The 234922-nt window shown below is 39.7% G+C and overlaps 1 protein-coding gene across 30 annotated transcripts; it reads left to right on the forward strand.

Annotated features, from left to right (window-relative positions):
• The first annotated feature begins 35034 nt into the window (after positions 1–35034).
• SORBS2 (sorbin and SH3 domain containing 2) lies at positions 35035–216821 on the forward strand. Of its 30 annotated transcripts, XM_074155258.1 has the most exons (28): positions 35035–35410; positions 35511–35985; positions 77486–77606; positions 134706–134755; positions 141999–142091; positions 143678–143704; positions 144802–144926; positions 146389–146535; positions 153926–153961; positions 159427–159571; positions 161899–162074; positions 167212–167278; positions 168429–168467; positions 169683–169869; positions 174488–174602; positions 181817–181900; positions 183934–183990; positions 186587–186639; positions 187328–187515; positions 189786–191348; positions 194451–194539; positions 197121–197167; positions 198900–199014; positions 199130–199258; positions 200521–200724; positions 211306–211355; positions 214175–214281; positions 215066–216821. In XM_074155258.1, exons 4-28 carry the CDS (start codon positions 134746–134748, stop codon positions 215125–215127), a joined length of 3915 nt encoding a protein of 1304 aa, XP_074011359.1. In that variant the 5' UTR covers positions 35035–35410; positions 35511–35985; positions 77486–77606; positions 134706–134745; the 3' UTR covers positions 215128–216821. The 30 variants fall into 30 exon arrangements, with proteins under 30 accessions (XP_074011359.1, XP_074011385.1, XP_074011388.1 ...); XM_074155269.1 differs by lacking the exons at positions 35511–35985; positions 141999–142091; positions 189786–191348 and having other exon boundaries at positions 35275–35410; positions 145918–146535; positions 168429–168473; XM_074155267.1 differs by lacking the exons at positions 35511–35985; positions 141999–142091; positions 146389–146535; positions 181817–181900; positions 189786–191348 and adding exons at positions 203941–204693; positions 207616–207723 and having other exon boundaries at positions 35280–35410.
• Positions 216822–234922: the final 18101 nt, after the last annotated feature.

Below are 234922 nucleotides of genomic sequence, written 5' to 3' on the forward strand. Positions count from 1 at the left end.
AGGAGCTCTACAGGTTGTTTTTTCTCTTAGTCATCTTTTGACTTTCGTCTGTAGCATCCATCTATCAGCACAGATAACTGTAGTGCGTTTGAATAAATACAGTACTTTTAAAATGGTGTTTCTTGTTCTGATAGTTTTGTTGTTGCAATACCAGCTGTATTTAATATGCGTTCATAAATAAAATGTAGTATATGGCTAATTATGTTGAGTAAGTCCACGTGTGTAAGCCACAGCATGGCTTTGTGGGTAGTTGACATAAGTATAATACAGAAAGTGATGGCATGTTCTGAAATGGTAGGGACAAATCAGAGCTAACTTTGCTGGGACTGCATCTTCAAAGCTCATCCATATTTGCATATGATATGCAGGAATAAATTGGATAACTGCTTGCATCCATAATTCTCTAAACTTTAACCACTCCATATTCTTGCTGCAGCGCTGGCATCTCTGAAGTTCCATGGATGCGGGTTATAGGTTGTGTTATTGTTTATGTCAGAAGCTCACCAGTCACCATGATAGATTTCCAGTTCCAGGTGCCATACTTTCTTTTAAAGGCTTCCAAACAAAGTGTTCTCTCTAAAATATAGCCACGCAGTCTACAAAAAAAAAAGTGTTCCCAGCTGAACTGCTAAATATAGACAATTCCATTTATTTCCCAGCCAATGCTCTGATTGTACCTTTTTGTTACCTTGCTTTACTTTTGCTACCTATCCATTTCCTCATGTTCAAATACGTTGTGCTTTGTATGTATTTTAATTTGTGGATTCTCAATAGGGGAAAAAAAAGTGAATTTCTCATTGTGTTAGTAAAGGCAGGAAGAGTTAGAGATAGTAGGCAGGCAAATAACTAACATCGGAGAATTAGGTTAGCAAATAGTTAGATAGTGAAATCTAAATGTTCAATTCCTTGTCTTCAGACAACTTTAATTTAAAAAAAAAAAAAAAAGGTGTTTCAGATTGGAATATATATCTACCGGAGGCATTCAGATAGCAAAAGGACTGGGCGAGTACCTCAGCTTTGCTATTTTTTTAATTATTCTTCGTACCAAATTAAGAAAGGTTATCGATGATTTGCAGTTCAGAAAAACCAGTGCTTGGAGGAAATTTCTTGAGGTTAAGTAACTTTGAACTGTATGTTTACATGAAAGAAAAGCATGTTTATTTTTTTTTTAAATAAATCCTTGATATTTTTGTTCTTGGAGGAATATTCAGCTTTTTTCTAAGGATCAAGTGCCTTTGGCATTGTGCAAAATAGAGAACCTGATCTTCAGTAAACACTAAGGAAAGCTTGGCATGAGCCTGAAAACTGATTGCCCAGGGTGGATGTGATAAAGGTGAAGATGAGTTCTTTAAAAGAACAAAAGGGAGAAAATAAACAAAAGTACCATTGCTATTTAGAAAGTTAACGCACTTAATTTTGTAACTGTATTTCTCTTCAAATGTTTTTCTTGGCAAGGGGACAAGGTTCACGGGGAAATTACTTCTGGGGAAGTTGAGAAGACAGATTGTTAGGCGAAGAGCTTGGCACACCTCCCTCCTTGTTAAAGAAGGAGACTCCATAAAACTACCGAGTGATTGTTTCATAGCCCTCTTATGGACGTGTCTTTCTATGTACAGCTTCTGCAGTTCATAGGCTGTTCCTGTAAGGTTGGGATTCCACAAAGTACTTTCTTGGGTGATTGTCTTGACTAAATTTTTTTCGAACCCGCCCCTCAGAGCAAGAATGCAACATCTTCGTCAGTCAACCATCTCCTTTCATTCCACTGAGCTTTGTTAAGGTACTTTTCTTTCAGCCATTTGTTCCTGGGCCTATAAAGAAATAATGGGATGGATTTATTTATTATTACTACTTTCTTCTTCCTGTCTCTGACAGTTCATAACGATCACTTCCTTGGCATAGCTTCATATATTTAGCCTTCAATCATTTCCTATGGCACGTGCACTACAGTGACTATAGCCTTTTAAAACATCTGTTTTCTGAAATGATGGTCTCCCACATATCAGCAGCTTGCGTTTCTGATCTTAACCCATTGTAGTACAATTTTCTTTAGATGTCTGGTGCAGCAAAGATTTATCTTTCTCTGGATTCAAAATGCCAGCTTTCCTTTAAAAGTAATGTCACGGGCATTCTCCTTATGCTATCTACTTATGCTGACTATGCATATATATTTTAAAATTCTGCAGAAATAACGTATACTGAGGCTTACCTACTCATTTTGGAGGGGGGAAGTAGATTTCGTAAAATTCTAGTTCTGTTCAAGGATGGCTAAAATTCATCCTTTTCTGGGCATAAAGTGCAACTCTTCTCACAGTTGGCTGCTTCTGGGCAGCTTTCTTCTCGGCATGCTGGTTGCTTTAAATTGATGACTTTAAAAAAAAGTTTGTGGTCTTTATAGGATTATAAATGCCTTAAATGGATTCCAGACTCCACTGCTGAAGCTGAACCTCGTATTGATATTGAGGACATGCAAGCTCTATGTTGAGGTGCCACATCTTATAAAAGCATTCATCCAAAGCTTCTCTCCATGGAAGTATGAGTTAAGCTGTAATGCAGTTGAAATGTTCGCTTCCTTGGTATGCCTGAATCTGACTATAGAGAAGGCTGTCAATTTAGGATAGCTCGGTTTTTGATGAAGATTAATTTATTTATTATTTTTTTTTTGTCCTTGAGAAATCTGGTGAGATACTTCAGGTGGTCATTCAACTCAGCACCTTGAAAATGACCATGCTAGGACTAGCCTGAACTGAGTGTTGATGAGGGGTGTGCAGTACTTTAGTGACCCTGTGCCCAGTCAAACACAGTGTGCCGTAGGATTAATGGCATGAATGCCCTGTGGCTATGTTTAAAAAAAAATTAGTTTCCTTAGCATTGTTATGTTCTGTGTTTCCCTACTTAAAAATTTATGAAACTTGGATTCTGCTTAGATTTGCATTCAATAATGCACTTGTATCTTTCTCTCCAAAAGTATTCTGTGTATTGTGGTAAGCAAGCAATTTATACCTTTGCATAATAAACTGAAGAAACTGTCTTTTCAGGCAAAAAATAAACCAAGATGGTGTATCTACCCAGGACAATTGTGTAATTGATGTTCTTGAGAGATGTTTATTGATATTAGCTGATAAGTGGATAAAATTCAGGCTTCAGAGCATATCACACACTAGGTAATCATAGTTCTGGTAAGAAGTTATGCTTTTTAAATTCCCATATGTTTTCTTGCTTGTGTAGACCCTCAAATGTATTATTACTCGTATCTCCATATTTGCACATATAAACTGGTGTATCAGAAATTAAAGTCAGTTTATAATGCCAATTACTTAAAATTAATAAACTAGAATACTAGCTAAAAAAAATACTGGCAAGTCTTTGTGTAATTAAGATTAAAAATAGCTAACTGGTGATCTCAGTTTAGTTGTGGTAGCTATATTGTTTGAGAGGAGATACTAATAGATGGCGTATAGAAAACAGTGAAGAAAATAACTACTTTATCTGGTAATTCGTCACACTTACTGGATTTTATCTGTTTGAGTAGCCAGCTGTCAGATATAGTGTTTCTACTGAACGCCTTGCTTGAAAAAATATAGGTTTTTTAGTAACTTGTACTATTAGTAGTTAGGAGAAAGGATAATGTTGGGAAGGGAAGGTTAATCTTTAGAGAGAGCAGTGAAGGATCAGTTGACACAATCACAAGTGCCTCAAACCTGTCCCATCAATACGTTACATCAGTTAAGAAGCCGCTAATTTTTTAGAAAATTTTCATTTTAATTTCTTACACTTGCTAGACTTAGAATCAGAATGTGGGTTTTATAGACATGTATGCCAGTTTTCTTTCTGTAGAAATGTGGTTGCTTGTAGGTCTGACTGGTATGGCATCTGAAATGTGCCAAGCTGTTTAGGTTTTGTTTTTTTTTTTTTTTTTTTTGTGAAGGCGGTGCTTAAAACTGTGCTATAAAAGCTTGAAAACTGGGCCCTGTGTTTCATGGCAACAGACATGGGGAAGCAGAGGTTTGTAGCTCTTGCCAGAAAGTCTGTGAAACACACCAAAGACTTCACAAAAGTATGTGAATAGTATTTATATAGACCTAGAGTTCTGGTGCTTCAGGGAGTCCTTTCATAAAATCCTGTTTGCGTTGGACACTACTGACTCCATAGGGCTGTAGGTGTCAAAACAGCATTTAGATATCAAGGAATTAATTCTCAAGATTAGTTTATGGAATAACTGTTAGGAATAATGTACAAGATATTGATATAATTATCCACTCTACAGATTAAAACTTAGATTCATCATGAAGATTTAGATACAATAATCTAGAAGAACAAACCTGCTTTAGTAGTCCATGGAAGTGCTGTCTCCTACTTGAGCTAAAACCATGAGGAAGCCTGGCAGAATTGGTCGGAAAATGACCTGTGCCTAGGGATTCTCAAAATATTTCTCAGTTGTTGGATCGCTTTGCCGCGTTGGAGTGGATAGGTAAAAGTATATTTGGAAGGAGCGGTGAATGAATGGTGTTCTTGATGAATGGGGTAGCAGTTCTTTCAGCTTTCCCATGGGAAAGCTGATGAGTTTAATCTGAGCCATAAGCGATGTGGAGAATGATTCAAATGTGACGTAAGGCGTTGCCATAACTTGGTGAAAAAGAAAAGCTGCTGCTCATATTAGATTTCAAGGACTCGAGGGGCGGAGGAAGGAGGTGTATAATCCTTCAATATACACCTCAGTTATCTGCAACAAGAAAATTCTAACCAATTTCCACTGAAATGAGGAGATATCATTTGACTTAGCAAACTTTGTTAGCTCAGACTCTTGAAATAACTGAAATGAGTGTTTTACTGAAAGAGTCACAATCCTTGCAGCGTTACTGAGAAAAGCTAAAACAGACGGAACCTGTACCATGTAATTGTAATACACTTTGTAGTTCATTTGCTGTACACTGAATATAATCATATCTTGCCAAATTAATAGTAAATGCTTTTCTGCAGCATCCTACTAATCAGGTTGTTTAATCTTTTTTTGACACTTCCCTGGAAGATATTGTTTGTTTTACATTTCCCCAGGAGTTATTTTTTCCTTATGCAATGTTCAAAAATATACAAATCCTGCCCTGGCAGGGGCCTATTACCAGTTGCTGTGAAGTATATGCGGAAACACTAAGCAGTAATGGCTTGTCTTCTCAGCCGCATTCTTAGATATACCAACATCAAAGCGATTGGGTATGGTGCTCATACTCATGCTGAGTTCTGTCATATATGTGTATATATACATTTTATGTACCGGGCATTGGCCGTGTGCAGGCTATGCACGGGCACTGAAGTTTTAAGTTCTCGCTCTTCCCTAATGTCATCATGTCTTTTAGTAGAGGGTTTTTTTGCACTATAGATGATGTTTTACGTATTTCAGGGTAAGGCTTGTATGTCTTTATAGAATGCATAGAATGTCAGTGAATAACTTGGCCAAGATGCTAAATCAGAACACAGGGGAAATGGAATGTGCTATATACGTGTACAACGATTTATCTAGAATTTGATAGGTTTGTTCATGAAAACTTGATAGAGAATTATAAATAAGTGCATATGAATGTAACGCTCAGTTTTTCTGATGGCGCAAGTATACGTGATAACCAACTGCCCTAAACTGCCTGTTCAAGGACCTTGTGAGACTAAGTTAACAGTTCTGATTAGAATAACGCTGTAGAAGAATATAGAGCTCAGCTATACCTCCACCACAGAATTTTGGATTTACAGTCGCTTGGGATTAAAATTCCACAAAGGACTTTGCTTAATAGTAAACACCCCAGTATTTACTCTAATGACATGACATTTAGTGCTCTGTGCTTAGTCTTACTTCACAGTGTATAAGCGAGGCTTCGGGGCCTTAGAAGTAGATCTAAAATCAGACAATACATCGAGCTGCTGCCTGGAACTACTAGTTAAGCATTTCCTAGGATGACAGGAGGGTATCTTAACCCATGAACTAGGGCACCCAAAAAAAAATCTGGTTTACAATTGTGAGAACTAAGAGCGGGGGGAACCTTTTCTGAAGGCCTAATAGAAATGTTTTTTTCTAAAACAAATGACCTTTGCATCCTTCCAGTATGTTAAAGTGATGTAAACACAGCCTAAATATCATGTAAAACTGATTGGGATTTTTTTTGACCAGAAATGTAGAAACTTAAGGGTGTCAGTGACTATTATCAGTGATCAGAGCACCATTAATGTTCATTAATGTGTATATACTGGATTGTAATTCTTAGTACTTTAAACACTTCTCAGCTCAGTTTTGTTCTGGTGGTTTTTTGTTTGTGGGTTGTTTCTTTTTTTTTTTTTTTTTGAAAGTATTATTTTTAGAACTTGGGCTTTAACATAGCTAGTGCTCTCAGATTTTTGATCTCCCCTAAAACTTCAGACTTGCTGTTTTAAATTAGGGTAGTTGTAACTGCTGTATTTTCCTACGGTTATTTCACTTTAAAAGACCAGACAGAAATAATATTTTGCAGGCTCCTATTAAAGGAGAGAGGGCATATTGGAGAGCTGAGGCTGAAAAGAATTTGTTGTTTTCAACGCATTGTGAATTGTTGGATTCAGATTACTTTAAGTAGCTATGTAATAAGTTGCAAAGGTGGAGTGCAAATGAATACACAGATTCCAGGACAGAAGATACTGTGTGCTGAAGTAAACTGATATTCTGCAGCTTCTATTAAGCTATTCCCCTGAAAAGGCCTGAGCTAACATCAGAAATGGTGGGAACTGGCTTGCGCTCAGGGGTTTGTTCTGGTCTATTCATATTTTGTGAAAAGGGATGGATAGAGAGAAACTCTTTTATATGCAGTGTAATGGTTTATCCAGAAAGTATGAAAACATGAATAAAGATTTATTGAATTGAGATGATTGAATGAAAATGCCCAGGCTTTTGAGACTGATGGTAGTAAGTATCTCTTAGCCTCGTGTTATCGTTCAGATACACACAGAGAACTGACCCAACTTCACACAAACTAAAACAGGACTAGAAGCACTTAAACAGAACCTATGCTATACTTTTGCTAAACCTACTAGTTTCATTGGCGCCATCAGATTGCGTCCAGTCCCTGAATGCGTGACCTCTGAGTATCAGTTCATTTTGCTTTGGGTATTTCTAAAGATATTTTTCTGCACAGCCCTTTATAATGCAGCATTCTTAAGATAAGCCATGGAATTATTTTAATAGTGAGAAGAATTCACTTCCAGTAAGAGAACAATTGTTATGATTCTGATCATGTTGAACATAAAATTAAAAGCTCTATGAAACATTTATATTCTTTGTTTTGCATAACACAATTTTTTCCAAATTATCTTTATAAATGTTGTTTGTCACGCTAGGACATTAAATATACCCCCAAAGGGGAAGAATGCATTACCCAACCCAACTGAAATGAGCTTGAAAGCAATTTTCTATCTGGAACAGCTTTCTTTAGAACGAGACCAAGAAAGCTTCTAGGGTTTGATAGATCTTTGGTAGAACATATCTGTGACCACATGCAGTGTGTGAGCGTAATCAAACAGTTTTTCTGTAGAGCTGAAGTCCATGCAGGTGTATCCCTTTATGGTCATCCAGACACATTAATGGATGTGTCCCTGGTAAAATAGGAGCAGGAAAACCCTAGTTCTATTGTTAGATCTTTCTGAGATTACTTTTCAGAGGGCTGACTTTGTGCTTTGCTGTAGTGGGTTAACCTTGTCTGGCTGCCAGATGCCCACCAACCTGCTCTCTCACTCCTCCTCAGCAAGATGGAGGAGAAAATAAGATGAAAAGCTCATGGGTTGAGATAAGGAGGGGGAGATTGCTCACCAATTAGTGTCATGGGCAAAACAGACTTGTCTTGGGGAAAACTAATTGTTTGCCAATTAATAACAGAGTAAGAAATGAATACAAAACTAAAACCATCTTCCCCCTGACCCTCCATTTTCCTAGGCTCAGCTTCACTCCTGACTCTTTTGCCTCCTGAGGTAGAATGTGGGCTTTCCATGGGCTGCACCTTCTTCAGGGCATGTCCACCTGCTGTGAGGTGGGGTCTTCCATGGGCTATAGTGTGGATTTATGTTTGGATGTGGTCCTCCGTGGACTGCAGTAGGACAAACTACTTTCATCATTGTCTTCCATGAGCTGCAGGAGGATCTCTGCTCACAGTGCCTGGAGCACCTCTTCCCCATCCTTGTTCACAGACCTTGGTGTCTGCTGGATTGTTTCTCTCACACTTTCTCATTCTTCTCTCACAGCTGCTGTGCAGCGATTTTTATCTTTTCTTAAATATGTTATCATGTATTTAAGACAAGTTAAGGTGCCACCAGCACTGCTGATGGGCTCCACTTTGCCTAGTGGTGTGTCATTTTGAAGCTGACTGGAGCTGGCTGTCTGGCATGGGGGCAGCCTCTGGTGTCTGCCACCAAGAAACCATCCATGTAGCCACTTGGCTACCAAAACCTTGCTACATAAACCCAATACATTTGCATTTCTACCTTTGTCTCTTATGTAATTGTTGTGGTTTAACCCCAGCCAGCAACTAGGACCACGCAGCCACCCGCTCACTCCTCCCACCCCCAGTAGGAGAATCATAGAATCATCTAGGTTGGAAGGGACCTTCAAGATCATCTAGTCCAACCATCAACCTAACTCTGACAAAAAAAAAAAAAACCATCACTAAAACATGTCCCCCATGTCTTTTGAACACCTCCAGGGATAGTGCCTCAACCACTTCCCTGGGCAGCCCATTCCAATGCTTGATAACCCTTTCAGTGTAAAAATTCTTCCTAATATCCAACCTGAACCTCCCCTGGTGCAACTTGAGGCCGTTTCCTCTGGTCCTGTTGCCTGTGACTTGGGACAAGAGACCGATCCCTGCCTCTCTACAACCTCCTTTCAGGTAGTTGTAGAGAGCAATAAGGTCCCCCCTCAGCCTCCTTCTCTCCAGGCTGAAAGAGGGAGAAAAGGAAGCGGGGAATTGGGATAAAGACAGTTTAATAGAACAGTAATGAAACAGGAAAAATTATAATAATGGCAAAAGAATATACAAAATCAAGTGATACAACACAAGTTGCTCTCACCACCCGATGACTGATTGGCCATCCTGAGCAGTGATTGAAGATTCCTGCCCCCCTGGCCAACCCCCATTTATAGTGAGGATGAGGTCTATGCTATGGAATATTCCTTTGATTGGCTGGTCCTGTCTATCTTTGCTCTCGGCTTCTATGGGAAGCTGAAAAAGTCCTTGAGTTACTATAAACATTATTTAGCAACAGCTAAAACCAATATGTGTTATCAATATTAATCTTGTACTAAATCCAAAACACAGCAGCTACTAGAAAGAAAATTAACTGTATCCCAGCTGAAGTCAGGATGGTAATACATTGCTCCACAAAGAAAATAATTTAAAGGCTGGAAAAGAGTTTTGTCACAATACATTTTCTGAAAGGTATCTTTAATGATACTGGATTCTGATTGTACTGACTTTTTTCAAGTGTAACCGTGTGGAAATTCAGTTGGAATTGGAGCCCACAGAATTTTTCAAAAAGGTGTCCCATAGGTAAAAAGATTTAGCATAATATCTCTTTAAGCACAGTCTCTGTGGGGAGGGTTTGATAGGAACAGCATATCAGTTGCGTGTGTAAGTCTTGCAAGCTAATTCAAACAATTAAATAGCTTGACATATCTGTTAGGCTATTCATGGAGATGGATGAGCAAGATATTTTTAGCCCATGGAAATAACTGCTTTTCAGGCTTCAGTTTATGATACTAGATGGTACGTAATAGCTCTGTGGTTTGTAAGGATGTATAAATACCTGGTGTCTAATCCTGGCCTGTTGAAGTTGTGCATAGAGAGCTTAGTTATATACAATAACTTAAATATTTAGTACAGGCATCCAGATAAGTGAACCAGGAGTTCTATATGTCACTCCATGATTAAACTAAGTCAGAGGCACTGCAGAAATACTCGTATTAATATCACTTCATTTTGAGTATCCTATTCCTAAGATATGGAAAATAGATGTGTGTGCATATTTTTTAATCGGCCTTTTTAATGTGGAATTCTGCATCTGGTGTCAGGAACCCAAATAAGGAGTTGCTTTAGATAGAGATCTGCCTGAAAAGCAGGAAGGATTTGAAGGTTTGGTTCGGGCTGAATAGTATGCCGAAATATAGTTTATGCAGAGCACAGCACATGCCATCTGAGCAACTAAAATCACCCTGTAGCACGTGGACTGACAGGAACTGGTGATGTGCCCATTATTGTACAATCATTGTACATTATTGTGTGAATTGGAGTGGACGAAAAGGTACTCCACATGTGACTGTGAGTTTACGAAGGAGTTTCTGCACCTGCTGCTCTTGACATTATTCAAGTCTGCTGAACTTAGCTGCCTTCCTGGAACTTAGATGTCTGCGCTCTTGAGAAAGTCCTGTCTGCATGATACACTTCTCGGAAGGTGAGAACTTCTAGAGACCTGTAGATAGCCTGCCCAACTTTGCTATTGTTTGAAAGAACTTGGTAGCCTTCAAAGTGAATCAGTCTGCTTGAGCTTGGCATTTACTTCTTCAATGGAATAGAGAGAAACCACAGAAGACGGTAGGTATGCCCTTCTGTTCCAGAAGCGTGGCAGGCTTCAAGAGAGTTTTAGCTTAATCTGCTGCTTGGGATGTGTAGCAGGGAGTTAAGGGTATCAAGTATCCCTTTCTCAAATAGGAGTATCTGTTAGGACGTAGGTGAGTATTTGAAGGGAGTAACGTGGAGATACTACCTTTCAATTATTTGCTGCTTGTCTTTAAGATCCGACATTAATCAGATCAAACCCAACCATTTTCCTCCTACTTAGAGTGGGAAATAATTTGAGGTTTTACTTGCTGACAACGACTGAAAGTAGTCATTGTAGCTGACTAATAGTCTTTAAGTTTGGAGCATGAACAACTTCCAAATACTTCAGGAAGCGAGCCATTTTGTCATGCAAAGCAAGCAATATAAATGATGTTTCACAATATACTTGTGTGAATTCATTAAAATAATTCAAACCAACAGGTAAATATACACATATGTAAAAATCAAAGAGATGGGTATTTTGCTAACATAAGCTTTCTCCCTTAAGAAGGCTTCTGTATATACATGTGATGAATTTGTTTTAATGAGTCGGATTCCTCTGCAAGGAAGAAATCTTCAGAATTGTCTTCAGCTAGAGACATCGAGGCATTGCATTTTCCTCTCGCTGTATCAAAATGACCATTTAGAATTTTGATTCTAGCAATAATGATGCTTATGTTAGGAAATTAAGGATATTATTGTAGGAAATCGTATACGTGTTATAATTAGGATATTATTGTAGGAAACGTGTATTTACCATGAGATTTATTGGTGCGAGTCAGGTGCTAGGTGCGTTGATTATTTTGTAATCTGAAACATAGTACACTTGGCGTGGCTCTTCTGTAGCTTTTTCTTAGCTTAATCCCAGCAATATTAATTAGCTGCTCATTGTAGCAGCCATGCGCTTCCTAGTTTTGGAATAACATTGCTGTACTGGGTTAGGCGCAGTACCACACCTCTGTGCCTAGATACACCTCCATTTCTTCTATAATGAAGTCTTACAAAGGCTTTAATGTTCAAAAAGGAAGCAGTATCTCTAAAGTTGTTTATCTTCAGAGCACAAAGCAACAGAGCGAATGTTGATATACATTATAATACTGTAAATCTTTACAGGATTTCAACATCAGAGATGTGACCAAGAAAGCTGTGATTATGAGTTAGATCTGTTTTTCAAAATAGTTTGTGCTGAAATCTAACACATGATTTGGATTTTCTTCATAAATCCTAATATTCTTAAAGGAGCTGATTTAAAAAAGAAAAAAAAAAAAACCCAAAATCCTGAAAGTATGTATTATTCATGCTGAGGGTTTTTTCCCACAAAGGGCATAAATGCTACATACAAATATACTTTCTACTTTTTCTACTTTTCATTTCTACTTCAAGGGTGTGTATACATTCGTAATTACACGCAAAAGATGAATGTAGCAGAGTCAAATTCAGAATTCTGCAGCACTAATTAGGGGGAAATGGGCTTTAAAGGAGACTGGGATCAATGGTGTTGTGAGACTTATTTCCCCTGGGTGTTCTCTCCAGAAGGGTTACTTGATTATGATGATGACCCTTAAAATACATTAATTGGAAAATGCATCTGTTAAAGATCGAGTGACTCAGTATCATTAGTAACTTAATTCGGTATCACGATTATGTTGGCTTCTGCTACTGATGGTACTGAAAATGCAGCAGAATCTGTGAAAACAAATAGACAGTGGCATCACCTGTATGGACTTTTCCCCTCTCAGTTAATTTTCATGCAGTGGTTTCAATACAAGGTAAATTCCTTGTGGAAATTGGGCAACTTGATATTTTAACACAAGTTGGCAGGCAGATGGTTGAAAGTCAGTTGCTCACTTCAGATGTTTCCTAATTAGTTGGAACCTATTACTTTTTCCTAGTGCGAATGAGTCCCAGAAGACTAAAGGCTGGGGTAGTTATAATTGTAGTAGAATAATGTTGGGAAAGGGAGGGAAGCGGGTTTATGGTTTTGTATAACTTGCACTTTTTCAAAACATTTAGTATTTCCTGTCCAACTTACATAGCACCGAGCAGACTGAGATCCATAAATAGTCATAAAAGAAAACTCATCATCGTTAGTACATTGTTTCAGGTATTAACTCACTGACAGGTAGTGCTAAACAGGTATCCTTCTCTTGAATCTTCAAATTTATCATCAACTTCAGTGTTTTCCCTTGGTTCTAATGCTTTCATTACTCTGTTCCATCTTTGCCATCAGTCCTCTGTGACCTTGGTTATCCTCGGGTGAACTTAATGTTCATGACCTGGTCTTACAGAACAGTGAGTGTGTCTTTTATGTCTATCAGCTTTCTTTGACCTCATCTTAGTATTGTCTGAAAGATTTTTCTGCTATATTTTTGTGTAACTCTTGCATAAAGTGACCTCAATTGGTTTTGTTAATTCTAACTCATCTGTAGCTTTTCCTGCCAACACCAGTGTGTATTTAGGAGAAGAGTCTGTCCTGCCTTTAATGTGACTTACCTTTCCTGAAATGTAGCTTCTCTGCCTATTTCCTGGTTGTCCTAAGCTTGATTGAGACCCAGTTTCCATTTGTCTAAAGTATTTTAAGTATTTCCAGTTCAAAACAAAGGGCTAAATTCATGTTGTCCTCCAAAAAGATATTCTCTTAATGCTTTATACGAAGGTAAAGCCAGGAGAGCAAGAGGAATCAAACCCCTTCTTTCCCCCTCCCGTGGAGAGAGCAGTGAACTCTTTTGGGACTTACAAAGCAGAATGATAACAAGAAGGTCTAAATAATGACAAAGGGCAAGCCCTAACAAGCCACCCCCAGGTTACCAGGTTCTCAGCTGTGTATGTTTAGGAGTCTAAATGTTCAGCTGGAGCTTCTTAACCAGCAGATGGGAGGAACGCAAGCTTTCAGGCTGGCTGGAGTGGCTAGAAACTGGTGGTCCACACCTGCTGGTGGGGAACTAGTCAGATTTCTACTGGGATCTCCCTCTGATTTGGGGAAACTCATCAAAATCGAAGTAGTATTGTCAAACACTAAGGCATCTACTTTTTGAGTCTGAAACTACCTCTGTTGGAAAACTGTCAGCCGCTCTAGCTTCATACAACCTGTTTATAAGCAGGTATTTGGCGAGATTCTTGGGTGGGTGCCAGCGTTGTATTTGCTGACTGATATTTGTATTTCGCTGAGTTTGCGTGTTGCTGTGTGTAGTACTTCCTTCCCATTCTGAAAAGCTATCCCACTTCATTCTGAGTTGGGTAACTGTCGTGTCACTGGTAGTTGCTCTCCTTCATGAATTGGTTCATCTCTAGCATAACAGTGGATTTAAAACAAGAATTTTTCTCATGTTCTGTTTATTGTACAGCTCCTGCAATGACTCTCAACTTTTTAGAAATTGCCCAGAATTTATTTTCATGTTGAAAAACCTGTCAACTTTTTCCTGTAACTCAGTTTATTTCTTTGAAAAAGATCAAATGCTCACTTGCTGCTATACTTTTGACTACTTATTCAAATGAGTTTACATTCCACACAGCAGTATGCATCTGAAATTAACACTTAGTTGCATTTTGACAAAATCCTTAATATTTTCCCTGTGTTGCTCTAAGAAAAGAGGTACATTAATCATAAGGGGTTGATGGCTTTATATGTGAAATGAAGTCTCACAATAAGAAGGTATTACTGCCTGTGTTATGCAACGAGCTCACCTAATTGAGTACTATCCATTAATGGAAATGTAATATATGTTTTCATTCTAAATTATGAAAGCTACCTAACAGTTCAGAGTTCATAGCATGTAAAAGGCAGCTGAAACAGTCTAAAACATAGCAGTTGCTGGAGCAGATAGTCCACTTGATTATTGTTTGCTTGTTTATTTAATCCCCACCCCCCAAGGGGTCATTATATTTATAGGTGTAGGTCAACTTCTATGACACTTAAACTATCTCATTGATGGAAAAGTTCAGGGCTTTTTGTAGAAAATGTTTTTATGAAACTCTGGAATTTATTTTTTGCATTATTGAGAGCTTAATCTTTGCAGTTAGAAAAGTTTTGACGTAGGTTTGTAGATCTCTCACTGCAGAATTGTAATCCAGCATAGAAATAGTAGGAGCTTTCAGTAGCTGGGAGTTTTAGGGCACAATTACTTTAACCTAAAGTATGAAGCTGAAAGAACAGTTTGCCAGTGTCAGTTAAATTGTTTTATACCCGTATGCACTGAACTTGGCAGCTGTTTGTACACTCAGTGGGTCAGAGTGTGTTCTTGGCTATGTTGACCCAGCTGTGTACCCTTACAGCTTGTGTGCAAGCTTGAAGGAAGAAAATAATCCTGTAACAGGCAATTTACAGAAACGGTTCACTCCAAGCAAGACGACTAAATTGCCAACGCATGCTTCTTTTCAGGCTAGATCCCAGCTTTCAGTGTGGGTAGAAGGAACAGGCCTCCCAAAAGGACAACTGCTGCTGAGGGGCATAGGTGTCCGCTATGACTACTATTGCTAATTGCCTGGATTTTTCTTCTGAGCCATTAGATGGTTGTGAAGCATATGGTAAGTGGTTTTATTTTCACTGAACTCAAGGGTTTGTTTTGCTTAATGAATGTATAAAAAAAAAAAAAAAAGCAACACAGTTTTGCTCACTTAGGAGCAGTGATTTGGTTAATGAAAGTAACCCCTAAATAAAAATGTGTCAAGGAAGAAGTTACTCCAGTCTAGGCCTGTTCACCAAGTGTTGTTGGAGGGATTTGGTACAAAGAGCTTTTTGGAGCCTGGGAGGAAGAAAGGATCACTGAAGGTAATAAAAAATTACAGGGTAGGCAAGGCCTTTCATGTGGAAGAGTGGCTGGTTAACCAGATTGACCGCTTGATGCATTTGCCCTTCCTGCATTTGAACAGTGAATCAAGCAAGGACGGATACTCACAGAAAAGAGCTCTGTAACATGCTGGTAGGGTGACTTCTAGCCAAGTTCAATAGTGATAAAAACTTTCTGTAGCACTTTACAGTGTTTCCATGTGTTAATTTTTATTCTCGTGCACTGAAGTCTGAAAAGCATAGATCTGAATTGCAAACCTGTGAAAGTGAGTCCTGGAAAGAATCTAAATCATAATAAATTTGTTGTAGGAGTGGACCAATGTATCATGAGTTCACTGGTTTGCATTTTCTACAGGTATAAGAAAACAATGGATTGCATTAGTAGCTGGTCCCAAAAGATATGTTACAGGAAAACAGAACTGCAAAACGTCACATAGTGTTGTAGGCAATATTGTCTCTGCCCTGTAGCACTGCGTGCCCATGAATGCTGCCATTCTTCCTTGCCCTTTCCTTACCCCTTACTTTTCATTCACGTTACTGGATGCAATAAATACCCAAATCACTATTATATAGGTTAGTCTGTTGCAGAATGAGATCCACAATTGTAATGGGGAAAAGCGCTCTGGAATCTTCAGTGGAGGCATTTTTAGTTCTGGAAGATGAACGTAGGATGGAATTACAGAATGGCTGATGTTGGAAGGGAGTTTTGGAGATTTTCTGGTACAACTTTCCTGCTCTCAAAGCACAACTAGTGCAAGTTGCCCAAGACTCTGTTCAGATGGTTTTCAAATACAGAATCACAGAGTGGTAGGGGTTGGAAAGGACCTTCAGAGATCATCTAGTCCAACCCCCCCTGCCAAAGCAGGGTCACCTAGAGCAGGCTGGACAGGAACACATCGAGGTGGGTTTGGAATGCCTCCATAGAAGGAGACTCCACACCCTCTCTGGGCAGCCCATTCCAGTGCCCTGGCACCCTCAAAGTAAAGAGGTTTTTCCTCACGTTAAGACGGAGGACCCTGGAGTACCTCCAAGACTAGAGACTCTACAATCTTTCTGGGCAGCTTGGGCCATTTTCTGATTATTCTTAGAATGAAGTGTGAGGGGATTCTGCTTGCGTGTGTTTCAGTTTGTGGCCTTTGCTTCTTGCCCTATCGCTGGATACCACTGAGAGTCTGGCTCAGTCTTTACTTACCCCGTTAGGTATTTATACACCTAAGATCCCCCAACATGAACCTTGTCTCCAGACTGAACCATCCCAGAACACTCTCTTATATGAAAGATGCTTCAGTTCCTTAATCGCTTTCATGGCCCCTTGCTGGACTTGCTCTAGTAAGTCCCTAACTTTTATGTAATTGGAGCCAGTACTCCAGATGTGTCCTGACCAGTGCTGAGGGGAAGTATTATCTCTCTTAGCATAATGACAGTGGTCTCCCTAATGCAGTCAAGGGTGCTGTTGGCCTTATTTGCAGGGATGACTTGTTGGTTTGTCTTCAGCATGTTTTCCACTAGGATCCCAAGGATCCCTGCAGAGCTACTTCCCAGCTGGTTGCTCCCCAGTGTGTACTAGTGCAAGAAGCTGGTCCTCCCCAGGTGCAGGACCTTACACTTCCTTTTGAACTGTATTACCTGCTTCTCAGCCCATTTCTCTGGCCTGTTGAGGTCCCTCCGAATGGCAGTACGACCAATTATTAATATCAGCCACTACCGCAGATGTGCATTGCCTGCAAAGTAGCTGAAGGTGCACCCTGTTGCCTTGTCCAGACTGTTAGGGGAGATTGACCACAGGGTGCACCACCGGTGACCTGCTAAGATCACGCTGCGCAGCCAGTTTTTTAGTCCATCTCGCTGGCCACTTACCTGGTCTGCATTTCATCAGCGTGAGGATTTTATAGGAGACTGAAAGACTTGATGAAGTCGAGAGAGCAACTGGAAGTCCACTGTGCCAGGAATTTCACTGTAGATGCCTATCAGTTTGACTTATGAATGGGAAATCATACTTAACAACGCTGGCTATTCCCAATCACCTTAGCCTTAATATGTTTGGAAAGTAAGGAAGCTAAGATGCTTTGAATAAAGCTTGAAGATAGGAACCCTTCAAGGAATCTGACCCTATGATTTTAAAAAGATACTGTCAACCTTATTGGTGTCTGAACTGCACTAGTCTGGGTTGTGTGCATAGTGTGAAGCGGTCCTGTGTGGATGAACTTAGACTGCAGAAAATCCAGGGAGGAAAAAGATGTTGATGCTTCTGTTCATATTGGATTGATGCTCACTGGATTTTACAGGTATTATGGGGAGGAATCTACCTTATCTGTAGAATGATGAGCAAAATTTAAAATTCCGGTCAAGGATAGCTGGAGTTGTGGTTCTGATTCTTTCTGTTCTGACACATCTGTAACTTAAGTACCATTAATCTTGTGAAAGAACTGTATGCTGGTGTTTAGCAGTCAAAATTCAAGCCTCCTATGTTTTCCCATTCTGTAAAGTGGAGATTTCTTTAGGTTGGCTTTAATCCAGTAATAAAACCAGCCGGTTACTTTCACTACATACTTTGAAATACAATTTCCCTCTAACCGACTCGGCTTTGTCACAGACACAGTAATCCTGTGGAGGGATTGTTTGCTTTTCACTTTTGCTGTAGAAAATAAAGGAAGGCAGAAACGACTTATCTTTTTCGTTTCAATGTGATATCTTATCTTTTGGTGCGATTTGTAATGACATACATTGTACCATGTTAGCTGTGTTATTCTTCAAGAGAAGATAGGAAGCAATGTTAAGTAAGCTTTTGTTTAAACAGATATATTTATGCTTGCCAGTATGGGTAGGAGAGAACATGAGAAGTGGCTGGCAAATGACATAAGAGATAAAAAGCAAAATAACAAGTCAGGAATTTGCAAAATATATTTACCTTAAAACATGTAAAAATCAGTGGCATTGGAGTATCAGCAAAGAGAAATTCACTGAATAAACACTTTGCTTTTGTTCCACAATCAGACTTCTGATTTTTTTTTTTTATTTTTATTTTTTTATACTGCATATTAAGTTACATTTGGTGAAAAGTCTCAGCCCCTTTCATGGACACACATTTCAGTGATCTCTTGGTCCTTCTCCTGCTTTCCCACTTTTCATTATGGTTCAACTGTTTGAATCTATAGGGCTCTTAAATTTGCATGTTGTCCGACTGTCCTGGATATTATCAGAACTTTTGCTAATGTTTATCTAAAGTATCAAGAAACCTCAGTGTTCACATGTGTTCTATAGGTGTGTATTCCTTCTCCTTCCATAAGGAAGCTTAAATATAATCCTGCCTACAATTAGGCTTCACAAAAGTGAAACTAATATGGGTACGGTGCTCTACGAACAGTGGGAATTTCTTTGTATAATCTACTTGTTTTACCACCAGCTTTCCTGCTAGTGTCCCTCAAGACTCCTCAAAAACCCAGTTGAAGTTGTGTTGTGAAGAAGCTTGTCAAATATTCTTACTACTGGTATTTTACAGCCCTTTGCTCATCCATACATATCTTCCTTTTCCAAAACTTGAAAATCCCCCTACCCAAATCTGTGGGTGTGACCAGATGGTTTCCAGATGTACCTTCCAATGAGAATTTTACTGATTTTTCTTGTAGCTCTTTCATTGCTACATTGAGGGATGCAAAAATGCTGGTGAAAATGTCCACTAATGCTTCTGTTGTGTGGAAAACTTAGCAGGGCATGCAAATAACCGGACAGCCTGAGCAGTACTTTCAGTTGGTTATTGCTAAGTGAGTAATTTGGGAATGCCGTAAGAGCCACCAAGGCATGAAAACAGTTAATGACATAAATGTGCAAAAGTATGGTGCAAAAGAAAACACATTTATGCTGTTAAATAAATTTTCTTGAGGTGTTGGGCTCCTTTTCTACCTTCAAGCCTCTAACCCTCAATACCTTACTGCCACGTGCATTCCTTTTTCCTCTAATTTTTCTATCTCCTTTTATCTTCCTACCCCCTTGACAGATGTAAGCTTGAGCAGAGGGCTGGCTTATTACAGAAATCAGACTTGGAGTGCAGTTGTAAATGCTTAAAAAAACCCCACGTGGAGCAAGTATAAGTGCTCTTTCCCTGTGCACTCAAACCCTACCGTGGTGCAGTATTGCACTGTTTGCTTAATGATTAACTATTTCTATTTTGTACCTACTTTATTGACTCTGTAGGAGGGTTTACTGGGTGAAGACTTAGCTAAAAGTGAAGTGGATTGGGGAAAGTCACTGGAAAATGAAATAGTGAAATACCTTTGCATTTTATTTCATTCTTCAAGCTGTGGATCTCTGGCTGATTAATAAACACTGAGCTGATTCTACCCCAGTAAAAATTATTTTAAAAGGATATTTCACAAAAAGCTGTTTTGGATGGTTTTGCTGTCTTGATCCAAAATAGCTCATGCATCTTGTCATTCAGAGCACACTACAAAATACCTTCACTGAGAGTTGTGATTAATGGGGAATGATGCTTCGAGGGATGGGATAGTACTGGTTGGGTTAAACTTTATGATGAAGTATAATTGGTTGATGTAGCAAAGACAAGGGGAGAAGTTAAGTGCATCACTAACTGGAAAATGTACAGGAATGTAGAACAACTGATTAAAGTATTCATATATGTGAATTCTTCAGAAATTATTACATTAAGCACGACTATTGTTCTTTTTATCATGCCTTATGCTTAACTACCCTGAATTTCAATTAATTGCTTTCAAGATAGTTGCGTTAAAAGCTATGACTTCGTAGTTCATCCCAATTTTCTTTCTACAGAACTAATTCTCTCTATTTACTAAACTTTGCAAACTTACACTTTGTTCTTTATCGTAAGTCAAACATCTCTGCTTCTGGCACTGTGTAGCTCTTTCATTCCAGCCTGAACAGCGTGTATTCCGCTCCATGCCTCTCCTCCCATTTATTTAAATAAATGGGAGAACTTTCTTTTCATCTGTGTTTTCTACACCACTATAACATTCCCTTTGGCTTTTTTAATTAACTTCAAAAGGCTACATTTTTACCCATCAGTGATTTGGCTATCACTTTAAAGATTTTAGTACAAATAAGAACAAATTGAGAAAGTAGTAGGAAGGCTCTACTATTGGTATTTGAGTAGAACATTTGCTCACTCTTCTCTTTCCTGGTGCTGATTTGAGTTTCATAAACTGTACAGTTCGCATCAACAGCTTTTTAAAGAGAGTAGCAGTGGTCAGCATGGAAACCTGAGTTGCTGATGAATTCTATGGTGGTGAAGGCTTTCTAAACTTTGCTTGGTGTAAAATTTTATCTGTAGCTTCTGAAAAACATGTTTTAAAAACCTGAGTTACTGCCCAAGAAAAGCCAATAACACTTCTTGTGCGTGTACAGTTGGAGTGATCTCCAACTATAGCATGACTATGGCTTGCATCATATGTGTGTCCATAATTGAACAGAATGATGAGTGTCCAAATAGCAGAATAGTAGAATGATTTATAACATCAAAAATACAGACTAACTTCTGAGAAACTAAGGAGGTGAACTTTGATCTGTAGCTATTTTAAGTTATGGACTGAGATAGTGTTATCTAATCATACTTCAGGTGATTTTTCCAAGGGCAGTCACAAACTATTTCTTATGGCTCATAAACTAGAATGGACAAGATTCTAGAAAAGATACTGGATAAAGTGTAGTGGAAAAAGTCTTTTGCCTCAGATGTGTGGCACAGCCTTATGTGAGGCTATTAGTACCCATGCTGAACTGAGATTTAGTGTTTCTTGATGAGGGTTGATTATTTTTTTTTTTTTTTAAGTCGTTCAGCTTTTAAGGAATCCTGGAAAACAATGGGGACCTGAGCACTGTTGCAAAATTGATTTGGATGTACTGTGCCAAGTATAGCAAATGTTCTAGCAAAGGTAACCAAAAGTCACAGGAGAAGGGCACACTCATAAATCAAGTTCTCTCTGTTAAAAAAAATCTTAAAAAAAAAAAAAACCAGCTAAAAATGAAAAAAGACAAAGGTAAAAATATGGAAAATGCTGATCTCTTTATCCCACTTGGAATTATAAAATAGCAGCTTTTGTGGCTTCTTCGTGATCACCAAGAAGAACATAGGTTTCGTAACATAGCATTGAACTTCTATGGGTATAATGTATTATATTGGGAGAGTCTATATAAAGGTACAGCAATCCCCAAGGTATTTTCCATGTGGGCAGATCAGAAGACAATTTTTTTTATTATTGTGCTTTAGATTGTAAATGTTAAACTAAAAACTATATGTAGTGCTAATTGTTTAATGAGACTTTCATAAATACCTTGATATCCTCATGCTGCTTCTCGTAGCATGTAGCAGTTCAGAATTATGGTCCAGCAATCCCCAAGGTATTTTCCATGTGGGCAGATCAGAAGACAATTTTTTTTATTATTGTGCTTTAGATTGTAAATGTTAAACTAAAAACTATATGTAGTGCTAATTGTTTAATGAGACTTTCATAAATACCTTGATATCCTCATGCTGCTTCTCGTAGCATGTAGCAGTTCAGAATTATGGTCCTGTGACACTAAAATCCATGACCTTAGAATGATCTTGACCACTTACAATTGATGTGGTCAGCTAAACTTTGTGTGCTGTAGTTTATTTTTAGGATATTGAAGAAGGACATCTTGATTTTTATTCTTTTAATTTTTTTTTACTTGAAATTTTCTGCTAGATGTTTTTAGATCAAACTTGAGGGGTTTACTTGTTCTTCACGCCCTTTTGGAATGCACTAATTGATGTGCACTCTAAGATTTCTTTGACTTAGCAATGCTGTCACTTCAGAAGTGCCACCACTTTCTATAGCCATTTCTCAAATTTTACTATGAAGTTTCTAGTTCAGTGTATGTTAGTCCAAGAATACTGAATACATAAGACATTTACATCCCGAAGAAGGATGTAAATTGTGCATTTTCTTGGAGCCATAGTTTGTCTAATCAAGCACTTTTTTTTTAATGCTGCTACAAAGAATTACTGGCCAAACCTCTTGGTTATTGACTTTTTCAAACGTTTAAACACAGCAATTCTTAACCTCTGAGATAAGCTGGATTTTTATTAATGCAAGTTCTGTCTGCTTCATACAGATCAATATGATTATCTACAGAAGGAGAAACAGCCTTTTTAGTTCAGTTGTTTATGCAACAAAGCCAATAATAGAAGCGTTTGCTGTGTCCTTGTTCTGTCTGGGCCTTTGGAAAGGCAACCGTGCCGTACCTTGTAATGGGAATGAGAGGAATCAGCAGGGTGAGCAGAACAGACAGATCTTTAAGGCCAAACCAGGAGTAAGGCTTGAAACAATTCAATTTTGAAGCACATACAGAACATGCTAGAACAGATACTTATCAGCCAAAGACTTGGGTATAGTTTTCTTCAACAAGGGAGAGCTACCCAATAGAGAATCATAAAATCATCAGATGGTTTAGGTCGGAAGGGACCTTAAAGACCACCTAGTTCTAGCCCCCTGCCATGGGCAAGAACACTCCCACCAGGTTGCTCAAAGCCCGGTCCAACCTGGCTTTGAATGCTGAGGGCAGGGCCATGCTTGCTTCCCTGCGGTTCTGAGCAGGGACGTATTCAAGGCCTGTAACTGAGGTTTTTCTGGTAGTGAACATTTAACTAAATGCAGTTAAATAATGGAACTTTTCATTCCAGAATGATAAAATACCAGGAAATGAAAGAACTGCATTCAGCCCCCTCTTGACATGGGTCGTCTGATGTGTTGTCTTCCAGAATACTCTAAAGATTGAGTTTTGACTGCCGCAAGATAAATGCGCCTTTCTGTGTTCCTTAAGATGGCCTTTGACCTTTCCACGGGCCAGCCAAGGAACAAGAACAAGGATACTTACCTGGGAGGGCTGGTTCCAGGGTTTGGTCTGCTTGAAGGGCTGTGTAAATATTGTGGCCTTTGCCACTCCGTAAATGAACGTAGTGAGCAGGAGTCTGCCCTAGCCTGGGTCTAACCATTGAGCCCTTCCGTAAAAGGCTGGCACCTCAGAAGACAGTGCTGTTGTGCTGTGCTTTGGGCCTTGGCTAGCTGTGGTGGGAATGTTTCAGAGCGTGCTGACTGTCTCTAGCCCCACAGGCAATAAAAGAAACAGAAATCCATAGTTACCGAATCCTGACTGAACTCTGTTGTGAAATCAATGCTGTGCTGTTCAGCTGCTGAGATTTCCAATCAGTTCCAGAGGTGTATTCGGTACCTGTGAGTTTTTAATTGGCAAAACCTAATATTATTAGAAAATTTAGGTTCCTTTAGGCTTAGATGACAGGTAAGGGTGACAGTTCTGGTCACAATTCAGTTTTGCCCACACTTCTTTTTGAGTCAAGCCATTTAACTTGTCCTGCGTGTACCGTACTCCCAGCCCCAGTATAGATAACAAGCAAGTTTACTTCAGCGTTACATGTTATCTCAGACCTATAAACCTGTAAACCATTACAACAGTTTAAGAAACTCAGTCTAGAAGAAGAGCTGGCCATGGGAAGAGCTATAAGGGACCTGGACAGGCTGGAGGATTGGGCAGAGGAGGAACCTCATGAAGTTCAACAAAGGGAAATGCCAAGTCCCCCACCTGCAGGAGCCAAAGAGAACTGAAAAAGAATAGTGCATCAAAGAAATGCAGTTCTTCCATCTAGGTGCTTCTGTACTTGCTTTTGCTGAAAAACTTATAGTTCTAGAAAGAAAATGCATGCAGCTGATGTGGGAATAAAGTAAATACTGCAGTATCTCCATCTGGGGATGAATTACATGGTAATGTTTGACACAAAAATACAGCGTATAGTCTTCCAGATACTGATTATTTTTTTAATTATATTTTTTTCCTGAGCGGACAACATAATCCAATATTAGGAATAACAGCTTTAAAACTTATAACCACAAAACAGCACTGTACGTAAAACACTCTTGGGCATTACAGGAGAATTTCTACACCAACTTTGCATGTTGTGTTGGAGTTTTAAAACTTAAAGATATCAAAGATAATCCTTAAAACCTTAGGGAATGTGATATACTTTTTGAGTTGTAATAGGAAAGTATGCTCCAGGATAATTTTTTTTTCCAGCTCAAACAAGCTCTGGGCTTACTGGAGGGAATATTCAATAATAAAACTGTTGCACAGGATATGAAATTAATTAAACCACTCTTCAGTTTTCTACTCCTATGAGCTGATTTTTCAATTCCTGTTGTCTTGCTTTTTTTCTAGCTATTTTGTTGCATGAGTTTCAAGCAGTTAGTGTCTATGTTGCCTCCAGTTTCTGAAGGCAATTGTGGAATTTATTTCTTTATGCGCCAAACTTCAAAATGTGATACTGCTATGTATTTTTGACAATGTGTTTGATGTATTATGTTAGCACTTCATCTAGATTACATTACGTGCCTCTTGGGGAAGGCGCGGATCATTTGTTTTGTACAATAGCAAACATGTCCTCAGTACTTGGTAATCTGAATAAGCTCGAAGTTAAATAATCTTTTAGGACTTGTAGTATACGCATTCTCGTAAGAGTATGTTCAAGCTTAAATTTTTTTAGAGCACTTGCGAGGAAGACAGTGAGTTGAAGTATTTGTACGCAGTGACGGTCAGCCTTTTTTAAACTATTCATTTTAGTGTATCTTGAGACAAATTTCAAATTTGGTTAAGTTGGATCCTATTGGAATCACTCCAGTTCTGTGACTAGAAATAAATGATTTGAATTTGCCTTCTGTATAGAAAACATGCTCAGGACAACAACAACTGCTCTCTTTAAGTAGGTCCTAATCTTACAAAGCACAAATTTAAAGGTGTTTATATGTTTACAAATGTGGTTGGGTATAGATTTCTGTAAGTTGACCTTGCTGGTTAACTTGAGAAATTTTTTTCTTTGGAATCTAACAGGAAAGAGAGAAAAAACCAAAACAACAGTTGTCGTAGTGAAATACTCCCACCCTACCCAGAAAAGGGTTTGAACTAGTGGCTCTGTTCCCACCTTATGGTTTTGATTTGGTACATATTTGATCTGGGTTCATAAACCTAAAATCTTGTCTGACAGTTGTTTGTCCTTCAGTGGTACCAGTCAGTTTCTGATGTGAAAACATTTGTAAACTTAGCACTTAGAATAGCTTTCAAAGGTATTAGAATTTCTCTAATACGCTAAATCATGAGAATCCCAACCAAAAGCATCTATTTAATTAAAGGAAAACACTAGTAGGGACAAGAGAACAAATTCCATTTTCCAAAAGAGAAGTGGACTTCTGCCTGGAATTTTACAACATCTTTGCATTGCATATATATCTTGCCTTGATGCGCTTTTTTTAATTTCCCTTCTCGTTTGGAGATTATTCCATATGCTTTTTTAAATATAAATGAGGAGGGCATTCATGTTGCATGTGAGAAAATGATACAAATGATATTAGCTGTTTTGGAACACCTTGCATCCAGATAGAGACAGGACATTTAGCAAAATTTTGTGCAAAGTTTATACTCGGGTCTTTTGGGACTTAAAAAACTTCTTCTCTTTTTTTTTTTTTTTTTCCTTTTATTTCTGATAGTAACGTAAATCAGACTAATTACCAAAGATATGTCACTTCGCTCCTTCCTGCTCTGGTCATATATAACATGTCTTTATTAACTCTGCTTTAAACCTAAAACATTCCTGGATACTGACTTACTGATCAGGTCTCTAGCTCTTTGCTTCCATAGTAAGTTATAATCGCCACTCACACTGCCATTCTGGGAAAAAAGCCAAATGCAGCTGTGAGGTTTTTTTTCACTTAGAAAGTACTGGTGCTCATCTCTTCATGACATACTTCTGTAGGCAAACTTCTGGAGACGCAGCGTTTCTCATGTGGCCAGCCTATAGTTTGACTTAACTTGCTATCTTTTTTGTTTGTTTGTTTATTGATTACAGTGTGTCTTTACCAAATTATGAAGCTGTTTCTCCACTGAAGTTATGCTCTTAGGGACCCGAGTTCCCACTCATTTTCCAAGAAAGAGCCTAGATTTCTCGTTTTTGCCACTGAGTAATTATGCAAAATGACTTTAACTCCCGCCTGTTGTTTTTGCTTAGGCTGTGCTTAAAAGAATAAGCATTTCCCAGTTCCCAAAAGATGAAGTGTAACAGCCTACACGTACGCAGTAATTCCTGTATGGATTCTGAGGCTTCTGTAACAGCTGGGAAGGAAATGCTGGTGCATGAAATAGGGAGGGACGTAAGGACCCTCATGCCTTGCAGACTTCTTTGTCATCACTTTCTTCTCTTTGGCTGGCATCTCCTAATGTATGAGGTCTGAATATATTGTTTGGTTTTGACAGCTTTAAAATATATAAAAAATATAAAAACTAATTCTGGCGTAATTGCGCTAATTCTTGCAAGACTTCATAAGAAAAGGAAAATATGCTACATGTCAGTTATATTCCTGCTCCTAATGAAATAAAATCAGTTTTTCAGGAATTACCAGAAGTGGCATTTTTCTGCACCAAACCTCTAAAGGAATATAGCTATAGACTAAAGAATTCAGTAGTACAATGTACATACCTTCCAGGAAAGGTCCTATAGGTCGTAAAGCCTAAATCCTTTACTGAGTATGTACTGTGCTTTAAAACTGCATTTATCAAATGCTGTTTCATGGAATCATAGAATGATTTGGGTTGGAAGGAACCTTAAAGATCATCTAGTTCCAACCCCCCTGCCCTGGGCAGGGACATCTTCAACTAGATGAGGTTGCTCAAAGCCCCATCCAGCCTGGCCTTGAACATTTCCAGGTATGGTGCATCTGCAACCTTTCTGGGCAGCCTGTTCCAGTGCCTCGCCACCCTTGCAGTAAAGAATTTCTTCTTAATAGCTAACCTGAATCTCCTTTCTTTCAGTTTAAAACCATTACCCCTTGTCCTATTGCTCCCCTCCCTGATCAAGAGTCCCTCCCCAGCTTTCCCCCTTTAGGGACTGGAAGGGGCTCTAAGGTCTCCCCGGAGCCTTCTCTTCTCCAGGCTGAACCCCCCCAACTCTCTCAGCCTGTCCTCACAGCAGAGGGGCTCCAGCCCTCGCAGTATCTCTGTGGCCTCCTCTGGACCCACTCCAGCAGGTCCATGTCCTTCTGATGTTGGTGGCCCCAGAGCTGGAGGCAGCACTGCAGGGGGGTCTCCCCAGAGCGGAGCAGAGGGGCAGATTCCCCCCCCTCGCCCTGCTGGCCACGCTGCTGGGGGTGCAGCCCAGGATGGCTGGGGCTTTCTGGGCTGTGAGCGCACACTGTTGGTTCGTTTCCAGCTTTTCACCCACCAGCACCCCCAAGTCCTTCTTGGCAGGGCTGCTCTCCATCCCTCCATCCCCAGCCTGTGCTGATACTGGGGGTTGCCCCCACCCAGGTGCAGTTCCCAAGGGAGGCAGCCAGTGGTGTTGTGTCTACCCATGTTCCAGTACAGACTTTAGACAGGCTGTTGCACACACTCACACAGGAGAACACTGATCAAACATGCCTGCTCTTGATAGCCTGTGAGTAAGCAGGTGCTTGCTCAGACCCAGGTGGTACTTCCCCTGAGGTGCATCTTAACAGTTATTTGTCTGAAGTAGTAGCTTTATTTCCATAATTCAGAGAATTCGTCATTTCTACTGTTCATGCTGATTAGGGTAGCTAATTGGAATTCTCTTTAATGACTTGAGCTCATTTTTCCCCGCAAAAAATAAATTGATTTTCCCTTCCTCAGTTCATTAATCAATTACGTCAACTTAGTGTTTTCACTTTTGAACTCAAAAGCCCTAACGCTCCTGTAGTGAGCAACGCTTTGTGAAAATGCATCTACCTCATCGATATGCCGGGGAACACAATTTCTTAATAAAAATAAGGAGTTATAATAATTAGCAAGCTTTTATGGGTAACAGAGGCTTTAATCGTTAAACCTGGAAATAGATACTTAGCTCTCTGTACCAGATGTGTAGTTTATAATAATCACCACTAGAAGTTTAGTAAGTATTGTAAGATTGAGCAGCTAAATAAAGAGGTAGTTTAGCCCATGTTCTGTGTACAAAGCAGAGGCAGGTGGAAACACGGTAAACCGTGTAAAACTAGCATGCTGTTAGTTTTCTTCAGCTTAAAATGCTGTTTCTCTTTATGGATACACTTCAAAATAAATAGAATGCGTGTGGGTAGTCTATCCCCATACACTTCATCAAGATCTAAATTCAAATATTGTCGTCTCAGTTAATGGTCCTTTAATATTTGACATAGGGCTCGATGGCATCCAGTCACAAAAGCTAAGGAGAAACAGCAGAACGAGAGGAGGAGTTATCATGGTGATTTCCTTGTAATACAGCAACTAGTTGTTTTTAACTGTAAAGATAACTTATTTTAAAAGAAATTAAATTGGAAGTCGGCGTACGCCTATTCATTTTATAAACCTAGATGTTACAAACCGTATTTTGAGAAGTGTAACATTCGGCATTAAGATGAAAAAAGCAAGTTGCCTGTTTATGACAAAATGTATTAGCAAATGTTGCTGCTTTTGTGGAGGCAATTTCAAGTACCAGAGACTTTTACAATAGAGTTGTGATTTATGTATTAGGTAAGTAACTACAAAGGCTTCTGAAGCTTTGATATATCTAAGTAAAATGTGCCTGAATTCTACAGATGATCAACATCTGAAGACAGTTCCATTGTGCAATGCAGTTTTATTCATTTTGTTCATTATGTTCTATGAAGAATCCTTTGATTATTTTTTTTTTTTTAAGATCGCTCCTTTCTAAGCATCCTAGTTTAGTGCTAACTCTGTTTTTCTTCTGAAATTTAGTGTTTGGATTTTTCTTTTTGTTTTTTGTTGGTTTGGTTATTTTAGATTTCTGTATTCTTATGTGTGGTGACTGTAAGAATAGCGGTGTTCAGTTGGAAAAGAAATTAATTTTTTTCCTTTTTGTCATTTGTGGCAAAGCTTAAAATAAACCCTAGAAAATACAAAAGCTTATGAAACAAAGTTCTGTTGTAAAACTGAGTTTTGGGCACTGCGGCTAGACTTGCTGTTTGTATAATTAGTTCTAAGGGTACGTTTCCTTTTCATTGTATTTTGTTCTAATTAAAAGGACCTGGATAGCACAAGGCACCCGGTGTGTACTGCAGCCTCTGAACTGCTTTAAGGCTTGCTAATTCTTTGTGGAGAACTGACAATGGTTGTTTGCTCTTAAGTGAATCCACTGGGTCCCTTTGATCCATAAATCACAGGTTGGAGTGATCTTTGTGCCGCTTCTGGGAGGGATTCCTCGGAGAACACCCATTCCCAGGTTGGGTGTCACTCCGCAGCGCGCTTGCCACGGGAGCTGCATTTACTGTGTAATTTTAGATCATTAAGCTGTTGAGTGAAAGCACCTAGTTTCCCGGCGTCACGTATTTCAGCTCCGTGCAGCATTTGTCAGGAAGCGGTGGTGAATCCCCGGTTGCGCTCTGAAGGAATGACAGGCGTGTGGTACGAGCCGAGGAATGTCTTATCGCATCGGTGAGATAAGCAGGTGGGTTTATCGCTCGCTGACACGAGCGAAGACTCCCCGAGACCGAACCTGAGCAGCTGAGGTTCAGGCCACGCCAGTACAACCACTGAGCTCTTTTTTCACAGCTTGAGTCGTGAGATGAGTAAATTTTTGCCGGTTTGCAGTATGTAATCTCAGCATATTTTTCTCTCCTGACTAAGGGCCGGTGGCAATTGGTAGCAGCACAGAATATCAGGATGCGTCACGGCGTAAGGGATATCTCTGGTACCCGAGCACCCTGTTTTTGTGAACTCTGTTTTTAGGTGCCTTATCTGGCCTACGTACTTTATAGGCTGTGTGAACAGCCAACTGATTCTAGAACATTAGAACCCTTTTGAAATTTCTAAATATTTGCTTGGGCCTAGGAGTGGCAGAAAAAAAGCAATTAAAAAAAATCCTGATGTTCAAAAAAAAAAAAAAAAAAACCAAACACTTTTGCTTTTCAGTCCTATTCCAAAGTTCTATAGAGCTTCGACAAAGTGAAAACAAACCATTCAAGCTCCCTTAGGAAAAAAATTCTTCTCTCTGGTTTCTGGAATTCAGGCATTCTCTTGTTGTTTTTTTTTTTTCTCTCTGCTTTTTCTTCCCTAATTTGGGTGAAGGTAATCTGACCAAACCTTCTGTTGAGCTGAGTAGTTTATCTCTATTGTGGCGGTGCCGGATGGGTGTAGATGATGATGATGTTCTCAGTGCCTTATTCCCACCCTCAGGAGTCACTTATCAGGGGGACTTTAATATTAAATGTGGATTCCTGGGGAGCAGTAATTGACATTTTACCAGTTTCCAGCAGCGTTTGAGCATATCGTATGACCATGAAGAAAAGAATACTTCAAGGAAAGGCTACGGTATTTAAAGGCTGTTCTTTTTCTTTTTTTTTTTTCCTTTGTTTTGAGTAATAGGAGTTACAATGAACTGTTTCTCTCTGAACTGGAATTATACTCCTACAATGAGGAATCCCTCTATTGAGGAAATACTGATGTCTTCTGTAATTATACTGGGTGTCCATTAGTCTGAAAGATTATTTTAAATGTGGTTTGTGAAATGCATTGAATTATCTCTTCCAGTGTCTCCACCTAAAACTCTGTCAGTACAGCTTCATCTGTCCAGACAGATTTTGACCATCTCTAAGGTTGGAGATTCCACAGCCTCTCTGGGTGACCTCCTCCAGTGTTCCATCACAGTAACGTTTTGTGATGTTTAAGTGGAATTTCCTGTGTTTCAATGTGTATCTGGTGCTTTATCCTTCTCTCACTGGATACCTCTGAGAAGGCAACGGGAAGGAAGACTGAGATGTCTTTCAACTTCTGTGCTTCGACTGACCAACCATATTCCCTGCAACCGTATACGTAGCCAAGTTAGCCTTGTTATTTCTCAAAACCATCCTTGTTATATTTATGTATTTTAATGGTCAGTTACAAAAGATACCTTTAATCACAGAATGGTAGGGGTTGGAAAGGACCTTTGAAGATCATCTAGTCCAACCCCCCTGCCAAAGCCAATTCACCTAGAGCAGGTTGGACAGAAATGTGTCCAGGTGGGTTTTGAAGATCTCCAGAGAAGGAGACTCCACACCGTCTCTGGGCAGCCTGTTCCACTGCCCTGGCACCCTCAAAGCAAAGAAGGTTTTCCTCATGTTGAGATGGAACTTTCTTAAATATGCTTCAGCATATTAAGAACCAACAGCAGAACAAAAGTCTAGGTGGAATACAAAACGCTATTAAGAAAGTTCCCTTTAAAATTGGAAAACTGTGTTTAGTAAACTGATCTCAAATGGTGTCAGCAAGAATATTAGATACATTTGGTCATGGTAGGGCTGATAGGCAGGTACAATGCAGTCTTTTCTACTGACTTCCAAGATAGAGACTGTAAATTTAACGTTGCGCTTTTTGAGATTACACACTGTATAAAAATAACAGCCAAAACCTAAAAGCAAACAGAAGCCCCAGGAAACCTTAGAGTTGGACCTGGCACACAGTACAATGCGGGTGCTGGTGTTTCGATGTATTTTATTCCTGAAATCTAACTTGCTGGTGAATGTTGTATATCATATTCAATAACTAAGCAGAGAACTAAGATTTAAGATGCATGAAAGCTGAAACAACAATGCAATTTGGCCTTCTGAAAAATGCAGTCCGCTTCGTCTTCCGTTATGCAAACTAACTTTGTTGGATTTCTCACATTATCGCTGACGCAATCACACATACGCCCAGGTTTTCAGACGTGGGTGGTGTTTTCAGGATCAGGAGTAGAGAAGCGGAGGTGCTACCGTGCCAGCGACTACCTGCTGTGAAACCTGGCATGCGTTTGCCTTCGTTCTTGGAACGGCTTCTGCAAAAGCTGTGCCTTCTGAGAATGGCAGGAATGAGCTGCTCAGCCAGGAATGCCGATTTGCCCAGCATTGTGATACACTCCCTAGAAAAGCTGCCTTCGTGTTTAAGGGATGCAGATTAACACCAATAAGAACGTTAAGTATGCCATCTAATACTGGTTACTCGCTTAAATATTTATCATGTGAAAATGTAACATGCTTTGCATAGGCAAAATAAAACAAAAATGCATTTGCATAGTCAAAATAAAACAGAAAAGTGAAAAGAAGCTGGTGTGTCAAAAGGTCTGACATAATTGTGGACCTTTTGGACCCACACAGTTAAATTTCAGCCCTACAAAGTTGCTGAATATTTCTCTCTACATGCTGACTTCCCTCAATTCATGATAAGTTCTCTAAGCATAAAGGATATTTGTCTTAACTCCAACACCCAAATAGCCTGATGCTTCATAAGGCAAAATAGGCACTGTCTGTGTTTGTGTGAATCGGCACTTGAACATAAACAAACACAGATATTAGTGCACTTAATATTTGTATTTCAGTGTTCTGAAATGTGCATAGTCTTTAAAAAATATGGTTTGAATGGTATAACGTCATCGTGTGGTAGTGATTGCTTGAAAGCCTTTAGGATTTATTTCCTTTTATTTCCATGTGCATCTCTCAGCACTGGAAGCTTGCTGAGAGCTGAAGCTTGTTTGTAAATGTACCTTAGAGAGGAGATTAACTTAGAAATAGTAGCTATGGTTGACTAGAAAATGCTTCATAATAAAGTTCTTAAAACCCTGGTGTGATTAGAGGGAAGCTACAACGATCTGTCTTGACTGAGGATAGCATAGAACTTTGCTAAACACCTGCTATGTCAGTATTGTGGTTTATGATATTAAGCCATAGATAAAGGAGTCTGGGCCGTGATTTATGACCGTCACTGGTTAGAGCTACCTGTCGTAAACTATGACCTCAGTAATCCAGTTACATGAGTGGAGATAGGAATCCATGGTCAGGACAGTTTCCAGCCGAGCGAAGGCTCTTCCAGTTCTTTTTGACTCTTGCCAATAAAATTTATTAATGAAAAATCATAAGTAGACATCTTTGTGATGGATAGTACCAGTGTGGCCATATCAGTACCCATAATTTTGGGAATCTTGTTGCCTCGAGCCCATAGCAGGTGGTGTTTTCGTCTCATGAAAGGGGACATGTTGTTGCTTTATAATTTTACACTGGCAACACAGAACTCCTGAGGGCAGTTCCTGTTCAGCAGAACTGAGTTTAGTTACACCCTTCAGGGATTTTCTAGTGATGTTTTATGTGTATTTTTTTCACTTTCAGATTAAGATATTTTAACTCAGATTCAAGACTGGCTAGGTTGAAATAATCACTGAGGGGGTGACTTAACTTTCTGCTGAAAGTTATTCAAAGATCAAAGATTTTTTGCTCATCTTTCCCAAACATATTCTGTTCCCTGAAGCCCAGAAAGGTAGGGTGTGTATAAGAGGAATGCTGTATGTTAATGATGCTTGGCAAAACCATTTGTTGTACTAGAAATTGTGAGAGGAAAAACTTGTGGCATCTTAGTATTCTGACCCTTAACAGCTGCCATACTACCAGGAGAAAAAAAAAGGAAATTCTATTTCTAATTCTCTGTAACTTCTTACAGCTAAAAGTCTGTCTCCTGTTAAGGCTTGGGTCCTACCTCTTGAGAGGAGCAGAGAAGAAAGAGAGAGTTAATTGCTTTAAAGAGAAAAATTAAATTCAGAACTGAAGCATAATGTTAATTTTTAGTTCATTCTGAGTGTACAAGTTCTCCCAAAAATGAGGTGGTGGTTCCTTATACAGCAGGTAAGTGATGAAAAATACAAATCCAAATTTGCTCACTGATTTAAAGTGATAAAATCAATCTGTTTTCGAGATGTTTCAGTCCATGTTGTCATTGCTTTATCAATACATTTAGATTGACTTCTTTCAGATAGTCTTATGTATTCGTACCGTACAGAATGCAATGGCACCCTTTTTTTTTTTTTTTTTACACAACAAAGACTTGATATGCAGTTGTTATACAGATTAATTTGACTATGCAAAGTCACATTAAATATCTCCCCATTTACAGTTGTTCTTGAGCTACGAGTGTTGTGAGGGAGTGAATTTTTTTCTGCATCTTAAATCAATTAATGTATTTAACTGCGTTAATACCTTGGCCAACCCCACTACTCTACTCTAAATTGTACCTCTCATTATATACTATCGAGAAAAAGGGTAAATTCTTGCCCTGGCTGAGGACAGTGATTTTGCACAGATAGGAGCTGGGATGATGTTTGACTTATTGAATGTTTTTTGTCGTCATGCAAATCTGTTTGACCACAACTGTAGCTTTCAGTCTCGTTATGGCATAAGACCTGGCATTTTAGAAAACAAATATAATGGTAAAATGTGGTGGGAGTCACCCAGAATACGATGTTACTTTTACAACTGTTTTTCATAACTCCCATGTGTAGAATATTACCATTATGAATGCTGGGTACCCAGTGAGTGATTCTTGTTGTATTAACAATCCAGGTTTTTTTTAATGGAACTGTAACTGTTTCAAATGTGCCTGTAATGATATTTAAGAGAATCAAATTATCTGTTTGGAAAAAGGCAAACTTATTTCTAAGTATGTTTTAGGTTTGCATCAGCTTTCAGTTATGCCACAGCTTTTTATAGCTTGACTAGTGCTGATGATCTCATTCTCTTAACTTGGTGATAATAATAATGGAATTCCTTGATTAACTTGAATGGCAGCTCATAATTGATATGGTGGTTAAAATTAACAGCAGTGCAAGAAGTTGCCACCCTGAGCTTTGTCTTAGCTTATACAACAAAATAACTAGAATAGGATGAGAATCTGATTTTTTTAAAAAAAATTTAAAAATCATTGGAGATTGTCATGATAAGGCTGTGTACAACTTGTGTGGAAAAAAATCTGCACTCTATTTTTCATAGCACTTAAAAATAAGTGAGACGTATCCAATACAGACAACGTGACCCAAAGTACCACCAGTATTTTGACTTCTCTCTGCAGACCATATATAGTGCAGGCGAGGGAAGCATTACTGCTCTCAAGGATAGCAGAGCTCCCCTGAGAGGGAAAAGACTGGACAAATCTATTTGTAAAAGAAAATTTTAGAATCGGTCCACCGAGAATCTGGATAACTCCTTTAAAGCAGGTAAATGGCTTTAGAGATCTTGGTACTGTCTCTCTGGCTGACTCCTGTTAGCTTAGTTTAAGCTGACCTCGATGGGGAAAGGTTACTGTGCTGTTACCAGTTCTTCAGGTTGACCGCTACTCAAGTCCCTCCTGTCCTGTTTCACCAAACCAAAAGAAACCGGCAGACGAGACTTGTCAAACTGGTAAGATATCTGGTTATGTTGCTGTATTTGCCGCAAGATTTGCGATGCTAAAAATGTAAGTGCGAGAATATAACTTTATAGACAGTTTATTATTACAGAACTAAATTCTTGTTAAAACAGACAAGGCACTTTGAGAGGATTTTGTTATGGCTAAGCTTCTTTTTAAAGCACTTTTCTGCCCTTGAATTTACTTTTGGCCATCAATTCACCATAGGAAGATGCTGTTAAGGAGAGCAGGGACTCTTCAGTTGCTTTTTATAAGTGGCAGAAGGGATCTTAACTGCATGCATCAGATATAGTCTAAGTGTCCTTATAGTAAAATGTAAATCAGCGTGAAATTATGAAAGGTAGATCCAACGGTACCCTTCTACAGTAACTGGAAGACTTACAGGTGAGTGTAAAAGGAGACACTGATTTCTCTTGCTGAAATGGTGCTGAGAGGAATTTTGTGAGAGGTTAATGACAAACATCAATTAACACAATTCTGAAGTGTGTGAAACGGGAAGGCACTAGAACTAGTGCAAGGCTTTTGAAGAAATTCAGTAATGGGTCCTTTTGAGTTTTTAGCACATCAACCCCTGATTTCTCATTGCACGGTTTTCTATGCACTGATCTAGCTACTTACCCAGTTAGGGCTCCTACCTACCACTTAACCAAATGTTAGTGCTAATTCTGGCATCTCCTGTAGGTGGGAGCCCCAGCAGTAGAAGAGGCTGAGTTGTTTTTCTGTTCTCTTCCAAAGTATGCTCTTAGCAAGCCAGTCTTTCAACGGACTATATATAGATTAAGCTGATGGGTCTCAGAAATGTACATATCACTTTGTCTATAGACCTTCAATGGACGCTAAATCATTGACAAAGTGTGAAGTGGTAACTTTTGATCTAAAAAGCTGTGAGTCTGCTCATTCGTTTGGAATGTACAGTATGCGATTGTGTAACTTGCTGAACAGGTGACATCACTGGTGACCAATCACAAAAACTACACTTCTGACTCTGATTTCTATTTGTAGTATTTCAAATATCAAAGATGAGGCTATACTTTTGGCTTGGAGTTTTTATGGGAGTATTATCACCGTAAACTGCCCTAGCGGTTTTGAATACTTCTGATTCTGGCAGCGAAAGGGCTATAAAGTTTTGACACTAAGTTCTGGCTGCAGGAGAATTTCAAGAGGAAAAGGCAGGAAAACCTTTCAAGAAGCAGCTATTCCCTAGAGTGTGAGTGCTTGAGCAGTGTCATCTTTTAGCTCAGCTGCTGTAACGGACGGATGTTCCTCAAGCGTGGAGAGTAATGAATGGATGCTTTTCTTAGAAAGCTAGTGCTCTAAAAGAACATCAGTGTGGAGCAAGCTACAAGAAGTGAAAATAATTTATTCAGTAAGGCTAGCTCTTCACAAGCTTGGAATTTTATTTGACAGGCTTTGGCTTCCTTGAAAATTCCTTATGTTTATCACTAAATGTCATGCTGCTGCTATTTAACCTAAACACTAGAGCTTTCCATTTGTTCAAGGACCACAGTAACAGCTTCAGAGTTCCTTACAAGGAGGGCATACGTTATTGCTCAAACTTTATTCCCTCATTGTAGAATGCCTGCTGGAGTTCTTGAGCCGAGAAACTAGCTCTGAATATTTTCCGTCTCTCACTGGAAGTGTCAGAAGGGCAGCTGGCTGCCATGTTCCTGCAGGTTTCCAACTCGCAGCAGTGTCCTCAAAGTGTATACGTTACCGCTGCGTAAATCTTCACGTTCTCAAAGCAGATGCTTATAGGCAGGCTTGCTCACCGGGGTCCTGCTGGTGGAACCTGGGGCACAATTGTGTTAAGAAAGAGTAGAGATGGAATGGCTATATTTGTGCTCCGTACATTTTGTGCAGGGACTGCTAACTGTTCCTATTCAGGGAATACGGAGCAAAGAGCCCGTGTTAAGAAATGCAGTGATTTCCTTGGCCTTTCTGTGAGTGCATCTGAGACAAAAAGCTTTATCTCTTTCCAACAGAATTTATCCTCCGCTTAATCTAATTGTTTGCTACATGATCATTCACCTGTCCTATGTGATAGGGTATGACTAATCCACAGACAACAAAACATTTTGATGTGGATTTATCCATAGCATTTTACATAGAGTCATTTAGGTTGGAAAAGACCTTCAAGTTCATAGAGTCCAATATGCTTCAAGGTAGCAGTGAAAGGGTCCTGATAACGGTAGTGCGATTGTCCAGAGGATCCTCTGGCAAAATGCTTGCAACTGCCTTAAAGATGCTCAACTCTCTTGTAAACAGGTTTTCAATTACTGCACAAGAGATAAGTGCAAGTTCTCAGCATTTTGAAACTTATCTTTCATCACTATGGAACCCTAGACCAAGTTTTATTTGGAGCCTGGGAACACACGTATTCTCTTGAAAGGTGTTAACTGCCCAGAACCAGACTAACTGCTCTGTTCGGGGTTGTTATCAGTAATTGAATTGTAGCTGCTAATGACAATTAAAGGTTTTTTATCATGAGCTATAAAAGTTCACACCGCTACTTCAGTTGAACAGAGGTCACGCTTATAGTACTCGTGGAACACAAATCCTGACGCCTTATGAAAACATCTGTAATGCATCAGGTCTTGACTTTGAATTCAATACATATATCAGATATGACTGTCAGTGTAACTTGTGTCTCCGCTACCAGCTCTCATTCAAAAAGGTATATAAAATATAAAACTAAATATAAAAAACTGGAGAAGAATCCTGAAAATCATGGCCTCTTTTAAATCACTTAAATTCTTCACATATCACTTTATAGTCAGACCTGTTCACTTACTAACTGTAGCCGCTCCTTTGGAAAATAAATGTCTATGAGGTAGTAAAAGAGTTTGCTGTTTAAAATTTAGCTGTGTGATTACTGAATGTTGTCCTGCCGTATCTTGGAACTTTGAAAAATAATTTTATTATTATTCAGGAGATCAAATAACTAGAACTTAAGGGATTTAATGAAAAGTTTTGGCAAACAAACAAAAAAAAAAACCCAAAGCCAAAAAAGCCCAAACCAAGCCTGTCTGATTATTTAAGAAGGCACCCTTTAAACCTTTGCTGCTTTAATTTTTTATTTCAGTAGGAGGAATTTTTTAAATTAAGGACCTGATGGCAATGCACAGCTTTGGAATGAATTTATTTTTTTTCCCCTCAACTCTCTAACTTCTGTCTTAAATTCTAAATCTGAAAGAGGGAAATGTTCAGCTTTATACAGTGAACATCTACTTCCCACAGGCTCTTGGAAAATGCTTTTCTCACAGGGAAAAAAATCATCACTTTTAAGTTTCTTCTCTGTGAATCATGCTTTTCATATTCTTTTCCTTTAAATAAAAAGAAAATATTTTTCTTTCATTAAAAATAAGAAATTAATTCATCTACATTTACTTAGGGGACTCCATGATTACAGTCAGAACAAAAACCTCAAGTGTACCTCAAGGTATACCTCAAGTACTTGTTAAAAATAAACTCTATTTGTAATTAGCTGTAAGTGAACTTTTAGTGCAGAAGCACTGAAAATAATTGGCTGTGGAATGTGTTTTCATTGCCATCTACAAAAATATACTGAACAATGGATGAAACTGAAATTCTTTTTCTGTGTTTTCTTAAGGCTGACTCACTGCCACTTATTTTCTTAAAGTAAATTTTCTGACAAGAAACAATGTGTAAACAGGTGACTGAGATTTGTCTTTATTCAAAGCCCATGAGTCATTCCACAGGCAATAAAATTTTCGTTCTCCGTGAATTTTTATTTTCATGTTTATATGCATCCTTCATTCTTCATAGCACTAATTATGTGCTATAAATATGTGTAATATTAGAAGTTGGGGGAAAATTCAACTTCCACCGCTTCTTATTCTGACAAAGCCGTGGCCACTCTGCACCAACAAGGCAACAAAACATTTTATTTTTTTTTTTTAAAAACAGAAGGGTGTTTTAGTTCTTCTGAACTGTTATAACTTGTTTTGCATGGTTGTAACTAGAACTTTCACTTTGCAAATAAGTTCTGGATGAACTTGGTGAGAAATAGGGTAAGCTTACAGGCCTTATGTGTCAGCCCTACTGTTCAGTAAATCCACATAGATCGGTTGATCTAGGCTGGTTTGGACCAATTTGATAGAGCGGTGTTTAATAAGTGGGAGGAGCTGAATAAATCTGGGTAGAACACGTGCATCCTGAGTGCTACACTGCTTTCTTTAGAGTGGCTCTGGCTGTGGTCCCCAACCTTTAGGGCTTGCCTGGTATAAGAGTAAAGGATCTGGAAACTCACAGCTGTGGTTCAAGTTCTAAAGCTGCAGTATGGCTGACCTCCTCTGAACTCGGTAATTACTTGTGCCTTTGTAGTGAAAAGGTGGCAGTGTGGCGGGGTACTGTCACGTGCTTTGTTGCTGCCATTAACAGAAGAGTCCGTGTTTGGGTCTGCACCCTGCAGGTTCAAGGTGAGCAGTGGCTGTACAACACCTTTCTCCTTCCCCTTCTGGGATGCTGAGAAGTGATGGAGAAAATTCAGAAGGGTAGATTGAAGAGGGTAGACCCAAGTTAGATATCACAAAGAAATTCTTCACTATAAGGATGGTGAGACACTGGCCCAGGTTGCCCAGAGAAGCTGCGGCTGCCCCAACCCTGGAGGTGTCCAAGGCCAGGTTGGATGGGGCTTTGAGCAACCTGGTCTGGTGGGAGGTGTCCTTGCCCAGGGCAGGGGGTTGGAACTGGATGACCTTTAAGGTCTCTTCCAACTCTAACCGTTCTGTGATTTTATGAAATAAATGGATCCTGGTTTCTGTGCATGGAAAAGGACTTGTACAGGTTAGAGGTGGAGAGTGATTATGTGCTAAGTCTTCCTTCTGTATCCTGAAATTTAGAGTCAGACGCTGGTAGTTTGAGGATTTACATGGTGGAACGGGAACTGGGAGTGCAGCCTACAGTTTATCTGTGTAAATGCAAACTGGCTATGTGAGGAACTGAATTCCGTTTCAGTCTGGACTAGTATACTGAAAATACTATAGTTCTGTCTCCTCACACATTTTCAAACGTCTAAGCTTTTGTTTCATTGAGAAGCTTGAACATTTCTTCAGTTTTGACCCTGGCCAGTGAAAATAAAACTTGGTACTTTTAAAAGCGATAGGGTATTCAGAGTTTCTCTATTTAAAAAAAAAATGCACCACTTTTTTGAGGAGGAGGAGATAAGTCATCGAGCTTTCTGAGAACTCAATAAATAATTAAAAGGGAGGAAAATTCTTGGAATTCTCCTCCAGACTAAGATCTAGTAAGATTTCTCCTCCCTGTTGCATATTTACTCTAGTCATGCTGAATATGAAGTCAGGTTTATTGACTGTACATCAGAGTTTTCAGGTGGGAAGTTAAAATGCCAGATGGGAGCAGTGATGGTTTTAGAGGCAAGCAACTGGGGCTATTGACAAGGAACTTGGCCAGGATGGAGAGATCTGCTGACTAAAAGAGGCAACAGTGGAAGTCAGGTATCTCACCGTGTAGACTGATGGAGGGACCTGAGGTTGGCACTGGTGCAATGTCAGGTCGCAGGGACTACCTGTGGAGGTGGACAGAAAAATGGTGAAAGATGCGAAGTTACTGAAAAATCTCCATCTTTAGAAATCTTGAGCTGTGTTAATGCTAGCTAGCTGCAAAAACAGGCTGAATGCATGTTGAAATTGAGTTCCAGACATTGATAGCTAGTCTGAAAATGATATATGAAGCTATATGTATGTTCTAGATACATTCATACAGCATGTGTTTTCACATCTAGTGAAACCCAAACCCTTATATAGGGTTGGTAAATTGAGTACAGCTAAGTTTAGCCTGACTCTGGTGAATTGTTTACTTAACAGCAGGATTTGCAATTTAAGAAATGTTACAGAAACCTTGTACCTTCATCCTGATTGTCCTCTCATGCTGTAAAATTTGAAGTCAAGCTTTTCTGTTCATTTTTGGCACTGGGACACCTCTTCCTCTCTGTTCCCCAGTGAAAGATAAGCTATTCAGAAAGGATACCAAGATTTTCTTCTTGCGTGTCCTTTTTCGTGACCCCCTGGGAAGAGGCGGTGTAATAACTTCCTCCTTGTTCAGATACATTCAATAGAAAACAGATAACTCGCTGCCCATTTCGTATTTTTATGAGTAAAATTACAGGCCTGTCACAAAACCGGCAGCACGTTCTGTGCCGCTCTCCCATAGCCAGAGCCAGAAAGAATTGTTAACTTGTCCGCCTTTTAAACTTTACCATTGTTACGCTGGAATTAGAGGTAGTTACTCAATAAGCATGAGAGTGCTGTAGCTTCCAATAAGCAACGAAAATGCTCTAGCCAAAGGCGGTCAGTTATAAATTAAAGGGCGCATTTCAGGTTGCTTGTTGCAGTTACTGAGATTTGCACTTAAAAAATGCTTGTGGGTCGATCCACGAGTATCTTTGACTCTCTGCTGGGGAGAACTAAGAGAGGATGTAGCGTTTTCTTTCTGCAGTATCATTTTACAAACTGCTGCTTACTAACTTCCGCAAAAGCGGGCACCGAGGGTTCCGTGGGCTCTGTGAAGCTCCAACAGCGCGATTCCGCCGTGTGCTGGGGCCAGGAGGGAAGGAAAGCAGACAACCGTTATGCACCAGGACTATCAGTCTGCATAATTTTTTTTTCTTCCTGTCTTGCTAGGCTGAAGTCAAAGCTATCTTCGTTATCTGGAGGGCGAAATGTATTTTTAGAAATACAGCACTAAAACATTTGAATAAAGTAGTCATTTTCCCCAGAGCTGCTGCTCTGGCATTGAAACTTTTGTAGTATTACTTGAAGAATTTCAGAGACTGGAAATTCCTGGATGGCTGTCATAAATCCCTGGGCACGCCGCTCCTCGGCATCAAGAGCGCTGGTGTCGGGATTCTCCGCTGTCGGCTCTCAGGATTGTGCTGAACGCGTGCTCAGGCAAAAGCTGGAGCTCATAGCGTTTAAACTGACTGCTGCAGAACTGCCCAGCTCCACTGCAAATTAACTGCTTTTTCTCCAAAACAACTTTCAGTCTGTACATAATCTTTCTGCAGTACCCGAATAGCTGGCTAGAAAACTGACGGAGAAAAAAAAAAAAAAAAAAAACAAACCCAAACATCTTGTTTTGCAACAATTATAATGTATATGCCCAAAATTACATAAAGGGAAGTTCCACTTAATTTCTTAAGTGGAAATTTTAATTTTCTTAAATTTAATTAATTAATAAAGATTAATTTTCTTGAGAAATTTATTAATTTCTTAATTTCTGTTTTACGTAAGGATTTTGTTCGAAAAAGCTAAGCTGTTAAGTAGGGGGGTATATGGGCACTGAGATTTCTTCCATCTCCATAGTTTTGAGGTTAAAATTGAAGCTAATGCTGTTTGGAGTCGAGTTGCCTCGTCCTTGTAAATTCCACTTTCTGGAAAGGCCATAAGTGGATCTCGGGGAGTGGAATTTTCATTTCATGTAATGCACAGCAAACTTCTCAAGGGACATACTAAATAACAATTCTTTTTTTTTTTTTTATTTCAAACACTGAGTATCCTGGTAGCAAATCAGTTCTCTAACAAGATTTATCAGATCTCTGTTTGGGTTTTTCAGCAACAATAATAGAATATGGTGGGGCATCTTTTAAAGGGGTGTTTCCTGAGACTCTGGCAAGCAAATTCCCAAATTTTGGAGGTACTTCAGTTTTTAAAACTACGCAGTCTGTTCTCTGATTTCCAGATATTTTGACGCAGCTGTTTTATATGTTCTATATGCAATTTTTGTTCCAACTGAGGTTTATTGTAACAAAAAACTTAAAATACACGTCCTCTGGAAACTGAAGACTTTCCAAGGGAGTTCGAAACTAAGCTGGAATTTTCTGATGTAGGTGCTTTTTTTTTTTTTTTAGCTCTTCAAATGCAGAAAAGATGATGCTACCAAGTCACCTATTAGGTAGTTAAACAGTAGTCTCTATTGAAGTTGTTTTTCAGCGTGGCAGAGATCTAGTGTCACGCTGTCTAATGCCTTACAATTTACCTATTTTAAAAAAGACATCTGCTGTGCTGTGTTGTTGAACGTTGCCAAGTTTGATTGCTGGCCAAGGCCTGTTCGTCCTTTAGTCACTGACGGTTTCGTGACTGTGCTCCAGAGATGTGACAGATAATCAGCTGCCTCACGCAGCTGGTAAAAGGTAACCCTGACCTTTCCTACAAATAATTAGTGTCAATTATACTCCCCACCTACATCCTCTTCTCTGCTGTGGGGGGAAAAAAAAAAAAAAACCACAACATCACGCTTTTCCTTATTTTGTTCTGGTGACAGAAGTAAAAGTAGCAGCCCAGTGCCAGAATTTTCTGCATAATTCCAGAGTATTGAATTATATCAGCTGGGAAGCTACTGGAGATTTTATTTTTTTAGGTATTCTACCTCTTGCATGAATGTTAGGGTACTGATTTCTAAAAGGCAAAGGTACTTGAAAGGAATTCCAGATGAGGACTTTCCCTGTTGATTATTGACGCAACATTCGAAAATTACTATTACACCCAACCAAGTATTTGAAAAATAGTATATTGAACTTATTTCACTTCATAGACACGAACTGGGTAGCTCTGAAGATCCTAAGAGGGCTGTTAACACCCTTCTGAAGCTTCACGCTAATCTTTTCCTGGTAAGCAAGAAAATCTCTGCGATCCTATTCTTGAAAAAGTCAGCTGCGAAGGGTAGAAGTCTGGCACTTGTGATTCTAAACTCCTTTGGCCGTGTTCCTTGCCATGTGTGAGGATGAAACTGGATGCATACAGCTGTACCAAGGGGCTAAATAACCTGAAATTAGATTTTTGCCTCCCACATAACTTTTATGCAACTGACAATTCTGAAGTTGTACTTAGCATCAGATGTGGCCTGATGTAGTATAGAAATCTACACTTCATAATGTCTTTTTTTTTCTGCCTTTGACGCAAAAGCCATTTATTGAGTCTGGACAGCACATAAATCAGAAGCTGATGTTGCTGTTTCATTTCTCAGAAATAGTGATAAATGGGAGAATTGTATACAGGGGTTTAGTTTTTCCGGGGGTGGCGGGGTGGTGTTCAACTGGATATTAAAGCAGTTGGGCTCCTATGCCTGTCACTTACTATTTACTGTGAAAGAGACCGATTAAGGCCTTTATCCAGCAGAATTATAGTTCCATCTTCTCTGTACCAAGCATTTTTCCAATGCTAAATATTATTTCTAGAACTGATATTGTCTTCTTTTATCTTCCCTAAGCTCAATAAGTATAAATTATCTCTCCCTTGCCTGTATTTTTTTTTATGGAAAGGCCAATTATATCCACTCTCTCAGCTGCACGGACAGGGAAGTTATAAAAAGGTAAGCGTTGCAAACCAGCTGGATCATCTGATTCAGCTTAGTGCAATGTGTGCTGCTGCTTATCTACTGTATCCTGCCTTTCCCTGGGGTCACACAGGTCAGTTATTCTGACCAAGGAGGGAGATAACGTTAGAAACCACCTTTGACAGCGAGTGCACAAGGCATAACTGCGTCAACTGATGATGAACTGTACTGTTCATCTTGGTTTTAGCCTGTTAAAGCATTGGGAGACAGGCTGTCAAGTACCAGGGGTGTTTTGCTGTGCTGTTTTTATTCTTTCATTCTTATTTTGTTAGTAGGGCAATTTCTTTGGATCTTGATTCCTTAACAAATGATACTTCCTGTGATAAAACTGTAAGTCCATCAGTCCAAACCTCAGATCATCAGTTGGTAGGCAGTATCTGCTTTTAATCTGTGCGTGGTGCTGTCCTTTAAAATCCTCACCCTGGTTTTTTTCCCTGCTTTGAATTGTATGAGTTGCTATGGAAACAACATCAGTGTTATGAGCTTCTAAATCTTGAATACATTTGAGTCCTCTTGTTTTCTTTCCTCTTGTGTGTGAATACAGTTGTTCTTTTCCTCCCACGCTACATCTGCAGCTTGTTTCAGAAAGTGATGCTGTGCAAACTCTTCACTGCTACCTCCTTAAAGCTAAATGCTAAGAGACTGGAGCATCTGAACATTCTCATACTGGAGATTCTGGTATCGTCTTTCATGTTCTGCTGATATTTGGAGAAATCAAAGATCTAAGTTTTTGTGCCAGAGAGGAATACCAATATTAATTGAAAAGCAAAAACTTGGGCAATTGTTTTTGGTGTACCCCAGAATGGTTGAGATTGGCAGAGGCCTGGAGACTGTCTGGTCCAACGCCCCCTGCTCAAGCAGGACCACCTAGAGCCAAATGTCCAGGATGATGTCCGGAAGGCTTCTGGATATCTCCTATGACAAAGATGTCAATGCCTCTCGTGTGCAGGGAAGCCCAGAACTGTACACAGTCCTGCAGCACCTCAGGTGTGGCATCACCAGTGCTGTGTAGAGCGGAAGGATCACGTTCCTCTTTGAATATTTCAGCTTTCCCCTCTTTAGTGCTAAGTCCAGTTTCAGTTTCCATTAAAATCTTAAATGTACACGAGGTACTTGATGGAAAACTGGTAGCAGACTTTTTAAAATAATCCCATTTCATAATTTCATAGCAACTGCTTTAACACTGTTCAAGACCAAAAATTAAGACAGAGTTGAAGATCACTTAAGGAAAAAAGGGAAGTGAATGTTAAGTTTAAGAAGACAAAGCATGGTTCAAGCTAGAAGGCAATTAGAATCTAGAATTCTTGTCACAAAAAGCTGATTCACTTCCTAGGATGTATTTGGCAGGTGATCTGCTAAAGTTCCTAATGTTCTGTTACCCTCTAAAGAAAATAAATAAGCTACCACAAAAGTCCAAGCTGTTAATATCTAAGCGGAGGTAGATGCTGCTGTTATTTGTTTAAGCAGTTCTGGAATGCTTTGGCATTGTTTCACTTCCTAGCACAAAAGAAGAGATGACCTCTTCATGAAAAGAATGCTGTGGATAAGCAGGTTGGTACCTTATCAACTCTGCTGTTGTAGTTATGCCGGCCAGACATGTTAGTGTGACTTAGACATACTCTGCTCTGGTATTTATACTTTGTCAGAGGTGTTCTGAGATTGATTTGTGACCTCATCTGGCACAGAGAGGTGCTGCCAAGTTCTCAGAATTGATAAAATGTAAGCCCACTTTACGAGGAGTTTATTTAAAACTTCCTGGCTTCAAAGAACTTCGGAAAATATGATGGCTTACTAGCTTTATCGTACCGATTTGCTACTGATGCTCTTACTCATTTACCCTTCCCAAATCTTGCTGCTTTTAACAAGTGATGGTCTGCTCTAGTGGAGGTGTCCCTGCCCATGGCAGGGGGGTTGGAACTCGATGATCTTTAAGGTCCCTTCCAACTCTAACCATTCTATGATTCTATGAAGAACCATAGCTGATGGTACCTCTTTCAAAGCTGAAAAAGCATCTCATTTCCTTTTCAGATGTTTAGGTTTTGAATAGGTATTTTTCCAGGAGGACTGTGCAGGAGAGCAAAATCTTGTGTGCAAAGTGTATGGATTCCAGTCTGTAAGGAAGGGCAAACTTTTAAATGTCCTCTGGTTAGCTCTGAGGAGCGTCAGAGCCAGGCAGGACTGGCCCAACAAGCTTTCTATCACTTAATAAGCCAATCTAATCAGGCAAGAACAACTTTTGAGTTGAGAGCCACAAGTATGGTTGTGTGTTCAGGGAAGCGTTCTCTATTTTTAGCCGGCTGGTTATCATCTGGCTCTCGGCATCTGGCGATATTGAAAGCGTGGGATGGGGGAGCTGGAAAGAGATCAGTTTGGGCTGATTTTGTTACTTAATTTCTTCTTTGTTTTTCCTGTGCAGGATTGAACAAAATTAGATTGATCAGAGAGGCATATTAAGAAACAGACTTACAGTTTGTTGGGTGGTAGTGCATGGGGTAGAAAAATAGAAAAACATGCGGGTGGCTGAAAGAGATTGAGGCTACAGGGAAAATGGAATATAGATACAGACAAATGGGGTTTTTTATTAATTTTTTTTAAATCCCCACATTCTAATTATTAGCAAAGACTCAGCCATCTCGATATATTTCAAATTGCATGGAAATAGAATGGTTTGAATTGATTCTTGTTGGTTGGGGCCTTTGTTCCAAGCAGGCCTGAAGCAGGATTCACGAGGAGCTCCAGGTGCCTTGTAAAAGCCTTTTGCAAAGCATTTCTGCCAAGAGTTGTGGGCAACACTTGAAAATCCGTGCTCCTGCTCCGCTTTCCTACTAGTAAACTCTTTTTCCTAAATTTTTTTCCATTTCTTACAATTGATAGTCTATAAACGTAGCGATTAGATGTTTACAAGTGTTTCTCAAACTGGAGCAAAGGAATGCGTGTCCCAACTGCTGGAGTATGAAAGCGTAGTCTATAAACGTGGTGGTAATAAGAAATGATGCAAAGCAGGCTTTGGAAATGAAGGGACAGCAGTAGATGGCCAAATGGGGATACATGGATGTTATGACTGAGCCCCAGCTGGCAGCAAGGACCATGCAGCTGTTTGCTCACTTCCCCAGTTGGGATGGGGGAGAGAATTAGGAAAGTAAGAGTGAGGAAAAACTGGTGGGTTGAGACAAAGTTTAATAGGTAGAGCAAAAGCCGCTCATGCAAGCAAAGCAAAACAAGAGATTCACTCCCTGCTTCCCATGGGCAGGCAGGTGTTCAGCATCTCCAGGAAAGCAGGGTCCATCACAGGTAATGGTGACTTGGGAAGATGAACGCCATCACTCCCAACGTCCTCCCCTTCCTTCTTCTTCCCCCAGCTTTATACACTGAGCATGATGTCCCATGGCATGGAATGTCCCTGTGGTCAGTTGGGCTCAGCTGTCCTGGCTGTGTCTCCTCCCAACTTCTTGTGCACTCCCACCCTGCCCACTGGTGAGGGGGTGTGAGGAGCAGAAAAGGCCTTGAGAGCTCAGCAACATCCAAACCCACGAGTGCCCTATCACACTATTCCCATCCCAAATCCAAACACAGCACCCCACCAGCTGCTAGCAAGAAAGTCAAAGAAACCACGACACAGGGCCTGAGCCTTTCTGGCAGCTGCTCTCCAGGGATTGCAAATATGAAGCAGTGGTTTAAGGAAGAGGAAGGGCTGCTGGTGAGAAGCTGCAGTGTGGCACAACCCAGGCAAATAGCTCAGGGTATGGCTTTAGCTTACAGGTAAGGAGAAGGCAGTGAAGGGTAAAAATAGAGGAGGTGAAAGTTTTGGATTTACACATTATAAATGGAGGAAAGAAGAGGCTTGGAGAGAGCCGAGTGACAGCTCATCTTCTGAAATATCTAACCGTGATGTCTGAGAAATACTCGCATCCTTTCAGCCTAGAGGAGTTGACTGTTAGTGTCTAAGCAGGGGGGAAGAATTCCTTATCCTGGGTATTCATCTATTCGCTTCCTCTATAAAATGTAATATGTGAAGAACCTCTTACTGAGAAGCTAATAAGATTTTCACTGTAGAATTCTAATTTCTCTACTCTTGTAAAAAAGATGGGAAAACATTTCCTTTTCATTATATAGCTATCAGTCTCATATTTGTACTTTTATACATGTGTAGAATATACAATAAGACTTCATAATGTATGCTGCCAAGTGTTTTTTTCCAATAAATTGGGAAGTGGAAAATTTCTTGTAAAATTGCTAATTTCTTGCTGTAAATTCTTAAAGTTCTGGCATTGTTAGCATGAGCTCAGGCCTCTGTGCATTTTGTCAGAGAATTACTGCTCAGACTGACATTTGACACTCACAGGCTTGTAGGGATCTGCGATTCAGAATGGAAAAAAAACCTCTAAATTTTGGGGGGGTGCTGGAAACTAGGTGGCCTGGGATGTTTTTCAGAATTTAAATCGACTTAATCTGAATTCCTGCCTAGGCCTATGAATTAATGTAGCTATTTAACAGAGCTGTCAGTACACAACACAATCAGGACTGGAAAACTTTCAAGTACAAATTGACCAGATAAACTATTAATTGTCTTGGCAATATTCTTGGCATACTCTGAAAGCATAGTGCATTTCAGTAGCAGTTACTCATTTTTTATTTCACTTCAGGCTACAGTTGAGGTCTTGGTAATATTTCAAGAACTGAGAGGATAACCTTTAAGACACTTATGCATCTCTGTGTTAGGGTTTGTTGTTTTAAGGTTTGCTATTTTCTGTTAAAACTGGACATTTAAGCACTCATTTTTGGGATGACCTCATATATTATGTCCTTATGAGCCCAAGTTCACTGTTTTCTCTGGAATACTCTCCTAAAGACCTGAAAGCAGAACGCTCATCCATACTATAATTCACATGATTTAATGTCTGCTCAATATATCATAAAATTTGAGATGTTCTCTTGGGATAAGTGACAACACCATAGATAGGTGTTGTAATACATGATGTTTTAATGAATCCAATTAGTAACCAAGCAAATAGAAAAGGAAGATAATGAGTCTCTATTTCAGGCTCTCTTTCACCTTTACTTAAAATGCAGCTAAAATTAATCTAAAACTTTATGTACAAACAGCTAAAAAGTAGCTTAAAATAATTTTAGGAAGATTTAATATTTGAGAATAGACAGTGATACTTTCACTATTGCTTTTTTTACCGAATTATATCAAAGTAAAATACTAAATATGGGATGGGAATAGTGTGGAAATTGCTCCAGGAATGCAGTAGCATCTTTAACGCTGCTGTAAAACATGAGGGATCTACTCTTATTAGGTTAAGACACTTTCATCTCTAATTACAAAAGGGCTTCAGGGTTTCCCTTTAAAATTTTTAAATATTTGCTTTTAAGAAAATCAGAGTTACTTTTCTCATCTTTTCCGTGCCGTTTTATGGCTGTACGACTTGTGATGAGTAACATGACCTGAATAAAATTAACTCTTTCTGTTTGAATTCCAGTTCACTCTTCTGCAGGTTGTGTCTCAGTTAATTAGTAATACTGATGTCTTGGGAGTCAGACACTGGGGTGAGGGGTGGGGTGGGGTTCCAGGCTTGTGGTCACCTGGAATGTTGGAAAAATGGTGTTAACTAGTCTATACTTCAGCATACTCAAAAATATTCATTCTGTTTACCTACTGCTTTGCATTTAAGCAAGTTGACCAACCAATATGAAAAAAAAAATTTACAATCTTTTTATATTGGAGACCTTATAGTGGTTTTTTTGATAGATGATGCTTGCTTTATGGTTAGAGCAGTCTAATTTGTCTTTATAGTAGAGCCTTTTCCATTTAAATTAACCATCAAGTGATTACAGAAATCGAAGATCTGTAATTATTAATGATATTCAGGATGGCTGAACAGTAGGTGTTTTCCTATTTGGATAGTCAAATATATCTAGGAACAATTACAATGCAATGTAGGAAATAAAATGCTGATTTTAATATAGTAATTGCTTCTTAACTAGGATCTGATCTTTTTGACATTTCCTGTCCATGGATGCCAATATCCTCTAGTATTTGTTATAGTTCTCGCTTTTAAAACAGTTTTAGAATGCAATCTCATTTTTCATGAAACAGTGAATTTTAATAAAATGTATGCAAATAACAGTTCTTGAGGTGATTGAAGAAGTCATCAGAATGAAATGTTGCTTTAATGGAGGCATACGTTCTATATTCTGTGGAGCTGGTTTGAGACAGCTGGAAGGTAGTTTGTGAAGGAAAACAGCAGGAAGGGCTAAATTACAACGGAGAATGAGATGTTGATACAGTATCTATCTATAGATACGGCTGAGAATAATGCTTGCTATTTCTATGTCAAAACTGAAGATCGTTAGCAATGTTCTGGTGTGAAGGATTGGTGAGCACTACTTTTCTTTCAGCTCTGATGGCTTTTGATGCGAGCAGCTGTCCTCCAGGTACTACGGTGGGATCGGGAAGCTCCATTGAATTAACGTGAGAGCAGGAATTGAGCAGAGATACCGAATGATGTGTTCTATTTTCAGCTCTAACACAGCAGGCAAGCGGTTATCTTTAAGCACTTAAATACTCATTGTAGGGTCAGTATGACTCTCTGCCTTGCACTTGAATTTTTTTATATAAGGGAAGGAGGCTAGCAGCCACCGTCTCTGCTGCCTGATTCTGAACCTTTCCTAGACCCAGACGCGCAGACATACCGGTAACTGAGCCTTGGGGTCCCATCAGAGGTTATTCAGTCTCTGGCAGCTGCACCGTGGGTCCAGTTCCCATCCTTGATGTTGTGATTTCACAGTGGGTTTTGCCAGGAGGAATTTTATGGCTGTGCAGACCACACAGTAGAAACTGTTTCTACGACTTCTGAAGAGGTTTTAGGGAATCTCGGGCAGGTTAGGCTCTCACACTTTGTGCTTTAATTGTTTGCTGAATTGGAACCATAATCTACACTTGGATTAAGCCTCTTCTAGCTAATGGCATGTGTCACTGAAAAGAAGGTTGTATGTACATGTATATCATCAAGTCCTATATACAGACCACGGGCAAAAGCTCCATCACTCTTAACTGGATGGAAGTGTGCCTGCACTACATGTTCAATCTTTAGGGATCTAGAACTTATAAAGTTGTATACCTTCAACCTGTTTTTTTTAGTTAAACAAAAACTTCAGGAACACTTCAATGAATATAATGTGCTTCCACTGTGTGTTAAGATACCTGTATATCTACAGATATTTAGGTATGGACAAACGTCCTGAAACCTTTCCAAGCTCTAACCTATTGGTTAAAAACTCGTGACCTCCAGTTTTTTCAAAAACTCTGCATTATGACAGTAACCATAGTAGCTTAGTGCAATTAAGTGATGGGAAACCTGCTTGTGTTTGCACTTAACTGAAGATGATTATTTTTGGAAGAGTCAGTGACTGTATCAATGCATTAAGAAGCAAGGGACTGGATGCGTAGCCTGTCTCATGTTGTTTATTAACAAAAAAGTTAGTGAACTAATCATGGTGAAATGGTATTCTTGTAACGCAGACAGGATTTGTTTTAATACTTACTTTGTGTGTAAATAATTACTTCAGTAGTTTAACGTTTTCCAGCCAAAAGCTTCAGAATCAAGTTGCCAAATCAACAGACATCCCTTTTTGATCAAAAAAAAAAGTACTGTTGGACAGTAATCATGGCACAGAAGGTATATGCTGAGGGTGCTTTTGCACAGGCTGTGAACCCCAAGTGCAGTTTGAGAGATGTTGACATCCATCCAACTTTTTAAAGAAGGTTAAGAGCGGAAGAAACAAGACTAAGTTAGTGTTACTGTTGAAACACCTACTTAAACGTAGCTGGAATGTTTCAGCTCTGACACATCAGCAACCTAAGCAGAATTTACCTACTTGTTTCCTGGTGAGCCCCACCCAGGCCACTTTCCTTTGGTAATACCCAATTTCAGAGAAACTAGCGTTTATCCTGAGGGAAGGAAGGTGAAGGTGCCGAAGGAAGAAAGGTGTAAGATCCACCACAGCGGACCTTAGTTCTTGGCTTGGGACTCCGCTGAGATACCACTGCCCTTGGGCTCCAAGAGCAGAGATTCCACTTGGTGTGGTGGAGCAGCAGAGCTTTGTCTGCAAGCTCTGAGCAGAGGTGTCAAACCTGCTGTAGCCCTAGAAAAGTATGACAGTGAACGAGGAAATGCCATGATTTGTTGTAGATACTAAATCAATCGCTATTAATGACTAGGAAGGGATGGAAAAATCTTCCTCAAACCAATAGTCAGAATTTTTATTATGAAATGCAGCATGCTCACTCAGATATTTTTAATGTTTCTAAATGATTTTCAAAGAACTTTAGGTTGCAGGGTGCTGCGTGTGCTTTCTAGCTTTTATTCCTGACTCTTTAGGTGGTTGAGATGTGAGATAATGACAGCTTTTGAAGAGGGGGAATTTTTACAGGCAGTTTTAAATTGTTCACAAACGTCTCCTTTTCTTCCTACTCCTAATTGAAATGAAGAACTGTGCTATTCTAAGTAGGATAAAATTGGTTTACAAGGTGATTGTACCTTGCAATCTTTGAAACCTGTCTAATAAACAGCAGCCTTTAACCCATTGAGCTCTAGAAAGGGGTTGATAAAGACCGGGGGTGACTGTGATAACGTCAGGGGTTAGTTTTATGTAAACGAGTGGGGATTTGGCCTTGGTTGTTGGAAAACTAGCTGACTAGTGTAGAAAGAAGATTTTTTTTTTTTTTTTTTTTTTTTTTTTTTTTTACCCTGAGTGCTTATACCATGCCCTGTCAAATAATGTCTATGCTTTAAACTTACTGTACATCTTCCTATGGCCGTTGGCAACTTCTTGGCCTGCCTTGCTGGCGGACGATGCTCCTCGCCGCTGCAGCCTTTTAGCTGGGCTCAAACCTCAAACCCCAAAATGACACAGGAATAAAGCCGGGGGGGGGGGGGCGCTGCTCCCTCCGCGGATGCGGACGGTGTTGGGAAGGGGCGAGTGGGTGGTGGAGTCCAGCGGTCGCCCTGCGGAGCGGGTGGGGGTCCCTCAGCGGCCCCGCGGTTGCCCCGCGGGCCCTCGGCAGAGCCCGTCAGTCGCCCCGCGGAGTCTAGCGGTGGCCCCGCGGAGCCCGTCGGCGGGGCGCGGAGCCCAGCGGTCGCTCCGCGGAGCTCCTCGGTGGCCCCGCGGAGCCCGGCAGCCCCTCGCCCCGCGGCGCGTAGCCCGCCGGTAGCCCCGCGGAGGCCGTCGTTGGCCCCGCGGGGCGCGGAGCCGCCCCTGTCGGCGTCGGCGCGGTCGGTGCCGTCGGGCCGTTGGCTGTTGCCATGGCTCCGGCAAGCCGGGGGAGCCCAATGAGGCGTCTGCGGCAGCGCCGGCAGCCAGCAACCAGCCATTTTGCTGAGGGGACAACAATGTGACACACCGCGCCGGGCTTTGCCGGGGAATACGCAGGGAAGGGGCGGACAGGGGCACGCCGGTGAGTTACCTGCAGCGGCTCGGCGCCCCCGCCAGCTGCCATTTTGACAAGGGCAGCGGGGCCGCCCGGGCGGAGGAGGAGCGGGGCTCGATGGCGCTGGGCGGCCGCTGTCAGGCAGCGGAGCCGGGTTTTGTGTGGTAAAGGCGAGGTTTCTCCGCAGCGTCGCTGCTCGGAGGGAGAGCCGGTGAGCGGGAGCGGCGGGGGCAGCCCGCCCTTCCCTTCCCTCCCTCCCTCCCTTCCCTTCCCCGCCTCACCTCCCGGGCAGGTGCGGGACCCCGGCGCTGACCGGGACGCGGCGGGGAAACCTGGGTTTCTGTGAGAGAAAAGGTACGGCTTTGCACCCGCTGCTTCGCTTTCCTGAGAGAAAACTGAGGAAAACATGGGAGAAATCGGCTCCGTGGCGGTCCTTGGGCGGCCAGGTATCTCCGCATCGCAAGGTTGGAGCGGGGGCTGAATTAATTGATCTGATTGCATTGTCGTTACATGTGTCAACGTGGTGTTCCATAGGGCGGGCGGTTCTGAAGGGTGTTTCCGATAGCGGGTAACCTTTCGTGCTTTCATGTTCTGCTAAAAAGAGAGGATTTGTGTGTGTGTGTGTGTGTGTTTCATTGTGTGGGGGGTACAACAACTTGCGAGCCTTAAACCCTGGTGAGGGGGGAACGGATGCATTGTGTGTGCTCGGCCTCGGCGTAACTAGATTTAAATTGTCCAACTGCTGCTGTGCGCTATGTAGGTCATAATAAAAAGCAGCTTTTTTTATTTTTTCATCCCCCCCCCCCAGCTTTCGATGGACCCCAGTGCTGGGGTTGATGAGGTTGTGGTCCTACTCTTAAGAGTAGTGGTATTGCGGCCAGCTCACACCTCCTTTATGTATTTATTTTTTTATTTATTTTTTTTTTAAGACATCGCACATACCGTGCTAGACAGAGCACAACACGCCCATTGTGTCCCTCTGCCTTTGGCCTTCGATAAAAGGAAGGAAACCGGCACTCCACATGGAGCAGGAGCGCATTAATAGCACGCAGCGGTTAAACTTTTTTTTTTTTTTTTTTTTATTAAACAATCTCGGCGATTCTGAGGTGGGCTGGAGAAGGGAGAGAAAATAAAAACGTGAAGGAAGGGAATAATTTGAAACGGGAGAGGTCTTCTTGATTGGATCTAGATGTTAACGCTGTAGATTTTCAGTGGAAAAATGAATTGATCTGAATAGTTATTAGTCACAACACATCTGCTTTAGAGATGGAAACGGTAGTTAGACCTAGGTCAATAAAACCGCAGTCCCTCGGTACAGATAACGTTTGTATTAAAAGGCAGCAACTACCAACTGTGTATTCTCGCTGAGTAAATACAATTCCTGAATTAGCTGATACTGAAATGCACTAAATTATTCTGACAACTGAACCAAACGTTCTGATTCACCTTGCATCTGTAGAAAATGACATGGTATTTTGGTCTTAACTCTTATTTAATAATTATGTAGATTTAAATCACACTGAGATGAGCCATTTATTTGGGCAGCTGAGTGGGCATCAAATCAAGAATTTGAGGTCTGGTATCTTTATAGTTAAATTAGTAACCAGTGCTCTGTAATTAGGAGCCAAATTCCAATGTGTTATTTCTGTATATATATCCTGCAAAGGTATTTGGACAAGCATGTTCAGCAACTATCCCCCAAATGAGATATTGCATTTGGAAACAGGAATATATAAATGGATTGCTACTATCTATTTTATTTTCTCCATTAGAAAAGCTCCATCTTACTTGAATCATTCCAGGATTTTGTTATTGGGTGAATGCACACCCCAACTTCTTTTTCTATACCCCTGTGTAGGGGTCACACAGTAAATTGTTTACAGAGCTGCTTTCCTCTGTGTTCTCTAAAGTAGAATGTGCATTTACAGTGTGGTACTACATGAATATTTATGATTGAGTCAGTAATTATGAGGAAAACTATAAACAAGCACAGCTGACTTCCTTTAAGGTGTTTTTAAGCCTTTAACAAAGAGAGAGAGAGCTTTTGTTATAACACTAAGAAATACGGATATAGCAGTATGCAAAACATGAAGGATTTTGCAGTTCAAGGTGGACATAATCTCACTATGAAGAATTTATGGTGTAAGAAAACAAGGGAAGGCTGGCTATGACTAATCACTAAGCAGTGTGCACCCATTAGGTGCTGATAGATACTTTTTATTTATCTCTGTTATTTAAAGCAATATTCTGTGCTCTTTCCATTCTGCTTTTCTCCTTTTGTCTTTTTTTTTTTTTTTTTTTCTCATATCAATTCCCAGCTTCCCTCTGTTTCCTTACTGTCTCTTTGGCAACATCTGATCCTCTTAGCGCTATTTGTAAATCAAGTCAGTGGCTGTCAGTAATGACCATGGAGGTGCTGGAATAGAATCTGGTGTGAAGGAAGAATTTAAATGAGTTAGAGGTAAGAAACAGCAACTACGTAAGAAGTGTATCCAGTGTGAACTAATTCCATGTGATGTAAGGTATAAAGGCGTAGAATTGGGTCACTGATGTAGAAATCAAATGGGCATGAAGGGAGAAGGGACATTTTTCAGCTTACGATGAACTGAAGTGTACTTATAAACAGAAGGTTTACAAGAAGGCCCCGACAGTAATATGACACGGGACAAACTGGGTATTTTTGCATTGGAAAGGGTGACATCAAGTTCCAATTGAAGTCTAGAAGTTTTTCGGGTTTCAGTGGAATCACAGAATCACAGAATATTTTTGGTTGGATAGGACCTTTGAGATCATCGAGTCCAACCAACAAAAAAAAATAAAAATCCCAGAACACCAAACACCAAAACCGGTGTCATGGTTTCTGTCCAAGAGATGATTACACATGATTTGAAAGTCCGTAGGTTATGCAAAGTCAGGCTCGCCTTTGGTCAGCAGTGATGTAAATAACATTAGCTGCCATCCTTTAAGATTAGAGTCACTTCAGACATTTTTTTGGACTGATGACCTTTGAAGGTGACTCTGGGCCCACGTGTTGTGTTCACGAACAGGATACCAACACAGCAAAAGCAGGCAGGTGCATCTGAAAATGCAGTATCATAGCAGCAGGTGCAAGTAGTAATAGAAACAAGAGAACAGGATGATCGAAGAAGGTGGAATCAAGTCGTGTAGCAGCTTCTTTGGTGTGTTGTTTGTTTAAAATAATCAGCTTTGAGCAAACAGTGATAAGCATCAAGGAACCGTGCCGTCTGTGGAGCGCAATAACCTTATGAGAGAGCTGGTGTGGGAATGTGTTATCTACCTTCAGCCCTATGGGCTGCTCTCTGCGTACTTACATATATGACCAACCTGTGTGTGACAATACAGACAGCGTGTGCCCAGGAACACACTCTGCTATCGAATTAGGGTACGTTGTATAGTGTTACACTGTGGAACGGCCGAATTTCAGTTCTGTATCGGAAGGATCAGGTATTGAATATAATACACCAATGATGCGGTCGCATCTGGAGCAGGTAAATTGCGTCAGATGTGACCTCGGGACAATATTTCTGCTCCAGGGAGGCTGTCTGCACAAACATGGAAATAAAAATTGACAATTCCTGCTTGTTTGTAAACTAGAATTTTATAAACATATACATTGGTATTGTGTCCTGCTACGCTGATCCTTTCACATGTCACTGTTTCAGTACAGCATTAAGTGTGTTACTCGTCAGTTTGTATTTTTACTTAACTATTTGAGAGATGACTGTACCATAGATACTCTGTCTGTGATCATTTTTCTTCAAATAGCGTGGCGTCTTTTCATGAAAGTGTTTTAACAAAAGTTGATCTTTTGGAAATTATGAAGCTTCTTGACATTCTAAGGCTAAAACAAAAGCTAAAAAGACTTCCAAAGGCACTGATGTAATGGAAAACCTCATGTGTGAGAGGGAGAAGGGAGAGAGGTAAATACTTAAAAGGGCAGTGTGTATCTTTGAGTAAAGGCGTGCTGGATGACCACATTCTACATCTACTCCTGCTTTCAGTTTTTTTGAAGCATGAAATGTATTTTTCTGTTCAGATGTATTGTTCCATAACAGTGATACATCACAGCTAATGCTGCTGTAAAGCAGGAAATTCCAAAGACAGAGCCTTTTCTTCTGTTATTTCTAACTTCTTTCCCTAAATAGATTGATTTTTTTTTTTTTTTCATCTTTCTGTACTGAATAAAGATAGTGTTCTGATTCATCCACCCTTAAAAACCTCGCCAACCACCATCAGGGGGTTGGAAAGCACAGATGTGGTTCTGTGTTCTTAAGTAACCTGAGTAACATAGTACACTTTTTTAAGAGTTGGTGCTGAAGATCCCAAGCCTCGAAGGATGGGGGGTGGGAAATACGATGGCAGGAAAAGCAACACTTTCTCCTCTCGATCTTTACTGTGATCAAACTATACAGTAAACTTTTTAGTTAGCCTTTTCAGAAAATAACTGGTAAATAATGCTGAGGCATAGAATAATGAAAACTTTACTTATTTTTAGGGCACTTATCTTGCATTTTTTTGTGCAAGTATTAAAGCAGCCTATAACTGAACTGTTTGATGAGCTAAACCGTTTGATGAACTAAAGCTATCCCTTCTTTAGCAGCAATTGCTGATGAGCTAAATTTGTCCACCAGCATAGTTGTTTTACTGTTTTGCTTCTTCAGGACCCAAAAGAAAAGGCAGTGGTGCATGAGGAAACCCAAGGGGAATGGAATCAGTAACTGCAGCTCTCATGGATGAAAATCATATTCATTGAGGTTTATGAAAACAGTAAAATGCATTGATTTCTGAAGGTTCCATTTTTTTATAGGATCAACAGTCGTGCTACTAGGAAATCAATAGTTGCAAGTGAGGGTCAAAATAGGTGGGAGACGTCTTTGCTGGTTTTCAAACAGTTTATAAACAATGAGTCTGGTTCCTTACTGAATTTCGTAATTCTTTTCTTTTTTTGAGCAGCATCAATAGGTGAGGTCCCAGTTCAAGTGCAGCAAGACTTAAAGGTAGTTGTAGGGCTTCTCAGGAGGCTTGGGGCTGGATGGTGTAGCTCATGATGAGAAGGGGTAGGGACTGTGTCAAGAGCAGGACAGCCATGGAGTGTTCTTTCCAGCATGTTGCCATGTTGTCTGAGGACTCATTAAGTGTCGCCTGAATGTAAAGCTTCATGACCATAGCGTACCTTGAGTGTTATGTTTAATAAAGCCACATATTTCTCAGTGGGATAGATACCCACAAGTGTGGGAAGCCACAGAAATCACAGCCTGACACCTTGCATCAAGGCATAGCTATTACTTAAATGTCACGTTAGTAGTTAAAGTGATGATGGTGCAGAAGAAGCAACAGGTTTTCCTTTGTCAACAAGTTATAAATATTTGTACCCGAGCTAAGAATTTGAAAGACACGTTAGCTAATTATAGAGATCTGACGGGTGCTCTTGGTGAAATATAGTGACCCGTCTCTAGATTTAGCAATAAGGAATACTAATAAAAGAATAGAAATAGGCATTTCTGAAATGTAAATTGTAGAAGAGCTCCTAGTACCTGAGTTTATCATACATAGAAAAGTCAGAATGAGTTATGATTTGTACGATTTGTACTACAATTAATGAAATTAAGTGCAAAACCAGGGTGGACTATACCACGAAACCTGTAAAAGTACAAATTTCAATTCCTAAAAGTTAGGTTTAAGACTGCTTTTGGTCTTTTGATTGGAATAAAATGCAAATACAAACAAAGCATCTCATGGCTGTTTACAGCTAATCTCATCAACTGTTTTGAACCTGACTAGAACTGACTGATATCCAATAGGACTGAATTCCTAAAAGCTAATCCTTTGCCAAAGTTTTGTTTTAGCAAATGAGAGGGAGGAGGCTGAGCATGATTCAGCTATTTGGATCAATTCTGATGTCTGAAAACTGCATGAACTAGGGATTGCACATGTTACTGCAGAGGTCTCTGTGCATATGAACGGTATTTTCACTATTTAAAGCAACCACAGGGGAAAAGTGATTCAGGGCAATAGGACAAAGTGTGGGGTAGACAATTAAATCGGATACTTGAATGTTGTCTGTATTTGAATGTTCATTTTCTCTTAATATTAAAAATTTAGACCCAATTATAAAGCCAAAAATATTTCCCTTTTTGTAAGTATAAACATAATCTGAAATCAAGATATTGTTGGCACCAAGTTTTCAAGTAGGTGCAAAATGACATTTGTAAGGTACCAAATGCCTGTTTCTCACGGAATTTCATGTTCATTTGAGAACCTTAAATTCTCTATTCTGTTATGCTGACAATGAGAGCTTTTGTAGTTCCTTGAACTATGATAATTAAGGATGAATAAATAATTGGTATGAGGTGATTATTGATTGGTAAGAATTACAAAGAATGGTATTTTAGGAAGGCTATTTAGCAAATCTCTAGCACAGAATGCTTTGCTCTCTCCGATGAAGCAACCAGTATGGGCCATCATAAGGTGCTGGGTTAATGGATTAGATGGCCCCTGCTTTGGCTTGGTATTTCAGCTGCTGTTTCTAAACATCATAAGACATCTGTGGAAGTTTTGAACTTCAAAAAGACTGTAGCTTTTGAGGCAATCCTAAACTGTAGTGATTGGCCTAGATGAAATGTATAATAAATAATTCCCTCTTGAATGTGGAAGTCACGCTACTGACTTCTCTGTGTTTTGTGCTTTACATGTCTTAAAATCTTAAGCAGCTATTGCTGGAGTTAGGCATCAACGCTGTATTTTTTTTCTACTAATAGTAATGATTTTAGAGACAAGTGAGCAACAGCAATCCAAAGGGATGCCAGTGGAGAACACTCAGTATATATCGTTTAAGTCATGTATCGATAGTGTACATCACACTGCTTCTTCTAGCCAGTTACGCATTTTCCACATTTTGTTAAGCAAATTCTGACAGTAGCCAGCAGTTGCCAGCACAGTTTTTATTTAACTTGATTTCTAGTGAATTTCTAATGAACAGGGAACTCCAAGCAGTGACATTCTCCCAGATAATCAAATTCATGGTAATTTCACTGTTTTTCCTTTGGAGAAATCTGTATTTGTTAGGAATCTCGAGGAAATAATAATTTAAGTCTGACTGATGTAATCAAGTGGCTTACTCTGAATAACTAAAATATAAAAGAGGCTAATCAAATGAAGTGCTACTGTATGAGAGCTAAGCGAGACACTGACAGGTTTGACAGTAGAATAAAGACCAAACCAAAGACTTTGTTTTGACATACATGCAGATAATCAGGCAAATTCAAGTCTTTTAACAGACCTCTTCTACAAGGGTCACTCTCCTGATACAGATCGTGTAATCTGAGCCTTGCAGATTATCATTCTACTTTTAAACAAGTACAAGGGAGAGGTTTTTTAATTCCTTATTTGCATAGCTGTAGATTTACACGTTCACATGCTTTTGCCAGCAGCCTTTGATTCACAGATGACTGATTTGTGGACTTGAGCAAAGGCCAGATTCAGGACACGCTTTATCGTGAGGACTGCAAACTCCACAAAAATTGTTTGGAAATCTGCGCCTGTTCTAGTTAACACATACTATAGTGAAGCATTAGGAGAATGCCTTCCAACTTGAGGCAGTAGTTTTCTTATGAGCAAGGCAAAAATAATTGCAGAGATGTTATGCTAAATTAATCCAGGTGTGAATTTGTTTACTTTCTGTAATATTTAGTGGTGTAATTATATAAATATATAAATATAATATATATTTATAAATAATATATTATTTATTAAAAATATAATATATAATATATTATTTATATATAAATATAATATATATTTATAAATAATATTATTTATATATAAATATAAAAGGTAAATAAGTCACTACTGAGCTAAAAACCACAAATGAAAATAAACATGTCGGTATGACTACAAAAGAGCTACACAAGGGACAACAGCAAATAGGTGTTGCGCTATTTCTATGTAGATGCATTCTTCTTGCCGTTCTGGCATTCACTCTCTGTATCATTTGCCATCAGAAGAGAAAGGGCAGAAGAATTATTTCCTAACGAACAGATAAAAAGACTTGTCAACTGAGTTGCTATTCGAAAGGAAACTCTTGTGTTTAAGTAATTGTTTCTATCAATATTAGAGCATCAGCATTCACAGCAAGGATTAGGGTCAAGTTCTCTCTGCAATAGATGCTGAACGTAAATTTGATTGCAAAGGTAAAGAGCAGGTTTATTAACAGGTGGCTTTGACCACCACTTGACCATGATACCAGTAGTTTCCAGATTTTCTATAGCAGAAATCAAAATTTAAAAGGAGTTTGAGGAAGAAGCAGATAGGAGCTTTGTAGATAAACTTGGAAAAGAGTTCTTATGATAAAAGGCTCTGCCTCTTACGAATGGATGAAACGTGGGAAAATCTGAGCAGATATTGTCCAAAGCTGTGATGAAATTTTTGAGACTTGTAAGAGGAGACAGGAAGAGAATTATGGAAGTGCTTGAAAGGGAAGAGGAGAAAGATATAGTTGCTGCAGTGAGAAGACAAGGAGCCAGTAGGATATGCCCACTCTTCTGGGTCAGGGACGGGTACGATGGCTTCAGAGCAAAAAACTAGACTGGTCTCATGGGATGTGTTTTGCACAGATCAGAAAGCATTACCTAAAACTACTGGCCCAGATATTATAGTTAAATTATGGGATGACTGAAGCCTAAACAATAGCATTCCTGCTATTCCTAGCACACAAAGGGGAAAAAAAAAAGGTCAGATCTAAAAAATGCTGTGGACGAATGAGTCCTCACAAGAAAAGCCACAACATACTGCTTAAGAGAGCGAAGGGGAAGCAGGTGTGAGGAAAAATGAGCCAGGTCCTTGAGGAATTCACATGCTTGAGTATCCAAGGTCTTTTGTGTTATGTTTGTTTGTTGTTTTTTTTTTTAAAAAAAAGTCATTATATTTGCATTCTAGTCAAATTTCTAATACAGTCTGCCAGGGCATGCCGCAGCTTTTACTTTTTAATTGTTTTTTAGTCTTCATATGTACACTTAAGAATTCCAATCCCAATTTGCAGATTTGAAAACAAATTGCTCTCCTTCTGTGGTTTTATTCTTTATGTTGTGTTTTATTCTTGGGAGACTCAAATAGTCAAGTCTTGGCTGTTCATAAGCACTTTAGATGAAGCATTACAAGTTTGGCTGGTGTTTTCAAATAGATAGTTATGTGAATATCCATTATGGAAATGGGATTCTCTCTAGCTGTCCTCCACCGGCAATGGAATAATGGGAAATATCTGAGGATTCTGAAGTCCGTACCCCAAACCATCTACAAAACAGCTATTGACACTGAGGTATCTGCTCCTCCTGTGTCTATATATTTGCTGACAGTTCTCCATTCTGATTCCTGTCCATTGATTTTGTACTGAATTATTTTAACTGGGGCAAAATTGCATTAGAATGTTAGTGGGATATCTTGTGTGGTTTACTTTATATACACCTGTGTAGTAGGACTGCAAATTCTTCATGGAACGTGTCCATTTCTTGGTGGATGTACTTGGTTTTCAAATTATCAGCTGAGCTGGAAGTTTGAAGGTGGCTTGAGTTCAAACATGGGTTAAAAGAATAATTATATTGCAAACTTTTTTGTGTGTAGTCTTCTCAGAAATCTATGTAACTCTACTGTCATCTTCAGTATCGTATAAATTTTAGTTAGACTTCTATGGACTTTATCTTCCAGTATGTTTAGGAACAGCTTCTCTTTATGTTCATTAAAAGCGTGGTTTTCTGAACTAATTGCAGATAATGCTGTGAAAGGTTTATATTCAACACTTAAAATTGTAAAAACATTCTAACCATATATGTAAATTAAATCTTCTTAGAGGAAGCCACTCCTTTTATTATCGGGCTTATTTTCTATAGTGTTGGCATTTTTTTACCGAGGATCTTTTTAAAGAGCTAAAAGGATTTTTAGCTTTTCAGTGCCCAAAAACAAATAGTTTTGTTAATGAACCTTTTTAGGGCTAGGTTTGGAACTATACTCTGAGGCCCCTACCCACTTTGGTGGGTAAAATTTGTACCCTTGGATTTGCAAAACTGTGAAATCGAATTTCCTGCTTCTCATAATGCTAAATTAGTATCTCCTGCTGCAAGTGCTGAAGTTCAGATTCAAGTTTAGGCTTGTAAGAATCTAGTCTGAACAAGACTTAAAAGCAAGGTCATGACTTCAAGGTAGTTATTCTTCTGTGAGTTACCTCAATCCTGGGTGTATGCAGTATTCTTTCTAAAGATAAATTCAAAACAAGGAATGTAGAATTTATTTAAATACTCGTTTGTCTGAAGAAGGCAGGGGTAAGTTTAGAAAAATGAAGCTTACAAATTAAATGATTATAGACTATGGTATTTTCAGAAGCTCTTGTTTGTCTGTATTCTCCCTTTTGAAGACAATGATAGAAGTCCTCCTTGAATTCATTAACAGGAAATTTGTGTGCTTTTAAAATCCCACTGAAAAGGCATTAGTATCCAGGTTTTTACTATTCTAATTTTAGGTTCAGGCCAAAATGCCTAGTAAATGCCTTTTGGAGAATACTGGAAAGATTTAAATAAAAGATGAAATAAAGTATTACACCTTTGTCTATTTCTGTCACTTGAAATAGTAAGTTTTGGTTTTAATTCATATAGGTATTTAAGTCTTATTATCATTGGTAAGATCTGTGCTGAAATGGTTGGCACCATCTGAATGAATCTGCTAACTTTATTTACAGTATATTTATTACTGGCAATGGCTTTACATGTGTATATACACACATTTAATAATATTTTTTGGATATCCTGATAAATAAATAATTGGTTCTGCCTCCTAAAACTTGATGAACATCAGAAGTTACTTCCGAATTATGCTGTGCATTTCAAGCAGGGATCCTACAAATGCTGACAGGACTTGAAAAGTGAGATCGGTGTGGATTTGGGGTTTTATCGTGCTTAACTTTCTGTGCTGTCTGTATCAGACACACCTGAAAGTTTGAAACGTCACCATCTAAATCATGGTAAGGGGTCATCTTAGTTTCCTGAAGAGGATGAATCGGGGAAATAAAGATACCATGTTGTTATTACAAAGGCAGAAATGTTTCAATATTGTAGCATAAAAAGATTTCGTATGTTGACTTCTTTGGGTATGGATCACATAATCGGTAGCACAGAGTTTTGTTTATATTTTAATGCTATTCCTATTATTAAAAGTACTATAAAAATGATTTGAAGTACTTGCCTTCGGGACAGTTTAGACTTTGCTCTCAACTCACATGTTTGTAGTTCATGCCACCAGTCTATCGTAAGCTGATTTTGTTATTTATAACCAAAAGCTGTACAGATACTACGTAAAACTATTAGTGATTTCCCCCACTCTGTTGTTGTACTCCGGTTTCAAACTCTAGACTTCAGATAACGATCATATGTAATTCCTTGTCACCCTGCTGATCAGAATGCAAGGGCTAAAAAACAAACATTAAATGCTTTTCTAATGTTTTCCTTATGAGCAACTTGTTTAATTGCTGCAGGAATCGAATGTGCATGAGCTTAAATTGCAAGTCAAAGGATTCATAGCAGAAGGCAAGGAAATGCAAGGAGCTTAATGTGTTGTGGATGCTAAATTTGTAATAATTAAAATTCTGCTAAGATATGTCTAATATGTCTCCTTTTAATGGTTTTATGTACAACATTGTAATTTGACAACTTTTTCATCTCTATGTTCTCTTTCAGGAGGTAAGACAGAAAACTGAGGTGATTAACTATCCTGTATAAATTTATGGAGAAAATTACCTTTCAACTTCTCAATTTTGTTTTTCTATGTATCTAAAGCTTTTAAGCCATTTTAGAAGCAGAGGATCACAGAAGTCACTGACTTAATCCTTTAGTTTTCTTAAGTGCAAACATTCATTAGTCCGTTGTTGCCTGTAGTGATCTTTGTCTAAGGGTTAGAATTGAGAATTTCTGTTTTGAACAGGATCAAGCTGATGAAAAATTGAAAAGCCTTGAGGCAAAAAATGGTCTTGTGAGTTTTTATTATTAATAGATGGATGACTCTGAAAAACAGAGGATGTTAAAGTTCTGAGGAAGTAAACAATTTCTAGGAAGGGAAATCCGCCTTTCCATATGTTTTTTTTCTTTTTTTTTTTTTTTTTTCAAAGAGAGGAAATTACTTAAGTGTTCACCTTCAGGGATACAAAATAAAATATCTACTTCAAACTATATTACCTTTGACTTCCAGTTCTCACGTAGCTTAAGACCTGCTTGAATGTGATGGTGACGTTTTAATTTCTGCTCTTCAAGCCTTCTTCTGTATTACTTCAACTGCCATAGATTTTGGTTTATGGTATGGACACAGGTGCTGCTTCCTTTGCCCAATGTGCAAAATACATAGAGTCATATCGTTCCAGATTTCAGGTTGTTGCTGTTGAGAATATTTTCGAAGACTTTTCTTTCCACCTTCCCAGTTTGCACTGGCTTTTGTTATATGAATTGGGATCTCTCAAAAGGCCTGATTTTCATAAGAAGTATACGCTGCGTCCCTAGAAAAGTGTGTGTAGCCCTTTGTTGTGTGTCATACTGGCTACCGAAAATGGAGATAGCAAGGAAGTGTTATTTTAGAATTGTGTCTGTAGACTGTCTTACTTGGGGAAGAATTTTTCTACGGAGGGAGAAAACCTTTGGTGGAAAACATGGCTGCAGTTTTGATTTCTTTATTAATTAATGGTGTTCACTGATCAGCAATGAAAGTGTACTGAAAGAGGGCAATCAAGAAATTGCTATAAATCCTTTAAGTAGCATCATCCATGACAACTTTTGCCTTGTCATCACTGTACTTGCTGCTTAAAGGAGGGTCTAGTTTTGTCAGCGAAAGAATCAGCTCTGGCCTGCAAATAAGTCAACAAGAGCAATTAACTGGCAATGGAGCTGTAACATCCTGTGTAGCCTTAAACACAGCAAACATCAGCTTGTCTTTCCCCAGCTAGGAAACGCATGGATATAATTCAAACAAGTGTTTCAAACTAATAGCCCGTTCTGAAATTAATGGTGCTATAGAGAACACAAATAGCAAACAGAATCTGGAAAAGAGCTCTCGTTTTCACTTAGCTGAAGCAGTACCTGATAAATGACTACACAGTAGTGTGCTTCTGTTAACAAGAAGGCAAAATAAATGAAAGCTCAGCACTGATTTTCTGAGCCATTCTCCTAGGGCTAATCTGGGTGTAGAGTATCCACTGGGGGAGGCTGGGGTTGTGCTATAACTTCACCTTTGGAAGCTGAAGAACTTTCTAGAAGCCAAGTCCTCCTTTCCCTCCAAGCTACTAGTGTGGGGAACTGACACATCTGTGGGGAAAAGATTATCTTCAGGAATAAAGAGATTTGAACAGGAAGGGATCAGTTTTCTGCTTTAGGGATTTCCTGTTAATCATGATACATTGTGCTGCAGAAGAAGAGATTGCCCAGGTGATTTGCCATCACCAAAACCAGAAGCACCATATAGCAGCTTCCTGCTAACTTCTGTATATTTCTGTAACTTACCTGTCCTCAAAGTTACAACAGTCTCTATTTGGATTGTCTGAAAAGCGTCAGTTTCGATAATACTGTAATTGAGGTGTCAAGACTTTCAAATCCAAAAAAATCAGTTGCAAGTTCTCCAGGGCATGAATCGTTCTTGTACAATTCTGAGCCAAATGTATGCACTTAAAAAGATGCCGTAGCTTTGGCCTTTCAAGACAGTATGAGCATGCTGCTATGTAATAACATCCAGCTGTATACGTCCAGTGATGCTATTGCTCTGGCCAATTGCAGGTGAACTTACACGTTGAGTCCTTACATTTATCTGCTAATAAATGGGAAAGTGAGAAAGAAAACATGAAGTAGCTACTGTCTGTGTCTCTCTGGGAATCACCAACAATTTGGTACTTGTTAAAGCCTATTTTGGGTGTCATTCTCTCTCGTAAAGCCTTGAGAGCCTTGGTGTTTCTAGCCAAAACGTAGGTTGATACTGATCACACTCTGATGCCCTGGGTTTTCCATTCTGGCTCTTGCATCCCCAGAGCTTTTGAACTTCTCTGCAGGAATCATAGTTCATGCTGTGTATAATTTATCTATTTTCTTTATTGTGTAGGCCGAACTTCATAAACTAAGTATGTGTGTGCCAATAGCATGAAGCCACAAGCTTGACAGGCCAGTTCTAGTATATTAGAAGGGTGAGAAACAGCTTTACTGTGCCTGCTGAGCTGATTATAGAGAGGAGGGGGTCCATGGCACCCTTAAAAAGCAGTGGCTCAGGTCTACTCTTGAATAAGGTGATTTCTAAATCTGTAAGGTATTTTGAGCTGAGTCCCAATCTAACATAGTATTTTCTTTAAGTCGCATTACTTCCTTTAGTGTATCTACTGACAAAACCTCATTGATATCTATGGCCACCCTGCAGGCCTCAAACATACTTTGCTGTCTGGTGTAGGCTGGCAGTGGGCAGCTCTGGTCCTGCTTTGACTTGTGTATGATGGGAGTTTGGGTTTGGTTCTGTATATGTAAATCACCTGAACTGCTACATTTCAGGCTTAAATGAGAGGAGAGGCCACTTTGGTTAGAGTTAGGAAATAAAGTTAATGGTAAGGATAACTAAGTACTGAAGCATCTAAAGAAGCAGGGATATCATTCTTGTGGTTGCCTTTTGAATCGGGTTGATCAAATGTCTGTCAGGAATGATACACCTACTGTTGATTTTCTGTTATGAAGCAGATGGACAAGATGACTTGGAGATCCCTTCTCTTCAATGATATGAGGAACTGTAGGAGAACTAACTCAAATTCAGTCTGCTGCTTCTGATACAGCCCAAAGTCAGAATGGTTTGTGACTTCCTACAAGCTGACATGGCTTGATTTGCAGCCAGATCTATTTTCACACCCTTCATGAATAACCAGCCTGTCACTCCCATCCCATCAAAAATCCCTTCAGAATCAGTCTATAGAAACAACTCATGTGAAGGCATAAGAACGTGTGGTTTGGAGTAAAAGCATGTGGTCGTAAGGAGAGTTCAAGTTGACTTCAAGTTCTGCCAGAATGTGGTGCAGATAGAATCATAGAATAGTTTGGGTTGGAAGGGACCTTTAAAGGCCATCTAGCCCAACCCCCCTATCATCAGCAGGGACATCTTCAACTAGATCAGGTTGCTCAGAGCCCCGTTCAACCTGACCTTGAATGTTTCCAGGGATGGGGCATCTACCACCTCTCTGGGCAACCTGGGCCAGGGTCTCACCACCCTCAGCGTAAAAAATTTCTTCCCTCTATCTAGTCTGAATCTACCCTCTTTTAGCTTAAAACCATTACCCTTGTCCTATTGCTACAGGTCCTGCTAAAAAGTTTTCTCCATCTTTCTTATAAGCCCCCTTTACGGTCTGAAAGGCCGCAATAAGGTCTTCCCAGAGCCTTCTCTTCTCCAGGCTGAACAAGCCTAGCTCTCTCAGCCTGTCCTCACAGCAGAGGGGCTTCATCCTCAAATGATTTTTGTGGCCTCCTCTGGCCCCGCTCCAACAGGTCCATGTCCTTCTGATGTTGGTGCCCCCAGAGCTGGAGGCAGCACTGTAGGGGGGTCTCGCCAGAGCAGAGGGGCAGAATCCTCCCCCTTGCCCTGCTAGCCACACTGCTTTTGGCGCAGGCCAGGATGCATACCTGATTTCTTGAAATAAGTACCTTCTTTGCAGCCTGAGGGACTAGTAACTGCCATGAGTGTGTGAAACTGTGAGTAGCAAACTCTTTGCTGAGGCAATTGTATCTCAATGAGCGTTGGCTGATTTTAGCTGATTTTTTGATGTTAATATCCTGTGTTGTAATTAGAGGTAGGAAACCCAAATGCAAATGTTGGGTCTTGCTGAAAACCAGATACTGCCTTTGAGCTCAGCCTCTTGGGAAAAACAAAAACAAAAAATCAGAAAAATATCAGACTCTGCCTCTGATACAGAATTAGCTTGTATTCTAAAATGCTGAAGTGTTATCTACCCATAGCTGGAAGCCTTCAAAGCTTTGCATAGTTGCTTATGTATGTCTTTAGGTCATGTTTTCAGTTAAATGGATTATAGTAGCAAAATGGATAAACTGACTAAAGGAACGTTTATGAAAGATGCTTCCCTACACTGCTTTTACCTGTTGCTTGACTTCTATGAGAGATTTTGTACTCCACTGAGGTGACAAGGATCATTCCCTTTACCCTGGGGTTCAGTGCCTGAAAGCTTCAGCTGTGGTAGGTCTGCTGTCCCCTACCCTCTGTGCTATGAGTGGCAGAAATTGTTAAAATTACTTGATTAGTAAAGCTAAAGACTGTTGGTTTTATAAGTCCCTTATTTTTTCTTTACTAAATTGACAGCTTAGCAATTTGGCTGAACACCGTTGTGTTAATTATTGAGAAGCCTAAATTCCTTTGTGGATTTAGTCATGGTAATTGGAATAGGAACTCAATACAGAGTGTGGAGGTGTAAAGCTGGCCTGGCTGTAATCTGGTGGTTTAAGAAAGAACAGAATGGCATTAGGGTTTGTGTGCTCTGTAACATAAATCTTTGTGAAGTGAAAGGGGGGAACTGGGACTTGTGCTTCTTATCTGGATTTCTTTTGCTTTGCATGGACCAGCGAGTTTGAGACCAAAAGGGGCAGCTCTGCCCAGAAGTATGCAAGGCTCAGAGCCTGGTGATGGCAATTCTCCCTTGAGAAAGGGCAGAGTCTTATCCATGGCCAACCCTCTGAAGGTGTTAATATTTCGGAGTACATCATTCAGGTGGTAATATTTCAAAGTAACTTGAGGAGTAACTCAAATTTTCCTTTCTCCTAGGTAAATTTGCTCTATTAAGCTAAAGAGAAACAGTCATGCTCTCTGAGCCACATGAAGTCTGTAATTAGTCTGTAAAAGATGGGCCAGTGTCCTCAAAAGACCAGACAGTAGCTTGATGCTTAGTATTCTGTGTCAGCAAAGTGGGAGAGGTGACTGTAAATCCGTCTGAAAATTTAATCCAGCTTTTCAGTATCAGCGGCAGATGTTTTAACAACCATCGGTGCAGTGGTTTTTAAAAGAAGTAAAATGTGGTGGGATAACACCATCTTCCACAGTTTTTATGAAGAGTGAAAATAGCCTGAGAACATCTTGTGGATGTTTGCACCTCAGACACAAGGCTGATAAAACATGGGTTTGTACATGACAGCTGCAACCAAAGTGGTTTCATCAAGGTGAGACACCACTTGCTTAGATCACCAGGAGAATTTTAGGTAACTGGGAACCTTACAATTAAAAGGTATATAGATGCTTAGGAATGTGGGTATATGTAAAATGGGTGTTTTAAAGATTACCACTTTGGATTTGGGCTTGAAAATCCTTTTGAGCAGAAGTTAAACAAACCCAGTCATTTAAGCTGGCAAGTCAGAATGAGCATTGGAGGTTTAGAGTCCTGACTTGTTTACATGTCTGAGGTTTAGGCTTTTAGGGAAACTGCTCCCTAATGCCCCTAACACCCTCCCCAAAACCCCCCATGATCTTACACAGTAGTTGAACATGTTCTAGCAGAAAACGAGTTGGAAAGACAAATAACCTTGCACAAAGTTCTTGAAACAATGGGCTAGTCGTGTGTATCAAGAACAAAATAAACAATGAGCTCCTGTTCTCCATTTCCTGAAAAGGCCTTTTCATATTTATTTCCCCATACGTTTTTAACTGTTTACTCTTGGAACAGAGGAAGTTAGTTTTACCGGCAAAATAGTGCTCTTAGCAGGCATAGCATTCTCCAGGTCCAGTTTCACAGCGATAGCTGCAGTGACTGTAGTTGCTTTTCACATCATTCGGAGACCAGTTGTATGGTTTGCTGCCAGTTATGTGAAATTAGCCTAAAGTATTGGAATAGGTTACAACACTAAGAGACTCTAAATCTTCATATAATATGTTTTTAATAGTTTGGTTTTTTTAATGCATGTGATTTCACTTCAGACTTGGGAGTCTCCTTATGTTTTAATGTGTTTATTTGGTGCTCAGTTACAGGTGGTGTAATAGTTAAAGGATTCTATATTATATAATGCTGTTATTAAACATATTAAAAATTATAAACATTTCAAGGACTGACAAAACATTGGGTTTGAGTCTATAGATATCAAACTAAATCTGCAGCAGTGAAACTGAATCTTGTTTTGCCAAAGGCAACTGGCAGAAGATCTGGTACTAGCCTTCTTCCCAGCTTCTATTTAGAGAACAGATTAATTTTCCAGAGATGCATTCTCTTGATAAGCATCTTAGGGTGTTTTGGCTTTAGTATATTAGATCTCAAAGAAGCATAAAGAAGGTCACAAATTCATAGATGCCAACTTTATATCAAAGCCTTTTACGTCTTCAGAAACATCTAACCGTAGAGACAATTGGTGACATTTTGTAGCTTTTGAAAATATCAAGATTCTTGAACAGCAAATTTTAAGTTGTATAGTAAACTCAGCTTGCTGTGATAGCAGAGTTGCTTATTTGCAAAACTTCTTGCACAAAAATCTGGCCAGGGATTTCGGTCTTATGTAATTTTTTTTTATCCCCAGACAAAATTTTATTATAATTGCAGGGGGGAGGAGCAGACTTAGCAAATTCCAAAAAATGAGAACTGAATATAGCTAAAGACAGATGGTGTCTTTGAAAGAGAATGCAGATCTGCTGTTCTAGAGAACAACAGCAGAGGCAACTCCTCTTCAAGCATCTGCCATTTTGCACAAACATCAGTTGGTGTTAATGAAGTGAGAGCGTGATTCTTCCTACTTGATGTCTTGATCCGTGTCTTTCAAATGTGTGAGTTATCAGAAAAACACTTCTGTGACAAATTCAGAAGGCTTCTTGGATACTCTGCTGGATCAGAAATTGCCTGATAACTCTTGGCTGGCTCGTGTGTGCTTTCCGAGGAACACGAGCCAAAAAACCCCACAATTCCAAGCTTCCTCTTTTTGGTCTTCCTTCCCAGTTTCCCAGTTTTTCTAATGGGTTATATAGGGATGAAACACTCTTATACCAAACCTGGAGAGCAAAGTTTAGTAACTTTATCATTACCTAATGATACTAGTGAGGTGGACCGTCCACCATTAACTGGTTGAAGGAAATGATGGAAAAAACTCTTTAGAAAGGGTGGAGTGCGCTGCTTTTTTAATATAGAGAGCTAGTTTGGGATGTACTGTGATACTGTGCATAATTTCCCACTACTTAAAATGTCTTGACCAAAGATTCTTTTGCTGTGTGTGCTGGGACACATACATCTGTAAGAGCAAGACTGCTCTGTAGCCACGCTGGGAGAAATTTTGAAGTATTTTAACGTTGTCACCATGGGTGGTTCATTGAGGTAACTAATTTTCTTTAAGGTTAGGAAGAAGTGTAACAGATGTAACTATCACAGTAACTCGGCTGCCTACGCGTTCTTTCTTGCGATGTTGAATCCTGTGTTCTGAAAGCCTGAGTCAATTTATTTTTCAATAGATGATCCACCTTTTAAAATGTGTAGATCAAATGAAACTGTGGCAGAGACTTAAATTCAGGATTTGGTGTTTGTGTGGGTTTTTTTTAATGTTGAAGGTTTTTCAGAAGTTCTTATTTTTCATATGATGGTCTAGAAAAATTCAAAAAAACCTTTTTATACATATCCAACTAAAGAAAACTGCATGTGTATTTGTAGTCATTGTTATATATATTCTAACGTAACAATTCTTAAGCTACCCACCACTACATGAGGCTGAGCCATGCACGACAGCACACGGCATCAAGATGTATTAAGAAGCAACCTGGCTAGAATGCCAAGTGCATTTAATGATAGGTGGGAGGGCAAGAAGTGTTGATATAGAAACAAGCTGTCTGCAGGGCTTCCCTGCCTAAAAATTTCCTACCTGTTAATCCTTAGTCAAGCCTTGATTATTGTACGTAATGGAAGTTTTTTATGACTTTTGATCAGTGCATAGATTTGCCCTAGTGAGAATTTAAGAAGCATTTATGGTTAATGAGGCCCTAGAAATTTTGGAATAGGAGAAAGGAGCTGAAGTAATTTCTTTTTTAATTTTTTTTAATTATTTTAATTAAATTATTTATTCTTATTCTTTATTATTTATTATTATTCTTATTAAATTAATTATTCTTTTCTGAAGAAGTTTCTATATAAAAATGAAGCTCTCATTGGTGGGAAATTTATACCAGGTTTGCTGTGCTAACATAATGATTGATCCTAACACATTAAGTAGGAGAAAAAGTATAAACTGACCATCAATAAATAACTTTTTAGTAGTTTTGTGATAATTGTAAATATCTTGTGTCAGATATGAGTGAAATAGTGCAGAAATGTTCTAAGGGAGATGCTGACTCTTTCTATCAAAGAAATGAACCTCAAACCAATTCTCAAGAAACAGACTTGTCAGGTATGGGTTCTGATCAACCTTTGACCATTGTCACCCTTTCATTCCTGGGCACATTCACATTGAGCATAGGTAAAGGCCGCTTACAACTCATCGGATAATGCCAGACCTAAATTACTAATATCTAGGTGAACTTTAGAAATTAAACTGGTGTCACTGGAAATTAATCTTTTCCCATCTAATTTCATCCTTTTGTGCTTGCATTCTCTAATGTTAAATGCATTTAATGTTATCTGTCATAGTTCAGTTCAAATTCAAGAAACCTGGTTACTTGGAAAAAAATAAAATAAGTCTTCTCCATGCTCCTTGTTTCTTCCTGGGGCAGGTAACAGGTAACATGCAATTCATTTAGACACATTGTCATGTTACTAGAAAGTATTCTACTACTATTAAGATCTGAATAGAAACATGTATAGAATAATACAAAGAAAAAAATGTCATTACACCTGGTTGTACAGTGTTCGTCTGCAGACCTATTTGGTATATATGATATTTATGGCTTCTAATATTTCCTGTAGATAATCTAATTTATATCCAGTAATTAAAGCGCATCTCAGTGTATACTGAAACAGTGCTTTTGTCACATTTAGTAAATGCTATAAATACTAATAGATAAATTGTTATCTACACAAAAATGATTGCAGAAAGCGTATGAAGAAACAAGGTACTAGGGTGGGTCAAGCGCTGATAGTAAATCAATCAGCTAATGGTAGATCTGCCTTCTGGGAAAATGCTTCAGAAAAGAAATCCTGTGCTGTAAAGTGTCGTGTGTTGTATTACTTCAGTAGTAAATTGATACTGCTGATAATGATTTTAACACATCCTTTTCATATTTGCATAGTATTAGTATTTGACATCCAGATATTTGTTGATTTAGCTTGTAACCACCAGATGAAAGCATTATGGATAGTAAGGTAATGTAGCATCTGATACTAGTGGTTTTGGTACATACAGGTCTTGTATTTATTTACAAACTATACTTCATGTTCCACCTGACCATTACAGCTCTCGGGCTGGCTATAATTTGCACATTCATATATTGTCTGAAATTTAAGATACTGGAGTCCTTAAATTTCTTTGTTCATGGACCTCAAGTTAAATATAAACAGAGCTTTTTAACGTCTATGAACTAGTTTTGTGGTAAAATAATAGTCCTAAACTAGCCATTTGGAATGAAGCAGCAATGACTAATTTAATGGGTTGGTAGTTAGAGTTTGTGGGGTTGTGTGTTTTGCTGTAGCTCCTTTTAACTACAGGAACACTAAAAATAGTTGGAATCAAATGGAAGGGATGCTTTTGAGCTAATCCAGAAAAAATTTGTACTATATTTTCACACTTGGCAGCTCCTTCCATTATTGTTATAAGTGCATTATAGCTAATCGTTTTTATATGTCTTCAGGAACAAATATGTGTTTTGTGTTTGTTTTTAACAATGAGTGTTGCTTTACTATTTTAATACTTTATTAAATAGCTCGTGTCTGGCATCCTGTTTCATGTGTCAGTGTAACTTTCAAATGGTCACTGTTCACAGATAAATCAGAAATTAAGGTGACCCATGGCATTCTAAAACATGATCAAATGAGTGTGCTTAAGTAGACTTGGTTGGATATTTAATAGTTATTGAAGCGCTTAGTAATTCCACCACACCAGCCTATTTTAGGTTTTGAGTAGCGAGTAGCTTCAAATCTTGTACCTTTTCCTTGAACAAAAGTAACAAGTTTTTCAGTGGCAGTGTCTAACAGTGTGAAAAGGTGTTTTGGTGAAACAAAGGAAGTTGTAGCTGTCAAAATTGCTGAGATATGTAGAGGGACATCTTGGAAGCTTCTCCCTATACCAGAAGAAGCTGCAAAAAGTTAAATAACAGTGGTGGGTTTCCACTGAGTTAACTTACCTGTGTTGCCTGCAATGTCAAAGTAATTAGCTTTTACGTACCCATCATCATGTTTTGGGGTCTTTTTCTATAGTCATTAATTTTTATTGATACTTTACATTTCCCAGTATTTTTACATCATGGGAGGGTTGGGGATGTGGCAGAAGAGGGCAGGGACATCTTTGTTATGTCACTCAATGGCCCTGGTGGAAAAAATGCAGCTTCAGGTCACTGAGTTTCCAAAATAGCACCGGTGCTGAAACTGGAGACTTAAGATCCAAACTAGAAACAAACTACTGGCTTCATCCTTGGTAAACTGATTTGTCCTGTCCTCAGATGTGTGTACCACCCAGATAGGATGCACTCAAGTGCAAAGAGAAGTATTTCCATCTCAGAGGAGCCCTTGTGTAAAAGAAGGCAAAGCATCTTCAGAGATGACTAAACTCAAAATGTATTTTTCACATAAAAAATATCCATAGTGGTTCATTTCCTGAAATACAGGTAATAGCCTTCAAGGTCCCAGATTTCCTTTTAACAGTATTTTCATTCATCATCCACAGAGCTTGCTCCCTGCTCTTTCTGTCTCTTTAAAGAAAAAATTGGACAACGAACAAAGTTTTTTTGCTATGGATTTCCTGATTTTATTTTTTTTTTTTTTAGCTTGGGTTGGGAGGCTGGTTATTCTGTATTGCATTTTCATTTTGACTGTAGGCAAGCCCATTGCTGCTGAAAATAGCTCAAATGTGCTTAGAACAAAAACGTCAGCCAGCCACTCAGATTCTTTCTCTTTTTCTTTTGCAGACTCTTGCATGTGAGTTAAATTAATTTCTTGAGAGAAACCTTCATAAAGGGCTAAATAAACAAGATCTGCATATACAGAAAGTTCTTCTGCACTTGAGACACAGCTAAACTCGTCTGTCTGGTAAGTCATATTTTTCTTGAGGATTTGTCTTTCTTCCTGCCCTTATGACTTGCATTCTTGAGTTTCTAATTAGTGTTCAGAGAAAAGCAGCTTCTGTTTGCTAGTAGTTCTGCTGCATACTCTGTATGAAGTGTGAAGACTAATCTGCAAAGGCATTAACCATGCTGCATTTGCAAACTTCAAAATAACACCTATGATTCTGTATTATACTTTAGTATGAGCAGGGTTTTGTTCATCGAGTTGTTTTTTTGCTGTAATGAAATCATTAAATGTTTTAAAGCAAAACTGCTGATTGTTCTGTCCTGCAGATATTTACCTGTTTGAATGTTCTGCATTTAATCAATTAACTTCAGAATTTGTGTTACAAAGTATATTCTGTGCCAAGACAGAGTTTAAAAATAAATTTTGTCAGCAATTCATTCATGTCTCATTGCTGGTTTCATCTTGTGTAGATAAAATGGGCTCATTTTATTGATGCAACACTGTATTTTTCTTGCTGATGTGCCTGTTTCATGGGACAGTAAGCATGCTGGTCAGTAGGCTTTAATTTGATAATATAATTCTGTATTAGTTCTATTCGAGATTTTTGTGGCTTACATTTTGATTACAGTGCTTGAAACAAATCTTTTTTTTTTTTTCTTTGATTGTGTAGTTTTAACTGAGTACAACCCAAACAAAAGAAAGCTTCGTCCTCTACTTTCTATTTTTATTCTTTATTGTGATTAAAATGAAGAAAATCTATGAAAAGCAAAAGGTTTTTACCCAGTGCTGTGGCTTTTCTAAGCAGCTGGCTAGCATTAAGTGGCAACCTATATATACCCAGTCCATCTGATCACCCATGCTGTGGCTTTGCCATACCACAATTACTGTGTACTTACACACTGCATGCCCTGGTTCTGCAGAGCTCACTGTGCAGGCTTTGCTATAGCCCTGACGTTAGTTTATTTAAAAAATACATTGAAAACCCACATCATATTTAAATGTAGTTGTACATTTCATGTGAAGCAGTAGTTATGCGTTATATTTTCATGGGAAAAAAAAAAAAACCCAACCAGATCAGTGCTTTTACATAAAAGCTGTTTGGGGGCTTTCCAATTCATTTAAATTTTAGTTAGAAGTTTCCAGCCTTTTTTTGGATAAAAAGAGAAAATCTGAAGTCTATGTATACATTTCATATAGCTTTTTGTTAAAAATACAGAAGTTTGTGTAAAAATCAGGAATTTTCTTTAACAGTTTTTCAGAAAAAGTAAAACTATGTCTGGTTCAGCTGTAATGTTTACAGTAGTGTTTTGTTCTCGTATTTGAGAATGATGGGTCTAATTCTGCTTGTTCTTCCTTACAGTAGCAGATATTGATAGTATAATGTAGGTATCCACTTGAAACCATGGGAATTTTGCTACCAGGCATACTTGGTTTCAAATGAGACAGTTTCTATTCTTTTTCCCCTCTCGTTTTTAATTAAATTATATTCCTTTTGGTTTAAGATCTTTCCTGTTCCAATCTTGCTGTCACATATAAAGCTGCTTCCCTGATCCTGCAGATCAGTCACCCAGTCCTTGTACTTCCTAAATTCTTTTGACCACACTCTAGTGAATACTTGTCTTACATTAATGGTTTTCAGATAAAAAGAATTTGTCACCTGAGACTCACCTGAAGCTTCTGAGGGAACTTAAGAGGCCACACTGTAGTTACTGTTTGTGCAATGTAGAAATTTGTGATCTCTTAACATGTGCAAAAGACGTAGCTGGAGAAGAAATTACAAAAAATTAGGCTGCATAATAGACAAAATATTTATCAAGTATTTGAATTATTATTTAGCAGTGCTTGAATTGTGCAAAGTAAAGGCCAAGGAAGGGCTATTAATGGTCATTTTTTTAATTCATGTAAGTTTGAAATCACTAGGTCAGAGCAAGTTTTTGCTTGGCACTTAATTTTTGACTGAGTAACAGACATGACTTAAAGGAACTTGTATCTGGCATGCTCACACAATCCAAACTTTAGCTGAGTGAACTTGGCACCAGCTGCAACTAAAGGGAGGAAATCTCAGGGGAGCAGTGGAATTTCTTTCTTTGAGTAAGTGTACCTCTGCTTTCACGGGGAACAAACAGTAACATTTTGTGCAGGTTTCTGCTTTCGACAGTGTGTCTTTGTTCACTTCCCAAAGGTGGTGTCAAATACATTGAAAAAAAAACCAAAAACCTTTCCTATTTGGATTTTTCATTTTACTTAATGATATGGTCCTAGGGAACCCATTAAGTCTGGAATGGCCTAACACCGTTGTTTGTAGCTCTTTGTGTGTGAAGAATAAAGGCTCAGTCAGAACAATTCAGGTTACATAAATAAACATGCTCCCTCCTTAGGGTCTTTGGGAGCTCAAATAGAGGGGTGGGAGGCAAATTTATCTATAAGCATTTTATGATGCAATTATTTGATGAGAGTGTCTCGGAAAATGTTTCCTTCTTTCCAGTATGAGTGTTTTCCAAACAACATGTAATATTACTAAAATGTTACTTTGAGAAAAAATGGATCGTGAGAGCTTGGATTTCTTGTCAAGTAAGAGCTTCATGCTGATAAAGTTCTTAAATTAATATGCTATTTAGACATAATATATCAATGTTACTTCCACTGTGTGGTCTAAGTTCTATTGAGTTGTCGATGGCAACAGGGTTTTATGGTATCTGTTCTGTATGGGATTCTGGTCCACAAGCAGACAAGACTATTTGGACCTGCAGTCCAAAGTGACCAGACCATATCAGCAGATCATAGTAATATTGAAACTGCATGGGTTTAATATGTGACAATGCCAGAGAAGAAGAAGGTGTTTTGAAACCTGGAGAGTAAGACCTGATGATAGAGGAAATTAATCTGAATGAAAGGCCATCATAGAATCGTTACAGTTGGAAGAGACCTTTAAGACTATCAAGTTCAACCATTGCAGGCGCCTCTTCCTTGCATCAGCCTCAGGCTGGGGATATACCAGATGGGAGGTGCTGAGAGCATGTGTATTCTTATCCATTATATTTAGATACATTTACATATAATATAATATAATATATTTATTATATCTATTATCTATTCTTATCACCTATCAATTGTGTCAGCACTGGACTTACCTGGCTATGTCCTGTTCTCAGATGGCAATAGATAGCTCTGGAAAAATTTTGTGATGTGATTCCGTATGTAATTAGCTGCTTTAGAGGATTGTGATTTTTGTGGTGTCCTGGTTAGCTCTCACCTGCAGTAACGAGAGGTGGCAATGCCTCTCTGTTGGCTCCGGGGCTTAGGCTGTGCTCTGACCTTCTGATAGATCCGAAATAACCAGGGACTGGCAGGATTCCCAGATTCTCACAGTAGCCTTTGCTCATCGTCATTGACCTGTGGTTTGGGGGAAGAGGGTAAAATTAATCACTTCATTAATAATCAAGTATAGCAATGAGCATCCATGTCAGGATTACTATTTTTAACTGTAATGTCCAAGCTTTTAGTTGCTTAGCCTTTCTAAAAAAAACCTGTCTTTTGAGATCAGTGTTTTTCAGGCTCTGCAACCTCAAAAGTATTCATTTTATGTCTTTAAAGAAAAAATATAAAAATAAAAATATAAAAGTTGGCAGTCAAAAGCAGGTGTTTTTTGCATATGAAACATACCGGAGTAGTTTACTTTTCACTTCTGCCTCGAGCTTTGAGTTTCATTTGACTCTTAACTTGTGTTTGAGTTTGAAAAAGACTGATCTGGTAATAAAGTTGCACGATAGCTATTAGGGAATTTTCCTGTTTAGCCACCTGTGTGCTTGTACTTTAAAGAGAAAAGGGTGCTTATGCACTGTCTCTTCCTAAGTAAGCACTTAACCATACATCTAATAAGTATGCTTTAATCTGTTTTCAGGGTGGCTCGCGTAAGGTATTACCTGCTTATGTTTGTATGTAAGACTGCATTTGTCTCCGTATGTTAGTGGCTTAAGAATTAGCATGTTTCATTAGTGGCTTATGTCCCTAAATGTTTAATGCAGTTTAGAAGGCTGTGTTGTCTTTACAGCTGGAGGCAACTTGAGCACTTAGGCTGCTTCTACACTTGAGACTCCTAATGACTTGTTCCACAGAAATGATTTTTTTTATGGGGAACAAAAAAACCTTTAGTGTAAATGCGTTTAAAAAGGAGCTAACCTGGTGCAAAGGAGACTCTTAACATGCATATCTTCCCTAGTCCATGTTTGTCACCAACAGGTGACAAAGTAGTAGTGACTTTATCCTTTTGAAGCTAAAAGCGTGTGCAAGAAGCCTCTCGACTTTGGAAGTGCTCCATGAGGCATCTCTGTAGGATTCACTCACTTGTGGGATTCATCCAAGTGAACTTGGAGGCAAGATGCACCTGGATGCAGGACAACTGTATGTGTGACCCTGAATCTCTGTCAGGTCTCTGGATCTTCTGGAAAGCAGCAGATTTCTTCTCCAAAGTCGAAGGAAGAACTAGTGAGGACAGTGGAGGTAAATAGTATTTATCTAATAAGATCCTATTATCTTATTTCCTTCCTGGGAGGGAAGGAAGCAGAGGAGGCAAGAACGGGAAGATAAGCTGCGTTACTTATGTGAAGGGACAGTTGATTTGGAGAGCCAGTTCCTCAGTTTTAATAATGCTTAGTCTTTCAGTACAGTCGAGTTCTTATCAGTGGAAGGATTTTTTCAATTCTTTTCTTAGCCTTTAATATATAGAATTAGCTAGTTGATCTTTCCACGGTGAAGGTTAGCCAAATATAGGCAGCTGGAACTTGCTATCAGAGGTCCATTGGATCCCCAAATGGTGTAAAATCACCTTTTTGTTTCTACTTCCCCTCTGAGTCCTGCACAAAGCAAAGGGAAGATGATGGGTGATTTTTGCAATGTTACAGCTCAGGCCCAAAGTAAGAGTTTTTAAACTGTCAGAATGAAACTTTTGTAAGACTTTGTTAAAAATAAGGATATGAAATGTGTGCGTTAAACAAAAAACTAAGAATTCTATGGCTTGAAGTCTGGGCGCATTCTGATGTACAGAAAAACTCTGCCTTTGCCTGTGAAACAGTGATTGACAATGACCTTGGACTTCTGGAAGCAGAATTAAGCTAATATTGACAGCTTTTGAAAAATCTTCCTTAAAGTGCATCCCAACTGTACCTGTAGGCAGGTTCCTCGAAGCCTTCCTACAATGTAAGACCTGAATGTTTAAAGCTAGATCACTGCTTTGTAGTGATACCTCTTGGAGTAGCTAACAATCCTACATTCACACAAAGCATTTTACAGTAATGGCTTTGCATGAAATGAAAGGTGCTTTATTAAAATTGGAATGTGCAGTTTAATTTACTGTTTGAACTGGAATTCAGTTTTTTCTTAAGGGTGATGCTTCTGAAAAGAACCATCATCAGCTACCCATTTAAAAAAAAAAAGAAAAAAAAAAAAGCTAGTAGTTTAAAGGCTCAAAAAATGTCTGAATTCCTACAGAGTGTATAGATGTTCTGCAAACGGGCTCTTCTGAATTACTCTGAACTCCAGAACTTGATGTCCTGTGAGGTTTGTATATGCTATAGAGGCAAAGGTTGCCATACGCTGGCCTCTCCACCCCTATCTGGATTTCCCTCCCTTGTGTAAATAGGATAAACCTAAATCCACCGACTTGGCAATAATTGTGTGGTTTCTTGCTTTGTAGCAGCTGACTGCATGGTGGTTTTCTAGCAAAACACTTAAGTGACAGGCGGCAGGTCAGCGTGGTGTTGATGTGTCTTCCTGTGATCTTGGAAGTCTCATCCAAATGACTAGATTTCTAGTGCCTGGATTTATGTAGTGAGATCTGCCAAGTATTTGCTTGGAAAGCCAAATGATTGTTCAAGAAACATTTGTGTCTGTCTAGATATTTATTAAAATATATATAGTAGTAATAAGGAATGAGTAGAACAGCTGAAATGAACCAAGAGCTGGCTTCTAAACAGAATTTGAACAAAACCTGTCAACTTATTTCAGACTGAAAATACTATGTGCCATTGGAAAGGAACATGCTTCTGTTAAAATTTCAAGTCTTTGTATTCCTTGGGTCCATGTAGAATAAAAAGCAGTAGTGTCAAAACAAAGCTCTAAATTTTGAAGTCTTTTCCACTGTTTGCAATAGTATACGCTTGACCAAAACATTTCTTTAGAGTTGGAAAACTGTTTCCAGTGGAAACCTGGGCTCTTTGAGTAAGGCCGTTACAGGCCAGCAAACACAACAGTGCAAGTTTGAAAGACCTTTGAGTCAGCTGGTTGAACTACTTATTACAACGTGTTTATTCATTGAATTTTGTAACTTCTCTGTCAATTATCTGGCAAATCAGAGTGACACGGACAAGGGTCGTTCTTATTCTTAAGGCTTTAAAAGATTCTTGTATGTGTCTGGGTCTATTGAACTGTCACAAACAGCTTCTACTATGCACTTGCAGAATACTTGAGTACTCAGTGTTACAAACTCTGCCTACCTGTCTGGTCACAAATGACATGACCCAATGCTTAGTCCAATCTTTGAGGATGAATAAACACTGACGAAATCAATAGGACACGGACAAAATGTTTGTTGGGAGAGAATTACATTAGGCAATCGGTAGTGTAAGTGTTTTGTTTTAAATGTTAGTCCATTGTTTTGTATCAACTCAAAATACTGTCTTTAGGCTTTTGCATAAATTGCCACATTTAGATTGAGAAAAAAGTCTAGACATTAAGAAATTCTAAATTTGTTTTTCTTTTGAGGTTTCAGGATTATTTTTCTTTCTGCAATTAAAGATGCACTTTCCTTGATGGCATGTTCCTCACCAAATAGAAATGAGGCAGGTTTTAAATGAGTATCCTTTTCTCCAAAGAGAACATCTTTCCTATCTGTTATACAACTGAATTAATATTGGAATGAACCACTTAATAAATTTAAAAGCCTGGATCCTTCATAAGCAACACCTTGGATTCTAGCACAGTAGGCACTGAACGATACTTTTTTGTTTTGTTGAACTGATGGAGTTTTTATACTCAGTTTTTGTTCATTTCCTCCCTCTTTCAATTTTGCACTTGATGCTTTCATGCATCCATCTGAATTCCATGAAAGTTGATATTTCCAAGTGCGTTATCAGCTGCAGTAGTGTTAGGCTGTGTTCTACAGTTAACAGAAGAGAAAATCTCAACAGAATTAAAAACCCAACATCCTGCATGAAGTGTGTGCACCTCATCTATTCATTGATTTTTCTGGCAATAACCTTTCCATGTGTAAACCTTCCCATTTTCCCCTTGTAACTACAGTACCTTAAGCAGGCAGGTTTGTTGTATGGTTCTTTCTCTGTTGTTATCCCTCTGTAATTTCACAATTGTTGCGAATAACTTTCATGTTCAGTTGCACTGTAAGACTTCACTTGTAAATGCCTTTCTGAAAACTCTCAGCAATAACTCTCTTCCTCAAGTGAGGGCGGGGGTGGGGGGGGGCGAAGATTACATGGATTAACTTTTCATTAAACTGTGTAATGAGCAATCATGATAATATCTCCTAAATGCACTTCTAAGCCAATGGAAATGCATCAATTCTGGCATAGTTATTCAAATGATATAGAAATTTTCATATCCCTTTTATGAAACTGATAGAAATTATTGCTGGCAATTTATAGTAATACACAATTAAGGAAAAGTCCATCCTGTCTGTCACTGCTATAAAGGTGATGGACAAAGAGAACTGGTATGCTCTTGTTTGGGTGGTACCGAGTGTAATGAAGCCGTGATGGTAGCCCTGGCACTGAGCACTGCTAGTGCTGATAATCAATATCAAGATTGCTGGCATAACCATGCAAATCACTGCCCTGCATTGGGCAAGTCGACAAATAAAGAAAACAAGCTCAAAGTTTGGTGTAAGACCATTCAGGTTAGACCATGGCAGCTGGATTAGCCCTTCAGGTGTAGATGTGCCACTCACATGAACTGTGATGTGTCAAACCTGAGGTTTTTGGTCATTTCTTTGACAGCTTCTTCCATTTGATGCTGCTTATTGACTAAGTGTCACTGTCTTTCACACTGACACTGATAAAAGTCACTATGTGATTATTTTCTGTATAATGTTTGCATGTACTCTGTAATAGAATTGTTCTGTTCCATGTAGAGTGGAATGACAAATCCTGTTACTTTGAATTAGAGACTAAGGGAATTATTAACCATAGATTGCTGCCTTGCAATTAATAAATGTCTTGACTGTAAACAATGTGTGGGGAAGCGATCTGGCCAAAAAATAGATAATAGCATCTATAGGCCTAGGTGGCTAGTTTCAGTCCAATCCAGGCAAGTAATGATCACCCGGGGTGTACGATAACATAGCAATTTGGTCTGTGTGAAGTCCGTTAAACACTTTAGTCCATTTTGAGACAGGCTCTTCTCTGCTGGCAAAGCAATGTCTCCTGAGATGAGACCACATGGGGTTCCAGTCTGGCCGTGGCCTCTTCTGTGTCTGGAATAAACAAGGAATTTAAACTACTCACTCTGTCCCTACAGGGTCAGCCCAAGGTATATTTATCAAGTGAAACTAGGATAGTTTTGTTTTTACTATTCATTCCAAACATTTTATGTGGAATAAATACAGCAGTTAATTTTTTTTCTAGGCACTGTATGAGGCATAATGACATTCCAAAATCCAAGTGCATATTCACAAGACATGTTTTGGGCTGATTGTGGTTGAGTAAAGCTTCGCACTGGATTTGCAGACAATTGGAAGAGGTGTAGGTACAGTCAGAGTACGGACAATAAAGCTGATGTGTCATACCTCAAAATCTGCAACGTAAAGGCCTCCTTTTGAACCAGATTTCAAATCTTTGGATTTTTGTAAATAGGCTTATTTCAGACCATAATGACCTGCGTGACAATTATCTGATTTCTGAATTAGGGCATAGATTTAGCTATGGATATGGATTTATGGGAAAAGAACAACAAGCTAAAAAACCACCACCACCAAAAATCTGTTTCTCTGTAAGAACAATCTTATCTTGACACTTCAACTCAGGCTGCTCATCAGATATCTTTTTAGAATAACTGTGCCTTGACAGCTGCAATAGATATAAAACTGAAAAATGCTGGGATTTTTTTGTTTTCCTTGCTTTCTAATGGGTTCCACAACTTGATGACCTTTGCTGAAAATAACTTGACTAGCTAGAGCCATAACAAGACAGAACTATTTGAGGGCATGTGGTGAAGGCTCAGCTGTTTGGACGGTGTTTATCATTCCATGGATATGATAGCTAGGGCAAATAGAGGAAATAGAAAAATCAGTCACGAGGGGGAAATATAAAACTAAAAAAATCTTCCCTAAATCATTGTATTTGCAAACTACTGATGATCCTGAGGAATATTTCCACTATTAAAATATTATTACTCAAATGCACACTGCATTTTCTCATCTATATTGCAGGTGCAGATTGCAATGCTGATACTTGGTTCTTCGTGTTCATGCTGAAGGCCGTGAGAGGTCAAACTAGGTCTCTAGATTGTCCAGTCTAGAGGCAAATCAGTGTTCTAACTTTAATGCTGACTTCGTCATTTTCTCTCACTGTTACCATTCTTGGTCAATGTTCAGAGACGGTTTCAGTCGGTGGGTTACAAGTATATTCTGCTGAGAAAGCCTACCATAGATCTTTGCTTGTTAATAATTGGCTTTTAGCAATTCCACTGCCAGTGAGAACATATTTAGCATTCTTTTGATCATTTAAAGGGTTTCCTTCACTTTCATGTTTGCTGTGCCTGCCTGCTAAGATTTTAGTGAAAAACAGTTTTCTTGTAACCATGAAAAATACACTGTTCTAATAAATAATTTTACCAGAGAAGTTACTGGTAGCTGTTTTATTTAACTGTGGTAGAGTGCTGCAGAACCAGGTGAGTAGGGAGCTGGATCTCAAATCTTTCATTCAGCAATGGTACGCTTAGCTAGTGGTTCATTTCTACCAGTGCTGACTTACCACTGGAGAGGTGGTAGGAAGGACAATAAACTTAACCTGTTGTATGTCGAGTTGTCTAAATATGCCTTATCTCTAATGCTTGAACTGGCCAATGAAGAGACCTGACGGTGATACTGCTTATTAGCAGATCGTTTTTTAGAAGCTGTATCTTTGCTATTTTTGTTCATCTGATACATGAATTTTGTTCTGTTTGTGAAGGAAAATGCAACAAGTGCAAAATCTGCTTTTTACTTAAACATGCTAAAAGAATATACGTACTTGTTATCAAAATAAAGGTGGATTCAGGCTCTTTTGAAATACACCTATTTGTAAGAAGAGGGTCCTATAAGAGCTGTTAAATCATTATTAAAAATTGAGTCAATCTTGGTAAAAACTGTGTCCTGTATTTCAGTGGGGTTTGACAGACTTGATTGATCCTGGTGAGGTTATGAAGTAGGACAAACCTTGATCAAGACTGTAAGAAACTTTAGCTGCTCTTGTGGCAGAGGATGTTTCTGTATCTTAGACCATTTGAGACTTTGGGCTAAATCGTCTTTAATTTTGGCATAATCCGTTGTTTCTGTAATAGAAAGCTATCCTTGAAAATACTAAACTATACTGCTGTGGTACCGTCAAAAATTCTGCTCATTAATTACCAGGGTGCAATTTGCTTTCCTGAGAGGGTGGAGGACTTCATTAAGACCTTTGGTACAGTCATCTGTTTTTCTGTGCCAATGTGCCTGGAGGTGTTCAAGGCCAGGCTGGATGGGGCTTTGAGCAACCTGGTCTGGTGGGAGGTGTCCCTGCCCAGGGCAGGGGGTTGGAACTAGATGATTTTTAAGGTCCCTTCCAACCCAAACCATTCTGTGATTCTATATTCTGCCTGTCAGCTGGAAAGCTCCAGAGTGGCTTTCCAGAGCTGTGCCTTGGATAATACTGGGATGCTACACTCTGCTTGGCAGAGGAGAGGAGAGGGCAGCTCCCTCAGCACCTGTGGCGTAGCAGCCACTGCTGTTCCTCAGGGGACAGCGTGTTCTCAAAGGTAGCCTGGTAGCAATACTGACAGCAAGTCCTACAAAGCCATCCCTGCTGTAAAGGGTAAAGTTTGTTTTGCGTGGGAAAAGCCTAATTGAAGGGAAGGAAGGAAGGAAGCAGGAAGTTGTCTCACTTTTTAATGGTGCAAATATTTCAGTCTTTGTCAAATGGCCATTTACCTATAAATGTGAACACAAGCCTTTGCCCATGCCAAAGAGATTCTCATAGTATTGAGGCAGTGTGGTTTGTATTTTTTTATTCCTGACCCCATGGCTGCAGCACAGCTTTAATCTTGATTGAATTTTCTTTTCTGAAAATAAGGGGGTTTTAGTCTTATTGTGGACATGGTATCTCGTCTCTGAAGGAATTTGTCAGATGCTTCAGGGCTACGTGGATGAATAGAGACGCAGTCGCAAAGTAAGCTTTGTCAGTTAAAACTTTCAATTGCTTGATTCTCACAGGTGCAGTATTCCAATTTTCTGCCCTATTTCTATATTGTGTTGTGGGTACCCTGATACTCAGCCTAGAAGAAGTGACCCTATATTTGTCAATAATTATTTTTCAACAGCGTTCCTTTTCACATTAACATATACTAGGAATTAAAACAGTCTTCGTGGTTTTTTGCTCTGTTTTGACCAGGCAACATACTTGAACTCATTCCTTACTGCTAACTCTGCAACTTAATTTCAAGTTACATTTTAAACTGGACCTTATTTGGTAACTTCTTAGGTTTCTTGTTACGGTATTTTAGAGATTGGGAGTAGCTTTAATACAGCAATGATGCATCTCCAGTCGATACCAATGATGAAAATGCCTTTTAAAACTGTTACTGTACTGCCCTTTTCATACAGAGCACAGTGTTTGTAATAAATGGACAGACCATTCTTCTTCGGAAGTGCCAGGTGGATTTTTCTTCAGAGTATGACTGAGTAATGTAGTTTGTCCCTGTTCCTATTGTCAGAATTTATTTAAATACCTTCATTCACCTTTGTGCCCAGTTCTCAGTCTCCTTCTTTTGCTGTTACAGAGCAGTAGGAATGTTACTGAAGTCAGTGTCTAGAGCAGCATAAAGGCTCTATAGCTAAAAGCAGAATAAGACCAGGGATGAGTTGAACATTATAAAGATAAATTGCTAAAGACACTGTTAAGAGACGATTCCTCCCATTCCTGCATGTTGTTCTGTGGAGTTTTTTTGATCTTGCTTAAACAATTTAACATAATCCAGAGAAGGAAAATTCTTAGATTCTGAGACTAGCATCCTGGCTTTGTTCTGGGAATGTTGTCAATTTGTCTAAATATGTGCATAAATTGCCCATGATAATTGCAGTTTTGTGACATTTCTTGGCCATGAATCATTATTAAATTCAATAGCCCTTGTAGCAAACAGGGCAGATGTCTTCCTGGTTACATTTCTGTTCCTTTTCCAAATTACTTGTTCATTACACATCTGTGATTGTGGTTAAAGGTAACAAAGCTGTAGAAACAACAGGAAAAACTGAGTTTCCCGACAGTGGTAGATGGTGGTCATCCATGCATGTTGACGAACTTGATTTGGTTTATACCTTATGAAGCAAAATACTATCTAGTTCTGCCATTTTCATACTGAGAATACTTTTCTTTCGAAAGAATACCTCTGATTTAATGGCAAATGTGTGAATCTAAGGGATGAATGATAGAAATTATGCTGGGCTGATCTTGGTAGTCTCATTGCTATGTTTTTATACCAAAGTAGGCGTTTAGATCTAGTGTTGACTTGAAGGTAGGCTTTAGCTTGCTGGAATCCTTAATTTGAAATTGATATAATTTGAAAAAATATTACGGGTTTATTTCTGGAACAGTATTTTGTGAATTATAATGTTTTATGTGGTGGTGTTTCACTGCAGAATTACAGCAGGTGTGCAGAAAATGAACTATCCAGATGAGTCAGCTCTGCTTCAGATGATCTTCAGTTGCAGAACCAGCTTATTACTTTCTGATACTCTGTAAATACCAAGGTGATGGTAGGCATTTGCCACCTTTTTTATTACTGTTTGTTTGAAGCTGCAATCTACAGAGTCTTATTAGAGAAAAAAATATTATACTCTTCTGGCAGGAGATGGTAGCATTTGCAATATTAAGGAAAACCACCTTTGAAAAAAATTTCAGTGCTGTAGCACTGTATGGAGCAATTTATGTGGCTAATGAGTTGTCCATCCTAGGCTTCCTGAGCTTGCCAGCTCTTTGGAATGATGAAGTCCTTCTGTCCTACACAGAAACACTAGGTTGGTGGCTGACACCAAGGTGTCAGACAAGGTCTGCTGTCTGAATAGTTGCTTGTGTTCAGTGGTGTAATTAAGCACATTAGGCTAGAGATGTAGTGAACTCTTAGTCTTTGTAAACAACCGGCTTGAACATGAAGTCCATATCAACTGCAGACCAACTATTCCTGCACTTTCACAACCAGTTTTAAGTCAGTATAACACTTATCTAACTGAAAATGGTTTTAGTTTTTAGTCTTAGTTGCAGGTTTAGTTCTCATTTGGACCCATAGGTGAGTCCAACTCACCCCACATCAACTGAGCAGTAGATCTGACACAGAAGTGACAGGGAAAGGAGGTGCACCTTTCCTGTGGTGAAGGCAGGATCCTAGATTGTATTGAACCAACTTTAGAACTGGGTAACTTGTCCTTGGTAGCCATTGGAGGAAACAGAAAAATTACTTTTTTGTTCACATCCTTCAGACTTTATACCCTTGTAGTTTCAGATCAGTATTAGCCATGTGGATACGCCGCAAAATGTTCATTGTAAGAATCCTCAGAGATGTACAGCTCAGCAGAATCTCCATCCTGAGGAATAATTGTTAGATTCCAGTAGCATTTTCTAAATACTTCTGCTATGAAAGTTAACAGTATGAAGAGAAGGGTGGTATTAACAAATGGTAACTCTATCATCCTTGGACCATTCTCCATGGGTGGCTGCTGTAATGTGTGAAAGAACAGTGTTGTCAAAGGGCCAGGCAGGTTCTGATGTTCACCTGTGGTTGCCCTGTGAAGAAGGTGGCTTTGTTGGTCCTTTTTCATAGACAGGGAAAAGTCCTCACCAAAAGTCAGCCTGAGTTACTTCCCTTCGTGCCACTGCACAGCCCACACAAACCTATTTTTGCCCCTTTACCACAGAAAGAACAGGTGACTTGAAGATTCAAAGAAATCACTGCTATGTGGCATACGCTACCATGACTGTCATGCAGAAAATACCACATTTGCCTGGGCCAAAGCAACCATGTGAAGTTAAAATATGCAATATGAAACCTCCTTGCACCTATGCAAAATAGTTTTCTTGTATGTTTTACTATCTGGACATCTTTACTACTTGGACATCTTCAATCTCAGAGGCTTTTTCTACACTGTGGGGCGGTGTGCTACCTCTTCAATAGTTCTTCTGACAAAAAATTAGTTCATTATTTAACTATAGCTTTTTTTGCTTTTTCTGGGAGAATTTTATTTCCCAAAGGACTGTGTTCAAGGAAACTGGTTGTATTTAAGGAAGTTGGTTTTACATATGGTGCATTTATTCCTTTGTTCTCTTCAAGTGGGATCTGGTTTGGTGCTGATGACCTGTACTGCTTGACCTACACATAAATAAAATCGCCAGCACAACTCCTTTTTCAGCACAGGCAGCACAAGAGCAGTGCACAGATAAAACTAGGCACAAGGTACAGGGTTACAGAACGTCAAAAAAGCACACTGGAGTAAGTAGAGAAGTCCCTGAAATAAACCACATCTTTCCTCATTGTTAAAATGCCCTGTTTGTTCTGCTGTAATTGTAAATTAAGAGCTATCAAAGTGTTTGTGATTAATGAAGTGCCTTCTTTAAGCTGCTCAGGTGAACTCTGAGTGAACTAATAAGATGGAAGAAAACCTGGTCTAGACAGTCATTTTACATCACTGCACATTAAAAATTAGGATGCATGTGGTAAGCAATGGGGTATTCATCACCATAGGTAACAGATGATTGTCAGCTTTCCCAGTCCCCTGGGCAGAGGTAATTATCCATTTATTCTGTCAAAGCAAGTGTATACTATCCTATGTACTAAGTTAGTTACAAGGCTGCTATTTAGTCATAAATGTGGTCATTCTTATGCTGTTACCTTAACAACAGAGTTTTAGACAGCTTTTGTAGCAAGTCATAAAATATTTATGCAAAAACAGCCTTTAACTGTATAGTTTCTTGATATATAGCTCACTAATGCAACAGGAGGTTAGCCATTGTTTTCTTAAAAAAATAAAATTAAAAAAATCACCACCATGCTTTCTGCCACCCTAAAAAGCAGAATGGTTAAATAAGAACTTAAAAAACACAGAGAAGCAGTACGTTTCAAACCCAAAATTAAATTTTACTCTGCAGCAAAAACTGGAGAACAAACTGATCCAAATTACTGTTTTGATAATTTTGCCCTAGAGTTTTAAAAATCAAGAGTGTTCCTAGACTATAAAATATTCATAGCTGAAGTGGACTTTTTGGGATCCCTTATACAAATCAAGTACATCTCAAATTTCACAATACTCCAGCATGTTCATTAAACATTGATGTAACTTCGTATGTTGACTTCGCAAATCATCTTTAAAGTAGTGTCAGATACCAAAAATCAAAACTTTTTAGACTTGTACTATGCATGCAGAATTTGCTCATTGATATCACTCATAGCAGTGTTTTCTGCTGCAAACTTCAGTCCTGGTGAGTTTAGAAACTTCAGGTGCAATAAGCTGGAAATCTGTCACGTTCTGCAGTATGTGACAGACTTAACATGAGCAATGACAGAAGAAAACATGTACTGACAATGTACTAATGACATAAACGATCTAAAAAACAGCCAAGTAGAAGCAGTTTGGCAGTGTTGGTTTCGTTAAACCACAGTAGGGTACTAAAGACAGAGAAGAGAGTTCCTCCAGTGTTCTTCCTTCCTTCTTTAAGTTCCGCCCAAGATGTAAACACATATATTATACTGTTGTCCAAGAGACAGTCTCAGCCATTCTCTCAAAAAAAACCTCATAAAATTAAAGATTTATTTTTTGTTAGATCCTGGGTTGCCATCTCCTGTCATTTCTTGCACAAGTGTCTACTTGTGTCCCATGAAGTCTCACTTCTATATCTCCTGGTATATACCTGAGATTTTCAGCTTTGTTTAGATTTGGAATATCCAGCCAAAGCTTGGAAAGACATTCCAGTTGTTCTCTAATCAGAAGTTGTGTTAGCTCCAGACATAGAAGTTGTAGTATTTAATTTAAATTCCTTTTTAGCTTTTCATTTTGACGTTTTTAACTGCCTTTGCCTAAATAGTTGATATTGGCAATCCTGCTGAAATGTGCTGTTTCTGGAATTGCCAGATGCATGAATTAAAATAAATTAGAACTCCTGCAGCTGTCTCATGAAACAATTTAGAATGTTTAGTTTAAACTAGTTTTAAGTACCCATTCTTGCCAGCATTACTTTATGTAAGTGATTTAGGTTCTAATTTTCATCCATGGGCTCAGCATGAGGGAGGAATGTTTGCCTTTGACTTTCTTCGTTAATTGGCTGGAGGAAAACCTGCAAAATGTACCCTCTTGGAAGGGTACAGGATCGAGGCCCCAAAATAAGTGTTCTCTCGGGCAGCAGCAGAGAGAGCATCCCCAGAGGTCACAGAAGCATATGATGCTTCTCCCTTGGTGTGACACTACTATGGAGAATGGCTCAGGGGACACTCTCTGTGTAGGCAAGCATGCAAATCCCTTCTGTTCCGGGGCCACCAATTAGTGCCAATTAAGATGGTGATTCCTTTTTTCGATAGCTAGGAAATATTTATACAATACTTTACTTGTTGCAATATATTTGACTTCAGGGTGGCAGAGCCATCCCTGGGAAGTGTTCAAAGCAATATGTTAACATTGCTTCTGGTAGAAGAGAGGGCTTCAGGCCCTGGAATTTCTTTCCCCACTGCCACCACCAAGCAGTGCTGGCCACGCTGAATCCTGTGTGCCTGGCTCCACTGAATGAACTTTCTAGTACTAATGGCAACCTTCCTACTCCTAAGGGAAACAGATGAATTTTCACAAAGCTGGAATGCAGCTTTTTATTTAAAAAATTATTATGAAATGTTCTGTTTTTAAAGAAAATTCAAAAATCTTCCTTATGCAACAGTAGAAGTCTTTAAAAAGAAAACCTCCCTAATTTCCTGATTAAACCGAACACTGAGAATTGCAAGTGAATACTAAAATAAATATACAAACTCCCAAAATTCTTCCTTAATTAAAAAAACAACCTGGCAAAACAGCTTAAAATAACAAGCTGTCTCTTCAGTTGTAAATGTGTAATCTAGTGTAGAATATGTTGAGAAAGTATTTTATGTCAGAATACTTCATTTTCTTTTCAAGTGGCCCAAGGGCACTGAGTGGCTTTTTGTTATCAGTTACATCCTCTGTCACCAAAAAACTGTATCTAGCACAGTTTTCTAGAAAACAACACGGTTTGCATAACTGATTTTCCCCTTTTAGAATCTCTTGATGGAGAAACATTTTTTCCATGTTCGCTTATCTTTAAACAGAATTCACACCAGATTCTCAGAATTTTGCTTTTAAATGAGGTGTTGTGCTAAAAAAAAGCCTCTTGTTGATCTGCAGCAGGATCTCAGAAGCAGAGAAAATCATTAGGTTTAATTAGGATCAAATATTTATTAAGCACTGGTAGATGAATTGAGTGTATTCAGTAATGGAGAAATTGTTTTTGGGTAATGTGCTGTAGTAGTAACATATGAGGCATGCATGACTGAATAAATCTGCACAGAAGAGATTTTTTTTTTTCCTTGTGGATTGTTTTTCATCTAGAGTAGAAGTTTTATTTGCATGGTATATAATTTTTCCATCATTCTTAGGTATCTGAATCAAAATTTATTTTGAAGACTATCCTATTAAATTTATAGATTAAGGTGCCTAAGGGTATTGTATCTCCTCATACATTCTTAAGTGTCGTTTTTCACCTGTAGTAAATGTGACTTTGGGGAAATTGGTAAGTGAGATGATGAGAAACGCGTTTGCCCATGAAGAGCTTGTGTGCTGCATCCTTAGTGTCCGAATATAGTAGTCTGTGATAATGAACCAAACAAGAAGCATCTAAGAACCCAGGTAAGAAAACTAAATATGAATTATAGCCTAGGCTTTTTCTATTCTAGCCTACTGGCTAAATTCTATCCCTTATTTTTAAGACATGTTTCTTGTTGATTTACTGGAAATCAGTCACTAGTGAGACTAAAACTTTGTTCTGCAACTTCAAGATGTGACCTTGAATGTTTATAACAAACACTGTTGTTATCTTCTTACTGAGGGCTGGAACTACCACTCTAGTTCAGAATTGTCTCGTTTTCAAGCTACAGTGCTTTATTGCATCTTTAGTAGAAACAAATAGATAAAATGAAGTGTAAAGGAGAAAGATGGTATGGATAAGCTGAATGGAGGAAATGCTCCAGCCAGCAGCGGTCTGGATTTACTTATCAGCTCTATAACATTCTCTAGTTGGATGCCAAAGCTTTACTTACGTTACAAGATTTCAGAAGGAAGGATTGCAAGCAATTTTTTTGTGTCGAGTCTCAGTTCTAGAATAGTATCTTTATATTCGTAACAGTGAGTAGTGATCACAGGGCAATCTGACTTCTTTTTAAAAAGAAATTTCAAAATTAGGGCCGACCTTCTCCAAAACTCAAAAAGCACTGCTCAAAGGGAGTGGGTTTCTGTGCTTAGTCTCCAAACCCCAAAGAAATTATCTTTGCAAACTAATGAAGATAAAATTAAGCATTGTAGCCTGCGGCACACCCTTCAAAGCTTTAAATTTAAATGGGAGAGTTGGAATTAGGTCAACTTTCTTCTAGCTATATTTTTTTGAATGGTGCTTAGTGTATTGCTGAAGCTATAGAAAGCAGTTGTTTCTGTCCCTCTAAAGTTGTTGAGGAACAGTGGAAGGAGAAAGCTGTCTCAAGCATCATCATGCCACTCTCATCATCATCATCTCATCGTGCCACTCTCAAAGTAGCGCGATGGCTGTGAGGGCAACATCTTGATGGCACTTCAGTTTCAATATCTTAGTCATCATTAAAAAGGTAATGGGGTAGTTTCATCCCTGCTAATTAAGTGATGAGTTTGAAAACTAGAGGGTCCACACATGGAAGACAATGAAGCGCTAGCTGTTAAGATCTTCTCTGGGTAACATCTATGTTTGTCAACAACCCACACTCATCAGTGCTTGTGATCCCAACAGCAGCCCTGTTCAGCATTTAAGTAACAAGTGAGAAGAGACTGCGGTTTTTCAAGTTTAACGAGGGCGCTGTAATGTAACTGCTATCTTTAGATGGACCAATGCACACAGAATCACAGAATGACTGAGTTGGAAGGGACCTCTGGAGGTCTTCTTGTCCAAACCCCTGCTCAAGCAGGATCACCTAGAGCACATTGGACCGTGCCCAGGCACCTTTTGAGTATCTCCAAGGATGGAGAGTTCACAACCCCCCTGGGCAACCTGTTAATCTACAGTCTCATATAGGTAACCATTTTATACTGAAAACCAGTGACTACATGTGAAATTTGATTTTCATTTTTCATGTTCTCAAAGAGTATCAAAATTATGACAAACCCTTAAATGTTTTCTCACTGGCTAAATGCTTTGTGTGGTCTGTTTGTGATAGCAGCCTGGCGGTTTGCATTCAGATCCCCCAAATGCATGCAATCCGGTAACTAATTTAGCACAAGGACAGGCATAATATTAGCACAAGGTGATTGTAAGCAAGCCAGAATAAAAGTGCTTGGCACTGTTAAGTCACTGAGGATTCTTTATGTTAACTAGGTGTTCCCAGATGCTCGAGAAAAACCAACCCAAGGTTTTGTGCAGTGCTTTTCATCCTGTTGAGTCTGATTCCTGAGTGCTTTCCAGTTAATTGTATGAGCTTTCTCCTAGTGCACTAGGCTAGTGACGGTAAGACCTCCTCAGAATGCAACCAAGTCAAATAAGGTAATTGCTAAAGAAAAAATGAGCGTGGGAAAATTTTGGCGGCTGTTGAGTGAAAGATATTTCCAAAAAGTGTTTTGTCACAGAATAGGAATGTTTTTATTAAGTTTTATACAAATATTATTCTACTTGGCAAACTCCACCTGAGAGACAGCAGGTACCTGCTTTGTAACTTCATAGTTATGCCACTCAAAACAGGGTTTGGGAAGTGCAGAAGAAAATGCAGGAGCTGCGTGAGTACTGGTAGTAGGGGTAGAGATTTGTGTGTGGAAATTTTCATTATATCTGGGGATAGTATTTGGGTAACACAAAATAGCAGTTACTCAGAAGCTTGCCACCTCTCCCACTCCTAGGCAAATATTTCATGGTTTCTGGTGTCATAGTCAAGATTTACAGCCAAAAGGTGCAAAACTAGGATTTTATTCATAGAATCATAGAATGGTTTGGGTTGGAAGGTCATCTAGTTGACCTTTAGAGGCCATTTAGTCCAACCTCCCCTGCAATGAACTGGACATCTTCAACTGGATCAGGTTGCTCAGAGCCCAGTACAACCTGACCTTAAATGTTTCCACAGATGGGGCATCTACCACTTCTCTGGGCACCTGGGCCAGTGTCTCACCACCTTCAGTGTAAAAAATGTCTTCCTTATATCTAGTCTAAATCTCCCCTCTTTTGGTTTCAAACCATTACCCCTCATCCTATGGCTACAGTCCTTCCCCATCTTTTCTGTAAGCCCCCTTTGGGTACTGGAAGGGACTTTAAGGTCTCCCTGGAGCCTTCTCTTCTCCAGGCTGAACAACCCCAACTCTCTCAGCCTGTTCTCATAGCAGAGGGTCTCCAACCTTCAGTCATCTTCATGGCCTCCTCTGGACCTGCTCCAACAGGTCCATGTCTTTCTTATGCTGAGGGCTCCAGAGCTGGATGCAGTACTCCAGGTGGGATCTCACCAGAGTGGAGCAGAGAGGGGCAGAATCACCTCCCTCACCCTGCTGACCACACTGCTGGGGATGCAGCACATATTGTTAGTCTTTCAATGTTTTAAATTTAATCAGAACAGGTCAGTGCAAAGCCTTTTGCTTTTTACTAGTAATGGCAAGAATTTTATTTATTGTGCTACTCTGAACCTAGCAAGAGAGGCATGGACATGTGAAGTTTCCTATGGCTTGTCTACCATCTTCAGTTCTGGGATGAAAAGCCTAATAGGAGACACCTCAAATCTGAGAACATCTTGTGTGCATCTAGAAGCTGCTCCATTTGGAGTTGTTAGTTGCTTAAAGCTATATACAACCAGATTCCCTCCCTTTCATATTTACCAAAGTTAATCTCATAAGAGACTTTCTCTGTCGAGTATGTTTGTTATTGATTTCCTAATTCCTTCTTATTGACATTTATGAGGCCTCCAGTTCTCTCGGTCATTTTGGAAATAGTTAATTTCTAATTAACCTTTCAATTGAAACTTTTACTCTTTATAGCAAATTTCGGATTGCTGTGATCAGCAAGACCTCAGTTCAGGACTAGTTCTGAGGGAAGCTTAGTTACAGACCTTATACACTTACTTTTAAAGTAAGTGTATAAAGTAACCTGGGAAGGGTATGTGTTTCGGTTATGAAAGAAATTGTCGGACAAAATACTTAACATGGTCAAACCATAGTGTTTTAATTATTTTTTTTTCTCAGTTCTTGTGTATTCCAGAAAAAGTATCTCAGATAATGTAAGTCAGGATGCCATACAGCATTGACCGTTAAAGAGGATTTAAGCTAAAGATCTACAATTTTTACCAATGAGAAAAAAAACAAAACACAAAAACCAAAATGCTCACAAAAAAGAACTTTTAAGTAGAATTATGTACAGGTAAATAACACTGAGACGTTGTTATGGTGGAGGTGCCCTTTCACAGATAATAGCAATAAGTTTTCTTCCACTGTTAAAAAAAATAAATAAAAATTGCATACTGGGAAACGCACAGTCTGTCAAACAAATACTCCATGCCTATGTAAAATTAAGAGGAAATTGTCTTCCCCACATTTGTGGACATACTTTTCTATATGGGAAGTGTGTTAAAGTTTCTGAGATTGCAGCCTTAGGACCAGAAAATGTGAGAACTAAGACCTCTGTAAAACTGAAAGCAGACTTGCCAATTATTTTTTTTTGCAGGAATGTCTTTTCCTTTAGAAATATATGCTTAATATCATCCCTGCCCAACAGCTGCTGCTTAAAAACTCTGCGCTGAGGACAGCAGCTGAACCACTCACCCTCTGTAGACTAAATTGGAATAAGCGTGTCTGATGAGCCTCTGAGAATGATAGCTGGAAGGCAGAACTCGTGACAGCTGGACCAGTGAATATAAAGACATTCGTGCCTCGCGTTCTGTGAAGACCAGCACTTGAGGTCCTGGTGAGGGAGCACAGAAGCGTTACAGAATGTTTATCAAGACACAGGATGCGTTTCCAAACATGGCCTATAATTATACGCACCATTTCATGTATGTGATACTAATTGCATACATAATTTCTGGCGTGCTGGTCCTCATGTTTACCCAAGCACCGAATTTACATGTGACTTTTCTTTGTGTGTATGCAAATTCTATCACTTACCTTCACACACAATCATCCGAAAAACAGTGAGGGTGCATTATCTTATGTACCAGGGTCTATTCATCTATGGGCTGGGTCAAGGCTGTCCCAAAATCATACCCAACTATTACAACCTGGGAAGGGTATCTGTTTTGGTTATGAAAGAAATTGTTGGACAAAATATTTAGCGTGGTTGAACCATAGTGGTTTAATTATTTTTTTTTTTTCCTCAGTTCTTGTGTATTCCAGAAAAAGTATCTCAGATAATGCGTTGATTTAAAGCAGAATTCTTCAACTAGGTATTGATAATGTGTACAACTCAACGTGGCTAATGAAGCACTGCGTGCTACCTTCAGGGCTATAGCTGAGGCTCGGCATCAAGATATGACCTTGACATGCTTTGAGCTGCACAATGAACTGTTCGATAGGAAATGCCTATGGCTTGTAATCCTGTGTAGTCACAGAGACATTGTGTTCCCAAACACAAAGGGAAATAAAAGCTGAAGAGTAAAGCGACTTACTGCTCTTAAAATGACCGAGTAAGCTGTACATTTCCATTTGCTACTGTACAAAATAGCCTTTGTTGGCAAGTTACGTATAAATTGAGCTGATTGGAAAATCCTTTCAAGTGAATAGACGCAACGATGTGCTAGATATTCTAGTAAGACTTGATTCTGGCAAGATACAGTTCAGTTGAAATGCCTTTTACCTTTGTGGGATAACTTCCTGGTCATCTCAAAGGAGGTTGCTTCAAATTTTGAGGAAAAGAGCAACTTTGAGGTTAAAAATGGAGGCCTGCATCTGTGGTAATTTTGTTTATAACCTGCAGTAAGCAATGGGAACAACTCTGGAGTAGTGCATTCACTTTCCATTTCTGTTTTTCATGTGGAATTGCTAATTCAGCTATGAGATACTTTTGCAAATCATACAGATATTTTTGAAATAGAATATATTGATCTTTTTAAGTATGCGTCTGTTCCTGGAATGAGAGGGTAATGCATTAGTTGCGATGGGAATATGTCCAACCCCTGCCTCCCTACACCCTCCTTTCAGGGAGTTGTAGAGAGTGAGAAGGTCTCCCCTCAGCCTCCTTTTCTCCAGGCTGAAGACCACCAGCTCCCTCAAGCCGCTCCTCACAAGACTTGTGCTCCAGACGCCTCACCAGCTCTGTTGCCCTTCTCTGGACACGCTCCAGCACCTCAGTGTCTGTCTTGTAGTGAGGGGCCCAAAACTGGACACAGCGCTCAAGGTGGGGCCTCACCAGTGCCCAATACAGAGGCATCATCACTTCCCTAGTCCTGCTGGCCACACTGTTCCTGATACTGGCCAGGATGCTGTTGGCCTTCTTGGCCACCTGAGCACACTGCTGGCTCATATTGAGCCAGCTGTCAACCAACAACCCCAGGTCCTTTTCCACTGGGCAGCTTTCCAGCCGCTCATCCCCAAGCCTGTAGTGCTGCATGGGGTTGGTGTGACCCAAGTGCAGGACCCGGCGCTTGGCCTTGTTGAACCTCAATATAGTTAACTACACTGAATATTGCATATAGTTGTTAAACACAAACTATTTTCGTGTATACTTTTTAAGGAGTCTAACTTCAAAACCCTAAGATGAAATCTCACTGTTATGAATCCATGGAATCATCCATGTCTGTTTACATTCCCACACATTTTGGTGTTTCTGCTGTATGTGAGGAGATGCATCATTTTCCCCAACTTCAAAAAGTCACACAGGGCAAGAAGATGGGTGAGCTGTGGATTTTGTTTGTTTTAAAAACACTTGTCCAAACTCATAGCTTTGCCTTTGATTCTACAATCTTAGTAAAGAACTTGGCCAGACATTGAACATCTGCATCTTTAGCCTCAATGAAAAATGTAAATAAAGAGAAAAATGAGCTCTACAATTTATCTGTGACGCATTTGCCTGCTTTTCCTTTTAGGCTTTTCTGACTATTTAGGGTACAAGGACACTCTTCCCTGTATGACATAGGCTAAGCTGGATCCAAAATGTTACAGACCCAGGGTCCACATCACCGCTGCCATAATCTACTGCAGTATAGAAATCCAGCCTCTGCTGTATTCTATAGGGAACCTAGATGGGACAGTGAGCTTGCAATTTCTGGAATTCCTTAAGGACCTATGGAAGAAGAGTGTATGTGCAGTGAGGATTCATATACATGAAGAAGCAGAGCAGAATTGTGGTAGCTCTAGAACAGACAACGTGTAAACCTGGTACCACACCTGAGCTAGTGAGATATGCGTGGATAAAATGGTGGATCTTGGGATTAATTTATCTTTCGTGCTGGAGTACGCTTTAGAAACCTGGGAGTTTGGAATTGACACCAGGGTGAGGTTTCTCTGCCGTGGCAATTGCATGGTACAAGCATACACTTAGAAAGCTGGATGCGCTAAACTCGGGAGTACAATTATTCTGTCTGGGTTTTTCAGGTGGTGTGGAATCCCAGTCTAAAGGTTGTATCGCAGTTCTGTTGTTTCTGCACTTACGTACTTGGCTTCCCTGGGAATTCTGCAAGAAATTGGATAGCAGGTGTTGGCACTCGCACATACATGTTAAAGAGAATTTACATTTGTGTGCTCTGTCTCATTAACAGACAGCACTGTATCTCTGTTATTATTAGCAAAAGTTTGGTCAAATATTTGTCTGCTTACTCTTGTTGGTTATTGTGTTCTGAATTTGATTCTATTCAGCAAGAGGCTTTCAGTGGTCTGTGTATTCATTCCCCTTGGTTTGTGTCACAAGCGCATCTGACGTTGATGACATTGATCAATTATAGAAAGCAGTCACAAAAGAAGAGATATAAAAGCTCAAGCCACCCTCCTCCTCCCCCCCCCCCCCCCCCCGGATTTGAAAGCTGATGCACAAGAAATTGTACAATTCTTAACCTTATAGATAAGTATTTGTTTCCCTTTTTTAAAATGAACAATCCTTTCTGGTTCTATTTCTCTTCTTTGAGCAGCTAGTGAAATACTTGTATGCGACACTGAAGTATTAAATACACAGAACGACCTGTGTTTATGTGCACTGTGCCCACAAATACTATATGCTGCACATTATGCTGTCATCTTGTTCTCTCAAGGGCTTGAGTTTTCCGTCATCTATATTTTATAAGTGTTGTTACTTAACCCATTGTGGAGGGTAAAGAGGAGGGGGGTGTCTGTTCTTGCAGCCATCAGGATGCTCGCTCATCTCATGAAATGTATACAGCTAACATTTTTTAAATTTGAAATAGCAGTCAACATACAGTTAAGTGTCTATAGAGCATGGCATTTAAATGTATGCTGAGCAATTCCTGTATGTAAGGTAGGAATGACAAATTAAGAGGCTGGATAAAAGTGAACATATCAACAAAATCTGGCATTTGGAATTTATCAAAGGCAGAGAATAATAAATCTTAGCGAGCCATCCCTGTTCAGCCCTGAGGTTTTGTCATCTTGTCATTTATGTTGTGAGTTTCTCAGTATTGCAGATACTTTGTGTGTGAAATGAGGGGGGTGGAGGGTCTGAAGAAAATGATTTTTTTTTTTTTTTTTTATTTCTTCAAACGAGACAGGCACCCTCATCTACATCTGCTGTCTTCTTTTCCTATTACCATAAATACAACCTTTAATGTACTTTATAAAGACAAAAGCGAGGCAAAACCGTGCAAACCGGTAGCAATGGGGTTTGTGTTTGAGAGCCTTTGGGCAAAAATAGGCTAATAAAAGAGTCTACATAGTATTTGGTATAATTTTCCTTTATTTTGTCATGTATGTTAAATGCTTCATTTCTAAAACTACTGGTAGGAGTTTGTTTGTCAGCAGAGAATAGCTATAAATACATAAATAGCCCACAATATGCATGATGTCTGGCTTTAGAAACCATTTATTAGGCTGTGCCATGTGCCAAATATTTAATAACATTAAAATAAATTACTAACTTTTTAATGCACATCATTTTTATTACCCTGAGAGGAAGACTGTCGAACTTTTCTGAATTCAGAGGTGCATTAGGCTTGTTTTAGGTTTTTTAATTGCTTCTATTTTGCAATAGATGCAAACAGTTTTTCAGTATTAACATAACTTAATCTTTATCGTAAGGCATAGTCAGTAATGCAGTATCAAATGGTAACTGCCGGCTTCGTAAGTTATTATTCTTTTTATTCAACTTGACAGCTAATTTGCAAGCTCCCTCCCCCCACCTCATGTGGTGATACAACTTTTAATATTCTGACAGCTGAATCCTCTGACTCCAGCTGGAAATGCAAATTAATAAAGTATCAACAGGATTCTTTTGCATAAGCAACTATATTCAGTATGTGGTCAAAGATATGAATGAGTTCTCATTTAAAGCGAACAGGAGAAAAGAGAAAAGAAGTCGAGGGGAAATAATCTTATGGCTTCCACTAGGAATTTCTGTAAGTACGACCAATCAGGTATGTAGGGAAATCTGACTTTATAGGTTCCCACCTCATAGGGCTGCCCCTTTGTAACCACAAGCCAGACAAGGCAGCTTTGGATGCTTTTACTATATAAAGATATGTTCACGTCAAGGAGTTTGACTGACGTTTTTGTAAACCAAAATATTGTTTATTCTTAGAAAAGAAACAACATCTTGTGGCTAGATATGGAAAAAATATTTGGAGTGGACATTTTTGGAATGAATTAAAGGAAAGAAATAGTGTGTATAAAATGCTTGACAAAGCAGAAAGTATAAAAATATCTCTGAACTTGCTCTGTTGCAAAACTGCAGAGTTGAAGCTGCTTTTCAAGTTCCTACAGTAGCCAAAATATTGTTTAGGCTGCTTTTAAGATAAGCTAACTCTGCTTAGTTAACTGTGTGCGAGAAGAAAATGTCTGCTTTCTAATATGCAAAATCAGTGCTGGAAATCTGTTTAACAGGAGATTTTTTCCCTGGGCCTAAATCTAGCAGATTTCTACAGTGCGTGTTTACTTTTAGCTTGGGAATAATCCCAGCCTTATCCAGAAAAGTACGTGCTTATATCTTACAGAAGACCGTGGGTTTTATGAGCATATATTAAGGACTTTAAATCAGAGCACTAATATTTTTAATGAGAAAGCTAAGAGTGGAAACCTGCTACGGGTCTGGTATTAGCCTGAATTATAACTTCAGGTATTTTAATCAGAAAACTGAATTCCTCCACAGGATGCACAGCATCCCTGTCTACCAAATACACCATAACAATGTCTGTAACAGGGAATACATCAACACAGTTGTTAATAGCAAGAAAAAAATATTATCTGAGGGCAGTAGTTTTTCTTTGCTTTAATTTTTGTAATTTCTCAACTTCTTACAGATTGTCTCATGTTGGCAAACTGCTGTCGTATGGAGCAATTGTTCTTATTTCACACTAAGCTTTTTTAATCAGGCTAAAATTGCTAAGTAGGCAGTTCTTAGGCTGCTGATTCTATTTACCACTTTGGGAGCAAAGCTCACCCTTGGCCGCCTTATTCTGTGTGCAAATTCCACATATTGTGCCCAAACAATTGGCAGTGGGACCAGAGGAAGCCTAACGGAGGGTGGCCAAAGCCCAAACCATACTCTGTTGCTTTGGAACAGATGCAGCCTCAGTTCTGTGGGGTTACTGTAATCTCATGGCATCGTAACAGAATGTAGCAGCGTGACACAGTATTAGACAAAGCCCTGAAGCTACAGTGTCCTCTTTTGAGAACCTGTGGAAATCAAAGTTTATTTCAGATATGGCTTATAAGATGTGTAACAGCCTCATCTGTCTTAAGACAGCAGAGGAAATTTGCTTCAGGCTTTTCTATTATCCAGCTCTCTTTGCCTACCTATCCTATTGGGGGAGGGTGGATTTTCAACAAAGATGACTGTAGTCAGAGCACTAAGATCAGCTGAGGCTGCTGGGCAACTGAACAGAGGTAATCTGCCTGGGACTGTGTGGCCTGAGCAGGCTGGAACATGGCAGGGGCAGTGTCTTAGAGAATCACAAAATGGTTTGGGTTGGAAGGGACCTTAAAAATCAGCCAGCTCCAACCCCCCTGCCATGGGCAGGGACACCTCCCACCAGACCAGGTTGCTCAAAGCCCCATCCAGCCTGGCCTTGAACCCCTCCAGGGATGGGGCATCCACAGCTTCTCTGGACAACCTGGGCCAGGGTCTCACCACCCTCACAGTAAAGAATTTCTTCCTCATATCTAATCTAAATCTCCCATCTTTCAGTTTAAAAACATTACCCTGAGTCCTATCACAACAATCCCTGATCAAGAGTCCCTCCCCATCTCTCCTGTAGCCCCTTCAGGTACTGGAAAGGGCTCTAAGGTCTCTCTGGAGCCTTCTCTTCTCCAGGAAGAACACCCCCAACTCTCTCAGCCTGTCCTCACAGCAGAGGTCCTCCAGCCTTCTGGTCATCTTCGTGACCCCTCTGGACTCCCTCCAACAGGTCCATGTCCTTCTGATGTTGGTGGCCCCAGAGCTGGATGCAGCACTGCAGGGGTCCACTCACCAGAGCGGAGCAGAGGGGCAGATTCCCCCCCCTCGCCCTGCTGGCCACGCTGCTGGGGATGCAGCCCAGTCTTGGTGCCTTTCCCTTCAGCTCACCTCTCTTTGGCCGGCGTGTCAGAAAGCATCGCGTTACTTGGCTGATGCTTATGGGAGATGTGTGGTGCAGTGATTGTATGCCATGAAAGAAAAGGTCTGAAAATTGCTACCACAGTTGTAAATTATTCCATTATTTGAGATAGTCCGGTAATGTTCTGTAGGACTTGGAATTAAATACCTTTTCTGTGATTCATTATTTACTCTGGGAAGGAAAGGGAATTATAAAGTAATAAGCATACATATCTTAGCATGGCTACTAATCTTGCTTCTGATGCCTTGTGGCCTTCCTTTGTATTGGCTTAATTTCCTCTTTCATGAGAAAGTAAGAATTCAAAACATGCTCCCCTGCTTTGTCTTTTGCATACTTTTAAAATTCTGTAGGGCTGGGGCTTTCTGATACACCTTTCTCGGGTATGATCTGAACCTTTCCTCTTAGTACATGCAGGGTGAAAAGATTTTAATGAAAGGATTTAATGAATCTCATGACACAATTGTTTACATACAAAAAGCGATTTGCACATGTGCGGGCTGGGGATGTTTCTGAATAGGACCCACAGTCATCTAATTAGACATGCATGGTATTAGTAGGCATTTGTAGTACTCACAGGACTAGTCCAAGGACAAGGGATCCCTGCTGAAAATTTTCCATTAAAAAGATAATTGCATAGCACAAGGCCTTTTTAAAAGGCCTTCCTAAAATTTTCCTTGTTTTTTAATTAGGGGCTGAGATCTAGACCTAAAAAGACTGAAAATAGAAAAAAGTTTTTCTTTCCCGAGTAGTAGAACTAATCACGCTGGCAGTGACAGCGGAATCGTAAAAAATTCAAAACAGAAGTGCTTTGCTTATAGTTTTAGGACATGTTTTATGATCTATGATCCTGGAAGAGTTGAATGTTTGCTATATACTGACAAATTATTTCATATTTTGAATTGCAATGTGATGGACCTACATCTGGTTAGTTAATAACTACAGTAGCTAGGGGACTGTCACCAGTACCAGAAGGTTCCAACCATTATTTTTAATTAAAATGAGATTTCTGGGCATCTTAATTCTCCCCCAGCAGCTTACTGGGCTCAGCTGTGTGAGAACACCATCCACTCTGGTGTGCTCCTCAACGGGACCTTCTCAGAAAACACGGCTGGGTTGTGTGTTAGGTGGCAGCTCCCCCCCCCCAAAAAAAAAAAAAAAAAACAGCACAGGCAAAACATCAGTTACTGTGAAAAAGGCTGTTAAATGGATTAAAATGTTGTCATCACTGTGACTGGTAACATCAGCCTAAGTAACTAAAACTGGATAAATAGTTAAAGAGGAATTTGCACGTTTTTTGTCAGAATTGGAGACCAATGGAGTGATTACTGGGGTACTTTTCCCATGCAATTCAGGTAGGACCTAAAGAAGTATAGTTGAATTTCAGGAAAATCAGATGGAGATCAGTGTAGGGGGTACAGCCTACTTATGAGAATTTTGACTACGTTGAAATAATCTATTATTCTCGGTCAGCATAATAAAGGAAGAGATGTAAAGACTTAGCTGCAGCCTAATTATGAGGGGAATGAGAGAAAGGCAGCGTGCAAGGTAAAAATGTTCTGCTGTAAGCCTTACGTGGTTGTGAGATGGCAATGGCAACATGTGCTAATACCAGGAAGAAGAGAGAAGTTGGAAAGAACGGTGTGAAATATGCTTTAGCTCTTCATATTGCCTTTCTGCTGAGTGTGTAGCACACTTACTGAAATAGTAGCTTTTATTTTTTTTTTGCTGGGGAAAGCACCTCCAGATTGAGGAACAATAATGGACCTCAAAGTACATTCAGCAGAATTGTAGGATGGAAACTAAACCTGCTTCTCAAGGCTTTAGTAAGGACTGGAAGAGGGAAAACAAAATATGTGTGATGTGATGTTGTATGGGTTCCCAGCCAAATAAATGTTGCAAGTTGGACCTAACAAAGATACGTGGTTCTCCCGTCTCTGGCCAGCACAAGAATGGCAAGGTACAGTCGCAGTACTGGTCCCCTTGGGCTGCCTTTTAAAGTTTGGGTGTCAGAAAGACAGTCTCTAGACTTTGGAGATCCTGGTCCTTGCACAGGGAACAGCCGACAGCTGATGCTTCCAGCCACACACACAGCCCTGCACAGGTATCGGTGCACATTCGTCGAGTACAATTTTGTGGTTGTTAGGGGGACCAATTCAGAGGACAGCCAAAGAACAGGATAAAACTTTGGAGAATTACTGATAGTATCTCATGGTATGTTTGAGGTTTCACAAAGGTTTATTCTGAAATGCTATAAGTGCACAGGGACTACTGTTTCAAGATAGGACGAGGGGTACCAGTTTAAAACTGAAAGAGGACAAATTTACATTAGATATTAGGAAGAAATTCTTTATTCTGAGGGGGGTGGTGAGACCCTGGCCCAGGTTGCCCAGGGAAGCTGTGGCTGCCCCATCCCTGGAGGAGTTCAAGGCCAGGCTGGATGAGGCTTTGAGCAACCTGGTCTGGTGGGAGGTTGGCATGGCAGGGGCTTGGGACTGGATGGTCTTTAAGGTCCCTTCCAACCCAAACCATTCTATGATTCTATGATATGTAATTAGCTAAAGATGCAGATAGCCACACAATGGGGTGTTCAAAAGGTGCCTATCCTTCCAGGTGCCATTTGTGTCAATGTTTATGAGCTTTTGAAAATCCTGGGCAGGTACTTGTGTAACCCTTAAGTCATAAGAAGCAAATTAGTATAGGCATGTATCGTTTTTATGTCTTGGGATCCAGTTCCTTGTAATAGTTGGCTTTCCCACCAATTTTTTTGGTAGCTAGGCATAGGTGTGAAAATAGAGATTTCAGGAAGCTTTGGGATAGGCTTTGGGTGTTATTTCTTCTCTATCTTAGAAAAGAGATAACCTAAGTCACAACAGAAGAGTGCAAATGTAAAGGCTGAACATGTTGCAGCAAATAGGTCCCATGATAAAAACAAATTATGTCAGACATCAATGAGCAAACTGATCCCAGCTGGTGGGTAGAGGAACTGTGAGTTAAAGCAAGTGACAGTTCTACTGAGAAAAAGGAAAAATAGTTAAACTACCTAGTTCTGTCTTTCCTGCTTTCAAATGCATGTGATAAACTGTGTTGTGTTTAGTCTTCTCTTTTAATTGAAGCATTGTTTTAGCAGGTTGAAAAAATGTGATATTCTCTCCCCCCTCCATTAAAAGCAGGCTTAATGTTGTCTTTTAAAAGCTAGAAAAAATTAGCTTCATAATTAGTAAGTGCTTTAGATGTGTTTGCTGTAATGAACAGAACTACTTCAGGCCTGTGTTTTAGTCATGTTTTGCCTTGACTCAAGCCTTGCATCTGTTTTCAGCTACCAATTTGTGAGTGGGTTTGGATTTTGGGTGGTTTTTTTGCTACTTACATTAATAAGTTGAGAAAAAAGTCAGTCAAAAATCAACCAAGCTCCTTTCATGGCAAATGCCCATTGAGGACAGTTGTTACATCCCTGGCCTTGTGCCTGTGTTACTGCCTGCACTGAGAGCTGTTTGCATGATGTGGGAGCTTTGGCAGGTAATAAATGAGCTATAGCTGTTGATCATGAGTCTCAAAAGGTATTTGCCAATGTGTAAGCATGGCCAATGTATTTATGTACCTTTGCAGGGGAGACTGGGAATCTTTTTGAATTTACTCTGCCTGAATACGTCCATATGGCCTTTTTGTCAGAAAGACTGGAATACTAAAATTCCTATAATGCTCAGATTGGTCCAGGTAGGATTGTATATGGTGGCAGAGACCAGTAATCATTTATCAAAAAGATAGTCTGTAATCACAGATTTTGATTCTTTTGCTTCGTGACCTTTCATCGACATCTCTGTAGGAGCTTTTGTTAGTGAACACAACAACTCTAAAAAGAAAAAAAATCACCATCTTACGGTAGACTTAAGCTCGTGCCAAAAATGAGCTTGTCCATATTAACATTTTTTGTCAACACAATATAAACAGATCCCAGTACAGTTTATTGTAGATGGAATTTGGAAGTTATATTCTGAAGCTGAGCTACAGAAAATATAATTCTCCCTTATCTCTGCAATGTTCACTCTTGCTCTGCTGCTGATGCACAATGCAGGCTTTCAGGATGCACTGGAGGGAATGGCTAAACCCATTCTTTTTCCTAAGCTCATGTATTTCTGACTGCCATTTTCCTGGTGAGATCCTGAAGGTCATTTTATGCCACTCCCTCCTTTCCTGACATCTTTTTTCTTTCTTCTTTTTTTTTTTTTTTTTTTAATACAAAGCGAAATAGCCACCCTTGTTTTCAGTGCTGCATATTTTCTATTGATATGTGGAGTAATGCTATTGGAACCTGAAGCTCTGGAACTTCTCAGATCTTCCCAAGCCCCATGATTTCAAAAGACTACTCCAGAAGATGTCTGTTAAGTTCACTTAATGGCTGGTGAATTCAAAAGTTTTTTCAAAAGTTTTTTTTTGTTTGTTTAATTGAGCTGAAATATAATTAAACTGACCTATACGCTTAGAGCTGATGTTTTAATAATCATGCATCTAAAATTGAGGTAAGGACAACAGTAAAAATATTTTACCATTGTAATTTAATGGTTTTCCTTCTTCTTTAATGAGATTAAATTCTGTTTAGACTCGATGTCTGAAAATAAATAAAAGGTGAAACACCCAACATAAGTAGCATATTTCACTAGAACCATGAAGAGAATCGCATCAGTCTTAGAATAAATTGGGTCATGTGGTACCTCTGGAGATCATGCAGTCCAATGTCCAGCATAAAGCATGGCTAATCTTGAAGTTAGATCCAGCTGCACAAAACTGTGTGGCTGATCTTTGGCTATCCCTAAGGATGGAGACTGCATGGCTGGGCCCATTCCGGTGCTTGACTACTCTTGTGAAGCTCACTTTTCTAAGCACAAGATTCATATTCCTGTGTTGTATCTTGTCCTTTCTCTGGCCTTTCCAAGAAGAAATCTGGCTTTTGTGTTCTCTCTCGCTCTTCTTTAAGTGATTGAAGACAGCAGATAGGTGCCCTGGGCTTTCTCTTTTCCAGACTGAACATCCACAGCTCCCTCAGCCTTTCTGCACGTGTTGTGTCCTCCATGCCCTGAGCCTGTTAGTCCAGGCTTTGCTGGACTCACTCCAGTTCTTCCAGTATCCATCGGCTACTGGAGTGGTCAAAATTAGATGGAGTAGTGCAGATGTGGCCTCACCACGACATGATATGAGGGAAGTGACAACTTCCTTTGACCTGCTTGTGATGTTCTTGCTAGTGTAGCTCATATGCAAGTAGAACTCATTGCTCTAAACGCAAGCAGCTGACTTGATGTCCACCGTGGTTCCTGGATCCTATTTTGCAGAGCTGCTCCCCAGGCTGTATGTGTCATGTGGAGATCCAGCCCTGGTGCAGGACTCTTGTGTTTGTTGAACTTCATGAGTTTCCTATCAGCCTATTCCTTCAGCCTTTGAGGGGTGCCTCCACTGTAAGAACTTCCCAAGTCTGGTGACCTCCATGAACTTGAATTTGTTTGGTACTATTGCCAAGATGCCTAATGACCCATAAAAACCCAGCTGCGCTTAGTTTTACTTATTTTTTAAGAAAGAGCCAAACTTTTAAGACTGGTAACCTGTCTTTTTGTGCCAAAAGCACATAAAACTCCAGAAAGTTGAATACAAGATTTCTGGTAAGCATTTTTTTCTTGCTCCCTTGAAGAATATTTTGTTTCATATATTTAACAAAATGACACTTTGCCAGAGTTCATATTGATTCTTTGTTCTCACGTTGAGAAATGGGTCCAGGTACCCTGAGGTGCAGCCCAGTACCTAAAACCATATGGTTATTTCACTCTGAGATCCTTTATGGATGATTTGTTTAAGGAAAACCTTAGCAGTCTAAATTAAGACAGTGAAAAGTTCATTAGCATATGCTCCACATTGTCCCTTGCGGCTACTGTGAGTTAGTTCATGTCTCAAAATTACCACTTTTTTTCCCCGGGGAAGAATTTTCCCTGCTTTTTCAAACGCCTTTTAAAAAGTCTCATCAAAAGCAACACAGAAAAAAATGACTCTTCTAAAAGCGCTGCCTGCTCTGGTATTAAACACTTCCCGTGTCTGTCTGCCTGGAAACAGCTACAAGACATGAATCAAACACGCGATGGAGTAGTATCGCTCGTCTGGCCGGACTCTGGGACGCCTCTGACCTCCGAACGACTCGCTAACTCTGCTTCTAGTGGAAGCTCAAAACAATGAGGTCCTGTCCAGCTACACCCAGATTTGTTTCCTGCTCTCCTACTTCAAGGAAATCTGCTCCGTGTGGGGACACAACGGCTTGCAAAAACCTTCTACGGCAGCCAAACAGTCAGGGCTGGAAAGAGGGTGACTTATCGACGTTGATGCCCATCCTCTTTGTGTATGAGTCATCCATGCAAAACTGTGTGAAATGAAATAAGTGGCTAAACATAGTTAGCGGAGAGGCGTTGGAGTGTGGTGGCTCACAATAATTTAGGTTTATATTCGCCCGGCGTTCTCGGGAGAGGGAAGCAAGTGGTTTGATAACCTTCTCACCACCGTGGGGATGAGTTACAAACTGAAGGGCTTGTGGTGCGTAACTTTTTGTAAGAAAAATTCCAAAAGTATCGGTTTGGCAAAGGTAGGACTGCTTTTCTATGACTACATCTCATGTTTCTTATAGTCCTCTAGCTTGGGAGGCTTTTTGACGTAGCAACTTTCTTAAATAGCTTATCGGCTCCTAGATAGTACAAAAATTCTCACAGATAGGAGATTGAGATGACTGGAGGGGGGGCTCTTCATCCTCCCAGGTCTTGGAACAAGGCTTGGAAACAAAAAAACGTGCTGTTTACTTGTGTGTGTGTGGTGGTGTTTATGTAGCAGGCGAGAAGATCAATCTCAGTCACTTCAGTAAAATAATGTTTTTACCAGTGAAGTCCTCGAGACCTGTTTCAGATTTATAGATATGCTGATAATGGTTAGCTCTTAAAAAGAGTGAATTTGGTGTTTTGAAAGTACAGGTGAAGTTCTTAAAATAAGGTGCTGTGGTTAGGTTTTCAGAGCACAGAAGTTGACAGAGAGTAGCAACGTTGGAGCCTTGCTCATCAGTTTCAAGTAAATGTATCACATTTACAACTGTGCTCACTGCATTCAGTTAAAAATGGCATCGTTTACTCTTTTAGAATATAAATCCTTAGTTGTGGAATTATATTTAGTGGGGAAAAAGGAGTGACAGTTGCTTTGAGATAGTACAAAGAAAAATACTTTGCCTCTGAATTGGGCTGTGTTCATGTTGTGAAGTTGGGAAGCCATCAGATACACTTGGCACTATGGAAATAGTACTTCTGTAATGGGAAAAGATTAAACCAGCATGATAAATTTACATGGATTTGATAATCATTGGTATATGCAATGTATTTTGCTCTTGTAAACTATACTGAAAACTTAATTGCTGCATGGGGGGGAAAGGTGACAAAATCGCTTTCTTATAGCTGCAGCATTGTTGATGCAGGTCACTTGAATTTCATAAGGTGATACTTTGGGGGCTTTAAAAATGAATATAGAACTTGTATTGAATGACTGAGCATGCTCTGTGTGTGAGAATTTCAGATAAATGCAGGTCCCTTGTTATAAGGCTATTTATCACAAACCAAAATTGTGAATTAGCTGAAATTACAAAATCCAGAAATTATTTTAGAACCATCGGCTTTGTGGTGCTTTTGCAAGTAAGTCCTCATATGGCAGCATTCAGAATATCGCACATACATGCGGTATCTGCTTTCTGTAGGCAGAAATGTAGAACTTTGTATGGTAATGGTTGTTCTATCGCCTTCCACTTGCTATATGGAATACAACAATATATACTGTTCTGCATTAATGTTGACAGGTCACTACAAATAGTGATTTACCCACGAACATTAAGTGTAGCCAGGTAGTTCAGTGGGTACTTAACGGTGACTTATTAATGCGTAGGAGTAGCTTGTATTTCCATAGTCTCTTAAAGCTTAGATTAAAAAACAAGAAAGCTTGTTTTATGTTCAGTGTCATAAGTGGTGAAAGAAATTCTGTAGCATGTAATGTCTATTTACAGAGGGCTTTTTTGTCCAAAGCATTTTTTTAATAAATGTGTGATGATTAAGGAGCTGGATCCTAAACTAGAGTAAAGGGGGATCATTGACCTCAGTTGAACTGCACTGGTTTATAACAGCTGAGGAAATAGCAGGAAGTATTTGCATTCTTCACTATTTCTAAGGCTAAAAGATAAAAGAGCTGTGACTAGAGGACAAGCAGAAAAAAATATAGGGATGTTAAAGAAAACTGTTCATTTTAATTTAGGGTAGGACTCTTCCTTACTGCTAATATTATCCAGATGGGTATTTATTAACTCTGACTCACTTTTTACTGGCAATTCATTTAAGCATTGTTTGGGTACCATTTAAATGAGGCTGATACATTACTCGTGCAAGACTTCTGAGGCCATCAAGTTTAAGCACAGTTACTTTTTAAGCAGAAAAGTAGAGGACTTGGTAGTGCATGCTTACACTCTAAGTGCAAGGCTTCTCCTTGGAGGAATCTAACATGAAGCCTTTAGTTCTATATGCTTATGGAAATGAAGAGGTTTTATCCATGCACGGGCAGCTTTTGTCCAAGGGCAGGCATTTATAAGAGGATTCACCATATAAGAGGTATATGATGTTCACTAGAAATGGGGTACATCATAGCTGCTTTCTGCAGCCACTTAATTGTGATGGGGGATATGTCTGAGGCACATATTTGTGTCTTTCTTGCTCATTAACTTGCTCATAGCTTCATCTGGTATCAATACTTCTAAAATCTACTGAACAGAAGCAAATCATCCAGTCTCTGAAGGTGCTGGATGGAGCAGAAGGAGGAATTGTTTTTGCCAACCAGTACTGGGGCCGTGAGAGACAATAGGGTATTCAATGTAAAATAGGAGTGCCAAAGGCACAAGGGAGCAGATAATAATTATTGAAACCTACAGTTCTGCTTCACTTAATATCCAGAAGCATTTGCTGTTTCAGAGTTTGTGGACTTCATAAAAATTCAGTGTTTTTTGAGTGGCATGGCCTTAGTTAATAATTCACTGCTGATATATTCATAAGGCCTTATCTTCCACTCTACTTTTTGTTTATGCTGGTGTCAGTGAGCCGAAGACAGTGCAGAGAAATCCTCCACGAGAGCACAGATCCAGCTTATAGCTTTCCTTAGACATCCCCAAAGGGTGGAACCACGTCTACTACCATGTCTAGTAATGGGAGTGTTCTTGAATGCGACTTTTGTTTGAGAATTGCAGGCTCTCTTACTGGGAGAATGAGTAATAAATCCAAACATCTTGAACTGGTGCTAAATAAATGTTAGCATTAGGTAGGGAAAGGGTTTATTTACATAAAAACTGTTTTCAGTAAAACAATTTATGTCAAACTTGATCTTGTGCCTTTTTTTTTTTTTAATTGATTGACTAACTGGTTCACTTTCTGAAAGCTCAGTATGTTCAGTAAATTCACTGACCTGGTCACTGGAGAGCATTTTATGGAGTGGTTGCTCTTGAGAATGCTTGCTTCCCTTTTTCATAGATTCTAGATAGTCTTGGCTGTTGTTGTCTTCATTTACTTATTACAAAGGAGAGAACTCCGAGTTTCTCAGATTCTCTGCTGCATCTTTTCAAGGGCAAATATGTGTATTCAATATGCATGATCCTTTTGCTGAAGCTACGTGAATCAATTCTTTAGTCTATTAAGGGGATCTGCCCTGCAGCTGTATTTCACCTAGGATAGAGAGAAGTTTAAAATGGAAGGACAATGAGGGAGACCACTGAGAAGGACTTGAGAACTTAGTATGACTTCTACAGGCACCCTTTCCCCCACCCCCAGTAAAAGCACAAAACCAAATTCATCATCTGCTATCGCTGCAGTGCAACAGCTCGCTTCCATCCTGGAATGCTGAAGGGTGACATGGAAATGCAAACTTTTCCGTCCTTTTCATTGTGAGGAAGGTGTAGGACCTAACTCCAAACAAGCATCAGTGTGTGCAAAACAAGAATGCTGGTGCTTTGGCTGGATTCCATCTAATCACGTACCGTGTCTGTGACTTTGTCTGGGAGAGAGCGCTTTGGGTAGGTGCAAGATGGGGCTGAAGTGATCCTTTCCCTGGTAATTTCCCTGAATTACCAGTAGCTTAGGAGCTTCTTATAGCAGGTTTTGCATCTGAACAGTCATTTTTAATTGCTGCTGCTGGTTTCATTTTCAAATATGTACTGATAGTTTCTTGAAATTCAGAACAAATTATTATCTTCTGCTCAGTTTTTATCCATTTTTCATGTTTTTACAGATCTGTGGTCCAATTTAGTACACAAAATGTGTATAACAAAATTTTGGCAATATATATTTGGTTGTACAGAATACTTCTTTACCACCATAATAAGTTTTTGAACAATTGCAAAAGATGGAAGTATTATTCTCCTTACCTGATGCATATTCTAATGTCTTTAATAAGGTGGAATAAATGTTTTAAGATACCAAGGCTTCACACCACAGTAAGAATTTTATGAAGCAGTGTTGTTTGCTTTTACAATATGACTAACGGATCAGATTTGATGGCAGTTGTCAAAGCAAACTAAGAATGCACGTAGTCCCCTGTTCTTTCCCTCATTTAGTTCAGAGTGGCAGCATTGATTTTCAAAATACTCACTGTTTTGTGGTATTAGCATTGGCTTATCATGTGATATTAAAATTTCTAGCAAGAATGGTTTGTCTGTTGAACTGTCATTGTAGTGGTTGTGTTGAGACAGCCAGTTTTGCATTATTCTGTGAAGTAGTTGGCATGTGTGTCTCTTTAATAAGAAATAATAAAATAATTACCCTGAAAAACAGTGTGACAGACACAAATTAATTAGAAAATGCATAGAAAGCAGACATCCCTTCCCCAAGCAACTAATGAGTTAAATAAGATTACTGTGCTATATCAAAAAATACCAAATTCAAAGCTATATATGCCAGGTGGAGCAGTGTACATGGTCCTTAAAATAAAATATGAACATAAAAACCAATTTGAAGCAGCTGTATTCAAGGAGGTAGAAATTATTGAACATAAGAGGCACAGAGCAGAAGCGAGTAGGAAAAAGTACAAAGCTTATCTTCACTTAAATCTGGTATTTACCTGGTGGTTTCTTCAAGGTAACTAATGCTACACATTAAAACGTGCTTGAAGGCAAGGTACTGTATCACGGTACTGTGATACAGCCACTATTTCAATTGAGGTGAATCACAGGGCAGAGCTGAGTGAAGTTCCATGGGAAATTGTTACTCTGCTTTACAGGAGCTGTTTTGAAATTTCAGGAAGTCTTGCTGACTTTCTCAGCACATCAAAACCTGAATGTCAGTGTCAAATTTCTGTGAATGGAAAAACTAGGTTAAGATCATTTTTTTCAAACACTTAGTTTGTGTTGCTCTTCTGAGGCAATTTACTGTAAACTAACATTTCTAAATAAAAACTTAGACTAGCTTCAAAATCAAACAACAAAAAAGGTCAAAACAGGATTTATCAACAATTTTTTGCAATTTATGGGTTTGGATGGTAATTCTGACCTCATCAAGTTTACGAGAGAGATACACATAGTGTTCATTAGCAATAATCTTACAAAGATTATTTTTATTATTGTTAGTGTTGTTATTATTATTGTTATTATTATGCCCGTTCTTTAGCAACAAATGTGGTACTTAAGAAAGGGGTTCATAGTAAGCAAAGGAGACTTCCAAGGGGTAGGGCAGAATGGGATGAAATTATAGCCAAAATATCAGAAAGGAGAGAAATGTTCACAGCCACAGCTTTGAGATGAAAGGACCTTATTTAGGAACTGCTGAACTCCTACCATTGATGGTGCTTAGAGCAAGTGGAGAGGAGAAAAATTATCTGAGGTCAGTCTTCAGAAATGAGGATAAGGTGTCAGGAAAACGAGACAGAGTGGGGTTAGAGGCATTGGTGAAAACTGAGTACTAAAAGGATTATAGCATTGAAAGAAGGGGAGTAGAGAATTTCAGCAAGTGTAGAATAGGAAGAAACAACTAGACATGCATTAGGGATAATACAGATCATTTATTCTCTAAACCTGTTATTTTCTCAGTTCATTTTTAATGGAGATCAGTTCATTTTTAATTATTTGAAAAAGAAATCAAGCATTAATCTGTCTTGGTAAAAAAAATTCCCTTCAAAAGCAAGTTGATTCCTACATACTGTGCTTTGCTTATGCATGGACTTTCAGAATTAGATCATTTTTGGATTGAAAGTGCTCTGATTCAATTTTATTTAAATGTGGGAAAGAACATCTTACTATCTCAAATGTTACTTGATGTTCAGATGAAGTATTTACATCACCTCGGACCAATTGTAAGGTGACAGCTTCGGGGAGATATTAAAACAGCTTTTTACATTTAAAAAATTCCTTGGTTTAGCCTTCTGGATTCTTGTGTGCTGCATTTAGTAAGCAGCACCAGTGACTGGTGTAAAGAATGAAAAAGCAATTGCTTTTTCAGTTGATTAGCTTTATTAATTTGACAGCTTTTCACAGATAGTCGTTTCGTGACTTCAGGAAATTTCAAGACAAGTTAGCATAATTTCTTTACTGGAGGAAAAAGATATATTTTTAAAAATAAGTGCAGTGGGGATTTAAACCTTCTTCCCTTCAGAAAATTTAGGTGAAATATCAGTAACTTAAGTCACTCTAAATTCCTTAGATCTGATTTCATGTTGGTCCTTTAAATGTTGAGTGATTGATTTGGTCCTTTAAGAAAGGAGAGGCTTATTTCTCTATCCATCTGCCATAGAGATCTGGGAGTATTTATGTATTTTTGAATGCCAGTAATGTCCAAAAATGTATTTTTGGAATTGAATGATTGTGAAATAACAAAGTTCTAAATAATGTTGCTATAAGCCAGACTATTATATATAAAAATCATTAAAAAACCCAGAAGTAGAACTTATTGATGAGGTCCACAGTTACTATATTTTCATGCCTAAACCCCCATGATTTTAAAAAAATGTTTAAAAATTTACCAGTCTCCTGTTCAGGACCACCGTTTCCCAGATAACAAAAAATTTACGAGTTATCTCTGTAGCTCTCGGCATTACTCTTCTGTCTGCAGAAAAATCTGGATGCAGTCACTCTAGAGATGCTGTCCTCCATTGTGAGGGTGGCTGGGATGCTGCTGCAGCTTGAGAGGCTTTGGAATTTCTGGGTGCTGGGGAGCACCCCAGAAATCTGCTGTGTAAGCCGAGAGCTGCCAGAGCACCCTGACAATCATTCCTGACAAAAATCTCTTGATGTTCCTTATGGCTAAACTGGAAAGGAGGAGACGGACTGCCATGATATTGAAGCAAACACTGTTCCCATCACTAATCAGTATAAGGAAGGTCTGAATCCTGCTTAAAATTTCTGATTTTCATACAATTGAGGGTGAAAGCAACAGAAAGGTGACAATCTTACCCATCTTCCTCAGTCTCCCTGGTTTGTTGATAATGACATTTGTTTACAGTTAAATTTCCATTTTTCAACCTAATTGAAATAGCTCTTCAGAGGAAAAATTACTCTAAGTTGTTATACCACTTAACAACCGGTGTATTAATTAAAATCATGGAATGTAATTTACTTTAATGGTATTTTCTTTAGCTTGTACACATTCGTGTGAAATACATGCGTTAAAGTGGAAGCCTGTCTCCTTGGCACGTGAGTGTGGGTTGGCAGAAGTTGAAATCAGTTGTGCTCTGAGTAGTAGAGGAATTTAATGAGCAAGTAACAGTGGCTTTTAAAACGACACACTGCAGTGCACTGTATGGTAGGTGACGGTAGTTATAAAACTATAATTAAGTGTGTGGGAACGGAGAACATCTGCTAAGGGAATGGCACTTACTGTTGCCAATTTTTAAAAAAAAAATCATAAAAAAGCCCAATGCTGTAAAAATAGCATTAAAATATTATATGCACCAGACTAAGCTGAGGACATAATTTTCATAATTATATTAAGTAAACTGAGGGGTAGTTCATGAAAGAAAATACTCTGTGATGCGCCATTATGTTATCTATCCTCTTTTTGTTATTCACGCGGCACTGGATGGGGTTGAATAGCTGGTATCGCAGCAAGGCGTGTAACCGATCTACACATTTTCATGAAACAGATACCATCTCCTGCGCTAGTGCTCCACGAATTAATTGAGTGACGCTTACAAGGCGGAACAATAAGCCCTGAATAGCACTTGTGGCAGCGTTAGAACCGCTGCAGGTATGGTTAAACTAATCTGATAACCTCCAACTAACATTTCATTTGGGACCAGCGCGGAACCCGCTCACACAATTAAGGATTCCTGTTGGCGTCAGCACTCCTGGGGATGTACCCTTGGCAAAATTTCACTAGAAAGCAAAACAGGCAAGATATCCTGATACTAATGAAACAAACCTTGTCTTAAAAATTCAAAATATTCAGGTATTTTGTTTGGAAATGCATTATTGAACTCTGCAAACTAGCTGGAGTGGACTGGTAGTGCCTATTCTCAATGAAGTCATTCGTCATTTCCTGTTTTAAGATCTTCTTTCAAGTTTCTTGTCAAAAGCTAGAGGTCATGATTCTGCGATTTAATCATATTGCTCACATTAAAAATTCTGCTCACCTATAATTTAGCAAGGTTAGGACTCAGGGAGTGGAATACAGCCGTAAACTTTAACGTAGCTTTGTTAGGAATGGGACTTTTGCCTCCCGTTACAGAAATTGCGCACCAATGAAAAATCTGTTCACAAGTGCTCAGTCAAGATTTGGCAAAAGCAGAATATCTGAAGATCCATTCCCATTGCACGTGGACAGGAAATTAGAATGGAGTGCTTGAATGCTTCCGAGTGCCAGGGGTAGTATAGGGAATGAGTGGGGCTATTCGTGTAGTTGCTACCACAATGAATGCCAGAGCCAGCTCAAAATAAGGTGACGGTGCTTGCTATTCTTTCAGATCCACTGCAGACCAAAGTTTGCAGAGGAAAAGGCTGCTGGGCTTGAAGACTGTGACAAATTGCCTCTGGCAGGGGAAGGAGGGTGGTGGCAGGAAACTGGGATTTAAGTGAGTTAAAGGTAAGACTGGCTCAGAAGGAGCCTGGGTCTGAGCACTGAAAACCTCCTGTGGCTGCCTGACTCCTGTAGATGAACAGGCAGATGTTTGTCTGGTGACTCTAGAAAGGTGATTCAGGTGTCCCTGTGGTGCCAGAGAATGAGACTCCAGTATTTCTCCACAAGGAAAGAAAATCTAGAAGGTGACATGAGAAAGAATTTAATTAGCGTTGTGAAGGCTGTGGGTAGAAGTCTGGAGGAGGCCATGAAGATGCTCCGAGAGCTGGAGCCCCTCTGCTGTGAGGACAGGCTGAGAGAGTTGGGGGTGTTCAGCCTGGAGAAGAGAAGGCTCCGGGGAGACCTTAGAGCTCCTTCCAGTCCCTAAAGGGGCTTCAGGAAAGCTGGGGAGGGACTCTTGATCAGGGAGTGGAGCAATAAGATGAGGGGGAATGGCTTCAAGCTGAAAGAGGGGAGATTTAGATTAGATATTAGGAAGAGATTCTTTGCTGTGAGGGTGGTGAGACCCTGGCCCAGGTTGCCCAGAGAAGCTGTGGCTGCCCCATCCCTGGAGGTGTTCAAGGCCAGGCTGGATGGGGCTTTGAGCAACCTAGTCTAGTGGGAGGTGTCCCTGCCCAGGGCAGGGGCATTGGAACTTGATGATCTTTAAGGTCCATTCCAGCTCTAACCATTCTATGATTCTGTGAAATGCCAGTGAGAGCTCCCTTTGCTGCTTCAGTTTGTTCCTTTTGTGTGGATGCAGTTATTTCAATAGTTGTCTATCCGCTTATTTCTGCAAATCCATGGCCTCATCCAGAGCAAAAGCTGGATCCTCCTCATGGGATGCAGGAGGAGGTTTGGGTAAGGAATGGAGTCAGTTATAGACTCTTTGGGATCCGTCTTCCATTTGCTGACACTGTGTTGGTAGAAGGTAACAAAGTAGGAGACTGAATACTTGCCCTGGTGTGGGCCCCTGTCACCTGGTTCCTGTGGCAGTGGCCATTGTGCCTTATTGGAGAAGAGCACGAAAAGCTAACGGTTATAAATAAGGTTCAAGGCTGTATGCTGTATAACGTGGTCAAACGTGGTGTAGCTCCTTACTGGAACAACATCGTTCTTTCTGTATGCAGGCAAATTATTTGGGGGGGGGTTTATAAGCAACCAAAAGTTTTATGTTACACCATTAAAATTTTTCAATTATAGTTTATTAAAAGTAACATATAGATGTAGATACAGACGTGTGGATATGTATGTACACGTACAGGCACGTTCTTTCTGGGTTTTTCCTGAGCACACTTTCTCACTAAGAAATACTGAGGGTTATGCTAGGTTCCAAAAAAGACTTAGAAGTGTTCCTTAGAGACAGGCCTTTTAATTTTTCAGAATCATGTGGTCAGTGCAATTATGCCCTCTTTGAGCTGAATGAGAATTCCGTTTAAATGTTCTTGGGGTTGTTATGAATATTTGATACGGCTCATAGAATTATCTATTACTCAACCTATTGTTATTATACAGTCAGAACTGAGAAGAGGCAGTCTCGTGTTGATAAAGGATGATCTTGTCTCTGACCTTCACTGTCTGGAATGCTGAACCAATGCGATGAGTGATTTCTTTCTCATTTAAGAGCAGGAAGAATAACAAGGGTGAGAGTCACATGGTAATGCTTTATCCCCAGGCTGAAAAATCAGATATTGGAGTAATATGTTCAGATAGGTGCATATAAAGCCTGAACTGAGCAAGGGGTAATGAAATAGCATGATTAGTGATTAACATATTTAACCAAATGATTTAGTATTTTACCCCATCACTAAGAATATATTATCTATGATTCCTGGAGAAGAGTGGGAGAGGGGAAATCAGTCCTCTGATTACTAAAGTTAAATCTGGTACTTGTAAATTTGGTTCTTACAGAAATTAATGCTACTTGCAGGCAGCAAATACAATCTTTATAAATTCTAAGAGCTAACAGTTGTATGGTTGTATGGGTAACTGTTGCTGTAGCAGAAACCATATTCTGTATAGGCAATGGTTAGACGAATTCTTATCTAAATAAGTGTAATAGTAATAATATTGGGAAATATTACTAGAAAAAATTCTTTATAACAAAGTTTGGCACAAAGTACGTGCCAATAACATTGGCACAGTCTTGTGGTTGTAGAATTTTGCAGTGATTTTATTATCAACTCGTTAATGTCTTCTCTTAGCAGCTGGTAGCTCTTAGCAGCTGCTATTTATCCTGTGATCAAGGTACAGTTACTGAAACTTCCGACATTCCCTTTGTATTTGATCAACATATTTTTAAAAATCTTATCTATAACTTACTGGGTTTCTTTATTATTTTCTTGACCACCATTGCAAATATCTGGAACTCATGTTCTCTGGTTAAGCAATCCCTCTTGGTTTAGCTGATCTTTTGAAATCTCCTAACTTAACATTGTTTGCTATAGTATTTTTCTCTCTGCCTTATTATATATGCTCTCACAGTACATAAGGACCTCTAATCAGGGACTAACATCCCGTTACTCTATAGGGCATACAGAGACAGATCTAAATTAGTGTCCTTTCCTAAGAGTTTGTAATCTAAAATGAAAAAGTAACAGATGAAGGGAACAGCTGAAATACAAGGAATCGATGTTCATTGATGTTAGTACAAAGCAGCCTCCAGCCACTGAGGAAGGGCTACACCTCAGCACAGACTGGGTTTCTCTTCTGGAATGTCCGTGGAAAGAGCTGAGCGGAGACTGTCCCTCTCCAAAAGTGACAAAGGAGGGTGAGAGAAAGCTGAACCTACAAAGGTGAAATGATCAGTCGAAAATCAATGGCAGAGCCAGGTGTAGAATCCACATGTTAATGCCCTATTACAGGGGATAATCTGCTATGCCATATGGCACCTGGCCTAAAGAAGCCTCCGAGCATGTGAGACTGCATGAAAAAATAGTTCAGTTCTGTCCTTGAAATGTCACTGAAAAGTTAAAATGACGGGGAAATGGTTAAAACTCATAAAATTAAGCAGGTCCAATGCTGTTTGTTTTAGGTATATGAGTAGATTTGACTGGCACATGAAACCATGGGAATGGCTGTAAGTTTAATAGGTTTAATAGTGCACCCATTTCATGAAACGCCCTCCACAAACAGATCTTAACTTGCAGCAACTGGAAACATAAATATCCTTTGTTTTTCTGATCTTTTTGCTTGGTAGATCGTTGGACAGTCCTGAGAAGATGGGACCTTTTCCCATGCGTGGTTTTCAGCAACAGGATCTGATAACCATCAGTCAGGGGCCTGATAGTCTCTCTGCTGCTGTATACACAGATTCCACTTTCCTTTCAAAGCCTGATTTAGGTTTTTTTTCAAGGTCCTCAAGTTTTCCAGATTATCTTGGTGTCTCCTGCTTCATGATCAGAGCCAAGAATGCCAGAGCAGTCCACCTTTGGAATTAAAATTGCCAGATAACTGGATATCACTAATAGAATTCTCAGCAATCTATTTTTAAAAATGCATTGACAATTTAATATAATTTCAAGGTGCAATTGCATGAAAGGCATAGGGAAAAGAACTATTATATTTTTTCCTTCATGTTCTTAAGAGGGTTTGCGAGTTGCTCTGTAGATTCACATTTGCCTTTGAGTCATTTCTCAGCCCCTCAGATATCAGGCAGTATCATTCTGCTTTCTCCTGTGCTTGCTTATTCTCTTTCCAACCGTTTCTGCCAAATGCTGTCATCTTTTTCCCAATTTAAAAATTATTTGTTTTCTTCCCACGTTTCTGTGAAGACTGTGCCTTTTTGTATGCCTTTTTTCCCAATTATTCCTATACAATGACTCTTAACCTTGGTGAGTTTTAATGTTTCACTATTCCTGACTTGCTGTAGCATCGGTAAAGGATGAACTCAGTAGCAGAAATCTCTAAATGTGCAGATGCATAATTAAGAATTGAGAGAAGAGAGAAAGATAAGCATCCAATTTTTGAAAATTAACCAAACCTCTAGAACTTTTGAAATTCAGTTAGTAGGAACAGGTAGCTAATATTAACAGTTCTTAATTATGTGAGTTTAACTGTGCTCCCGGTTATAATGGTTAATAGTTATTTTCCTGGCTATTTATATTAGGAAGAATTGTAGGGGCTTTGTTGTATGTAGCATTGAGGAATGTTGGACCTCATTAGGTATGAAACCAGCTGAGAGTACAGTGCACGAACCGGTGTTGTACACAGTAGAAGTTGGATTATTTTCATGTGTGTTATATGGAGAAGGGGAGTGAAGCTGTTCGAAATGAAAATCGGTGATTGTGCCCCTTGGGAAAGGGCAAAATATAGTACCAGCAAAACATAACAAATGCAAGCTTGCAAAGCTGCTTGTTCGGGTTTACATGTGTTGTACGTAAGGAGTTTTGCTTTCTTTTAAGAGCACGTAGTATTCCTGCTACTAAATATCTTCTTTGCTGTAAACGGTTAAGTCTCTAATGGGACTACAGTTATGCAAAGCAATGCTAAGATTCTTCAGAAATGGCAACATGTGCTACGAGTTAACGAGATAAACAGCATGGTACAAGGCAGGCTTTATAGCATGGAGGGAAGGTAGAAGTTTATAGCATTTGACTTGCTTTGAAGCCTCTAAATGCTGAGTCATTTAGGTATTGAGGTACCGAAGTCTTAACGAAACTGAAAGAACTCACTCTTCCAAAAGGCAGCTGTGACTCTTGATGAGTCTTACTGGTGTGTTGCTAGTGCTACACAGTTCCCTGTTCCACTAGGGAGAAAATTGGGCAGGTTGTGTATACTGGAGTATTAAGCTAGGGGACACAAAGAACACCATCATCTTCTGGGGTTCCAGATGTTGAAATCTCTTCCTGAGCATCTGTGCCTGAGCAGATGCAGGGCACCTGTGCCCTTTGCTACCCATCCCAACATGAAGTCATATGGAAATGCATGCCACAGGCATCTGTCTCCTGGATGGGCTCTGGCTACCTGACAGGGGCTCATTTCTGCACCTGGTATGTCTAAGTTTGCCTGACAAGATGCATATGAGCTTTGGGCACTCTGTCTTGAAGGTGGAGGGTTTTTTAATTAACATAGAATCATAGAATGGTTCAGGTTGGAAGGGACCTTAAAGACCACCCAGTTCCAACCCCCCTGCCATGGGCAGGGACACCTCCCACCAGACCAGGTTGCTCAAAGCCCCATCCAGCCTGGCCTTGAACACCTCCAGCCTGGTCTTGAACACATTCTGTCTGTGGACACTAATCTGCTGCAATATCTATTTTAGTGACATGGTCTCATAGAGTAATCTTAAATAATTTCCAGCCTACAGAATGAGTTAATTTGAACAAACACAATTCCTGTAAAACAACTGCAAAGGAGGAAGACAAAAGAAGGGAATAAAGGTAACCACCACTAACAGCTAGAAATCAACAATTTTATATTATTAAAAATAGTGGCAGATGCCTGGAAAAAGGGGAAAGAAATGGGAATTGCAGTTAGCAGTTAATGGGACTTTTCTTTTTTTTTTTTTTATATTTAAGCAATAAAAAATAATAGAAAAAATCACAAACACCACAAGCACGATTGGAATTATTATTAAAATTTTCTCTAGTGGTAGAGCTTTAAGGAGTTGCAAAATATAAAAGCAGCAGTTTGTCCTCCTCCTCCTTTTTACAGCTGTAAAAATAACCAGTAAAATGTACAGAATGTTGTCAGCTTGAGCAGCTTTCTTGGTATCCTCTTATACTTGCAGTTACATTTTAGGAAAATGTTCTGATATTGAAGGATCCGAGAGGTATTTTGAGGTGACAGCAAGTACCCATTTAGAACTAAGTGCAGACATTTGACTTGTGTTTCAGTATATAGCTAGTCAAAAGAATACATATCTGGTAAAAATCATGCTACAACAGGAGAAATTTTAAGCTTGAAGTTTTTTTTCTAGAGAGACTAACTTTTAAGTTGATACCAATTTAAATACCAGTCTTTGGATTTTTTCTGCTGGTGCTGTGTGCAGTAACAAAGATTGCTGTAAGGAACCTTCAGTTTAGAAACATGTAGTCTTTGCTTTTCTCCCTCCCCAGATACTTAGTTAATTTTCTCAATTTTATGAAGAAACAGAGGGAAAGGAGGAGGTAATACCAGTTTCTCTTAATCTTGCATTTATGGCATTCTCAGAAAAATGACATTAGGAGAAGAGTTCAAGGTCCAGGAACATGGTTCTTGTGCCATCAGATTTATTCCCCTGCCTTCACACAGCCACGTTTTTCACATACACTTCTCAAGTTCGGGCTCTTAAGTTTGACCACAGCACTTCCAGTAAAAGTGCTCCAGACCTTAACGACTGTCACGGGTAGAAACTACCTTGTGATTTTCAACTTGCCTTTAAGATAAATGAAATGTTTAATAGTAGTTCTTGTGCCGGAATTGTCCTTTTACTTCCTCCAGTTATGCCCAATCCCTTGACGAGTTTGTAGTGAATGATCAGCCACGGATTCCTGCGATGGATTCTCCTGTACCCGATGCTCTTTGAGCTCGTGCTCATGGGAACTAGAACCTCTTGTGATTTTCAAGACAAGATCTTGAATAACAATGTTAATATTGTTATTTGCTAAGGGAAGTAGGCTTATATGTCTTATATGTCATAAGTTAGATATCCACCTACCTTTGTTAATAATACTGTAGGCAGTTGGAATAGCTTCACGTTTTTATTCCTAATTACAACTTGGCAAACATCATAAATCCAATGTCCACTCCTGTTCTGCTGCCTTTCCACACTGCTCAGAAATCATCTGTTTTCCACTAGAATATCACTCATAACCAAAATTTCCCGACAGATCTAGCAGGGTGACTAACCATCCCCTTCCTACTTCTGAAAGAATCTCTGCAAACACAGATCTCAGATTCTCCTGGTCAGTTAAACCAACTCATGCTCTTTGCAGCCCAGATATTGTCTCCTAGTATTTTATATTTCCCTGGATGATGCAGTAAACAGAGCTGTTATAGGGACAACTACCTGAAAGGAGGTTGTAGAGGGGCGGAGGTTGGTCTCTTCTCCCAAATCACAGGCGATAGGACAAGAGGAAATGGCCTCAAGTTGCACCAAGGGAGGTTCAGATTGGAGATGAGGAAAAATTTTTACACTGAAAGGATTATTAAGCCTTGGAATGGGCTGCCCAGGGAAGTGGTTGAGGCACCATCCCTGGAGGTATTTAAAAAACAGGTAGACATAGTGCTTAGTGACATGGTTTAGTGATGGTTTTTAGCAGAGTTAGGTTGACGGTTGGCCTAGATGATCTTAAAGGTCCCTTCCAACCTAGACGATTCTATGATTCTATGACAGATTTCCCTGATCATGCATGTGCAGCTGACTACGATGTGACCTATCTGTTGCGTTCCAGTAGAAGTTTATGGCCATGTACAAGTTATTCAGACATCCCAATTGTTTAATGACCCGATCAGTTCATTTGCAGATGATGTGTGTAAGTAACACATGTATGATGACACTGCACTTAACATGAGGATATCTTCACAATCCTGTGAGAAAAATTTGAAAGTTAAAAATCACAGAAACCATGATGGCAGTTGACTGCCTGTATTTTGTTCTTTGTCCATCTGAAAACACTTCAATTGGAACCAGAGTATTCAGCTACTTATAGGGTGAGGCAATGTGATCTGGGGCAAACAGTATTTATGCTTATATTTAACATTAAGCATTGAAATGGGTCTTGGGGGCCTACAGAAAGCATGTGCTTAAGTATGTGCTCTGTGTATGCCTTGCTGGGTTCGATCTTCATACAGGCTCCCTGCTATTTTGTTGTCTTGTTGTTGCATGTCAATGAAATTGAAATATGGAACCTTCTCAATGTTTTATTATAAGCACATCTACCAATGCTCCATCAAATGTTTTTTCATACAAACAGTACATTTGCATATGCGCCTTCCTTCTGCCTAAGGGCTCAGCAGGGAGACCTCTGCTCCCAAGGAAGCTCTGGAAGTTGTTTCTTCATGTGAGTCACTGTTGCCACAATTTAAACATTTCGTGGTCTGTCAAGCTCTCATTGCCATAGGCGTCCTGTTACAGCTAAACATCTGAAACAGCTTCTTTTAAAAACTGTGAGAAATAAAATAGTCGGCTTCACTGTTTTCCAGAACTAATGCGTCACACTTTTTTTTTTTTTTTCTCCCTCCTTGACTGAATGTATAAGTTGGCATATAAAGTATGTTGCAGAGACCAGGAATGTTCTCCAGACTCTTAGTGATTTGGGTTAAAAGATTTTACTACCACATGCAAATTAGAATATAAAATCCTCCCTGGTAATATATATGTGTTTGTAGATCACCTGCCATGTTTAAACTGACTGAATGAATAATCCTTGGAGTAAAGTCACCGACTGATTTGGCTCCTTAATTTTGCAGATATTTTCTCAAGTAGGTTAATGTCTGTAGCTCAAACTGTGAAACTGGCAAACAACATTAATGTAAGTCTGACACTCCTCATGCAAATCTGGAAAGCTCCTGTCCTCTCCAAATATCTGCGTACTGCTGTCTACCTAAGAAAATGAAAATCCATCATTTTCCAGATCACACACATCTATCCTGCTGTTGATCCATCTGCACTCTGTATTGCAAGCCAATGGCTCTTCTCACCAAAGGTCCTTGGGGTAGAGTTCATTACAAAGGACGGTAACTGTAAAGAGCACATACTAGAATTAGCTTTAAAATGAATCCAAATATTGTATCAGAAAATTACATTTTAAACCTAATTTTGATACTATATTTTTGTGAAATGCCACGCAGTATATAACGGGTAACTTAGAATCTGTTGAAAAAAGTCATTAATCCATTAACGCTTTTGGTTGATCTCTGTCATCTTATAAAAGTTGTCTTGAATACCCTGAGGGAAAACATTTAGTTGGTTCAAGTCAAACTCACAGTTTCCCCTGCAGTACTCGGCACCAAGAATGCCTGTACTATAACTGTGAGCATAAGCAAGTAGGCAACTGGTGTTCTGGAGTTTGCCCTCTCGACTGGCAATGCAACTAGCAGGCCTGGGATTTCCAAGGGGTCTAGACTCCATGGCTACAGAGCAGGAGGCAGAAGGACCCCCAAAGTTATCCATGAGCTTGAGTGCCTTTGATCTGATACTCCTATGTGGCATTTAAGAATTTGCAACATATTAAGTTACCAATAAAGCTGTGATGATAATTTTTTGAGTTTCTAAATGTGCTTAAAAAAAATATATCTCCTTTCCTTTACCTCCCAGTTCTTTCCAGAACTTTACATGGAGAGCATGTTCTAACTTCTGATGGTCTCTATCCTTAGGCAGTTATGGATTATGCTTATTAACAATGATTATCTTTTCACCTTTGAATGAGGTGCAAGCAGGTAATAGCATGTTATTACTCATTTAGTAGTATTTATTTAGTTGATGTTTGGTTGGATGTGGATGTTGGAAGGTAGGATGATGCTGGAGCTCCTGCCTTATGGCTGTAGGTGCTCTAACATCTGATCAATAATGGAGTGAAACCTCTAACAGTAAAGACATATCTTGTATTCATGAATAAACTGAGGGCGGGGAAACCTTTCTTGACTTCTCACTAACCCTTTTTATAGCTCCTTATCAATGTGGAACAGAAGGGGTGACAGCATGGCTTCCTGCAGCACCCCACACTTTGGAACTTATCAGGAACAGGAGAAGCAACCACAACAAGCTATCAGGGTCTCTTGGAGAAAATAGAGCAGGTGTCGATGAGATTCCCACAAAGCTTTTCTAAAGCCTCTCTCCGTGCAAAGTATAGCTGAGCTGAGGTAATCTTTGTGGCGTTATCGAGAAATATCAGGAGTTATCAAGAAGTAACACAGTGATATATATCCTGTATTTAGTGAAACCATGGCAATGGTAACTGGTGCTGTATTCAACCTGACAGACCCATGTTTGTGCATCAGCGCGGTCACTCAGTTCCTGCTGTGTTACCTCTGCTAGATGAAGCCAACCATAGAAGGATGCCGTGAAGATTGATCCCGGATCTCCCTCTACCACAGTTAGGCATGCGGTTAAACTTGGTGTTCTTTTACCTCACCACCTCAGAGCAGGTTTGAGCTTAGTGGAAAACCTGCCTGATGTGGGTAACTGAAGAGCAGTGATTTTGCAAACTCATGCCTTCCAGTAGTGCTGTGTCTGCACAGTAATTACAGGCATTCCTTCCATCGCAGCATTCGCTGTCAAGGAGCTGAGTGTCTTAGCTGATCGTTCGGCACCTTTTTGGCAGTGAAGAGTGTCCGATGCTTCCAGTGGAACACTTATCTCGCCTCTGCCAGGGGTCTCTATCTCTCCAAGGCCAGGTTGGACGGGGCTTTGAGCAACCTGGTCTAGTGGGAGGTGTCTCTGCCCATGGCAGGGGGGTTGGAACTGAGTGATCTTTAAGATCCCTTCCAACCCGAACCGTTCTAGGATTAGAGCTTCTGCCAAACCCATTCACAAAGAACAATTTTCAGGAGGCGCTGAAGTAGGAACAAAAGTACAAAGCAAATAAAGGCCTTTGCTCCCCTCTTTCTCCACTTCCCCTCCTTTGTTGAAGTAAGGATCTTAAAGACTGCATGAAACAATGCTGGGTAAATGCTTTCAGGCATATGCCTGTTAAGTTCATTGCATTTGTTTGGATCCTACTGCTGGTATCATTAAGTGTTTGAATGGTACTTCAGCTCCGTCGAAGCAGAGAATTCCAAATAATTTGAGTATTAAATGCAAGGCTTACTGTTTGCATGAGTGTGATTTATATTGCCTTATTTACATGCCTACTTTCTAGGGATGCAAGACTCGTTTGTTTTTCGGCAAAATGAGATTAGTGCGGAAATGTTCATGATTTGTGTGCAATCCCTCACTGAGTGTCAGCAGCCGAAGCTGTTCAGATAGAAAAGCTCTTAGGAGGACAAAGCCGTAGTGCTAAAATTGAGTGTTGTCTGTTAAAACTGGAGTAAGAGTTAAGCACGCTTTATGTAAAAATATCGAAGCCACCTGCTAGAAGTCGTTTTGGCTCTGCAATGTTCCAAGAGTTCTGTACTTGTTGGGTCTGAAAATAAATATCATGTTGCGTTTCATAGCTTGTGTGCGGTACCATCAGCGATTCAGTTCCAAGCTAAAAGAAGGCTTGAAAATGGTGTCTCCTTCAGCAGCCTGAAAACAGTGCAGGAATTTGAAATTTTAAGAATATTCCATAGCTGTGATTGAAATCCAAAATTCCAGTTGAGGACATTTATCAAAAAAATGAACACCACAGAATTTGCCTTAATTTTTAAAAGATCTTGTAGAAATTCTCAGAGGTAGTTTGCTGATAGCTGCAGCATAAAAAGAATGTAATAAAACTATATTCACTGCCACAGATCTATTTCCATAGATCTCAAGAAGTTTAACGTGCATCTTTTTTGTCCCAAAACTGACTGAATAATTTGTGACTCTCTGCAGCAGAGTTGGGATAGTTTCTGAAAAGCAGTAAGTTTTCCAAGCAGTGGGGAATCTGCCCTCATTATGAATAAAAGAGAATACAGCAATATACATGTTCTCTAAGAGGTATAGTTGATTCAGGATTCCTGTTGAGTTGAGCTGGAATTCTGTTTTGATACTTTGTTTACTTGTATTAAACATTATCTTGAATCTCCCATTATAAAAAGGGTCCCTCATGCATACCTTCCAACTTATTCCAATGTAGTCAGGCAGTTTATATTTTTAATTTATTTTTTTAAGCTGTATTACATTTAAAATGCTGATTATTTTTTTTTTCCCTTTTCTTTTTCCTGACCTTGATGTGGGAACAGTTCAGAGGGAGAATGACTTTTTTTAGCCCTCAGTATTTTGGCCTCCAGTGTGTCTGCCCACTAGATAAAGTAAATTATCGTGGGTAGCGAATATGTAACGATACAGCTGAGATTGGCCAGAATGCAGAATGCCAACCTCTTCTGCATTTATCTTTGTACCTCTAAAAGAGCCTGAACAGAAGAGGTATTAAATCTTCTGATCCTAAGATAAAGCTGTGACATAAACTGGCAGTAGATGGAAGATATTTTCTAGTTTGTCCCGTGACACCAGTAGGTTGTCCTACCACCAGTAGGTTGAAGTTGCCTGTTAATGTTGGATGTTGTGCTTTTTCTACAGCTGTAGTTTGGTTTTGTGGGGTTTTACTATTTGTTTGTAAGTACTGTATATAGTTGGGATGTCTGACTAAAGAGAGTCAAACTTTGTGTGCTTTTGACATGATTTTGGTCCAAATTATTACCTTTAAAAAGCGCATTGATGTATAGTGATGTGATTCCCTACCTGTTGACTCCATCTGGAGTTTTGAAATGGATTCCTGTGGATTCTAGGACACGTGTCCTGATTCTATGCATGGCGATACAGTGAGCAACATCAAGAGTGTCATTAAATCACTGGATGAAAACAGCTACATCTCCTGCTTATAAATCGCTGAAAAAGACCTGGTACCCTTGGCTGCTTGAAAAAATATTCTGAGATCTACTCTTTGTATCTTTCTGTTTGCACAAAGGAGTGAACAAAGCTTATAAGCAACCCTTTAAAAATATTTCCCCATTCCTGTACGGGAGTAATTATTAGTTTATAGTTTCAAGACCAAAAGTCAATCGCTAGTTTTTTATCCCAGAGCAAATGTTTACAACAGAGATACTAAACCCTGGAAAACAGAGTAGCTTATAATGGAAGCGACAGCTCATCTTTAACTTTGGAAGGACAAGCAGTACCAACGTAATTAAAGCTGTGTTAAAATTGGACTGTCATTTGTATCACGGTGACTCTCCGCCCCTCCAAGAAGTCCTGCTGCCATTTTGTACCTCACATTCTTGTCTTGTGCAAATTAATAGATGGTTTTATTTTCCACAGGAAATCTGAAGACTTTTATAGCAAACCCTCCAGTGTCAAAATGAACACAGGTACGCTGCTTCTGTCAGATTTTTCTTTACTCTTAATGTGTTGTTTAGTACACAGAGAAGGTCCCAAATTTATTTAAATTTTTGGGAACAAATTGTACTTTAGTTGGTGCTGAACTCAAATTAAGCAAGATATTTTAAAGGTATGTGTGCTTATGTGTGTTTATATTCCATATATAAAATTTACATACATGTCTTTCTATGTATGGATATATATGGATATGTGGAGTATACGTGCATGTTTAGCTTTCTGTGCTTAAGTTATAAGTATCAGTTTTGTATGTGTATGTTTTATGTAAAAATATGTAGTAAGAGGACGTAACAGCTAAGGAAAAGTGTTGTTAAAGCATTACATTTTCCTGTGAAAGTGCACATGCTTTAAAAATGCTTTGTTTTCATTCTCTACTCTCCTTAAATTAAGGGGCATATAAATACTCCCCTGTATTATTAGCTAAGCTTGCATAATCAGATGAGGACAACTATTTCACATTTGGAGGGATTTGTATTTTCTCTCAAGCGGCTGGAATAGATGTATTGACCAAATGAAATACTCTGTAGGATCTTCATGATCTGTGACAATGTCCTAATGTTTGCTCCTGGATCATCGAAGCCAATAGATAGTGCTGCTGGTTTTACTGGGAGTGGGAAGGGGCCTCTCGAAAACAGATGGGTTAAATCCTGGCCTCACTAAGGTGTAAATTTTCAGTTGCAGTCTACTCTTTATACTCCATACCCTCTGCCTGGTTTGCAGATTAACTGTGGCACACGCATAGACATCCCCATCCTTTCCAAACTGGTTGGTTTTGTCATTGACAGTAGGGCTGCACCATGACAACTGACGTGACATCTTGAAATAAAGAAAATGTGTGCTGTGGGACCTAAGGACCTGAGCTACCCTTGAAGCCAGTTTGGGTGTTTGAGCAGCACACTCTAAATCAAAGGGATTATCTTTTCCATGGGATAGGCTGCCATTGCCTAGACCACTGCATTAATCAGCCTTCCTGGCTTCCCGTTATCTCAGACAATAACTGGAACCCAGTGGGACAAGGTTCTTGGACCAATTTTTTAGTACAAAGTTGTAATTTATTGGCTTACTTGAAACCACTACATTTGTAAATATAATTAGCAGGAGAAATGAAAATTCTCAGTTGCTTTTGTGGGTTTTTTTCCCCTTAATTATTTTACCGACGCTAACCAGGGTGGTGTGTTTTTCATTTATGGACATACTGTTTGAAATGTGTCCTATCCTCTTGGATTTTTAGTGAAGATGTCTTTTCTAGCCATGTTGGTCTGTATAATTAAGTAGTACTGAAATACTGGTTGCTTAACAGAACTGTAATTTCAGAAGTAACTCAGCTAATCATCGTACAGTTGACTGGGGTTACATTGCGCTTTGCAGTCACAGGAGTTAGGATTATATGACAGATGTCAATTGATAGCTTCTACTTTGAAAACTTTGGATAGTGTCAGAGCAGTAAATTGCCAGTTTGTGCTACCGCAGTGCTGAAGTATGACTCGGTTCTACGTTGTACTAAGATTTTTCATGCAAGCTAGAAATTCTCAAGAGAAATAGATGTAAGATTTAAGTAATCTATGTGGCTGAGTGTCTTCTACTGGGGATTGGGAGTCTTCTCATCACACAGTAGCCCTGAAAACCGACTTAAAAGGCCTGAACACACCTGAAATCCTTTCCAGTTACTTAAGGGTATCATCATTCTAAGCTGAACTTTAATCTACTCTGCATTTACACAGTGAAAACTTTTTTCATCTTGCGTACTCTTGATATTAATGTGCATGTTATCAGCTGCACTAAAAGGAGGTATTTACCAAATAATGTGGTACTTCTTGTCGGTTCTATTGATGCAGATTTTTCCTGACTGTAAAAAAATATAAAATCCGGTGATTAGGGTGTAAAAGTGAACATCTTGCTCATATGTGTACATAAAGCATCACTTTACTAAGGGAGAGAGTGATTGAGGCGGAAACAGTGTTCCATGGTGTTCTGGTCTAGTTTTCTTCTTTTTCTCCTTCCCGTTTTCTCCTTCCCGTTTTCTCCTTCCCGTTTTCTCCTTCCCGTTTTCTCCTTCCCGTTTTCTCCTTCCCGTTTTCTCCTTTTTTTCCACTATGTTGTCTTTGAACATAAAATGAGTGCCGCAGTTCTTTTAGTATTTATTTAATAGATATATCACTGCTTTATAACAGGAATTTTTGCATGATGCAATTAGTAGTTATCAGATACTAGTGATTTGCCACTGGTTTGTTTTAAAAAAATGCATTTCATAATTACTTATGCTGATAAATGAGCACTCTAGTTTGGTGCCAGTAACTGCTGAAGTGGCAAAGCTTGCTTATATGGAGCTTTAAAAAGAAAAAGTAAATCTATTGCTTGGAGTGGGCTCCTCTAATCCAGTGTTCCCTGTGGCTGCAGACTTGGCAGCCTGTCTCAGCAAACCCTGCGGAAGATATTTTTGTCTACAGAGAAAATGTTTTGAAGAGCTTTGGTTTTCAATACTCTACCATATATGGGAGGGATTTTTTAGCATTTGATGTTAATTCTGTACCACATGTTAGGAAGGAACGTTCAACAGCATAAGGCAATGAAACATGTTTGCAAAAGCAAAGAATTACATGTAAGATATAGGGGAGGTTTTCAGAAGGACCAAAGGTACTTTGGCTCATAGTCCTTTCGGTGTTCAAATGCTGTCATAATTTAAAAATAGTATTCTAACAGAATGTGTGCCTTTTTAAACCCAGACTAAGCAGTCATCAACAGAGTAATATTTTAAACTATATATAGGGCTTTTCATCAAAAAGTCTTCAAGTACTTTACAGATTTGATGAGCATCCTTAACTTGGTGAGACATTTTGAGAAACTAAGTCACAGAAAACCCGAGCTACCCATGCAGCTCACATCAGCTTAAAACACAGGATAAATGTTATTTTCCATACTATATATGTGCATGCGTAGCTGATCTTGGGGGGGAGGTAATTGCATTGAGGAATAATGAATGGATACAAATTAATATGCTAAAACAGATTCTTAGTGTCCATCCATAAATATTTTGGCTGAGTTTCACACAGATAATTCTTGGTAAATGCATCCAATTTTAAATTTATTAAACAAGTTAGCTATTTGCAGGAGATGAAGTACATAAAGAGCAGCCAAGAGTGAAAAGTATGCAGTTCTGGAAGACTGCAAATATTTTGTGTTTGTTAAAATTATTAATGGAAGTCATCACATGCACTAATCTCTTACATTTTGTCTGGGAGACAAGAATAGAAATTCTTGGGTCCCTGCAGAGTCCCTGAATAGATTGTGAAGCCACTTTTAGATCGTTAAAGCAAATTAGGTGGGCTTGAATGCTGCAGACATTCTGCAAAAAATTTCCTTCTTTAATCATTATTTGTTGTAATTAAGCAGCATCAAAGAACCAAATAGTAGGTTCACCTGTGCAGTCACCATTGGGTTATGTGATAGAAGCTCCTCTGCAAACCCACCAAGGAGCTGGGAGAAAGTGTGGCAAGAGGGGAAGCCCAGGTCATATCCTGCCCTGCCGGGCTACTCCCAGGCCCATCACAGGAGCCATCAAAAGTCCATCTCCATAAGCCCCGAGGCGCACAGGGGCAGCCAGGAACCCAAATTAAGGCCTCCCAAGGAATGGAGGGAGGCACAAGAGCCTCTCTTGACCAGGATCCCCCCCAGGACTATCCCAGGAGACCCTCAACCCTGGGGTCCAGGCATGGAATGAATGGCAGGAGCAGGACCTGACCAAGAGACTATTTGTCGAATAGAGATGCAGCTCGCTCAGGGTGATGCTGTCTGGTGTAGAGGGAGCAGTTGCTGGGATGGTGGACTTAAGGGGAAAAGGGTTAAAGTAGGTATTTGTGGAGAGAAAGAGATAGAGAGAGAGAGAGAGAAAGAAGTGAGGAAAAGTGAGGAAGGGAGAAAACGCTGAAGAGAAAAATCGTAGGAGGGGAGTTGACAAAGGGAGAGGAGCTGAAAGGTGAGGTAACAAGAGGAAGAGAGCATCCGGAGCCTCATGGTGAAGAGCCTTAGGATGCGTACACGCATACACATGTCCTCCTAGCTGGAGGGCAAGCTATCACCTCGCCTGTCTTTTCCAGTCAGGGGGTGGCTCTTTCTTTTTCTCTCTTTAAAGGTAAGTCTGCAACATTGATGCTGGCGTTCAGGAGTTCACCCCCATATGGTCCTTGCTCTGCAAGATATTGTCAGAAATGTGTCTCACCAGATCATCTTTTCCTCGCCTTTCCCTTTTGTTTTCTGCAGTACCTGCTAAGGATGCTTATTTCTCTTTTCCTGATTTGATATGAGTTTGCAGGGCTTGCAAAATAATACCTAGACACCAACCATGAGTCGTGATTCGAGCTGGACTTGCATTTGAGGCAGCTGTTTTAAATGTGAATTATTCCCCAACTCCATCTTCTGTTATTGCCTGCAGATCTTAGATGATTCAGGTCTCCTCTGCTTCAATGTTAAAACAATACCTAGAAAGACAGGACCACCACTCCTGAAGAATTTGTCATGTCAAAACCATAGAGAATTGTGCATATGTGTATATGTATTTTCACACATTTAATTTTTTTTACTTAGGCATACATTTTGTATAGATTGTTTCGCGTGTCCTCATTTGTTCCTATATTAATTGCTTATAGTCAAATGAGCAGATTCATTAATTCAGCCTCCTTTACTGTTTTTGAATTCTCTATTCTCTAGACTTAGAGCTTTTTGGTATTATTTGGACTTCAAGAATCTGGGAGAATAAAGTCAGTATTTGCTGAGAATTTGATGGAGCTATGAAAAAGCAACAAAGGCTGGAATAAGGGAGGTTGTGGAGTCCCCTTCTTTGGAGATTTTCAAGACCCGCCTGGATGCAGTCCTGAGTAGCATTCTCTAAGCAATCCTGCTTCAGCAGGGGAGTTGGACTAGATGATCTATACGGTCCCTTCCAACTCTAAAAAAATTCAGTGAAATTCAGTGAAAGGCTGTGCAGATAAGGGAAGCAGTTTGAAAACTGCCACTTTTCTTCAAGGCAGCGTGTAGGTTCTTCTGATCCTCACTCAGATACCATGCCCTTGACTTGATGGGAGTCTGGCCCAAACAAAGATGGGGAGATAGGGTCCCTCGTGCATAAATATGTGCTTGCCTACACACATTTGTATTTAATTAGAAATTTTGCACAACTCAATATGGTATGTTTGTGATGTTGTGTCTTAATCGAGTGCTAATTGACTCATTATCTTGTACAGACACTGAGAATGTTATTGTAGGGACAGACTTGTGTATGGGCTTCTATATATAGGGGTAAATGTTGTATGCATATACCTATATAGCCAGTTACAACATCTGTTTTAGTGATCTTGTACGAAGCCGTGTCAAACACTTTGCAAGATAATGGGTCCACCAAGAATAAAAATCTGTCCCAGTTCAGTTACATTAAAAATTAACTTGAAGCAGAATTTCTTGAAGTTACAGTGATGAAATATTTGTCGTGAGTTTTCCCTTTCTCTTCCTTTCCTCCCAGTTCAGTTTCTTTGTCCTGAAATTCAGGAAGGTAGCTTGAAAAAAATATAAATAAAGCATCACTTTGAATAAATGATGTGACAGTATAATAAAATTGTTTGCCTGCTAGCTTGTATTAATCAAATAAAATATGCTGTCAAAGTCTGCCAATATTTGGATAGGAACAGAACCTCAATATCAGCACATCATCAAACCTCCTTGGAATTGCTTCTGCTGTATGTTGGGGAGGGAATACAAGAAAGGAAAATGGGATTTTAATTACCATTGCCATTCTATATTTATGTAAGCAAAGTAAAACAAGTGTGCAGATGTGATAGCCGTTGTCTTCGCTTCACACATCCAACGCCGATAATTAATTGCGGGTAATGTATTGCTTTCAACTATTGCTGACTAAAGTCATTTGGCCTTTTGTCTCGAGGCTTGGCATTGGCAATGAGTCCTCGGAACCGCTCACACCTGGGGAAGCAGCTCTGATGTTTGCCAACGTTAACAAGTATTTAATGCATTTAATGCATATCCTGCAAGACCTGGGGCCAGAGGGCTCTGCTATTTCGGGGCAATACTGGAATGAGCAAAGAAATACCAGGAGCTCACTTCTCCTGCAGACGTGGGTTAAAGATGTCTCTGTGGCTCAAGTTACTGCTGTCATGGGAAATACTTTCTACTAATAGGTCTTCCTTGAGTATAATTTTATAAAACTCCCCACATAGCACACAGCTATAAAAGCCCTTAAGGCCTCTATCGTAGTTGTGGTTCTTCTTGACTTTGTGGGGCCCTGTACGAAATTTCAGTAATATCAAAAATGAACATTAAAATAATTATTATATTGAAGAGCAGAAAAACATTCCAGCTCAACATAATCAGGAAGAATATTTATTAACTGTGATAGAGTTGCTAAAAAGCTGATTGTGGGGAAAGCTACCTTCTAATAATAAAAAAGTATTTATAAAAAAGTATTTATAAAGCAGAATGACAGCTCCAAGTGAGAGAGGAGCAGAGTAAGGAAAGAAAGGAGTCATGCAAGATCCAGAAGAAAGATTTTTTTTCCATTTCTGATTGTTCAGAGTGATTTTAGATTTCTAGTCTTTCCCTCGAGATGCTATTGGGTTCCAGACATACATTTTTTTTGTCTTCCATTAGGTAAAAAAGAAGAGAGGGGGAGGGAGAACAAGGATGTTCCAGCAAAACAACAAAAAAATTATGCTATCCTTTACTAATTTAGTTTCTTGAGCTTAAAGGAGCCAAAGGACTGAACAAAAGCGCTTTGTCAGCTGATCAAACATAAGCTTAGTTTATGAATGGTGTCTTTCTAATGCATACAATGAAATGATTTTACAGTGCAGATTATTGATTAATATTACTCTGGAATGCTTAATCCTTCATCTTGATTACTTGTTTGTTTTTACTAATTAGCTATAATTAAGCAGTCTTTCAGGTAACAGAATGTATATATTTCCCTAGGGGATTAAGTCTTAAATATTGCTTTCTTTACTGATTTTCTCTGAGGTTTATGGTTATTTAAAGCTTGTGAAATTTTATGTATTGTGCTAATCTGCGAAACTCGCTAATTCACGCGTTCCTGCAGCAGTTCCTTAACTGCACGCTTATTTTTCGTGTACGTTTGGCATATCCCGCCCTGCGATACGTTGCATGTGCTCGCTCTTTTTGTCTGGGGCTGCTCTCTGTATTGTTTTGTGCTTCCAGATAGCGGTGGGTGCGCTCGCAAACGTGCTGCCATGTCTGTCACATTAACAGCTGTGAAGAGGGTTCAGAGTTCTCCAAACCTATTGGCCTCAGGTATAACCCGCTAACCAGGGAGATGCTCCTCCCGGCTGCCTTCTCTCTAGTCTTACGCATTCCTGCAATATTGCTCTGCAAGGAGGACGAGGGTAACCGTATTTTCTATCCCACCGACAGGTCTGTTAATTCTACAATGCTCTATAAAAAAACAATCTTAATTTCTCTCTACCTGTGCTTAGTAGCTATTAATGAGAAAAAATTAAGGAGACAGGAAAAATCAGTTATTTATAAATTTGTTTTACCTTTGATACGTATTTTGGGCCTTACCTCCACTGTTTTATTTCAAGATAACATAGCGTGAAAAATAGCCTTTGTTTATCACAAACGGTTTTTTTTATTGCAACTCGCTTTAAAAACTCATCTCAAACAAAAAGAATCTGAATGTTGCAAAACGATCATCAGAAGCCATTTATCAAACATGTTTTCCTAAAAATGTTTAAAACAATAAAAACATGCAGAATATTCAGTAGACAGGAGAACCCCTTCATAGCAATACTCACGCCCAGTTTTGCAAAATTAAATCGTACTGGATATCAGCTGCCCAGGTTCACTGGTGAGTCAAGTAGCTGGAGGTAAAAATCAGTAAAGAATCTTGAGTGGTGTAGCCTAATTTACACCAATCTGCGCATGCAGTGTTCACACCAAACAAGCATAATACAGGGAGCTGAATAAAGAATGAGCCAGAAAATAATTGCAAGATGAAGTCTTTGTTTTGTAAATCTTTTCAAATATGACTAATCCCCAGGAATTAGAACTGTTAGAATTTATGAAGCAAATTAAAAATTTGGTTGCTACTCTTTGTAAGGATAGTGGAAGGGTTACTGGGATTATAGATTGTATGCAAATTTAAGAAAATATTGGATTCTTATTTCTTAGAAACTCTTCTAACAAATTGTTATCATTTAAGCATGCAATACAAGCCTCTTAATGTCTTGCTTTGTTGCACTTAAGGTTAGTGATAAGGAGCACTCTTAGTACTATAATTATTGTGCATTAAAAATATTTTAAATTTCATTAGAGATGTAATTTTACTTTCTGTAGGAGAAAAAAGACTAATATATCTACAAGTAAGCCAAGACACCACCAGAATTTCAGATCTATTCTGTGCTGGCAGTCTGTATGTATCAGTTTCTGTGTTTTGCTTTGAAGTGATGAAGAAAGAATCACACATTCTGCTGTGAAGGGGGAGGGAAAATCCTGACAGCATCTCTAGGCATCTTTCTTGGGTTTGAATTAAACCTTTACGGCTCATCTTAAAGGAATGATATTTCTTTTGATATCTAGATTTTAGATGGTAGTATTTCACAGCATTTGCTGGGAAAAAACCCACAGCAGATGTTTGTTTATTATTAGCTGTCTGAAGTAGCAGTGATTAAATAACAGTAACTCTCAGAACACTATAACCTTCTGTAGAACTTGTGCCATAAATGTTGCACAGTTACCTATAGTCTAATATTCTGAGGTGGGCTTAGGTAACAGGAGGGAGTTAAGTAACTGAACAAAAAGACTCCTGCATATTTTTTAAGTTGTGTCATCCTGTTTTTATTTCTAACGCCAATTAATATTGGATGTTTCTTTTTCAGGTTCTGATTCCCAGTCTCCAGATTCAGGTAAATAAAACACCGTGTTATTTATGCATCTGTGTAATACCATGTAAGTGGACGCATTATAACAATCTTCCATTTATTTGATTTCATTACTCCATACGTCCACATTCTTTAAGGAAAGCACCACTGAAATTCAAAACCCGCCTGAACACGTTCCTGTGCAACCTGCTGTGGGTGGGGGGTTGGACTAGATGATCTCCAGAGGTCCCTTCCAACCCCATATCATTCCGTGATTCTGTGTGATTCTCTGAAATTGCAAGTGGCTAAGACCTCAAATTCAGGTCTCATTTGAAAGCAGTATTTCCTGTAACACGTTATATGTTGTCAGAAAATGAATTGTGTGGGAGAATACAGACTGCTAATTTGCCACCTTTAGCTTCACTGGCAATTGCTATGTCATTTTTAGTCCCTCACTCAGGATTGCAAGTTCTGCCCACCCCACTTAGCAGCCTGCTCACATAACGTGTTACTTTTCCCAGCCTCTTGCAATATTTTGTCTTCAAATCTGTAACTTGTTGAGGTGGGATAGTATCCCCCTCTATGTTTGGACAATCACTCGAGGGCTTTCCAGCTCTGAGGACAGAGACAAAACATGGTTGGTTGGTTGGAAAATTGAGGTGTCATTCAGATTTGGAACTCAGATGCATTATTGGAACAACTAATCGAGTATTGTGGTGAAGTGTGGTGAACAACTAATTTTACATGAGCTGGGATGTTTTTCAAAATCCAACATGACTGTGAAGTCCAAGAACTGAATCTGTGGAAGAACTTCAGCCTACTTGACACAGGGGTTGAAGCACCGATCAAAAAGGCCCCCAAGGTTAAAACCCATAGTCTGTATGAATGCCATGGGGAGACATCAAACTGCTACCATCACTATTGTCGCTGAGTTTTCTAAATTTTAAAGATAAATATTGCGTGAAGTGGCAGATTTAGCCCTGTTCTTATAACTACCATGGTGATAACAGCGGCAATGTTAGTTGTGTAGTAGCTAAACTTATCCACAGTTTGTTTAATGGCTGGGTTGCTGTGATGGTAGCAATATACAGATCAGCTAATCAAAAGAAAAACCTGTTTGGATTCTTTTTTCCTCACAAAAGCTTGGAGATCTTACAATGATGGAAGCAGAGAGGCACTGAATGGAGATGCTGGCAGTTCATCTCTTACAGCAAAAGGTTTTAGGAGTGTGCGGCCAAACCTCCAGGATAAAAAATCACCAACTCAGGTAAAACTGAACACACCAAGTTTCATGCTTTGGCATCTTTGTGGGGGCTGTTCTTGGGGGATAGCATATATAGATGGGATACCTCTGTGGAACATTATCCTGATGTCTTCCAGATAGTTGAATCATCTGTTCACATGGGTCATTACAAACTGGTTTACTGCATAGATAAAATATAGATATAATAAAATATAGATAAAATATTCCACACAGGATGCATGCCTCCAGGTTAATTACCAGAAATTGCTTTCAATGAACAAGACAGCCAGATAAATGAAAGTAGGTCATACACAAATAAAAGCTTTCTAGGCATGTTCCCAGACTTCAAAGAGTATTTATTAATATTTTATACTCGGAGAAATGCATCGGTCATCAAAATAATATTTGAGGATAAAGGTTTATTAATTATAAGGTAGACAATGTTTCTGCCTGTTTTGCAGGACAATATAATTAGAGCACACTAAAAAACCCCAACACTTAACTTGGAAACATATTTATCTGTTGAAAAAAAGAACAACATACCAACGTCAATACTGTTTCTGTTACTATTTTAATTCAAAGGTTTAAGAGGCTCTGTGTTATATATATGTGTGTTATCTGTGAATAATAGCTTGTTACCTAAGATCATGGAGTACATTTTGCAAATTACTTACATTTGTGAATGATTTCACAGGAATAAATTTTATTCAGTATAATAATTGGTTTTTTTAAAGAAAATGGACTATTGTGGGCTCCCTTCTGATCTCAGTTTACTCTGAACAAATGGAACATCTGGCTTTCTAAACACAAGCTGTACAGCCCTGCACAGCAAAAGGTGGTGGGAACCTGATCAGTTTGGTTGTCCATTGAATTGAGCAATGTTGGGATGAAGCCCCTAGTTGCTAGTTCCTTTATTTAAAAGTCAAACTGAGTTATATCTCCTGCTAACATATACTTTCTTTCTGTTTCTTCTTCAATGTTATTTTGCTGTGTGTGGATGCTTTTGGCAAATAAGGCACCTCTGCCACCCCCTAGAAAAGAAAGTTTTCGGAAAGCAAGAGTAACTAATCCCAAGAACGAAATTAATCACCAGGCAGTAACAACCAGTCCAGCTAAACACCTTCCCACAGATACTGCCTATTACACTAACGAGGAGTCTGTCCAGAAGACAATGTCTTTTCAAATATCTAACACGCGTGTGTCCTATGCACAAAAAATCACTAAACCACTGACCTCTGTCTCCGGTGCGGGCACAAGCACGGTAGCTGGTATTAGCACTACTCTCCATCAAGGCCAAAGGCAACAGTCTCAAAAACGTAGGGTATCTACCTTGAAATTAACCCGGGCACGAGACCCAGCAATTAGCGTTCATTGTAATACCCAACAACAGCCCAAGCCTGTTGAAGTGCCAGTATTTCCACAAAGGCCTGTCTCACCTGCCCGTAACCCCGTGCCTGAGAAACACACAGCATCTCTTTCCGTTCAGATAGCTCCCATCCCTGACAATAAAGCAGAGCCTGAAACCCAAGAACATCCACCTAGTGTTTCTCCAGACACTTCAAAGATGGCTTCAAAGGATTTGGGACAAAAGTCTACAGTTCTTCCTTCTTCACAGGCTGCAGAATGCCATGTGGTATATTTAATTTTTCCATCTTTTATTTTAGATCATTCATGAATCACTTAATAACCCTCTGTTTAGTTATACTTACATTATCAAAGTTAGACCTTGTGTTTTCTGGGTAAAACTACCTGTTACATGGATTCAAACAGAACTGAACAAAACCTGTAGTGTTTGGAAGGCATTGGAAAAAAACCTCAAAACCCAGCTGAGCTGGAAGGTAAACTTCTTTGTTCCTCTGCGAGCACTTTATGGAGTGCAAATGCACATTAGGAAATTAGTGAATTATAGATGATAAATAATATATATATAAAAGTGATATAAGGTATAGTGGTATATATATGTGATATATATGTGAGAGAGAGAGATATATATGTGTTATAAGATATAAGCGGCTCTTTCTAGAGCAGGTTGCATTAAAGCATTATGCTGCTATAGGTGCTGGAAGGATCAAGTATAGATGGAAAAGGGTTGGGGGACTTTCTACAAATGCAGCTCTGCCAGTTTGCTGGGGCCACCAAAAAGTATATTTTCTCAGTTGGTGCTTTCTGCAAGGCCAGTCACTGCTGTCTCCTCTGTGTCCATGTTTCTTAAAGAAAATGGGTTGATAAAATCTTTTGTCAACCACCTTTACACGAAGCATCATTAGGCACTGAACTTTTATGTCCCTCTGTTTCCCCTATACCTACTGAGATGAAAATTCTTTAACTATACTGAGCTCACCTAGGAGAAATGGGAGTATCAAGCACACAGTATAGGACCAGAGGAGTCTGAACAGGGTTGATGTCCATTCAGGAAGTTACTGGGTCAGTAGCCTGGGAGCAATAAAGCAGCAGCGAATACATACAAGGCTAAAGAAGAGAATACTTTGTCATTTCTACTTTGCTTTAGCAAGTAGTTAAAGTAGATAAAATAAAAAAGTTAAGACTTTTCTATTTTAAAGGTTAATTATTCTAGTATGTCTACCAATATACTGGCTTCTCTGAGAGTGAAAGCCCTTCCGTGGGAGGTAGGGATTGCTATAGGTCTAGGCATATCTGCACCAAAGCTTTGTCTGAGCGAGGATCCTATCATGGCCTATTTGTGTTCATCTAGTTCTGCTGAAATCAGTGGGGCTACTCTGAAGTAAATACAGCGTAATTATAATAATTCAAGCAAACTTGGATTCCGTTGACAGCCCTGTTGTCAATAGTAGTAACACATCTGCTCACTCAGGCTGTGCTTCTTTCAGAGCATCACATTCAACCAGGTCTTTACTGTGGAAGCCACAAGACCCTGCATTGGCTACAGGATAGTTTTACAAGTTGTAATGTGTCAATTCCCCACTTCGACCCCCAAGTGAAAATTTTGGTCAGAACAAAGCTCTGTGAAATATACAGCAACGATTTGCAGTGCTCTTTTTGAATTCACTCCATTACCAAACGGCAGCACAGAATTAATCACATTTTTCCTTCTTAAGATTAGAGACAAAATTATCATCTTAAACCCTTCTATTAGGCTGCATAAAATTTAAAAAGTTTTGAGAAAAACAAGTTGCTTTACCCTTGAGAAGAACCAGTTTGCTACTTAGTGATTTTTGTCGAGTAGAACGGGTCAGTTCAAGCAAGAGCCACAGCAAAGAAATTATGTCAGAAACCGTAATGAAGGCTGAGCAAGAGCTTTTTCTGGTAGATAGAGTAGGTACAAAGATTTTAGGAGTCGCTCTTTTTAAATCTGGGAATCAAGGGATATGGTCAACAGTAGAACAGGTGTAGGTGTGGCCAGTACAACTTATGCGATGTTTTCACTTAAAAATAGTTGTTCAGCCTGTTAGCAGTATGATGCATTAGATATGCTCAGCTAAATCAAAGCATCTCTCAAACAGAAAGTAGTTTTATGATGGCTACCAAGAATTAGGGGAAATATCTTTATTATGATCCAAAATAATAAATTCTGATCAGAATGACTAAAAGTAATTTATCTTCTAGCTACCTTTTTTTAGAATTTTAAAAGTAAAAACACATTTTTCAATTTCTTTTGATTTTAGATTCTGTTTTAGTTTCACTATGAGCTGACAAAAGTCAGAAAAGTAGCTGCGACTTGTTTGGCAATTCTGCACTTATTTTTCTGCCTTTTCCTTGGTTTCAGTGTGTGGGAAGAAAGATCAGAAATTTGGCAACTGGGTTTCTTTGAATAAAACGATAAAAATTTCAGTTGATTGCAGGGATCACTAAGGAATGTAGCCAGCTTTTCAAACTGCATCCATTTATTGATCTCTTGCCTGCAAAATTCAGCTGACAATCCTCCCTGATGTTCAGCTTTGAAATAAATTCTAAGCATTAGTATGAAGAGGTGTACCTGGCATCACAATCGAGTCATGGAGCCGGGGAGTTTTGCTAACTCTGTGTTAAAATACATACCTAAAACAGAGCAGCATGTGAGGTGGTGTAAAAATTCTGCATCAGGTGAGGTCCAAAAGCCAAGATGCCATGGGCTATAGGTAGAAATAAAGGATTACAGTTACACGTCTAAAAAGATTTCTTCCCTGACTCAGATCTCTGGTTGAAGTCTTGGAACTGTTCTAATTGATGCCAAATATTATGATCCCCTTTAGCGCTTTATCTCATGGTATTTGCAAAGCTCACAATTTCTCTCACATAGAGAAATTAGCTTTCAGTACGCTATGCATGGTAGTACTTTCATTTTTTAAATTGTTTTAGATTTGCAAGCTCTACAGGATTTTGTACAGCAGTTAAAATACTTCTGTATCTGCAGATCATAGGTTGTTTTGTTAGGCTGTGTCCTCTAGGGATGCTCTCAGGCTGTAGATCAGGCCCATCAGCAATGTTCAAAGCTACCACAGAAACTCTCAAAACCCAAAGGCATTTCTAAAGGTGCCACAAAAACAAACAACTCTCCCTCCGCATCTGGGTTTATGGATGTGGAGGAGAATGAGGTAAGATTGGCCAATCATCACTTCTTAAGAGGTGATGAATGAGAAATACTGTGTATGGGTGGGTACCTATGCATGTAGGGAACATGTATAACTATATTATGTCACTAAGTATGGAAAAGTACAGTTGAGAGAGAGCTTGTATGGTCTCCGAGTTCATGCACAACAATTTTGCAGTGTTTTTTAATCTATCTTGTTATGTTTGTGCTCCTATTTGCACTTCATTTCAGAGCGTATCTGCTGAAACTTGAGGCACAAGCAGAAGTGTGGTGTGACTCACCAAGTGACATTTTGTAAACACTCCTACTCAGAGAAAGGTTAAACCCCTTAAAAGTATATATGAAAAGAGAAGCATTCAAGTTACTCAATATTATGGGTTTTTTTACATTATTACAGTCTCAAGAGATGCTGCTTCTCTGTACCATACTGCAGATATGGGAGAAATAACCTAATCTATTTCAACAGAGAAATTAGTATTTTTTAGTATGAGACTGATTGAGATAATTTACTGGAGGTAAATTATGTTGTCCAAATTTCTTATAAGTTCTAAACTGATGAAGAAACAAACTTCTGAAACACAGATCTGAAACAAACACGTAGTATTTTTATGTTCATTCTGTTCCTGGGCTCGTAAGTGTCCTCTTGCTCTAGATACTGCTCTCTAAAACCGAGGATGCAAAACATTTGTCCTGTTTATTTGAATTCCGTGATGAGTGAACACTTGGTGTAGTCCTGGTATCCTGGAGGAATAAAAACTCCTATTCTAGATGTTCATGAAAGTGTTTCTTTTGGCTTATAGCTGTAGATAAATGAATCAAGGAAAATAAGCCTGGAATTCAAAAAATTGTTTCTGTAATACCTTACTGTTTGTTAGGCTTGAGAACACATCAGGTGATGTAGAAGGGAGAGAAAACAGGTTTCAATGTTTTGGGGACAGACAGCAAAGAAAATCAAGCACGTTAATTTTCATTTTAAGTTCTGTATCACCAATGTGATTTTGCACAAGGGCTGAACTCCACCTCCTTATTCTGAGTTTAGAATAAGAGGGCTACGAGGTAAAAATGGGCATGGGAACATCACTTGCAGCATCAGTTTGGAGATTCCGACATCAGCTTTTAACAATTAAAAATAGAGGTATTTTTACCCATTTGTGCAAGCGTATGGGTGTAATTTGGTTGTTGATTACTAAACTCTGCTATGTATTAACAAAATGAGTTGATTCACTTATCTCTGAGTCTCCTTATCTGTGTCTTGACTGTTGAAGCAAGGCCAGCACTTTGGTGTCATTAGCCATCTCACACCACTGCCCACAGATCTTGCATTAAAACGATAGGTGACTGGTTTTGAAACCCTTATGGGGGTCACACATCTACTTCATGAGAATTGGGTAGGAACTGTACTCCTCAGGCCTGACATTTTACTATTTGATGGAAGGTGAACATTCCTAAGGGCCAGCAGAAAGCTGCGCTTGAGACCTTCAATTCAGTTCAAGGCTGTGATGACATCTATCTCCCTCTCTCAAGCATTGCTCCACAACCCGAGATAGTTATGTAGCCTAACTAGTTTTTCCTCATTCTAATTGATTAAGGACTTGTTTGGCATTTAATCCGCCTGACTTCTGCTAGCATTTCTTGTGCTATAACAATAACAAACCTAATCTGAAGCACACTGGAATGCATTCAGCCTTGTCCTTCTCTTTTTTTTTCACAGCGATGAAAAATATGGATCGGTAGTAGCCAAATGATTCTATTTAGAGTTTACCAACACTCCATGTTTTTTAAATGGTGGCATCAGTTTTTAAAAATAATGCTGTTTTAAATCACCATTTCAGCCACTCTTTCTCAGAGTGATGGTTGTACCTGTGACAGAATTCTAGAAGCAGGCAGAATATCCACGTTTTACTCTACAAAGCTGAGAAACTTCATGTGGGGAATCAGTATCCTTCTACCCACGTTGTAAGAATGATAACTTTACATCCTATTTAAGAATTTGGCTTGGTGAAATCAGCTATTATTTGCCAAACACAACACATTTAATTCTTTAAGAACTCAGTTTTATTAGCTCTCTGGATGCACCCTGAATATCTGTTCTTGTGTTGTCCATCCCTTCTTTTCTCAAGCATGCAGGCAATCTTCTCAGTTCAAAACCAGAAGACTTACTAGCTTTCTCAAGTCTCCAACATTTCCTGTCTTTTTAACTATTTAGAGATCAATCTACATCTTTTGGCTCGTCATATGTCACTTTTCTTCTGGGGATGCTGAGAGGTGATCTGGTCTCAAGAACTTCAGAGCTTCATATTGGCTCTGGCTCATAATTGCACAATGATCTCCGGGTTCATGTCTTTTGCTGGAGATCTTGAATTATGACATGGATGATGAAATTCACCATGAATAACAATTCTGTCTTTCCTTATGTGTCTTTGAGGTGAAATTACTGTTTCTTATATGTGTATGGAAATGCACATATCTTAAACCCTTGGCATACTATGCTGTATGTCAAGCTGGCTGTTTCACATCTGCATCTGATTGCTTTTCATTAAATTATTTTAATAGTATTCCATTGCTCTTTTGAAGTTTCCATTGGCAATTTATTTATCTCTAAGAATCATATCTCCTTTTACAGTCATACAATCAATTATTGATTTTCTGATTAAGAAGTAATCTGTTCAGATTTACTCTATTTTTCCTTTTCCGATTGTAGATTTGAAACATTGCTGTGAATAAGATTTGGATTTTAAGCTGTTTGATTAAGTTGCTTCACTGTTTTAACTGCAGACTTTAACGGCATCTTCTAGCTATTTTTGTGTACCCTGGAGGTCCAGTAATGCCAAAGAGTTCTTTTGAACCATTTGGAACAAGTGATGGATATCTGTTCACGTGCTTAAGATTCTTTTCTGAAATGCTTATTCATAAGGATAGTCCCATTGACCACAGTAAGGTTATTTATGTAAATTCTAGTTGATCTCAGCAAGAATTATGGAACTGGACCCCCAGTGACCTCTCGTAAGTAGCACAATCTGGGTTGTGTTCCAAGTCTTCCATAAGATCTTTAGAAGATATTTTCAGATTTTGGATTAAAATGCCAAAGTGGCATTTTAATCTGATGGTTTGAAACATTTTTTGAATGATTAGCGTTAAAGACATCTGCCTATTCTGAGCATAGGAAAATAACCATAGTATTATTGGTAACAGTGTGATTTCTATGAGTAAATGTTGCTTTTTTAAATATTAATTACTGGATGTGGTATCTTACTGTCCTCTATTTACATAGCTCTTTCCCTGCAGCTATTCCAGAGTTCCTCAGCCCTATCAAAAGTGAAACCACGAGTGCTGAAATAGGCAGTATTTTGATGTACTTCAGGAATTGATTGAAAGCTTGTGGCTAATAGGCCGTATAGAAGGATTTGTGCAGCTGTTTAACAAAGATTGGATGCCAACATGCTTTTCATGTATCTTTAATTCAAAAAGAAGCTGCAGATGCAAAAAGCCAGCATCAGGACTAGTTTAAACCCAGTGTCCTTTGTCCAATTTGAAATAACAGAACATAAAGCCCATACATGGTGTGACAGTTTTCAGAAGCACTTTCGTAAGCACGTTCCCTGATGCTTTTAAGGAATTATACTGAAGCCAAACAACTGCTGTGTTTTGTTTCAGTACAAGTCATCCCTGTCCTGTTCTTGTGCTCCCAATCGTTGTTGTTCCTCAGATTTACACCAGTTACCCCAACAATCCTTGTGTCCTCTAATGTTGAAAAGGTTCCTATGCGTACACCTTATCCAGTAGCCTGACAGGGTGCTTCCAGGGTGCTTGGAAATTCTAAGATCATCCAAACATTTTTATCAGAGAGGCAGCGGAGAAGATATATTCAGTCACAAGAGGTAAAGTCGTCCACAACTAGTTGCTTGCAGATCTAAGGAACATTAATATTAGTGTTTCCATTTAGCCTGCAGTCCCACCCATCTGGCAGGATATGCATTAGACATTGCAGTTGATCTCAAAATACACAATGCACGTTACACCAAATTTCAAAATGATACCTGTCCATTGACAAAAGAGAGAGCAACATTTACAGAGATCAGACCTGCAGGTCCTTTTTTCCTTTGACAAACAAAATGAACATGACGTTCTCTAGCCTCGTATTTACAGAAAGTATAAAATAGTGTGAACCTTCTTGACGCACAACTGAGATCATTAATATATGCAGTACATTATGAATATTCATCCCCAGCACACTATGGTTTCTGGCATTGCTTCCACTTGTATTTGATGTATTCATTTCTTTCATTTTTCCTACTTTAATATAGAGCGTGGTTGATTTATTTCCTAATCCATGTGAATGTGAACTTCCTCGGGCTGCTGAAAAACTTACGCTTTTGTAATTCTCCTACACACAGCAAGAGGCAAAGGGAAAAGTTTTTTATTCATTTGGTAATCTGTTTCTTTTCTTATTTTTTTTTTTTTCCTCAAATCTCAGCTTGGAAACCAGAAAGTAACTGCCCCTGTGATGGAGGTAAATGCTTCACAGACACACAGACAAACAGCAACAGAAGCTTCTCCACTGCCTCTTCCTCCTCCTGTGGTACCAGTTAACAGAACCTCTTTCTCACCAGACAGTGCCACCCATCTAGTACCATATTCTTTGCCAACGCTTGATGATTTTTTGCCTTCACGCTTTTACAAAACCCCAGCCCTTTCACAGTTTTCTTACAAATGCCCGTACCTAGCTTCCGAAAGCCTTATCCACAGGAACGAAACGGCCTCTGTGAGCACAGATTCTGCCATGAGCGAGTGCTCCTCCCGCACAGTGAGTGAGTCCTCCACGGCCATTCTAGATGAGCTGCAGACTTGTAGCTATGATACCACTGACTGCTCTGAGACACCTTCCCCAACCTTGAGCCAGATGTCTGCTGTGTCAGATGGCACCACCTTAACCAACACTGCTGCCACCTCTCATGTAATTATGCTTCCTTTTTTCCTCCTCCCTTTTGTTCGAACAGGTTGTCAGAGGGGAAAAGAATTCAGACTTGTCGTTATCCCCTTGCACAGACGAGTATCCCGTTAGGAGTTTTCTGTGTTCACAGTCTGACAGTGTGTTTTGCAACAGTGGTTTTAAAAAAAAACAAACCCATTAGTATAGCAGATTTGGAAACGGGAAAATGATTCTAAGTTGTTGCACAGTTGTACAGTCAGCTGAGGTCTATCAAACACTTTGCTGAAAATAAATGAAAATAATTTCAATAAATATCTGTTCCAAATGGATTAAAAGCAAGCGGTCTGTAGAGTTTGAAGAGATTTGTTAAAAATATCATTAGCCACATACAGGTTTGTGGAGTTTGCAGCCTCTGGGCTACCACCATTTTTGGTTTATACTGAGGTACAGATTTCGATAATCTAACTTGTAAATTCATAGTAAATGTTGGGAATGTTTAACGCAGTTTTTTCCCCAGCCATCACCACTGACTGCACGAAACTGTTTTTTCTCTCCTCTAACTAACCTTTTCCTCTCCTAAGCACAGTTTTTTTCCGGGAGTGAACTTCATAAATAATCTCACAGTACCCAAATGTCCTGTTACTTTTCTCTTGGTTAAGTCAAGGGAAAAACCAGCATGCAATTAGGCATTTTATACATACATTCACTTTTCTGTACCTTAATACACTCATATATTGGTAGAAAGAAGGTATGGAATTTGGGTCAAATTCCAATCACTTCTGGTTTCTTTTGAGATTATCTGCATGATTAAAATGAGTCAGAACAAAGCCCACATTTAAATTGAGCAATTTGTTGCTGAATTAGAAAACAGAGAGATGTTCTGAGACTAAAGTTTTACTGGGTCACAACAGTGTTCAAACTTTGTACAAATACTTCAGCATGTTATTTTTCAGTCTGAGAAGAACAAACAGTGTATATATTTTTAAAGTTTCATATATATTTTATAAAAAGTATTTTGAGCCTAAACTTGCACATAGTCACCTGGAAAGTCAATGATCTGTTGTCAGTGCTCTGGATGCTGTTAAAATAATATTATTACTAGCCAGGCATGGAAAAGCTGTACTTTCTAACTCTTGTAACACAGCTCTGAAACCTTTTAACCTGTTTTTTTTTTTTAAAAAAAAGAGTCAGTACTGTGAATCTGCATACAGCCCAGTAGTTGTAAGCAAAGATACCGTAATCACTGTAGACTGGTACATAAATAAGGCTTAATCACTACATGACCATTTACTAGCTATGGGAAGCATGGAACATTTATATTTTCTTCTAACCTACTTCTAAAATAATCAGCTAACTGTATTTGTTTTCTTTGAGCACCATTTTTGTAAGCTAAAAGTCCTTCCTTTCCTTTTTTGGGTAGTTTCCCTGTAGAGGGATATGTTATGGCCAGGTCTGACCACCTCTTTCTCTCTTAGGGCAGGGATGAGCATAACAGTTGTTCACCATTGATGGAGAGAGAAAGTCTCCCACCAAAGGACAAAAATCCCTAAACAATCCGAGAAGCCCCACAGAAATTAAACTGCTGGCAAGACCCACCTCTGCAGTGTAGAAAACTCTTTGTCTCCTACTCTCTGTAGAGAAGAACCAGACAGATGATGGATGGGGCTTTGAGCAACCTGGTCTAGTGGGATGTGTCCCTGCCCAAGGCAGGGGTTTGGAACTAGATGATGTTTAAGGTCCCTTCCAACCCAAACCATTCTATGATTCTATGACTATAAATATGTCCATGAAATGAGAAAATGATGGGGAAGCTGGTGGCACACACAGGTGTGCTACTCTTGGCCCTACTCCTGTACTGATCTTCATTCTCAAAGGAGACTCCTCTTGGTTTTGTAGATGAAAACTGCTGAGAGAACAGTAAGAGTAATACTTGATTGTGCCATCCAGCAGTGTGCCTGCATAAGACAGAACTCCAAAGACATTATGTCCACATTGGGGATGTTTGTTTATTCTTGAGGTCCTTAATGAGAGCTTAGGGAAAAAGGTTTTACAGCAGATCTTCTGAGAAGAAGAAACAGCATCAGGAAGAGCTGAATCAACAAAATTGTAAAATATTCCAGGCAAAAGGCAGAGCTAAACATAAAACTGTGGTTAATTGGCCATACTTTTAGTCACAGATTACAGCTTCTTTGAAAACCTGAAGTATGAGAATTGTAATTCTAATTTGGGTTTATGCTCAGAATTGGAGTTAAAATCAGAGAACAGCTGGTTTTAGAAACTATTTTGTCTGATTCTATTCCAATTATGAACATGTCCCTTATAAAGTAATTTTCATGGGTTCTTTTTGTTTATGGAGTTTAAAATTGCAGAATCTAATGGAAACTTGGAAACAGAAGCACACATTAGATTTTTTGCCTTTTCCCATGTTTCGGGACTGCCTTGAGCTTCGAGAATTGCTCCTGAGTATTTTAACCTAATTCAGCATCTTGAGGCCAGGGGGTGTACTGGGCAGGATTGTTGCACAAAACTGCTCAGATATTCATGATGGGACCTCCCTCCCTTTGCTGCCCACCTCAGTAGAAGGTTAGGAAGCAGCTCCATCCCAAATAGATGCTTTGCCTTTGATTCAGAAGCCCGGAGAGCTGCTCTTTCCAGTGCTCAGACAAATTAAAGGAAGTTTAAAGCTAGTAGCTAGGAGGAATCTTTACAAGAGTTTGATTACCTGGCAGCAGCAGGAGGTGGCTCTGCTAGCAGTGGAGCACAGGTAAAGATACTAGAGAAAAAAATAAATGGAGGAGCCTAAGGAAACAAAGAGCATGAAAGAGATAAGGATTATCTTCCCAGTAAACTGGGAAATAGGTGCATTTGGTGAAATAGTTATTTTCTGTAGCATCTTATTTTCCCACAAAGGAGATTACCTAGGAAAGTAAAAGGTCTAATTCACGAATAGGCATCTTAAATATTTCACTTCTTGTAAAATCTGGGAGCAAACTCTGTCACCTGGAACTAAAGCATTACATTGTTAGGCTGAAAAGTCCAAATGATTCCAAGGGCAGGAAAGGGCCTTGGTACTTGAAACTTTGCAAAACTATCTTTTATCGCTAGCCCTTCCACCAGTGCAAGATGCATCAGATAAATAAATACAATAGCCACCTTCACGGAAACTTTCCTCCAAGAGAAAGTCATCAGAAACTAAGAAATTATAGCTGAGCTGATATCCTCTCTAAAACTTTTAGAAGCAAACCCAAAATGTCATATATGGACATGCCACATTTACATTTATGACTGATGGCCATCAGCTACTTGTGTGGATCCTGTTTTCATAATATTGTATACCTACTTAGTGTAAGAGCCTTACTGCCTAACCCAGCTATTTCGTAAAGCCCATCACAGCAATATCTTATTTTTTTATTACAGAAATTCATAGGTGTAGCTTTCCAGTCTACTAAGAACTCATGCTAGTTCTGCTCCTCTCTTCAGAGGAACAAAAGCCATAGTAAATGAATAAGAAGGTGTGAGGTTCTGGACATAGATGCACCCTGCCTTCCCTAGAAACAAGCCTTCCCCACAAGACACTATGCAGGAAAAGAGAATCGGTGAACCCCAGTAGAGATGGCTGGGCCTCATCTAGGAACCTCATCTGAAAACATGGCTTCATACCTCTCAAAATGCTATCTTTGAGCTTGTGGAGCTTTTGTATCCTTCCAGCTCCACATTCTTTTGGAGGGGAGGATGGTGTGAGAAAAGCCAACTGAGTTTACATTTTGGTTCTTGACTCTATTAAGAAAGGAAACATGTAAACACAAAAGTTTTAATGGAGGCATCACCGCTACACGAACTGTTCAGCTCAGTTCTGAAGAGAGGCATCCTTGAAATGAGAAACCCCTGGGTGCACCCAGGAGTTCTCAGGATGTCTGCATAGGCACCAGAATTTGTTGTGCTCTCTTAGCTATTGGAGGCCAAGACATGAAAAATTTCAGATCAAATCAGTAATCTCCACAATACAAATGTCTACAAGACATTTAAATGCTTTTTAATATGTTTGTTTTTTACTTATGCTTTGCTGCTTCAGATAGTCTCATGTTTTACGTTCACAACGTGTTTTGGTTCTTCTCTTTTGCTATATAAAATTGAGCAAAGTTTGTAGCACTTCAGATTTTTTTTCAGATTTAAAGAAGTGTTCTGCATTAAAAGAGGTGTCACAGAGAGCTTCCCTCCCTTTTCTGCTGAAATACTCGCTCCCCTCTCATTTCATTCAATGCTTCCTCAATATCTCTGATATTTTGATCCTTTCAGTACTCCCCATCAAAGCCCTACAGCCCAGATTCTAAGCCTGTTCAGGAAAGCAGTTTGTTTCAGAAGCACCTCTTGTGACTAAAGCCTAAATGGCCTGTGATGCTGCCGTACTGCCAGTGTACTTGGCTTTCCCGTTTTATTTATTTGGTTTTGTTCTGTTGTTTTATGGTTGTGAGGTTTTTTTTATCAGTGCTGTTTATTTTTATTGCGATAGTTTACGTATCGGCATCCCATAGGCAGTCCAGCTGGCTTCAGTTTTTTAAAGAAGCTTTGGCTCGCTCTTTTTAGCTGGCCTTAATGGCGCTTTTCCCTTCGGTCTGCACTGAAGTTCCCTTTAATATCAGTAGGGTTTGAGCATGTGCATTAAGGGAATATGTCTCTTGGAGCGAGCAACCTGTGGCAGGCAGCCTTTGTCACACGAGAGGAACTTTTACTGCCATCTTCATTTTATATGGCTGTCAGCCCTCGATTGTGCCATCCTCGTTGCCTTGGCCATGGTCCTTCCGTCACCTTCCCATGACTTCAGCACGTAGAAGGAGAGAAGCGGGGGGAGGTGCAAGGTATATAAGGAACACGTTCTGCTCCCCTTGTGATGAGTTTTGTATTTCAGTGAACGCAGATGCCGTTATGGCCGGGTACCTGACAACCGGTAATTGTTGTGTGGATGGCAGTCTTGCATCACTCTGTTTGGGATGGCGGTCGGAGGGCTTTGTGTGTAGTTTAATGGGATATTGTTTTGTTTCTCTCAGGCTCAGATCACAGTGAATGGGAACTCTGGCACCGCTGCCAGCCCAGTGAGTCACTTCCAAAGGCCTTTTTCCCCTTCTTCAGCTTACCCTCCACCGGCTTCGCTCAATTCCAACATTGTTATCATGCAGCATGGCAGGATGATGGGTAAGCCTCACACAGAACGTTTGCTTTATACATTACGCAACATATTCCGATTCATGTGGCAAAGACTGCAAACAATTGCAGAGGGCTTCACAGCCATAATGAAGGTATTGTCTATTCATCTACCTTGGGGAGGAAATGCAAAAAAAAAAAAAAAAAAGCATTTATTGTTAGATGCAGTAGTGATCCTAGAGTTGCTATGAAGTTTTATTACTTATGTGTGTGAGGGTGACCTCTTGCCACCTTCCTAGTAGCTTTACCAAGGAAAGAACATATATCAAAACAGCTCAACCTGTGCAACCCCTTCAGATTTTGCCTTCTTTAAGAAGCCAAGGGCCAACTTTGTACACTGGGTCTCCCCACAACTTCCTTAATCTTCAGTAGAAATACTGCCAGCAAAGGGAGGGGCTCTGGGCTTTTAAACACTTAAAGCCATGTCAATCCATCATTTCTTTATGTATTATTTTTTGTAGAGCATTGTTAATTTTTTATTAAAAAAACCCACAATCAGCCTTAGAAAGCTGCTTTGCCAGTATAATCCAGTTTTGCCAGAACAATTGTTAGCTTGCTGCTTTTTGTGCCAGTGTTTTGCATATTCAGATCAGACTATACATGCAAAATAATTTGAATGCGATCCTGGAGTTTACTTTTTTATTATGCGCAGAGGGAAATTAAGTGACACTTCTCACTGTGCGACTCAAGAGCTCAGGCAAATGCTGCTACCCTTATCATAGTGATAAGCACCAAAACCGTGTACATGGGTTGGGGGATGGGTTGGGCATGGGTTTCTCCACATCCCAAAATTCTAGATTCTTTGATTGCTTCCATTTTGCTGATGTAAGGCCTATCAATTCTGTTTTGTACATACCTGAGGTAAGGAAGGTACTTTCCCATGATTTTTGCTCTTGTATGATGCTGAAGATCTGTCTTCCACAATAACAACCTGATTTAATTCTCTTTGCTTATGTAAAAATCCCACCGATGCCTTCAGTTTGAGGCCTATGAAGGATCAAATCCAAAATGTTTTCTAAATTTAACATCATGCATTTTGGGAAGAAGGCCCAAATATTCAGACGTTTGCCACGCAGAGTTGCCCCTCGCCATATATGTATAGCACTGGATTATTTACACGATTTCAAACTTGAGCAAACAGCTGAAAGAGGCACACCAAATCCATCTCTCTGCAGTAGGAATGAGCAGAAATATTCAAATTAAAATTAGATCTTTCAGTCACCAGAGGTCCTTTTGCTGATTTATATTACAATTCAAATATTTTGCTTCAGCAAAATCAACGAATGTTAATGTCACACGGAAGGCAATTGTAATCTTCACCAACAGTGTTAGAATATTTATTTTTACTCCCTACATTCATTTTTCCTGCAGTGGAAATGTCTCACAAGCACTGTACCTGCTCTTGCCAAAAATAAAAGATGCTTTGTCAGAGCAGCCCACTAATTTACTGAAACATGTTGCCTGAAGGAGTGGGGCTCTTTTTCCTGCTTACATGAGAGAAGTACATCATCTGCAGCAGTACAAATTTTCACATGAGACATCCCAGCAGAACTATTTTAGAGGGAAATGGTAATAGTGACATATTAATTTCATTAACTATAAAGGAAGATTTGGGGAAGGTGGGTAAAATATTGCAAGTCACCACAAACCAGCAGCAGCCTGCACAGTTCACCTGAATATCATAGGTGGATCATCAGATTGCTCTACAGATGCCAGGTTACTGAGGTCCATTTTTGTGGATTATACATAGAGGCACTTAAACATACCAACATAACTTTAAGGGACAAAAATTGTCTTTTTAAAAAAATATTAATGCATCAAAACTTAATGTTTCTAAATACATATCAGTGAAGTCTTTGTGGAGGGCTGTTTGGAACCTGTTGCTGTCCTTACAGAGCAGCAATTTTCTATAGTTTGATAGATTTGGGGTGGGAGGGAGAAGTTTGAAATCATATCACTAGTTTCAAGGAAAGGGGCAAGAGTTTGATTTCTAGGAAGAAGGCTGCTGCCACTATTTTGCAATAGATTTTGCTAGTTTTGTGGGGTTTTTCTTTTTTTTTTTGTGAGCAAGATGCTGTGAAAAAGATCTGAGTTGAAGAGCCTGTCTGGTCCTTCAATAAGATTCTGTTAATATAACATTAAGTAGGACAAAATCCCAGCTAAGATGATTTTTTTTTTTTTTTTCAAAGTGTTGTATATGCATGTGGCTAAGATTGTTGTCAGTCTTTGTGCAGCATAATGAAATGGGGAAGCCTGTTATAACTGCCAAGTATGATTATTGTATCTTTATACAATATTCTGTCATGTTGTCTTTACAGAGTCCGCAGAGACATACTCACAGCATGTTCAGACTGTTGGCAGCAGCACCACCACCAGTACAATACCAATCTGTAGATCCTCAGAAGAAGAAAAAAAAATTACAGTCATTAAAGCTCCACATTATGCAGGGATTGGCCCGGTAGATGAATCTGGAATCCCTACAGCAATTAGAACGGTAGGAAATTCTGGGGAATCTGTGTATGAACTCGTACAATGAACTGATTGTTGGTAATGGGTTTTTCACATTCTTCTGGTCTTATATAATGTGGAATACAGTGTGCGTAATCAGCGAGCTCCTGAATATAATATTGTGTGTTGACGGAAAAGGAGAATGCTGATGGGAGCATAATTGGGCAACCTCATGTTTCTAGTTTTAATTAGAAGCAGCCAAAACTTTGTGTCTCTTTCTTGCTTCCCTTGTAGCTCTTGCCTCTTGGAGATACGCAGTAATTGCATTTCTTTTATTATTTCTAAAATAAAGTTTATACGTACTATGTATATATGCATGCATGCAAGTATGTGTGTATGTATAAAAAAAAGTCACACTTCTGCATTTTTAGATGCAATGGTTCTCATCTCGTCAGGGTAGTGCAGAAATGAATGGTTTTGTTCTGATAATAATAGAAGCGAGTGGGGTTTTCGTGGCAGTGCAGTATATAATCGTTGTGCCCCGGAGTGACGTGCAAAGGAGCGGGGTGGCAGCCCTTTCATTGTAGCTAGCCCCGCTTTTTGATCATCTGCCACTAGTCCCTGCCTGAGCGGTCCCAGGATGTCGAACTGAGGAGTTTTGTTTTCACTATGCTGAAGCATTCTTTCCACTCCGCTGTCAGGGCAGCCTCTTCTGGCTGCTCCAGAGAGCACAGTGGCAGCTGTACTGGGTCCGTAAAGGGATTTCTCACTGGCCTTCCCAGCCGGAGAAGAAACGCTGTGCCAGACGGAGAAAAGAGTAAGAAGAGTGGGAACCAGGATGAAAGCGGCAGAGCCCTTGCAGGTGAAGTCTTTGTGAGGTGGAAGGATGTAGGAGCTGTTGGATGTGCTGCTCTGCCACTGCTGACATACGGGGCTGGGGTGTATTGCCCAGCTGCCTCAATGGATTGAAAAAAATAGGGGGGAAAATCAGGAACTGATGGAGAAAAGCAATAGGAAAAATTCAGAATGAGTGGTAAGATTGGGGGACAATTTTGATAAGAAAGGGGGGAAACTCTGGCATTTCTTCCTTAATTTTTGACATAAAAATTAATATGCTCAGAATCGTTTATAAATGAATAAGTTTCTTATAACAACACTGTAGTTTCCTAGCCCTTTTTTAAGTAAATACGTCCCTATGCTTTATATAAGATAATTATTTTTATTCTTTTTTTTTAATGGCAGAGTGATCTAATACGGTGCATATCAGTTATACAAGATTATAACAGAAATCCCCCTCAAGTGTGCTTAATAGAGTCGGCAATCTGCCAACCTATATTTAACTTTCTGATCGTATGGTCTGAGTCTCAGATTTTCACCTAGAAACATAAAGTAACTTGAATTAGGACATTTTTCAGCTGGATTTGCTCTGGGTTGTGTTGTGTTTCAGTTTCAAAATATCTTCTGTCTTGTAAACTTCGTATTACAGCAATGATTCTCACAGTGAGATACGAGTTAAAAGATGATGCTCTGTGTGTGTGTGTGTGTGTGTGTCTCGTGTCCCACTTCTTGTCCTTATTCTGCTTCCCTAGGACTTAGCTGGAAATGAGATTGTTCTCAAGAAGTTGATCTGAGATTACATTTTAAATGTGCACGAGTGTATCTGAGCCCTGTGTACCCCCAGTCGCCTAAGAGCAAAGGTGATATAGCTGTCAGCCAAAGGCTCAAATACGCTGCACCTTGGCACCTCTCAGAAGTGCATTACTGTGCAGAAACACACAAAAATGCTATAACTGCATTTCCCACGGAGAGTAGAAGGTAGGATATATCACTCGCTCTTTCTCCAAGGGCAGTGAGCAATCCAAATAGGTATCTTCTCCCAGAAAGTTCCACCTCACTCCATCCGGAAAGAGAATGAAGTTCAAATTAGTTGAGTTTATCGTTGCCTGCAAAGTTTAAAAGTTTCTTACTCTTCCATCTGTATGAAAACGGCAACAGTCTATCCAAAAAAAGCAGTAAGTGCAGATTCACGGGTGGTAAGCAACATACACACTGTGTTCTGAAACACTTTGCTACTCAAAGGTAAGCTTGGAAATGAGAACTTGGGAGTGTCTGTATTCCAGATTTGGAGTGCTTTTCAGGAGTAGAGAGATTTTTCAAGCTGCGGTTAACTCCTCCAAGCCTGTCCTTACTCTCAGAACATGGCTTATGACAGCAGTTTAGCCAAGGAAAGCAGAGCCATGTTCTCTTCTCTTTCTGTTCCTGCAAACTCTCTCTGTCCAAAGCTGCTGAGAGGGGAAGGATTCCAGTAAAGCTTTCCCTTCTCTCGGAACCTCCATCCCATGTCAGCGTGTTCCCTCCATACCATTGAGCTCCTGCCAGCCCTGGGAAGTACAAGTCTGAAGCCTGAAAACTCAGATCATTGTTAAGTTCTGCCACCATGCCAAGCCCTGCCCCAAAGACGGGGAAATTCCAAGGCATTAAAAGTGAAGTCTCTGGAAAAGAGAGGGTAAAAATGCTGTTCACTCAGAAAAGTTTTCAATCAAACGGCACCGCCAGAGTTTACCACCGACAGGGTCCTACGAAAGGAAAAAGACAGATTCGTGGAAAACAGTGTGACTGCACTGTTTGAGACTATTCAAAATGATTGCTTCATGTCTAACTAGCAAAATTAATCTGTGGACTGAAAAGACCTCTATTTACTAAGAATGAAAAAAAAAAAGAGAAAAAAATCAAATTCCACCAGTTTTCTTTCCCATACTTAGTGATGTAATATTTCAGCTAGAAATAAACCAACACAGAAGGTCCACTGAAAGTCATAAATGCCACCTTTAATTGCATACTTTCTGATGGATTATTAGAATACTGCAGTGATTATGGGCTTCCCTGAGTACCAACCGCAGATACTGATAATACGCTTTTCACACTATTTGGCTGATTATTCATTCACATATGATGATACCATGTCCCAGCATTTAATTGCAACAACTTTAACGTATGCAAAGCAGGATGGAGTCTGAATGGCTTGGTGCATGATCAGCACTGCTAATTCCTCAAACAAATGTTGGTATGTGAGATCAGTGAATATAAATTGAGAAAATATTTATTAAAATTAATTTACTCTATTCCTTAGCTAATCCTATCTGGCTTAGAATGTAAAGCCAAATTATTGGCTGAGGCTTTAAACCCCAGGATGGGGGTTGAGGGGGAGATGATGAGAAAAAAATGTTCAAATGTCCATAAATATGTTGGGAGACCTTCTTCTCTGGTCACCTGGGAGCTTCTCCACATCTGATCTCTATGTGGAAACCTGCTATTGATTTGTGGAGGACCTGAGTAATAAGGAGGATCCAGCAAAGAGATATTTACTCACCTTTGTCCCTTGACAAACAGTAGGGTCCAATCTATTCACCTATCACTGATTCGAGCTCTGTTGGAAGACTCTTCTTGGCCCAATACAACCAGGAAGACAGTTGCTGTATCATGGGACTATTGCAGGTCTGTAGAACTGTGGAAAATGAGGAGCAGCGATGGAGGTCATGCCCGTCAGCATGAATCTCTTCAGACCTTCTGGGCTTCCTTGTAAACTTTTGAACATACACGATCCTGGAGCACCAAACAGCATACTTTTTTTCAAATCCGGCTAAATTATTCTTACTAGAGTTCCGCTAGTATAGGTGTTTAATAACTTTAGGGCAACAACATTAAAATGGTCCAAATCTGCCTCTGAATATCTTCTCTTTAGCAGAAGTCAGGAATGTTGGTAGGTGGGGGAAGGGACTTGATCTTGATAGGAAACTATATCTCCTTCATCTCTTGCAAGCAGGTCTAGGTAGAAAGCATAACCTGCCCCTTAAATTTCTTTCTTACTCAGCAGATCCCTGAGTTCTTCAGTTGACTGTCAGCTGTTCTTTTAAACAATTTTTTTTTAAAATGTTGTTTAATAGCCATTTTATGAGAACTCATATTGAGTCCTCAACATATGACGGCATTTTCTGCTTAGTCCCTTATAGTAAGAGCTCACCATCGTTAACAAAACAGATTAATTATGTTCAGTAACTGTAATAAGTATTTAGGGCAAAAGTGTGATTCATTCAAGATGGCATGGAGCCAGGTGAGCGCACTCAGATCTGTTGGTTATTTTGTAGAGAAGAATTTGTGGATTTTCACTTTTCGTGGTAAAGAGGAACGGGCAGAGTGATTGCAGATTTAGTATGAGCTAATGCAAGATATTACACATCGAGAGGTTTTTTTGCATGAGGTTTGAAAATAATTTTGTACATCTGCACTAAAACTTTTGCTTTGCTGACCAGCGTGGAACAAGTAAAATTTTAGGACCTAAGAATAATAATACTCAAAACACGTTTGCCTCTGTGTTATCTTCTTTTTTGAAATATTATCATAATATCTCAGACAACATTGCAGCAAAAGAGAAAATGCAGAAGGGTAAAAAAAGAAAAATAATAAGAAGCACCAGCAAATGTTGATAGGAGGAGAGTTCGAGAACTTTAGGATTGTTTAGTTTACAAAAGTAAGGATAAGTATGATTTAATGAGAGGGTACTGAAAGTTATATTGTATTCACTTTTTTCAAAATAGAAAAATAAATTAAAATTAAGTTGCACGGGAAGGGAATTTGAATTGATAAGATGAAATATTGTTTGTTTACAATGCAAACATTAACTCTTAATTATAGTGTTGTCTTAGTTCTTCTCTCAGTAGCGTTCCAAAGTTTTTCTGTATTATTTAACAGTTACATTTTGAAGATAATTTATGTTGGAAATCACCATAAGTTCAAAAGAAGCTCTTCTTACACCCTTGTAATTGCTGAGGTGCTTGTATTTTAGCATTGTAAAGCTTGTAAAGTATCATCGTTGTCAAATACGGGGCACTAAGAAGATAAACTCTTGATCTGGCACTAATTCCTCTGTTTCTCACCATTGTACCCTCCAAGATCAGAGTCCAAAAGTGACTCAGTCTTCAGTGTCTTCCAGAACTTGTTACAGGAATTCTTAGATGGAAACCTTAAATACACCATTTGAAATAGATGGTATGAAAATTATTATATTAAATAGGGGACAAAACATAACAGACTTTGTGTCCAGGATAACATTGAATCTCTGATCAGATCTGTACACATGGATATTTTATTTTTTTGTTAATTGTTAAAACCTGTATTTTATTTAGACAGTTGACAGGCCGAAGGATTGGTACAAGACAATGTTCAAGCAAATCCATATGGTTCACAAACCTGGTACGTATACTTTTCTCTTGGCTGGTACGTACACTTTTCTCTTGGCTGGTATGTACCTGTGGCTTTAATACCACTTGGTTCTCAGTGGTATTAAAAATGTGCTTTTCTGTGTTTTAATTGTCTGCTCTGTGAAAATACAAGTGTTCACCAAGTGTTAGATAATGAATCAAATCAAATGGGTAAATTGGATGATAGATTTTACTCCAGAGAGAGATGTTTTCCTCTGCTAAAGCCTGAACATTTCTACTGGATTTATTTTATTACTAAAGCTAAATAAAAATTCAAGTGATGAGAACAGGTATGCAACCAGTATGATTCCCTATCACTGGGGAGCTCAGTGAGGTGATGCTCATCTCCAGTTTGAGGGAGGAGAAATTGGCTGCTGTAAATCTCCTACCATACCAGCTTTCTTTTGGAGAGCTCATGTGTTAGGACAGCATGGGCTAGTGAACAGGCTGGTTTGAGGATACATTTGCTGCCTGAATTGTATTTTTTTCATATAACGTCTTACTTGGTTTTGCTGAACTGGAGCTTTGGTGACATTCCTAGCTTTAGAGTTAACGTCCTTTATCATGATTGTCACCAAGGATGTCGAGAAATTTTATAAAGGGCAGTTATTCTCGTTACACCTCTGGAAGGGAGGAGGCTTTATTTGCTTGAGGTAGAGCTTGCGCTCAGTATGGTCATACAGAATTAATGGGAGAATAAAAAATGTAAGCAGGAAAATTTTGGCTTACAAGACCTATTTTTAACACTGGTCACATAGTAGATATTTGAGGTTGCTTTTTGTGATAGGAACAAAAACTTCATAGTCTCTATTAAAGGAGAGCTCACAAAAGGAAGAAATTGACCTTGGGGAAGGGAGAAGAACAGACAAAAAGGTGTAACTTCCAATTTGGCGCTAACCACTAAGTACACAATATGGGTGACACGACAAGAAGATACCGTTTTACCAATAAGGTGGTAAAAATAGCCTATGGTAAGTCTAATGGGAAAAGAGAGTCTTCAGAAAACACCTGTGAGATGAGGGAAAGAGATACAGCGCTTTTTGCCTACCAGCCTTCTGTTTGTATTTGCAAAACCAAAGCTGCGTCGCTGCGATAAACTGGCCCGAATTGCACTGCTGTAACACGTGTATTTCTTTTTGTAGATGACGCCACAGACATGTATAATACTGCATATGCATACGGTACTGGTAGGAATTATTCCCTCGCTTCCAAATGAGTCTTTTGTTTATGTCAGCAAGTAACAGGGGTAGTTTGCTTGCTCTGATAATGCTTATATAAACACTTTTTATTGTCTTGTTGGATCTCAGTTGGTGTTTTTTTCATGCCTTTTTTCCTAAATGAAACAAAGTTTAATTTTGGTTTCATTCTTGCCACAGAAATGAATTGCAGCTGTGGGTCTCTTCCTGCAGCTGGGATATATTGTGGTACTGTGGTTTCTGATTTAGTTTCGCTAGCGATTGTGAGTAACGCAGCCTTTCCTTATCCAAACGAAAAGGGGACTACTTTGTGAAAGTACACAGTGCTGTATGAAAGTACAAATGCTAATTGCATAGATGGGAAGACAAAAAGGTGGTCCTGAAATCACCTTTTTAAAATACACAGTAAGAGTGCCTAATAAAGATGACTCTGTTTTATGTTCTTGTTCAGTTTTGCTCTAGGCACTGGTGTTGCTGTTACTCAGCTGCAAGAAACACGTTCATCTCATAGATATATAATTGTGTCTTTCAGAAGATTATAACCACGTGATAAAATTATTTAAAAGAACAAAAGTGAAAGTGTGAAGTGAAAGTGCTTTTATTAAAAAACAAAACAAAACACAGTGCCTTATGCAAAAATGCCATTCAAAATTCTTCCATTTCAGTGTTTGTTGCGCAGGACACGCTCTCATGCTGCCCGTTTGTGTGCTGCTGAGAGCATTTGTTGTGGGTCAGTTGTTCGAGACCTGTTTGGACTCTTGTGATCCTCTTCAACATACGCTATTGCCTAGTTGTCCTAGACTGATAGTAATTATTAAAACAATGGAAAAAAATGTGCATTCCCTGCCTCTTCTTTTCCTTCTGAACACAGAATGACTGAGAGGCAGGACAAGCCTGGGGACTAATAACAAACTATCATTAAGAGCTCTGATGGATTCATACAGCCGTTAACTTCTCCCTGCCTCAAATTAATCATTAATTTATTTAACTATACTGCACTTTATCTGTGTGTTTGTGGTTTGATATAAAAATATATAAAAATTATTCCAATGAGCTATATAGTATGCAGCAATGTGCATTTAAAAATGCGTTTGCGTGTTTTTGTAACCTCGTGGCTTTATTGACTAACTGTGGGTTCTCGCAGCGTTCCGTTTATTAAAAGCCACCCTCACACTGTGACTCTTTCTGGTTTTATGTTAGGTAGCTACAGCCCATCCTTCTCTGCTCAGGCACACCCGGCTGCAAAGACGCAGACGTACAGACCATTGTCTAAAAGTGCTTCTGACAGTAGCTCCGATGCCTTCAAGGTCTCGTCCCCTTTACCACCTCCACATGTGCCACCTCCGGTCCCACCGCATCGTCTGAGGGAACGGTCTACACCAGAAAAGTAAGTTAACGTATTTTCAAAAAGTGTTCTTAACCCCATGCCGCCAGTACAGGTTGGGGGCTGACCTGCTGGAGAGCACCTCTGTGGAAAAAGACCTGGGAGTCCTGGTGGACAACCAGGATGACCGTGAGGCAGCAATGTGCCCTTGTGGCCAAGAAGGCTAATGGCATCCTGGGGTGCATCAGGAAGAGTGTAACCAGCAGGTCGAGGGAGGTCATCCTGCCCCCCTACTCCGCCCTGGTGAGGTCCCATGTGGAGTCCTGTGTCCAGTTCTGGGCTCCCCAATTCAAGAAGGACAGGGAACTGCTGGAGAGGGTACAGCAAAGGGCTACAAAGATGATGAGGGGCCTAGAACATCTCCCTTATGAGGAAAGGCTGAGGGACATGGGTCTTTTTAGTCTGGAGAAGAGAAGACTGAGGGGGAATCCGATCAATGCTTATAAATACTTAAAGGGTGGGTGTCAAGAGGATGGGGCCAGTCTTTTTTCAGCGGTGCCCAGTGACAGGACAAGAGGTAACGTGCACAAACTTGAACATAAGAAGTTCCATCTGAACATGCGGAGGGACTTCTTTCCTTTGAGGGTGGCAGAGCCCTGGAACAGGCTGCCCAGAGAGGTGGTGGAGTCTCTGTCTCTGGAGACATTCAAAACCCACGTGGTCACGTTCCTGTCCAACCTGCTCTGGGTGACCCTGCTTTGGCAGAGGGGTTGGACTAGATGATCTCCAGAGGTCCCTTCCAACCCCATATCAATCTGTGATTCTGTGTGATTCTTGGCATGTACAGTAATCCAATTACATGATGTCACAAAGGATAAAATAGCAGCTATATATAACTTCAAGGGCTTTACTTAAGGGACAGTCAGGTGGTGAGAGACAATCTTCATTAGCACTATGGGCATCATGTGTGGTCCTGCCATTTCTTCAATGTGCTAAAGAAGTGCTTATTCTTACAAGTGATCCCACCATGAGCATTTAAGATCTTCATTCTCATTAGCAGGATTGTCCTGCTTGTTGTGTTTCAGAACATTCCATGCTCTAGCAGGTGCCTTGAATAGTCACTGAGTAGGAAAGGCCATTTACGGTATCCAGTAGCAAAGAGAAAGGATCTAAGTGATGTTGTAAGTTGAAATTCAAGGAGGAGCAAAATGGTAAGAGCGTAGCAGTAAACCCACATTTCCCCAGAGCTCAGAAATGCTTTATATCCCCATTTTTTAATCTCCAGCTCCATTATAGTAGACCGAGAAGGTGTTTACAGATTAAAGGGACATTTTGGTTTTCTCACAGCTTTGCAGCTTCAAACGTGCTGCACAAAATCAGGTCCCAGTGGTGAGAGTCCAGTCTGGAAAATGTTAATACTTAATAACTGAGGAAAGAAATGCTTATCCTTCTAATTAAAACACTATCTGGAGCTACTAACTCAAGCAAAAAGCTTTTTCTTTAGTGTTTACATTCGTTAATACTATACATTAATATAATATTATGTTATTACACATTTATATGTGTATGTATGTATATATTATATATATGTAAAGGGTCATTTTTTGTTCCATCTGTGGCTCTAAACTCACCTCTCTTGGTTACGCTCCAGCAAAAAAACAGAATTTGCCCATTTTGTCAGCTTGGACATTGTAAACCTTTTTAGTTGTAGAAACTGAATTACATTAAGCAGTTTCAAATAATTTGCCATTTGCATAAAATATTATGAGAAAAGAGCACGCGAAGTGTTTAAAATTAAGACCATGACTATGGCTTTTTAAAAACTTTGTAGGTAGTGGCAATCCAGAAGGTAATTCAGGAGATACAGGTGTTGCAGAGGAAAATGGGATTGCTCTATGGTTACTGATTTGGGCTACTCTGTTGCTGAGGGCAGGTTGCCAGGGGCTAGCACTGGGCTACCTCCCAAAGGTTTGAATTTTGTTAGCAAGTCACACGGAAGCGTAAAATTTGTTCGCAAGGCACCAAAATGTGGATCTGCTTCGCTTTGATCTCTGAAGCTCTGCGAGTCGTCGTCCTGTGCTGGGCCAAATGCCTCGGTCACAGAGACTGAGGCCTGTTACGGTTCCTTTTGTCAAGCTTGGAAATAACTGCTTTAGCATTGAATTTGGCTGTTCAGCCTCTCCTTTTAATCCTCCTGCACGATAAGACAGGCAGGGGAAATCTATGTTCTGCGGGCCAGGGGATGCCAAACACGTTAGTTATGCTTTGCCTGCTGCTGACAGCTATAGCTTGTCAATCTTTTCCTGCCATTGGGAGAGTCTTTTTTTAATTGCCTATAAAGCCCGAGTATTTAAAATCTCACATAAGAGGCTTAGGTCCACATGTATCACAGTTTTATAGCTGGGAGGCAAGATATGGTTTGCATTAACATAGTCCATAAGGGATTACAGGCTAAACGTTGTAAATTAAGTGAACTGAGCGCGAATCAGAATTTCAGCAGCATCTTTTTTTTCTTCAGTGACTTGCAGCATAACGCAGCTTGATCAGAACACTTCCATTTTCCTGCTCGTTCTCAAAAAATACAGCCTTTTCTGCTCTGAAACTAATTTTTTCCTTCAGTGAAAATAAACAATAGAGAACTACTTCCCTTGAAATGCAGGGCGTTTTATAAAGAGAGGTGTCTGTGTGCCAGAAATTGCACTCACACTGTAAACAAAAGCTGCTCCATAGATTATTTTTTTTTTCTTAATGCATGTGACATGTACCTTATGATGTCAGGTCACATCATAGTCACATCAAAAAGGCAGATAGAACTGATAGAATTTAGTCCCTGTGTGCTCTTTCGTATTGTAAATACAGACAATAGAAGATAGGATTTCCCCTTTCTTTTCCTCCATTCTTTGAGTTCCTGGTGGGTCATTTTACACGGAGCTAAATAAAAAGATGCGTGAGCTACAGTTTTCCAAAAGCAATGTGAGTAATGACTACAAAAACCGCCATGAAAAGGTAACTCTCACTGATGGTAACTAGCTAGTATCTCCCCAAAATGTGTAGGTGGCTACTGATATAACGTGGTAAATTACTGAAAAAATAAAGTAGTAGGGGTTACTTTTTATCCTTTGCATAACACTACTAAATTGAAAGCAAATTTATAATTATAGAGAAAATGGATCAATTTCTGACCCAAAGTACAACTGCCAAATTCTTGGTTTTGTTTATCTATTCCGATTTCCAAGGAAACAGTATAGTGTTTACAAGGATATTCAGGAGCAGTTCTACTACAGATCAGGATAAAGAGCATCTATTAGATTTTTATGCTGTCTTTTAAAATAATTCCCTATTTTTTGTCTCAGAAAATTTGGTAACTTTTTCAATATGGACTTGCTATCATATCGTGTGATGAACAAAAATATCTACCACTTGCCTATATTAGTCTAGTGCATAAAACAAGCATAGGAAATTTGCAATTTGAGAAGTCATGTCATGGTATGTTGACACAGTATGTCAGGGAAGTTTTTAAACTGGTCTGTGAGTTACAACGGAAGAGCGAGTGATCACACAGACTGGACATACCTTGTGTTTTTCCTGCTGTGCTGAATATACGTGCTGTAAATACATTCATCATAGAATCATAGAATAGTTTGGGTTGGAAAAGGACCTTTAAAGGCCATCTAGTCCAACCCCCCTCAACAAGCAGGGACATCTTCAACTAGGTCAGGTCGCTCAGAGCCTCATCCAACCTGACCTGGAATGTTTCCAAGGATGGGGCATCTATCACCTCTCTGGGCAACCTGGGCCGGTGTCTCATCACCCTCAGCATAAAAAATTTCTTCCCTCTACCTAGTCTGAATCTGCTCTCTTTTAGTTTAAAGCCATTACCCCTTGTCCTATCGCAACAGGGCCTGCTAAAAAGTTTGTCCTCATCTCTCCTGTATGCCCCCTTTAGGTACTGGAAAGGGCTCTAAGGTCTCCCCGGAGCCTTCTCTTCTCCAGGCTGAACACCCCCAAATCTCTCAGCCTGTCCTCACCGTAGAGGGGCTCCAGCCCTCACAGCATCTTTGTGGCCTCCTCTGGACTCGCTCCAACAGGTCCATGTCCTTCTGACATTGGTGGCCCCCAGAGCTGGACACAGTCCTCCAGGTGGGGTCTCCCCAGAGCAGAGCAGAGGAGCAAAATCCCCCCCCTTTCCCTGCTGGCCACACTGCTGTGGATGCAACCCAGGATGCAGGGGGCTTTCTGGCTCATGTCCAGCTTTTCACCCACCAACCACCCACAAGTCCTTCTCAGCAGGGCTGTCCATCCCTTCATCCCCAGCCTGTGCTGATTCCGGGGCTTGCCCCCACCCAGGTGCAGGATCCTGCACTTGGCCTTGTTGAAATGAGGTCCATATGGGCCCTCTTCTCCAGCCTGTCCAGGTCCCTCTGGATGGCATCCTGTCCCTCAGGCCTGTCACAGCAGCACTCCGACGGGTGTCATCCACAAACTTGCTTGAGGGAGCAGTCAGCTAAGACGATACAGCGGTTCAAACCCTGGGATGCTAGGCCAGATATTTCACAGCTGAAACGTGGAAAGAGAAACCAGGCTGAAATTCACTTGTATTTGTGCGTTTCTCGTGCATGGAGCTGTAAAGCAGATGGTGATGACAGTAAATTAACTCAAATTGCTCGTGTTTGTTATTTAGAAATGACTGGGACCCCCCTGACAGAAAGGTAGATACCCGCAAGTTCCGTTCTGAACCAAGAAGTATTTTTGAATATGAGCCGGGAAAGTCATCAATCCTTGAACATGAGAGACCGGTAAGACACACAAGTGACGTGGGTAGTACAGTAAAGAGGCTTTTTATTATTTACTACTGATTATAACTACTTAGATGAGTTTTGAAGATCCTTTTTCAAATACGATTTTGCAGCAATTCATCTTTGCTCTTTCCTGATGGTTGTGTTGAAAATGTGAGTTTGGCTTATTTGCTGAACTTAGATCTTCTGGTATTTCCAAGAAATCAAACCACCACTCTGCAAACCTAATGGATGATGAGCAGAACTGTGAATTAATAGAATTGCTTTTTCTAATTGGCACGCATCTCCGGCACTCATTTTCAGTACTATTAACAGCACATATGATATCTGATTAATTAATGCATAAAAATAAACTATTTGCATTTTCAAGATGTGCCTAATTGTACACTTAAGGAGATCTTGGACAAATACTTGTCAAGATTGCCCAGAGAGGCTGTGGAATCTCCATTTCTGGAGGTGTTCAGGACTCACCTGGACATGGCCCTGAGCAACCTGATTAGACCCGCTTTTAGCAGGAGGTTGGACTGGGTGACCTCTGGAGGTCCTTTCCAGCCTCAATTACTCTGCAATTACTGAATGTACATTAACATGTAATTAGAAGTCTTTATTCCTGCTTTCTGAATAACGATTGCAATTGTGGATTTTTTCACAAGCATGTCTGATAAAGCTATGCTTAATGCATGCAAAATGACCACTAATGGAAGTTTTCATTTGCTGAAAGACACGTTCACCGAGCCTTTCTAATTTCCCTTTGTGCTATCTCAATACTTTCATATTTCAGGAAAATTGTTATGTACCAATGGCAGTATTTTCTTTTCTTGGGCTTTTGCTTTGAGGTTGAAATGGTTGAGGGAGTCCAATTTCAAAGAGGGCTTTAGGTAATCGATACTGGATTATTATTTGCTGCTGTATTACATGCTTGTTCACATAATTTATTTTACTAGTTTAAAATAAATTAAGCAAATAATTGAATTCCAGAATATGTAGTATGTCAACAGGGTGAAACACCGCTACTGAGCACCTTTCCCTGGTGTTTTAGTGGTCCTTGCAGGAATACAGTTTTTGTTAGGTAGAAAATACTAAGCTGTTTCTGTGAAATTAAAGTCTTGCAGAATTGATGCATTTTTCAAAGAGGAAATTGGCATATCTAGATGAATTGCAAATAAATCAATATCTTTAAATGGGATTTAGTATTTATTGTGAAGCTGAACTTAAGAAATAATTTTATTTAAAAGGTGATGGCATTTTTTGATTGCCAGGGCTGCATTATACACACTGAGGTCATTTACCAGCCTTTCCAATGCCAAAGAATAACAGCAGATTCAAGTTAAAAGTAATAGAATTACAGTGATGTTTCAAGAATGGCCTCACTTTTCTAATAAATTACATTTTCTGCTAATGTCATGCGGAAAAAAAATATCATATAGGAATTGCAGTGCTGATGAATATGATCATAGATACAATTTTTCAATTTTAGCAAACTAATGAAATTACAAAAAAAGTGATCTTTGCTGACTGTTCCTGAACCTGTTTTTTTTTTTTTTAACTTGCTTATGCATTTTATTTTTGTTGCTCTCAATCAAGAGGTTGGATTTTGAGCTTTCTTTGGTCCTTAAAATATTATCAACCAGAAAAGCCTTAGTCACATTGTACTTACTGAGCAGTATCAGTCAAGGGCAAGGTCACGCTTTTATCATCTAAAGCCTGGGCTAGAAGTTTATATTTAGCTGATGTAAATACAAGGAAATATCTCTTTGTAGAATAAATTTTAAAAGCTGAGAAAATAATATTCAGGGACAGAATGGAGAGGGGTTTTGTTTATTTATAATTCAGAGCTGTAAAAGATTGGATAACGGGAATTAATGTAGCATACAAGATATGGAAGTTGTGCTCACACATGTGTAATGTTACTAACTGATATAAAAATAGTTGGAGTGAGCTATCACAGTTTTATCATGTGGAATTTCTGCTGTTGATAAAGATGGTGTTTAGCTTTATTTGGACCGTGTTACAAAAAGAAATAGACTTGGTTTCACTAAAGCATTTGCTATCCTTGTGTCCATCGGATGGGATATGGGAAGTACGGCTCACAACTTGTTAAATGACGGCCAGTGGAGTAGGTTAATAGATTTTTCTGTGTGTCCAGGAAAAACTGACATCTGAAAATATTGTATTAGTTGCAAAGTCAGATGACAAATCCAAATTCTCCTTTGTGTCAGTATTGCATGAGTTAAGTCTTTCATCCTGATAATCTCAGAAGATTTGATTTTTAATGTCTAAAAAATTGTTCTGATGATACCAAAAGAAAATATTAATCAAAATATGGGAATTGAAAATAAATAGTTTATTAATTTTTTTAAGCACGGGCATTTATAACATCTGACCTAGAAATTCTTATTTTCTCAGTTTTGCTAAAACCAAAAAAGTCAAAGGGAGTTTTTCCAGCACTCCAAATCTTAAAATTTTTTTGCTGAAAGAAATCATTTTCATGTCTACAGGATTGCAGTTATGGTGGCAAAATGATCTGAAGAAAACAGAAAAAAAATATTTACAACTACCTTTTATGATACTAAACAGGACAGATGAGGTTTGAAAGATCAGACTTCCCATTATCGAGGTAGATACTACGTTGAAATCGGTTCTCATTAATGTGGAAATTAGAAACACGGGAAGAATATAATAAAATGAGATTCAGTGTAAAATTAACATTTAATGGGAAATATTATTCAGTAGATCCTTATTCAGTATATCAAAAGAATGTAAGAAATAATAAACCTAAAAAAAATAACCTAGTAATAAACATTATATGGATAGATTTGCTAGGGGTAGATTATTATCTTCGTTATGGATATAAAAAGATGAGTGTAATTTCAAGCTGCAGTATCGTGTAGCAGCCCTCGTCATGAAACAGGAAATTAATGTCTTTTCTTCTGTAATTTGAACTTGTAAGGGTATAAAACATCAACAAAAAGGAGGGGCTTGGGGTTGGTCCTTTGAGATTCCAACAAGTGACTTTGAGCTGTTGAATGCTCTCCCAAGCGATGATGTGGCAGCTGCTCTTTTCCCATGTGGATAAGCCCATTACCACCAGGTAAGGTGGTACATAAGTTGTTCTGAGGAATGTTCCCATCTCCAATGCCTCCAATTCAGTAAAATGCTCTTCTTTTTCTCTAATTTCATCTGAATCATGGATTTGTTTCCTAAAATGGGTGCGTACTTTCAGTAAATAAGTAAATTGCAGTGCAATAATTTAATCCTACTCATATGGATATGAAGTTAAATTTTTATTCTTTACTAGCTTCTACCTTGTATACGTGAAGTACTTCCTTCATACACGTGCATTTCTCTGTTTCTGCAGTAATGCAAGGAAGGAAAAACCCTGGTTTTATTGTAAAGAAAGACTTAGTAAAATTGGGACAAGTAATAGATGCTTTTATTTTCATTAGGTGTTTTAGACTAAGCGTGAAGGTACACACATGCTAGTCAGATAAAACTGTCAACTTAAATTTTACTTCTAGATTTTTTTATATTTTTTTTTTGTTCCATATACAAATTTTCTTCTGAGTTTATATGACCAGAATAAATTAAAAAAACATTACTGTTTTGTCAAATAGCAGAAGTAGACTGGGCTTGCAGCATGAGCTACATCTGTTGTTTGTTGGCATTTTGGGTTTTTTTTTTTTACCGTAGTGGAAAATTTGAAGTTTTCTTTAGAAGATGCAAGTTTGATCACCTTTGACATCTCAAGCTGGTTATCAGAATATTCAGCTGGGTGTTAATTGAGCTACTTGAGGAACACTTTGCCAACTAAAAGAAAAAAAAAATCTTAGTGTGTTTTAAAATGAAATCAGGAACTCCACATATAGGTATGTTTTATGTTTTGATCTGACATTAAAAAATAAGTCTTCTCATAAAGATATGGAGAGACTAGTGGTGGAATTGGAGCTACAACAGCTATTTAAATGTAGGGAAAAAGAAAAAAGGAAAAGAAAAAGCAACTTTCTTTAGAGCTGATAAAATGCCAAAGCCAGACAGACAACAAACATCTCAGTCCACTGTTCCAAAGAGGCTTCCCTACGGTGTCTGGACTTGCAAATGCAAAATTTGCAATATTTGACCATGCAGATCATATAAAAACCATTTAACCCACCGGTTGAAATGCACAGTTTTGATTATTAGCTGTGAATGTCTCCCTGTGTAGAGAGGAGTCTCCCTTCATCCCGTCGGGCACAGGCAAAGCTGCATGCAACGCTATAGATGTATTTTTTTAAAACTGCATCAGTGTCCTTTTATACTCGAGCATGTCGACGCAGCGCTGTGTCGACCATCTGATGCAAAAGGAGTACAGGCACTCACTGCTCTTCAGCAATCTGTTTTCAACAAATAACAAAAATGTTGCTGAATGACTAGATTAAGAATGTAAGAACGTGATTTGCTTTGACTGACAAGTCATAAAAAAGGAATTTACCTTCTTATTGCTTTTATCCTCTGTTCAGGCAGTTTGGGAGATACTTTGTGAAGCCGAGCCAAAATCAGGTTTTTTAAGTCAAAGTGATTTTGTTCGTTTGAAGTCTCTTGGAAGGGGAGATAATAGAAAAAGGTCCGTCAGCAAAATTGGATCTGAAAGCCAAGCGAAATCGATTGCCGTGTATTGATCTCGGGAGCCCAGGGAATGTCCTCCCCGGAACTGCCAGGCAGCAGCCAGTTTGCAGACTTTAGCGCCCGCTTTCTTTTTGTTTGCTGCCCTCTGCGGTTCGAGCTGTAAGTAAAGGCAGGGCCTGAGTGCACGCAGTTTCATACGCTTTCTTATGCTCTTGTTTTAGTTGCACGCTACTACACGAGGAGAACTCCAAAACTTAGAAACCAGATAAAATATACTATTTCTAGCTTTTTCTTTACTAGCAGAAATGCGGGGTTTTTTAAGCTTTCAGCTAATTGCAGGAGCATTTGAAGACTAAAGAGGAGCCAGCTCCCATTCTCATTTTGATCTGCTTTTCTAGCTGGGTGGAAGCCCAGCCGGTCTGATGGTGTGTTCTGTCTCCCTGCAAGAAGGGGCACCGGTCCATCAATGGCTTTGGAACGCCAACAGCTCCACAATTTCCACCCCATATGCGTTTCAAGGGATTGATTTATTTATTTTATGTAGATGCACCCAATTGGTTGATATTAACGTTTCCATCCGTGAAAATTAATTCATTGGTGTAATATACAGATGAAAACACGCTATAAATATTTCAACATACGGTAACTTTGTTTGGAAAAATGATGAAAAAGCAATTGTTTAGTGCAGTCTTCTCAGGTTATCCAGATCTAAATTGTGGAAAAAAAATTTAAGGTAAGCAAAAACCTCTGAATACACCCAGCATTCCCTGTAACAGGAATCAAGTTGATATATAATGAAGTTATCCTCTGCATCGTGAATCTGTCAGGTTTTTCCCTCATGCCTTCATCTATAGATGAGAATCGTGGTTTTTCTTAAATCAATTATAGCCCCTATTAAGGTCACAGATCTTCACTGGTAAGCTCATGAAGCTCGTTTCAGTGGTGGTTTTCTACTAAAGACACGGATATGTCCGGTTGAGTTGAAGCAGTTGTCATTAGTGGTACTGAGTTACGTCTGTGGATGGTGGAAATGTAAGGGCAAAGCTCCAGAGCAGCTTCACTCCTGACCCTGCTATGGAGCACCGGCAAGTTGTTCGTCATTGGCGTTCCCTTCCCACTCTGTCCACAGGAATAATACTTCCCTTACTTGAAAGGGACGTTCTGAAGATAAATCCATAAAACAACAGCTGGTGTCCAGATATTGCATGAACAGCTCGTAGATATGTGAGGACCAAGGTAGTTCAAAAGGGTTGTTGACCTTTCGATGGAGCAAAGCCGGCAGTCTGTTCCAGTAACATCAAAGGCAGCAAGAAAAGTGCTGCAAGAGGTTTAATTACCTGAAATGGTCAAGAGTAGGGTGTTATCTCTTGCAGAAAACAGCAATAGCTGTACGTGATTGCTCCGGTGTAATAGTGACAGCTCGACCCAGGAGGAAAAAGCGTTACATACTTAATCACCAGTATCATCCTTTACACAGGACCCTGTCTTCTTCCTTGAGGATTGCTTTCTAGGTCACACCGTAATTAGTGTCTAAGTTCTGATAATTACAGTTGCGGAGGACCAAATTTTAAATTCAGAAATATCTCTAACAAGAGGCTTTCTCTGTTTCAGAGATCTTTAAGCCAACCGCTCACTGTAATTCTGTGCTGCGTGACAGCTTACGTCAGATCCTACAAAGGAGCTGGGGCCATTTAGAAAACAATTAATGCAGCCAAGTTTCCAGTTGATTAGATATCCCATTGGGAGCTCTACTGGTTTGCACTCTCATGTTTTCATGCTACTTGAATGAACCTGTCAATTATTCTTCTGTTCATTGAAAAATTTTCTTAATGCTATCTTCAATTGCTACTTTATCTCTTTGCTGTGAGAATTTTCAGATGAAAACAATGTGTTTCACTGTCAAAAACCGCTTCGTTATGTCAACACGGCTGCGGGAGATAAAGCTTTACAAAATACGGCTAAAACAAGTATTATGGAATGCATAATTTTTTTTGTTCCGTATTTTTTGACCATAGGAGTTAAAATATATCCATTTCATGTCATATACTGAAGTGGCTTTTTAATATAGTCGTGCCTGCATGATGCATATTCCTTCCCTCCGCTCAGCGCTTGCTTCAGGACAGCAAGATCCAGAATTACCACGCTTTGTGAGAAGACAAGGAATGACCAAAGGCAATACTAATAAAATCATGTCTTTATTGCTGATCAGATGGGCGATTTCTTGCCTGTGCTGAAGATGGCAATCATTTAAACCATCTTCTTAACAAGGAACCTTTAGTAGCATTAAATGTGCTTAAGCAACGCAGTGATGTTTACAGAAGTGGTCAAAGAGCCCTTTGAGCTTTAAAAGAGTAATTTAAAAATGTGTAACATCTTCCAGTCATTGGAAGAAGAGCAACAAAAAGAACAGTATTAACGCTCCCGGTCAATGACAGCTCTTGAACAAGAATATTCTCTATCTTAAATACTGTCTTCATTCTTTGATTTTATTCCATTCCTTTCCCCATATTTGTTTTGTGCTTGTGTGTGTGTGTTGATAAAGTGACACGGCATTTCTCGCACCTTGCTCAGTGTGTGCCTTTTCCTTCCCTTTTCCTTCACAACTGCTCCAGACTGATCGCATAAACCCAGATGACATAGATTTAGAAAACGAACCCTGGTATAAATTCTTTTCAGAACTGGAGTTTGGATGTCCGGTAAGTGAGGACAGAATATTAATATTTAACCATTAGGAAAAATATTTTTATAATGAGGAATTTACAAATTACCAAATTCAGCAAACATATGCCAGTAAAGTTAATATGGTGGTTTTTTTTTTTCTGAGAAAGGTCAGTAAAGTCATCTCATGCACAGAACTATTATTTTTCAAGTGGAGCCTTAGTTTGCCAGAGTAGCGGCTCCAATAGCTTTAATACCAACTATGTATTAGAAAAATTGTGGTGTGTAAATATTTAAGAACAAGACAAATTGCACGTTAAATGGGGATGTTTACTAAATCTGTCACATTTGGCTGGATTATTTTCCAACGATCTTTCCAAACAGAGAAACGTGTCAGTTTGCATTAGGGATGCTGAGTTACGAATCATGAATTTTACTTGAAGGAGTGCGTCTAAATTTAAATGCGCGCAGCCATATACAAGCTGCTTATGGTAAAATAAACACTGAGATTTGTTTTCCTCTTCCATGCACGCGTGCGGAATGTGTATTTTGCTCCTGAACCCAGAGATACAGGTTTGCTCTGTTTTCAAGCTGGACACCTGCTTGAACAAACAGACCTCAGTTCTGCTCCGATCTTCTCAAATAGCCAGGTCCAAAAAAGGACTCGGGTAAACAGATGCTACCTTAGTCCTACTGCGGGCATTCGCGTTTAAAATTATGAACCTGAAAAGCTCCATTTGCTTGAAACACCTAAACGTCAGCGATAGCTCAGTTTTCCCCCTTTGGTTGCCTACGCACTCATGATTCTTCTGCAGATCCCAGGGGCCGTACTGGGCGTAAGCACCAAGGGCTGTTTATGTAGTTTATACAAGGATAAAACAGTATCCTTGTCCTCGAAGCAAGACTGAGAACTGGGTTCCGCTTCCTCCCTGCCTTAACGACTAGGCTGGAGATGCACCTGCTCTTGCTTTTGCACACTCCCTCCCCTGCCTCCAGGGAGCTCAAATCCTTTCCTGCACACTCTAACATCTTTAGGAAAAAGGATAATCGGTGTCTTCATCCCAGGAGAATGGACAACACAGCGGTTAGAGTACTCTCCAGGCAGGTGGAAGATGTGAGTTCAAATCCCCTCAGAAAAAGATATATAGAGATATAGATATTTTATATATATAACCCAAGCATTCCCTCAGTCTGGTTAAGTGTCCTCCTAGCTCTCCAGGATCCTGGGCAGCTTGAGGGGAAATCCCAAACAGACATGGCATTTGAGCTTGAGTATCAGGATTTAAAACATTCCCGCTTGCCCCAAGGCCCTGGAGGGCACTCGGGGAAGCAGGGACCTCAGTCCCTTTTCCCACCTGGCCATAAACCAAAACCAGAACTCGCAGCTACTTCAGTGAGGGCAAAAGAGAAAGCAAACCACGTTAATCCTTACAAAACTTTAATCTTTTAATCATAACATTTCAAAAAGTACCCACTGAATATGACCTGAAAATAAATCTTTTTTTTAAAGTTAAATATATCTGGGTTTAATTTCTTGTTCAGTCGTCTATGACGTATCCCATTTTCACCGATTACCTTTTCTCTCCTTTCATCTAGCTGTTTTGTCATTCCTCCCTCCAGGCGGGCAGAAACAGTCCAGATACATTCTTCTGCTGAACTATATGTCAACAACATTTAACAGATAGTGATAACCGGAGAATAGAGTCTCCGTTAATAATGCATATTATGTAAGATAACGTATATTGAGATTTCCCCAGCGGAACGTAACTGTGATGCTTCATGCTCTTCTGTCTCATCAGTATTAAAAACTGCTGGTATTGACTCAACCATTCCAGCTGTAAATTTTACCACCTAAATTTACCAACATTTTATTAAGATGCTTGTAATTTAAAAAAAAAAAAAATACTGTAACACATTCTTCCTTCCATTCTACCCATATACGTGTCACTCTTTGTATCTGACGTTGTCAACACTTAAGTTTCTAACTGTGTCACCTTCTCCACATGTTTCATTCCTTGCTGCCATTGATCCTCCTCCATCCCATCTCTACACTTCTGCTTTTATGATGCAGCCACCTAAAAAGCTTTTGGACTATGTTCGAGACAGTTCTTCTGGCGTTTCCAACGAGGTAAATGAATGATTCTTGTTCAGCGGATTCTCTTGGGAAGAAGGGTTGGAGTGCTCGCCGTTTGTGTCTGACGTTTGTTAAAATTTAGTGGTTTCCTCCTGACAGCTGTGAGGCGTTTCTAATTCATAATCATTGTATCTTTGTCTTCGTATCTTTCCAGATCACTAGTGCATTTGGATGTTGATCTTATTATCCTAGGAACTGTGAGTCCTTATCCCCAGAACGTCTCAGAGATGAACACTCAGAATGACCCAGCAGCCCATACGTCTCTAACGCTTTGACAAATTCCCACTTTTTCAGAGTGGGGCACGTGCACTGCTTTCAGGCACAATCAATACATCAGCACAGTAGTAGTTTTTTTTTTTAGTTCGATTATCTGACTTGCAAGTTCGATACGTCGAGTAAAAGCCTTTGTGGCTAAGCTATCATTTCTCCAATTAAGTATTTATGACCAATCAGGCAATACAACAATTAATAATCCTGTTGTAAGTTTATAACGGCAGGATTGACGATCACTGCCATTACTCCAAACCAAATGCATCAGGATCAGGCAGTGGGCTGTCACTGCCCTGCTCTGAGGGGGAGAGATTCAGGCTCTCATTCCTTCTCCCCTCCCTCCTCATTTTTAGATGTCAGGGCAAAAGTCAGTGAACCCCATGATGACACCTTTACTTCATATGGTGGCTTTACCTCATTCGTGTTCATGATTCGCTTTCATTTTCCGTCGTCTCTCCAACAATTAAACACAAATCGTGGCCTTAAATTGTTAATTGTTTGTAAGTTATTCTGGTTTGGTTTTAAGCTCTATAAATCTGGACAAGCCTCATGATTGTGAAATTTGGGGCCAGTTTTCCAAGACAGCAAGCTCCTAGACCTTCAGGTAGAGCTCATTTGTCAGCAGGCTTCGTTATTTAAGACTTGCATCGCATAGCAAGGGATCCCATCAGGACACTAACTGAAGTTTTGATTTATGGATTATACCGAAATGAATTCTACTGTGAGGCGAGGAGAACCACACAAACATGACACAATACGGGTCAAATGTTATCTAAAACTTGAGCAAAGATCATTCTCATTTTCTCTGTAATTTTTAACTGTAGTTTAATATCTCTCACGTTAAAAATCAGGTAAAGAAATATTTCAGGCTTTTGGTGAGAAGAGCAGCTGAGATGTTAAACAGTTAAAAGACGTTAATAATTCAAAGACTTTAAAGTTACTTTCCAGAGAGAAAAAGTCCTCTATAACTTCAAGTATTCTGTGTTGCTACTTACTACTACTGCCGTTATCGCCGTTAAATGCTTTTATATTCATAAGCTCCAATTTGGATCAGAATAATAAGAGGGAGAATCCCTCCTCCAGTGAGATTACAAATCTGGGATAAGAATCTATAAAGGATGTGCTCACTGCAAACCCCAGTGACGTAAACCTGACCATTAGAAATGGGAGAACTAGGTTCTTTCAAGTCATAATTGGCTTAACTTGTAGAACGCTGTGGCAGAGTCTATTGGACTAAGCGTTGTGAATGGGAGCTCTATCCTATTAGGGGTGTTTTTGCCCGGCTCTTGTTCCTCTTGACTTCAACAGACATTTTGAAGGCAACAAATTTTGAAAACAACATTGGGTTGTAATGTTGGCAAACAGGGTTGTCTGCAGTCCTTCTGTACCGAGAAGGCTTTAAAGACTTTTCCATACAAAGTATAGCAGGCTTCTATAGAGAGAAAAGTAGTTCTCCAGTTCATGAAGCTGTATGATAGTTCTATTTCCAGTCCATCGGGTTAGCTCTGAAATGGCGTGCCAGGAACATGGAACGAGTTTAACCTTTGAAAACACACTGCTTTGTACCCGTGAAGAAATACCCCAGGGACCACGCAGTTTGTCCTAGATTCATAGCCAGTTACCGGAATTGTAGCATTACCTAATTCTCACTACAGGCTTGAAATGTATGAAATGATTGATTTATAATTAGCGGTCGTTTAAGGTCGACTTCATAGTAATAATAAAATTACGGAGCAGTACTCCATTCCATCTTCCAAGGGTTTGTGAAGTAGCTAATTCCGTAACTCCATAAGCAACAACTAACGTTCTGTGATAAGAACTGCTCATACCAGGAACAGGTGGTGGTCAACAACCGGCCACAAACATCATGGGATTTAGAAAAGTTTCTGGCTGTAACTGATTTGGGGGATTTTGGTGAGTAATTGGGAGGGAGGAGAAGCTCTGCAGGCCTCACTTGCGCATGAAGGAATTATTGTCAGATTTTTATGTTTTTATGGTAAAAGTTCATTTCAGCTGTTTTGCATCTCTTTTTGAAAAGGGGATAGAGAAGCATGACTCTGGGTCGTTATTTAGTAGTGCTTTAAGAGTGAAAAACATTATTGAAGTAGAATATGAAATGAAACCTTGAGATGCTTTCTAAAACCTGCGTAACTCTTCTCATTAAATACTGTGCTGGAGTGCCCGGGATGTTAATCATCATAGCCCGTTCTCATAGGATTTCTCACAGAGTAACAAAGCGTAATCAAACCCGATAAGCAGGAATTGGCACCCCTTTTTTCAAACACGGACACGTAACAGATTTGTGTATTTGTTTTCACAGACTTCCTTATATCATCACTATTCGACAGACAGAGGCCTGGACAGGCCCTCCAGGTAAGAAATACAATATATGATTTCAGCAGACGCGGGTTGTACAGCCTGAGGGTTTTCTGTGTGACCTGAAGCCAGCGGATGCTGCAAAGAGTCGGATTTTAACATGCACCTTGTCAGCTACTGAGAAACCAGAGAGATGCGGGGAGGGAGGGTGTTCGTATTCTGATAGATACCAAAGCGTAAACCTTACTTTTGTTTGACAAGGGCTTCCTGTTTGCATTCTAAATAAGCCCTGCTGTGTTCCGAGTCTTCCCACTAACATCCCTGAGCTGCTGCCTCAACGGCAGCGATCTGTCGTTCGGCCTCGCTGCCTGCAGCGCTCTCCGTCCTCTTTCCCTGAGCTCGCTGCCTCATCCGTCCTCGCTCTCTGTCTTCTTCCTATCTTTGTGCTCAACTTCCGGTACCAAAAATTAGTCTAAAAAATTTTTTTGATGCTTTTATTTCAAATAATGCATCGGGAAAATAGCACAGCCCTTTTGTATAGAACTTTAAAGCAATCAGGTGAAGAAGAAATTCAGCTTTTTTCTGTGGAATATGCTGGAAGATGTCTCAGACCAGTGCCTCTCCCCCTTACATGTTTTGATGCGTTCTGGCATTGTTTAATCTGTAAAGTGCTAATAGAATTATAAGCTTGCTTTTTAAATTCCTGAATTCTGGTCTCTGCTGCTAATACTGCTTATTTCCGTAGTTCCGCGAGTACGGCGAGCGACTACCGAAAAAGAAGGAAGTCAGAGCCCGCTGTAAGTCATCAGCGGGCGCACAGTGACCAGAACGCCAACAGAGCCACCCCGGGCCGTCCAGACACGCAAGGCCCATATTCCACCCTTAGGAAGCCTTTAACTAGCTCGTCTCCTTCTTCTCCATCAAGAGCAAAAGGTAAGATCAGAGCATATTTGCTAGCAGAAGACTGTTGGTTTTGTACAACGCCTTGGTACTAAACACAACCCTCTGCTGTTTCTCAGTGCGCTTCACTGGGAGGTTTCCTCTGTGAAGCAAGAGCTTGTTGTTGAACAACTAACTCCTTTATTCTTACATGTGTAATTCTTCCACGTGTAATTTCAAGCCGAAAAGCTGGGTTTGTAACAAGGATTTTCCAGTTTCAACTGCTTATTCTAACAACAGAAAATTGACTAAATGAAGAATATGATTTGTACCACAATATATAAACCCATAAAGTTTTAACTCCGCTACTCTCTTATTAGATTATTGTGATTTTAAAACTGTTTACAGGATATACAGAAAGGAAATCAAGACAAATAGCATTTAAGATCAGAGATGTGTTTCCAGAATAGTAGACCATTCACATCTATAGCTGATATCTTAGACATTGTCAGTTATCAGGACCTAATTTAATCAAGCAAACATCCACAGTCTGATTTTTGATTTTGTAAATCCTTGGAAGAATTCAGTACAGCATATACAATCTAATTAGCTGCTTTTTCCAAGTAACTTGCCGTTCCGTTACTGTTCTCCGTGTCTCTCCAGAAAAGAGATAATTGAATCAGTTGTTGGTTTGGGGTTTTCAGTAGGTTTTTTTAGCAAAACAAAAGGTTTCCAGTAAAACAAGTGATGGAATTAATATACAGAGTAATATCGTATACAATATGCCTCCTTCTCTTTAGGTTATTATTATTCATTTAATTGCTGTATTTTGTAGCTATACTTCCTAGTGAGCCTATAGCTCTATTAGGGACTGTATAAACCTTTGTAAAAGTCAGTTCCCACTGAAAAGAATGTAATATCCGGGCCGCAACAGAATGCGTCATACAAAGAAAAGCAGTGAGGGATACAAAGAGTGAAGTGATGGAAAAGCAAATGTATTTTAAACCCAACGTTACCGGGGTAATTTAAAAAGTGGGTAAACTCATACATTCGGAGTACCAGGCCAGGCACTGAAAAGTTGGTAAAAAAAAAAGTTGGTAAATTCATTTCCCTGCATTTCCCTTTGACTACCCCACTGATAACACGCACTCACCCTGACTTAAACACTTCCTGTGTTTGAAAATCCTTCCCTCAAGAACATCTACCACTAATTAGCTAATTGACTTTTGGAAGGTGACCTAGCTGGGTCACTCTGTTCTCTCCCAGCATTATGAAACCTACTAGAATGTTAATTTTTCTTGGAATTAACCACTGTGTTAAAGAAGCAGCACATTATAAGCTCTTTGCTCAGCGTGGATTTTGAACTGGAATGTTTCGGTTTCTGATCCAGAATCAAGTTGTTCTTCTGGAAAGCAGATTGAGCTGTTTGAAGCGTGTGTCCTGAACTGAATGTTGCCACTTGAGACCATTTTTGAAAGTTCAGTGCAAGTATGAGAGACCAAAGTTCCAAATGTGTCTCATAGTGACTTCTAGACCTGGCACGGGCATAAATGTCTTAAAACTCGCTTGAAATCTCAGGCTTTGTTAAGGAAGTCAAGCTATGGATGTCAGCCTGTTTCTTCTACGTGCTGGTTAGGCTGAGTAAACTGATAGACTTTCCTTTAAACCCATGTAGCAGTTCCTCAGCCGCCTTGTTCTGCCCTCCATAAGCCGTAGACAGCGCCACTCCCTTCAGGGCTATCACGCAGGGGAAGAGCGGGTACCTCTGCCACCTCTCAACGACTGGGAGAAATTTCCCGTTCGACCTTATATAAAGATTTTTCTTTAATTGTCTTAGAATATGCAGTTGCTGTGAACTCTCTGAGCGTTATTCGGCTCAAGAGTTCTGAACGGTTTCTTTCAGAATGCACAGGTGGAAAAGTCAATATTTGACTGATGTTTAGATTTGCCGTTTGGCTTGGTCTTTAAATCCTTTGCAGCTTTTATTGTCTGTTGACCTGCTTCAAAATCAATATCAATACTTGTTTCCTTACATCGCTTTGGCGGGGTGGGTTGCGGAGGGGGTGACGTCTCCATAATTCATAAGGAATTCTTTTTGATGTTCAAATTATCATGAGTACATTTTTACAGCTGGAAAATAACTTAATTATTAGCTCTGCTGCCCCAGGCTGCAGCAACCTATGCACTGACCTGTGTTGCTGGATGCATTAATTGCTTTCTCTTTTCTAATCTTTCTGTTACTACTGATGTTAATTCCAACTTTCTGTATCTTTTAATTTCTGGCAATGTCTCTTTTTTACCATGCTGCTCTATGGATTATAAAGGTGGGGATATTAGCAAGGTGTATCCATCCCTTTTAAGTTATTCAGTGCACAACCACAACACCTCAAATGAATTAGATTACTGTAGCACTTACAGACAACATTTAGCTGTTCCAAACGATTCCAGAAGGGCCATCAACTACAAGAATGGCTGGCAAATGACTCGTCAAAATGCAGAAGTCTGGAGCAGCACAGAAGAAAATGCTTCTCCAAAGAGGAAATCTCGTAGCTGTGATGATCTGTTAACAGACGATCGCGATGGCTTCCCCGACGCGCAGGCCAAGTCTGAAAGCATGGGCTCTCTGTTATGTGAGGAGGACGCCAAAGAGGTTTGCTCCATGAACTGGGCCTCCCCGTATGTTCCTGAGGGCCGCGGTAGCACTAGGTCAAGAGTTCGTCACAGATCTGCACATGACGCCCCAGGTTTCCTAAAAATGTACAAAAAGATGCACCGCATCAACCGCAAGGACTTGATGAATTCTGAGGTGATTTGTTCTGTGAAGTCCAGAATCCTGCAGTATGAAAGAGAACAGCACAAAGGTATTCTTCAAGGCTGGAGAGAGTCTTCTACTGAAGAGGTGCCCAGAGACATGGTACCAACCAGAATATCTGAATTTGAAAAATTAATTCAGAAGTCAAAATCAATGCCGAACCTAGGTGATGAAATGTTGTCAACCGTTACGCTAGAGCCTCCTAAAAACGGCTTATGTCCAAAGAGGCGATTTTCTATTGAATCCTTGCTGGAAGAAGAAAATCAAGGCAGACATCCCTCTCAGGTACAACGGAGCTACAAGTCTAAAACCCTGGTGCCAATTCATATTGAAGTGACCAGTGATGAGCCACAGCGATCGCATATCGATTTTTCAGACAGTGATCAAGATGGAGTGGTTTCTGACCTCAGTGACTTTATCCAGATAGAGGGTTCATCCTTTTGTAGTGAAAGTGACTTTGACCACTTTTCCTTCACGTCATCTGAAAGCTTTTATGGATCAGGCCATCACCATCACCACCACCACCACCACCACCGGCATCTCATCAGCTCCTGCAAAGGGCGATGCCCAGCATCCTACACCCGCTTCACCACCATGCTCAAACATGAAAGGGCTAAACAAGAAACCACTGAGGATCCAAGGAGACAGGAAGCGGAGTCTGGCCTCTCTAAGATAGCATTCCTAGTCAGCCCAGTGCCTTTCCGGAGGAAAAAAAGTGCAGCTCCTAAAAAACAAACTGAAAAGAAAAAATGCAAGTCGTCTGTATTTGAAGCACTAGATTCTGCACTTAAAGACATCTGTGACCAAATTAAAGCTGAGAAAAGGCGGGGAAGCTTGCCCGACAACAGTATATTACACAGACTTATTACCGAGCTGCTTCCAGACATTCCAGAACGGAATTCATCTCTCAGAGCTCTGAAAAAGAGTCCCATGCACCAGCCTTTTCATCCACTGCCTCAAGATGGTGCTATCCATTGCCCACCGTACCAGAACGATTGTGGAAGATTACCTCTTAGTGCCTCTTTCCCAGACATGGACGCAACTAACAACAATGATAGTGCACTGTGTTTCCAAGGTGGATTAACTTTCTTCCTCTGTCCTTGTGATTTACTTCTCCAGCCTTTACTCCCTGTGTTTCCCACCCTTTTCTCATTCCATGTTTATTTGTGTCGTCTATAAGAAGCTTTCATCCCACCAAATTCTTAAGGAAGGGTGTCATTTTTACATAGGGGATGAGGATAGATAAATTTTCTGTCTATTCACAAAACACAGTAATCTGGACAACTGGAGTAACGGTGTGTTTCAACTAATAGATTATTAGCGCTATAAATTGCAACGGTGTTATTAAATTAAGCAATGTGGGGGTTTTTTCTCCAAGAAAAGACCTTGCAGAAGGTGAATGCAAGCATCAAGATGCTGGCCAAACAGAAAACCATAGGCAGATAGCCCTTCTTTATTATTTTGAAAAAAATATCTGCATCTAAAAAAATACAGATGTACTGTATAGTTTTGTTACGTGTAAGTGATAAAAATGCTGTTAATTCTGCCAGTATCATAGAAAATTGATTCTGTTTTCCTATGAAAATACACTAATTCCACTGCTTGGTATTACTCTTTGTGAATAGACCCTAAGGTCATTTTAGGAAGTTTCCATTTCCACCGTTCAAACAATACAATTTCCAATTTCTGTGGCAGCAAAACTAGTTTTTCTCATAGAATTTATATATATATATATGAAGTCTTGCAAAATATCCTATCCTTTTAAAAGGAAAATTCTCAATAATCAAAACTTGAATGATACTGTCGGGGTGACTATAACTTTTTTTGAAAGTCTGTCTTGACAGTGATCTGGTTTTAAAGTTACTACTTTGAGTTGTTCATTGCTCTGCTTCTCTTTTTCTCAAAAAAGTTGCTTGAGCTTAAAATGTTTTTAAAGTTTAACCTTGCAATATTAGAAGAAACAAACTAGATTCATAGCAGGAGTGTACAAAGGTGCATCCCAGATGATTTAGATTAATGTCTTTGGCAAGCCTGTCATTTATTTCACTTTTTAACTGGTAACACTTCTGTGTTAAAGAGTTCTGCTTCTAGACATTCGGTCCTCTGGCAGAGCATCTTTGAGAACTGAATGACGTTGCAAAGCTGGTACTGAAATCACAAAGGGATGTAAGAGAAAAATGTCCGTAGTGTATCAGTTATGCAATATTTGATCAGACTCGTTTTACTTATCTTTAACCTCACATTTTTTCCTGTAACTTTTGCAAGTACCACACTAGTAAATACGTATTTCAAGAATCATAGAATCGTTTTGGTTGGAAAAGACTTTTAAGATCATCAAGTCCAACCGGTAACCTAACACTGCCAAGTTACCACTAAACCGTGTCCCTCAGCACTACATCAGAATTGAAGCTGTTACCGTCTCAACTAGTTAAAATAGGCTTTGAGAACAGAGAATTTGGTAAAAAAAACAGCTATTAAATGGAGTTCAGAATTGAATTAGTCACACTTGAGGCCTGATCATGATTAATTCTGGCAGGCAGCACTACACGATGAGACTGAAGCTGTTGGAAATCGCTCTGGTCACATATCACAGTTGCTAAATGAGAATTTTCCAGTGCTTGAAAATAAGGAAATCCACAGTGCAGAGTGAACGTGGGTCCGTAATAGCTTCTGCAGCTACGAAGGAGCCTGGCGTGAGGGAAGTGGTACACTCTGTCAACGTTAATATCCCTAAAGTAGCATGGAGAATTAGTACAGCAGAATATTCCACTCCATCAGCACCAGTCATGGCTGAGCTCTGCTTCTAATGAAGTTTGATGTTTTGTTTGCTCTGGGTGTGTCCCTTACAGCCACGCAGACCCCAAGCTCATAGCCAAACCCCCTGAGAACTACCAACATTGACTGCGTAAGGAGCTACATAGAAATAACGGAAGTGGTTCTTCCTAAAGCTGCTGTATTTTCACTCCTTCCTTCCCCTATCCTTCTCTTTCTGCTGGAGTTTAAAGAAAAAATTAATAGATGTGTTTGGAGGCATTACATCCTCAGGTTTATGCAGTGAGAGCATAGATCCTCGTTCACAGACACACATCCTATCAGGAAAGCTGACCAGAACTGGGACTAGGATACACTTGCTGGTGATGACATGCTTGCAACCAAAGACATAAATAATATAATTATATCATTTTTTGCATCCGCTGTATTTATCAAGCTTCAAGTTTAGCCAACAGCCCACTGGAGATCGTCTACATCTTTTCTTCCAGTTGTACTTCTTTAGAAATGTATGGGCTTGGTAAGAACAGATTGTGTGAAGGAAGTCAAAGGAAGACACACATCAGCCATATGTCTCCACTGGCAGGTATCACTGAGGCAGTAGGAGACTAAAACAGTAAATCTCAGAAGTCAAGAGGCGGTTCAGATCATCCTCTGCTCTGAAATGATTCCGTTATATTTTCATTTCACGTTGGCAACTTGCAGAGCTATAGAGAGTGTAACATTTGGATTTTGTTTTTATGAAAACATGAAAAGATGTATCCACCAGCCTATAACACACCATCCTGTTACAAGCATTGCTAAACTGTGCTTTAGAGAAAATCTGCCACATAGATTGGTGAGTAACGATTTGTGCTCCATCTCTTAAAACAGAGTTGTTTCTATGAAATAACATCCTTTTAAATTCCCTTGTGCTGCCTAACAAGTGCCCGTGGTAAAGTAGAAATGCATCTTAGATCACTTAGGAGGAAACAATTTTTGTTCGTTATTTTCTCACTGAAGCATGCTTCAACCATGTTTTGTGCATGTAATTATGTGTTTATATTGTTGGCATCCCAAAACAGTTTCTTGCAACCTGAAGAAGTCCCAGTCCCGCTGTCGTCTCTTCCATTTGGTCCAGTAGGGTTGTGCCCCTTCGTTCAGTGAGGCACAAATTGCTCTCTCGATCCTTTATCATTTATTCTTCTGCTGTGGATCAGAGGACGGCCTTTGCCTTTGCTTGAGAGTCAGTATCTTCTTTTCCTTTAAAGGTGCACTCATCATATCATGTGCTTTTCTTTCTATTAAAAGTAAAATTATAAATTTCAATACCTCTTCATCCCCGTAAACAAAACCAAACAGCAGCATCACAGATTTGAATGCGTTTGTTTAATTTACCATAGTTTCACATAACTTCTGTTTTCAGTAGACCAGGAATCTCCTGGAAGCTATTCTTCTGCTTTCACTGATGTGGGACGATGTACTCCAAGGGAGAGAAGAGGAACTACAGACAAAGAGGTAGTGAAACAACAATAAATTACGCAGCGATATCCATATGGAAAATTGGTAACAAATCTGAGACAAGTTTTATATTAGTTTTAAGACACCGTAATGATACAGACCAAAGGAATGGTTATTTATCATCATATCATCAGATGGGGCAGCATCCTTTTTTTTCAGTAAGGAGATTGGTGCAAGAAATTAAAAGAATTTCAAGCTTTGTAAGATAAGCTACATCTTCTACTTGTGTTTAAATAGATGTGGACATAAGCTTACTGGTCATTGATGGGGTCTGTCAAAGTCGGCCGGAGCAGGTGTTTGGGATGGAGAAGATGCAACCAGGGAAAGGTTCTTTTGAGAACCTGAGCGTTACACAAAGAAACTGCCTCAGTTGTTTGAAAACCGATACAAAGAACATCTGTATTTCACCACTATTTTTGTTTAGAAAAAGCAAAACCGCTGCTGGTTTTGTGTTACACCACTTATCCGAACCCTGATCTCTAATTTCTGTAACAGCTGGTGACTGTAGGTATATGCTGATTGCTTGTATTCATGCTTTGGGAGAGGAAATGGAAGCAGACACAACCTTTAAAGTGACACAAAGTACCACTGAAAAGAATATACAAAAAAACCCTGATTATATCATTCACTATCTTAAGAATATTTCTAGATCTAGAACTATAAATCCTCTCCAAACAGGCTTCAGGGAATTTCTTCAATCATGAAGTAAGTACATTTATATTAACCAACAACTACAGACCATAGAACGTTAACATTTTCCATTGATTTTTATTAAAATATTGCACTAAATAATGGCAGCATAAGAGAGTACCCTATTTTAATTGCTAATAGTTAAGTTTTTGGGCCATCTACCTTGTTGAATGGTGGTAGAGGTTAGAACTGATTACAGGATCTGAATTCAGATCTGCTCACACCCCACTGGCGTGGTTATATTGCTGCAATTCGATGAAGAGTCTGATTGCAAATTAAAGGTTAAAAAAACTTCCAGGAGCCATATCGTGTGTTCCTTTTAAAGGATTCTGTGACGTTGAAAGTCATTTTTCATTCTGAAAATAAGTAAAATTCTTAAGACTACAAGCCAGTAATTTAAAAAGATGAAAGAAGAAAGGCTTCTCTATTTCCAGGATGTTTTGTACATTTCAAAGTATTTTGTATTTAATTAGCTCCACTGTTCCTTTAATATTATCTCCCTTCTTCCATTATTTGCTTTAGTGGTTACAGCAGCGGCTGTACCAAAGTCAGGAAAGAGTGAAAAGGGCTTAGCTGCAGTTGATAATATGAATATCCCCTCCTGTCTAAAACGCTATTTTTAACAGCAGCAGAGGAGACAAAAAAATGCTTTTATATTTAGGCCATGGTACTTCAAGACCCGTAATGGGAAATTGTATTAGTATTGCAAAGTGCAAGCTGACAGAATCCCTGTAATGGCTTTGGAGACTTTTTTATTCTAGCAAAGACAGTGTTCTAGATATGCTAAATTTGCTAGCCTTTCGGTGACGGGAAGGGAGAGAACCCGGTCGAGAACATCTGGCCTGGAAGAAACCTAAATTGCAAAAGTTGTAAGTGTCCCTTCTTATCCCTTTTATACAAAGATGAGCACCCTGCCATCATCACAAACAGGATCTCTCCGAAATAGCCTCATTGGCTCATTCTCATCACCAGTACATCCTAGAGAGAGATGTAGCAATCTCATCTGCGCAAGTACTTGTGGAGAAAGACTAAATCGCTTTACCAGATCTCCTCACATCACGCTGCTAATCACTTCTTGCACCTTCCTCCGAAAAGTTTAGCCCTGGTTACCTGTCTGGGGCAGAGTAAGGCTCTTGGGTCAGATCACAGTTTGTGTTTTCAGCACAGCTTTGAAAACAGTGAACGTATAGGTGTCAGCCGCACAGCGGAGGAGAGGTAGGGATGATCTACAGTTCTATTTTTGAAACAATCCTGAGCTTACAGATACTCGGTGATAGAACTTGATAAATACATGAAAGGAATGATGTGATTGCCTGTGATAGCAAGAGAGCTGCACAAATGACTCTGGAGATCACTTCCAGTCCTGTGTTGCACAGACTTTCTTAAAAGTATGGATGTGATTACAGATATTTAAAATATTCCCAACCTTTTCCAGCTCTCAGAGTAATATTTCCTTTATATATACATATATAAAATGTGATGCAGTATTTGCAGGTGAAATTAGCCTAAAGATAACAAGTTTAACAGAGGCATCTAAAGTATTAGAGAATATTAAGCACATGAATTTCCATTGCACCTAGAGATCTAGTTGCCTGCAAGCCAAATTGACATTTAGTTAACTTTTTTTTCTTTACTTTTGTAGTTCACACAAGTGCAAAGCGGTCTCTAATAAAGTTTAGCTGCTATTTCTATATTTGAAACACTAAGTCCCAAACACCTAACTGCCTTAAAAAAGGAAGCTGTGTATTTAATTGCGTATTACTGCACGAACCACTGTAAGGCACAGGTCCTTTTCTTTTTGGCTCCTGGTCACCTTTTTAAAAGCTGAAACACGTTTGCGGTGCAGTAATACTACCCGAGTGTATTAATCACTTTGCCTGTTTTTCAGAAACTGCCAGCTAGAGCTGTGTATGACTTTAAAGCTCAGACTGCTAAGTAAGTACCAGACTTCTGTTCATTTAAGAATTCATAATTCAAGAAAGCTCTTTCTAGCGCTTGTGGCAGCTAACTGCTCTCCGAGCCAGTTTCTGAAGCAGAGGATCCTGTCACGGTAGTCTCTGCGTTAGCAAACTGTGAGAAGTTATTTTGTAATAAAAATGTCTTAAATTATTATTTTCTTCCTTGCATTTGGGTGAACACATGAATGGCTGTGCATCTTCAGCCTTCTAGAGCACGGGTCCTGAGGGTCACCCACGGAACGCTCTTTGCTTGTTGTGGATGGTATTTAGGTCAGACAAGGTACAGTGCTTACCGTGTGCTTATCAAACTTCTGTACAACGCTTCCGTATCTTCCTGTACATCTCAACATACACAGGGTCTCTGCAGAATGTGACGTGGACCATAAAAAAAAAAACAAAATCAGGAGTCAAAGTACAGTACCTGTATTTCATTTAAACCATCTTTAGATATGGCCAAACATTGACACTAGAATTACATCAGCTGCATCTGGTAGAAAACTCACAACTTGATTTATCAGAACAGCAGATTAGCTCTTGAATAACCAAATGTATGGATCCTCCCAGGCTAGGATCTGAAAATGTTCTTAATGATTTGACACGCCTCAGGGAGGGGTTGCCATCCAGAGGGACCTGGACAGGCTCGAGAAGTGGGCCTGTGTGAACCTCATGAGGTTCAACCTCTCCTATGAGGACAGGCTGAGAGAGTTGGGGTTATTTTCTTCTCGGCCTGGAGAAGAGAAGGCTCCAGGGAGACCTTATTGCGGCCTGTCAGTACTTAAAGAGGGCCTACAGGAAAGATGGGGACAAACTTTTTAGCAGGGCCTGTTGCAATAGGACAAGGGGTGATGGCTTTAAACTGAGAGAATGAAGATTTAGACTAGCTATAAGAAAGATTTATTTTATTATTTTTTTTTATGCTGAGGGCGGTGAGACCCTGGCCCAGGTTGCCCAGAGAGGTGGTGGCTGCCCCATCCCTGGAAACATTCAAGGTCAGGTTGGACAGGGCTCTGAGCAACCTGATCTAGTTGAAGATGTCCCTGCTTATGGCAGGGAGGTTGGAGTAAATAGCCTTTAAAGGTCCCTTCCAACCCAAACTATTCTATGATTCTGTGATTTGGATTAATCCCTTTTTTGGTATCCAACATTGAGCATATCACAGGCCCTGAGTATCAGAAATGGTGAGAATATAATCCTGTCTTCTTTATACTTCTGAACAGATGTCTTGAAAAAAAATTGCATAGAGAAGAAACACACCAAGCTGTGCTGCTGCAAAAAGGTAGCAATAGGTCCTAGACGTGGGAGTGGGGTATATTCTATAGTTTTCCCTACTGATTTCGTAAAGAACACCAAATACCCCTCAGAGGCCTGTCCTAAAAGCATCATCTAAACAGGTGATCCAGCAGACATCATACTTGTGTACATACTCTGTGCCAAGTGCTCTGGTAATATCTAGCAATACTTCCTTGCAATCACAGTGTAAAACAGGCCTATATAACTTACAGATAGTACCCAGGATTCATAAATGTGAATAATTTCATTTTTTATGGTATAATCAACTGGTAAATGTACCACAGCTGTGACACTTTTCCTTCAAATCTGTGGTTGCTACGTTCTGTTTCAGTTCCGAACTGTAAAGATCTCAGAAACTGTGCCGTTAGAAGAGTTCAGAGTAAAGCTGTAAACATCTGATCTAAATGAATTTGTTACAGAGAGCTGTCCTTTAAGAAAGGAGATACCGTCTATATCCTCAGGAAAATTGATCAAAACTGGTATGAGGGTGAGCACCACGGAAGAGTTGGAATATTCCCCATTTCTTATGTCGAGGTTTGTTCTCTGTTTTAATTCCTTGAATTAGTTTGGGTAATAGGTCCACAAATGCACAGGAATGATGAATATCTGAGGGTTGGTTGGTTTTGTTTTTTTTTTTCTTTTTCCTTAGAAACTTTCTCCCCCAGAAAAAGCACAGCCTGCCAGGCCACCTCCCCCTGCACAGATCGGAGAGATTGGAGAAGCCGTTGCCAAATATAATTTCAGTGCAGACACAAACGTGGAGTTGTCACTGAGAAAGGTACAGTTTCTCTTTATCAAAATACCATTATAGCGTCCACTGCTACGCGGAATTAATATATAGGTAAATACTGTGCTTTGGGACACTCTGCAGGCAATATTTCCTATGCACAAAGCAGTGTAATGGTAGGAAACGACTCAGGTAATCGCTTACTGGCTTCCAGTCTTTCACAGCTTCCTGCAAGGAGTTTAAATACAGCCTACGTGCAAACTGGACTGTGGTAGATTAGCATATGCAAATGGCTAACTGCCCACCTAAATTTCTAGTTTCTCACTTCAACTGTCCATTCCTTTTTTAACCAATTATTTCTTGATGTCGCAATTATCATGGTAAGGGTGTTAATATAGAAGAAATAGAAGAATACAGAAAATAGAAAATATGGAGAAAAAAAGCTCAGAGAGATTTTTGTGAATGTACCAGCTCTTGCAAATATTTCATTTAATAACAATCCGCTTTTTATAATATTCTCTTATTCCAGGGATGGGGCATCCACAACTTCCCTGGAACAGGTTGCCCAGAGAAGCTGTGGCTGCCCCATCCCTGGAGGGGTTCAAGGCCAGGCTGGATGGGGCTTTGAGCAACCTGGTCTGGTGGGAGGTGTCCCTGCCCATGGCGGGGGATTGGAACTGGATGATCTTTAAGGTCCCTTCCAGCCCAAACCATTCCATGATTCTATGATTCTATTTTTTCTGTGCACATCCTGGTGGTTATGCTTTATTACCCATGAGCAAAATAAATCTTTAATTTCTGAGGTTTGTGAGACACTGGAATGTTACTGCTGTAGAGGAACATTATTATTGGAGGAATTATATGCTTAGTTATAAGTAGTATATACTTTTTATCCCCTGAAAAGTTCAGCCTCTTACTTTTTTTTTTTAAGAATTAAGAGTACACGGAAGTTATTCAGTGGTTTGTTTTTCTTTTGAAGTAAGAGTAAGGATATTTTTTTGATTCTGACCTAGAGCCTAATCCAGCATCACTGAAGAGAATGGGTGTTTTTCCACTCACTTGAGATTGGTAAACATCAAAGAGGTTTAAAAAAAAAATCAGGAATAGGAATTTACAGAACTAGGGGTTGGGGGTAGTTTGACGATTTATTTCTTTTTAAAATGGGAAGAGAAATGTGAAAATGGAGATGATTGTCAAGATTGACGGGAAACACCACTGCAAGGAAAATCATACTGTGTTAAAATAATATCCGCTCTTCAGAAAATAAACTTGCAATGTATCTGCTGATAACTCCTTTTCATGATGCGTTTCAGGGAGACAGAGTAATCCTTCTGAAGCGAGTTGATCAAAACTGGTATGAAGGTAAAATACCAGGAACCAACAGACAAGGCATCTTCCCTGTTTCCTATGTAGAAGTCATCAAAAAGAATGCATCAAAAAGTGTTGATGACTACCCTGATCCTCCCATACCCCAAAGCTATTCTAGTGACAGAATACACCAGTTAAGTTCAACTAAGGTAAGGAATTTTTCTTCTTTGCTGTTACCCCTACAATGGGTTGAGAAGGACTTGTAATTTTTTGATTAACGTAAGATAATACATAATTTATGCCTTAAGTGCACTACCTTTTTTTTTCTACATAGGTAGAATTGCATTGCTAGCTTGTTTTTAAAGTATTTTAATAGCCAAGTACGTGTCTCACATTCTGCCAGGATTTGTGCTCTTTTCTTCATGAGCTATTACGTTAGTGAGAGTAGGGCCAGGCAAAATTTGGGCAGAGAAATCAAACTGACAGAACAAAGCTAATTTGAGAATCTTGGAATTTGAGCATGAAGGGTATGTCTAGCAGACTTTTCATAGCGCAGCGTGAATACATTCCCATACCACAGCTGTCCCAAAGGCCTGCGGTCCCACAAGCACACAGAGGGCAAGAGAGGGCAGTTTGCATGGGGACATAGCTCACCAAGATCAGTTCTGTGCCTCTCAAATTTAAGGAGAACAGCTAACAATTCTGTGCTATAACCTTCCTCCTTTTGCCATTCACACGCTGGAAGGAGGCTGTTGGTACAACCGAGGTTCTTTGGAAGGGTATGATCACGGTGACATTCTTGTTTAATTTAGTAGTGAGGGAAATGCCACCACGTTGTCAACGAGCTTGGATCCAGACCTTTATAGTTGGAATTTTTCACACCAGTTGTCTGTCGTAGGTTCTGAAGTCTTTCCCTTCCTAGTCTATATAACCACCTCAAAACATACTATGCGATGCTGCAAAGAGTCCCGTGTTGCGATTTGTCATTCACTCGTGACATTTCCCAGTAACCCGTGCGGGAAACACAACCCCTCTGGTAGTGATAGAGACTAAGATAGTTTCTGCGTGCAGACTGTGATTAGCATTAATGTAATCGATGGTTTTGAATGCTCAAGATGGAAACTTTTCTAAGTCTTCCTATTTACCTTCCTTGTTTATCTCTTCGGCGAGGGCAGCGGGTTTGGTGTGTAATTATAAACTTCTTATCCCCCTTTTGATCTCTATGTGTTCCACTTGGTTTTGCCCCCTTTTCTGCTTTCGTATACTTGCAGACTCATGCTCGTTTAGATGCTTCAGCTTTGAGATAGTTTCCACATTTATTGGCAGCTTTTGGGGACAGCTACTAAAAGATGTCATTTATAGACAGCGGTGGCCTCTGAAAATACTCCTTATAACTAAAGAGTATTATCTGGTTTTGGAGACCTGCTAGAACAGGTCTTGTGTGGTTTTCCAGAAGGTGTCACAAGAGAGATCTTCTCTCTCTTCTGTTCCAACTAAACTGTGGAATTGAAGTAGCATCAAATTCTGTAGCTGCAGACTGAGATGTTCATAGATAAGACCCCTTATTATTACAGGAATCCAGAGGTTCCTGAAGGCAAATAAAGAGTATGAGGCAACTTTTATGTTCCATATGACGGAGCTGCCTCTGGTTTTGGAGATGCCCCTCTCCGTATTTTCTATGGGGCAGGCTGGTCTCTAAGGCATCCTGCAGCTAAAGCTGGTGTTTGTGTGACCCCTGTAACCCTTGTTGAGCACAGGTGACGCTTCAGAGCATTTACATGCAGATTACAAAACCGTCCTGCCACTATTACTAAGTTTAAAAAAAAAATAAACAAGTCTATACTGACACTCTTAAACAGACATCTTGTTTCGGAATTAAACTGCACTCAGAAATGGCAATGCCAGGTAAGGAGACGTCTTGTTCCTGACTACCTAGAAGGACTTCAGCAGTCCTGAAGGTGTTCCGGAGTTTACCACGATTACTGATACCGCTTTTCCTCTCCCTTTGGAGTTTTTTGGCATGGATCACCCCCTGTTGCTAGAGCAATTGTGCTAAACTTCTCTGGCCTGCTGGCAATAAGAGTAAATAAGCAGTACAAGTCAGGAGCAAGCTTTACTCTCCTTAACTTGGCCTAGACCATCTATATCTTCAGCTCTAGCGCAGCCCGTAGCCACCAGAAACTCAAAATGCCAATATCTCTCCTCAGCAGTATTATTAACTTTAAAACCACAGGTTGTAGGTCCTGGTTCAAAAGGAAAGATGAGGGAGAGAGATTGAGTGTAGCCTGTAACAGCCTGGCTCTGTTCTAGCAGACTCCATTGTATCAGTCTATACTCTTTACTTGGTACAGAAGACTCTGTTACAGAGGTTTGTCTAACTATAAAATGCAGTTATTTGCCTCAAGAAAACTCTAGCAGCAGGTAAGTAAATGAGCCTTCCTATTCCACGACCTTAATTTAGCCTTTTGAAATTATTTTCCTGTTCTAGAGTAATACTTAAAGTCTAAAGTTGTCCAGATAACTTAAAGAGACGTACACCTAATTATTCTGGATAGTTCTAGCAATGAGATCAAAATATTTTTCATTCCATTTTAATTTTGAGGATTCATAGTAACAAAAATGCATTTTCAGTATTTACTGAAGCAATGGATATCTACTGATGCTGTGTACGTATGACTCCCCAGTCTCTCATTCTTACAAAAGGACGTTTCTTTTACCAGAAGGATACTTCAATCAATATTGTGTAACGGTACTCAAAATATACCGCTGTGTACTGTGCTGTCAGTGTTTTAAAAAGCGTTGTTGACTGCCGACCTTCCGCAAATGTCGCTGTCGTTTTGAACTAATAGGGTTACTTTTGAAGAAAAATGCATTCCGTAGCTGCTCACGCCTTAATAAAAGTATGCAATGTATTAAAGATGTTTCTGAAACAGAAGTACTAAGAAAAAGTAGAAGCATTAACACGAGGATAGAGTTGTTATAGTTTAAAAGAAATACGTAATGACGCCTGAAGCGTACTTCTGAAAATGCTATTCTCAAAATAACAGTAACCGTTCGGGGAAAATTACATTAATATTAATTGTATGATTTAATAACCTGTGACAGGCTCACTGACATAGTGCCATAAGTAACATAACTTCAGGAGATCAAATGCAGGTCGCCTTCATGGACACGATGATTCAGATCTGTCTTAATGTTTGACATTTAAGCCGGGCGCCAGCACCTGATGCGGTTTCATTTTCCAAATGTCTTTCCTGCCGTTCTGATTCATGTAGTAATGATTTCAGATACCCCTGCTCACTGAAATGACACCCTATAAGCCAGATGATGGCACAGGCGTTTTCCTTTTCCAGTCTACTCGTATCCTAGTTCTCTGTCATGTTTATTTGTTTATTTAAATTCCCATGTTTTTCTTATTTTTGAAGTTGCCTTCCCAAGCACTGTCCCCGCTTCCCAGACACCTTTCCTCCTCTTGGTCTCACATTGATCAAAAGCTTCTCCAGGCTGCCACTAGCGATGGCTTTTCAAGGACTGTTGGCTTTTCACCTTCAAGCGCGTGTATCTCACCTCCTCCACCGTTTCCAGACAGTTTCCTTTGTGACTTAGAGGAACTCGGTTCTTTGGCACTAACAACATCCCCATCTGTAGTGATCCCCCCAGATAATAGCGCTCACCGAGTTGAGGGTGATCACTTCGATCCAAATACAGAGGTCTCTCTCAGCTCTCCTGTAGCTCTTCCTCTGTCCTTTCTTGTACCTACCTCTGTCTCACCTTCACCCAGCTCATCTCATGACACGGTATACGAGCTCACCAGTCACAATACCAAACCAGGAAAAGATAAAGACTTGAGAGCTATACTTGACTCTTTGGTTATTGAAGAACCTCAAGACTTGTCAGATGCTACAGGAGCAGGTGAACAGGTTGCCCTTATCAGTAACATCCCTTCGCCACTTGAAGGTGGCCCTGTCTCCAGAGCGGTAGCCGCAACTGCTGGAAATGATGAGGAAATCTGTCCTGCAGACCTGTCAGTTAATACAGGGGATCAGTCAAAGCCTCAAGAATCAGATTTCTACAGAGGAGCAGAAGACACAACAGAAGAACTGCCAAGACTCTATATAGAGGAAGATGTGGGACATGACGATTTAGAATTCCCAGTAGCGAGTGGAGGAGACTCCATGGTATGTTTTGAAGGATACACTTCACCGAATATTGATAAGGTATTTTAATTTCTGAAAAAAAAAAAAGCTGGCTTCTGTGTTCAGATAGCTTACTCTGGATAATTATTCTCCACCTTTTCTTGTATTTACATGTTTGTGTTGAGCGCAGGCACAGTTTTATACTATTGCATTGGATAAAAACTGTCGGTGTCAGGGGATAGTCCCTTCTCGGCAGCAGCCGTGGACACCACTGTAAATTCTATGGTGGATCCGCTCTGCTGGTCCTTTCCCTTCTGTCCAGGCCAGTGAACCATTTTCCTCACTGGCCCATTACATTTTAGAGCCAGAGGCCCCAAGGAGCCTCGGAGGGAGGGATGTCCCTCCTGCAGGGACTCAGCAGTTGTGCTTCACATGTGCCACTTCCCCGCCTGGTGTCTTTATAGTAGACCCTGTTAACGAGAATGTGACTGATAATAACAGATCAGATCACGTTTGTTAGTTAAACAAGTGCTTCCCCCTAAAGCCCTCCCCAGTTCCTCTTCGGGACAGAATGATGCTGGACTATCCCGAATGTCCGCTTGCCGTTAAGCACCACAGTCTCGCTACACCGTTTGTGGGGTTTCTCGGCGCAGTTTTAGAACAGATTTTGCCTGTCCAGCACTTATTTTAACAGACTGTTGAGTGCTGGCACGTGCCAACACGTAAATCAGATACTCAGCACAATATATTTTAGGCCAAATGTAAAACTAGTTAATTAGAAAGATTTTTCAGGCTGCCTCCACCCTTACTTAACTTTAAAAACACAGGAAAAAACAGTAAGAATAGAAGTGAAATCCATGGCCCTAAATGGCAACTGGTTTTGATTTCTGAGGGAAGAATTTTCTTCCAGAAAAGTAGACTGACTAATAATAAAATTAGCATCGCATTTGCAACTGCTCGGGTGAGTTATGCGACTGCTTATTGAGCATTTTATGTCCTTCGCAGCTGGTTTTATAGCACAATTCTCGTTTTTCTTAAACATTTAAGCCGGCTCTGCTTTCTGCGGGAACATCAGGAGACTCTGATCCTCCTTCCCACCTTTCTCCTAATCTTCCACTTCCCTCTGCTGCGGCACCGGCTTCTCACTCTGCTCCTCCACCACCCCCCTCTGCTGCTTCCCTCTCCCCTCCTCTCCTTCCTAAACCCCTCCACCAGCGGGAGAGAGACTCACCACAGCTCAAGGTACCTGCACCTCGAGCATGGAATGTCGCAAATCTTCACGTATATGAACTAACTGCAAGGCTAACACCGAGCTTGATCTTTTCAGATGTGTTGTTTCCTTTACTAATATCAAATAACATAGCAGGGGAAGCATTAAGATAGGCCTTTTTCCAATGAAACGCAAGGGGAAACTATAACCATTATGACAGGATGAAATAGCTTAAGGAGAGACCAGTGAAAGCAAAGCAGAAAGCCTTCAACTCAATTTCAAGCCCATAGCAGGACATCAGTAACTCTTACTTAATCAAAAGAAACAGAAGCATATTCAAGTACGCACAAATTAGGCAACATCTGTAGTTTAAAAGTGTTTTCAATTTCGATCCAAAACCTGGGAGAAGAGTTACAAATCTCACAGCGAAGCGCCACCGCGGAGGGTCGTGTTCTAAATCCCAGTTCTGTTAGTCAAGGACCGGACAAAGGTTATTCCCTCTTCAGGACTACACTTTGTGTCAGCATTGCAGTTCTGCGGCAGAAAAATCAAATCTGGAAAGTTGCTTTAAATAAGACAAAGTCAACTCCCAGTCCAGTTTAGACCCAAAGTCAATTCCCAGTGCTGACTTCCAGAGAGTCCATTTGCTCATGAAAAGGAGGAAAAGTCAGGTAAAAAGTTTGAGAAACTATCTTAGAGAAAGTGATAATTACATCTATGGCAAAAAAAATGCTTTTTGTTTGTTTGTTTTTTAAATCTACCACGGCTTGCAAAGTGTGTTCATGGAAAACCCAGACATAATGGATTTAAAGAAGCCTTAAGGTCCACCGCATCTGTTGGGTTTTTTCTGAAGCAGGCTAGAGACATAAGGGTTCTTTCAGGGACACGAATCTCTCATGGGCTAAAGTGTGTTTCACCTCAAAGGAGGAGTAAAACTCAGCATTGCATTTATTTCTGCAACTTTGAATAACCCATCAGTTGTGCAGTGCCTTTGATGGCTACTCTTCCCAAGGAGAAATGCTGACGTTTTCCTGCCTCCTCAGCCTTCCTTAGTATCCTTTTTTTTTTTTGTTATTCACCCTCTCAGCTCCTAAGAAGGGGCTCTTCTTCTGTCCTTCCACGTTCTACTGGCAAACAGTCACAAGCACCAAAGAAAAGGTTTCCAATCTCAGCACTCCACAGCTCTCGCATTCCCCCCTACTTGCCCCGCCCCTGAGAATTCGCATTTCCTGCACACACACCTTAAGAGCTGAATTCTGACAAACACTCTGACAAAACAAAGACTTTTCATTGAAGTACTTACCATCAAGTATTTACTTGCTTTCTAAATGCAAATTTAAGGTCCGTGTTCCATTTAACGGCAAAGAAATACAACATTTGTCCTTGGCATTTCTAAGATGGTATTTCTGCTCTGTGCTGTTAAGCTTTTCTATATTGCTAACTGAGCTATCTGAGTGGGTGCACTTGCAATAACCCTTCATATTTCAATTGCAAACACTGTGCATGATTAATCTTTTAACTGTAACGTGTGAGGGCATCTGCCACAGCAGCAAACCCTGGGGAAAAAAGGTACGGTGCCAACAAGGAAAATGCCGTAGACTAATAGTGCCATTATTTGCACCCGTAACACGTTTGCTTTTTTTTTTTTAATCAAGAAAAGCATGTCCAGTTTGCATGTACGAATGAAGCAACAAAAATCCCACCATGCTTCATACTTAAACTCTGTCTTGATGCAGTTTCTGTGGTTTTTCTAGGCTAATTTAAAGAGAGAGCTCTTTGTTATGGGTAAACCTCCTCGTAGCCCAGTGATGACTAAGAGATCCTGCAGCTCACCTCTCCGAGGTCCCAGCTACTCACACAGGGTACGGTACTGGACACCCAGTGTGCAAGAAAAACGTTTCTATAGATAAAGGAGCCCGGTGTCCAGTCTCTCAGTATTTTGCTTTTCCCCCCTTAAGTGTCTCAGCACTATCAGTACACTCTGTTTTCTTCCTGTTGTGCTTCTGTGCCATGTCTGAGTAAAGCCAACAGGTCTGTGTGTGCCAAATCTTATTTTATCAACCCGTTAGTGTGTTGTACCTCTGCAGCATCCCATCGTATTTCCAGTGCTACAAGATGTAGGAGATCACAGTTCTTTATACTTAGTCTTTTTTTTTCCTAAGTTACTCCTCTGTTTCAAAGCATTTCTGGTTTATTAAAATTACGGTTTCCAAGAGTCAAAAATTTATACTACATTGCAAGTATACAGTCTGAATTCTTGGGTTTGAATCTTTTTAAACTGTTTTGTTGCTGCTATATTATGTTCACTCAATACTCTGCTCTTTATCCAAGCACCGTTACTCCAGACTGTTCTACTTACTCAAGCTTTTCCCTTCCTATCTGCAGTGTAACAGAAACATAACAGTTTTACCTAGCCAGAAAGTCAGATAGTTTAGAGTTTGCACGCGTTTCACTCAAAAAGATTATCTGAATTATGAAAAAAGAAAAAAACAACCTGAACTCTATGAGAATGAGAATTTATGGGTTACGTTTTACTTTCAGTTTAGGATAAAACACTCTTTGCTTTGGTTTCTTACCATTTGGCTCTTAAAACTGGTAAAGGGATGAACTCTTTTCCCTGCTGTTGCTGCTGATTTTAGGTTATCGTCTTTCTGGTGCCTACATTTATAGAATTTGAATTCCAATTTAAAATATGCAGGTTTCTGTAACTTCAAAGTCTGGGCTTTTTGGCAGGCCTCTGTGTGCTACCAGGTATAAGGGACAGGGCTTTCTTCACTACTGAAGAGAGAGAATTCAATCACAGGAAGGCCAGGATTCTTGTATTTGCTTATCAACACCATCCCTAAGAAAGCCCAACTGGGAATAAGATCCACAAAAAAAAGGGGGTTAAGCCATATTTTGATGTTGTGTGTTACTCCAAATGGATGGCTTGTAATCGATACATTTGTATTGGTCAGTGTTTAGTGCGTTTATGTCTTTAATTCCAAAGCTTTAAGAGCACAAATTGTACACCTGATTGGCACGCTCAGGACTACACAGAACTATTACATGCAAGCACATCTCAATCATGCCTGAAAATCAGGTGTACAACTGGGACCACCAACTTGACTGCACACTTTTTAACGTTTTGGGAATTAGGCCCTACGGTTTTTCCCAGGAAACAGGATAGTGGAGTGAACTGAGCCATAGCTGGAAACCTAGAGATCCTAATCAACAGGAGCTACCCACAGGGTGATGCATTTCCTTATCTCCCTCGAGCACAATTAGCCAGACCTTGCTACATTCCCCATTCTCACCAATGCCACTGTATATGGGAATGAGAGTTTAGGGAAAGAAAACAGGGAGAAAGCTTCTTGATATCAGATGGGATACTATTGAGGAATGCATTCAGATGGAGGGCAAGCTGCAAGGGCCCCCTGTTCAGACACGGCACAGATTGCTTCACCCCAGTTTTCCCAGATTCTAATTCCATCAAAGTAATAACAGAGTTGAAAATCTTCCCTCACCTCAATTTTCTATCATCTGTTTCTACAGTAATTAACCAGCAATAAAACGTTTTAAAGCATTGAGGCATACGCAGAAAAAGAAGATAATACTGACCTACCTGATTTTTTCCTGGCTTGGTATATGTTCAAAGCACCAAATCATTTGTAGTATTGTTTAGGGCGTTGACTTTTTTATTGTTTGCAAGAAAAATCCTTAACCTCGGTTGAGTTCTCTTGCATCTTGGACTATCTTTGGCCTTCATCTCAGTTACGGACCTGATGAAAGATTAGCAGAGAGTAAGGTCAGATCCCAATCCAAATACCAAGCAAACTGCCCAGTGGAATATTCTCTTCTTGCCTGACAAGAAGGAAGTTTACTGAGAACTGAAATGTCTAATTTGCAATCACTATCGTTAGATTCTTCCTTAAAAGTTACTCATCTTTCTTGTACGCTGGCAGACGAGAGTTAAATGAGGGAGAGAAGAGATGCAAAGAGCATAAACAAATATCTTTTTGATTCTGAAAACCTCTTTGCCACTTAGCTGTCATTAATATGAATAACAGTTCTGTAATCTACCTGCCTGCATATTTAGGCACCTTTTTAAAATTATACTCTACTGACTGTACAAACAAAGTGGAGAACGTTCACAATATTTTCTACATGTACACGGGCAAACACGATGAAAAGAAATTTAACTACTTCAATTTCATCTGGAGATGCTGGGAAGGGGAAAAAAAAAAAAAACAAAACCAAAAACCAAAGCACACATAGTGCCTTTTAACATCCAATTGATACCATCAGGCTGTGGGTTGTTTATTGCAGCCTTCTCTCATAGAAGACTGCGTCATCTTCAAGAACAAACTGAAGCAAGATGGACTGAAATAGCCAAACCTGGGAAAGACAGAACCATTGAGCAATAAGAGAAATCCCATGGCTTCGGGGTCAGGTTGCGGTTTACTCAATTCATGAAAGAGTGCCGTGAGCTGTGTTGGATACCCACCACTCCCAAAACAGATAGGGTTCCCAGACCAGTACCAGTCTCTGCAGCACAACTGTAGGGCATCCTCAGTCAACAGAGAACATGATCACTGCTCACGCCAAGAGCTCTCCCGAGCAGCTGCTCCTGCCCTGTACCCGGCCCCAGCCGGGTTCTAACAGGCAGAAGTCAATGTCTTTCTAAGCAGGATACGGTTTCTGTAGGAGGTTAATATTTACCATTTCCGTTGCGTCCAGATTAGTGGTGGGTAATGCTTCATTAAGAAGGAAAATAGTTCCTTTCATAAAGCTTTGCACTGGAAATACTTCAGAGGAAAAAAGTAGTTTGTAAAAGCGTTAATTGTTATTTTCACACAATTACATGCATTCCTTCAAAAAGTCGTTCTGCTCTTTGCCATCCAGCAGCCTGCATGGCTTTGTGCTCTCCCTGGAGATGAAACAGAATTAATTTAAGCTTAGCATGTTGTGCCTGCCAAGTTAGTACCCTGTGTATGTGTGTGTAATGTAAATTGGTATGTTGTTTGTCTATGAATATTCTAAATTCTGCCATTACGTATAGGAGATTTCATTTCTGCTTATCTAAAAATATACTTCACCCAAGAAATGTATAATGTTCCTCAGTTGCATCTGATTTTTCTAACGCTATTTCTGTTTCGCAGCGAAGAGGCAGCAGGGTTCAGTTCCAGCTTTCTGCTCCACTATAAATAGAAAGGACTGATGATAAAGTTCACAGCTTTGGTTTAGTTTTATTATGGCCTCCAAAAATCAGATCTTTAAACCCGCCAAAATTATCCGCTGCTTGCCATGTCTCTTGAGAATTTATTGTGAGTTGGAGGGGAGGGAGGTGGTGTTTTATGCAAGGTAGAATACGAACCCCTAAGAAACTCTCTCTCATGCCCCTACCCAACTAGCTGCACCTCAGACTATAAATCTTTATCACATTTCAAATCATTTCATTTCAGCCACAGCGCCCTGTGCTTGCTCATGAAAACATACACGGTGGGGGGGAACCGTAAGTATATTTCTTGTCTACTAAACCAAAACCCAAGCATTAAGCAATAGCCAGCGCAACGTCAAATAATTTGTTAACCTGCCAAGTGCAATTATGGAGAGATTTTGGAAATTTGCAGATAACCGCATGATGTAGGAAGATATCCAGGAGGTCCCAGAGGGCAAAGATTTCGTTGTTTAATTTACATCCAGCTCAGACAGACATGCCAGCTTACAGTTCCCCGTCATTTATACTGAAAAGGGATAATCATTTTGTAAAAATAAAGTTTGACTTCTTGTTATTCTCTCCATTTTTACATCTCAGCAGAATGCCAGTTAAAGATTTAGCATCGGTTCAACTCATCTGCTTTACTGCCTTGACACGAATTACTCAGAAACAGTTCTGAATGTGAACAAAGAGGAAAAAAAATAACTTGATAATGTTGATCACGGGAACACAGGCTCACACTTTTTTAGCATAATTTACATGTGCAGTTTAAAAATTAGATACAAGAAAACCTTTTTGAAAACTGACTGATTCTCAAGTCTTATTTTCATAAACAAGTAAGCACTTGGGATAAAACAAGTAAGGCTATTTCAGCGCTGACTGTTAAAATGCAAGTTCAGTGCAGGATTGTTTCGGTTTGGGGGCTTTTTTTCCTTTTTTGGGTTTTTTTTCCCCCTAGTCTTGCACTCGGCTCCTGCTTCAGTGACCCCTGAAACCAGCAGCCATTCTTCCTCTAGCACTTTGGAGTATGACCTAGTAGATGAATTCCCCTAAATGTAACCAAGGCCTAGTATCTAAAAATATTTTAAATTTTACCTTCTAGTCACTTGAAGAAATGGCAAAAGAGAAGAGAGGGGCAAAAAGTTATTTGACAACTATGCCACAGATAATATATAATGAAAATTGGACATTTTGGGTTCAATCTCACTAAAACCCCAAGTTCCTGTGGGTATTGTTGAGCGTACTGAGGCTTTGAACTCTGTTTTGTAAGCAATAATTATCAAACTAATTTTGTTCAAAAAATTTTTAGTTCATGACTAGTTACTTATTCCTAAAATTAAAAACAGAAATATATTTGAATTGCCAACCAACCACTCTTTGTCTTGAATATGTATTCTGTTAGTGTTGTAAACAGTAATATTTTTATATATTATGTATATTTATATATTTAAGAAATTCTTAGATTAGCAAAGAAAGAATGAAATTACTACAAAGGAGTTATTAAAATGGATTATCTAGAAGTGACTAGGATTAGATTTTTTTAAAGTACAAAGAGTGCTAATTGGGAAGTTCTTGTTACTGTATTTGAGTAAGTATTTGGCTTGAATCCTATTCCTGACGCATTACATCTGCAACTCCTGTACTTTGGAAGCTGCATTTAATCAGTTTTGGAATATCATCACAGCTCTGTTTTCCTGGAATACTGATAAGCATGACAGAGAACGTTATTGCCATTTAATTTTTTGCACAGATTGGTCTTACTCCTGCTACACAAATTACCAGAGATGATTGCTTAAATAACCAGTCCCGTTCCATTCTGTTAGTGTGATTAAAATTTAAAATTAGACTTTTCAGATTTGGGGAGACAACTGCCAGTCACGAGGAATTAAGTTAATATCTTTTTTTTTTTTTCTTGGAACTGTGTCTTTATTTTTTCTCCAAGTCAGCAAAATGAAAAAATAAGCATAGTTTATTCAAGACAACCATCCTTACACTAAGCACAGCACCAGTCTGGATTTAGGATTTTCAAATGGGACTTTCAGGAGTGGGAATTTTTTTACTGAAATCAACATCTCATTTAAGCCACAGAAATTTTGCCTGAATGATACAGAGCTAATGGAAATATTGAGTTCCGACACATCAAGGGGGGAGTTAATTTAGTTTTACGGGGGGAAGTATAATGGCATTAAGGTTTTCAAATCAGTGAGCTGTTGTTAAGAGGGAAAAATGGACATGATTATGTTTTGTTTCAATATTTTTAAATTAAAAATATTTCCTTTGTACAATTTCTGCTCCTTTACACACAGTCAGGGCACAGATGGTGAGAAAAAAAAAAAGGCAGATTCTGATTTCTCATGGGCGTTTGCAGCAATCTCCCTGTGGGCATCCGACCCAGCACCTTCACTTCCCCCTATTCACAGTTTAGTGCCATTCTTTGCATTCCAAGAAACTCAATTAAAAAACCGACAAGGAACAAAAGATAATAAATCTAGTAGTCTCACACCTCTTTCCATTTATCCACCTCACATCCTTCAGTCTGCAGCCCCTGGCCTGGGGAGAGGTAGAAATCAGTGTCTGAACACTGCCTGAGTTTCCATCCTTGTGTCCCCTGATTGGATTCAAGCCTCTCCCTCACTTTCAGAGATTTTTTATATATATCTCTCTCTCTCTTTAAAAATAAATAATACATAAATATATGAATGTATAATAAATAAATAAAAATATATTCATTATTTACATCAGGGGCAGTTTTAACCAGGGAAGGTTAACCAGACTCCCCTTTAGAAGTCCTCTGTTTTGGTGACTCAACTATAAAATGATGCTAAAAATAATAATAATAATAATACTGGAATTCTGCGTTCAAAGCAACTGGCTGAGGAGCCATCGGGCTTGAGTCCCCAGTCTTTAATGTCTGATGAGTCCCCTAAAAAAGTTTTATTTATTTACTATAATAAGTACCTAGTCCTGAAGTCCACTAGGAAAAATAAACCCTTTTCTGCTATATTCACAAGAAGTGTTACTTACTACTTAATGTTAAAACCAGCTCCTTTACTTCAGCAAAGGTGCAAAGAACTCTTACTTCTTTTTAAAATGCGTCATTTGTCCTATTTAAGGTTTCAGGCTCTATATAACTATACTCCTAGGAACGAAGATGAGTTGGAGCTCAGAGAGGGAGATGTCATTGATGTGATGGAAAAGTGTGATGATGGATGGTTTGTGGGTACGTTTTCATTCGGTTTCTTTTATCCCCCCCCCCCCTGCCCCGCCCCCAGCCCTGACCTTTGCTGCCCTCTTTGCTTTTAAACAAATTAATTTTGGGGATTCAGTGCAATAAACCCGAACCTGGCTTTATCAGGAGAATTCCCACTCAAAATCCACCAAAAGTCGTGGGTGATTTTTCACTTGTGCCTTTTGGAATTGATGGAGACAAACTGACCCGTGACAACAGTTTATGGTAGAGCACTGTTGTCACTCTCACAAACGACACAAAAGGGACTGTCCGTTACCGCTCTCTTTATAAAGACCAGGTCACGTAAAACTTACTCGCATGAACACACCTACGGAATCGACTGCTTGTGAGAACCAAGTACTACTGAACAAACAGAGATAAGGTGGCCGAGTCATTCCATAAGCCCTCGTGCCCACAGTGGCCAACTTAACCATCTAACTAGTCCTCAACGTTTCATAAACTCAAATTATCTAAATAGACTGGATGTTGTTGAAATTAAATTCATTTCTATGTACCAAGTCAAAATTTTAGCCCAGAAATTTAATCAAGTCTAAACCAATGTAGCCAAATACGCCTTTTTATTTGCTTTTTCCTTCCTGCATTTTTAATTCGTTAAAACTCTAAATGAAATTCAAAATAACTTTCTGAAGTTATATTGTGAAGAACTGTAGATATTTCTGTTTGTGCAATATTAAACACGAATATTTAAAGGCCATGCTTGCATAGTGATTTCCTGTTGTTATGCGCATCTTTCATCTATTGCTTCTAATTTCAGGAACCTCGAGAAGAACCAAATTCTTTGGTACTTTCCCTGGAAACTATGTCAAGAGGCTGTGAATTTTTATTATTATTTTTTTTTTCTACTTATTTATGCTGCATCTCTGCAACACATCTGCATAAAGCTGCTAGAAAACATGCTCCGCTGGCCTTCCGTTCCCTTGCTTGCAGTCTCCAGTAGAGGCCACCTAGTCCATCCTCATCCCATCCCACCCACCCGCCCCACCGTCCGTCCCAGCAGCGTTACAGCAACGACCACGGTGCGAATAACTTTAAGCTTTTCCGAGACAAGAGGAAGCGTTGCAACATTTAAATACTCCCTGCTTTTAAGTCTTTTAATAGAAAAATATGAAGGATATAGGAAAAAAAAAAAAAAAAAGCCCGATACAGGAGAAGCCTGATGACAGGTACAGGGATGAATTGCCATTGGGGGGGCGGGAAGGGGGAGAAACTGGCCTTGGTTTGGACATTTGGGGTACTATCATGAGGTCTGATGGGATTTTTTCAGCGTGCATGTAATGCAGGGGGAAGTTGCTGTTTACTATTTTTAACAACAAAAAAAAAAAAAATATTGTTTGAATTTCCACGTCCTTATTAGCTTGGCAGCATTCGTTGCTTTCACTTTGCCGTATCACAGGTTTGCCTATTGTACTGGTTTACAATGTAAGACAAATTATAATGTAGAATTTTTTTGCCTGCACTTGTACCTTGTAACATATGCACAGTGATTGTAAAATCTCAAGCGAGCGTAGTGAAAAAAAAAAAAAAAAGAAATAATTAATAATGGAAGAACTGCAAGTGTTCTGAACAGGTGCAATGGTATCGGCTAAACCTCGTTTTCTTTTTTTTTCCCTAATAAAGCTGTAGCGTTTTTTGTTAAAAGGTAAGAAGTGCAAAAGGCATAAAACCTCGGGAAAGAGGATTTAATGAAGAGACAGGCAACGATGTAAGCACAGACAATAATAACCTGCTACTGATGTCTGAGGTTAAAAGGTTGTAATCAAAAAGCTGTAATAATAAGCAACACGAAATTTGAGGGGTTAGTGTTTTTACGTATCAGGAATGTTAAGCAGCAGGAAGTAAACAGTGTTAGTGCAAAGGGTTGGGGTTGGTTTTTTTTCCTAACGTAGCCACCTGAAAAAAATATTCACGAGTATCATGTACTGATTTACTTCACTATATATATATATATATACACACATATGTATGTTAACAAAACCTGAGTTACACGTTCTTTTTAGGAATTTAGTACAGAAAAAGAAAAGTCACAAGTATTAAAACTGATACATTTTAGAGGTGGGTTTTTCTTTTTTTTTTTTTCCTGAATGAAAAAAGTATTTGAAAACATACGTTTTCCATAAGCAAAGGTAAGCGTAACTAGCAAATGAAATTAAGGCACAGGATGATAATGACTATGGCTTTATAAAAATAAAAGTTCCGATTTGGTTTCTTCAGCACCTTATAGATGGCAAAAGCTTCTACTGCATTTCTCAAGGGTAAAGGATTGGAATTATCAAAATGTATGTAGTCTCTGTAGCATTTTGTACATATGTTTGCTTTTTTGTACAGAGCCATTTGGTTGTTGATTTTAAGAAAAATTAAGTTCCTTATTTGATCTTTGCCCTCTTCACATACAGAACATTTCAATGCATCTCTTTTCTTGGTCTATTTACCATAAGCACATCTGGATAGTGCAATTCTGTAAGATAGCATTTTATGCAAAATTTTATTAATTAAAATATGGTTTACCAGCCAAATCTAAATGTACATATGTCTTTATTACTGAGAAATGTCATTAAGACAAAGGTAAAGAAACATCTTTGTGCAGCATACCTTTATTATTGCAGATTTCCTGGCAAAAGCTTTATATTCAAAGGCTTTCAATTTTAAACTAGATCTGCATGCAGCTTTGCTGTGAGATTAATACCTATCTTTGATGCCATTTATGATTGAAGACTTAAATATCTGTTGCCTGTGATATTTAAAAAGTACTGTTTCTACTCTGTATCTGATTTTAGAAAAAAAAAATTACAGGTTTTTCATACCTGGCTTTCAGGTAACTGACTTTGAATTCCTACAAGCAAAAGGTCTCTGTGGTTTTTTTTTCTTGAATAGACTTCTAATAAATTTTGCTTGGAGTACACAACTGTTTCCCCCATCATTTCTAGAAAATACATATTGTCTCTATGCAAATAGTTTTGCCTTCTACAGAGACTTCTTTCCCACCACCAAGCATATAGGGGTTATATATATGGGCAACTAGCATTGCCCTGCAGCTCTCAGGTGGTCCTTTTCCCTAAAAAACTTGAAGGCAAAAGCGATGTTAAGGACTGCGGTTGAAGGAGCTGGGACTGTTTAGTATGAGGAAGAGGAGGCTGAGGGGAGACCTCATCACTCTCTACAACTACTTGAAAGGACACTGTAGAGAGGTTGGTGCTGGTCTCTTCGCACAGGTAACTAATGACAGAACGAGAGGGAATGGCTTCAAGCTCCAACAGGGTAGGTTTAGACTGAACATTAGGAAAGAATTTTTCACAGAAAGAGTGGTCGGGCATTGGAACAGGCTGCCCAGGGAGGGGGTTGAGTCGCCATCCCTGGATGTGTTTAAGACCCGTTTAGATGTGGTGTTGGAGGATATGGTATAGGGGAGAACTTTGTAGTGTAGGGTAGATGGTTGGACTCGATGATCCCAAGGGTCTCTTCCAACCTGGACGATTCTATGATTCTATGACTTTCTGCATGGACTGTGCTAATCTGAGATGATTTTTCTGTTGCCAGAGCCCTTCACTCCAGAAGCACAAAGGTAAAACGCACAACAGTGAACGCTTTATGCCTGGCAAAAGTTCCCACGCTCTAATCCTTCAAACAAAAGCAAAACAAGAACTCCTCTGTAAAATTTCAGCATGGAAGCAAGATTTAAGGAAAATACAGGGTTTGAGGGAACATCTTACACTTGGGACTCTGCCTGCAAAAGTGAATTATCCCATACTAATGTCTTTAATGTCTGCAAAACACAAAATCACCGACACCTCTAAATAAATACCTAAGTCTGTAGCTTAACCTTCCTTTAGGCAAAGTTAACATTTTCAGAGCAGGGTCTGCTGTTAAAGCTCCAGCAGATAAACTCCTTCGTCAGTATCAACATGGTCAGTGCTGGAAGCGCTTTCCATTTGGACAAGACCTAATTGAGTCAGCACTATGACCACTGAGGTCAATGTGTCCTTTCCAGTCCTAAGTTACCTTAAACCCACCACACGCAGCTCTTCTTACAGCCCTATAACCATAGAATGGTTCAGGTTGGAAGGGACCTTAAAGATCATCCAGTTCCAACCCCCTGCCCTGGGCAGGGACACCTCCCACCAGACCAGGTTGCTCAAAGCCCCATCCAGCCTGGCCTTGGACACCTCCAGGGATGGGGCATCCACAGCTTCTCTGGGCAACCTGGGCCAGTGTCTCACCACCCTCACAGGAAAGAATTTCTTCCTAACATCTCATCTAAGTCTCTGCTCTTTCAGTTTAAAACTGTTACCCCTCGTTCAGTATTATTAAAACCACATCACAATCAAACATTGTAGGTTTGTCCTTTCTGGGCGACCCAGTGTGGGATCTGGGACATCACTGAAGCACTTTGAGCCATACACCTGTAAGAAGTAGGCAATACTGTGCTTTAATAGTGTATTTCTGTAAAAAAACCAGTCTAACAACATCAACGGGTTGGTGTAGTCTTACTAATATAAAAAAAAAAAAAATATGTATCACGATCGTTAAGGGTCTGAGTGGTTGAGGGGTGAAATAGCATCCTCTTTGCTAATTGCAAAGGCGATGAATAAAAGGGAAAAGGTAAATCATTGTAATAAGAATAGCAAGTTGTTGACACTTCAGGAAAAAAAGGTAGCGTTAATGTTTTAGTCAAGAAGTAGAGAAATATTAAAGGTATATCCAGGTGAATAAAAAAATTGGCTAAGTCTGCTGAAAACCCAGCTACACTATTTAAGGAACAGCCTGAAGGATTTTTTGAGCTGCCTTGTACAATCCGTGCAAACTCCCCTATACGTTAATGCAGGGGAGCCCATGGGACAAGGCAGTCCTTCGTCCCTAAGGCCAGAGGAAAAGACACCTGGGGAATCAGAGGTCAGCCAGCTTAATCTCTAGGAAGAGACCAGAACAAGTCAATTCAAAGCCTCGGATAGTCACGGATTATTTTTTTTTTTTACGGAAAATGATACATCAAACCAATTTCCCTTTATCTTGTCCAGATATGTAGCACACATCTTGATTGCTGTTACGGTTGTCTTTTAAAGCTATGACATAGTTTGCAGACTAAGAAAATTCCATGTGAAATCAGGTTTGTTGCAGAGCTGTGCCATGTTAGGGATAAATAGGTAACGTGACCAGAGTGTCCCTAAAAAAACCAACAGATCCCACTGCCTCGGTTGTCACTGGGGCAACGGCCTCTTGGGACAGGAGGACCCACAGGCCACCAACCCGCCAGGGAGGCTGACGCACGAGCAGCTGATGGCAACGATCTGTATCCTGAAGCGAGGGAAGGGTCACCCCAGCGGGTGTGACATTCTGTCACCCGTGCCAAGGCGTGTTGTCACCCTGCCACGCCTGGTATTTACTCGCTGCCTTTTAAATGCTGCTGCACAGATCCCGGAGAGGAACATGAGGTGCTTCCCGGGCATTTGAGAAAAGCGGCGCAGGAGCCAGTGGGAAGCTGGAAACATGAAGTCAGTAGCTCTAGAAGGACCTTAGGTCATGGCTAATTATATTCCCTTACGGCATTTCTCGTTACGTGGCGAGACCCTCCCTTGGCTCCAGTTAACAGCAAACTTCTTTAACTGCTCCCACTACGCACCGCAGCAGACAGTTCCCCCTTCTCCAGTACCTAACTGGCAAGTTAACTTAAAAGTCATATCCTAGGTGGCTCCAAAGTTGCAAAAAACATATTGAAAGGGACAATAATTCAATTTTTAAACACGTTCATAAAGCAGAAACCCGTGTTACGTCCAGCAAATATCAGACTCAGACCAAAATCCACCCATTCTACAGGGCAGGAACTTGCCAGATCAACACGTAGAAATTGGTACCTGGTCCATACACAGCAAGCAGGGAAGAGGAATTTTATAAGGTTTTCTTCTGCAACTCTACAGGAAACAATCCACATCATGCTATTTATTTCACTGAATGCAAAAAAAAAAAAAATGCCATTTTAGTTTTATCCTCCCCCCGATGGCCAGACAGTTCTAAGTTCCTACATCCTGGCTAAAACTTGCCCAACAGAGTCTATTATTCCCATCAGTATTGCAAAGTCACAGCCCTTCGAAAATTTAAAATATTGGTTTACATGTATCTATGCAGAATATGACAGAAATCCACTGGAAGGGAAACCATGAATGAATTTCTGCTCACACGACCCCGAGCCAGACACCATTTAGGCCAAAGAAAGCGATACTGGTGACATACGGGCTCTCCTTTGTGTGTTTTGTGTCACCTCGGAAACATAAAAAGACTAGCAGAAGTTTCTGGGTCAGTGTGAGATGGTGGAACCTGAACAATCCCGCAGGTACAACTTTTAGTGTAATCCTGATGGTCGGTGACACCGTGCACCTGCACCCAGCTCCTGTTTCATTCGCATCAGTGCGAACCCCATATATAAAGATATAAAGTCATTTAGAGAATTACACCTTCTAGCATTTAACTTCTGTTTCTTCAAGAGTCAGAGAGGAGGATTCGCGCTGAAATAGCTCTAGTGCCTGCCATAACTCTCCCGTGGCAATTTATTTTTTTTTTTGAGCGGCCTTTGGTGATGTCACATCTAATTACAGACAGGGCGCAGGGAGGGTTCCGCTTCAGCAGAAGGGCATTACATCACAAGTGACACCGTAACGGGGGGGGGGGGGGGGGGGGAACTGTTGACTGACAACCAGAAACGCGTTGCTAGGTTTATCCTCAGCGCAGACGCTCACGTCGCAGCAATTTGTGTTTCTCGCTGCCAACACAAATAACAAACTTGGAAGCCGTTATTTCGTCACCCGCATACGCGCATAGCAAAGTAATCCTCCTGCATTTTCCAGCCATCAGAGGAGTCGGTAAACCCCTGACTTTAAGAAACACCCCAAGAATAATGTAATTATTTGTTTCTACCAGTGAAGAATTACCGGAGAGTTACACACAGCGACTCTTCATGTTTCCGCCCAAAAAGGAGGGGATGCACTTCTCTGCCTCGAGCCACTGTTTCCCCTGGCAAGAGAGGGTTCTCTGTTCACATGGGTCCACTTTGGATGGTTAGCTCTAGCTCCCATTTGAACAGTAGTTTGCCATTTAAATATCTTAAAGGATCTGGTCCTTTAAGACTTTTTTGGCTGTCTTGCATTAAAATAAAATGCTTCCATTTCATTTCAAGACTTTCCCCAAGTGCCACTTAAGAACCAAGGAAACGGACTGCGGCATTAAAATAATAATCAAACCTTCAGTTGTTTGCATTAATATTTATTTTTCTTTTTCCTCGTTACAGAGCTAAGCGTAGAAACTGAAACCGGGGCTGCAGAGGGGGGACACCAAGGAGACGGAACATGTCGTTCTGAGTGGGTCATCGCGCCGCTTCTGTCGCGGTGATTTGCCAGATAAACCCCGAGCACGCAGTGACCCAGCTCCTGCTTCCCCGGGTGAACGCTCCAAACTGTAACGTGAAACACGTACAAACTTAAGCTTAAGACCCGCTAAAGGCTTTTCTTACACTCCCATAGATTCATCTGTTATAGATAGGGGTTTTTTTCACTTGTAACTGGAAATATTTGAACAGGTGAGGATCAACCCCTCCCCTCCTTAAACCATAAAAGAGAACAAGTGAGTGTGTCCAGTCCACCCGAGGTAGCGGAGGGTGATACTTACATGCCACAGAAAAGCTCTAGAGACTATTTATAGATTCACTTCATCTGCTCCCAAAGTACAAGGCACAAAACAGGGCTACACACAATCTGAAGCAGAAAGGCTGAAAGCCACGTGCCATCAAAACCACAGTGGAAACATGCAGGACACAAAAACACACACACACACACACCCCCTCTGCTACCCACCAACCCAGTACCTACGTTCTGAAGCAAGGAGACTGCTATGGAGGAGGGCAAAATTTCTGTACCCACCATTTAAGTCAAAAGGAGCTCTAAAGAAGAGTGGTCAGAGAAGGAAATTGCCCCAAACCTACATCAGCATCAGATAATAATTTCTTATCATCACCATTTTAATTACAGAACTGCTAGGTTTTGAACTGTTACAGAAAAACAACTTTTCGGTAGCACAAATGGCTGATAAATGGCAGCAAACTGAAACCACTGCTTACTGTCCAAACCCTCTTCATTTTTCTGCAACACATTCTCCCTTTGTTTATCTGTCTCATGGCGTGGTCATAAACAGTGGAGGCTTCGAGACTGGAATCAGCCTCCGGCAGCTTAGTTGTCCAGCTCTCATGCTGAGAGGTCCTTGGTACTTTAAGGTCTAACCCGTTGCTTTAATACGGGGGGGCAGGGGGGAAATCATTAGATTAAAATAAATTGTGTCGCTTATAGACATGTATTCACAGACACATCCTGTAGCTCAGATACAGAAGCAGCAAATGTTTCAGAAATACAGGTTAAGTTAATCTTCCAAACTCCACCCCTCACCAAAAAAAAAATTTAAAAAAAAATAAAAAAAAAATAAAAATCACCAGAGAGTCAGGGTGGAAAAAGAGGTGTCCATTAGGGACATCAGAACCAGACGACACCATGGGGAACTGTTTCAGGCCCTGGGAACAGAATACTGGCCTATTTCATTGACTGCTTAGAATTGGAACAAACCTTAAAGATCCCCCATTTCCAAGCCCCCTGCCATGGGGAGGGACACCTCCCACTAGACCAGGTTGCTCAAAGCCCCATCCAGCCTGGCCTTGAACACCTCCAGGGATGGGGCAGCCACAGCTTCTCTGGGCAACCTGGGCCAGTGTCTCACCACCCTCACAGGAAGGAATTTCTTCCTCAGATCTCATCTAAATCTCCCCTCCTTCAGTTTAAAACCCTTCCCCCTCGTCCTATCACTCCCCTCCCTGATCAAGAGTCCCTCCCCATCTCTCCTGGAGCCCCTTCAGGGACTAGAAGGGGCTCTAAGGTCTCCCCAGAGCCTTCTCTTCTCCAGGCTGAACACCCCCAACTCTCTCAGCCTGTCCTCACAGCAGAGGGGCTCCAGCCCTCTGAGCATCTGCATGGCCTCCTCTGGACCCGCTCCAACAGGTCCACGACCTCCTGATGTTGGTGGCCCCAGAGCTGGAGGCAGCACTGCAGGGGGGTCCCCAGAGCGGAGCAGAGGGGTAGGATCCCGCCACCTGGCCCTGCTGGCCACGCTGCCGGGGGTGCAGCCCAGGCTGTGGGGGGCTATCTGGGCTGTGAGCGCACATTGCCAGCTCATGTTGAGCTTCCTATGTCATGGAGCCAGCCTTGTCAACCTTATTCCTTCATCACACCCTGTGCTTCCATGAATGACACCTCCCCAGGAAAGCCTCAGCACAGCAACTGTTCAAGTCAGACCAGGCGAGGAAGAGACAAGAGCAAGATCAACGGGGGAAGATACAAACTGCTATGGCAAGCTCAGCAGAAGTCAAGCCATCTCTGAAATTCTCCAGGCTTCATGGGCCTCTTAGCACCCACCATGAAGGGCAACCTGTCTTTCTTTTCCCTCCTGTTCTACTACTCCTGAAGAGTCAAGAGGACTATTGAAACACTCCTTCTGAAGAGGCAAGAAGAAGGACAGGCTGCCAGCCATGGAAAAACAAAACATTTTAAAACCAAAAAATACTGCAATTCTGCTTTATCTCACTTAAGGTCTTGCGCTCTGGGTCTATTCTTAACATTATCCAGAGGTCTACCAAAAGCATTACCTGGGGCATTTTGGTCATCATTACTGAAAATCCAGAAATTCCAAAGGTGGAAGAGGTCTCCTGCATCAGGCCATAACGTGTAACGCTGGTAACAGCTCCCACAGCACATGACAAGTGGTGGTCAGAAGGTCCTGACTTTAAACATCCTAACATTCCCTCACACCCGAGGAGACTTTGGCAAATCACTTTTAAGCTCCGGGAAGTGCAAACCAGAAAGTGCTAAAATGCTACGGACAGGCAAGAGAAAACCTCAACCTTCAAGGAGGCTTTTCTTGCATTTCTGAATGGTTTTTTGGTGGTTTGGGTTTTCTGGGGAGACTTGGGGCAGGGGGGGTTGGTAAGGACTGTAGGCAAGACAGTGTCCAGATCTTGATTTCCAGACAGGTTTCTGTTAGGAGAGGTTTACTCGCATTTCAAAGCACTAGCTGGATATACCATGATTTACCTGTCTTCACATCCTAGAGAGAGGATTACCCTTTGAAAAGCCACGGAGGGGCGACACTAAAATTCTGGAAAACTTCAAGAGCAGAAGCTCCCAGCTACAGTATGAACCATATGAACTCCCTGCGTGCTGGAGTACAGCAATAGTGGATGAAAAAAATATCAGTTTTAAAACTGTTGTGTATATGCCCGTCTGACAGATTTCACATTGACCATTTCGGATCCAGTCATTACACATCAATAAAAGTGAGGAGTTTGCCCTAGTTAAGTTTCTGCCATGTTTTTGTCCCTGCTGAGGTTGTGTCCTTTCCCACAATACAGCCAGCTTTTGCAAATGTTTCCTCAAACCTGTGCACTTAACTGCTACCCTCACCGAGCAAAAGCAGGAAAACAGGAAAACACAAAAAAAAAAAAATTGTAAAGAAGGAAAAAAAAAATCGTAACAAGGCAAATACATAAAGTATAAGCTAAATTTAAGTGTTACGCCCAAGTGCGTCAGGGCCCGAGGATCCAGCTTTGTGGCTTCTGAAGCTGCTGATCTCTGGCTCAGGGCCCACCTTACACTTAAACCCCAATACCGTATTTGTCTTTCAGCTGTTGCCGTTTGTCAGGACCCAATAAACACAGCCAACTCTCCCATAGCAACTGCTGCTGAAACGCTAAGCCCAAGCCACAAGGTGAAAGAAAAATAGATACTGAATACAGTGCTTTACGGAACGGAAGATGACGATTTTATATTAAAAGAAATTCTGATGCCTGTCTCTTAGAGAAAGCTACTCAGGAGGTTTGGCACTCGAGCTACAAATGGCTGTGGCCTTACACGTGACCTCAGCGTTTGCGTATGAGGTGTCATCTCTTGGGAGATCACAAAATAGATCAAGGTATTGATCTAGAAGTTTTACACGTGCTTTAGAGAAACCCTGAACTGCTCTGTACTTAGAAAAATCCAGGCTTAAGGCAGAATAACCTTTTTTCCTCCCTCATTCTAAGCTTCCCAGATAGAGGTGTGGGGTCAGTAGACTAATACAAAACAATTGTAAACACCTATTTCTAAAAGTATCTTTCTCTCATACACACGAATGTGCACACACAGAGAGCCGTCGATGGAGAAATTTGTCAACTTCAGTGGTACAGAATAAGCCGCCATGGACCATGCTGCAAGTCCTTATGGGCTCCTGCTGTCCACGTGCCTCCAAAAATCTGCAGCAAGCCCAAGGAAAACACCAGGGACACGCTCTCAATGGCGTTCACGCTGCCGGAGTACAGCTATATATAAGCACTTTGCACTGCTAAATCTGAAGAGCCCTATCACAGAGCACGGTTTTACAGCTGAGGGTAAAGACAGGGAGTAAAAAGAACCGCTTGGAATGAAAACTGGGAGAAACTTTAGAAGAACCCCAGACAGGATGGGCAGCTTTGCCTCCAGCCTTACTTCTGTCTTCCATAAAGGTACTTTTTAGTTAGCAGTAGCATCCCCAGACTTTTATTTACAATGGAAAGCATTCTCAATAAGTCAAAAGTAGGATAATAATTTTAAAATTATAGGCAGGAAAAGAAAAAAAAAATAAAACACTTTAAAGATCATCTAGAGGAAGGCTAAAGCTCGGACCAGGAATAAAGTTCAAATCACATCCATATAAGCACAAGCGCTTTCTTCTTTGCCAAGAAATCACTGTTCTGTTCTTGACACTTAAATTCAGATCTTTTTCCAGATACAAACTTCGACTGACAAAAATAAACCAGAAGAAGGGAGAAAACATACACACACACACACAAGTGTTTCCATGGGGAGAGACGTATTTACACTACACACAGGATCTTCAGCTGACAGTTTTACCAGTCCAAAGAGGACAAGCTTTCTCTTATCATCCAGTAATAACTAACAGAAATGTTAATCTCTTCAAAAAGCAGTTTTTCCTGAAGTAGCATTGTTCCTCCCTCCTGCTTGACAGGTGTCTCTTGTCACCCAAGTTACACTATGGATCTGTTCTTAAAGTCTTGAACTTTGCAAAATTCTCTGAAACTTTTGTCACCTCAGTTGCTAATGAATAAAATCAGCTCCTCCTCCAGTAGCAGCATAGGTGATCTCCACACAAACATTCCTTTTCCTGTAATTTACCTTTTATCTTGATTAGTTAAGGAGTACAAGAAGGCTAATTCTGCAGGGCTTGTAGTCACTCCACATTAAGGATGATACTTTTACAATTATGGCATATATTTCTATAGATTAAGGTAGCAAGGACATACCACAGCATTCTGTACCTGTTTTCATCCCCGAATAGTGTGGATAAAGCAATTCACATCCCATGCCTGAGACTTGGACAGCAATGACAAACTGCTTGCCCAAAAAGAAAGGACGCAGCACCTAAGCAAGATGCACCCAGCAGAAGCTGACTGGGTCACACCTGAAACACAGCCAGCCAACAGCTTCTAAGGATCCAAAATTAATGGTATTTTCCGAATTACAAGTTAACACACCCCGTCGGAAGAGCCAACGTGACCTCCATCGCTTACACTGCCCGTTTCCCTGATTCTCAGCACCGTACTTCTGCCAGAAGGACCATGAGAGACGCTCTTCTCTTCTGTGCGTTGCCAGTAGTTGACCCGTGTCATGTAATCCAGCACAAGAAAAGAAGTACAGTTGCTACCACCAACATACTGAAGGCATTCGTACATTTATTTTGGCCTACACAGACCCAGGCACCCTTCCTGTTTTGAGCCCACCATCCCAGGAAAAGCGTAATGATGGTTGGTGCTCTACAGTCTCTGCCCTCCTGAGATGTCTGGGCTGGAGAAATTACCCCAATGACTGCAAAGTGTCTCAAACAGGAATAAAGCCACCAAAAAGCACTCCCGTCCACTTCTACCAGGGCCCATGGGCAAGGCAGCAACATCTGCTTGTTAATGGTAATTGGGGCAATAAACCATCAGAACACCCATTCGCCTCCACTGCCAGAGAAAAGCTCATTTGTAAGAATCAGCACCAGCCATTGAGAATGATCTAGTGCTAATGTTCACATTTCACCTTTATGGTTTGGAAAGAACAGGAGATAAGTCTCTTGACCCTACTCGATATCTTCACCATCCCTATAATAAAGATGATAAGTTTTTCCCCAGAAAAGACAAGGAGGTTAAAGTTTCCATGTAGTAAAAAAAGACTGAATGATAGCTAAATGCATACAGTCACAGATGAAAACAAGAAATAGGACCAAGTTATCGCAGAAATACAAAATGAGACTTTGCTTTTCACAGAATGATATGGGGTTGGAAGGGACCTCTGGAGATCATCAAGTCCAACCGCCTGCCAAAGCAGATCCACCTAGAGCAGGTTGCACAGGAACGTATCCAGGAGGTTTCTGAATGTCTCCAGAGATGGAGACTCCACCACCTCTCTGGGCAACCTGTTCCAGGGCTCTGCCACCCTCAAAGTGAAGAAGTTCCTCCTCATGTTTAGATGGAACTTCTTATGTTCAAGTTTGTGCCCATTACCTCTCCGTTCTGTCAGGTAGGGCAGTTAGAGGCAATGCTGGGTGTCTGAAGAGTTATGTTATGGTTCTCATAGATGCATGTCATTACACGCCTAATGAAGTCTTTTAATGGTTTCCTGAATGCTGCTCTATCTTACACATCATGAAAGATTTCATAAACCTAACAATTTCTATGCATTATTTCTTCAGGTAACGTTGAATGGCAAGCACATCAGGCAGTTGTTTAACAGCTACCTTATATTGTTTAAAAAATTATCTAAGCGTCAGCATGTTAATTTATGAAACGTACTGGACCTATCTGCTGGCGTGCAGCCTGGCTAACTTCATTCCAACTCTACTCTTCTGGAATGAGTTTACTGCATTTCCAGTGCCAAAATGGGCTTTAACTTCCAACCAAATAAGGCATCAGCTTGCCAAATTTGGAGGCGACGTTTGACTGTAGCTATTAGAGGGAGCAGAACCACTGATGAGTGAATGAGCCGAAAAGAAAAACAACTCCTTCCTCACCGTCAGCTTTAAGATTGCCCATCAGGACTTCTACGGGCTGCCAGAAGAGAAGGGCAAACCCTTTTCCATACACAACAGGAAAACACATCCTCTCAGAAAACGTTCAAATCTCATAGAAGTAATTAAGCATGAAATCTGAGAAGTGCTTTGCAGCTTATTTTAATGATGATTCCTAGCTACAAAGTATGAGCTGACTTTACATCAGGCTCCCAAAGAAACCAATAAAGGACAAAGAGGTTTCTTCCCTAGTCACAACAGTATCTAACCCCTGTAAAATAGGTAAAAGCACAGCAGAAATAGTATGACAGAAGCAACACTTCAGGTAAGCAATGAAGTAACCAGAATCTTAGCAACACAGATGCAAAGTCAATACTTGCTTATGTCAGTTTGCAAACAAGTTATCGACGTGAGTTTTCAAAACGGACGTGAATAATGTCAAGTGCTTCAGTGCCATAATGGGACTTGAGCATCTCGCTCCATTCAATATGCTCTTCAGATTATTCTTTTTTTGAAACACAAGTCATTATTTTATATATGCCCCCAACTCCTCCTTCACATTTTTTGAAAATTAAAAGGACAATCAGTGCACAGATCTCACAAAGATGAAAACTCAAATGAAAACAAGCACAGCTGTCATTAAACAATTCTTTTTTTTAAATAGAAGACTTCGATGTCTACTTTCAACTTGCTTAGAAGTTTAAGAAACAGTTCTGAAATACACCATTTCAGCAAAAAATTAACTTTCCACTTATTTGCTCGTTAATTTAGATCAGATCCTTAATGTAGGCTTTTGAAGGCTCCAAGACACCTAATCCCCACTCGCTAACTAGGAAGCTTCTTGGAGAAGGTGGGAAGGTTGAAGTCTGCAGTTTCTGCAGTATTCTTAGAACAGATCTATCACCCTCGAAAGATTAATGAGAAGAAGAAAAAAAATAAATACAAGATAGGACATTCTTGGCTTCCTGAGCCTGCAGACAGAAAATCTAAGAAGATGCTTATCAGTCACAGTTCACTACTCAGAACCCGAACATCAGGGAAAAGTACCAGAGCTACGTGAAAACGATAACCAAAAGTTGAAAATGAGAGGACAGTTATCGCAAATCACTGTTTTAAAACAGCCACGAAGCCAGGGTGGGTGGGGAGGGGTTGTAGCAATGTCCTTCTCCACCTCACATGTATTTCCCACCTGGAAGTTTCTAACGCCTGGGAGAGGGGTGCAGTACCAGAGCCCCGCTCCTCCTCTCCTTGCCAGGTGCATGAGAAAAACACCAGAGCTGCTCGTCATACCAGCTAGGAAAAGGAAAGAGGATTTCTCCTTTGCTAGGAAAAAAAATACGTGTACTGCTAATTTATCAGACATCCACTAACCAAAAGCTGACAGGAAAAGCTCACTGGGATCCAAGTTATTAACCATTCCTGCTCCCCAGCTGTGCCGTTAGGAAAAACTTCAAGCCCTACATAAACAGTCACATCTTGCCGCTTTGCAAAATTGTTTTAAAATAAGTAGCATTTATTGTAAGAAGATTTCCCATACACCCGCGTGTTTTGAAACAGAAAACAGGCTGGGCAGTAGGGAATACTCTGGCCTTTCACCTCTGGAGAGCCAGTTTAAGTACACGCTGTTCCACATGTGCAAGTGATTTTCAAGCTCCATTTAGTATCCTAGGCTGTTACTATCTAAACTTTGCAGACAGTGGCCTCGTCCAGTACGGTATATCATGACAGAGACTAAGCTCTGAAATAGGACAGGCTTAAATGCCTTAAAATGCACACTCTGAAGAGGTTTTTTTTGTTTCTGCTTCTATCGGGGTTGGTTCTAGTTCTGCAGCAGAGCGCTCCCCGAGTTTACAGAAGGATGAATTGGTTTTAAGCATTTGCTACTAATAACTTATTTTTCAACTCTTGGCCTGCCAAATTGTCAGGAAAACATTTCTTCCCATCAAAGCAGGGACATTCCGGGAGGGAAAATAGGAAACTGACCTCCCAAAATATTCTGATGTGGGTTAGGAAGCGTGTCTTTCACTAACGCCAGGGGAAAACGATGCCACACCATGGGCACAGGAGTCCGGTTGTCCAAAGCTAGAGAGGTGGCATGGTATGCAATGACGAATCTGTGCATCATGCCACTACTCTGGTGCCCAGTCTGTGCCCCCACCCCTCAAATCTCAAAATCTTGAGTGATATGAAGAAAGTTGGCACAGCTTCCTCCCCACCCCCAGTTCAGTTAAAAAAAATAAATAAAATAAAAAATAAAATAAAAAATAAAATAAAAAATAAAATAAAAAATAAAATAAAAAATAAAATAAAAAATAAAATAAAAAATAAAATAAAAAATAAAATAAAAAATAAAATAAAAAATAAAATAAAAAATAAAATAAAAAATAAAATAAAAAATAAAATAAAAAATAAAATAAAAAATAAAATAAAATATAAAATAAAATATAAAATAAAATAAAATATAAAATAAAATAAAATATAAAATAAAATAAAATATAAAATAAAATAAAATATAAAATAAAATAAAATATAAAATAAAATAAAATATAAAATAAAATAGTAGTTGTACTCTTTCAGGTTGCATTGGGTGGAAAGATAATGCTTGGGACAAAAATCAAATGAAATACCCATCTAGAGAGCAAGAGCCTGCTTCAAACATTATGTTCAGTCATAGTGCAAACCAGAAGACTATATTATGATTTTGAGAAGGCTACTTTATACATAAATGCATAGCACAGCCATTAAATTCAGGGGATGTAAAGAAAAATTTTACCACCAGTGATCTTATACTACAACAAAACAAGAAAACCTATTAAAAGTAATTGTTTCCTTATACAGAAGCTTCAATGGCACAAGAGAAAAAAAACCACAAACTTTAAATCTCACACTGATATATATTTATAAAAAACCATTTTCATAGCTGGAACTATTATGAAAGCCAAGATGATGAGCAGAGAAAGCTATAGCTAGGTATGTAGCTTGAAATCTGTAATATCAGTAACTTAGAAGACTCTTCTTACTCAGTTTCACATTGTAATGAAACAATGAATCTTTAATTTCAAGATTTGCTTATTTAGAAACTGCTCAGTATGTCTAGTAAAGCCTGTCCCAGGACAGCATTCAGACATGTAAGATGCCTTAAAACCAGACAGAAGAAAAGAAAATAGCCTTTACTTCACTGATGGGAATATACCTTTATTAAGCGGATAAAAGGCTCTAGATTCAATCCAGCTCAGCTGGTCATTTTGGTCTAGTATGAAAACACAGAAGGGTTTTAGGAAGAATAAAACAAAAATGGGTGAAAGACTTTCTTAAAAACAGTCCCTGAAAAGAAACTAGGAAAGAGCCTTATGTCACAAGTACCAATTCAGTATTGCCTTTCAATATTTTATTTTTTTTTTCTGAGAAATATAGACGGAAAATAAAAATAAGAGTGTATAGACTTAAAGCTCAACCCATGATACACCAATAAAGCAGGATCTTGCAATTGCTGACTGGGACAACAGCAGCTTGGAGAGAAAGTCACCCTCTCATAAACCAGGCAGAAAAATAATCTTTGATCCAGAGCTCAGTCTCATATAAGCACACAATTTCCATTGAAATTAAGAGCAAGCACCTGCCTAGAAAAAGGTTAAGCCTGCCCTCCGCCTACATCTGTCCAACAAGATTAGAAGGGACAGATGAGCTGATCTCAAAATACTAAAGACAGATGAACAATACTTACAGACCCTTAAACAATACCAAATTATTTTCACCAACTAGGATTTTGGGTAGAAAAAAAAAAGAAGATATAAATCAATAACTTACAGCAATTTGGAAGAAATCTCTCAAGTGAGCAAGTTATTATACAATTATAATTTTTGACACTGGAAACTCAGAGCCCGATACAGAAAATCCTATATTTCTGAATAATTTTCTACTGAAGTGCACTGAAGAAGAATTCATTATTTGAGATTGCCAGCACTCAACGAGAAAGAAAATGCCAATTGCACATGAAGGAACTCTTTAAATGAATATATCTAATACGGTATACATTCCAAGATACAAATAAAAAGACATTACAGGATTCACTAGGAAAAGAGGGGGGGAAAGGGTACTAAACACGAGAGCATTTTCACTCAAAACAGGTATCAGGGAGGAAGAGCAACGGTAAGAAAGTGAAGTGCTACTTAGTGATAAATTCTGACCTTGAATACACAATGTAGTCCAGCAGGACAAACCACATAAAGCCTCAATATATTGAAGCTATATATTGAATCAACCTCAAAACACGTGGGACCATATGAGAGTATGCACGTTACTCACAAGCAACGAGAGGGGAGTTTTCCTTAACTTCAAAACATATAAAATATTTGAGCTACTAACTTCAATATAACCCCTGACCTAAGCACCTGCCCTGCCTTATTTCTTTAAAATGTGCCTAATTTCCTTCACATCCCTAATGTAAGCTGTGCCCTCACTAGCTCATGAAAACTGTCACACTCTTTATGATAGGTGTGTTTATTTGAAAGAGTTACTGCTATTTATTTTATTCCAATCAGGGTGTGAAATATACTCGACAGAAAGTCTTTGAAATATTCTGGCCAAGAAGATAAGTACAAAACCCCATAATGAACACTGCTATCTAATAGCAAGCCACAAGTAAGGGACAAACACCAAAACAAAATTCTGAGGCTGACCTTCACAGCGCTAAAAACAAGAAGAAAACAAAAAAGAAAAACCAAAAACAACCCAGAAAACACCCAACCAAACACCACCAAAACTCAGCATACCTTACTGAGAAGGACTCTACTATATATACACATTAGCAGCAGACACAGATAAGGGCACTCAGTAAGTAAGAGTAAGAGGTGGAAGACAATTTTATATTCACAAATCTACACATCTTTTATATTTATAAATCTACAGATAAACAAATAACCCACACCAGAAATTCTGTTAATGGTTTGAACCTGCATTTTACTCTTCCATCTCTCTTACTGCTCTTTCTTGTCCATCAGAGGCTCTCCTAAGCAGGCTACCACTAGTAAGAAAGGAACATACATGGAATGAAAATAAAAGTGGGTAAATCCTCAGTCGTAAGGAGAAAAAGAAAAGAAGAGCCACCACCAAAAAACCCCTCATGCAATCAAGAAAAACCCAAAAAGACCAAACACAAAACACCTAGAACTGAAACAAACAGAAAAAAGCACACAAAGCACCATGAGCAAAACCACAAAATGCACAAAAACACCAACCAGAATCTTTCCTCAAAGGCAGAAAAATTATGTGTATTGTTATTATACCAAAATACATATCCTCCTCAGGTTTTATTCTTTCCAAGCTCTCACTACTTGCTATTGACTCATGGCGGGGGGTGGGAAGAGGCAGGAACCAAACACCAAAAAAAACCTCACCACGCTGCCTGATGAGAGCTGTAGATACCATCCTTGAATAGGCCAAACTTTGGGCAAAGAGATGCTTACAGAACATTACCCATGCATATATTAACTTTGCTAATATCACATATTAAGAGAAACTTGTAACACCATGGTAAGAAAGTGGGTGAACGTGTACACCATCACTGAACAATTCTTTTGAGCAAATATTTTGAGCAAAATATAAGGGATAGAAAAGTCAGAAAAAAGCTGATCAAGCTGATGCAAGAAAACCAAAAGGAATGCAAATTATTTATTCAGTTACACCAACAATCTATAGAAGGTATCTGCAACTACCTTAAAAAAAAGCTAAGATTTCTACAAAGAAAAGAGACATCATCAATACTGCATTTCTTTTCCTCAGTAGGAGAAATATGCATGACATCAGTCCAGATTGTTCAAGCCATTAGAGTTTGTGCATGCCACAGTCTCCAGTGACTGTAGCTGAAAAACTCAGCTGAAGGGCTGGAAGGACTTTTTAGTGCAATAAACTATCACATTACAAATAAAACAAGCTCATAGAGTGATCTGAGTTGGAAGGGACCTTAAAGATCATCCAGTTCTAAGCCCCCTGCCATGGGCAGGGACACCTCCCACCAGACCAGGTTGCTCAAAGCCACCACCAGCCTGGTCTTGAACCCCTCCAGGGATGGGGCAACCACAGCTTCTCTGGGCAACCTGGGCCAGGGTCTCACCACCCTCACAGAAAAGTATTTCTTCCTGAGATCTAATCTAAATCTCCCCTCTTTCAGTTTAAAACCATTCCCCCTCATCCTGTGGCTCCCCTCCCTGATCAAGAGTCCCTCCCCATCTCTCCTGGAGCCCCTTTAGGGACTGGAAGGGGCTCTAAGGTCTCCCTGGAGCCTTCTCTTCTCCAGGCTGAACGCCCCCAATTCTCTCAGCCTGTCCTCACAGCAGAGGGGCTCCAGCCCTTGGAACATCTGCATGGCCTCCTCCGGACCCACCCCAGCAGGTCCATGTCCTTCTGATGTTGGGTGTCCCAAAGCTGGAGGCAGCACTGCAGCGGGGTCTCATCGGGGCAGAGCAGAGGGGGAGATGTAAAACAAGAGCTTGAGAGGGAAATCTCCTTCTCA

Source organism: Numenius arquata, chromosome 10 (assembly GCF_964106895.1).
Source record: "Numenius arquata chromosome 10, bNumArq3.hap1.1, whole genome shotgun sequence".
NCBI lineage: Eukaryota > Metazoa > Chordata > Aves > Charadriiformes > Scolopacidae > Numenius > Numenius arquata.

Excerpts from the sequence above, each read along its gene's own strand:
- SORBS2 (XM_074155258.1), top strand. Across the intron at positions 143,705-144,801 it reads TTCCCAGTCTCCAGATTCAG|CTTGGAGATCTTACAATGAT; the intron begins GTAAATAAAACA and ends TCCTCACAAAAG. Across the intron at positions 214,282-215,065 it reads TGATGATGGATGGTTTGTGG|GAACCTCGAGAAGAACCAAA; the intron begins GTACGTTTTCAT and ends TTCTAATTTCAG.